General features: G+C 32.7%; 7 protein-coding genes and 1 long non-coding RNA gene across 9 annotated transcripts; 6 read left to right on the forward strand and 2 right to left on the reverse strand.

Moving 5' to 3' along the window:
• Nucleotides 1–27,697: 27,697 nt before the first annotated feature.
• Nucleotides 27,698–28,294, forward strand: LOC140442403 (zinc finger BED domain-containing protein 5-like). The gene has a single exon (XM_072533477.1). It carries the CDS (start codon nt 27,698–27,700, stop codon nt 28,292–28,294), a length of 597 nt encoding a protein of 198 aa, XP_072389578.1.
• A 9,741-nt stretch (nt 28,295–38,035) lies between these two features.
• LOC140442404 (uncharacterized) lies at nt 38,036–38,347 on the forward strand. The gene has a single exon (XM_072533478.1). The coding sequence runs from the start codon at nt 38,036–38,038 to the stop codon at nt 38,345–38,347; it is 312 nt and encodes a 103-aa protein (XP_072389579.1).
• A 9,467-nt stretch (nt 38,348–47,814) lies between these two features.
• DAT (Sodium-dependent dopamine transporter) lies at nt 47,815–145,356 on the reverse strand. Its single transcript, XM_072532462.1, has 11 exons — nt 145,230–145,356; nt 121,456–121,698; nt 98,562–98,696; nt 92,487–92,641; nt 82,951–83,057; nt 80,815–81,088; nt 79,807–79,910; nt 75,604–75,841; nt 75,097–75,325; nt 60,914–61,182; nt 47,815–49,452 (listed from the first exon to the last, which is right to left on the reverse strand). Exons 2-11 carry the CDS (start codon nt 121,634–121,636, stop codon nt 49,318–49,320), a joined length of 1,827 nt encoding a protein of 608 aa, XP_072388563.1. The 5' UTR covers nt 121,637–121,698; nt 145,230–145,356; the 3' UTR covers nt 47,815–49,317.
• Nucleotides 145,357–160,514: 15,158 nt separating this feature from the next.
• LOC140441622 (small integral membrane protein 14) lies at nt 160,515–173,703 on the forward strand. Its single transcript, XM_072532463.1, has 5 exons — nt 160,515–160,679; nt 160,737–160,840; nt 160,897–160,945; nt 168,805–168,941; nt 172,159–173,703. Exons 2-5 carry the CDS (start codon nt 160,757–160,759, stop codon nt 172,195–172,197), a joined length of 309 nt encoding a protein of 102 aa, XP_072388564.1. The 5' UTR covers nt 160,515–160,679; nt 160,737–160,756; the 3' UTR covers nt 172,198–173,703.
• A 4,989-nt stretch (nt 173,704–178,692) lies between these two features.
• LOC140440733 (uncharacterized) lies at nt 178,693–180,832 on the forward strand. Its single transcript, XR_011950917.1, has 3 exons — nt 178,693–178,885; nt 178,946–179,129; nt 179,476–180,832. It is a non-coding gene; the product is annotated as an uncharacterized lncRNA (long non-coding RNA).
• Nucleotides 180,833–193,717: 12,885 nt separating this feature from the next.
• On the reverse strand, nt 193,718–208,770 carry PpD3 (protein phosphatase D3). Its single transcript, XM_072532464.1, has 9 exons — nt 208,544–208,770; nt 207,699–207,940; nt 203,100–203,247; nt 202,660–202,781; nt 202,165–202,435; nt 201,864–202,006; nt 196,053–196,360; nt 195,879–195,960; nt 193,718–194,682 (listed from the first exon to the last, which is right to left on the reverse strand). The coding sequence occupies exons 1-9, from the start codon at nt 208,635–208,637 to the stop codon at nt 194,623–194,625; spliced, it is 1,470 nt and encodes a 489-aa protein (XP_072388565.1). The 5' UTR covers nt 208,638–208,770; the 3' UTR covers nt 193,718–194,622.
• A 683-nt stretch (nt 208,771–209,453) lies between these two features.
• On the forward strand, nt 209,454–214,115 carry tzn (hydroxyacylglutathione hydrolase tenzing norgay). 2 transcript variants are annotated; one of them, XM_072532465.1, is made up of 6 exons: nt 209,454–209,756; nt 210,203–210,318; nt 210,550–210,671; nt 210,765–210,988; nt 212,061–212,293; nt 213,890–214,115. In XM_072532465.1, exons 1-6 carry the CDS (start codon nt 209,687–209,689, stop codon nt 214,034–214,036), a joined length of 912 nt encoding a protein of 303 aa, XP_072388566.1. In that variant the 5' UTR covers nt 209,454–209,686; the 3' UTR covers nt 214,037–214,115. The 2 variants fall into 2 exon arrangements, with proteins under 2 accessions (XP_072388566.1, XP_072388567.1); XM_072532466.1 differs by having other exon boundaries at nt 209,456–209,629.
• Nucleotides 214,116–218,372: 4,257 nt separating this feature from the next.
• On the forward strand, nt 218,373–226,507 carry LOC140441628 (uncharacterized). The gene is made up of 3 exons (XM_072532477.1): nt 218,373–218,530; nt 223,703–223,882; nt 223,966–226,507. Exons 1-3 carry the CDS (start codon nt 218,443–218,445, stop codon nt 226,449–226,451), a joined length of 2,754 nt encoding a protein of 917 aa, XP_072388578.1. The 5' UTR covers nt 218,373–218,442; the 3' UTR covers nt 226,452–226,507.
• Nucleotides 226,508–245,408: the final 18,901 nt, after the last annotated feature.

Below are 245,408 nucleotides of genomic sequence, written 5' to 3' on the forward strand. Positions count from 1 at the left end.
AAAGGAAGCCTCTACTAAAGGTAGCAAGCGCATACCGGACTACTTCTACGATTGCTCTACAGGTCATAACAGGTACGCTCCCCATTCACCTCCTAGCTAAAGAAAGAGACACTTTATATAACAGAGAAAACGGTCATTTACCGGAAATAAAATCCGAAGTAAGATCACATATGCTCCAAATATGGCAAAATGAATGGGAGGTACAAACGAAAAAGGCACAATGGACCAAAATGTTAATCCCTGATGTGATAACTTGGTCTAAATGTAGGTTCAGAAGGTTAAATTATTTTTTTACACAATTTCTCACCGGCCATGGCTCCTTTAGGTCGTACACGTATAGAATAAAGAAGACAACAAATGATTTGTGCATAGATTGTGGTGTCATAGACGACGCAGAACACTGCATTTTTGCTTGCACTACCTTACAAAGAGAACGGAATAATCTAATATCAAGGCTAGGAGCGATAACGCCCAACAATCTGATACAGAAAGCGACGCAAAACAAAGAATCCTACGATGTTACTGTCGACATAATTACGCAAATTATAAAGAAAAAGGAGACGCTAGAAAGAGCGAGACAGGAACAGGGTGGTTGAGGTAACAAATTGCATAATACGCTGTCATGAGTTCTTTACAGCTCGGCTGCACGACGGAATAGACGGCACCTTTACAACCAGATCTGTAATTATATTATGTACGTAGTTTTCATGACCTCATGCCTCTTTTAATTCACATTCCTTCCTTGTCAGGCTGAACACACCTGCACTTTTATGAACCCATATTTTGTTTCCCCACAATACCGTCTCTGCATATCATTTTAAGTGGTTCTTATCGTTTTTAGGTAAGAACCCTTTTACAATTTTCTCCCAAATTTTCAGACTGCACAAGGCATCTCAATGTTTCGTTCACCGATTGAACTCGTCTGGGGGTGCCTTGTCCGAAGAATGGGTGGTTTTTAGTTGGTAGGCGACTGGTCAGGGGTGCATGTGGCGCATATAATCCATACTTTGGATGCTATGTCCTAGCATGTGCTCCTTTCCGGATCGAATCCAACAGTACTAGGGACATCTTCCCTAGTCGGTTTAGAACCTTTCAACCTCAGTCAAAAAAAAAGAGACCCACAGAACAGACACCTATGAAACCAATAGTCAAAGAGTAACCCCTGGTGTTTTTACGCTCAAAAAACTTCAGGAAATAGTCAAGCGGATGAAATCACAAATCAACAAACTAATGTCGGCTCAAACCATTCAACGAAAATTGCCAACCTTGAAAACCTGATGACAAAACTAGTAGAGAGAATGGACACTATGCTTAATCTTCTTATGACTATGATTTCCAAAATGCACTAATGCAACACAGACTTAAAATAGCCGTCTGGAACTTAAAGTGGCCTAACGAACCACATCCCAGAAATAAAAATTTTCCTCGACGAGAAGAAAATTGATGTTATGCTTGTATCAGAAGCTCATCTAACAGACAAAAACTATATCAAAATTTCAAAATACATTGTCAACTACACAAAACATCCAAATGACAAGGCACACGGTGGCTCAGCTATCATTATCAAATCTAATATAAAACACCATGAGTTAAATAAGTTCAGTGAAAAGTACCTGCAATCAACTAGCATTGTCATCGAAGACTGGCTAGACAACCTTACCTAATCTGCGGTCTACTGTCCTTCTGGTCAACCAATCAACGAAAACAACTTTAGCACCTATTTCAGTTCTCTTGGACACAAATTCATAGCAGAAGGAGACTTTAACTGTAAACATCATCACTGGGGCTCTAGGGTAATTACAACAAGGGGTAGACAACTGCTGAAGTCAACAACAGGAAACAACCTACAATACATATCTATAGGAGAACCAACTTATTGGCCTACAGATCCAAATAAAACACCAGATCTCTTAGACTTCTGTGTGATTAAAGGTATCTCTCTTAACTATTTAGCAATAGAATCATGCTGGGACCTCTCTTCAGATCATTCTCCCATTCTAATTGACCTAGACTCCAAAATCATACTCAGAAATAAGCCTCCAGTCCTAACCAATAATCAAACAAATTGGAAAATATTCCGAAGCGCACTAGCAGAACAAATACCAACGAACTTGCCACTTAAAACAGAATTACAAATTGAAAATGCGGTACAACAACTTACTACCTCCATACAAAAGGCAGGTTGGATTTCTACTCCTGAACAAACAACATGGAAGGAAAGCATAAACTGTTCGCAAAGTGCAAAAAACCTGATCGATGAGAAAAGAAAACTTAGGAAAAAGTGGCAAAACACACACGCTCCTATTGACAAACAAAATTTAAACAGAATTACCAGAAGACTTAAAAATCTATTAAAAGAAAAGAAAAACAGTGGGATCCAAACTTACTTAGAAAATTTGACTCCGTCCAAAGACACCAATTATTCTCTATGGAAGGCGACGAGAAAGGTAAAAGGTCCACAAGACGCCATACCTCCTCTAAAAAATGTCAAAGGTAAATGGGCAAGAACAGACACAGAAAAATCTGAGACATTCGCTGAACATCTTTCTACAGTATTTAGTCCATTTAACAGAGTAATTCCATTAGAACAAGAAGAAGCATTTAATTTTTTTCTTGAGGCTCCATATCAAATGGAACTACCAATCACCAAGTTTAATATTAAAGAAGTAAAATTTATAATAAAGAATGAGATACAACCCAATAAGGCTCCGGGATTCGACCTCATAACGGGTAAGATCCTCCAGGAACTAACCAATGACTGTTACAGAATAATCACTATGATCTTCAATGCTATGCTTAGTCTGCATTACTTCCCTCTGCAATGGAAAGTGGCACAGATTATACTCATTCAAAAACCTGGTAAAGATCCAAAAGATGTCAACTCATACCGACCGATTAGTCTACTCCCAGTCATCTCTAAGGTCTTCGAAAAACTTCTGCTACGAAAAATCAAACCAATATTGGACGAAAAGTGTCTCATACCTGACCATCAATTCGGTTTTCGTAACCAACATGGTACAATCGAACAAGTTCACAGACTATACACAACAATAAGAAGTAGTCTCGAGAACAAGCAATACTGTACTGCAGCCTTTTTAGACGCCTCTCAAGCTTTTGACAAGGTGTGGCATACAGGACTTCTGTACAAATTAAAGAAAAATTTACCTTACCCTTACTTTAAACTGCTCCAATCATACCTTACAGAAAGGAGATATCTGGTAAAATATAGTGAAGCCTATACAAAACTCTACCCCATCCTATCTGGTGTACCTCAGGGTAGTGTGCTCGGACCGATTCTGTACCTGATATATACGGCTGACTTGCCAATAAGCAATAACCTAACGCTTGCAACATTCGCAGATGATACTGCTTTCTTGGCCTCTCATAGCAACCCAATAATAGCATCAGAGAGACTGCAACTACATCTGAACAAAACAAATGAACGGCTTAAACTCTGGAGAATTAGAGTAAACCCCTCAAAATCCACACAAATTACATTCACTCTAAAAGAAGAGGTCCACAAGTTAACCTCAACGGACATCCTTTGCCTCAAAAGCATGACGTAAAATACTTAGGTATTCACCTTGACAAACGTCTAACTTGGACCAAACATATATGGACGAAAAGGCTCCAATTGGGAATTTTATACAGAAAACTTTACTGGATGTTGGGAAAAAACTCTCACCTATCGACTGACAACAAGCTGCTGATATACAATACAATAATAAAACCCATTTGGACATATGGCTAAACAGCTCTGGGGTTCAGCTAGCAAATCTAATATTATGATAATACAAAGATTCCAATCCAAAACTCTGAGAACAATCGCTAATGCACCTTGGTATATCCAGAATGATGCAATACATAGAGATCTTCAGGTACTAACAGTCTCTGAAGAGTGCAAAAAATCTTCTGAACAATATCAAAACAGGTTGCGGGTGCATCCTAATACCCTGGCACACAATCTTCTCAACAACCAACAAGCGAAGAGATTGAAGCGACATGACCCCTTGGACCTACCTCACCGATCCTGACAGAGCCTACAGCAGTGGGAGTTACGTCTTCAACAGCACCCAGCCATTGTGATCAGTGCCGCTTTTAGTGCTCGCGTATCAGTGTATGTGCGCATCCTACCGGTAAACAAGCCAATTTGTGTCGTGATGATTTGGTCACTAGACCTTACATCTCTCTGTCATGTAAAGACAAAAAATTTTACTTATTGTTTTCACTGCAAAACAGATTGTAAAAATCTTAAATGTTAATAAAAAAAAAATTGCTTGTTATTCTGTCAACAAATTCTATATATATATATATATATATATATATATATATATATATATATATATATATATATATATATATATATATATATATATAAATTATTTTGTTTCTACCTCATTTTTTATGTATTTGTTTAAAAAAAATTATACTTATATTTATTTTGAATTAATAATTAATAAAACAAAAATTTTTGGGCTAGCTCAAATTGGTAAATAATCTCAGGGTTTTACGCCATTCAATCACAGAAATGCAAAACCAATGCTCAGAGTAAGCTCATAGATAAATAAAATTCAAAAATAAAATATAACCGTATATTAAAAAAAAAAAAATGTTTCTACCAAAGAAATAAACACAAATTTTAATGACAGCATAAATTGCAAAAAACAAACAATCTATGAAAAGAGTAAGTAATTAAATATAAACAGGCATATAAAAAAATACCGCAAGTTATTTTAAAATAGAAAATATAGATACAATAATGAATTATCGTTGCAAGAAATAATTTAAAAATATACGAAATTGTTTAGGTATGTAAAAGTTCCTGTCAAAATACACTGGAGTCTTTATGCGTAGATGAAACAGAGGTCCTCGCAATGGGGAATATTGTTAGAAAGAAATATAGAGGCATATCTGAATACCTTGGAACAATTTTTATTTACGATGTCGGATACTATTTGTGAGTACTTACAACTGCTATCACTTATTACTGAATTTAATTTTAACTTTTCAAAAAATATTACTTTGTACTTGTTACTTTTACGGATGCCTACAAGGCTTATGGTTAACGAAGACCGACACTTTTTTACTTTTTTTTCTTAAACACAAACTGCTCCTTTCAGCTATTGGGAATCAACTCTCCACACTGGCTCTACACTCACTGTCGTTTTATTTCATTCCAAAACTCTCTTGTTCCAAAACCCTTCCATCAATAACTTTCCTTTCTTTTCATTGGTAAAAACAAATATGCCTCTTTCTTCATTTCAACGTTTTCAAATTTCCCAGTCGTAAGTACTTTCGACTTCTTTTAAACAACCTTTTTCGTTAATCTTACCTTCAAACACTTACCTTAAATGCACTTCAAAACCAATAAACAATTCCATGAATATTATCGATTAGATTACAAATATGGTAAAAAAGACAACTTTATACTGGGTAAAACCATAACCTATGTTAACAATAGACAGACAAATAGGTATTTTACATTTTAAATGAAAGAAACAAATATTTTTTAAAAAATTACTTTAACGTATTACAAAATAACAAATTTTATGCCTCTTTCTTTACTTATGTACAATAATATATATATACATATATATATATATATATATATATATATATATATATATATATATATATATATATATATATATATATATTGTTATGTTTCTTCTTTCCCAAACAAAGAAAAATAAATAAAATATCCATCGGAATAAAATTTTAAGAAATCATTATAAACAAAAATGTATATATTAATTTAAGATAAGATTTAGAGTAGATAAGAATAGAAATTTGTTTGGCAAACGACCTGTTTCCGTTGCAAACAAAATTATCAAAAAACCTTTGTTTAGAATTAGAAGACATTTTACCTGCAAGTTAATAATCTTTTCATTGTTTGTATAGTCGAATATTAAATGACCATATTTTAATCTTTTGAAATATGTATAAATGATGTATTGAAAAAAACCAATTTTAAAGTAAGCTATTTAGTTTTCTCTGAAACCGAAATTAGGCTTTTCCAAAATCATGATAAACACAATTTAAGCTTTTTGATTGGACGGTCGTTTTTAAAATGGGAATTTGGTGAGTCGATCATAAGAGAGGAGAAGTCAGTCATATTTTGGTCATCGAAAGGAAACAGTCGTTTTTCTCAAGATAGGGTGTGGTTCGTGAGTTTGGATACCGGCGTAACGAAAAGAAGTGAATAGTTTGAAGAAGGAGATAACAAGTAGATTAAAAGAGGTCCTTGTATCTACCGTGGGCATTTTATAAAGTATATGTGAAAGTATTCTTACGGCATCAAGTTGACAAAAGGAGGTCCTGGTGTCATAAATAAGTAGCGGAGTTTGGAGAAGTGAATCAGGTGTTTTTTGTGTAGTCTGCAGGAGGTTTGCAGACACGTTCAGAAGGAGCCGAGGTGCCAAAGAGGGGAGATCACATCTTTGAGGAGACTGGACTTTTCTGGGTATGTTCCAACATACAACTCAAAAAGAAAATAAACTGTAAGTGTTTGTACAATTGAATTTTATATCTGTGAAGGATCGTTTCGACATCATGGTCATTAGCATTCAAATTTAAGAACTGAGGTTTTGTTAGGCTAATCAAAAGTTTAAAGTTTTGTGGTTTTTTTTTAAGTAAAGAAAATTTTAAGTAAAATTGGTTTTTCACGTAATATAAATGTATGTAGCTTTATAATCTTATTATCATAATAATTTGATTTATTTTCTTGTATGCTGATTGATAAGATAACGACAAAATTTAATAATTGTTTTATTCGTTCATATAAAATAAAGAAACGTAAATCTTTGTAATATAATATATTTGTATTATTATCCTTTCTTCTCTACCCCGATAAAAGACAACTAGAAAATCTTTTGAATCCATCGAACACAGGTAATATAAGAATTATTTTACTTTTGATAACAGATAAGCTATAATTTTTTTATTGGCTCAATAAACTAAGTTTGAACTCAAAATAAACAATCATAACAATATATATATATATATATATATATATATATATATATATATATATATATATATATATACAGTGTAGGTAAAACTTTATGGTCGGTATGGCAAAATTTAACAGGATATCTAACACAGATATAAAATCATATTTTCAGTGAATAGACACAGATAACAATTATATTTCCCCTTGGTCTCCCCTCCCTATTTCTCATTGACACCCATTGCCCATTAGTGAGACGATTAGTTCCGATCAGAGATATTTTACATTTCTGGTTCCGATCCTAATATAGCTAGGAAACTAGAGGTGGGTCGTTGACATTTTTATCGGAACCGTTTTTCGTAAACTGTAACTAGTTGATTGTTTACCAGTAGTTTCAAATAAGCCAGTACACAAACATATTGGCTATTATCGTTTATGTGTATAAGTATTGAAGTGAAAGAAACTAACGAAGGATATATTTATTATAACTTGAAAAATAAATTAAACAATACAAATAGTACTTACATTTACATTACATATTATTACACTTTTCTTATTAACCGTGTTCTTCTTTTATTTAAAAATTAAACCAGATTTTAATCATGTGTTCACAAGGAACAGATTTTGTTACAATACTACAATATTTTATGAATATAGTGGTTAAGTTAGGATATACCTGGCGATGGTTTTTCCACCACGGTAATGGACAGTTCCAATCTCCGTTCGAAATTTTTTGTGGGTAATATATCATCAGACAAATACATGTCGACTTCTTTTATATCTCTCGATACAGGTGTATGTTTAGATGAGTCATGTCCAATTAATTCATCAAAATACACCATGGACTTAAGTCATCTTTATCATTTTCTTTTTCTTGTACTGGTTGATTTTCAATAGTACAATCTTCTTTTTCTTTTTTTATAGAAGTAACCAGCTTCTTAACTCTTTCTTTTGTTTTTTATAACTAGATATTCTGATTAATGAATGAGTTTTGATTTACGATTGATCTGCATTTTCGATTTCAAATCTTTATTGATAGTTTGTCAAAGGATTTACCTATTTATTGTAAATATTCAATTAAGAATTTTTTTTCTTAGTCAAAATTATTGACTTAGTATAAGAATAATAATTTTATTTTCAAAACATGCACATTTGTAGAAGATGCAGCTTTTATGGTCCACTTTCTGAATATTGCAATGATTGAAACTTCTCCTGGCGCATTTCTGTCCGTTTCGACTACTTCTACTACAAGTACTGACGTACTGCCACCGAAACCCAAGCGTCAAAAGGTGATGGATACTTCCATTAATAAAAATATTAGTTTAGAACAAAAGAAACAAATAGATATGGATTTACTAAACCTATGCAAAGACTCGTTTCATCCGTTTTCCATTGTTGAAGAACGAGCTTTTAAAAAGTTTGCAGGGTGGATTCCTGGATGTAAACCACCAACAAGAAAAACTTGTTCATTACGTCAGGTTCATTACTTCAGGAATGTTATATCAAAACTAAGCAAATTATTAGATCACAAGTTGTTAAAGAAGTAGAAAATATCTGTATTACTACTGTCCTCTGGGCATATGGAGCAACTGAGAGTTACATCGCATTAACAGGACAATATTTAACCGAAAATTTAGAATTTAAAACGGTTTTATTAGGCTGCTGCCATTTTTCTGGAAACCATAATTCAGAAAAGATCGCTTTTGAAATTAGTGAAATTATTTCACTAATTTCAAATTTCAGTTTCTAAAAAAACACATTTCAAAAAAAGTACCTTATCTTTAGAAAGGCTTTTAAAGTATCAATTACAACATAACAAAGTTCCCAAACGGCCAATCCAAGACGTGGAAACTAGGTAGAACTTCACCTATTACATGTTAAAAAGAATGACCGAGTTAGAAGAGACAATCCGTTCCACATTTGTATTAGTTAATACAGACTTAAACTTGGACCAAATTTAAATAATGAAGACTGGATTATTTGTTCTTAACTTTCCCAAATTTTACGACCTTTTAAAGAAATATCAAGTACAATGAGTGGCCAAAAATACTTAAAGTGTAGTTCAATGATTGTTATGTCAAACATTGTTCAAAAAATGCTAAAAAGACAACAGGTCAAATAAAACCAATAAGTTTGGCAACGTTGAATTTCCCCTTTTTTTATTATTTCTACTCATGCAAGTTCGACGATTTAAAGGGCGGACCTAATATACCTCTCTTTTTAAACAGGTGTTTCTCACTCCATCTCACGTAAGCTCCATACCGACCATAAACTTTTACCTATACTGTATATATATATATATATATATATATATATATATATATATATATATATATTTATATATATATATATATATATATATATATATATATATAAGAATATTTCTTAGTATAAGTATTTAGCATAGTTTTATTCATTAGTTACGCCACTGCAAGATACCACTTAAACAATATGCTTAAGTCGCTATAAAAGAGACGCGATTCAGGGGCGAAGAGGACAGCAGATAATGTAGACCAGATCACACATTCCTCCTGAGCTAAACGGGATTTCGATATTTATCACTTCAAGTGAATAGACGTAAATTATCGTACACGCCGAAAAAGACGAAAACAATTAACGACGGGTGTGTTTAATATTTTAATTCGCAGACAATTATCCGTAATTTTGTGTACATGTAAATAACATCATTACAGTTTATTTTATGTAATAAAGACTTCTCGCATAGATCGCGGACTTTTACTCTAACGTTAGTTCCTCTTCAAATAATAAAAGAACTAATAAGACGACCTACGTATATATATATATATATATATATATATATATATATATATATATATATGTGCTTTGTCGAATACAAACTGAGCCTCGCGGTGCGATAGGTAGGCGGTACCTGTAGAGAATAGTGCAGTGTCGTCAGCATATAGGAGGATGGACTCGGATCTGTTGTTGTGTAGGCTGTAGGGGAAGGTAGCTGTTGTCTTTTTGTTTGAGTCCGCGTTGGAAATTTTGATTTTTAGGAAAATCATTGTCTAGATTAGATTTTCTCAGCTTATTATGTTGGGTCTTGTTATATATGACTTTTTAAGGGCCTTTGTAAGGGAATTTTCGGTTTTGAATTAAATAAAAAAGCAGTAAAACAAAAAACAATCATATCAATTGATTACAACACACGTCTAATAAATATCTATGCATCTCGGCTAACATGTGTCGTTAGGGTTACATATAATGGCAATTACGTAATATTAACAAGCTATTTTAAATTAAATAAATAACTATGAAAAATCCAATGCTTATTATTGTCATTACTTCAATATAATATAAATACACTCGACAAAAATTATTTTGTTTGGTTATTTGTAATAACTCAAGTGCATCTGTTGAAGGTCTAAAAAACTGATTTTCGGCGTTCACTTTTGGTAATTATAAGTATATAGTGTTTTTTCAATAAATTATAGATACGTATTTTAGGACAAATTGAATTGAATAACCACTATCGTATACGTCATCATAATAGATATAAACGTTAACAAAATACTTCTATTGATGTCAACGAATCCAAGTAAGGAAAACCTGGGTTGAAAGTGTTCTCCTTGTTCTGCAATATCCAACAATTCCAATCGTATATCAGACGCCAGGCCAAATTGTTCTTCCATGTCGTATGCTGATTTGATCAAATCTTTCCCTTCTTCAGCGGTAAAGTCGCAGGACATTATCATGCAGATTGCAAAAAACTATAAAAAATAAATAATTGTTGTAATTGTAAGAAATGTAGAAAATAGACAAGAGAAAAGTGAGTTTCGGTTAAACTGAAGAAGAATAGGAATAGAAAGAGCTTATACGAGATAGATTATTGATAGAGTATTGATAACAGCACACAAAAACATAATTGGGAGCAAAATTATTTTAAAAGATTTTTTAAAATATAAAAAAGTGTATCATTTTCTTGTAATCATGCAAAAAAAGATAATGGTATATTGTTATCGAAAAGTCTACTTTAAAATAAAAATTATAAAAAATATTGTTAGGCCAAGCCCTTGCTATTCCCCTGATCGAAAATACTACGCGACGATTCGATATACAGCTGTTCTAACGTCTCCGAGAAAATTATACTATAATATAAATTTGTATGTTTAAATAAATAAATGTTATACAGTAATTGTGTTTTAGCGTTAGTGTTAGACGAAACTAAATAAAATTTGTAACGAGATGACTTCTCTGGAAAGCACAGTTTCTGCTAACATCGCTTTGAATATCTCTTAAGTCACTTCTGAGATTTACGATTTATGACGATTAAATATCTTCGTTGGAAAACAAAGTTGCTGTCAATATTTCGTTTTTTGAAGAAAAGATAAAAGAGATTGAAATCATTTCCTCTTTTGAACAGAAACTGAAAGACATTCAAACGAAGATGGAGGAAGCAGACGACGACACGAAATGTAAATTGGAGCCATAGCCAACATTTGAAGGAAGTGGAGGTTCTGTTTGTGTTAAAGTCCCAACTTTCGACGAAAAATAGTCATAAAATACATACATAACATAGTTCCAATCAGCTGCAGCTGATGGTCCGAAAAAGAAAAGGTGAGCATTGTTCTTCGAGATCTCTTAGATGTGCTTCAGACCATAGTCTAGAGGAGACAGTGATTTCGAACAAATTAAAAAAAAACATGCGATTTAGTCACGAACACTTGGAGTATGTCTACAAGTCACAGTTCAAAAACCGAAAACAAAAGCGAGATGAGGCTCTTCAAGAATATGAGATAAATATTTCCAGGTTAGTGCAATACGCTCATCCAACAGCTCCTGAAGACGTGGAGGAAAAGTTGGCTATTTAAACATTTATTAATTATAGATAACACCGAGATTAGCTAATCACAAGACGCTGGTTTATGTTTTGTCCGCTGCCCTCGAATATTAATTAGCTGCGCAGGCCTCTGGCGGGTATAGTAAAGTTAGGACTGTAAAAGGGGAAGAAGATGAAGATAAATTTGACCACCCTGTTAATTTGATGAAAAGCACTATATAAAATAAGATTTAAACCATAAAGAGCTGGAGTTGTGGTAATATGGGACACGTACAAAGTTCATGTAAGCATCCTAAGTACAAAATAAATCAAGAAACACACCAGCAAGAATCTGGAGGATCAGATAGCCAGGTGGATTAAAGGACTCCAAGAATGAGAACCCCTTCCTTCTTGAGAACTTCCCACTGCAATAAAACAGAATTCAAGGGAGCTGCAGTTCTAAGAACAACGGTGGTCAACGAGGAATATTAAGGCCTACTAAAATTAGGGAAGAAGAAAAGAAAGATCCAGTTTTACAGAAACTTCGAAAATGGAAAGACGAAAACCGCCGACTGTCTTTGCAAGAAATGTCAAACTACTCAGTAGTTAAAATGTCTTGTGCCCAGTGGACTCCTATCGTGGAAGACGACTTGCTTAAATGAGTACTGGAAAATGATGAAGGTTCCGAGAAGAGAACACATTGGTGATTAATGATGAAATACTTCGTCAGTTACATGACAGTCCATCAGGAGGGCATGTTGGTGTAAAGAATCCCTTCAGAGAATTCGGGAACGGTTTTATTGGATGAGTGGTTCCGTTTCAAAGGAAAGATTCCTATGTGACAATACAATGTTGGAATTCTGTTTGAAAGAATATATTTGAACATATGCCGGGCTATTTCCAGAAAGTGAAAATGGTTGCAGGTACATGGGGGTACCCACAAAGGAAGATATTGTGTTACAACTGAGGAAAAGCAAGATCTACTCGCAGTCCCAGATTACTACTCACTGGGCCATACCATTCCACTTTAAGTGACTTCAAAGCCAACTTCCAGATCCCGTAAAAGCTCTGAAACTCCAACATGTATCACGTTACCTTTTCTATCTGATAACAAAAGACACTGCCGATGAACAACCCACCTACCAAGATATTTAGGAAACGTTATTTCAATTGAAGGAGTACTTGCTGGAGCTTAAAGTTCAAAAATTAGCCGTGCCAAAGCTAGAATAGCGACAATTGGATTTGAGGGTGTCGAAAATATGCAGGAGGAAATCTGTAAAGACACCGAAGTCCAGGTACTAGTCTATTGTACTCCGCAAGGGTAGTGGTATGGAGCGAAAACCGTCCCTTGCCACTTTTATACAAGTAGGAGTTGTAAAAGTGGGTCCAGTTGCCGATACCAGCATTCAGTTCCGATCCCGGCAAGGTTCTAGAAGGCACCATCTCTTTAGGAGAGGGCAATGTTACACGAATCCCCATGCTAAGCCCCTGATCGAGCATTTCGGTGTTCGACCGAGATATGCCACTTTATAGAGAATTAAACTAGGTTTTGGAAGCGGTTTGAAAAATGAGATGACTATGTATATGTATGTGGAAAATTAGAATTTGAATAAATTAGTCTAAAATATAAATTTGTGCGGTTAAATAAATAAATATTATGAATTAATCGTGTTTTAATGTTAGTGCTAGAAGACTTTAAATAAATTAAAGCAAACATTACAATATTATCGAAAAGTCTGCTTTAAAATGAAAATTATACAAAATACTTACAAATAGACCGCAAAGTTCAATAAAATCAGGTCCGAAAGTATTATCGCCATTAATATACCAATTCAATATATCTATACTGGTAATTAGTGTGTAAGTCAAAATTGCGAGTATGGTCCATCCGAAGAGATTACTAACTTCACGAACCAGTCGTGATAACTGGACATATAACTGTAAAAGATCGTTTAGCATAACGACGGTAGCATTGTCGTAATGTTTGCTTATAAATTTCGTTTCGGTTGCGTTTTTAGTTAATTTTAATAAGGAGTATTCCAAATCCGAATAGGAGAACCTGAGAATGCGATTAATAAACAGAAACAGCAAAAGGTTGTACAGTAGAACGAATTCCCAGATGTAGGTATAAGCAGTTAGCCAAGTCGGAGCATCAGGGTTGATCAGCAAATGAGATAGAGTATTTCCTATTGTATAAAAATGTAAAATTATTGATAACAGCATAAATCTCAGATATTTACGTTGACGAGCTAATCTAATTCGGCTTCGAGTTACTTCTAAAGACTTCATGAAGGAAAGCCACTGTTTTGTTCTGAAAATAGAGTTGGTAGTTGTAGTAAACGGTATTAAAAAGTATGTGAAGAAGCTTAGAATTTCGGTAGCGCACAGCGATGGTTTCTCGTAGGTGATTTCAACCAGTGAATATTTGTACACCATAATAAAAGCTGAGACTGAGTAAATCACTACAACAATTGTTTTAACGTAGTTCCATTTTTGAAGAATTAAAGCTTTCGATTTAAAACTATAAAATGGTACGGTTCCAAATAATGATGATAAGTGATATGCGATACGAATGTACCTCATTTCAATATCTTCCTGACTATTTCTGGCACTTATTTTTATTTTATCATTATTGATATTTTCTATTTTCATTGTGTCTAAAACCTGGAATCCTGGAGCTTCTATTTGCTTGTGTCTAAAAAAAATTAATATTTGTTTTAAGGAATATCATATAAATATAACACAATGTATAAGGTGTCCCAAAATTCACGAAAGATTTGAATTTGCCGCCATTTTAACAACAATAAAAGTTGCTGACAGTTAAATTTTTAGAGTTAGTAAAAAATGGAGCGTTACACGAGAGATCAACGAGTTTTCATTGTTGAACATTATTTTAAAAATAATGAAAGTTTGGCGGTCACAGTTCAAAAATTTCGTACAAAATATGCTAGTAATATTGATTTAACTTCGGCAACTGTGAAGAAAGTAATTGAAAAATTTAAGTAGATTGGATTAATTTGAGAATTGAGAATTTAAGATTAATTTGAAAGGTGTCCGAGCTACTTGATGAATTTGGTCTCCGACTGTTTGTCAGAGAGGAAACTTGTGGTAGAAAAAGGAGTAGTGGTTGACGTGACGGCTGGAGTGCCGCAAGGGTCGGTCCTAGGATCCACGCTGTGGAACTTGGCATATGACGGGGTTGTGAGCCAACAATACGGAGAGGGTGTAACCCCTTTCGCATTTGCGGACGACCTCGTTATGCTCGTCGTGGCGCGGGACAGGGAGGACCTTATCTTTGGTGCACAGAGTACATGCAACCAAGTCGAGGAATGGATGAAAATGCATGAGCGAGAACTGGCTGCGGGTAAGACCGAGGCTATAATTCTCAAAGGACCAAGGAAAAGAGACGGGATAACATTTGAATGTGCAGGAAAGAGATTGGTTCCAAAGAAATGCGTAAGATATTTGGGGGTGACTCTGAGTCAAAATGGAAAGTGGGGGAAGCACGTAAAAGCGGTGACTCAAAGAGCTGCAGTGAGATCCGCCGCATTGGGAGGGATCATGCCCAACATCGGAGGGCCCAAAACTGAGAGGAGGAGGGCCCTTCATTCTGTTGTGCAATCGATCCTCCTCTACGTTGCGCCTGTCTGGAATTCTGCAGTTTTAACAAAGGCGTACAGAAAGCAGCTCACCCGAGCAGATAGGAAGAGTCTATTGAGGGTGGCGTGTGCATACAGAACAGTTTCTGCCGAGGCGTTAGGGGTTATCACCGGGTGTATTCCGATGCACGTGCTAGTGAAGGAAAGAGGAAGAATATACGAGAGAAGAAATGAAGACATAGCAACAGAACGTTTAAAAAAAGAAGAAAGGGAAAGGCCCATAATAGTGTGGCAAGAGGAATGGGATGAGATGAGAAGGGTGGCACAGTAGAAGAAGTCGATGATTCTTAATCTGAGAAGATGGATGGATTGCGGGCACCGGCGTTTGGATTATTTTCTGACGCAGATGCTCACAGGACATGGTTGCTTTAGGGCATACCTTTACAGATTTGGAAAGGCAGAAAATGACAAATGCCTGTATTGTGAAATATCGGACACTGTCTCACACACTCTATTGGTATGCGATAGATGGATAGGTGAAAGGAGTCTGCTTGAGAGGGAGCTAGGAAGTAGGGTGCAATAAGTCACGGAACTGGTGGAGGAGATGCTTAGGTCGTCAGATCGGTGGAGAGCAGTTCCGAGATATATGAGGAGAACATTGGAAAGAAAGGAACAAGAAGAAAGGCGATCCGACGGTAGGCAGGATGCCAGCAGGACCAAGCAAGAAGATAAGGCAGATAAGGCAGAATGAGAAGGGATGATATTGAACATGAACGGGGATAGAAGAAATAGAGGGAGAGAAGAATTCCGTCGTAGTGGGAAAGTGCTAGAATGCGTGAGAATTGAATGAAAGATCGGGTGACTGCCGTGCCGATGTTGCGTCCCAATCAGGGCGATCCGTTAATTCACCGCTGAGGAGGGTGTTTTTTTGGCAGGTAGGTCTCTGGCATTGACGGCGATGATGTCCGAATAACCCTAGCGCGCGGCCTCGGATATCATTGTGACCACGCTGGAGGAATCCTGCATAACCGAGGCTGGAAGGCGGTTCTCCCACCTTCTAGGACCGAGGTATGTTTCGAACATTTGGACCACCCCCCTTCATAAAAGAAGAAAAAAAGATTGGATTAATTGGTGACGCTAAATACACTGGTCCTACGTATAAGGCACTCAAATGCCAATCTAGAAGCAGTGCGTGAAATTGTTGGTGGTGAAACAGTGGTGAAAGTCTAGGAACATCAATTTGGCGTCGTGAACAAGAATTACAAATTTCCAGGAGCTCTTTACAGAGTATATTCACCGAATATCTGCATCTCCATGCTTACAAAGTTCAACTAATGCAAGAACTGAAGCCTAATGACCATCCGAAGCGAAGAGTGTTCGTTGAATGAATTATTAAACATCAAGTGGATACTGATTTTTCATAAGCGATAAAGTACATTTTCACCTTAATAGTTTTGTTAATCGTCAAAATTGCTGCATTTGTGACTGTCGAAAAAAAATGTATCCACAACTTCTCACTGTTTTTTGCGGATTTTGGGCTGGAGGCATCATTAGATCATACTTCTTTGAAAATGAGGCCGGTCAAGCACTGACTGTTACTGGTACTCGATATCGCAATATGACAAGAGAGTTCTTGCTGCCTAAATTGAATGATATTAATGTGGTCGACATGTGATTTGAACAAGAGCGTGACGTGTGTTCTCCCGTTTCGGTGATCAGAATTGGGGTAGATCCCCGCGAGGAAATGTATGCAGATTAGTGTTGCCCAAAATCGGTCTTGGTCTTGCAGTCTTGGTCTTGTTCTTGCGTTTTTGCAAGACCAAGACCAAGATCAAGACCGCCTAATTTTAGCAAGACCAAGACCAAGACTGACCGTACAAGATTTAAGCAAGAACAAGACTAATCCTGCGAGACTCTTGCGTCTTGCAGTTAGGACTGACAGTTACAGTTTTAGCGGGTATAGTAGTTCGGGTATATGCGTAAAGACTCTATGAGACGCAAAAAATATGTAATAAGAATTGGAAAAACTGGACTTTGCGCATTAAAAACAATACCATAAACGTACATACCGAATCAAAATATTCATTAAAAAAACACATTTGCACGTGCTCATAATTACAATGTAAAAATAAAATATTTTGTACATTTTTTTCCAGCTGACGACTTCTTCGATCTGAAATTAATTGTCCATATTTTGAGAATAGCCGCCCTCTAATTATAAAAATAATCTTCTTTCATTGCGACGCCGATAGTAATATCGTATCGATATTTTTTAAAATATGTCACCCTAGCTAATAAAAAATATAATTGTTACGGACACCCACTTAATAATTCAATTTTTTCCCATTATAATTTAGTTAGGAGGAATCTAAATAAATAAATCTTATCGACCTAAGACTATAAATTGTTTCTGCTGAGTGTGCGATGAGATCATTCGGTTAAACAAAATTTGCTCAATGAGCGCGGCTAATATTTAAAAGTCTACCGTGTAAACAAAAGTATTCTATTTAGAATAACGAAGTAACGATATATAATTCTCGGTTTGTTATTAGATACTTAGGGTATTGGATAGTAACGAACATAAAGTAACTAGTTGTATAGTAGTTACTTTTTCGTTCCCAATTAAGCTTTCCTTTGAGTCTAATGTAATAATTGTTTTTCATCTAATTCTTGTTGTTCCCGGAGTGACAAGTTTACAATTTGACATGAAGGACAAAGATTAAAATAGTTGTAGTCGAAGTAGTGAGCGTTGGAGTTATAGATCTAAAAGACCTAAAAGCAAATTTGATGAGTTTTTTGAAATAATTCATGCATCCCAAATTGCTTTGTGTAAATTGTGCCTACATAGAAAGGTTGAAATGAAAATGATCAACAGAAACACTTCAGAGTAGGATTTCCTTAATTTAAAATAACTTCTTTTGATTACCATTGCTTTTTTTAACTATTCTTTATTTTTTTAAGTTTATTTTTTTATATAAAAGTAGAGATAAGATTGGTAAAAACATTTATTTTGCTTTAATAAGTGGATTTTAGTTTGTTATCTTATCACCTAAACAATTTGTGCCCTTGATACATGTATGTGGATTTTTTGCCCATCATGTCCATCAATCCCTTTCTAGGCAGATGCTCTTTAAAATACAGGCATGCTTATGTCATTAATTTGTTTTTTTTTTGTTTTAACCATGTTTTAGCACATGTAAGCTTAGTAAATGCAAACATTTATTAAGAAACAGATTGACTTCCGTGGGGCCTGGTAGAAAGCTGAGTTAGTTAGAGCATAGGCACGGATCGCTTAGATCGTGGCTTCAAACCCCACCCGGTGTCAGTTGTTTAGACATTTATTAATTTGGTTAGTCTTTATTATGGCTATGTTAATTCAAGATTAAAATGTACTTACTCTGTTACGTTGTTCTAAGATCTAAAGTAACGTTTAATAAATAGCAATAGGCCAATGGGTAACTGCAAGACTCTTGCTGCAAGACCAAGACCAAGACCGGGAGTGCAATACCAAGACCAGGTGTATTGGCGCAAGACCAAGACTGCCTAAGTCTCGTCTTGTTCTTGCATTTGGGCAACACTAATGCAGATCATTCGTCACTCCCAGTGACGGATGATAGGAGTGACGTTGCGGGACCGAATAAGAAACGAAGATCTGCGAAGAAGGACGAGTATTGCTGATGTTGTGGAATGCATAGCGGAACTTAAATGGAATTGGGCAGGCCATGTAGCGAGAATGCATGACTCACGATGGACGAGTAAAGTTACACAGGTAGTAGAGGAAGACCACCTACACGTTGGGCTGACGACATCAGGCGTATCACGAAACGGGACGTGATAAAAAGCAATAATTAATTAATTAAGTAATCATCATATTCACATCTTGGTAGATTTCCAGTAAGCATATGATTCAATTAAAACAATCAGTGCTGGAAATGTGAATACCAAGAAAATTATTGGTGCTAACATAAATGTGCGGGACAAACTGATATGCACAGATATAGATAAAAAAGAAAACATAAACTCCATTTAGTATAGTATGAGGACTCAGACAAGAAGCCTCTTGTCACCGTTGCTTTTTAGTGTTGAGTTAGAACATGCAATAAGTAGAATATCGTCGGTGTGGATCGTTTTGTCAATCAAGGTTCAAATCTGGCCTTAACCTTGCTGATGACATATATACAGTGGCTCATTCTGCAAGAGACGCGCGAGAAGAGGAAGCAGGTCATCTAGGTCTCCGAATGAACAAAGAAAATGCGGGATATATGGTAGTTATCGAAAATCGAAGACCTACGAAGGCCTAGAATTAGACAGAACTTAACTCTTAATGATCACAACTTTGAAGTAGTAAAGGAGTTTTCATATCTGGGGCGGTAATTAAAGATGCTAAATAAGTAGAAAAAGATATCTCAGCAAGAATACTTACTAAGAATAGAGCAATATACTTTATTTTAACATTATTGAGATCTACGCTGTTAAAGACAATCTAAACTAACAGTGTACAAGTTAATTTTTCGCCAGATTGTTACTTATAGCAGTAACTGGATCCTCAATCTACGTGAAATAAATAAGCCGCTGGTAATTAAAAGAAACGTTCTTAGAATAATTTAAAGTATTTTTGGGACCAGATTGTAGAAGATCGCTAGGCCGTCCCAGGAAAAGATGGAAGGATGATGTCGAAGCAGATTTGTCTAAGATTGGGGTACAACGATGAGAAATAGACGTGCAAGATCGTAGAATATGGGAAACCAAAGTTTTGAGACCAGACAAGAAGAAGACTATATTACAACTAGACTCTCAGTAAAAGATTATGCTAAAGATGTTCAAGAGATTATGCCATCGTATAGGAGAGTCATCACAATACCCAAAAAAAATTTCAACAAATAATTCTCCTAGAATAGGTATGGCAGACAAGACGTTCTCACGAACTAGTTTTGTTTGATATGATTGAAAATCCTTCTCTGGGCGATGTAATGTAGACCAAATCTACACAGCCTTACCTTGAAGAGGCATAGAATATCTGATTGTTGTAACTACTATGAACTCATATTAGCTATCGATTGGAAAATTATTGTACAAAAAAGTTTTAATTTCCTTTGTAAAATTATAAATGAACCTTTTTTTAAGTAAAAGTACAATAAACATTTCTATACACAATCTTAATACAGCATAGTTAACTAAATATGATCTAAATATTTTATCATGGACAGAAAGATTGAAAAAAATCTTACTTGCACTGAAAAATAAATTGTGAAACAATTTTCTTCATATATTAACTTTGAATCGTGAAAAATGGTTTAAATGATTTGTAAATGTATTTCACAACAGGGGAAAATATTGAATATGTGGAATTTAATAAAAATAAAATTCATTTAGGTGTTCTTTAATACATTCCTAATTGAAAATCAATGGGAAAATTATCGTACATACTTATTTTAAAAGAAAACTTTTGTCTGCACCTAATATAAGTTTAATCGTTGTTTTATCTATACAATAATTGCTTCATTAAACATTAAGATATGTCGAGTGAGCTTTTATGATACATAGAAATAATCACAAAAAAGTTTAATATCTATAGATGTCTACAGGCTTGCCCCAAAGCAAAAAAACTAAATAAAATATGTTAGAAATAGATTTATTCACAAAAAAGTAGGGTTGAAACAGAAACAAAAACTGTCTTTTCTTGTAAGTATAAGTATAGTCTTTGATTTTTTTATACATGTTAAAGCTATCGTGTCTTTGTTACAGCTCTTCTATCTTTTGACATCTTTCTTGTAACCATTTTTCTTTAGCCTCTTTTATCTTTCTGCTGACAGTTCTATCTAGTTCTTTTATCGTACAGAGTTATTCTTATTTTGCTTCCTTCTGTCCATAAGGTGTAATATTTCATTTTTGTGATCCACTCGTCTTTTTTCTTTTATTCGGAATAACTATTCACTTCTTTCGCATCATTGCATATTCTATTATTGCAATTCTATTGCATGTCTCTTACGATAGTCAGTTCTATCCATTGCCAACTGTTGCCAGTTTGCTGCACCTATTTGTCTACCATCCTCATCTACACCATCCCTCCATCTGAGTTTTGGCCTACCCCCACTTCTATTCCCACAGGTTGTGACATAAGGATTCTTTTAGGAGGGTTGTTCTGCTGTGATTTTGCTAGATGTCCTGCCCATACTAGTCTTCCTATTTTATAAGGGATACTACGTTTTTACCACCAAATATATGTTTATATCTGTGATATATCTCGTAATTGTACCTCCTTCTCCAAACACCATTTTCACGGATGCCATCGAATATTCTTCTCGGTCCTTCATTCAAATATAAGCAGGAGGTTTTCATCTGCCTTGGAAATAGTCCATTTCTCCGACCCATATGTCAACACTGGTTGTATAAGGGTTTTGTATATGGTTATTTTTGTTTTTTGGCTTAATTTTCTGCTTCTCATATGTCTACTCAGTCCAAAATAGCATTTGTTTGATAGGATTATTCTTCGCTTGATTACTTCCGCCATGACGTTCTCCTTGGTGATCAGGGAGCCTAAGTGTGTGAATTTGTCTACCACTTCGAAGGTAGAGTTATCAACCGTGAATTGGTGGCCGATGTTCCTGGCTCTATTGTTGGGTGTTGATGCCATTATCTTAGTTTTCTCCTCAGTTACTTACAGGCCCATATTTTTTTGACGCGTTTGACAAGGTGGTATAAATTTCTTCTAGCTTGCGTGTTGTGCGGGCAACTAGGTCAACGTCATCTGCATATGCCAAAATTTGGGATGATTTATTAAAAATGTTTCCTCCGTTGTCTATTTGGGCATCCCTGACTGCCTTTTCCAGAGCTATGTTGAAAAGGAGACACACCAGCGTATCTCCCTGTCGCAGCCCAACATGCGTTTCAAATGCCTGTGATTGTTCGCCCTGTATTTCGACTTTGCAAACAACATTACGCATTGTAGCCTTAACCAATCTTATTAATTTATCGGGGATGTGGAATTCATCCATGGATTTATACAATTTATTTCTTAGGACACTATCATAGGCCTATTTAAAATCTACGAAAAGATGGTATGTGTCGATATTGAATGCATCATTGCATATAGCGACCTTTAAGTTGATCCAGTTTCTTTCGATATCATTGGTACTGGCGATTAGGGCAACATTATTATTTCTTTTTGTAAGTTTGGCTTTTATCTTGGGATTTCTAAGTTGATCCATATTTAATCTTTTGTTATTCTAAATGAATTAAAAGAACAGTGTGTACGAACAGAGTGTCTATGAACATAAAAGTGTGTAAAATATCTACTTCCTAGCTGATAATTTATAAGCCGTCTTCAGAGCTATCGTCAAAATTTAAAAAACACACATTCACATTCTAAAAAACACACTCGGGTCGTGTAACTGGCTCGTCTGGCTCCGAAACATTGAATTTTTCGTATCGATACATCGTCCGTAAGTTAACCGCGCGTAACCTTTTCCTATGTGTTTGAAGTTAAATCTTGAGCCATATTGAAATGAACTCGGGTAGTCAACTCAATTGAATTATTTGTTTTTTCGTATAGATTAAATTACCTAATGATAAATTAAATATATAGATAATGCATTGATATCAAGCATAGTAAAAACAAAAGTATTTTAGTGATTAATATATTTTCCGATCAATATATTTTTCAGAGCCTGTGCCATGGCCACGTGGCCCTTTAGGGCTAGATGCCATTGATAATAACAGGAAAAATATTACAATTATTATCTAGAAATATCATAGTAAAACTGCAAAAACTGCTTTTATTGTTTCTGGTTGTGTCTGTTATTTCACGACTTTTGTGTTGTTTTTAAAATTCCTTATTATACTTTTTACTTTCTTTTTGTTGATATTTGATGTGTGATACTGATTTTTTGTATTTTTTATTTTTAGTTTTTATTCTGAATTTTTTCAATTTTTTTCAGTTAGTTTTTTGATATTCTCTTTTTATTTTTGTACTTGATTTCTTATGACTAAACAAAAAATAAAACGCCAATCAGTAACAAAAATAAATATATTACAAAACGTTCAAAAGCTGTTCGCAATGGCTGTTGCCAACAACTTTTTAAAATAATAAATATACATCATTTTAAAATATATCAGTTAACATTTACAAAATAAAGATTAAAATTTAAAATTGCCTAATATTCCACTTATGTAAGTAGTTCTAAAAATATCATACATTTAGAAATTATTTATTATTTGTATAATAGTTTTATACATATTTAATTTAACAATTATCCACTCTTTAAAAGACATTTTAAAATATACCCCCAAAGAAAACAGGTTAAAAATTATTTAGAGGATAAAGGTGGACGTAGGAGGTAAAAATTTATGCACTTAAAATAGTTAATTCATAAGCACTTGGATAGTAATTGAAGATTTTTACAATAGACACAATAAAAATGGAATTATAAAATTATGTGAAATCTGAGAAAATAATTTTGAAAAAGATTAGTGTTACACGAACGAGAGTATTTCCATATAATATATCACATTACCCAATCAGTCTTAGCTTTGACATACAGATAGCGCCACCGATAACAAAGTCCATTATGATTAAGGAAGTACTAATCTTGATACGTCATCGGGCAAAATTGTAGAGTTCACGTTTACGTATTCTTCTTCTTCCTCTCTATAAGCAATTCTGATTAATACTTCTATTAAAAGTTGTTACTACAATTTTTGCGCGGTTGGTAGATAATTATTTTTCATTCTTATTCCATTCTTTTTTCGGTTACCCATAACCTTTGTGTTGTGACTGTATTGGGTCTTGTTTTTAATTCATACGTCATTGTTAATCTTTATCTTACACTGGCTTGTTTCGACATACAGTATTATTAAGGCAACCTGCCAATTTATTTTATTTTGTAAGAAAGTAGGATAAGGGTCGACGATGAAGGGAGAAATGGTCCTTCGAAAAGGATATTCATAAGTGAAGCCAGCAACCTACCTGAGGTACAAGCAACAAAGATGCTCAAAGAAGTCGTAAAATGATCAAGAGTCAGAAAAAGAGCATGGAGAGATCACGTTGATAAAATGGGTTGTAAAAGTCTTACAAAAATTGTAAATGAAAGCAAATACTCTACGCCAACACTGCACTGATCCAGTCTGGAAAACAAGATCCTGCGGAGGAGGAAAATCACAAGATTGCAAGGCCTTTCCGGTCGTCAACATGCGAAAACCTTGTAAAGTAGCGATTTGGAATGTTAGAAATCTACATCAAACTGGAAAAGTGGATAATGCAGTTAAAAAAATGGAAAGACTGAAAATAGGGTTACTCGTATTAGGAATCAGCTACGTCAAGTGGCCCCATTCAGGAAAGTTGACAATTATTAATATAAAATATATTATTCAGGAAGACAAGACAGTTCACATTGATAAAACGAAGAACAACAGATACACACATCGATATTAGTTAATTAAGGAACCAACTCATAAGACAACGTCTGATAGATGAAATCAATAATCGATTAATGTTAAGAAAAGAATTATCCAAAAAAATGAAACAGATACAAAATGGTTATTACTAAAGACAGAAATAGATAAAAGTCAAAAAAATTCTAATACCACCCAGATACAAAAAAAAACAATGATGATGAAAAAAATTTTACAAATTGTAATAGATATCGACCCAGTTCAGAAATTAAAATCGGGAGAGGAGTTAGGCAGGGATGTATTATATGTCTCCATTACTATTAAATGCATATTAGTGATTCCGTTGTTGAAGAAGCATTACTATCTGAACAACAACATAAGATACGCAGATGACACCGTAATTACGGCAAGCTCTGCTGAACAACTCCAACTACTACTAAACAAGACTACCAGTTACTGTGAAAAATACGGACTAAAACTAAATATAAAAAGACTAAAAAATACATGATAATAACAAAGAAAACCAATATACAAACAAACATACATTTGGGTGATGTATCAATAGAAAGGGTTGAAAAATACAAATAGCTGGGAACCTGGGTTTTAGAAAATATTGATCAAACAACAGTAATAATGGCAGGATAGAAATAGCAAAAATGAGTTTGTAAAAATGAAAACAACTCTCTGCAATAAAGGCCTTAGATTAGAACTGATAGTAAGAACTCAGAGGTTTTATGTGCTTTCGGTACTACAATATGAACTTGAAAGCTGGACGCTGAAGCAAGAACACATAAATAAGCTACAGTCATTTAAAATGTGGTGTTACAGAAGGATACTTAAGATAGAAGACACAGAAGAAATCGAACGAAGGAAGTTACAATATATGCGACACATAATGAGAGTACAACGATATAAAAAGTTAATATTGATAATACAGGAGGTAGAGTGTTAGAACAAAAGTAAAAATGCTGTCGAAGAGGCAGCTAAACTGAAATGGAAATGGGCTGGATATAACGAACGTCTTAAGGATGGCCGATGAAATAAAGAAATCGGGAATTGGCGGCCATATGAAGCCAAAAGACCACGAGGAAGACCGCAAATGCGCTGGAGCGACGATATTAAAAGAACTGCAGGGCCAATGTGGAAACATCTTACAAACAACAGAGATGAATGACGAGAATTAGGAGAGGCCTATATTCGGCGATCCGAATAGAGAGAAGGGCTTAAAAAAAGAGTCATAACTCTTCAGAGCAGCGGTAGTTAGAGTAAAGATAGTGATGATGATATCCAACCTCCAATTGGGAAACGACACCTAAAGAAAAAGTAAGATTCCAAGGAAAGAGAAACCGAACACCAGCAGACCACGCGAGAGACCCCTCAAAACCTGGTAGGAAAGTTGAACAACGGAATCCAAACATAGGCTATAACTTTGAAAAAACAATACTGTTTTAAAATAAGAAAAAGAATCTCCTTAAATACAATCTTCTTGCTTAACACAACTCTTAACAAATGTTAACAACTATGTAGAATATATAAAAATAAGCGTAATATATAAAAATTCAGTTCCTGTTTTAAATACAAGAACTATTCAAAATAAGGGTATAATTACTTACACGTAAGTGTATCATAATTTATACTAATTTTTTGTATCAAATACGTATAAAACTATTTCGTACATCGTTACTAATACTTATTTATAGGACTATTTTACTTTTTTTCGAAAACAGTCAAATGGCTGTTTGACAGTTTTCTTTTGATGCCATTACTATATTTTTAAAGCCAGAGTCATGCCCACATTGAGTACAAAATTTTACAAAATAAATAAAAAGATAGGATCTTTTAATGCTAAAATAGTACTGTACATATTTATCTTAGTCTAAATTGTTTTCTGAGTACCTAATATTGCTAACTAATACATTTTTCTAACATGTATCTACATTTCGCTGCTTTCTTCGATTTCAGTATGGTTAGATGAACCAAATGAGGTATTTGGTTAATAAAAAAATTGTTTGAGATAGAAGTGAGTTCAATATTACTAAATTTTTGTTAAAGTCACACAATTTTGTACAACAAAAAATGCTTAATGTGAAAGAAAATAAAAATAAAATTTAATTTAGAGGAACCTAACCAACGGAAAATATAGGTAGATAAAAGAATAGTCTAAAAAACACACTAAAAGCAAAATTTGAAACATCAACATGATTGATATCTTGAAAGTTCTTAGTAATCATGTATTCTTTCTCGTTCAATACGAATATGTAAAAGACTTACGACAGAGTTAACCTCAAGATGATGGCCGTGGTATCATCAGAATGAAAGCTCACGTAACCTTGTTTTTCAAGATCGCGGCTACCATGAGCGACCGCCATCATCTGGACACGGGCATGTAAGCATGACTACGTGGTGTACAAGCTAAATGGCAATCAGGTAAAGAGTGTACTACAGGCTCAGAAATAGATGTACCAGAAACATAAATATGAAGGTAGAGATAATCAAGAAAAGAATGAGTCTTCAAAAAATATATGCTGAGGTTTTCATTGCCATCTTAAAGAAAAATGAATAGATAACGAACAAAAACAAAACAACAGGAGCCTTGAAAGATGCTCTAAAACTAAAATGACGGTGAATTACATATAAAAAAATATTAGAAAATAAAAATGGAAGACAGAAGACATGGTTGCATGCTAGAGACTATATACAGCAAAAACTCTGGAGTTTACAAAACTTCAATAATTTTACCGCTTAGACAATTGGAGATAGCAGCGTTTGAGTAGCAAGTGGAAAAACATTACGATACAAAACTAGAAAATCGAGAAAAAGAATAGACTTCAGTACAGTAAGTTTTTCATGGGATTTTGAATAATCCAAATATCTAGCTTAGCAGTTTTTTAGTTTATATTCTACAAGTGTTAATTGAATTTTATTTTAAATATTTTCTTAAATGTATTAAATTTAAGTTTTCAAGGGAAAAATGTAGACATGTTCAAAGTTAAAGATAAAATCAGTGCGATGGTAAAAAACTGTCAGCTTTGGGCGGCAAGGATTGAAAACGAGTCGTTCACCAACTTTCCTAATTTGAAACAGTTCTTGGAGTCTGTAGAGCAGAGTTTACCTGACCCGATAAATATCAACGCAGCCGAGAACCTACGCAGCCTAGCCACGACTTTTAGGATATACTTCCCTGAACCTGACCCTGATGATGGTTGGATTCAAAATCCTTTTAGTTGTCAAGCAATTGAACAAATCCAAGGCCTCACAAAAGAAGAACAAGATAAGCTTGTGGATTTGTCGAGTTGTGGTACGATGAAGGAGATTTTTAATGGCGAGAAAATAGCAGACTTCTGGGCAACAGCACGCAAATATTACAAAGAACTTGGAGACAAGGCCATGAAAAAAATCCTTCCGTTTGCAACAACTTATCGGTGTGAGCAAGCATTTTTTTCCATGTGCTTCATGAAAAACAAATATAGGAATCGGCTTGATATGCGGTCGGATTTCAGAGTGAAAGTTTCAAGTTTGAAACCTAACATTACAGAAATAATGGATTCTAAGGTTAAATTCAACGTATCTCAATAATTGAGAAGTGAAAATTAAAACTAATAATGTACTTGTGTAGGTACTCTGTATTTTCACAAATAAATCCTAAATAGCATTAGTTTGATTTATGTTTTTACATATTTTGGCTCTTTTCGGGTAACTTTAGTTTTGTTTAGGTCTTTGGGAAATAGTGGGGGTCCTCGTCATTGTAGTACCTTGATGAAGGGGTCCTTGGAAAAATTAAGTTGGGAACCCCTTATATAGAGGAATGTGGTATACATTTGCTCGTTTTATGAGTATTTTCATACTTAGTAAATGGTCACTTGTGCTGAATCCCTTTCTAAAACCAGCTTGTTCTTTCGACTGGTATCCGTCAAATTTTGTCGTCAATCTGTTGGTTAAAATTTTTGTTAGGAGTTTATACGTTATATTGAGGATTCCTTTTCTTGTGTAGGATAATGGATACGGATTCCTTCCAGTTGTTTGAGATTTTTTTTTCTTTTAATATCTTGTTAAAAGGGGAATGTAGAGTATTAATTACCACTTTTCCACCATATTTTAGCATCTCTGCAGTTATTCCATCTTTTTCAGGCGATTTGTTGTTTTTCATTTCTTTCAATGCCTTCTTTATTTCTGATTTGCTTATTTCTGGCTGTAGCTCTGAGTGGACATTTTTTATTTTAGCCTTAAGTTGATTTTTAATTTCTTCTGGTGGTTCCTTTTTTGTTTTATATAATTCTAAGTAGAAATGGTGGATTATATTTATGATGTCATCTTTAATGTTTGTTTCTACTCATTTTACATCTTTTATTTTGTTTATGCCAAACTTACCTAATTTCGGTCTTAAGCATTTCATATTTTTGTTGTTCTGTATTGCTTCTTCTATTTTTATTTCCTCTTCTTTTCTCTTATTTTCTTTTATCATTCTGCTTATTGTTTTATTGATTTCTACATATTCTATAGATTTCCTTTTGCCTTCTTCGTTCAGCTTCGTCCTTTTATTCATAAGCTTCTTTATTTCTGTTGATATATAGTTGTTCTTTTTTAGATCCTTTTTTGCTATTTCTTTTCCTGATGTAATCATCGTTTCTGTAAGTATGTTATCTATTTCGTCTATATCCTTATCATCACTGTCTAATTTTTGGGTAAGTTGTTCTTTTAATAGGTCTTTGTATCTCTTTATATTGCCCTAGTTTGTTTCTATCTATTATTAAATCATTATGTGTAATTTGTATTTCAAATGTAATTTTTTAACTTTTTTTCCCATAAGTTATTAATATACGTCTTAAAAAAGAAAATAAGCCCCGGAATATTGAGATCCATTCAGTCAAATTATCTGGATCAACCTTCAAAATTATCTCATTTTTCAAAAAATCTTATAAACAAATTAAATTTTTCAAAAACTATTTAACCGATCTGGCTCATCTTTTGTACACAAGTTCTTCACACAAGACCTTCAAGTTCTGGTACATTTAAACAAATTTTAATAAATAATCAAAAAGTTATTAACAATATTTAAAAGCACCGATTTTGTTGTTCATTTTGTTTTTCATCCATTGTTAAATATCTCTAAATAGAAAAGACTTTAAGAGGAAAATAATAAGTTTGACGGTTCGATTGTTTATTTAAAATATTTCCAATAAAAAATTGATGAATCCCTAGATAAGAGTCTTTTTTATGATCTCATACTTCACATTTCAACTTTCAAAAACAACATCGAATCCTCCTCCCCATTCCTATTCCTCCGCGGGAAATATGTTTATTTTCTATTAATATATACAGGGTGGTCCTTAAGTAATTGTACAAACGAAAACCGTAAACTCTACATTTTAAAATATTACGATTTAAGCCAACTTGCTTTAATAAAATGTTGATATTAAGAAAGATACAGGGTGTTAAAGTGGAAATTTAAAATTCTATTTTTCGCTATAACTTTAACGTTTGTACATATTTTTGGACAAAAATTTATAATTGGATGCTTTAAAACAGGAAAAATTATAATTTTATACAAACTTTACTGTAACTGATAGAGGGCGCCACATATGCCACATGTGTGGCATAGATTTGCGCTTAACTTTTTTGCTCTTAAAGTTAGCTCTAATTGTGTTAAAAAATATTAAAGATACATTGTTTTTACAAGGAAAAGGTATACTTGTTGATAACCTCAAAATTTAACCGTTTTCGAGATATTCGCATTTTATAAGTCAGCTGCATAATAATTCTTAGTTGTAATATTTGTGCGGTGAAGCACTGAATACCTGTAGATAAGCATAATTCACAGTTTATTCTTATTACAACAACTCAAAGATGATAATGTTACATTACAAAATTTTTGTTATGGCTGCTAAATGTCTTATGAAAATATTCTTCATCTTCTTCTTTAGGTGCCGTGTCCGTATTCAGACGTTGGCCGTCATCATGTTTACAGTTTCCCTTTTAAATCGCTTCTTAAGTTTCTATACCTACTGGAGTTGTATTACTTTTTCCCCATTGTAAAATGCTGAAAACCCAAAATATGTGGTTTATGTAAGACGGTACACCACCACATTCTAGAGAGAAGGCAGTGAGAACATACTTAAATATAACTGTTCTGAACGTTGGATTTATCGTGGCAGTCAAATTCTTTGCAATGTGGTGAGATATTGATACAATTATTTATAATTATATTATATAATTATTTAATTTATAAAAAATCCCAAAAGAATAATTATCATTCATTACGTAAATTATTTAACCATTTTTATTAGGACAATTAGAAACTAAAGAAACTAAGTAATTGTACAAACGAAAACCGTAAACTCTACATTTTAAAATATTACGATTTAAGCCAACTTGCTTTAATAAAATGTTGATATTAAGAAAGATACAGGGTGTTAAAGTGGAAATTTAAAATTCTATTTTTCGCTATAACTTTAACGTTTGTACATATTTTTGGACAAAAATTTATAATTGGATGCTTTAAAACAGGAAAAATTATAATTTTATACAAACTTTACTGTAACTGATAGAGGGCGCCACATATGCCACATGTGTGGCATAGATTTGCGCTTAACTTTTTTGCTCTTAAAGTTAGCTCTAATTGTGTTAAAAAATATTAAAGATACATTGTTTTTACAAGGAAAAGGTATACTTGTTGATAACCTCAAAATTTAACCGTTTTCGAGATATTCGCATTTTATAAGTCAGCTGCATAATAATTCTTAGTTGTAATATTTGTGCGGTGAAGCACTGAATACCTGTAGATAAGCATAATTCACAGTTTATTCTTATTACAACAACTCAAAGATGATAATGTTACATTACAAAATTTTTGTTATGGCTGCTAAATGTCTTATGAAAATATTCTTCATCTTCTTCTTTAGGTGCCGTGTCCGTATTCAGACGTTGGCCGTCATCATGTTTACAGTTTCCCTTTTAAATCGCTTCTTAAGTTTCTATACCTACTGGAGTTGTATTACTTTTTCCCCATTGTAAAATGCTGAAAACCCAAAATATGTGGTTTATGTAAGACGGTACACCACCACATTCTAGAGAGAAGGCAGTGAGAACATACTTAAATATAACTGTTCTGAACGTTGGATTTATCGTGGCAGTCAAATTCTTTGCAATGTGGTGAGATATTGATACAATTATTTATAATTATATTATATAATTATTTAATTTATAAAAAATCCCAAAAGAATAATTATCATTCATTACGTAAATTATTTAACCATTTTTATTAGGACAATTAGAAACTAAAGCCCAGGTATTGAATAACACATATGTGTCTTGTTTCATAATACTTTTGCTACCAATCTAACCTTAAAGACTCAGCATTTTTACGAAAACATCATCGTTGGCCTAATAACCGATATTGTTATAAATATAATAAACACACAGGTAATTTAGTTTAGCATAATATTAGTTAGTTAGTTAATCATAATAGATCATTTGTTCGAGATGTAATTATAGTTACTCGTAATCTGTAACGTAATCATATAAATAAGTAATGACATCTATAGGTTATTCCGTGTTTATATAAGTAACCAATGAATCAAATACATCACAGTTTAACCTCTGAAACAAATAAGATGTAGTTCCCTAATATACCATAAGGTTTGGATATGTATCCAAAAGAATATATTCATCCATTATACATTATAGCCACCACGTAGCCCAGAATTTAATCCGCTTGATTTTGGTGTATGGGGCGTATTAAAACAACGTGTCTATAAGAATCCCATAAACATTCGCAACCAACTATGAGAAGAAATAAATACTGCAGCAGTTTCTTTAGAACCAATGATTCTATTTAACATGAGACGATCTTTTATGTAATATATTGACAAATGTTTTAAAGAAAATGATGGACATATCGAACATTTACGTTGACAAAAAGTTATGTTATTTAGTTTAACTATTTCTTAATTTGGTTTGTAAACAAAATGTTTTGATTATGACTTTAATTTAACATAAAACGTAAAATGTTTGATGTAAAATCCCTATTATTCTGTTTTTGTCAAATCCTATTATTAATTATCCTGCTTATATATTTATTTTAGTTAATATTTCGTTAACTATTGACTTAAGTTAAAATTATTTGAAACCAAAATTTAGATTTATTAATGTTTTTGTCTATTTTTCCTTCGTTGCTTGGAGTAATTGCCTTAAATCAGAATTATGCAGCTGATTTGTAAAATGCGATTATCACGAAAACTGTTAAGTTTTGAAGTTATTAAGAAGTATACCTTTTTTTGTTAAAATAATGTATCTTTTATATTTTTTATCAAAAATAAAGGTTACTCAAACAGCAAAAAAGTTAAGTGCAAATTTATGCCACATATGTAGCATATGTGGCGCCCTCTATTAGCTACATCAAAGTATGCATCAAATTATAATTTCTCATATTCAAAAGTACCCAGTTGTAAATTTTTATGCATAAATCTTTACAAACATGAAAGTTATAGAGAAAAATAGAATTTTAAATTTGCACTTTAACACCCTGTATCTTTCTTAATATCAACATTTTATTAAAGCAATTTGGCTTAAATCGTAATATTTTAAAGTGTAGAATTTACGGTTTTCGTTTGTACAATTACTTAAGGACCACCCTGTATATTAACTAAAAAATTCATCTGCTACTTGAATTATTGAAAATCATATAGTGTTTTTTTACTTTTTCCTAGATCTACTATACTAATTCACGAATACAAAGACTTATAGAGTAAAATATATGATAATAATAATATTTTTAATCATTTGATTTTATTTTAATTTAGTACAAAATTGTGGACCTATGAAGAATATTTAAATACACTTCCTTTTAACTTTATTATAAAACGTAATCCACCAGAAAAACTACTTGGCCCTACCAATAGTTTCACCTTGGGAAGCTAAATAAATAATTTGATCAATAACAAAATGGCAATCAATAAATAGTTTCATTGGAAAGTAGCAGTTCCATAGTTAAAAACATATCGGCTATCATCTAATATTTTTTTTTAATATCAGACGTTGGCTGTATAGCTTTTATGTTTTTTTTTTAATATTTGGAGAAGTATAAAAATTAATTTTGAAATCAGTTAATTTAATCATACTTTGATAGTGTTAATGTTTTTCTAAAACTAATTTCTTACTATGGTATATTTGTGTTTTATTCGTAATAGTTACTAGCGGACCAACTCGACATCGAGTTTTGATGTAAGTTTTGCTGATATTTAAGAGGGGCGGAGTCTAACGATCCATCGTTTCCGTCGCCTGGTGTAAATGATAGCCCTTTTATTGTGCGCAATACTCCTCCTAAACGGTGATAGATAGGAGAATAATTTTTTCGAATAATTAAACAGAATATTGAGTAGATTCCCCCTAAGGTTTAAAATTAAAAAAATTCGAACCGGTTTAAAAATGGCGGCCATAAAATGAATTTTTCCTATAGTAAAGTATAGGAATTTTACAGGTTTCATTCTTCAAAATTTAAAGTCCTAATTTTCAATGTATTTTTAAAATATGCCCGCGTCTACTTTTTTCTTATACTTACTGATTGAATTCAGAATTATGAAACCGGAAGTATTTACTTCCGGTAAGATATCCCAGCCTAACCTAACCTAACCGAACCTAAACTAAACTAACCAAATTGCAAACAAAAAAACCAACTTCGAATTTCAAGTACAAAATATTTATTAATTCATTTAGCTAGTAGAAACCTGTAAAATTCCTATACTTTACTATAGGAAAAATTCATTTTATGGCCGCAATTTTTAAACCAGTTTGAATTTTTTAAATTTTAAACCTTAGGAGGAATCTACTCAACAATCTGTTTAATTATTCGAAAAAATTATTCTCCTATCTATCACCGTTTAGGAGGAGTATTGCGCACAAGAAGGGCTTAGCCTTTTAGTATACATACAGATTGAACGAATTTAAAACGGAACATACAATTTAATATATGTCTGTTTAAACTGCATTTGAAATAGTGGACCAATATAAAACTTGGACAAAAATAAATCCATACTCAGTGATAGACATTGTATAAAATATCGTTCAACTATCTGTCTCCTTTAAAGGAAAGAGGAGCTTGCCTAATAGTCGGAGAGATAGAGCCGAAATTTTGGAATGATCAGTAATATGACATTTCTATATTGGAATATATTCATTGTAACTGGGTTGAGACTTTGCCTTACAGGCGGACGACCCTCGTGGTACAGGGGGTGGCTATACAGGGATGAAGTTGTAATTTTTTTCGGAAAAATTAACGATCGATAATATGGCTGAAAATTTGCCCAGAGTAAGATCTTGGTATAACTAGACGAAATCTCAAAGGGCGGACGCGAGAGTGGATACATAAGGGGGGGCGGACAGGGGTGAAATTGCAATTTTTTGGGGAAAAATTAACGATAAGTAATATGTCCGCCATTTTCATGGCTCATTATTTAGCCCCTAAAAACTCTAAATCCAAAATAGCGGACAGCTGGGTTGGTACAGAGAGCCATAAAACGGGGTCAAATGTACCACTTGCCTGCGCATTTTAGGTCTCGGTAACAATTTTCAAACTGATTTTATTATGATATTTTTATACCGATTGATTTGAAAATTTGTATGCTCACTTCTGTTACTATTCCGAAAAGCGTCAAGTAGAGTTTTCCTCAAAATTTTCCAAATAAATTTCCGTAAATGAAAATTTTCGTAATTTTCTGTCAGTTATACCATAATTTTTTTCCAAAAATTTTCAAACGATTTTTCCGATAAGAAAAAAAAATTTAGAAAAACTTTAAAAATTTCGTCATTTTTCTCACTCTCATTGATGTCATCACTTTCATCATCTTCGTCACTTTCACTTTCAATAATATCACATTCATTATCTGCTTCATTTTCAATCACTACTTCTCGAACTGATTCTGGCATCTGAGGTCAACTAAACCATTTGAATTTATATGTTTCATCTTAAAACTCCCAACCATGTTCTTCAACAATCAATTCTGTTGGTACTTTTTTATGAGCATTTGTCCAAATATTTGAAATCTAATGGGCTCGCAGTAGATGTTGGTGTAATTCAGCTTGACATGGTGGTAAGCTTGAAGCATCGAAATTTTTTAGTTCTTTTTTTAAAAAGGCTCGTTTCCATCATGCCACTTATACTGCCGGTTAAATAGTGAAAATCTGACATCGTTTACTTTTCTTTTTGGAATTGTTTTCGTCAGTCCTGTTCCATGTAAGGGACATATGAAAGTTTCTAAGGTTTCAAAAACTTCATTACAATCGAAGTCAGTTTCACCAAGTTGGATAAAAGCATCTTGATACTTATTACATTTAGCGCATGCGCCTAGAATTACTGGTCTAAATGGAACGCGCATCATTATTATTTTAATATTTTTAAATAATAATGATGCAAAATTAATGTCCAAACAGAATTTGTAAAATTATAAGTAACTAATGAAAAAAAAAATTCAATCAATTTAAAAGTTAAAAAAAAATATTTAATTAAAGAAAATATCTACAAAGTAAATTTCAAAACTTAAAAAATTGATAATTCCACTATTAAATTGATTTTTATTAATAATTATTTGTAAAATGTTAAAGGAATTCTACAAATTGAATTTTACCTATTGATAAATAGAAATAATATATTTTGTATTTGATTATTAATGTAATAATAAATCAAATTTTTCTTATATCTGAACAACCATTATTTATGCAATATAAATTTAAAAACCTTTTTATTGTAATAAAAAATAAGTAAAATTACTATTTGTTATACAAAAAATATTTAATAGTTAACATTATAAAATTACTTTAATTTAATAAAATATCAAATATCAAACATTTATTCAATTAAAAATTAATTCGTAAAATATTTATATTTAAGAAAAAAATGTGATTTCTAAAGTAAATATGACTTTAGTTTGAAAAAAAAACATTATCATAATATCATTTTAAAACTACAAAATATTCTATAAAAGATTCAGACGATGACGTAGAGTTTTGTCAAATGTTTTAGAAAAGTTTTTCTAAACTTTTTTTCTTATCGGAAAAATCGTTTGAAAATTTTTGGAAAAAAATCATGGTATAGCTTACAGAAAATCGAAAGGATTCTACAAATTAGATTTTACTTTTAAAAATTACGAAAATTTTCATTTACGGAAATTTTTTTGGAAAATTTTGAGGAAAACTCTACTTGACGCTTCTCAGAATAGTAACAGAAGTGAGCATACAAATTTTCAAATCAATCGGTATAAAAATATCATAATAAAATCAGTTTGAAAATTGTTACCGAGACCTAAAATGCGCAGGCAAGTGGTACATTTGACCCCGTTTTATGGCTCTCTGTACCAACCCAGCTGTCCGCTCTTTTGGATTTAGAGTTTTTAGGGGCTAAATAATGAGCCATGAAAATGGCGGACATATTACTTATCGTTAATTTTTCCCCAAAAAATTGCAATTTCACCCCTGTCCGCCCCCCCTTATGTATCCACTCTCGCGTCCGCCCTTTGAGATTTCGTCTAGTTATACCAAGATCTTACTCTGGGCAAATTTTCAGCCATATTATCGATCGTTAATTTTTCCGAAAAAAATTACAACTTCATCCCTGTATAGCCACCCCCTGTACCACGAGGGTCGTCCGCCTGTAAGGCAAAGTCTCAACCCAGTTACAATGAATATATTCCAATATAGAAATGTCATATTACTGATCAGTTCAAAATTTCGGCTCTATCTCTTGGACTATAAGGAAGCGATAAGTGGTTTGACAGCATAATAACTGCTTGTGTAGTCTAGTTTTTTCAGTGATTCTAGGCAACCTATTTGGGTGGAGTTTTGACTTGTTCTTGAATGAATTCAGAATCCAGCAGCCCGCTGAAGTATTGGATTTTTATAATATAATTATTTGACAACCTTTTGTTGGCCAACCACCTAGAGCGGAGTTGAGCCGAAATACATTGATTTCGTATGTTCCGTTTTAAATTCGTTCAATCTGTATAAGATTGTATATGGAGTATACCAAAATACTTTATTTAACTTTTTGGACTTCCAAATTGGAAAAAGCTTCCGTACTAAAAACTAAATTGTAAAATAACCAAAATAAAAATAATGAGTGGGACCAGACAAATATAATAATACAAAACCATACCATAGAAAATATTAAACATTATGTATACTTGGGACATGTCATCAAATTGGGAAAACCAAATCAGAATGATAAAATTAAAAGAAGAACGCAACTGGTACGGGCATCCGTCGATAAACTAGCATATTTATATCTTGGAAAATCATACTTATAATTTAAAAAAGAAAGATTTATAACATATGCATATTACCAGTTTGTATCTACGAGTTAAGATCGTAGCCCTTAGCAGAAAATCTGCTAAAAAAATAGAAACAACGCAAAAGACAATGGAACGAAATAAGCTTGGAATATCACTAACAGACATTCGATACACCGAGATAAGGCTTAGAACGAAGATCAGGGATATCCTAGAATGGAGATCAACGGGAACGAAAAGAAGCATAAGGAAACCTCAAAAGAGATTAGTAGTAGTGACAGGCAAGCAGTGGATTAGATTTGCGCAAGATAAAGAAAGATGGAAGCAATTAGGAGAGACTTACATTCAGGAGTAGATGGAAAATGATTCAAATCATTTTAGTCAGTCAGAGACTACTGTTTTTAAGTCCACCGTAAGATATACGCAACCCCTGTGTGTATCCAGACTGCACGGTCTTGTGCAGTAAGGACCAAATTTTTCGTTATCTTTCGCATATCATATTGTCAAGTAGATGGTTTTCCTCTGTTTCATTTATCTGTCCTTGGTCTCCAGTTAATTAGTCCACCTTCCATCCTTCATCTTTGCGACTTGGCCCCATTTCAATCTACAAGCTTTCTCCATAGTATCTGTAACTCTGGTTGTTTTTCGTAGGTCTTCACTTGCGATCTTGTCTTTTATTGTTACTCCTATCATTGAACGCTTCATCTTTCTTTATGCTACTCTTAATTTTAAAGCATTGTTTTTTGTCAGGGACAGTGTTTCCACACCGTAGGTCATTACTGGCAGAACACACTGATCGAAGACTTTCCGCTTCAGATTAATCGGTATGTTGCCGACTTTAAATACGACCTCCATATGCTGCCTATCCATGTGCTATTTTTCCAGCTTAATAGAAATCTTGTACAACTTTTAACAACTCAGTCCTATTGGTTATTATTTCACCCTGTTTGTTTTTTAATTTGATTATTTGACTCTTCAGTTTTTAATTTCTTTTAAAGTACATTCAAGCTTTTATTTGCCTGTATCGTTTGTTGGATTTTTTCGTTATTATATTTTCTCAAATCTTTTCTGATTGCTTTAAGTACTTCTTGATTTTTCTTCCTTATTTCTTCTTTACTTGTGTTTATATTCTCTTTAATATCTTTTCTTTGTTTTATTAGGATTTTGGTTTCACTGCTGAGTTTCTCTTGATTCTTTATTTTTGGACAATGTTTCTTTTGGCTTTCTTGGATAGCTTGTATAATGCAATAATTGGGAACATTTATGTCTTCAGTAGGAGGTGTCCTTGTACTTGTTTTTCATTTGGTCTCGATATCTTGTTGGTGTATTTTAACTTACTGGATTGTGTCCATGTATGTATTTAATTTTTTCTCAATAGTCCATGCCTTTCCTTGTCTAGATATATTTTAACTTTAGCGCGTACCATTCGATGATCACTACCTGTATAAAATTTGTTTAGGTCAGTCACATCTTAGACGATTTCTCTTTTGTTGCCAATTATATAGTATATTTTGTTTTTGGTTTTGCTATCCGGGCTTTGCTAATTCTACCTTCTTTTGTTTTTTTTTTGTGGAAGAAACTGTTCATTTGGAATAAGTTATTCTGAAGAAGAAAACCAACAAGGGTTTCCCCTCTTTCGTTACGTTGGTCTAACCGGAATTTTTCTATAGATGTCTCTTCAACACATGTTCTGCTGTCAATTTTAGCAATAAAATCACCACATATTACAACATATTGTATAGGTGTTTCGTTTAGCACTATTGATATTTCGTCGTAAAACTCCTCAAATTCCTCTTCTGAATGAGATGAGGTTGTGACGCAAATCTGAATAATGTTTATACTATAACTTTTGTTGAGTTTTAAGATTAAATAAGCAACTCTACTTAAAATTTCTTTGACGGATGTTATGTTGTACTTTATGTATTTTGTGGATAAAGAATCCAATACCGCTCACGGAGGTATCTTCGTTTCCAATGTGGTAAAAAAGGTGACCTGACTTAGAGATGTTAAAAAGTTCCCCTCTTTTTCTAACTTTAAAGTTAGTTCTCCCCACTTTCTATTTCTATTTCTATTTCTATTTCTATAAATCTTTCTTCTGATAAGATGCTTCTGGCGTTATATGCTGCTCTTTGCAAAGATATAGCCTTTTTGATTCTTCTGATGATAATGAAACAACTTGAATGGTTTGGATATATCGTAGAAATAAGTAAAGAAGGTGATAGGAGATAAAATAAAAGACAGAAGAAGCAAATATAGATCAAGACAAACTGAAGAAATAGAATAGAAGAACCAGGGGCAAAAATAAGAAATGGAACAATTGACAAAGGATTGTGAAGCATGAACAAATCGGATTAGAAAGTAAACTATTTAAATTTAACAACTGCAATTAATACAAAGATATACGAATAAGAATCAGTTTCTATAAGAGGTACTTATCATAAATCCGTATCTCCAATATGTTCTCTACAAATTTACAAATTTACAAAATATTGTACCATTTCTCTCTTACCGTGGTTCTTCGTTATATTTTGTACAAAATTCTAATTGAATTAACGGATTACTGTTACTGAAGAATTATTTCATTACACAGTTTTTTGTTATATGTAATAATTTTCTGTGATTGTTTTGGATAATAATTTGTTTTCGATAAGTTTGATGATTTGGTACAGCCTTCTGTAAAATTTCTTCGTTATATTTTGTAGTTATGGCACATATTTTGTACCAAAATATATTATTGCTATGATTATCTCTTATACTGGGTAGTTTCTTACTAGATTTTAAATAGCTTTTGGAATTTAAGGCATGTAAAGCTTGAGGCACTACTATAAATAAAATGATAACTATATATGGTGAAATGATTGTGAAAAGTAATAGTTTTAAGTACCTAGGATCGGTATTACAGATAACAAAGAAACAAGATCGAGAAAAAGAAAATAATTCAAAAAAATCAACTGACTTGTTTTCATTGCTTCCAGAATATTGTTGTATTTATACTTCTCCACTCAAGGCTACTCAACAATCGTTTAAAAATAATCTGTTTGAAATATACCTGAAGGTCATTTATTTCAGTTTATTATAGATGATTTCTTCAGGTATATTAACAGAGAGCCTAAATCAATGAGTCCACTAATTTAGACAGCTCAAATTTCTTAATTTTTACAAATTTTTACTATAAATAGTACAAACAATTCATGTTATTGGTTATTGCCCGATGATAATATTTTTATTTGTAACTTCGTTATTATTTATATTTTTATTCCACGAAATAACTAGAGTCAACTAAAAATATCCAAATAATGTTCATATAAATATTATTAGAGGTCTTTTGTCAAAAATAAGTAATATGGCTACTTTGTGGTGCCATAGTCGATGTAGAGTAAGAGTGTCTTAGACTAATTTTCTCCAAGCTGATCAATCGTCAACCACTCACTAGCTCATTCCTTAAACTCTCCTAAGATCTGCTTCAATACTGTCGATCAAAGCAAAGTCATGAGCTTCTTCAATTTCCTCGTTAACATTATCTTTATGTGAAATAAGAATCTGGAATCAATTTGGAGTACCTGTATAATTCTTTGCTAAAATATATAGGTACTTTACAATTTTCTAACGTTCTGTTTGCTTCATAACTAGCAACTTCAGTCTGTTGTTTATTTTCCTTTTCTTTTAATTTATTAATATTTTACGTCTCTATATTTCTGTTGTCTTTACATTTCTTTTGTCTTTTCGCTAACCTTTCTCTTTTGTTCTTAGTTTCCTTTCCATTCGGTCCTATTATTTCATCTTTTGGTGTTTTATATGCGTACTATTATTTGTCACAACGCAACTTATTTCGTATTCTGTATATTCTGTATATTTTCTCTTTATATTTAAAGCATACAACATATGCATTATAAAACATCCCAACACTGCCAAACGGATTTTTTTTCCATGGTTGACATGTGCGGCTGTATTCAGCTTGAACTTTCGTTAAAGTTTTCCGTTTGACGTTTTGATTTTTATTTAAAAATATTTCCACTAAAAAATTAATGAATCCCTAGATGAAAGTCTTTTGTAATATCTCATACTACACATAGATTTGTTCTCTGAATATCCCCCCTCATAATTTTAACATTTTTGAACATTTTTTAATTGAATATTGCACAAAATACTATACAAAGAAATAAAAATATTAATATGGAAGAAACGAATAACCTTCTAATCATCAGACTATACCAAATATATAGATCACTGTTGGTTGCATGTACGGGGGCTTTTGTCAAATATATTTTTATCCTTAACAGATTTATATATAATTACAAACATCTACATATACTGGCTAAACTCTAACCTATATTCTCAGTTACAAAATTTACTAAAATCTAATCCTAAACTGGAATGCGATAGTACCACATTCAATATATTATTATATTTACTTAACGTAAAAGACATTACTTACCCTAAGTAGAAGCTTATAAGAACGTACCTGGACTTTATTCAAATAAAATAATTTATAAAGAATTATCTAAATTAAAAATAAATAAAATAAAACAAAAACCCTTACATTCATTCGAACTTCATAATTTAATCTGTTTATAAAGTTATATCCAAAACAATGGCTTAAAGAAAAATGCGATGCCATTAATTTTAATTTCTTGTCTGTAGAATTCAAAAATTTTGTTGTACAATAAGTATGCTCGTTAAATTAACATCATATTGGTGAGCTCCAATCTCTAATGCTTCTAATGTAACTAATCAAAGTTGTTGTCTACAAAACATTCTCGTTAGCTGTAAGCCGATCAGAATTGTAAGATTTTCATTGTTTATCGTCACGCTGGTATAAAAGTCAAAAGTTTTTCTAACGTATTCAGCCCTTCAAACCGTTCCAGCGACATTTTTCTATAAAATCACACAGTTTACCATGATTATCATATAATTTAACTCTGTTATTCTCTCTTCGTCAATGTTTTATCATCTATTTACTTACATGGGTTTACACAGCATATTCTGTTTTTCTTCTTTCTTCTTTCAGTACCCTGTCCGATTATCGAACGTTGGCGATCATATTGGTAATAATACCTCTGTTTATGGCGGCTCTAAATAAATTAGTAGTGGTCTGTTGATACCATTCTCAGAGATTTCGGAGCCAGGATGTCCTTCTTCGGCCTGGGCCTCTCCTTCCGGCGATCTTATCCTGTAGTATGACGTGTAGAAGGTTATACCTCTCTGGATGTCTCATAACATGACCGAAATATTGTAACTTTCGAATTTTTATCGTTTTTGTTATTTCTGTGCTCTTTTTCATTCGATGTAAAACTATTTCATTTCTTATTCGATCAACCCAACTTATCCGCAATACTAGTCGATAAATCCACATGTCAAAGGCCTCTAATTTTTTCATTAATATCTCTGTAAGGGTCCAGCTCTCCATACCATACAGCAATGTGGAGAATATGTAGCAGCGTATTAATCTGATTTTAAGGTTTAACGTAATATCTCTATTAATTAGAATTTTCTTTAATTTATAGAAGGCGGCTCTGGTTTTTTCAATGCGTATTCCTATTTCTTTATTTATATCCCAGTTATTGTTAACGTTTGCACCCAAGTAGGTAATATTGTGGACTCTTTCTAACTCTATTCCATATGCTCTGATGTTCGTTAAGTTTTGTGTTAGAAGTATTAAGTTTTAGCCCATATTCATCACATGCTTCGGTTACCCTGTTTATAAGTCGTTGCAGGTCTTCTTCATTGGAGGCAATAAGTACAGTGTTCTCTACATATCTGAGATTGTTCCGTTGATTTTAATGCCTGTATATTCAACTAAGGCTTCTTTGAAAATAAATTTGGAGTAGATATTAAAAAGTAGAGGCGATAGAATCCATCCTTGCCTCACTCCACGTCGTATTTCCACTGCTTCCTTCGTGTTGTGTCCAGCTCGTATGTTTGCACATTGATGCCAATACAAATTTTTGATAATACGGAGTTCTCGGTCATTAATTCCCACCTGTTGCAAGACACCTATAAGTTTGTCATGGTTTACTCGGTCAAAGGCCTTTTCGAAGTCGATAAAACACATATATACTGATTGTTCTATATCCCTACATCTTTGAACCATGACCTACAAACTGAAGAGTGCTTCTCTGAAACCAAATTGTGTTTCACTTTTTTGTTCTTCTATTTTGTTGTAAATTCTCGAGTGCAGTATTCTTAGGAAAATTTTCAGTACATGACTCATCAGACTGATAGTGCGATGATGGCCACACTGTTTGGCATTTATTTTTTTTTTGTATCATTACAAATGTTGACAGTAGCCGGTCTGTTGGTATATGTCCTGTTTCGTATATTTTATTAAAGAGGCTTAAAAAAGAATGTTTGCCCTTATCGTCGAGCAGTTTGATTATTTCGCTTGGAATTTCATCTGGACCGGTTGCTTTCCTATTCTTTGATAGCTTTATAGCTCTTTCCAGTTCATCTAGTGTTATGTTTGGACCAGTCGATCGTCCTCAAACAGCTCCTTAATATATTCTTTCCACCTCTCTAATCTGTCTTGTTCATTGACTATAATATTTTCTTGTTTATCAAGTATACTACTTGCAGTTGATCTATATGTTCCAGTTATTTCTTTCACCTTTTTGTACATATTAAACGTGCCATTCTTTTTCTGCAGTTCTTCTATTTCAAGACATTTCTTTATGAATTTTATTGTATTCTTCAGTGTTTTTATTTTTCTGTTTTCGCCTGCTTTCCATTAGTCCCAATATTTCATCAGTCATCCATTGTTGTTTGCGATTATTAATAGTTTTATACTGTTTAGTTGCTTCTTGCATAATGCTTTTGACATGATTCCAGTGGTCTTCGACGTTATGTGTTTCTTTCGATTTTTCGAACTTCTTTTTTATCTCTTGTGTAATTTCAAGACTATTAGTTTGAATACAGTCAGTGTTTATTCGGTTAGTCGGTTGTTGGCGTTTTACTATTTTAATATTGTTCTAAAGCTATTTTCTTGTGGCATTTTAAATTAATTACTATTTAAATGGGAATAAACCACAATTAAAGATTAAAATACGTTTATTGACGTTTCAATTTACACTTCGGAAATCTTCTCCGATTTCCGAAGTGGAAATTGAAACGTCAATAAACGTATTTTAACCTTTAATTGTGGCTTATTTCCATTTAAATAGTAATTAATTTACTATTTTAAGTTTAAGATATTCTATTTGCTGTTTTTCAATTGCCATTTTTTTTGTCATTTATTTTTTCTGCAGTAAGGTCTCTTTTTTTTTGCTGTTTTTGTTTGTCCGTTCCTCTTTTCATCCTTCTGTTTGGTTTAAATTTTCCAGTTCTTAGCGGTATTCTTGTCTCGACCATCCTTCGCGTATGTTCACATCAGCGTAATTTTGTTGTTCTATTTTATTTAGTGTCTCCTTCTTTTATTTTTCACCCACGTCTCTGACATATAAAGTGTAACGCAGCTTTTCACCATTGTTTTGAGAATTTGGTGTTTAGTTTTTTCTTGCAATATCGTCGCTCCATAGAATCGAGTGTAATTGTCGTGTTATCATTTTTACTTTATTTATTTTATTCATTATATCCGTTTCATCTTATCTTGTATTTATTTAAATTACCCCCAAGTATCTATATTCATTAATTTGTTTTATTGAGTTGTTTATCTGCAGGAGTTATGCGGTGTTTCCAATGACCATGTTTTGCATTTTATCATAATTAATTTTCAGACCCCAGCTTACAAATTCTTTTTCCAGATTTTTATCATATAAACGATGCCGTCTTTGCCTTCTGCTAAAATTATTTCATCATCTGCAAACAAACGACTAGGGATATAGTTGTCGTCAATTTTTACTATAATCTGTCTACATTTCTTGTTGCAATTTTTTGGTGTTTCATATATACAAAGTTCAAATAAGGTTCGTGATAGGCAGCAACTTTGTCGAAGCCCTTTACCGACTTTAAACGGTTCTGAGTAGTTTTATCCGACTTTCATTCTACATTCACTGTCTTCGTAAAATGTTTTTACGGCATTTGAGTAGATGTTATCTACTCCGCGATTTTTCATTGCTTTCTACAGGTTGTTGACTGGGGCACTATTACAGGCCTTTTGGAGGTCCAGGAATACAATGTGCAACTCAGCTTTGAATGCTATTGGGTTTTCTTTGACCTGCTTTGTAGAAAATATATTATCAGTACATGAGCATCCGGGACGAAAACACTCTGTTCTTCTGAAATCCTCAGCTATTCCTCCATCCTTGTTTTAATGATTTTACTATACAACCTAACCATAGAAGGTGCAACGCTTTTTGTTCTTCACGTGCCATATCAGAATTATCCGACGTTGGCGATCACCATTGCGAAGGCTTCTCGATCTTCTGCAATATGGAATAATTGTTTTGCATTTGATATCTGAGTCCATTCAGGAATGTTTTTTAACCAAGTAACCTGTTTTCTTCCTACGCCTTTACGGCCTTCTATTTTGCGATGCATATTTCCCTATAATTCTTCTTCTTATTACGCCGTCTCCTTTCAAAGACCCTATCCAAATCGCAATTGTAGCCTTGGAAATTGCTGCACGAAAGATTTCTGTAGATGAGCGGTCAAATCATCTCGTTAGGTCTTTCAGTCACGAGTTCCGGTGTCTTCCAACTGATCTTTTGCCCCGTACTTTACCTTACAATATGATTTAGGGTAATTCCCCTGTAATTATTGGGGCCTTTTTGCTTCCCTTTTTATGTAGTGAGCTTAAGTAGCTCGTTTTCATTCCTTCGATATTTTTCCATGAAATAAGCATGTGTTAAATGTATGGTTTAATTTTTTATTCAGGCAAAAAGGGCGTGTTTTAGCAGTTCTGCAGGTATTTCTTCAGATTTTTTATCCTTCTATGCGCATTTCTTATTTTTTTCAGATCTCTTCGATTGCCAGAATATGCAATCGATTGAAAAGTGGTAGGATAGTTTTTTGTCCTGGGGTTGAGAAATCGGCCCCAAATGCGGATGGATAGTCAACGGACCATAAAAAACCAATCTATTAAATATTGCCACAATTTTACATGAAAATAATCATAATATCAACACGTCAACTACAAACTCTTTCTAATTATAGAAACATATTACCAAGAGTCCTCTCAGACCCTAAACATGTGAAAACGTTTAGGGTTAACTTTTTGATTTTTTTATGTAAAATCTTATAACATCGACCTACAATCATTATATCATTACTAATAATCATAATTGTGATGTAATTCAAAGGTTTTTACACCTATTTACGTAGCTAGTTTCAACTACTTTTAAATGTTCACTGATGATGGTCTGACTTTACCGAAAATGTATTGAAATATTGTAATCCTATTATTACTTTTAATAAAATCTATCATTATACACCAGAAGTCTTTACTTCTCTGTAAGTTTTTTTACTAATGTAAGTTACTAATTTAAACTTTACTATTTTTCACTTACGTTAAGTTATCAAAGCACCATTACTTAAGAAAGATTTTTCCACCAAATGGGATCTCATCAAAGTAAAGTTTGTAGGATGGCTCTGAGGATGGCTTTGTAAACTGAAAGAAATCAGCTAGGAAATAAATTTTTCGCATTTCAAAAATACTTTTCTTTTCCATTCTGTGATTTACAAATATAAATGAAAATAATAAAAATGTATCGCCTAGAAATCAGTAAAGTGAGACGACGAGAGTCAGGAATTTGTGAAAAAACCGATAATGACATTATTACATTATTGCTCTAATAATGAAGTAGACAGAACAAGAATATAAATTGTTGGAATAGTGTGAAGTGAAAAGTTCAAAACAAATACCTGGTAAATAATATATACCTGGTAAAACCTGCCCAATCCACCTTGATACAAACTGCCCTATATACTTGCAAAGCCCTATTTAATGTTGGCAATAATCCCCTTGCCAATAATATTTTAATGAATGAAACAGATTACATACTTTTAAAGAAACGTTTCTAAAGACATGAGACATATGGGAATACGTGCTTGGTGGAGGAAGGCGATGGATAGGGACGACTGGAGAGAAATCTTTGAGGAAGCTCTCAAGGATTTGAATGCTAGTCTAGAATGCTGTCAAAAGAGTTGTGACATTTTCAGGAGCTGATACTAGATTGGATTGACCGTTGAAGTTAAAGGATGAAGAAGAATTACTAGTGATAAAATAAAAGGGAGAATGTTTCAATTAAGTATTTGGCTTATAAAGGGCTTTAATGGCAATGATGATGATATTGGATTAATTGGATTATTAATCTCTTATCTTGTTTTTTAAGTTCCATCTTCTATCAAAGGTTGGAAATCATCATTGCTATGCTGACTCTGTTAACTGCCGCTCTAAATAATTCCGCACTATTGAATTCAAACCATTCCCTTAAGTTCTTAAGCCATGATATTCTTCGTCTTCTCACATTTCGCTTTCCTCTAATTTCGCCTTGCATAATAAGCTGCAATAATGAGTATCTTTGCCCTCTAATAACATGGCTTAAGTACTCAAGTTTTCTTCTTTTTATAGTCAATATTATTTCAGCTTCATTCCCTATTCTTCTAGTAACTTTTGCGTTTGTCATTGTTTAAGTCCATGGGACTCTTGTGGCAGATATTAAATGACAAAAACGAAAAACCATGAAACTTAACTTGGATAATATAGAAATAAAAAATAAAATTAAACAGGAATTTGTTAATGTTATGCCATGCTAAGTTGTTATAAATATAATAAAATTTTATTATACTGTTTAACACTGAATAAAATGACACTGAGACATGAGATCCTACCTCCCATCATATCCATTGGTCTATTCGATTCGCAAACGATTTACAACTTACAGTTACAGATCCAGTCTACACTGCTACGTTTGAAAAACATCATGCTGTACTGTGACTAGGTCCAAGTAGGTACCTATTATTCCACTCACAATAAAACGAACGTAATAAGCTCATTAAGCTTTGAACCGACAAGTTTTTGCTTATGACAGAGTGATCTATGTGTTTATGATTCTTGTAATACTATGACACTGATATATTGATTAAGACAAAGCATAACACACTAGAATAATAAAACATGGTGTTAAGCGCTAAATCAATTGTTAATAATAATCGTTCCTAGTGCTACTAGCTTAAGTAAGTGCAGACCTTTACGGTAAATGTCACTATTTAGTACTAAAATATGTTGTTTTATATTTGATTTCTATCTTAAGTTATAAATTCTATCTAAAACTAGAAACTAAACCCATACCAGACTTCGTTCAAACTAATTGTACACCCAAGCCTATTATGATGTCCAAAGAAAAAATAACTCTAAACGTAATATTCCTTAAATTTAGTAATTCTTTTATCTCACACCTCGACCGGCGCCTGGTTGGGAACTTCAGGCGTCGACAAACGAACCTGCTGACTCTCTGATTGTACCACTCCGTTGACTTGGGCGCCCCTTTGCGTATCACGCCATGGTGTTGTTAGTATTTTCAGCCTCTGTAAAAAATGTTTTGTAGTTAGAACATCTAATTTGTGATTTATTAATCTAATGATGTATGGTAATTTGAAGTTAGTGACTCCATATAAACAAGTATTGCTGATTAGCACGACCCTGCAAATAATAAAACATACTCGATATTGCCTAATACTTTGGTTGTTGATTTTTGCTCTTTTACAGCAATAGAGTGACTGGCTAGTGTGTTAAATATAAAGTAATATACATACAGACATTAGTTACATAAAACGCCTATAGAGTAGGAGACTAGTACACAATGACAACATTTTTTGGGAAATATACGTTTAGAGTTCTGTTATCTGTGTATATCTGTGTATAAAATTTGATAGATATTAACCTAACCTAACCTATATATGTAAATTAAAAATAGTAACTTGGAAATTTTCAAAAATATGCAATACTGAATTTGTTTCAATTGTACCACCGATGGTACAGTTTGAAACATAGGGTAGTACACAATGAAACGTGTTAAAATCAATGATTAAATACAAAAAATATTTATTATTTCTTCAAGTTACCGTACAATAAAATTGTTAAACTCCAAAGCAAATCCATAATAGCTGGTGAAATTACATTCCACTCGATAAAGATATTTAACGATACTTCTTAAGGTCAGCGCCCGCCGCTACCTGCCTATATAATTTGGATATTATCAGAACCAGTTGAGAAAAAGCCATCACAGAAGTCGGTCGCAAAATCTCGTAAGCTGAAATCGCTAGCTCGCAAAATACTCGCTTCGTTTATTAATGTATTATATTTGCAACAAAGTAGTTCGCATCGCATTATTCTTCATAAATATTATTAAGCCAATCATTCATAGTAACCAGTGTTTCCTAAAATCGCAGTTAATATTTTCATGTAAACACTTCATGTATTCAAACCAGCAGTGTTGCCAGTAGTTCGCTTTGAACATAGAAACGACATTCCGCTAAGCAATTCTACTTGTAATTATATATAATAGTGAAAATAGCCTCAGTTAAAAGTGAAGTGAAATATCCCATATCACAGTGTTTTCGGACAGCTACCAGAAATTGCTATTTAATCTTAATATTAAATATAAGTTAGTGTTTAATCTTTATTAAGATACAGCCTTGGGACAAATCAGTTTTTTTCCTGCAAAAACAATTACAATTGAGTACTATATACTGAATACAAGTACGATTGATTCATGGCTTCATAACCACCCTGGCGTTTTTATGACACTGTACCAAATAGCAGTTTTTCATTCCAGTCCTTGGCTGGTGGTCCTTCGTCCTTCCATTTTTTAAATGAGTTAATGTTTAACCAATAGCAAGACAGTCGCTTGTTTTCTGTATATATAGGTGCTCACAATAACATAACAAAATCAGATTTCAAACCCATATGTATATCAGGAACATCTGTAAAGTAAAATGAATTAAAAGTTTCGTACTTCTTCCCAAATATAACAATTTAAATTCATGAGAGCTCACAATTTCCAAAATTTTGACTACATAATGGATGTTCTTCTCAAATTTCAGTAAGACAAAAGAGTCTTTTAAAATTTCAGTATTTTCAGCAATTGCGTAGGATTCTAAGTCATCCTTTTGTTCCCGCTTCATCATCATCATCACACAGCCTTTTGCATCCAAAGTTGGATATATGCCTCCCCTAATTTCTGCCAGTTCTGTCGGTCTTGAGATTCTTGCAGCCAGTCTCAGCAATTCTTTTGATGTCGTCTGTCTATCGTGTAGGTGGTCTACTTCTGCTTTTTCTGTCAGCTCATAGTCGCTAAATCGTAATTTTTTGGGTCCACCACCCGTTATTTATTCTGGCCACATGGCCCGCCCAGTTCCACCTTAGCCATGCTATACGCTTTATGACATCTGTGACGTCTAACCTCCTGCATCATAGGAGAACTCAATTCATCATCTGAAGAGTTTACCAACTCTAAACTTCCGGAATCCGTTTTTGAATCACTTTCATCTGGCTTGGTCTTTTTCTGGGAGGGTCCTTTTTACAGTCTTTTGTGCTTAAGGCTTTCAAATATTTCGTTTTACTTTCTTGACTGCTACTGTTGTGGGGATTTTCTTACCTTCCTTTTTATAAGAAAGGTCTTTCATTTCTGGTGTACTAGTTTAAATGACACTATCCTTAATTTCTGTCTTTTTCTGGGTGCGGCCTTAGGACCCCTTATGCCGAATGGGGTAATACAAGGACTTTTTGATGTCGAAGGCATTTTAAGAGTTGAGTTCGGTGCAGATTCTTGGGTTGTATTAGATGAAGTATTTGCTATATTAATTGAAGATAAATATACAGATGAATTTTCTTCGTGATTGATAGAATCAATTAGTACAACCATAGCTTTTTATCCGTCATAGTTTTCAAAATCATCAATCTGTCTGTCAGTAACCGACGATAATAGAAAATCAGTTTCACTAAAAATATGTTTATTAAAAGGGTAGATACCCGTAAATTTGAAGCCGTTCGTAATATTTTCAGGTGTCATTGATTTGGAGGGTACAATATAAGCACATTCTGCTGTTTGGTACAGTGTCATAGGAACGCCGAAGCGGTTAAGAAGCAATGAATTAATCGCACTATTGTAATAGTTTTAAAGTTTTTAAATAGTTTGTGAAGGAAAAAAAACTGATTTGTTCAAATTGTGTATCGTATTGCTTGTATGTGGGGGCAAGGTTAAATTATTATGCCATTAGCTTTGGCTTTTTCTGCTATTTTCAGAGACATATGGGATTCTTGATTGTCATATATTAATAAACACGGGTTTTCTTTTCTAGCACCAAAATGCTTAATAAAATGATGTAATACTTGCATGAATAGATCAGCGGTCATCCATCCACTTGGATTAGTTAGTACTGATGTTTCTGGTCGAGTACCATTTAGCATAATCATATTAAATTTTTCACGAGGAAAAACAATGACCGGAGGTAGAAATGTTCCATTTGCTCGAATTATTGCACAAGTAGAAGCGAGTAATCCTCTTTAGGTACTTGTGAACTGGTTCAGCTGTTTAACACATTTTTGTGCCACAACGTTATGTGGTCGTTTGACAGTCGTAGTAGCAGTTTCGTCTAAATTGTAGATGCCAAATTTAAGCAAAATTGGTCAACATTTGGTTTCGTAAATGAAGTAGGCCTTGACAGTGAACATCCTTCTGACCTTCTGAGGCTTAATGATGAATTCCTTTTTATAAATTCCCTTAACCAATCTTTGCTTGCACATTTGTTGATCTTCCAAGATTCTGGAATAGTGATATTGTTTTTAGCAGTCATTTTATATGCCAATTTTCTGACTTTTAGAGTATTCAACCCAAAAGCCATTTTGCTACAGTTCTTGATATAATCACATGCCCCGTGTTTAATACTAATCTAACAACATTATTTTTTCTCTATTTTTACATTTGGATTATTTTTTATTTTAGAACATATTGCCTTAAACGGCTAAAATTTGTGCCAAACATATCTGCCGCAACGCGAATTACAGTTCCATTTTTTTAAACCTCTGTTACTGCTGTGGCCATTTGTTCACTTGTAAATTTGACTCTTGATCTTTTTTTCTTTCTCCTTACCATGGTACACCTGCAATAGAATGTCATTGGTATAGAATGATTCAGTATGGTACACAATGAAACATGTGTCATTGTGTACCACTACTATATACTACTTAAAGTTTCAGTTGGATGTAAACGTAAAACCTGGCAATTATTGGCAACGATATTTATAGGTTAAAAGTCATTCATCACAAGTATTATAACGACATATTATATACGAAAACTTAAACTGTTTATCTATAGGCAATATACCTTTTTATAAACGCTCCAGTTTTTAAATCCCAGGCACAAAGGACAATAAAACACTTCGTATAATGTCTACTACTTCGTATATCAAAACAAACTACTATCGGCGGACGCAATGGATTATGGAGAATCCGTTGCAGCGCTAGTGGCAATGTGGCGGCAATTTTAATTTAGTTAACAGTGTTTTATTGTGTACTATGTGTCAATGTGTACCACTCTCCCCTACAGGCGTTGATATTTGGAAATAAGTTAGACAGTAGAATTTGTCACATTGCAACACTTTTTTTTGCTATAAGAAGTTGTCCGAATACTCTTCGGACAAATTTTTATAGCAAAATACGCATCTGCAACGATTCTTGATTTCTAGTTCTTTTAAAACATACTTTTCCTCAAAAGGTGGTCTTTCATTTGAGTTTATTTGCAGTACATATTTTGTTATTTCTTCTCTGAACTATTTTAAGCTAATGTTAGAGCCCGTTACTTTTATATAATGTTAATATGTTTACCAATTCTTAAACCCCAGAAGAATTTCAATGGCTTTTTACCGATACCACTTTATGGATCTTCTAAAATAGGAGCATAAGCCTTAATTGGTTGGATAAATCTATGAAACTTTTATTTTAATAGTAGTCGATAACAACTTCTGGCTTTTCTTTTACAGTTCCATTTCTTGATGTTATTGGTAGTATTCTTTTCGTATGTTTTGTTGACATCATCAAAACCTTAGGTTTATCACTTTACTTCTACAACTACTGAGTACCTTTCTCGTCAACTACCTACCACTTTCTAGGATTTTTTCAATAATATTTTTAGGATTTTACTTTCGATTTCTTCATAAAGAACCAACAAGGTGTGCTTCTATTTCTAATAATTTATGCACTAGTTAAATACTAGTGTAATAGTTGTCTACAAATACAATACGACAGCAGTCAAGAAGCTTGTCACATAGTACTAAAACAAACGAAGTTGGAACACTAACTGCATTTTTAGTTTTCTCGGTCCCACAACAGATTTTAAAGATATAAGTGAGTAATCTTCTATAAACAATTTAAAGAATTTTACTCTAAAATTATGCTGTGTATTCTTAATCAATTGTAGGAACGATAGCCGACCACGAAAGAGGAGTAACGTTTCGTCTATACAAATTTAAAAAAAATCTATTGACTTTTTCTCTCCCATATTTTCCTTAATATCAGAGTTTATTTCTAAATTATTGGCAAGAAGCGGGGATGTTTGTTGGTATTTATATATATATATATATATATATATATATATATATATATATATATATATATATATATATATATATATATATATATATATATATATATATATATATATGTTTGTTTATATATATGTTTGTTGGTATTTTATATATTCTTTCTATATTTAAATGACAGGTAAATACAGTAAATAAAATATTATATAGAAAACTAACCTGAGACTACTGCACTGATTTATTTCTATTAAATAAAATTCACTTTAAACAAATTGTTGTACCGAATTACTGCCATAAAATCATTAATGAAAATTCAGTTGTTTCTAGTTCAAGATAAAAAAAAACTATTTAGAACACTACTTTAATCGAAACATCCTATCTTTTACCCTGTAAGTCTCCACTAGAAATCACTATCCTTATTATCAAAAGCCGACCTTGCTGCCCAATTCCTAATCCCCACGAACGATTACCTATATTACTGCTCCGGATCTTTGTTTATTTCCATATCAAAGGAAACTAAACTGACTACCCTCTCAGGATTATTCAGGATAATATTACGGAAAATACGTATAAAATGTGGAGGTTTGATTGAAAACAAAAAGTGGTAATTCTGGTTGGGTCGCCGTAAGTGATTGGTTTTGGGAGTTTTTCTGCCTATTTTAAAACCAAAGTTACATAAATAATAGAAATGTTGGTACCAAGTTGCATTTCTCATGTGTACCTAATAAGGTTTATACTACGCATAGAAACTTAAATTATTTATATGTTGCGGGTAAATCGCAAAGCCGGGTAAAACTAGATTTACCCGGATTCTTTACGTTTTGTCCAAATTGGCTGGATAAAAGGCAAAGAAGATTGATAACTTCCTGATTTATCCGGGTCATTCTAGATATATCCAAAGTCAAATGGATAAAGCAGTACATTTTAAACTTTGGTATAAATAACACTGCTTCCGTTTAAATTTTATTTACCTTCTTTTCTTTATTAAGAATCTACTGGAAAATTATTGTCCAAAAGATATAATTAAGCATTGAGAACTTGATATAAGTAACAGCGATAAAAATCATATTAATTTTTACTCCAAATTGGAAATGGTTATTTATTCGAATAGGATAATATGTTATTAACCGTATACATTCAGAATAACTCGAAATATTCACAAATGTGTACCTTTATCGACTATGCGTAGTATGCCTAGTATTATACTCCAGTCGTCAGAGACGAAAATGCCACTGAACCTCTAAAAATCATACGAACAGGCTGAATTTTGTCAAGCATTTTAATTTTGGGACCTCAAAAAAGATGCAAACAAGTTTACCACTTTTACCTCCGGGCTTCCCTCTAAAACACCTCGCAGCAGGGTAAAAACACAAGAAAAATCGATTTACCAAGAATCTGTAAGCCATAGAAAAAAATGTTTCAAGTAAAAAATGTAGCTGAGATAATTTTAAAGAAATATGTTTATAAACATTTTTTTGTGTAGAATGAACCGTTCTCTTAGGAAGAACGCTTGAAGCGACCGTCGATTTTGCATGTTCAATAAAATTTGTATCAGATAGACGGTTAAAATTCGATATCTTTTGATACAAGTGACCTATCGATAAAAATTAAGATGCGTTTTTAAGGTAAAGAGTTTACCTTTCGTATGCAGCTTTTGTATTTTGCCGCAAATAAACTCAGATTTTATACAGATGTTAAATAAATAAATGTGGCTCGGTTTTTGTCATTTTTTATGATTCTCACGAGATCAATACAATATATCCCTTTTATTGACTAGTCACTATGAAGTTTCAATTACTAGAGCCAAACCTTTAAAACTGATAGCATGAAATTTTGGTTTTAATTTTTGGCAACAAATGTGAGGCATTTGAAGTATGCTTAAAAAACGCTGGATTTAAACTTTCACATAGCAAACGATCTAAAATAAATAAAATTTTTTTTTCAATTAAACTAGTACGTTTTTTCAAAGAACCAAACTTTTGCTATAAACTACACCCAAAACCGTCTTCTTGTAGGCGTTTCCTGTGAAACTTTAAAATGCCTCATATTTGTTACTTGCTTATAAACATTTTTGTTTAAAATCACCTTACCTACATTTTTTACTCAAAAACTATTTTTCTACAATGTACAGATTCTTGGTAAATCGATTTTTTTTGTATTTTTAACCCCTCGCGAGGGGGGTTTTAGGGGGAAATCCGGGGGAAACTTTTTTGCATCTTTTTTGGGGTCCCAAAATTAATATTCTCTGCAACATTCAGACCCATAACCGATATTTGCGTTTTAACCGTAACATATATAAATAAATAAATATCAATCAATCAATCAATATTCTTTATTTCATCTGACTTTTACAAGTATTGAAATGCGTCAAATACAATCTATGCTCAGTAAAAACTATAAGTACATAAATACAGTTAACCTAAAAACATAAAATATACACAAAAACATACAATTGTTAAAAAGATGCCTGCAAGTATTCTCTATCGAATAGAAAGTGTTTACCAGAAGTAAATCCTTAACTGTTCTCTTAAATAGATAAATATTTGACTCTTTAACATAATTAGGTAATTTATTATATAAACGAATGCATGTTGGGTAAGGACCCTTGCCTACAACGGTCAAGTGACGAACAGGGGTCACCAAATCATTTCTGTAACGAAAATTGTAACCACTCATTAAGAAAACATCATTTCTGCAAATAAAATTGCATCTATGTGACTTTACATAAACAACAAACAACACAACTAAAAATATACAGCGAAATTACAGTTAAAATATTTAATTGTTTAAAAACTGGTCTACAGGAATCTAAGCGCCTTCTAAACGTCATGGTACGAATATTTTTTTTTGTCTGAGTAACTGTAATAAATTGTGCGTCTAAATCGAATAAACATGATAAAAAAACAACTTAAACTTGAAAAAATGATGAACGAAATTTTGTTAGATGAAGAAACATTCGGATATTCATCAAAAAGTCATGTAAATATTGATAGTGGTACCTCTTCTTATGATTATTGCTCGCCTGTAAGGAAGAAGAAAAAAGTGCGTCGTTCAAAGACATTAGTTTGACCTCGAAAGTAGCTGACCAACAGCGGTTCGTAACTGAAAGAAGCAAGCGAGCTAACGAGTTAGGTCCAAGTACAAGTCATTTCCTTCACATTGATGCAACCCGTGAGGACGTTATAAAGAACTTGCAATGGAGGAGCGATTCTTCTCGAACGAGATACCTGGAGCATCGAGTTCAAGCAATTTATTTTATTTTATTTTATTATATATATATATATATATATATATATATATATATATATATATATGTATATTTATATATACTGGGTAGACAATCTATACTCGGGTATACTATACCTGTCGGTTTCTGTACGGAAAACGACTTAATATTCAAAGTTTTTTTCTTTTTTCTTCATTTGAATATACAGGGCTGTTAATACTACAATTTAAATAATGTGAATTATACAGAGTGCTTTAAAAAAGTTTGTTATATTAAAGTTGTCATTTTTCTTATTGTAACGATGGGAATTCCATCGTCCAGCCATCGCACGAGAGATTCGAGTTCTGCCAGAGAGTTGATCTGAGAACATATTTTTATTTAAATTAAATCTGAGTTTTACTGAGTTTGTTGTCTAAAAAAGTTACCCTTCACAAATTCGCATAGAGCAAAAATAGAAATGGCAATACCAGACACCGACTCAGTAACGGGTGCCACGACAGGTAGTAGATATACCGCTTACCTAAAGAGGAATTACAGAACGAGGCCGAAAAAGTCGGTTAGATTCCAAAGCCTTCGAAAGAATCTTAACCCATCGTACTAACCCAAGAAATGTCAATTATCAGAAGGCAATTATAGCAGTGACTGCTATATGACCTGTCAGTAAAACGAATAACACACTGGAGAAATAAGGAGTCGTCCCATTCTGTGGAGCAACACTCGACTCCATTCGTTCTCGGCGTTATACAACCATCGAAGAACGACTTTCATTTTTTTGCATCACTAAAAATCAGGCATAAAACTTACAAAGCGCTAATTGATACAGGAACTATTAAAAATTATGCTGAAGACAAAATTGCACAGACGTACAATTACTCTCTAGAAAGCAAAGGGTTCATCGATGGAAGAAAATAAGAAATTAGCTATCGACTGCGAGATCGATAATTCATAGACCCAAGAAACATTCATAATACTGTTCGGATTAACAGAAGACGCTATACTCGGAGTAGAATTTCTTAGCAAAAATTCTATCGAATTTAAGTTCGATCGAGATATAATAATAATATTAATAATAATATGAGTTTATTAGAACTTATTTTCAGGTACAGGCTGAGACATCTACTTTACATCGAGCAATTTGCGAAGTAGATGATACGACGCCGCTTAAACTGAGGGAACAAGAAATGCGCATAAACCACCTGACTCAGCAAGAAAAAATGCGCACCTGGATGAGTAAACCTCTGAATGGGCGACATATCAATGAGATCAGCCAAGAATATGTCGACATTACAGCGTCGAACTATTGGTTGACATCAGGAAAGACTGAGGGTTTCCTACTTCCCATTTAGGATCAGGTTATTCCAACTAAAAATTACCTGAAATATATTGTTAAAGATCCTCAAGTCCAAAATGAAAAAATGCCGATATGGATGCCAAGCCCAAGAAACCATCCAACATCTTACCGGTGGCTGCCAGGCATTTGTCGGTACTGATTATAAAGAACGCCATGACTCAGTAGGAAAGATTATCCACCAAGAACTAGCTGACAAACTGGGACTTCTCCAAACCGACCATCTTCTTTATTATCAATACGTCCCTGATAGAATGCTTGAAAATGACAACTACAAGCTATACTGGGACCGCACTGTGCTTACAGACCAACCAGTGGCCCATTATAGACCCGATCTCATACTAGTTAATAAAATTACTAGGCAAACAACACTTATTGATGTGGCGATACCCAACACCAATAATTTACATGTTAAATACAACGAAAAAATCGCCAAGTACAGAGATCTAGAAATACAAATCAGGAGACAATGGAGAATGGAAAGTATCCAGACAGTACCTATTATTCTATCTACTACTGGTGTTATTCCCAAAAACCTCCTAGAGAACATGAAACAGCTGGGTCTAAATGAACATCTCTATAAGGCCATACAGAAAGCTGTACTCCTCGCGACGTCCAGATGTGTACGAAAATTTTTGGGGGATACTCCAACATACCAAGTCACCTAGGGCTCGATAACATGGAAAGAGTTCCACCAGAGCTCAATCCTTTTGATAACGTAGGTATCTGGGATGAGTGAATTTTCTCCTTAGAGGGAGTGTGAGCCGTATGGCTAAATCTGGGAAATGACTTTATTTAAAAGAATAAGTTTATAATTAATTACATAAAAATATGACTACACAACATGCGCAGTTTCGAGAAGAAACCTGTAAAATTTTAAAGGGCACTACCCAAAGTACGGATTTAAAAAGATCCTAAGAAAAGAACAAAAAAAATTCGAGAGTCGCAGGACCCACCAACTAAACACGAAGTAAGTTGAAGAAAAGATGTGACTTAATCAAGCAGCCGTGTAGACGGCACAACATCGCATGTTACAAATCATCAACCAAGAAGTGGACAAGATGTTACAAGAACAAACTATCGAACCCTCCAAAAGTGGTTGGGGTTCATCTGTTGTACTAGTTAGAAAAAAAGACAACCTGTATAGCTTTTGTATCGACTTTTTACAATGCAACGATCTATCAGGTAGGGAAGCTTTCCGTTAACCAGAATCGGAAATTCTGACATAAAACAAGGTTATTTGCAAATAGCTATGGAAGAGACAAGCCGCGATAGAGAGTTCGCATTCCCCTACTTATATGATATCGTGGTAATATTGAAGATTCTCCAAGTAAAGAGTCCGAAATATCCGAAGAAAACCAGTGCTATAACCGAACTTGCGATACTGAAAAATATGCGTCAGCTCTGCTGTTTTCTAGGAATAACTTCATAGTTCCGCCGATTCATAGAAAACTATTTTACAATAGCAGGACTACTAAACAGGCTCCTGAAAAGAGAGTAAAATGGAAATGGACCAATAACAGGAACACGTGTTCAAAAGCTTACATCAAAACTCACATCAGCTCCAGTGTTAGCATGCCCAGATTTTTCAAAAACATTTTACCTGCAAACAGATGTGTCAAACTGTGGACTTGGTTTTGCGTTAACGGAGAAATGGGACGTTCAAGATAAAGTGATAGAACACCCTATATTTATTGACTTTTTTGAATTGTCCTTAAAATATATGTGCCACTTTTATAAGAGTTCTCTATACCTAAACACAGAGTGTTTTGATTTATTTCGTTTTTCCATTCTTTATTTTTTGTTGTTAGTGACGTATATACGGTTAACAATTGCAAAAATGATACTGTTAGAGTGCTAATATAGCTAGTTACCTTTAAACAAGATCCTGGCGTAACAATAAACTTGTACAGTCCAATCGCAGGAATCATGATGACTGAAGATCCAGCAATTACCCAACCCAGGACGTTGGCCCAACCAGGATAGACGTAGTTCTCGTAGGAGAGAGGTTCATATCCCAGCAACCCGTAAACAATAATAAACAACAGAAATACCGGCGCTGCAAATTTCCAGCAGAATCTCCAATAATATCCGGGAGCAAATCCGATCATGTCTTGGATATCATCACAGAATCGTTGAGTTCCTGCAAAAAAAGAATAAAAGACGTAGCTACAGTGAAAATCGCACTGAGAGTGTGGTTCGGTTAAAGGCTCCCCCAAACCAACGCGAATTATTCGCAGCGGATTCGTGACGGAAAGTTCGCAGTCGAATTCCTGACGGAATTCGTAAAGAACTTCATATTGAAGCGAATATATTCGCGTCATACTCGTATGTGTCTAGTATTGAGAAGAGTTGGTGACAACGAAAAACAAAGAATACTACTCAGTGATCTCAATTCTTCACAAAAATGTATACATCATCAGATGAAGAAGAAGCTCTTGTAATGTTAGCAATGGAGGACGACAATTCAAGGTAAAATTATTATCTATAGTTATCCTAAAACAACAAGGTGGACTATATTATGAATTTAATCTTAGGAAAAGAAGAAAATGGGTTCATGATATCAATCTAGAAAGACTGAAATGTGGGGAATATCACACGCTGATGCCTCAATTACGAAAAGACGATAAAAGATGCTACATTTATTTTAGAATGACAATAGATTGTTTCGATGAACTGTTGCACCTTGTAGAAAATGATATTAGAAAATCAGACACGAATTACCGAGAAGCTATTTCTCCCGAAGAACGGTTGGCCATAACATTAAGGTAAGAAAATGAAAAAAAAACTGCAGGCATTATTTATATCATTAATTTACTACAGTAAAAGAGAATAAGGATCAAAATAACTCTAAAATATACTTTATGTATTGTAAGGGTCAAAGGAATTGACATAGTTGGAAACTGATGGATTATGAGAAGCTGCTTGGTTGCAACTCTGCGCCAAGTTGTGTAGTGTAACATAATTATTTTCACAATTCACTTCATAGAACCCAAAAGTATTCGATTGTTTAGGTAATGCAGTGTCATTTGGTGAAGGTAGGGATACAACCGAAATACTTCCGACGGAAGAGGGGTTTTGATAGGTGTCTGTACTTTCAGCTCTAGATTGATGGCTATTCAAAGAACTTATCTCCAATTGAAGCAACTCCTGCTCCATGATAACTTGCGCAATCTTCATTTTTGTTTCAATTTGCCTTCTAGGAGAGAAAGATTTTACCGTAGAAGCATGAGCCAAAAACAGTTGATCGGTAGCATCATGCACTACTCTCTTTTTGCTCTCAAAATAACTGATCATATCTTTCACAGATGTGGATGGCTCAGAATTGCGTTTTCTGTTTGTTCTGCCTGTAGAAGGAGTTTCATTTGAAAGAGTAACCCTAGGAGCTTCATTTCGAGTAGGTTTCGATGAGGAGGGTTGAATCTTATTCTGGGAATCATCTGTCTGAGTTGTTAGTAGATTTTTACTACACGTTGGTTTCTGTACTGCGGAATTTTCATCCGTTAATATATTTTCGGGTGATTCTATATTTGGGAATGCTTCAGATTCTTGTGTATCAACATCTGTGACATTGGATGCAGTCTTAGCAAAATTTAGGAACGGTTTGAACGATTCCATATGATCTGCCCATATTCATTTTTTTTATCGCTTGCCGCTTGTCCAGTTCTAGTTTTATTAGTTCTTATGTACTTAGCGTACGTATCGCGCAGATTCCTCCATTTTTTTTTAATCTCATCCCCTGAAACAAAATACTCTTTTTTAGGTATCTGGCTACCGGAGATACATTTTATACAATAGGCCATAGTTTTAGAGTCGGGTTTTCGACTGTAAGTGCCATAGTTGTAGAAGTTTGTGAAGCTTTATGTAGAAATTTGCAACTTATTTACTTGCCCGAACCAACTCCAGAAATATGGAAAAAATCTGAAGAAGGTTTTAGAAATACCTGGCGATTCCCAAATTGTATTGGTAGCATCGATGGCAAGCATGTTACTATCAAGTGTCCAGACAAAACAGGATCTAATTATTGGTGTTATTTGAATAAGTTTTCTACAGTATTAATGGCTATTGTTGGCCCAGATTATAGATTCATTTCAGTTGATATTGGCGGTTTTGGTAAAAACAGCGACGGTGGAATATTCGAAGCTTCCAACATGGGAAGAAGATTTGAAACAAATCAGATGGGTGTACCTGAGCCGAAAAATCTCCCAGGCCAGAATGAACTTTCCCCCCATGTCTTAATTGGAGACGAAGCCTTTGCACTAAAACCATACTTGTTGAGGCCCTTTCCATACAGTCAAAGCAGAACAGATATTTTCAAGGAAAATTATAATGTGAGGCTCTGTAAAGCGAGAAGAGTAGTAAAAAACGCTTTCGGAATATTGGCACAAAAATGGCGTATATTCTACAGACCAATGGAAACAAAAATTGATCCTAGTATTCTCATTGTGAAAACTGCATGTATTTTGCATAATTTTCTAAGGACAAAAAGATGTGATGATAGATTCATAGAACTTTTAGATCCACCAGAGCCTGAACTTGGAGCATTTCAAAATTTGGACAATGACCCAAGGAGAGCTGCAAGACTGGCATTTTCTGTTCGAGAAAAATTTGCCACGTATTTTAATTCAGGACTATGAATAGATTGTTCACGATGAAAATAATGGACTCTTCTTGCAGTAAATATAGTATTGTTTAGGCCTTTGCTTTTCTTTAGTCTTAGATGTAGAAAAATAAACCAATACAAATCGTAAAACTATTCACCATTTTCGCCTATTTCTTCTCCTATTCTAGTCCAAATCTTGTCCTTTTTCCTTACATTTTTATAATCTTCATGAGAAAGGTCATAGAGAATAGGATACTTTCGAACCAACTCAATAATTCTCTCCATTTTCAATTTTTTCACATGCGAAACCACTGCGAAACTGATAAAAACGCTGTCGAGTGCGAACTAAGATTCCGGACGAATAAATACGCAGACAAAACGCATACCCGAACGACGAAAATCGTACTTGTCTGAACTTGTATACTTACCACAGTGGAAACAATTCAATGCGAATCGTATGCGGTACGGAATTCCGCAGGTAATGCGAATTTTCCGCGTTGGTTTGGGGGAGCCTTAATATAGGAACGCACATTTACCGGATCTGCACGGGGACATACCACGTTATGTGCGGAGCAGTACAAAGGTACAAGTAGCGGTCACGTACAGAACCGTACAAAGATCTTTACGGCGGGGCTCTATTACGAGTAAAACTACCCTTTTTGATTTTAATTTATAACGCAAATTAGAATAAAACAGGAAGACATTAGATATTTATTATAAAATACATATATTTACAAACAATTGTCTTCAAATAGTCAAATAAGAGGTATGAATTTGAATAGCGAGAATTTTATTTTAAAAATTTTAAAATTGTAAACTTTATTAAACTAAAAATATATTTTAAATTACATTTTCTGATAGCTATACAGGGTGGGACCTTCGGGAACTGCATCGATCGATTATGGAAAAACTATGGTTAGTAAAATTTCGATAGGTAATAGATTTAGTGTATATATAAGTTAAAATGCTTTTTAGTTATTGACGTTAGAAAATTAGCAATTTTCACATTTTGGACAGTTGTGACATCCAAACAGTTTGACTTAGAGCAAAACCGTTTATACATTCCTATTCCAACTTTTCGTAAGCTGTCGAAGAGATTTCTTAAGGGAAAATGCTCAAAAATAGTCAATTCCTGTACACCCAGCCTAATACCCGAAAAGCTCGTACGCTAATTGGATTGATAAATACACTTCATTGGTTATAGAACAATCGGGGTTACTCACAGATATTTAATTATATTAATGTCGTCTCGACATCCATGATGTTGGATTCTCTTTACTGTCTTCGCGTGTATAATCAATTGGTTTACTTCATATCGCAGGTTATCCGTGGTCCACATCTTAGTTTACGATTTCTCGACGGCATGAGTGATATAATTACTAATAATAGAAGACCAATACCCGACATACGAAGAAGTAATACAGGTAATTAAAAAACTTAAAAATAATAAGACACCAGGTAGCGATGGTATACCCGCTGAGTGCTTAAAACATGGACGAGAAGCGTTGTACAGTTCTATATACAAGCTAATTCAAGACATTTGGCGAGAAGAAACAATGCCAGATGAATGGAAAGAGGGGGTTATTGTACCAATACACAAAAAAGGAAACAAAAAGCAATGTACTAACTACCGGGGAATAACACTCCTAAACACCACCTACAAAATCCTTGCAAACATCTTGCTAGAAATAACCAAAACATACACAGAAGGAATCGTTGGATATTATCAATGCGGATTTAGACCAGGCCGCTCTACCATTGACCAGATATTCACAATAAAACAGATAATGGAAAAATGCTGGGAGTTTGATCGTGAGCTTCATCAGATGTTCATAGATTTTAAATAAGCATTTGATAGAATATGCAGGGCCAGACAGTGGACAGCGATGCAGGAACTTGGCTTTCCAAAAAAACTAGTCAGGTTGATACGGATCTCTATGGAACGGTTACGATGTAAGGTGAGAGTTGGACAACAATACTGGGAGACATTTGAAATAAACAATGGACTAAAACAGGGAGATGCACTTTCACAACAACTCTTCAACTTAGCTCTGGAACACATAATCAGAAATGAAAGAATCGAAAAACCGAATACAGTATTTCATCGAGAAGGACCAAACTTACTACTGGCATTTGCAGACGATATCGATCTAATAGGAAACACACGATTAAGGATGAAGGAGTCTTTCGTGAGGTTCGAGAAGGAAGCAGAGAAGATGGGGCTCCAAATCAACAAAAACAAGAAGAAATATATGTATATGAGCCGCAATAACCAAAGCAGAAACAGAATCGGTCAGAACATTACCATCGATGACTTTAACTTTGAGCGCGTTAGAGAATTCAAGTATCTTGGAAAAACGATAACTGAAAACAATAACGGATCACAAGAAATAAACAACAGGATCCAGGCCGGCAACAGATGTCTTTTTGCCCTCCAAAACTTTATAAAATCGAAACAACTAACAAGACGTACAAAGATAGAGGTCTATAAAACAATCATACGACCCGTTGTGATGTATGGAAGCGAAACGTGGACGATAACAAAGGCAAACGAAGAGAGTCTATGTGTTTGGGAAAGAAAAATCCTAAGGAAGATCTTTGGCTCTATGCTGGATGAAGCATCAGGACAATATAGGATAAGAACTAACAAAGAGCTCGAAAAACTTTACCCAGACGCCAACATCATAAAAGAAATAAAGTCCAGAAGACTCCAATAGGCAGGACACCTCAGAAGACATTCTGACGAACGAACAGTAAGACTGGTGTGGGAGGAAGTCCCAACTGGAAGGAGACTACGCGGACGCCCTCGTCTCCGGTGGCGAGATAATATAGCAGGAGACCTAAGCACTATGGGCGGAGAATTGGATGGAGGTTGCTCAAGATAGAAAACAGTGGAGGCATATTGTCGAGTCGGCTAAAACCCACGAAGGGTTGTAACGCCACGGAGTAAGTAAGTAAGTATGAGTGATATAATTGCACCAGTTTTGCTTTGTTACGTGTTCTTCTTTTTAAAAGTGGTATAACTCCTCGAAGAAAAAATGTCTCTTTTCACTAGCCATTCCAGGTATTGTTAGGGAATCTCTTTTTACGGAAGTGATACGATGCATTGTCGACGCAGAACCATTATTCGGTAAATTTGGTAATAACGTCTCTTTAAACCACGACTGCGGCATTCTTTTTATATAAAAGAATCGCTATTTTAAGTACAAATATTCGAAAAAAAAGATTACTTATTAAATTTAAACATTTATTAAAAACAAAAAGAAATTTAAAAGGAAAAGAAAAATTTATACATTCAGAGTTAACAGAAAATGAAAGCATGATTCAAAAGGCAAGAGTCGTTGAGAAAAGCAAAAAAGCAAAATACTGTATCAGAAACTGTAAATTAATAGTATAACAATAAAGTGGGATAAAAAATAACAGAAACTCATAGAGAAAATAGCGAACGCAGCAAATAAAATATCTAGCCACATCAAACAACGATAAAGGAATTAAACTAGAACAATGACCAAGAATAAATGGCACGTAGAGAAAATCATGAAATGAAAAACTAAAAAACACGCTCGATAAGAAAAATAGACAATTTATGGGATACAGTGAATGCTAAAGCTAATTGTTTGATTCTTGTGTTTGTATTTGCAACTGGTATTTGGATAATATCTGCCATCGTGGAAAATAAAAGTGTAGATTCGTGATATCAGGACAAAGTCGTGAAATAATATTTAACGTATTTAAATATATGGATAAAACAAAAAAGAAGGTGTTACTTTAAAGGATATCAAACGGCAAACTTCACAAGCAACAGGTAAAAATATTATGTAGTTTATTTATATTGAAACCTAGCTTTCAATATTGTTATGTATTGAATATCTTTACATTAAGTTTTATTAAATTTTTCTGTGAATATAAACCAGCTTACTAAAAAATGTACAAAAAGATAACAATTTTGTGAATTTTTTTTTGCTTAGACTTATCGTCATACAGCCAGACACAAAAGGACTAAGACAGTCATCATTATAATTATTTACCTAAATGCCCTATCAAAATAAAAGATTATTACATCGATATTAGGAGAACAGGGACACACTCTTCTCGCCTAGGGACCTATCAAGGCATTTATTTATATAAGACACAACAACACTAGGTCGCGGAGAGGAGGCAGTTATACAAATGGTTTAAGACAAAGGTAACAAGATTAACTAAATAATTTTTAGAGAATTATAATGATAATTTGCTGTCTTTTAAAAATTTAATTAAGGAGTTGTAAATATCTACAGAGCCAAGTGATAATAAATATAGTATATTCTAAGGAGCTGCTATTTTATATTTTAATAAATCATTTATAAGTTTGGACGAGTAGACTCTGTTTTTAGAACAACCAAAAAATATATGATCTAAATCACTTTCCTTTCCATAATGCTCACATTTGTCATCATCCAAAACCTTTATTTTAAATAAGTGCTTTGGATAACATGCGTGTCCGAAATGTATTCTAATAATGGAGGTTATGTGCCTCCTGGAAGCTCTAAAAGACTTGTACCAAGGAAATTTGGGAATATCTGGCTGAATTATCGAGTATCTATTTTGGTTCACAAAAGAGTATTCCTTGCACTGGTAGCTCCACTCTCGAAGTAATGTTCCGACAAAATTAGAATATGGGCAAACTCAACTTCAGCTACATATAATAAAGCTTCATATATTGCAATAGCCTCTGCTGTATAAATCTAAGTTTCCGGGTTCAGTTTGAATTTCTTTTCTATATGTTCCAATGGTATAAAAAAAGCGTATCCGGTTCCATCTGGAGATTTAGACGCATCTGTATATAGAGCTATTGCCTCTTTGTATTTGCTTGTTATAGATAGAACAATATTTTTATTTAAATATATATTTTCACTATAATTTGGTACAATAATATCTGTATGTAAAAAGAAAGAAGAGTAATTTGATGAATGAAGTGGTTTTGTATTTTTTATAGGTATTTATTATACTACCGTTAAAAAAAATTTCAAGGAGAGAAGAGTCAATGGAAACAACTGGAAAAGTTACATTTTCCAGTCCAAGAAAAAACTTTGTTAAGAAATCAACAATTAGGAATCTGCATCAATATCAAATTAGGGATATTGGCCGAATAATATATCACCAAAACAGACAAGTGTCGTGTTACTGTTAAACGGTTAAATATTAAAATTATGGAAGAGTTAGATATCCATATATCAGAAACTTCATTAAGAAGAGTCCTTAAAAAAATGCAATTTAGATGGAGAAAAACACAAAATAATCGTAAAATTTTGGTGAAAAAAAATGGAAATAAGAATTTTAAGAGTAAAATATTTGAGACAGATAAAATAATTCAGAAGGCAAAATAGACCAATCGTTTATTTAGATGAAGTATATATACACAGTGGATATACTTCCTCGAAAAATTGGACAGACGATTCCACAAAAGGTTTATGTTCTGTTATTTCTATAGGCCAAAGGCTTATAATCGTTCGCGCTAGAGGAGAAATGGGTTTTATTAAAAATAGTTTGTTGATATTTAAATCAGGGACCACATCTGGAGATGATTATTCTGAAATTAATTTTAGACTGAGAAATGGCTAAAAGAGAAGTTAATACCCAACATACCACCTAATTTAGCAATAGTTTGTGATAATGCTAGTTACCACAATGTACAGAAAAATCAAGCACCCAATTTCAATTGTTTAAAGAATGAAATGACAAGGATGCTGTATATCCCCAACATTATTCAAAATATACCTCGAAGCCGCACTCAACAAATGGAAGAAAAAATGTACGAATATGGGCATACCACTAATAGACTTAACTTTGTACACTCTGTGCTTTGCGGATGACCAGGTCATCATCGCACAGGACTCTGAAGACCTTAGTTACATGATGCGAAAACTATTAGAAGAGTTTACAGAGTGGGGTTTGGAAGTGAATATGGAAAAAACTGAGTACATGAGTATCGGAGGAGATCAACATAACCTTCTCGTAGAGGAAAATCAAGAGATCAAACTATGTGATAACTACAAATACCTAGGAGTAAAGATCACTCAAGACGGAAAATTAGATGCAGCCATTAAGGAACGAAATACACAGGGAAGGAAAGGCATAGCCTTACTAAACAGCGTACTGTGGGATAAAAACATCTCTAAAGACAATAAAAGAAGAATATACAACACCATAATAAAAAGTATCACAACATATGAATGCGAAGTGTGGCCCCTAAAAGACAGATCAGAGAAAATGCTTAGAGCAACAGAAATGGACTTCTGGCGCCGCTCGGCGGGAATCTCCAGACGCGACAGAATAACAAACGAGAGAGTCCGAGAAATCATGGGGGTTACACATAATATTGTTGATGACATCAAAACGACACAACTCAGATGGTACGGACACGTAAGGAGAATGCCGGAGAATAGAATACCAAGACAAATTCTTGAATGGCAACCAAGAGGTAGGTGAAGACCAGGAAGGCCTAGAAGAAGTTGGAGAGAAGGAGTTGATAAAGAAATCAGAGAAAGAAAACTGGAGGACGATCTATGGAACGATAGAATGAGATGGAGATTGGAAAATAAGCTTTAAGAAGTGGTACTTGTAATTTTGAAATATATGACCCAGATAAGCAGTTTTTCTTCTTTTTATTATTGGCAGCAATTCTCGTTCTCTGCTCATTCAATTTAATACTTCGACATTTGTTATGTGATCTGTCCAGGGAATTTTAAGTAGTCTTCTAAATACCCACATTTCAAAGGCCTCCAATCGGTTCATCACATTGGCCTTTATGGTCCAGGTTTCTACACCATATAGCAGGATGGAGTAGATGTAACATTTTACATAGCGATATCGAAGCGTTAAGTTAAGGCTGCTGTCGCTTAGCAAGGTTCTCATATTAGTAAATGCTATTCTGGCTTGCTCAATCCTGCTACGTATCTCTATGTCTGGAACTAGATCTTCAGTTATCCAACTACCGAGATATCTGAACTTGGGGACCTTTTGGATGTTCTTATTGTTTACTCTTATATTTAATTGCATATTTCGTGTTCTGCTAACCACCATTACCTTCGTTTTGTCTATATTAATCTTCAAATCCAGTCGTTCTCCTTCAGTGTTTATGCTATCTATTAGTCGTTGTAGCGCTTCTTGGCTATCAGCTATTATGACTGTATCATCAGCATGGCGAAGATTACTAATAGTCTGTCCGTTGATGTTGATTCCATCTTCAGTGTCACTTAAGGCTGCATCGAAAATCGTTTCAGAGTAAAGATAAAAAAGGAGGGGTGACAGAACACAACCCTGTCGTACACCTTTTTCGATTGAGAAATATAATGTAGATTCCAGTCCTATTCTCACAGACGCCACTTGATTCATATAAAGGTTCATTATGATTTTAAGGTCATTCTCATCTATCTAACGTTCCTGGAGCAATCTTACTAATTCTGAATGATTAACACAATCAAACGCTTTCTGGTATTCTATAAAGCATAGGAAGACATCTTTTTGCTGATCTCTGCATTTCTGAAGTAGGACAGTTAAGCTATAAAGTGCTTCTCTTGTGTCAAATCCTTGTCTGAAACCGAACTGTGTGGGGCTAATGCCTCTTTCACATCTGTTTTTTATTCTTGTGTAAATTATCTTTAAGAAGAGTTTTAGGACCTGGCTCAATAAGCTGACCATTCGGAATTGGTCGCAACTATTAGCGTTTGGCTTTTTTGGGATTGGTATAAAGGTTGATTGAAGCAAATCCTGTGGTATTTGACTGGACAAATAAATGTCATTAAAAATAAATGTCATTAAAATCTGGGCCTGGTGCTTTTCCCCATTTGCTCTGTTTGATTGCCCTTACAACTTCTGACTTCAATATTTTGGGGGAGGGTTCACTTTTATATTCACTTTCAGAGATTCTTCTAGTGTTGTCTGAGTATAGTTGCTGTGTGTAGTTTCTCCAATGTTGAAGTAGATCCTTGGGATCAGTAATTAATTTATTGTCCTTTACAATACTGTTAAAACTGCAAGGTTTTGTATGACCTGTCACTTCTATAGCGAGTTTATGTATGTTAAAGTGGTCATGTTTTTCTTCCAATTCCTCTATTTCTGCACACCTGTCTAGCAGCCACTGTTCTTTGGCTTTGGGACACTCTTTTCGTATTTGTCGGTTAATCTGCTGCTGTTTGGTTCGGTCTTTGTTTTTAAATGATCTGCGGTCGTCCATCATTAATAATATTTCGTCAGTCATCCAATTCTTCTTTTTGTACTTTTGGGAAGCGATCAGAGACTTAGTGGTGGTTACGATAGCTTTTTTAATACAATTCCATTTGTCTTCTATATTGGCCGGTTGTTTAGATCTTTTGAATCTCTTTTTTTTGAAAAATTTTTGATCTCTTGAAAAATTTTTGAATTTTTGATCTCTTTAGAACTGCTTTGTGATTCTCGAATAAAACTCGAAATTCGACTACGTTTATCAAAATGCTACGTCTGGTCGACTCTTCTATATGCATTTGAAACGTGGACCCTAAAAACATCAACCGTAAATAAATTGGAGGCCTTTGAAATGTGGATCTACCGGAGAATGCTCAAAATTTCATGGACATCGCATACCTCAAACGAAGAAGTGCTGCATAGAATAGGCAAGGAAAAAGAACTTTTTAACACAGTAAAAGTTAGAAAAACATCATACCTAGGCCACATACTGAGAAATAATAAGTACCAATATGCCCAACTTGTAGTGAAAGGAAAAATCGAGGGAAAGAAAGGCCTAGGAAGGAAAAGACTATCGTGGCTCAGAAACATCCGACAATGGACAGGGCTAAATTTTGAACAGCTAATAAGAACAGCTGAAGATAGAGAAGATTTTAAAATTGTAGTAGCCAACCTCCATTGAGGAGAGGGCACTTTAAGAAGAAGTTTAGATCTTGCCTTGATATCCTCTATTGCCTTATTTAATTTTTCTGTGACTTTTAGTTTAACGTTAGGTTGTTTTAAGCTGTTTATATCAGTTTTCTTTATGGATTTCTTTTAATTTTCTTAAGCTTAATTTTCAACTTTCCTACTACGGGATTGTGATCAGATCCGATATCTGTTCCAGGGTACGTTTTTACTCCTTGCAATATATTTCTGTATCTCCAATTAATCAATAAAAAATCAATTTGATTTCTTACAATGTTGTCATGCGTATGTTATGGAGACTGCCAGGTGTAGAGTCTCCGAGGTGACAGTTTGTACCAGGTATTCGCAATGACTAATTTTTCTTCTTGACAGAACTAGATTAGCATATTACCTCTCTAGTTTCGATCTCCGCAGCCAAAGTCACCCACGATATCTTTAACACGTCCTCGCCCTACCTTCGCATTGAAATCTCCCATGATTTTAAGTGTCTGGTTCTTCTTGATCAGTTTCATTAACTCCTTAATCCCTCTGTACAATTATCTTACTTAATTTTCAGGCTTGTCCAAGGTTGGTGCATAGATTTGTATAATGTTAAGGTCAACAGGATCGACTTGGACTTGTAGTAGTGCTTTAATTAGTAATTAAAGGCACATTATTCCAGCGCAAAAATAAAAAACAACGTAGAAAGCATCTGGAACTGGATGGTTGTTAGAGCGATGAGGGGAGGTGATATAAGCTCGGATTATAACACCACACTAAAGATTACCTTGATATTAACTTACACGGGCAATAGAAGAAAAAGGGCAAAGTTTGATACAGCAAGGGAAAGCAGGAAAAATATAGAAGTGCCTTGAAAAATAAAATACGCAATCTTCTCGAAGTAAAACAACATAGCATATAAGCAATGCACAATACATTTAAAAAGTATTTACAAAACAGCTGAGAATCTAATTGAAGACCAAAAAAAGACCATTGTTTATCTGGAAAAAAAGTGACAAATTATGATGACGAAGCGAAACCAGGAAAATTTTAGATTGCAAGAAGATAAAATTAAAATTAATAGTAAGATCAACCAGTAAGAAAAGAACAGTCTGAAAAATACAGCGTTAGAGATAAAGCAAAAAAGTGCCGTAAATGATAAACGACTCTATATAGAATACTTTGCAGATAGACCTTAGATGCAACAAAAAGAAACAATATGACCAAACCAAAGTTATACCAAATTACAAGCCTCCTAAGAGGGAGAGGTTTGACACAAACAGTGCGAATAATAGTACAGTAAAATATTTCGAGTTAATAGGTAAAACAATGTCGATAATTTGGTTGGAAGAAGAGTCTAGACAAGCTAAACAAATAAAATTGTTGGAATCAACGAAAAAATAATTGAAAACCAGGAAAGAAACAAACAATTATCATGCAAAAAATTTGAAGGCATCCTTAATCGAAAAAATTCTAATAGAAATAGCAAAACTACATCTTAAGCTGTTAAAGATGGTGCTGTACATACATAATATGGAATGATGAATAGCTACAAGAAATCACAATAAAACCATACTTACAAAAAAAAAGAAAATGTGTAAAAATGGATCTGGAGACCTATAACACTATTATGCAAAGCGAGAAAGGTCGTAATCAGAATAATAGTTGAGTAAATAGAAACTCTAATAGACAAATCACTAATGTAAAATGAGACAGTATAAAGGCATATATACAAGGCATTTGATTTAGTAGAAAGGGACAATATCTTAAATATTCTGGTTTTTCTGGATTTTCTTTTTCTTTGCTCAAAGCAGTTCTTTGCTGATTATTAAACATTTGTAGTTATTATTTTTTCTACTTCTTCGTCACGTTGTTCATTGGTTCTGATTGGTTCATTTAGATTAATCGTACCACTTATTTTCCGTTTAAAACTACAGTAAAACCTCTGTTAATAAAAATAATTGGGGGGCGAGGCCGTTTCGGATAACAAGAATTTCGGTTAAAAATAACATTGTGTTTTACAGTATTCTTGGTCAAAGTATTGGTATTAAAAAATACTATAATGTCTCTTGAATGTCTTTATTACTCCCTGGTCTAACGGCTGAATTAAGCTCGTGACATTCGGTGGCAAAAATCTGACAACTGTCACTATTTTGTATATTTTGGGGGTGAGTTGGCGCATTGTCAACAAGCAACAATTCGTTGAAGGGAAGGTTTTTTGATTTAAAAAAGGATTTTACACTTGGGACGAATTCATTTTCGAACCATTCTGAAAATAAAGTGGTCGACATCCATGAGCTTTTTTGGCTTCTATAAAAAACTGGAAATGCTTTTTCGGAAATATCTTTCAGAGCTCTTGGTTTTTTTGATTTCCCAACACACATAGGCAGCAATCGGTGAGGGAAATTAATAGAATTGTTACGTTTTGCGATAAAAATTTACTTATTATTGACGAAATTATTGAAAATGTCAGCCGTTTCGGTTAAACGATGTTTCGGTTAAAAAGGTTTCGGTTAAGGGAGGTTTTACTGTATTATTACTTAGCATTTTAGAAAAATATTAAACATTGTTTATAATCTTACTTACCATATATCCATGAAACTGCTATAGCTTCAAAAAATACGGCAAACAACATAGAATAGCCGGCGGCGTACCTGTCCAGTAGAAGAAAAAAATAGAATCCTCCTTGCGAGCACGATGCTAAGCCCACTAGGAAGTAAAGGGTGAATAAACACGCTACAAAAATTTCCCTGTTTCGTCCAATTTTCGGGAACTCGTCACTGAGGGCCGTTATTATGGCTTCTGAACCACCAAACTGTAATGCAGATAGATCACGTTAAAAAAATATTAACTAATAAAATGGTACATAAAAGTCATCTAAAATATCTTTGAAATTCGGCATTTTTAAATACAGGTATTATTTTTTTATACATGCTTAGAAATAATCTGATTTTCTTTCCAAAATCACAATGTTTTGTATTTTAAGAATGATTTCCGAAGTGGAAATCGAAACGCCAAAATAAACTTATTTTAAATTAAAATTGTGGCTTATTAACAATAAAAATAGTAAAAAGTATGTTCAAAAATACTCACCGAACTATCTAAACCTAGTGTGAGCAACATCATAAAAAATATCAATGCCCAAAATATACTGCCAGGCATCGTAGCTATTGCTGCTGGATACACAATAAAAACTAAACCCGGGCCTTCTGTGGCTACTTCTTGAATTGGTCTACCAGCAGCGTGAGCCATGTAGCCCAGCACAGAGAATATAACAAAGCCAGCGATGAAGCTAGTGGCTGAGTTTATTACACTCGTTAATATTGCGTCTCTGAAATAAGAAAATAATTATTAACTTATATGCAGTATCCGCAAAATATAAGAAAACATCATTCCATAGAAAATCTTGTAGACGTTAAATCGAAATATTCTTTGTTATAAATAAAACATATGATAAAATTTGAAATGTCATTAAAACAACTGATGGGTCAAAAAGAGGAAACGTACTGAAATATATCTTAAATTTGCTGAAAAACAGAAAATTCAAACTTACGAGTTAACGGGATATATATGCGCAAATAAACACCTAAGAAAATGGTATACCACAAGGATTAAACCTTAGCTTAACTCTGTAAAGTTATTTATATTTGAAATGACAAAAAAAAGATTGACAATTGATACTAAAATGTGAAAGCATAGGTTAAGATGGTTGTTATTTTCAACGTCGAGGTACTAATCATACAATACGAAGAATTGCAATTTCTTGAAAGAAGTAGGAGAGAAAGACCAAAGACGACCTGGTAGCAGACACTTAAGGTCGTGGCATATTATTATGCACGTTGCGTTTCCAGCACGTAGCGTTTAGTTTCCGAAAAACATAATTTAAATGGTTTTAAATATGAACAACTCACACTGTCCGGAACGTATCGTATCAGACACCTAACGTTTCCGTTCAGTATATTCGAAAACAATATTTTACTGATGCCGACGGCTACGCAACGAGTCGTAACCGGTTGGTACGGATAATGTGAATTAGATGTCCGTCGTTTTCCCCTCGTTGTTTATTTAGGTATTTGTTTGATTTTGATAGATAGTATTTAAAAAAATAATTTTCGAGGCTATTTTGTCATATATGCATGTGTTTTTATTGTTTTGTGACAATTAATCACGGAAGTGATAAACAATTTGGATTTTAGTACGAAAGTGATACCTCTTCTTTTTAAAAATACTTTTTGGTTTGATATGTATGGCTTCGTTAAATGTAGTATTTTGTTTTTTATCTGAAAGTGTAATTAAATTTAAAACATATTCAAACTGAATCCTATTCATTCTAAAATATCCATAATATTTTTCATCGTCATCAATTAATTCTTTGTATAAAGTCTTCACCTTTCTTCTTCCTTTCTCTTAGCATTGGATGTACTTCAAACTTTCTTTTTACTACAGTTTTTCTTTCTTCATCGTTAAGTAGAAGAGTAATTGCACATAATTTTTGCCGAGAAAAGCGAGATCATATCTTCACCGAACCAAACTGAAACGTTCTATCTATGAAAATGTGAACGCGCAGTCCGATTGCTGGACTGGAAACGCTACGTACCGGAAACTATACGTGCACGATAATATGCCGAGACCTTTAGGCAAGACATGTCGGTTAACAGGATCCATATTGCTATGATCCAGGACAGAAGCTTCTAGAGAAATGCAATTAGAGACGGACTCCGGCAAAGATAATAAACAATTTATCTTCGCACCTCCGCCAAACTTTAGAAAATTCTAGTAACCGTGAATTACCTATAACGGAAAAATTAGGACCTAATATCAGCAGTATTGTTAATGATCTTTCAACATCATCATTATATTACGAGAATCAAATATTCTTCCAAATATTCAGAATTTAAATGAAGTTTGTTGTTTGAAAGGAAGATTCCGATGAAACCAAAAGGAAAATTATATAAAAATGCCACAACACTTACTACACCAGGATGATGGGCAGTTAAAAAGAAAGAGGAAGGACGACTGCAAATGACGATAATTAGAATGCTTAAATGGATGACTGAAATGACAAACAAAAAGATAAAATTAAGAACGGTTATATTACGGGAAATTGATGCCAAAATGAGAGAACATAGTTTTAATTTCTAGTTTATTAATTTCACAATATAAAGGTTTAATTCAAATACATATTAATAAACCAAGAGCCGTAGCTATAATAGTTTTATGAGTACTACATTAATAATGGTTTTATAAAGCTTAACCATCCGGATTTTACCTAAGTTTACCGGCTAACCATAAGCTTTTTTTTAATAATTTTAAGATTCCGTAAAGTATTACTAGTCATACTAGTTACATCTGCTTGTCCGTCACGATTTTCTCAAATGACTATATTTTGTATGGTAAGAAAAAATTGTAGGTATAAAAATTCTTAAAAATATTTGGCAGCTACAGAGTTATAAGAGTTGGCTGATAATTTGTCAGATGCCGAGGATATATTGAGTTTGATTTTATTTAATCTACATTGCCGAAGATGACGAAAATATATGTAAACATTTTGTATGCAAGGGGACAACATTAAGACTACCACCTGCCAAAATTGTATACTTACTCAAGTGGAAGATAAGGAATATTAGCAAAAAATATTTTGTTTTAGGAATACGATTTGTTACTTTATTATGCTGCAACGTAATATTTTATTTTTGTACTTTTTTGAAATAAATGATTTGGTTTAACTATCACACGTTTATAGTTATTTAGAACTTTATATTAAGGATACATTTGCATCTTTTGAATTTACTCTATCCTTTTTCTGCTTGCGACATAAAATGCTGCCGCGCGCCCACTCTTGTGATTTTTAAAAGCGCGCCCGCCCGAGTGTTAAATAATATATTTATAGTTACAAAATTTAATCAAATAATCTATGTTAGTACAATGGTTTTTTCCATTAATTAAGAATATACAATAAGAAATTTAAATGATTCAAATAAGATTGGTCTTAAAGTAGTTATCAAAAAGTAATTGTTTCAGTTCAAATTTAAATTTTCCTAGTTGACTTTCCTCCATATTACTGGGCAGCTTTTTATACGCTTATATGCATCTTTGTGCATCAAAATTCCGCATACTTCCTGTACGAAAAATATCCCTTTGCCTAGTATGATAGTCATCTGCTTCTTTACGTGCCATCTCCGGTTGGCAATCATCATGGCTATTCTGATCTTAGATGCTGCCGCTCTGAATAGTTCGATTGATGTGCATCCGTATCATTCCCTCAAGTTACGCAACCATGAGATCCTTCTCCTTTCTACACTTCTCTTGCCCTGGGTTTTCCCTTGTATAATTAATTGAAGTATGTTAAGTATCTATGCTTCTATTCCGTAAAGCAGAGTCGAGAAAATATAACACCTTGCCAGCCTAACTCTCAAGTCTAATTTTAGCTCTCTTGCAAAAATTACCTTCCTCATTTTTTTTAAGTTTGTTCGTACTTTCTCTATTTGAACTTTGATTTCTTTGAAGTAATCGTTTGAGTGATTAATTATTGTGCCAAGATAATTGTAGTTTTCAACTTCTTTCTAAAGTTTTACCGTTAATTGTCAGGCTTTTATCATTATTTTGGGAATGAATGAAATTGGGAAAACAAATAAAGAAAAAAAAACTTTTTAAGTAATTGCTCGAAGTGGTTGAAAATCACAAAACCCTTTGTTCCTTAATTCCGTAAATGGTAAAAAATATCAGTTATTATCAAAAACTACGATGCAAGGGTGATATGTGGACAGTCGATTTAAAAAGAGTTCTTTGCACATAATTAACGAAAACGGCAAAGTTGCTCAAAGTGCTATGGTCATTATATTTTTGGATCTATCCATAAGTCTTTGGTTTATTAGAATACAATACAATTTATACAATATTTCAAAAACTGATAAATTAACCTAAAAGCATCATTAGCTACGAATATTGTAGGCGTAATTGAATTTAAGCTATGGCACAATATTTATAAATTTGGAATTTAACAATTGCTTAATGACATAAGAATGCAACGGATAGGTAATATAACACTTTCATATCGAATTACTACACTAATTAAGAATAAATGTCCAAATTTTGCAAAAATACAAAAACTGAAAATTCACTAATCGTTTTTATTTTAGTAAACTTAATAAAATATGCTTTGTATATTATGACCTAACCTAACCTAACCTTTAAATAAATTAAGGCCTATAGGTATAAATATAAAGGGTGCAATTACCTCAAGGCAACAAAACCGCAGAAAATATAGGGAATTGATAAACAATAATGTTTACTTACTTGTATACATTGTTGTGGTATTTATTATAAGAAGCGTACGCTAGCAGAACTCCAAAACCAGGACCCAACGAAAAAAATACTTGAGTGGCTGCGTCCACCCATACCTGAAAAGGAACAATATATTATACCAACACAATATTTATATATTCTTGCATCATGTTATTCCAGCCACTATTGAGTATAATAAAATATTATTGCTAGTGATTGACTATACATATTCTAATAGCACAAAAACTGATCTACAATATTGATAGATAAGACTGATCCTCAATGGTAACGATGTTTGAATCGATCCCTAAGTCTTTTTAAACAAACTTTTGCACTTTGTTACGTTCATTTATAGACTTGCCTTGATTTTATACATTTTTAAATGACAATTTAGTTTAAGCAATAATAATTTTGAACAAAATTTGGTAGATTATTTTGTTGATTTTCTTCATATTCTCCATCTTCGATTGCTGTTACTGTTTTGTTTATAATTTTTAGTGTAACAGATATAATACAATAAGTCCAAATGTTCCTCTTCCAGTTTCATTATACCTTGCTTGTTTGTTAATAGAGTTTCATCGGTGTCTTTCTGTCTTTACACTGAGTGTTTCGGGTTAATGTTTTAATCCTGTAAAATTTAAGTTTCTATAAAATCTCTACATCATTTATCTATTTAGGTCTTCAATATTTTGAGAAGTCTATCGACTCTTTTTTTTGACCTGTACATTCCGCATTCTTCCTTCCGTTTTACTCGATATTTTGCCATCAATGTGTTTGTTCTTCTGTATATCCTATTTTTGGATTAAAGTTTCAAATTTATTTTCAACTTATTCATTAGTTTAAACACTCATTTTCGTCCATAGCATTCTGTGTTGTTTCTACCAAAAAATGTTCTAAGATATTACTGTGTTTTTTAAAGTATTTATCATGTCTTGAACTTGTCAGTCTATCTTGTTTATGTATAAAATCTTTATACTTCTGAAATATTTTACACTTTTATATAGGTTTAAAAATACTTACTTCTGCAGATCCAATGGCACTAAAATTCGGATTCAAATAGTACTGAATCCCTTCCGCAGACCCAGGCAGAGTGATCCCTCTAACTAAAAGTATTAACAGAACGGCATAAGGAAATAAAGCTGTGAACCATACCACTTTTCCCGAAGTGGAAATACCTTTCCACAGAGAAAAGTAACAAATAACATATACAGCTAAAAGGCACAGCGCAATGTCCCATTTGATGGCACCCAAATCGTGGAGTCCTTCGCTTTGGTGAAGCTCCAGTATAGCTCGACTAAAATTAAAAAAGATTTACTATATACATATATATATATATATATATATATATATATATATATATATATATATATATACATATATATATATATATATATATACATATATATATACATATATATATACATATATATATATATATATATATATATATATATTTATATATATATATATATATATATATATATATATATATATATATATATATATAGTAGCATGTTGAAATTACTTAAAATATCGATATGCAAGTATAAAAATTTTCTAAGACGTCCCTGGGCTAAGTATTAAATATTCCTGTTAACATTGTGAGGTAAAAGAAGAAAAATTCCAAAATATGATTTTATCGATTTGTACATGTTATTTCTACAATTTGAAAAGTAGTTTGAGTCAAGGTCGTTTTATTATAGGTTTAACGAGAAATTTGGGTTGTTCCGGTTGCGAGAACAGGTTAGATTTGAAAGGGGAGAGAAACTGGCCCCGGCAGATATTGAGGTCGAGGGGAACGCAAGTCAGCTTTGAAAGATGGCCCATTGAAGACAGACGTCGTTATGTAGTTTTGCAGAGACCGGCAAAATTTGATAAAAATAGTGGACTAGACTCTATGTAATATGTCAATTTAGAAAAGAGTCACCACTATTTTTATTTTTTTAAGTATGTACCCAAGAAATTAGTGTCATTTAAAACAAATTTGAAATATGCCCACATTGTTCCAGTCTTTTAAGAGGCAGATTTTTAAGTTTTGTGTTCAACCTCGAGCTTCAACCTCAAATGGTCAGTTCTTTCATAGTATGGAGATGAAGTTTTTTGTTCGAATAGTACGAATTTTATTAGAACCAGTTTCCGACCCCAGACGTTATGCAGAGTGAAATTCAAGGAAGGAAGAACCTTTCTTTCCTCCAGCGGGAAGTTTTCTCGAAGCGGCGTCCATTTTAAATGGCTAGAGGTCTTTCTTGTTGTTTCTATTTGCCCTTTTGTCCAGGAGATTTATGTAAGTATCAATTTGTTTCATTTTTTGTAGTTGCCCCACGTTGCGATTACTTATCCACGACCGCAGCTCTCCAAACAAACCCTGAGTGCAGTTCGCACAAGTATCGATTATTTTGCTAGCCCTATCTCCGCCCCAATAATTTCTATCCCCAATTCTCAACCACCATAGTAATACCCCATGTGGTGGCAAAATATTTTGTTACAACATATGTATATATATATATATATATATATATATATATATATATATATATATATATATACACTAAAATAAAGCTGAATATTTTTAAAATTAATGGGAAATTTATTTTACGAATGGCCCTCGTAAATGTATAACACTGTTGTCGTTTTCCAGGTTTTACTCTGCGTTGGATCCTTTTGTATTTAAAAGAAATCATTTGTTTGACATTTTATTAAGATTTCCTCTACTATTCTCAATAGAGACTTGATCGAAGTTATTAGTAGTTTCTCCGATAACACTAAAATGCCGACATGTAGACTTTTTGAATATGGAATCGTGATAAATTGAAATTCCCCATCTTCAAATTTATCTTTAAGCAGTATTTTCAATATCTTTAAGTCCACGTTAATATAAAATTTTTGTTTTAACACTTCTCTCTCTTTTTTCTTTTCAGCAATAAACATAGATTTTAGGCAATAAAATCGATGTTTACTGCTATTACATTAATAGATCTTCCAATGATCCTCTTAATTTAAAATAATTTGACTAACTTAAAAGAAAATGGTCTGAATATTGACCGGAACGTTCTTTTAGAACTATTCGTGAAATTGAACGTTTAATGTTGTATAGAATCGACCTTTTTCCTCCGTTTTATGTTAACAAAAACCTAAGTGGTAGTTTAATGCTCTTACTTGAAATATTCCGAAGCAGCTGATGCAAAGCGGGAGTCCGATGGACCTGATATTTCTGCAAGCTCGGACCGATTGAAGTCGGAATAGTTTCTAGTTGGAAATTCAAACTGAAAAAAAAAATATATACATCTTTTACGAGGTTAGTATACGACATAATGGAAATAAATAAACATGTTTTTTATAAGTAAAAAGATGTATATTATGATCGTTGATTAAACTGTACTAAAAAAGTTAACAGAAAATTTTTATTTATTAAAAAAGTATAATTTTTACAAAGTAGAGATAAATTTATTATTTTATATGTCCGCATTTGGCTGCTAAAAGAGCTTAAACACGTCGACGCATGGTCTCGATAAAGGCTTGAATAGTTTCCTGGAGGTAAGTATTATGATTCCACTTATATATGAGCGTTTCAAGTCATATCAGGCGAGTTGCCTGGTCAGTCAAGACCTTTAATTTTTTTTGTTTTAAATAAGTTGAAATACTATTAGCCTTGTGGCAAGGAGCACCATAGTGCATACATATGGGTTCCTCTTCTCCAGGAAACCATTTCTGTAACTGCGGCAAAAGTCTCGTCTCGAGTACTTTCCGGTACTGGTCTTGTCTCATCGTGTTTCCACGACGTAGAGACAGCCACAGACCAGACCATGAGTGACGGTGGGTGTTTGATGGTAGGCACAATGCAGTCGGGCTTGTATTTCTCGTTGGGACATCTCCGAACAAACTTCGTTTTTTTGTCAAATCTTGAAAAACGGATTCCTCCGAGTAGCAGACATGAAATCAACAAAATTTTTAGAAATGCTCATGTTTTTTGTTTTTAATATTGATATTCAAGCAAAACAACACAAATTTTCCAGTCTTCCACTGTCCAGTTTCTGTATTTTTGTGGCCATTCGAAAAGTTTCTTTAACATAGCCAGAGTAAGCCTTGGCTTTCGAGCTGGTGTCCTAGCTACCAGTTTGTTTTCGACCAGTCTCCTACGAACTGTTCTTTCCGAAACACAAATTCCTTCATCTCATATCTCCTGGGTAAGCATTCGGAGTGGTTTCTTTCTGTTTAATAGGCAAATATCTTTTATTTTGCAATCAGTCCTAGGAGACTCGATGTCTTCCGCTGTAACCCTTACGCTTTGGATCCAAACTGACTCCAGATGCAATTTTCTGTTTTATATACCTTACAGAACTTCTTGATACTTCTACTATTGCTGCTATTTCATTTTTAGACATTTGTCCAGCTTTTAGGAGTCCAAATACCTGGCCTACTCGTTTTGATGACAGATCAGCGTTTTTCCCATCTAAAAATGTATAAGATCCTTAATTGTACCAATAAATTTATTGCATATGTTTATAATCTAAAAAATTATAGAAAAAAGGATAAAATAACTCACCTCTGCAATAAAATTTCAGGTTAAAACCGTTTAGAATTCAAATGTTCACAGACAGTATTTGAGGTTATAAAATGCACACTAGTTGACAGGTCGCAATGCTGTCTAGAAATGACGGATAGGGCAGTGTTGCCAACGTTAAAATAGTACAATAATGTTATCATACTATATTAAATGTCTATGCGAAAAAATAATAACAGTAAAAAAATGCAAATTTTTAATGCTTGGCCTAATAATTCGACCAGATACTGTATATAGGGGCACTTTATTTCAACAAGTTTAAAATTAATTTAAGAAATAAAATGCAAAGGTAAGGTTTTGATACCTGTACACTATATGGCTGAATGCATACTTTTTTTAAATAAGTAAATGTAAAATAATAATAATATTATTAATATAAAATAACATGAGGTAGTTTTTTATCAGTTCTCATATCAGGCGCGGCCCCTGCGATTGGGGATGCTTTCTGGGTATTTTTAGCCCTTACCCAGGAATTCCCAGGTGTTCCACGGCGTTTTGTTTCGTGCCGTCTCTCACCTAAGGGATTCGTAAAATGGCGTTCCAAACAACTTTAAAAGATACTCACATGGTTCCAATGCACTTGAGTTTTTAAAAAGCCAAGTTTCGAAGATTGATCAAGATAATCTAGTGCCTAGCTTCCACCCTCATTTTGTTTGTCCCAGGTTATTCCACATTATTTTCGCAGTGTGAGATGCATTTTTTTGTGTTGCAGTAAATTTTGAGTCTATTTCCAATGCCAGAACTTTTAAAGGAAAAAAATAACATTTAGTGAAATTCAGAAAAGAACAGCCTTTATTTCATCAAGCAGAAAGATTTTTGTAAGTGGCGTCCATTTTTTAAATAGCTTAAGAACCTTCTTGTGTTATGTTTGTCCAGGAGATCAATGTAAGTACCCCTTTTGATTTATTTTTTTGGTTACAATAGGTGTAACTACAAAAAGTAGTTTTGTTGTTATTGTCATATTGTATTTCTTGGCTGTGGTATTGAAGATGTGTGTTAATCTTTGGAGCTAGTCTTTTGTCTCGGTGATTAATGCGGCGGCGTTATCTGCATAATATAATACTTAGATTTCTTTGTTCCCCATTCTGTAACCATGATCTTTACGTACTGCTTGTATTATCTCGTCCATTATTATATTAAAGCGCTTAACAAGTCGCCTTGCCTGACTCCGCTTTGTACTGGTATACAATAAAGTAGATGTTTTTGATCGTTTGTATAATATTGATTGGTATGTTTCTTTTATGCAGTAGGTATAAGATGTCTTCGACTTGGATGCGATCGAAAGCCTTTGTCAGGTCTATAAAACATAGATATACTGATTTATTCTATATGAAAATGATATGCATAAATATCTTGCAGTAAAGCACGAGCGTAAAATGGACCTTAAACAAATGAAAACCGGACCAACTTCTAAGTTTGAGCGAAGAGTAAAACAACTAAATCGATCATATCTTAATAATAAAATCTGTTTAAGGCAATAAATACGTACTCATTTGGTATTATAAAGTGGTCAAAAAGTAATATAGAAAGTCTTCAGCGGGAATTAAGAACACTTCTCACAAAGGCGCAAAAACACCAACCAAGTGCAGTAGAGAGAACCACATTACCGTGGTATAAAGGGGGAACAGGACTTATGGATATTGGTGAGCAAGTGGATAAACAGTTTGCTAATTTAAGAACCTATTTTCAGGTGTAGGCTAAGACATCTATTGTATATAGAGTAATTTGTACATCAGATAACACAACGCCGCTTAAACTGAGTTTAGAAACGATAAGTATGGTTTTCTATGGTTCATCGTTAAAGGAAAGATCGAAGGAAGACGAGGCATCGGACGAAACAAGTTATTTTGGCTGCAAAACTTACACAAATTGCTCGACATCAGGGACGCCAGCACAATTATACGATAAGCATAATGAGGTGAGGGTACATAAAGAAAAAGAAAAAAAAAGGCTCCACGAAACTTTTCTTTGATTTGATTTGAATTCCTGTAATTGACTGTATACAATGCATTACAAAAAATTTTTAATTAAAAAATTTCCTTTATAAAAGGTTTAATAATATACTTTTCAGAAACGAAATTTTTTAAATAAAAATTTTTTGTTTACTTTTTTCTTTTCTCCTTTACAGATAACGCCATTGCGCTGAGAATTTTATCTCACTTTTATTCTATAGTGTTTTATCGTATATTTCTTCAAACTACATTTTTCCTAATAATTTAATTTTACCTTTGCAGCGAAGTCATGTATAATAAAAAATTTGCCATATTTCATATTGTTGATGTTGTTTCGCAAAAATATTATGTTACCCAAAACATCCATTATTAGGAAGCATATTGTAGTTTTTGTATTTCATTTTACATCGGGTAAATACGCTGAATATTTTTTTGTATTCCTATAACTTTTTGAAGCGTTAAATTAAGCAATATGTTGTCAAGACAGAACAAGCAAAACAAGAAATTGAATATTGTTCTGAAGCTATTTTCTTGTGGCATGTTAAAGTAATTACTATTTAAATGGGAATAAGCCACAATTAAAGATTAAAGTATGTTTATTGACGTTTCAATTTCCACTTCGGAAATTGTTCTCAAAATAATGTTTATATTTTATTGGATTGGATCCAATAGATCCAATCCAGGTCCAATATCAAGTGAATTGTTAAAACTGGTCAATGAAAAAACATCGATCTTTTAGTCCAACTACTAAACAAAATCTATTCCACAGAAATCATTCCACGTGAAATGCTGACATCAGCATTACCATGTCTACCAAAGAAAGTAAATGCCAAAACATGTAGTGATTATCGAACGATCAGTCCAATGTTGCATACCTTAAAAACCCTTCTAAAAATCACCCATAATAGAATACACGCTAAGCTGGAGATGGATATAAGTGATTTCCAGTTTGGATTTCGGAATGGAGTGGGCACAAGAGAGGCACTTTTTTCTTTTAACGTGCTGACCCAAAGATGTTTGGATGTTAATCAAGATTTTTATGTATGCTTTATATACTACAACAAGACATTCGATAAAGTTCAACATGATCGACTTACTTGGATAGAAGTACTCAAAAACAAGAATCTGAATGTGATGGATGTAACATTCATATCAAATTTATACTACAGCCAACGATCAAATGTGAAAATTGGAAGAGAAGTGTCAGAAGAAGTGGAGATAAGGAGAGGAATCAGGCAAGGTTGCATACTGTCGCCGTTATTGTTTAGTGCTTATTCTGAAGAAATCATACAAGAAGCTTTGATAAAAGAGAGAGTCGGCATAAAAGTGAACGGAAGTTTAATTAACAACATTGGGTATGCCGACGATACAGTCATAATAGCCGACAACTTGGAAGACTTAGAACGAATAATGAACAAAATATTAAGATATAGTGGAGAATACGGACTCTCTCTTAACATCAAAAAAACCAAATTCATGAAAATTAGCAAGAACAACAATACAAACGAAATATTAACGGTAGGCGGCCAGCAGATTAAGAGGGTAAAAAGATATATATATACATATATATATATATATATATATATATATATATATATATATATATATATATACATATACTTACTTGGGAACGATAATCACAGAAAATAACGATTATACTGCAGTAATAAGAGTCAGAATTGAAAAAGCACGTGCCAACTTCGTGAAAATGAAAAAGTTTTTATGCAGCAAAGATCTGACATTGGCCCTCAGAATAAGGCTAATTAAATGCTATATACACAGTTCACTCTACTATGGAGCTGAATCATGGACATTAAACTAGAATACAATAAATCGACTTAACGCGCTTGTTCTCGCAAATCAGAAGTTGTATCAATTAATGAATTATACCGATAGCACTTTGCACAAGCATTAGAAGGAGGGTAAAATGACACGTTAAATTTTTCGGCGAATATTTTTCTATAAAATGACTTTAGTTCAGGTGTTACATTGTGGGAACTATAATGATCTTTGTATAGCCATAGCCGATAAATACATTTTCAAAACATTTAAATCTTGAGACAAATTTTTTTTCAGTATGTTATCTTGAATAATGGCTTACATACGAAGGAAAACTTTTAATATGGTCTTCTATTATCGTAAATGCTTCGTCAGTGACTTTCTGTTGGTGTCCATGCCTTCCTCTTTGGTCTTCAGGGCAGATACCATCTGTACAGTCTCTTTTCTTCTTAGCTAATACTTTTATTTTTCCTGGTTTTATATCAAGAGCATTTAAAAAGATAGTACAGCAAATTTTAAGTTTTTGTCCCTCATCATTTAGGAAACAAAAAATTGTAAACTGCCTTTTGCTTGGCTGTCAATTGTGTCTAGTCTTTCAACTTTTTTGTCAACTTCATTAAAATTCTGAGCAATAAACTGATTTTGAGAATTTACGTCTAGTGCATAAAATTGTTGAAAAATTCTTAGTCTAATACTTTCTGAAAGTATCTCGACATATTTCCGTTTACATGAGCAATCAGGTTATAAAAATTTTTCAGAACAAACTTATTTGACGTTGAAAAATAAGGGTTTCCCTTGTTTCTTACATCCCGACGTTTATTACTCTGCCAACCACTTGGATTTCTTTTTCTCTTCTTTTGTCAATGCATTTCTTCCTTTGCCTTCTTTTGTGCGAGTATTGAAAGGATTCTCAACTAACTTATCACCAGATGACGACTCATGGGATGGTTCGTAATCAATGGCAAAAATTAATATCACATCCAGCACTTTATCTTTAAATTTGACATAGAGACTACACAAATCTCAAATATACAATAACCCTTAAGCAAACGTTGTGGTGTTGCCGGTGCAAAAACCATACATTTAAACAAGAAATGACTGTTGCGACATAAGCAGTTCTGACATTAAAAATTTAAATCTCAATAATGCCTAAGTCGACTTATGCATTTCTTGTACAAACTTTCAGTTTAACCAGAAAACCTATATCTACAAAGGTATTTCTAGTACTAATTTTAAACGAGGCTTTGAGAAATAGATATTTCTTGATTTTATAAAAATGTGATTTTTAAGGTTAGATAGACTTAGGCATTTCTTAGGCACTGAAACCGTTGTGGTTTTTTAAGACACTTAGAACAAAAATGTCAAAGGTGCAAAAAAGTGACTTAGGCACTTCTTGTACCAAGCCACAGATGTATCAGCTAATTGTCATATTTTAGTTTTTTTTTAAATAAAATTAACCTTTGATTATTAATTAATAATTCAGAAAAGTTTAGAAGTTCATTTCGACATTTAGTGTATTACATCTTTCTGTCATTTGGTACATAACCATATTTTTAAAGTTTCTTTTCTTAGAAAGTTCAATGTACCATTTGTTAATAAACATAGTTTTAATTCTGTTTTGTTAGAAGATTAAAATTAATGTAAGGTTTGTTGATAAATTTGCATATTTTTATTTGTAATAACTATTTATTTAAATAAATAAATATGTAATGTTTCTCTTTAAACCTAGTTTCTAACCTAACTAAAATTCTAAAAGGAATTTTTTTAAACGGTGACCTATTCTAAATAGTTTAGGAATCTTCTTGTTTAGTGTTGCCCAGGACATCTCTGTAAGTATTTTATTGATTTCTTTTTTCTAGTTAGGCGTCCCAGTCCTCCCAAGGAATCCTTAATATTGTTCTGAAGCTATTTTCTTACGACATTTTAAAGTAATTACTATTTTAATCGGAATAAGCTACAATTGAAGTTAAAATAAGCTTATTGACGTTTCAATCTCCACTTCCGAAATCGTTCTCAAAAAACAAATATTTATAGATTAAAGGAATCCTTATCCACGAATCAACTCCTCAACCAAACCATGGTATCCCTAAGCCCAGTAATTGTTCGGTGTCCCCTTTCAACCCCAATAAGCAAATTATAAATTTTTACAACGCTTCTGTTGTGTTGCTAATGTTCTTTTTTAGCGTATATGACTCCATTTTGTACAATAACACCAAAAACACATAATACTTCGGTATTCGTAATTTGAGTTGTAGGCTTAGATTATTACTGCAAAGTACTTTTATCATATTATTAAATGTTGATGGGGCTTTTACTATTCTTGATTTAATTTCTTGTCTGTTGCACTGTTTTTACTTTTAATTTTAACCCTCTACGATTGAATTTCTCCTATTTATTTTGTCCCGTTGGCTCACAGATTTCGTTGGAAATTTCTCGATACTACTTCGAGGCGCAATTAAATTCTCTAGACTAAACTAGAGCGTCGTAGGTCATTGGCTGCCCACTGATATTCGATAGACCAAGGGCCGGCGAGATTAAATCCCAACGTCTAAGATGGGCTGGCCATGTCCATAGACTCCCTAATAACCGCCTTGCCAAGCTAATATGGGAGGAAGCCCCCACAGGAAGAAGTCCCTTAGGACGTCCACGAATGTGATGGAGAGACAATATATGGTCAGATCTAAGAACAATGGGTCTACCCACTGACCCAACTATTATGGACGACCGTTCAAGATGAAAGCAAGTTGTGCAGTCAGCCAAAACCCACCCCGGGTTGTAGTGCTACGAGAAGAAGAAGAAAAAGAAGGTCCGGCGTAATACGTATATATGTCTGTCCACCTTTTGACGAGTTAGCCGTTAATCCCTAACGCCTTTTGTTGTTGTGCCATTTCAATGTTCATGAATTGTCTTTGTGATATTTATAGTCCTTCCTTCCTCTTATTCACAGTCTTATCTATCAAAACCTATAATTCTTCAACCTACTCTGTTAGTATTACCGTATCATCTGTGTATCTGATATTATTGATAGGGGGCAGAGATAGGTACTCACAATCCAAATTGTATTTTTATATAAATTTGTGAAATTAAAAATTGTTTTGTCCGACAAAAAATAAAAACAAAATTAACAACAAAAAACAGAGTTTCCACGTATACAGCACATTTAAAAATTTTCATAATGATTTGGACGTGTTTAATTTTAGATTTTGTAACTTGTATTTTATTTTATGTCCCCTGATTTGACTTGTCTTTCATCATTTGAATTTTTTTGTTTGAGTTCAGAGTTTTTCACACAATCACAACTTTCTTTTCAACAATCATCAATATTATTTTGTATTTCGATAAAATGTATATTTTACTCAGTTATAAATAAAAATCCAACTCCTGACACAGAAAAAAGCCCAATTTTAGCTTAAGGCTATGCTAGAGGATGCTAATCGTTTGACCTACATATGCACATGTCATGTAATTGCTTTTAATTTAAAATTAATTAAAACTTAATAACATAAAAAATATTTTTTTTTGTATTTTAACACGACATTAGTCATAGGTGTCCTAATGTTTATGTTGCTCTGAATCATAATTAGAGCAATAAAATAATAAACGAGTAAAAGACAATAAAAAAGAAAAATACAATTAATAACTTTTTTGTTGACAAAATCCACAAGAAAAATAATTCCTGTAGCTGGCTGTATACCACGTATAACAAAAGAGGTTAGTCTTTGTATGTGGGTATATTTTATTTTATAAAAACCCTTAAAAGGGCAACATTAAAAGCACGAACGTTTTCGGAACAACTGTTCCATCATCAGGTTAAAATACAGGTTACCATGCCTGAGCCACCAAAATATTTGGGTAAAAACCCTTTAAAATGAAATGTGTTACCAAAGATTGTACATGATGTTGATAATATTATATAATGTTTAATATTTATTTTAATTAGATTTTACTTCAGGTAACATACACCCATGCTTAAGTGAGTTCCAGTGTCCGGAGAGTAAACCTCTTCAAACGGACTTGTTGCCAGCTGAAGTCCGTTTGAAGAGGTTTACTCTCCGGACACTGGAACTCACTTAAGCATGGGTGTATGTTACCTGAAGTAAAATCTAATTAAAATATTAAACATCATATAATATTATCAACATCATGTACAATCTTTGGTAACACATTTCATTTTAAAGGGTTTTTACCCAAATATTTTGGTGGCTCAGGCATGGTAACCTGTATTTTAACCTGATGATGGAACAGTTGTTCCGAAAACGTTCGTGCTTTTAATGTTGCCCTTTTAAGGGTTTTTATAAAATAAAATATACCCACATACAAAAACTAACCTCCTTTTTTTGTTGAGGTTTGCAATTATTAGCGTAATATAAAAAATAAATAAAATAACAAAATGTACTTACTGGTCTGCAGTTCGGGGTGTTCCAAGAATTGTCACACGTTGTCCATGGTAAAAGATTTGTGAATGAGGCGAAGAAGAATCGCAAAGCCCACGCTATTATAACATTGTAGTAAAAATCAACGTAAAATGCTATCAAGACGACAGCATAACCTATACCTGAAATGGAAAAATAAACGTTGATATGAAATATTTCAAATCCACACACATTAGTATACAATTTGTTAGACGCTGCGCTGCTTAAAAAAATTAGGTTGTACATATTTTAATGACAAAATCAGCTGTTGCTGGTATCTCTTATAACGAGTCACGCATTATCCTTAAATAAATGCTCCAATTTATAGCGATCTGTCTGCAAAAATCTCCGTTAATCTCCCGCCGAGTTCTTAGTCAATTATCCACTTTTGCTAATCTGCGGAAACGGAGGACGGATACAGCTGGTAAAATGCATTGTGAGTGCTCTTTACACCACAAAAGACACTTCTGCCACAATTCCACCGTCGCTGTCGCGCTAAAACTTCGGGATTTGGGATTTTCGACATCATTAACGCAGTGGAGATGACGAGCAATCGCTTGCGAGCGAAAACACGACGAGATAGGTGTATCAAGTTTTGGACATTTTTTGAAAATGTCTTTCTCTTTGAAAAATAATTAACAATTCAATTAGAAATAGTATATTTATCTAGATCGCAAATAGTTTTTAAAAATCAAATATTTTTTGTTGTTAGTTATAGAAGCTTATGAAATTGTATTCATAGTAAACGCTATTGTATATTTATGCTTTTGCTTTTGCTGTTATGAAACTCTGGTCTTCTTATTGTCCTTTCTCTATAAGTTCTGCAAACCTTTCGCTCTAGGAACTGAATAAAAGATCTTTTGGCCGATGAACGCAAAATATACTCTACTTTTCTCTTCTTTTATTTTCTCTATAAAGTAATACTAAATCTTAAGAAAAGAGATATTGTCCTTTTTACCAGGAAAAGAAGAATCACGGGCTTAATACCCTCAAGGATTCTAAACTACAGTCTAAATTTTTCTGACGATGTGAAGTACCTTGGTATTACCCTTGACAGGAAGTTAACATGGAACTCACACTTAGATGGTCAAACTGTGGAAGTGGTCTTCAAACAAGAATGAACTGATTTACCTATGGACTGATGTAGTAGGCTGTATTAATACTCTAAAGCCAGTTTCTAAAAGAGGAACTTTTACGATTCCTGAATTAACTTCACGTTATAATTAACATTTACTATTGTTTATTATTTTCAAATAAATAAGGTTGCCTTCTTTTTTAGTTTTTTTTGCACAAATAATATCTTTGGAGCAATGTTAATATAAGCAACCCATTAACTTTGCTCCAACTATATGTTATTATACAAAATTTCATGCTTTTAAGAGGTGGAGCAAAGTTACCCCACCCTATAGGTAACCTTGCCCTCCATTTTTATAAAAAAAAATATGTAATTAATTATTTTAATAATAAAAAATACCATACAGTAATTACATTATATCGTAGGTATACTGCAAAAACCAGGTAAATGTCGGAATACCGAAATCGAGAAAAAACATTTTTAAAGTTTAGTTTCATATTGTGAATTAAGCAGTCTGCTTGTTTTTGATATTAGGTATTCTAGTGAAAGATGCATATATCTGAAATGATATTCTATCATTAGTTTGAAAAAGTTGAGACACCTATCTGACTAATCCTAAATTTAAGTTGGAAATGCTATCACTTAACTGGTTTTACCTGTAAATCTAGATAAATCAATTACTCTTCAAATAACATATTTAACACAAATATAATAAACCAAGTATAATATTGTCCAGTTTTGTGATCGAGATATGAGGCTTTTACTAGGTAATAGCAATGTTTTAAGGTATTAGTCGATATTTATGACATTTAACTGGTTTTCCCTGAAAATTTTATTAACAGCTGTGTGTAGTTATAGTTATTGTTTATATGAATGACAGGCAGTTTTATAGAAAAAATCAAATTTATTTCGAATATAATAATAACAATATTATTATTATGAGGCTTCCTCGTTCGATTCGTCACTGAAAGCAGGCTCTGGCAAGATGTTTGTTACATCATTTCCCGTTTTCAAATTACGATACCACCCGTGGTATTCCTCCGGTATCACTCCCTTACTAGCTTATAGCTGTACCAAATCTCTCTTTTTTGCTATGCTAATTTTCAAATGTGCATCATATAGTGCTTAAGTTCTTCAAGATTGCTTGAATTAGCTGATAACTTGGCGTGCTTTTTCCTTGTTGACTGCCGTGCAGTATCAGTAAGGAAATAATTGAAGCTTGTTGACATGTCACAATTAAAATAATTCTGTTTGTCTCTCCTTTCACGAATCTCATTCTTTTTATCTTCAACCACATTATTTTTTCGCCGTTTTGGTCTTTTGTCCGGTTTTTAATTAAAGTGTGTGACACATTTTTTAAATCATAAAAGTCCTAGTATTTAAATTCTTTACATTTGTATGGTTCTATACATACTTTTTTATCATCAACCTTGATATTTCTATTTCCTCTTGCATTTTGAAAAACAGACAAGTAATCTGGCATCCCATAGATAGATCTGTGTTTTTTAGCGGTTTCGTTACTACTCTGCATAGAGTCAACTTCATTATAGGAATGTCCAGAATCTAAAAATTTGTGTTCAATAATATTTAAACGGATTCTGTCCTCTGTAGGTATCAGAAAATAAACTTATTTCACTTACATATTCTGGAACACATTTTGATAAGTAGTGGAGTATAATGCTTTCTATTTCAGAACTTCCTTGTCTACCGTTAATTTCTGACCAGTCAAAACAGTAAGCTGCATTTGGTAATGCGGCTTCATATACACACAAATTGTAGACACATAATTTTCGAGAATAATATAGTTTTCCAGTCAATCCACTTGGAATCTGTAGTACGGCCTGTAGATCGAAAGTAACTGAAACAAAATCCCTTTGTTCATTAGATCTTTTCTTATCATTTTGTTTTTTAAGATTACATACTTCTTTTCTTTTCTAATGTTCTCTGTAACTGTCTTCTAAATCCGATTTGTCAGTTGGATTAGCCCTATCATATTTATTACAAACTAAACATTGATCTTTTTTAGCAACAAAAAGCTTAAATTATAGTCGTTAGAAAATATTCTTCGATATGTAATTTCGCTAACACCTTCCAGTTTCTTCTGCACATAGTCATTTATAAAAAGTTGGTACATTTTTCTTATACTTAAATTTTTGTCCAAATATCTACGCTTTGAACTTTGACGAATATAATGTGGGCCCATGGTTGGAAAAGACTCAATATGAGCCGTCACGATTTTTCGGGTTTTACTGCTTGTTTTATTTGGCGGTGTATGCTTGCCTCTTTTATCCGTATCCGTAACAGCCTAGAATATCAGTTTTTCTTACAACATCTTGTATTAACGACTCCGATATACAAAGTGTCTTACAAAGAAATTTCTCACATACCTGTATGTCTTGACCATTCAAAGAAAAGTAACACTTTTTGGAAAATGCACGTGGTTTTTTAAACTTCAACGGACTGCAACGACTCTCTTTGGTGGCTCCGTTTTAATACGTGCAATAAGAAAATGTTTCAGGCCTACATATTCTTACTTTCAATAATCACGACATAGTCTTTGTTTGTAATCTTCGCTGAAATAACTGGCACATTTGTAAAAGCACTCTGAACAATTAACTGGTTTTGGCATTGCTGGTCTATGGTCTTTTTTTTATCTTATAAGGCAAACCCTCAGCACGCCTCCTTTTTGCGACATTTATTACCCAATCTTTGGGGTTAGCTTTTCTCCAACGTTTTAGTGGACGTACGTCTTTCCATACTTTGTCAAGAAGTAGATTTAATATCCAACTAGCTATTTCAGTTGACACTAAATTGTTCGTGGATGCACCTATTTCAGTATCTTTTTTCTCATTATTTAGGCTATCAAAGTGTGTAAATCATATAGACTTCCAAGAGAGATCTCTTCACTTGGCTGATATGTGGGATCTACATCTGAAAAGTCAATATCAAAAATGGATTCCATCATTGAGACTATATTGTTCTCAGAATCATCAAGAATTGAACTGTTCTCTTCAGTTATTCTATCTGTGTATGTGTTATAAAGATCATTTATGGGTTTAGCTTAGTAACCATTTCTAAATTTTAACTCAACCCGTTTTCAAGTAGAATGAAGTAAGTGTACTTAAAGGTTTTTACTAGTCGATATGAAAGAGAAATTTTAATAAATCATACACGTAAAATGTATTAAAGACACTTATCACCTTTTTACTGAATATGGTTTGCAGTAGTAGAAATATATTGTTGTCTGACATAATAATATATGTGGGCTTACTTTGTTTTACATGCAACAGAACTTTAATTTTATGGAAGTAAGTAGCGATATATTGTTTTATTTGAAAACGAAAAGTTGATTAGGTGTAACTTATTTGTTTATTACACAAATTATCTGCTGAATGGTAAGTCGTATCATTTATTTGGTTTTACCTGTATGTAGAGCGGAAAAAGTTGAGAATTTTGGTATACTTAACTCAATATTTTAAAATTTGTCATTTACCTGGTTTTCGCAGTATACCGACGATATACTTTCTTCATCACTTAAAAAAAAACATAAGACTAGTAGCAATTTTATACACTTTTCCTCGCAATTCCTTTAATAACTCCTAAAAGTGGAGCAAAGTTACCCCAGTTTACGGTACCCTAATTTTCCTGTACCTATATGTTAAAGCTGGCATGTTGTTTTTCTGCACAGTTCCGTACCCGGTCTTGGAGTATTGATCTGAGATATACCTATTCTCTTCTATGTCCAAGTACTGATTGGGCACCATCCGTTCCTCGCCGGGTGGAGTGTTGATTGGCCCGTTCCATCTATATTTCTTTGACTCTTTTCCTTTGTGTGTGTTTTAACGCACCATAATTGCAGTTTGGATTTTATGTTAATAACTGGATTTTATTTTTCGCAGATATTAAACAGTGGGTCATATCGCCGTCGATGTCATCATCGCCAGGATTGATGTTTGAATTTTTATTGTATATATTACCTAGGATCTAATGTTATTTTGGTATTTATTTATTTCTAATATATTTTTATTTAATTTAAACCTGTGTTTTACTGAGTCTGCTGTCTAAAAGAGCTAAATGTCAAACGCTATTTGACTTTGTTGAACGTCTTGCGATAATCTATTATAAAGTATATATACAACGTAATATTACATTAAATAGAAATAAATCTCGATCATTTGTTCCATATACAAAAGATGTTCTCATGTACTTATACCGTTGGAAAATCTGGCCTGCTATTCTTGTATATATGGCATGCTCTGATATTACAGACGTAACTACAAATTTTTAACACTCTGTATAATATTGTCCAAGAAATACACTTACTAGCTTTTAGTACAGTATTATTTATTACCAGTTCAATACCCATATATAACATCACCTTCCGTCGTAAAGTATTCAAAAACATTTTTACAGCTTCGTGCGCCGATGCTAAGTGCTCCACGGAATGGTCATTCGAGTGTGTCAGATTATATGACTTCCATTTTTATAATAATTCTCGAGCCTCGCCGGTCGACAAAAGTTTAAGAGTTCTTGAATTGCTTTCCGCACTTTTCTCATTTTCTCCCCATGAAATTTGCAAATACGACCACTTTATTTAGCCGTAACTCATAGATTTTTGACGCTGAGCCGAAAAGTGTTTCTCTCTAAAGACTGAAGCTTCTTAAAATGTATTCGAATTTAATGATATTAAACTCTGTCAATGTATAAAAGTTAAAGGAATGTGTATTATTAAATCCTCAACATTATAGTTGAATCAATAAAAGATTCATTTCTTTTTGCCATAGGAATTTACTTTAATATCCTTCAAGACACGTCTTCTATCGTTCTTTTTACTCTTCGAATTTTATATAGCGCTGTCGAAAAAAAAAACATAATTTTGGAAAGCCATGATATAACTTATTTATAGAACTTGCCTAGTAACTAGGAAAATCAAATGAATCTGTAAACAATTTAACTGGTTTAATGTTAAAAAATAACTTCTCTCTTACCTTTAAATAACGGACATAACCTTCCCCAACAAGTAATAGCTCCTTTTCGATTAAATTGTCCTAAAGCTAATTCCATATAAAATAACGGTATTCCTCCAACCACCAACATAATACAGTAAGGAACCAGGAATGCCCCTGAAAAAAAATAAGTATTTAGGTATTTTGTCGACATCGTAACTACAAAACTATACAAGAACGTGTTAAATAAAATGTTTATGTTTGAGTTAAGTTTCATACCAAAACATTGAAAATTTGTTTCCTAATTTTACGAAAAATTGTTTTATTAAAATCCAATTCGTCCAATTCAGTTCTTTTGTGTATCTCTCTTATTATTACTAATATCTTATTACTATCTCTTATTACTAAGGTAGGCTTCTAGATAATTGAACTTCATTAACCATTTCAAACTTCTCTAAGGCTCCGGTTGTTTTTTGCAGTGAGTTTGAATAATCGATTGTTACAATTTTTGTGTTTTGTTAATTGATCTTAAGATTACATCTATTGCTTTCGGTTTCCACCAGATGTAGCAGACTTGGCATTTCTTCTTCGCCTTATGGCTTGACGAACCTGGTGATGGTAGGATATTTGTACAAAGCCATTAATTCGTTGTTGGTTCTTCTCTCCCACTCGTCTTCTGTCTGTCTTCCTTCCTCCGAAAACACATCTCAATATTTTTATTTCATATCTTTCCAGAGTATTCTCTTTTTCTTCTTATTTAATAGTAATTAAGAAAATTGCGTCTCAGATTTTGACACCACTTGCTCACATTATAAATGCTTCCTTCAATACTGGTGTGTTTCCCAGTATGCTAAAAACTTCTATTTCACCGGACTTAAAACAAGATTATCCTGAATTAATGTCAAATTTTCGACCATTGTCTGTTCCATCTGTGGTATCTAAGATTATTGAATATGCCATGCTAAAACAACTTTTACCATTTTTAGATATCAACCAAATTATCACATAGCATCAACATGTATTTCGAAATCAATTTTCTACTTCCACAGCCATTAACAGTTTCTATGAGGAAGTTTTTTTTTTGTTTTTTATTTAGCTTTACGTGTCTCGACAGCATAGGTCACTGACACAGGTACAATTTTATTACGTTACATTATAGGAATATACAGTAACATTACATCAATAAAGAAATACATTAAATACATTAAATATTGGTACAATTATTAATTATCAAATTCTAAACTACGTTTCTTCTTCTAGATCTCCTGGTAAAGCTTGGTTTCATTGACGAAATTAGTAAGGTTTTGGAATTAATCTGGCGAACTGAGAATATTTTGTAGGTTTCGACTCAAAAGATTATTTTTTCTTTCGTTGTTAACGTGGGGACGACAGTCTACGAGAATATGTTTAACAGATAGAATATTACCACAGTGTATGCATGTAGGTGGATCTTGGGAAGTCATTAAATGTTTATGAGTTAGTCTTGTATGGCCGATTCTAAGTCGGCGAATTAAGATTTTGTTTTTTCGTATCATGGAAGGAAACTCAAGCTTTTTAAGGCTAGGATGGATGTCACGAAGCTTGGAAGGTATTTTATTCCAGTGATCTTGCCAAGACATTTGGATGATATTTTTAAAATGCGACTGTAAATCTGTATGAAGTTGTATGTTTTCCATATTAGAAGACGAGACTTGTTTTGCAAAGAGGTCGGCTAGTTCGTTACCTGGCATTCCTACATGAGAAGGAATCCAGATCATGGTTATGGATACTCCCATTGAGATTAAACTATCAAAAGAGTTTTGAATAGCTTGAATCAAAGGATGTACCGTGTACATACTTTTGAGAGAATAGATAGACGCTAAAGAGTCTGTACATATTGCTACTTTTTTAGATTTTGGGGATAGTAAGTTTGTAGCTTGGAGAATAGAGAATAATTCAGCAGTATGTATGCAGCAGAAGAGCGGAAGATTACAAGATTTGATTAAATCTGTGTTTGAAGTTAGAGCATATCCAACAGCTATAGGACTCTTAGAAGCATCTGTGTATAAAATTTGGTCAAATCTGTTGTTAGCGATTAATTCTTTAAAGGTTTACCTTAGAAATTGTGGATTTGTCTGATGCTCATCATAATTAGTTAACGAGAGATTAAAATCTGCTATCAATTTATTCCAGGGAGGTTTAGGTGATATTAATATTGGAGTTCTGACTGAAAGATCGATATTATTCAGATGTGGTGAGAGATACTGTGGCATAGACTGAAGTTTAATAGGAGAAGGAGAGTTTAAAAGTTTATTATTTAATAATTTATAAGCTAGGTTTTCGGTATTAGCTGAGATTCGAAACGAATATTTTAAAAGGAGCTGCCGGCGACGTAGCCAGAGGGGAAGTTCATTAGCTTCTCTGTATAAACTCTGCGGGGCTCGACCTGAAGGCTCTAAGGCATATTCGAAGTGCAGTGTTGTGTACAGAATTAAGAAGTTTTAAATCTGATGGGCTACCAAGCATATAAATGAAACTGCAGTAGTTTATTTTATAACGAATAAGACATCTATAAATCTGAAGCAAGGAGTCTTCGTCTGCACCCCAATGATGATTAGACAGAGTTTTTAATAAGTTAGGATTTGTCTGAGGAAGTTTTACTCTCAATTGAAAAGAGTGAAAATCCACTGCCATTTTTTTTAACCTCAGTCGTGCGTTTGATTGTGTGCAACACGATGTACCTACTCGTCAATAGATTGTACCGATATGGTGTTGGGATAGGGGATGATCTATCTATCTCCAACTGATCCTGAATTTTTTCATTAATTCAAATATTTAATATTTATTTCATTTTATATAGAAAAGGTCGTGTTCCACATATTTTGTATTCCACAATGGTATTTTTATTTCTAAAAATAATACTTAGCCGCCACAGTTGAATCGGAGGGCACGTAAAACCATCGGTCCCCCTGGGATAGTGAGCATCGACACTAGTTGTCTGAAACAGGGTTACATATGTTATTGACGACGGAACAATCCGAAAGGATCTCCCTGGCAAAAATGTCATACGATAATAATATTATTATTAGTAGGTTCATCTCAAACTTTATTTCTAAACGTTTTTGCAACCTTTCATATGCTGGTCCTCTATGTGTAGTTGTTCAGCTAATTTATGTCGTTTTTTCATCGTTAGTGGTATTTTTAATGGAAATTTATACCATACTAGTTTGTTATTCCACGCTATATTATAGTCAAGAATTGTTTTTGGTATTATTTTTTAGTATACCAAAATTGACAGTATTGACAATATTATTTATTTTAAAGTCATCTGTAAAATGTATAATATGTATACGTCCAAATTGTCAATATAAATGAGGCAGAAGAAATTAAATTATTAAAAGAATTTTTTGTATTACTAATTAATCGAAACACACCGAAGTCAAAATCGTCGTTAATTCGCATTAAACGTAGTAAATAACATAAAAATTTCGCAAGAACAATCTTCAGAACCATGTTGAAAACAGATAGTATCCTAAAATATCATTAAAATGTACGAGACAGCAACAAAAAGCAAATGCCAGATGAAACATTTTTTCCTAAAACTTTATCGAATACTCAGTAATGACAGTTAAAAGGGTAAAACGAACGCCCTTTTAAAAACCAAAATCAGGTTACTTAATTAACGTCAATTTTTTTACTTATTATAGCGGAAAAAGATATAACTTAAAGCTCTAAATTTGAAAGTTCATTTGAACTTTTTTATAAAGTAATTAAAAACTCATATACATAGTGGATTCTTTAATGAATAATGCTCAAACAGAAAATTGTTATTAAATTCTTTTGACGAAGAGCCTAGTTAAAATTTTTATTATTTCCATAAGAATTAAAGAAAAGGCGGTAATAAATTTTAAATGGATATTATGTTTTACACTATTATAAGTAGTTTTTTTATTAGATTTTACACACATTGTTTATATTAAGTTCCTCCAAGTATAAGTTTAGGAAACTACAGAAGATTTCTGACTCACAAGATTGGTAAAATGCCTTCTCTAGAATTGGCTCATCTACGTAACACTCCACTCCAGAATTAGTCGATGGAGGGACCAAAAAATGGTCTCTTACAGGGAACTGACGACCAAATCATAAATGAACAAACAAAACAATCTATTAACGCTGATTACCTTAGCCGACATGGAGAGAGCTAACCAAACTAAGACTGGAAGACTGTAAGACTGGCGTCTAACTTTGTAATCTTAACCTAAGAATGGAGATACTAGGAGGTCGATACGGCCGAGAAGGAAAGTAAGTACTAGAGTTTCACTGGTTCATCAAATTCGAGAATGATGAAAATTTTTTTGCGAATCAATCGACACTGTGTCATCGTAACTTTTCCTAGATTTCACTAGTTTCTGTGGAGTTAGGGTTTTGTAAAGGGCCTTAGGGCAACGCACCAACGGAAGAAGCAAATGAAGACGACAAGGAGTAATTTTATGAAATTTTAGAACACCAGTACACTCAAACTAGGTAAAGGAGACCATCTTAGAGCTGTGATCGGCACATATAGCTTACATGATAACACTAATGATAACGGATCAAGACTGGCAGAATTCGCTGTAGCCAACAATATGGTAGTAAAAACTAAACAATTCCAAAGAAAAGATATACATAAACTAAACTGGGTGTCAAATGACAGAATCACACAAACCAGATAGATCATGTGCTTATCGATGGAAGACATTCTAGCAATATCATCAGCGCACACAGTCTGAGGGGAGCAGAAAGTGACTCTGACCACTTCCTGGTCAGAACAAAAATGAGAACAAGGCTAAAGACGAGACAGCCAAAGCAACGCCAACAAGGAAAAAGATGAGATATTTCAAGGCTCGATTTACCTGATAATGAACGCTAATATCGGGCACTGATCCAAAACAAATTGCAGACACTAAAAGAAGAAGAAACATCAACGCCAGAATTGACCATAGACCTGAAACGGCAAAATATAACGAACGCCACAGAAAGTGCCGCAGCGGAAACTATAGGAATAACAAGAAGAAAAACCAGTGGTTTGACCAGGAGTGCGAACAAAGCTTGCTTTAGAAAGCAATCAAGAGGCTAGGGTAACTAACACGCCCTACAGATAAGAACAGGTAAGACTTCAACAGAGTAAGGACTCAAACGAGAAAACTTTTGAGAAGAAAAAAGAAACAGTACCTAGAAGCGCAAATACAGCAACTGGAGGAGGAACATAGAACCTTTCAGTCTAGATAGTTTTATAACTACCTAAAAACAATGAACACGATCAACAGCCCAAGATTTATAAAATAAGATTGCAGGACAATTGCTCACAGACGACGAGGAGAAAAAGCGACAATGGAGACAGTATTTTGAGCAACTTTTGAATATAGAAAAACCCACAACGACAGGGCAACAAAGACAGTACCAGTTAGCCGAACCTGAAATACCAGGGCTCACACTAGCTAAAGTAAAGTCTGCAATTTCGTCCCTAAAAAACCATAAAGCCCCAGGCCCAGATGGCATTCAGGCGGAACTTCTAAAAAAAGGGGGAGAAAAGCTGCACCTTGAGATATATCATCTTATACGAGAAGTCTGGGAAACAGAAGAAATACCGAAACACTGGCATGAAAGCCATATAGTACCTATCCACAAGAAGGGAGAAAAACAAATATGTCGGAACTATAGAGAAATACAACAACGTACAAAATTATATCCATAATACTATCTAGAAGGCTAACTTTATACGCAAAGGAAATAATAGGCGACTACGAAAGCGGATTCAGACCGGGAAGGTCGACCATAGACAAGATATTCGTCCTACGCCAGGTGTTGGAAAAAAGCTGGGAATTCAACAGCGTTGTATATCAAATCTTCGTGGACTTTAAACAAGCTTACGATTCTGTTAGCAGAGAAGCATTGTGGGACACGATGGTAGAAATGGGAGTACCTGGAAAGCTGGTGCGATTAGCACAGGTGAGCACAGAGAACGCTTCCGCACGGATCGGAATTGGCAGTACCACGTCGGAGAAATTCCTCATTGATACCAGGCTTAGACAAGGAGATCTTCTCTCAGCCTGCTATTTAATTTTGCACTAGAACATGCGGTAAGGAAAGCTCAACTACAACTGACAAACGGATTTGTCGCCCATGGATCAAAAATACTATTGACGTTTGCGGATGATGTGAACACAATTGCACAAACCACCAGAGATGCAAAAGAAGTTTTCACCCTATTCAAAAACGGAGTCAAGGAAGTTGGTCTGAAAGTTAACGAGGACAAGACCAAGTACATGGTGGTTACGAAGAACCCAAGACCAAGGGTTAGACAAAACGTAACAATCAATGAATACAACTTTGAAGTCGTCAAAGAATTCAAGTACCTGGGAGCGATCATAACATCTTAAAATAAATATGAAAAGGACGTGGCAGCCAGGATCATTGCAGAAAACAATGCATATTACTCATTAATGACCGTACTTAAATCAAAAATACTCTCAATACCAGCAAAAATAAGAGTGTATAAGACAATAATTCGTCCCATAATAACGTATGGAAGCGAGACATGGACTCTGAACCAGCAGAAAACGACAAAATTACTGGTACTGGAAAGAAAGATACTGCGGACTATCTATGGGCCTTGCAGAGAGGAGACAACAAAAGAATGGAGAAGAAGACACAATGATGAACTCCAGACAGTATATGGAGATGAAAACATAGTTTACATTGAAGCAAACCGAATAAGATGGGCGACCACGTACTAAGATCGAGTGACGAAAGACTCCCGAACGCTACATTCTGGGAAAGGCCTGATGGCAGAAGGTCAGTTGATCGCTCAAGAAAGAGATGGGAGGACGCAGTAGCCAATGATCTACGCAAAATGGGACTACAGCAATGGGAAGTAGCTGCTCAGGACCGACAACAATGGAGGAAAATAGTAAACACTGCCAAGACTCACATAGAGTTGTAGAACCAAATGATGATGATGAAAGGGCCTTATGCTCCTCTGCAATTTGTTTAATTTACTCTATGGGTTACCTTTATTAGATTTCAGTAATTTCTGGCATAAACTTATCTCTCATATTAATGATAAACTGTTTGCACCTATGAGCCCATCAACATATAAATATATAAAAGAAAGGAGCAATACCAGCTGTAATAATAAACAACAACATACGCAAATATATTAAGAACAACAAGAGCCAAGAAAAAAAGCACTTACATAGTGGTGTGTACAAAAATACTTTCGGTGATTGTCCATACATTGGTCAAACTGGTAGAACTTTTAACAAACGTATAGAAGAACACAACAGAGCTTTCAGTAATAGAAAACAGATTATATGTACGCACTTCACTTTTTAGATTATAATTATTTTGTTAATGACCAATTTCAAATTCTCCATATTCAAAATAAAAGTCTTCAGTTATCTTTATTAGAATTTATGGAAATTAATAAATACAGATATAATTCTGAATGACCAACTCTTTTATTGCTTGGCCAATCATGAGTTAAAAAGAATCGAATAACTTATTTTCCCTAATAATTGCATTGGTTTTGTACCTAACCTCTTAAAATATGTATGATGCAAAATACAATTAATGTTTGGTATATTAACTTTAGAATTACGTGCGTGTACCTATGCATATAGATTCGTAGGTCAATAAACCTCACATACATGGAATTTCTCTAATATCAAGCATTTCAAATCTACAGATATGTACACTATATATGCCATATATTGGTAATTATTACTGAAAAGTTTCGGTGTAGGCTAATATACCTACTAGATGGTAGAGAAGGATGATGGATGATAATAATATAACATAAAATAAAATAACATAATATCACTTAAGAAATTCACCGTGGTTCGGTGTATAACAATAACAAGGATAAAAAGTTCTTTTTTCCAGTATTATATAATAGGGAACATCTTGATCCTTACTCGAAAATGGTTACACTAAATGTGTTAATGTGTGTCAAAATTGGGAACTTCTTCGAATTACATGAGGTGTAATATTATAATCTTAATCTTACGAAGAGATATCATTTGAATTCACCTAAAACGAGTTTATTCTCATAATAAAAAATTAAATAACATAAATATAAAGCCTACCTAAAACGAGAATCAGGAACAATGCTACGTCTGGCACAAGATTATTTGTTTGCAAATTGTGTCATATAATTTCAAAATGACAATTGTAATTAACTTTAATAAATCATACAACCTAGAACTATTAATTATGTGAAAGGTACATCACACTCTGTTTTTTATTAAAATAAACATAGGTTTATTTTTACATCCCCCTAATAAAGAGGTATGATAAACCATTCAACCGAGAATCAACCACGCATTTACACATATATCATTTGTTCGCCTTGCATTTGAATATGCCCTAGGTGTTAATTATTCTGTGCATATTAAAATTGCTGTTGGTGCAACAAAAAACAACAGGTATGATATTGCCACTGTCAGCAGATCCCATACTCTTGACGTCACAATGAGAGTGGCCATCATTGTAATATATCTGTTTATAATGGGCATTTCTTGGCTTCTTTAGTAAGCTTGTTGTAGATTTTATGGTGTTTTCTGAGATTTAAGTTGATTTGTAGGCTTTTTAGTGTGAAAAAATTATTATTAGGAATATTTTGAACTCTTTATGCGATTTTATAAGTGATAGTGGCTTTGTAGGTATACCTACTTTATATGGACAATATTTTGGTGTTTAAGAAGTTATAAATAAGGTATGTTTAATTATTAAGAAAAATGGTAAAGCGAAACAAAGCTTACTTTTTACTCGTCCATGTATTCCATTCTAAAAACACACACTTTAGATCAAAAATCAGGGTCTACAAGACTATTATCAGACCAATACTATGTTATGGATGCGAGACATGGTTAATGACAGAAGACACAAAACGAAAGATGGAAGTCTTCGAACGAAAAGTCCTAAGTAAGATATTTGGACCTATTACCGAAAACGGAATATGGAGATCCAAGTACAACCATGAACTCTACAAACTGTTCAAAAAGGCACCGATCTCAGAATTCCTTAACCTTAGAGACTTCGATGGGCTGGTCATGTAGTGTGAATGGTGACCAAAAGATTATCAAAAAAGCCCTAAATAGTAAAATGCAGGGCGCAAGATCAAAAGGAAGGCCACGGAAAAGGTGGGAGGATGAAATGGCATTGGAGAGAGACAGAGAGATGTTTAATTATTATTGAGTCAGTACACTCAACCATACTCATATTCCTCCTGTATTATTTAGGGACTTTCGGTTGGAATAATTTATAAGATGAACATAAAATGCGTTGTGCAGTAGCTAGTTGTTTGAGTGATAATCAGACAAGAGATGTTGATAAATCTGGTAAGTTTTATGATTTTCTCAAGGACTCGGTAGTGGAAAAACTGTGGGTTATTGTTTGTTGCCATAAAGACAAATTTAATACTAAAACCTCAAGGATTTGCTCCAAACGTTTTAAGCCGGAAGACTCTAAACGGGATTTGCAGCTTGAATCGCTGCAATATCAATCAAAGAAAGGACCTGAGCTGATGCTGTTCCTTTTCTTCATCTGCTACAATTAAAAGTTTATTCATAAATCAATTTAGAAGGCAGGAAAAGCTTTCCAAAATAGTCGAAGAGGATTGTGGAACAGATGATTACACAATATCTTGCGATCTCGAATGTATTTTAGATTTAAGAAATTAAACCTAACCCCTTGTGTTTTATTTGTTTTGTTTTTGTCGATTTTATTACAGATAATTGCTGATCACTTATTTTCATCTGTTTACGTGCAACTAGACGAGGGCTCGATCCCCTCCTTGAGATCAAATAAGACAAGAAAATAAAAAGAGAGCTCGTAAAATTTACGAAGGTTACCTTCCTAGGATTAAAAAGCGAAGGATACAATTTTTTGTTCACTGTATTGTTTATTAATTTCTTCAATCAAAATAATAAAACACCTATATTTCAATAAATCCAAAATAGTTCCATAGAGATTCTATTAATCTATAAAATGACTTTTTATTGCCAATTGAATATTAATTGTGTTCTGAGCGCTGATGTTCTTACGGGGAATATTTAAAATCACTCTCATTGTGACTTCATGCGCGAACTCGTCCCAATTTTGCACTCAGGAGTATCATACCTGTTATTCTTTGTAGAGGTAATGGATTTTGACAAGAGCTATGACCTTGTAAATAATAGGTAAACTTGTGTACTGCATCGGCATGATTCATAGCTCCTGTCAAAATCCATTACCTCTACCATGGCAATGCACACAGTATGCCCGTATGGTCAAACATTGAAGTTTACTAATAAAGCACTTGGCAACTGTTGCGCATCAGTAAAAATTGTGTTACCACCTCTTATAACTCTGCTCGATTCTTTAAAAAATACTTATTACTGGTGATTTAGAAATTTGTTAGATGGTGGGCGAATAGAACATTCACTACTCAAGTTGGAATTAGACGTTCATAGCAAATCAAATACAATATGTAACATTAAAAAAGAAGTGGACTGGTTGCAGTGATGAATGAAATTCAGTTATTGTCTAGAATAAACGAACTATGGTTCACGAACATTCACTCAAAGCATTATTACATATAAGTATGCAAGATTTAAATGGCAACGACAAACTATTCAGTGGTACTGTCTTACTACTGTCTGGTGACTTCCGATAGATATAACTGGCTATTCCTCTCTTTACATATGCGGATGAGAATAATATATATTATATATATATATATATATATAGTAAACTCTTAAATATATATATATATATATATATATATACAGTAATTTAGGCGTCACGCCCTTCCGGTAGGGATCTATGGAGGAGTATCACCGAGCCGCAAGCCCTTATCTCTTGCCGTACTGCTCCACCATGGATGAGATTAATGCATGTTTAAAACAATCGTTTTTATTGCGAAATGCCGAAACCATTAACCAATAACATAAGAGTATAAGTGCAAAATGATCTATCGGCGCAAATATTTTACTGCATCCAAATACACAATGCATGAAACTTCCAGATAATTTCTGCACTTTTCTTGACACCAAAGATGAATTAATTGTAAGTGTCTGCCCGGCTGTACTGAATAATTACTTAAATCATAAGCTCAGTGAGTGCACAATTTTGGCGGTGAAAAATGTTGACGTTGATAAAATTAACTTCCAGACTCCACAGTTGTTACCAGGTGATCTGATATGGTTTAAATCAATCGACAGTATTGTTAATAAAGACGAAGCTGTAAATTAACTAACAGAATTTTTAAATTCTCTGGATATACCAGGAGTGCCACCACAAAATCTTCAGTTGAAAGTTGGTTCACCAATTATTCTGCTACGCAATTTGAACCTACCCAGAATATGTAACGGTACACGGTCAATTATACGTTGTATGCTCACGTGTTGGTAAACCATCAAATTTATTTAAATTTGCGAAATTAACGGAAAGTATTGTGCACTAATTAGCGGTTAATTGAATGTTAATTAATAGGTATAATTTAGAATAATATAATTATTTGGAGTACAACTCAAATTTTTCATACCTTCCTTATGAAACTTAATTTATATAAATATTAAATAATTTTATATATAAACTTAAAAATAAATTTTTTTTTGTGGATTATGTTTAATTGCTAGTATTATAAATTTTATTTTTTGACGCTAACCTCTGACAGCTCTTAGGTATGGATTTCATGATATTTACTTAACTAACATATATATATATATATATATATATATATATATATATATATATATATATATATAGGTATATATATATATATATATATATATATATATATATTATATATATATATATATATATATATATATATATATATATATATATATACATATATGTATATATGCGATATGCGATGCAATACTCAGTAAGTTTGTCTTTTGTGGAAATATTTAACTTGACTAATTTTAATGGTAATGTCTTAATGTGGAGCATATATGTGCACCCGCTTGTGATGTGTGATTCGGAAGTGAGTGGTCGAGTGGCCATCAGGACGAAGAGGAAAGGGGACGAAAGTGGTAAGAGGCTATTCGCCGACTCCCCCAACAGTAAAATATGCTGCCTCTCTGTTTGTAATTAGCATGGAACGTGCAAGCTCTCTCTGCCGCCGTGATCTTGTAATGAAGGAGTAAGTGCCAATCGCGGGCGGCTTCTTTCTATCTCAATGATCGTATGTAATTCAATTTTCGAAGCTATTAAGTCAGAGCTCCACGGTAGTTGTCGCTGCCGTATTTATGTTGCTTCTACTGCCTCTTATATTAATACATATGATATTATTTTAGAGATGGACAAATATGCACCGAAAAAGGCAAAAATATGCAAAGACCTTTATGTGCAACTTAAAGCTATGTATATACATATACATATATATATATATATATATATATATATATATATATATATATATATATATATATACATATATATATATATATACATACATATATACATACATATATATTACATATATACATATATGTTATATTAGCTTATATCCACACAGAAAATTGCAAAAACTAACTTAGAAAGATATGCAGCTCTAAAAAGATAGAAGTGAAGCATAAGTTTAACTCATAAACCATTGATCCAACTAAGGATTGTTGGGAAGACGAAATGGGATAGATTAAGCAATGATAATATTAAGAGAATGGACAACCAAGAACAATAATAAACAAAATAGCAAAGAGGCCAATGAACAGGTATGGGCATCTGATGAGGATGCAACCCGACAGAATTACAAGAAAAATCCATTAAGCAAAGAAAAAAGTAAAAAGAAAAAAAACAGACAAAAAAAAATAAATAGAGCAGGTAGTAGAGGAGGTAAAAGTTAAACAAAAATCACTCGACGAATTGAAAATAATGGCGAGAAATAGAAAAGAATGGAAGAGATGGGTAAATGAAAAATAAAATAGCTAGCCCAAATCCGACACCCTGATAGGGTAAAGAGAAGGGAGGAAAGAAAGACTATTTGCTCGTCATCAGTACAGTTATGATGTACCGCTTAACGTGGACTAAGTGTAATGTAATGTGTAGTTCTTCACATGGGCGAAAAGAGTTCGTTTTTCCACAATATGATGTCTTTTGGTCGCTCCAGACACACGAATTCAGATAGACTAAGTATTACTTATCTGCCATTATTTATCATTTATCAACGTAAAGATGTAAATGTTACGACCCGAATATTAAAATATTAAAAAATATAAAAAGTATGTTCATACTGAACAGTGACAATTGTCTTTGTGCACGTAAATTAAATTTTTAAAAGCAACATGTTTGGTAAAAACCAGACAATATCTTCTTCCAACCGTATTTATCAATGTTTCATCTATCAAGATGTTCAAGAATACCACTTGTTCGATAACTCAACATTTAATTGAACATTAATTTATTTAAAAATGTGATTTTGTTATGTTTTGTTAACTTAATATTGCATAATAATGAGTATATAGGTTTTGTGGCCATGCTCAAGTTTATCATATAATATTTTTTGGTCCGATTCTGATATTAATAATATTTAGTTAATGCTTTTGAACAATTCAGCTTTATTAATAGAAAAAACATTAGGACATATATCGTATTCCATAACGATTCCAGCTGGTAAATCTTACCTAAAGCCAAAGAAGTAAAACCCTTGAAAAATATGACCACTCTTCCGTAACTCGAAAAAATGACTTGAACGGGGCATAATTCACGAGATTGAATTAATGGAAAGCCGGGAAAGCTTTGAGAAAAGCACAAGAGATTCCACAATGTCCGGTTGTCATCTGCCTTGAAAGCATACGCTGCCCTCCAGCTCATTTTCTAATTTCCTTGTGCACATCGGACCACTAATACTCGATATTATTATTAAACAGAACAGTTTTAATATAAATATATTAAAATGAACACACAAAAATACCTAAGTTCTGGCTTTTTCGAATGCAGTATATTTTTAGTTCAGAAAAACAAGAGATTTTTAAAACAAATTCCTAAGATTTAAATTGCTCTATGATTTTTATGTACATAAGTTGTAAGTGGTGTACGAGTACATAATTACTTTGCTGATTTCCCTAGGTTATTATAAATTTTGACAAATAAATGGTACTGTAACTAATACTGTCTGGGCTGCTGCGACTTTCAGACCATAAATAGCTATGTTTTTAAAGCGAAATTTCCATACTGGCATTGTATTAGGTACTTTTTCCTCTATAATAAAATTCTAAGACGAGCGTCACGGAACTGCGCCACGAGGAGAAGGCGTCACGGTTAGCGTCACAAAATAGCGGTTCTTCACATCGATTAATTACTCTCGATCAATTCGTTTCTAGTCATCCTATAAGTAGGTTTAAATTAAAAACTGCATAAAAAATAAATAACAAAATACAGACATTACATCAGAACTAAAAAATTAAATTTCATTTAAATACAATTATTATTTTTAAAAATCTTATTTAGTTTACATGATAACCAAATTTACTATCAAATGATATTTATTTATTATTAATTTAATACCTCGTCTGAATTTGACAGGTCTATCAGAAGTAAACAATATATGCTTTGTTAATACGTTAGCAGGTGGCGTTAGGAGCCAACATAATAATTTATTGAATTATTTTATTCAGATATAATTTGTTTAAAATATAAATAATAAAAGGAATAATAAAGTTGCTGTATTTGATTTTAAAAATATTATTTAAATTTTAAATATACAGAAAACATAGCATTGTAACGAACATGCATTCGACATAGTCCATATAAGTTCTCGAAGATTCCGGATGTATCGACCGGGTGAAAGATCGAACAGTCAAACAAGTGAAATAGAGGTGGACTATTCCAGATTATTCTAGTACATAATAACTTGTATATAAGAAAAAAATATGTAAAAATATGTTGGTTTATGTAATGCCCCTGCAACATTTGAAAGATTAATGAAGGCAGTTTTAAGATGTCTAACATGGAAAACATGCCTGGTTTATTTGGATGATGTAATTGTGGTAGGAAGACCCTTTGATGAGGATGCCAATAATCTGACAGAAGTCTTTCAACGGTTGCGAGCAGCGAATTTAAAGTTAAGTCCGAAAAAATAACACATGTTTTGACGAGAAGTAAAGTACTTGGAACATATTGTAGCGAGTAATGGTGTAACAGCTGATCCTGAAAAACTGGCAGCGATTAAGGATTGGCCAGTAGCGAGAGATAAACACAAAATTAGAAGTTTCCTTGGTCTATGTACATATTACCGAAGTTTTGTCAAAGGATTTGCCAACATCTTCAAGCCATTAATAAAGTTGACAGAAGAAGACAAGGAATATACTTGGAATGAAGAGTGGTAAAAAGCTTTCGAACAACTACAAATGTCTCTAATCGGTGCACCGATTTTAAGCTACCCTAGACAGGCAGAAAAATTTGTGTTGGACACCGATGCCAGCAACAGTGCATAGGAGCCGTTCTTTCCCAAAATCCAAGACGGGCAGGAGAAAGTCGTCGCTTACTTCAGCAAAATCTTGTCAAAATCAGAAAGAAAGTATTGCGTTACCAGAAGAGAATTATTAGGCGTAGTGAAGTTAGCGTAGAAAATTTCTTCTTCGTATGGATCACGCCGTTCTAAAATGGCTCCTAGAATTCCATAATCCAGACGGCCACATGGCAAGATGGTTAGAACGATGACAAGAATGTGATTACGAGATCGAACATAGGGCTGGAAGAGTTCACTTAAATGCTGATGCTCTTTCTATCGGCCGTGCAGTGCAAATTGTAATCACTATCTTAAATTAGAAGAACGACTTTGCCCCGTGAGACGAACCACTGTCATTAATAATCAATAGCAGCTTCAACAGCTACAAGACGCCCAAGCAGATGATCCATGTATATAAAGAGTATTGGATTGGATGCATCGAAGTGAGAGACCTACTTGACGGCAAGATATTAGTACATGTAGTCCAGAAGTCATGTCTTACTGGAGCCAATGGAATTTCCTAGTGCTAAAAGATGATCTTCTTTATAGAACCTTTGAGAACGATGATGGTACAGAATCTAAGCTTCAGTTGATTGTACCTAAAAGTAAAGTGTCAAAGTATTGCGTCGGTTACATGATGGTGCAGCAGGTGGATACTTTGGTATTACGAACACTCTGCAAAAGGTTCGAGAATGGTCTAATGGTCTATTCGATGTATCGAATAATAAGCTAAATAGATGTGGACTATTCCAGATTATTTTAGTATATAATAACTTGTATATATAAGCAGCGCTGTTATGAGTTAAAGTTTAGTTGATAAGATATTATCGTGCTGTAAACTTATAAATAAATATATGTATATAAATTAGAACCGCTCGTTTTATTGAAACATGTTACAGTATAAAACTTTGTGCTAGTCTATTGTACCGATCACTGTATCACCTTTTTTTCCAATAACTGCTATCCATATGCTTATCTAGAAACCTAAGACTGAAAAACCTAAGAGAGTGGTATAGTTGCAGCTCAGTAGATCTTTTTAGAGCAGCCGACAATAAGGTACGGATAGCTGTGATGATAGCCAACCTCCGATAGGAGAAGGAAATACAAGAAGAAGAATATGCTTATCTATGTATCTATCATCTATCTATAGAATAGTATCTATTCATATGCTGAATATAGGCTTCTTCCATCTCCATTTGTCTCTATCCTATGTTTGCCTCTTATATCATCGTCCCACTTTGTCGTCGACCTTTTGACCTCCAACGGCCAATTTCTTTATTCCGTCTTTCATGCTGATATCGTTCATTATATCCAGCTCATTTTTATTTTAATTTTAAAAGTTGTTTTGGTTTTGTCACTTATCCACTAGTTTTTTATCTCTTAATGATATTCCTAACATGGCTCTCTTAGTTTTTTTTTATTCTATTTAAGTTATTCTTCGTCCATGTCCACTTCTAGACCTCATATGTCAAAACAGGTAAGACATATATGTTGAGTACCTACATTCTTAATTTTAAAGGTGTTTTTGATTTTTGATAGTATATTAAAGTCTTCCAAAGGTTTAGCTCTACTATCTAAGTGTGAGTTCATTTTTTTAAATAAAATAAAGGAAAACTATGTCACTTCACTACCTTATTATATTTTTGTTTTTCGATTTCCTTTACTTTTATACTCTTGGAATCTTTTATACATTTATAATATGGAGATAACCCTATCGATAAATAAATTAATTAAAATGTTTATTATAAAAATATATTCTATTTTCTTTAATGTAAAAAACCTTCTTAATTTAATTGAGTATCTTTTTCAATTAAAAAGTATATTTCGCACAAAAAACAAAGCGAAGTTTGTTTTTCAAGGCATTTGCTCGTTCTAATCTCTAAAGTAACTTCCTTTCAATTGTACTTAAAACAACGATTAGGATTTTCTTGGATAAATCGCTAAAGCTTTAGAAAAGTGGCTGGTTCAGTAAAAATAACAAAGTTTTTCGTCCCCGTCCTCTGAATAAGATTTTTCTTTTGATATATTTTTTTAACAATTAAAAGTAAGTTTAAAAAATGACGAATAATTTAAATATAGCTGCAAAAACACATAATTATGACATAAATCGAATTCAGTAAAAAAAATAAAACTTCAATATTATTTTATCTTTTACATCTCTGTCATTTTAGTCAAATCTCTCAAGTATACAATTTTAAAAATCCCACTAACCTCCCCCACGTTCCTTAAAGTTCTACGAACACCTACATACAGTGACATTTATCAAAGCTCAATATAACTCGACTAATATCGTCAAAGCTTAACTAATTTCCTGGATAAAATAATTAGGAACAAGAAAATAAGTCTCCTAGTCTATAATAATTCCGTCGTTGGAGCATAATTCGATTACGGGGATAAAGTGATTCCGAGGGGATTGAAATGTAATGTCCCGATATCGGAAAATGTATTCAATTTTCATATTTCTTTTGCCTTTTGTCTAAGAGGATAATACTAAGAACAAGACCGAACGGTAAGTAAAAAATGGATGAAGTTTTAGAGTTTTAACTTAAGTTACTGGAAGTGGCGTTTTTAGATTTTATTTGATGATTTAGGTTTAAAGACGGAACGTTCACATTTAACTCTCTTATGCGTAGGTAGTGTAGCATAAAATTTGATGATTTAATTTTAAAATGTGTAGGAATTTATATTTTAATGCTATTTAGGAATATTTACTCTCACTTGTCATAGATCACAGCATCTAACAGAAAAATAATGAAATATTAATATCAAGCGAGGTGTGAGACAGGGCGGCACTCTCTCACCTAAATTATTTATAACGGTCCTCGAATACGCCTTTAAAATGCTAAAGTGGGAAAATAGAGGAATAAAAATAGATGGAGAAATGCTCAATCATCTACGTTTTACCGACGACATAGTACTTATTACCGAAGATCTGGCTGAAGCACACCAAATGGTATAAGAATTAGAAAACGTATCTTCAACAATAGGTCTAAAAATGAACATTGAGACCAAATTTATAACAAATTTAGTTCCCAGCGAACACCTAATCATCCAAAATCAAATGGCAGAATTGACAGAAAAGTACATATATCTTGGTCATGAAATCAGAATAGGCAAGGACAACCAGACCTGCGAATTTCAACGACGAATAACACTTGCTTGGGCGGCGTATGGTTCACTAAGAGACATCTTTAAGAGCAACATCCCGATAGCTATGAAACGGAAAACATTTGATCAATGCGTTCTTCTTATTATATGATATACGGAGCAGAAACTCTCACGCTCACAAAAACAACAGCACTAAAAATGCGAGTGGCACAAAGGAACATGGAAAGATCAATTCTCGGAGTGACAAAAAAAACCAAAATAAGGAATCAAGACTTAAGGAAAAGAACAGGTATCAGTGATGTCTTCGAACGTATAGCCAAGCTGAAAAGGGATTGGGTAGGTCACATAGCGAGACTGAAAGACACAATATATAATGGATGGATAAATACAGTATGTCACAAACTGTTTTAATAAATGGTTGAACGAAAAAAAAACATTTAGCGACCTGTCGTGTTATTTTTGGATGAACGAATTTTGTCGTGAAAATGAAATTGTTTTGGTAGCCCTGGTTCCAAATTCCAAACATATCATGCAGCCGCTTGATGATTCTATATTCCGATCTGTCAAAGCTACATGCTGCAAAATAGTTCATAATTTCTGAAAATATTTTGAAAATCAAGCTCCCATAATTTGTGCTGAATCCTATTTTGTCACTCCTCCAAAATTTCTAATGCTATTTAAGCTAAAAAAAATGAAAAGGAACCAAGGAAAAAACAAAAGTTTGAAGAAACAGAAAAAAAGCACCTAACATCACGAAGAAAAATGCAGAATCTGATATCAAGAGAACAAAAAAAAATTAAAATGTCCAAAAGCTATGAAATTAAACCTAAACATTGAGAATTAAGAAAAACAAAGAGGGGAGATAGATGGAGCAAATAAAAAAGAAAATGAAATAAAAAAATGTTAATTTTGGGAGGAAAACAGGTGAAAGAACTAGAAAGCTGAATAGCAAAGCGCTTACAATTCTATAGATATAAAGGTGGGCGACTACGAAATAGGTGACTATGTAATTGTAGTTTACGAGGAGAAAATTTTCCAGGAGTAGTAGAAAAAATAACAGAAGATAAACTCAAAATTAAAGCTATGGAAAAAATAGTTATCATTATCAAAAAATTGTTTGTTTAATTGCACCGCCTCAGTACCTACATTAAGAAAAAGAGTCTTTTTTCTGTACCTGAGATAAATAATTTGTAGATCTTTCATAGCTCTTTGATCTTATGCAATAAATGAAAAAAAAAGACTGTTGCTAAGTAACTTATGAAAGTATTTTTTGTTCTTTTTTTATGTTCAAATTGTTTTATTTTATTTAGTTTTTCTATGTATTTTTTATATAAAAAAATATATTTTTATGTTTCTGTATTTTTTATACCTGAACACATACCGTGAAAACATTAAAATACATATTTAGAAAAAATTGCGTGTACAGTTAAAAAAAAAAAGATAATTCGTTTAATATACAGGCCAGAATTAAATCACCTTCTTCTTCTTCTTGTGCTACTCTTATCGGAGATTTTAAATCATCAAGGCTATCCTGACCTTGTTTACAGCTGACCTAAAGAGTTCATTAGTGGTACAGACAAACTACTCTCTCAAATTAAATCACCATTAGGCCGGAATTGTCACTAATATTTCCACATAGGCCGGAATTAAAGTTTTTTGCATTTTAGTGAAAACAATTTTTTTTTTTTGGCGAATAAAAACACATTTTTCATTTTTTTATTAATTATTTTGATAAAGAAAACATCAAGCTATCAAATATACTTTAAATCCGTATTCTCATTATTTCGTTTCCTTAGGATTTACGTCTAAAGTCAAATATTCCTGAACTGGGCCGTTATTAGGTCGGTGTACCTTATGTCCGTTGATCACTGCGCGAATCCAATCTTTACTCACACGGTCAGTTGATCGATTCGTTCGATCAGTTGGCTGTCTTATGTAGTTTTTGATTTACGGTAGATAAAAAAGCTCTAAAATTAGTATTACTCTAATGAATATGAATACTAATTTCATGGCTTTTTTTATGTAGTTTTTGAATTAAAATAGATAAGAAAGCCCTGAAATTAGTATTTTTACCACCAGGGAAAAAACCCAGTACCTTCTGCTCAATTACATATACAGGAAAAATATTAACAAAAATAACCAAACACGAAAAAGAAAGGAATAACACCAGCTTTTAGAACAAACAAGAACTTAGACAAATATAATAAAAACAACAAGAGCCAAAAAAAAAGCACTTATAGCATTTTTCATATAAAAATGCTTGCACGTCATTCAAGATTTACGACGCCAGAACCCCACAGCGTTGCCAAAACATCAAAATAATTAATAAGTGAGGAATTTTTAAAATGTCAGCTATTTGTCAAACTATTATATTAACAGTAAATACACTTAGTTTTAAGACTCCTGCAACACACTAAAATACGTAAGAAAACATTTTAATAAAAAACTATATATTCTAAATTTTAAACTTACCTCTTTTAGGGCTTTAATAGTAAAAACGTCCCGCCATTATTTCTTGTTCAAAATAATTTATCTTATATGAAAGCTTACCAGCTTTCTACAGACTATTTATTTGTTTTGGCACAACACAATCACAATACACAACAATAATTAGTTTTTAACGCTGTTAATCTAAATTTAATATGTATTTATAAATACAATTTATTAATATATATTATATTATGATCAAATTGTGTAAGAAATCAAAACATAAACAAAATTCTTACTTTAAAAAAGCGGCATAAATCTATAAAAAGATTAGAAATAAAAGCGAGAAAGAAAGGGATGTACATAAATGAAGAAAAGACCAAATATATGGAATGGACAGAAAGAGATTACCTACAAGAGCAATACCTGACAGTAATTACAGATGAAAAAACATATAAATTTGAAGAAGTAGAAATATTCCAGTATTTAGGAGCGACATTCACGAGAAGACCAAATATGAAGGAAGAAATCCAAGCGAGAATTATGGCCGGTAACCGTTGTATTTTTGCACTAAACAATTTATTAAGAAGCAAAAACATATCTAGAAGGGCTAAGATAAGAATATATAAGACAGTAATAAGACCTATTGTATTATATGCCAGTGAAACATGGACAATGAACAAATCCGAGCAAGTCTTGTTGCAAGTCTGGGAAAGAAAAGTGCTCAGGAAAATATTTGGAGGTAAATTATGGAATGGTATATGGATAAAAAGACCAAATATGGAATAAGAGGAGATGTATGGAGAACCGAATATCGTAAAGGATGGAAAACACGAGACTGCCAAAAAGAATGCTAATGGGAGGAATAGGAGGGAAAAGGAAGAAAGGCAGACCGAAAACCAGGTGGAAGAAGGATGTTGAAAAGACATAGAAAAACTTAAAATACCAAACTGGAAACATAAAGCAACAAACAGAAAAGAATGGAAAAGAATAGTAACCCAAGCCATGGGCCTTCTAGGCCTGGAGAGCTAAATTATATATATATATATATATATATATATATATATATATATATATATATATATATATATATATATATATATATATATAAAAAGCGGCAACACTTTATACACTTTTACCACACGCTGAACTGTCAATACAATTTGAAGTATTCCTGTATCAGTTGCGTACAATTGTCTAATCTATTTAATTAAAATTTTTATTTTGTGGAATATTAGACTTACAGAGTTATTTCATAAAATTTATATTATTAATAATAACAAATGTTTTTGGTTATTTAATCAATATAATTCTAAAATTTCCAATATAATGATGATTAAAATTTTCTGATTATTACACCATGTTGACGCCTATGAAAGATCGAGCAGCTCCGTATGGGTTTCGTATTATTAGTTGTGTTAGGAAAATTTGAACTCTAAAGTTGACGTTTTGGAAATTTTAAATATAAGTGACATCACTTTATATAAATTGTGACGTGCAAGCATTTTTATATGAAAAATGCTATACACAGTGGTGTATACAAACTTAAATGTGGCGACTGCCCAAAAACTTACATCGGTCAAACTGGTAGAACTTTTAACAAACGTATAGCAGAACAAAAAAGGGTTTTAAATAATAGAAAAACAGATTCTGCATACGCACTTCACCTTCTAGACCATGATCACTCTTTTAATAATGAATTTTAAACTATTAAAACATCTGTTGTGATAAGATATTACAATAAATTTTGTGGAAGTTTTGGAATCAAAGTTTTCAGTGTTTTATTAGTATATAAAATGAATTTCCATCAAGTAACGGTCGAATAAATTACATATTAACTTATATTTTTCAACAGCAGGTTGTAAATTTGCAAATAAATAGGTATAAAAAAATCTATCATAAGTCTTTTTATTATAACATTAAGAAAATATTATTCCAACTCACCTCCTCCATTTTTGTAACACAAATATGGAAACCTCCACACATTTGCTAGATCTACAGCGAATCCAATGACAGAGAGCAAAAAGTCGACTTTTTTGCTCCATGTCTCCCTGCCATCGGTTGTCGTCAAAGGGATGTCCGGAGTGCCCCGAGGAGAACTTCTGAGGGTCTGCTTACACGACATGCTCTATTTCTGTTAGCGGCGAGCGGTATTGCAGCAGATGACGACAAAGTGTGCTGTCAACACTGGAACAAAAAATAAAAAATAAATGAATTGTACATGTTGTTAAACAACAATGCCTTTATTTCCAATAATCGTAAACATAATCAGAAAAAATATAGAAATAACTTTAAATAATAACGGAACATAGATATTTGTATGATAGTATATAATAGTGGGTATTATATACTCAATAACCAGATAAGTAACCTTACTGATCATGGGCCGCGGAAACCAAGATCCGGCAGGGGAAGTAAATCACAAGTTAGCCACAGGGCTTCCCAGGTCGTAAGCCAGCGAAATCGCTGTGATGTAAATAATGGAACACTTTTAAAAGATATCACAAGAGGAAATATGAGAATTGCAACATGGAACGTACAAAGCTTACTACAATCAGGTAAATTAGATAATACTGCGATAGAAATGGAAAGATTAAATATCGAAATTCTGGGAATAAGCGATGTACAATGGCCAGGGTCTGGAAAATGACGGACTAGAAACGGAGCTATATATTATAGTGAATATTCTGATAGAACAAACCGATATGGTGTGGCCATAATGGTAAGCAAGGAATTAGATAAATCCGTACTTGGTTTGACCCCGCCTTCGAATCGCATTATAATGCTTCAAATTAACACCAATATGGGGAAAATGAATGTTATTCAAGTATATGCACCAACAGCTGACAAGGAGGAACAAGAAATAGCCTGAGCAATAAAATTGTCTCCCTCACTTGTGAAAGGCAATCAGCCGAAACAGCCGTAGTGATAAGAGTTTATAATAAATTTTGTGGAAGTTTTTGAAAATAAAGTTTTCAGTGTTTTATTGTTACATACTATAATATTTATTCTAACCTCTAAATTGACATTTAGCTTGTGATATGAAATATTTTTTAAGGGTTTCTATTTTTAGAGTATGCCTAGTAAACCATACAATTCTCAAGCACAACAAGTTGTGTAAAATGTGTTGGAATATTTTGAATTAGAAAAACTGAACAAAGGTCTTATGGAGCTATTTTCATTTATTTAACAGGTAGCACATTGAAATGTATGTTCGTTTATCAAAATACACATTATTGAATAATCCTTTATTTCAGAGAGTAGCTGCAGCATTAAAAATATCACGACAAAAAGTATATCCAATTATAAAAAGGAAAGAAAATAATCATATTCTTTCAAATCCAGGCAAAAGTAGACCTCGTCCGAAAAACAAGACAGCGGATCGACCTGGGAGATCCAAAATGACAATGGGAAATACAATATACTACATGTACCAACAAAGTAAGTACCAATTTCTTTTATCTTAATTTGATAATAAACCAGAGGGTAGTTTTTAATTAATTTTTTATATAAATGTGTGTTGTAAAAAAGGTTGATGAAAGTAGTTTAAGGGAATTTGTGCTGAATGTATTGATTGATAATAAATCAATTATCTTGTTTTTTAATTTAAAATAATTTTATAAAAGAAAATTTGAAATATAATTTAAAGTTTTATAAAAACGAAGCATTTACTAAATTAGTAAATTAAAATTTACTCCAGTTTATAGCAGGCAAGTTTACTCCACTAAATTATGAAATTTTGACACTATTGACAGTTAAAATTCATAGGTAAATAAAGTTATATCGGTGATTTTTTGTGTTTTTCGCATTATTAATTTAATTATTAGCTTTTTAGTCTGCATTTATAGAAAAAACAGTTCTTTTTATAACTTTTTCGCAACAAAAGATTGGTAGACACTGACAAAAAACCGTAGACAGGGATTAATTGAGGGTTTGCTACTAGTTTAAAAAAAATCCAAGAGGAAAAGGAAAACGCCTTATAATTTTACATATTGGATCAGAGTTCGGTTTTGTTATTGAAGGAGTTTTACTTTTTGAGGGAAGAAAGACAGAAGATTACCTACCATGAAGAAATGAATGCATGTTTTTGTAAATTGGTTTAGTAATATCTTGGAAAATTAAAAAAAAGTCCGACAACAGCATCAAAAAAGAAAGATATGCAAGAATGGTTACAAAAAAATATTCCTTTTGATTTCAGATGGTTAGGTCAGAACTTTTCCATCTCATACGTTTAAATAAAGATACGTAAAGGTGAAGATACTGTTCTCAAGCTATTTTCTTATGGAATCTTAATGCAATTACTATCTTTGTTGAGAATAAGCCACAATATACATTTATATTTAGTTTATTTGTGATGTTTCGATTTCCATTTCTAAAATCGTTCTAAAAGTACAAACATTATTAAATTAAATTTGAAATCTCGAAAGTAGAAATCTGAAGATTTCTATCGACGAAACGAAAGTTCAGATTTTTTGCTTTAATCTGTGCCTTCTATAAATTTGCTAGCAAAACAGACAATACTAAAGATGTAAGAAAGATATGGAGGATCTAAAAGTTACATCCCACAACATATCTCCTCATCTAAGCAAAAATATTTGGCGAATTGGTTTCTTGTACTCTTAAAGAGTATACCGAAATAAAAGAAAGGATAGTTAAGATTTGATTTAACGTACAGTGCCTCTCTATATTCGTTTATACGTACAAGCCAATATAGCCCAGAAGAATATATATATATATATATATATATATATATATATATATATATATATATATATATATATATATATATATATATATATATATATATAGTATATATAAGAGTTTATATCTTCTTTCTCTTCTTAGCCTTCTGTCGTCCATGTTTGGACATAGGCCTCTCCCAACTCCTTCCATCGGTCTCTATCATGAGCAACATACTTCCAATTTGTTCCGGCTATTCTTTTAATGTCATCAACCCATCTGATCTGTGGTCATCCTCTTGGTCGTTTACTTTCGTAGAAGAAGAAATGTCAACCAATTAAACTAATAAACAAATTTTTATTTAACAACCCCAATAATATAAATATTGACCTAAATCAAACAACAGACCCAAATCACCAAATTATGCAAGCACATATTACCTTTACTACCTAATATACTATTATTAACGCCTAAACTAACTTAAGTCTTTGCTAACTATCCTCAAATTAAAATTACAACCAAAAATATAAAAACACTCACATCATTATATACAAAAACTAAAAAATCTGTTATTATGGAAAGCTGAAATATAGTTTATAAAATACCATGCAAAAAGTGTACTAAGTCATACATCGGACACACAACCAGAAATCTAATGGACAGACTAATATCACATAAAAGTGACATAAGAAATAATAAAAATACGTGTGCATTAATAGTTCATTCAATTAATAAAAACGGTTTATTTAATTTTAATAAAACCAAGATACTAAGACATAACAACAAATTAAACAACAGACAATTTTTAGAAATGGTATATAAAAATAAATATCGATGTTTCTTTAAAGAAACTGACATTCATAAACTAAGTAATATCTATAATTACATTCTATCTTTGGCGCCACTGTATTTTATTACAATTTACAAATGAAATATTTCATAGTATTCTATAATTTAAAGTGCTTAGGCATTAAACAATTGAAAACTAGTTGCAGTACTAATTGCTGATAACGGAGATAACCTACAAAGGCAGCTACACACCTTCAATATAACAGCAAACAAACTTAATATGAGAATATCAATAGAAAAAACTAAATGTATAGTGATCAGTAAAGAGCCGCGTAGATGCAAACTAGAGATAGACGGCAAAATTGTAGAACAAGTAATGAAATTCATTTACCTAGGAGTAGAGATCACTAGTGACAGGGATATAAGAACAGAGACCACAAGGCAAGCATCAAAAGCGACAAGAGTAAGTCGTTGCCTCCGAGAAACCATATGGAGAAACAAATATCTGACCATGGAAAGCAAAATGAAAGTATACAAGACAACAGTAAGACCAATTCTAACATATGCAGCGGAGACAAGGACCGATACAAGAAAGACGAAACAACAAATCAACAATATCGAAATGAAAGTATTAAGATCAATAGCGGGCATATCATTAAGAGACAGACAAACCAACAGAAGTATACGCGAACAATGCAAAATTAAAGATATTAACAGGTGGATAAAAACAAGAAAAACGTCGAGTAATAAATTCTGAACGCGTTTCTTCCCGAGAACTAAGTAATTTTCATATATATGTATATATATATATATAATGTCATATTTTTCAAACAATTTTATGCTTATATTTAACACTGAACCACACTCTGACGCAATATTCGGCGTTTCACAGAGGAATGGATATTTTCAAGAGGTCTCAAACGAACAAAAGCATGTCCGGATGGTGTGGACACGTGTCATCCAACTCTAGGACTACGATTATTGAAATCCTGAATATGAATTGACGATGAGAGATGATTTATATTTCTCGATTAAGTACTCTTTGAAATGGTGTCGGCATCATTCACCTATAAATATCACAATCAAATTTGTCCGAAGCATACTTTTTATTTCAACTTGGCTGATTGGAAATTTAAGGTTATTGTATTGCCAGCAGCGTCATTGGTTTTTTAGAATGTTAGAAATTAAAATAATTATTATTTTATCTACCATTAGAATGTAGATTTTTATTATCCATAAATAAATGTTCAATTAAACAAACAAATATGTATTATTTTATGTATTTATTTATTGCAATTTATCATCAAATCGAAAACTCAAGTGCTAGGAATTTTAATATTTAAATTAAATTATATTATAAGGATAATAATAATCATTAAAAAGTAATAACAAAAGGAAATATCAAGTCAGTGGGTGAAGTTGTGTAGTTTGAAGAGAAAATTCCGTCGATATGATTAAATGCTACTATTGTTATATTCGTAGTGTACAAAAGAGGAGACATTAGCGAGCTCGCATACTATAGATGCATTCCTAAGCTTTCTTTGGTGTAAAAGAGCAGACAGGTTTCAGATCAAGATAAGGAGCGAATGATTATCTTCTAGTAAAAAAAGTTCTGATCGAAAAATGTATTAAATATAACAAAACTCTTATCTTACATATCCTTGTAGACTTCGAAAAGCGAGGACTTCAGTAAATCAACAAAAACTCTTAGATTCTTAGAATCTTACTTAGAAGTAAGTATACTTAGAGGAGTTCGACAAGGGTGCATACTTTCACCACTCCTATTCAACGTCTACAGTGAAGTGATATTTCAAGAAGCTTTATTGGATATTGTGGAAGGTATTTTGGTCAACGGAAATAGCATTAATAGTATTAGATATGCGGACGATACGGTCATATTTGCAATTGACATATAAGATCTACATTACATAATAAAACATGTATACAATTCATGTGAAAGGTACGGACTGCAAAGGAATCTCAAGAAAACGAAATCAATGATATTCTTAAAAAAACCACAAAATGTAGATAACCTGATCATCAATAATACAACGATCGAAAGAGAAACAATATATAAATATTTAGGAACGTGGCTGAAGAAGATGGAGATCAAACAAAAGAAATCAGAACTAGAATAGAAATGGCAAGAAACACGTTCATAAAATTGAAGAACTTACTTAGCAACCGTAACCTTAATCTAGAGATCCGCACAAGAATACTACGTTGTTACGTTTTTTCTACTTAACTATACGGCATGGAAGCGTGGACAATAAAACAGTCTGAAATCAAAAAATTAAACTCCTTTGAGATGTGGTGCTACAGGAAAATCCACAGAATATCGTCGACTGAAAAAGTAACTAATATAGAGGTGTTACGAAGAATGAAGAAAGAATGTGAAGTCATAAAAACTGTTAAAATAAGAAAGATTTAATATCTGGGTCATATAATGAGGGGCGAGAAGTACGTATTACTTAGATTAATTATGCAAGGGAAGATACAAGGGAAGAGAAATCAAGGACGACGCAAAATATCCTGGCTAAGAAGTTTGAGAGAGTGGTTCGGTTGCAGCTCATTAGAATTATTCAGAAGCGCGGAAAATAAAATTAAAATAGCGATGATGATTTCCAACCTCCGATAGGAGAAGAAACCTGAAGAAGAAGAGTCGACTATAATTACTTAGTAACAATCAAATATATTTTTAATACCGCAACATAAAATGTTAAACAGTCAAACAAACAAATTCAACCTAGACTAAGAGAGGGTGATACAATCTCCCCAAAAATATTTGTGATCTTTCTGCAAGATATGCTTTATAACATAGAAAAGAGTTCAACTGGGATCAAAATTGATGGAGAAATGTTCAATAAATGAGGTCAATAGATTACCTACAGTTGGTATAATATAAATCTCGATGCATGTCATCCGTGTCAAAGTGAAATCACATGTTACTAACACAAAATATTAAAGTCGTAAGTCTGTTCCTTCTTAGAATCTTAGAATCTGGAATTACAGACACTGGACATCTTTTATTAAATACGCGTAGAAATAATATTTGAATATTTCTATTAATATAAACTTTAGGAAATACACCATAACTTGCTTAGACAAGAAGGGAGAGGGAACGCGTAATCGTATGGAATTGATTGAAGCCTAAATTGGCACCAACCAGCACCAGAAAAGTTGCCATGTCATACTTTATTTCTTCAGTAGATTGAGAATAATGGATATATATCAATAAATAGTTTTTGTTTTAATTTATAATTGAACACTGACATAATGATTACTTTTTGAACATGATTTTATCATTACATATATCATTTAGCAGATCGATATAGTGTTTCACTAAATCAGTAAATTGAAGTTGAAATCAGTAGATCTACTGAAAAATCGGTAGACCTGATAACCCTGCGAAAGGTAGTAATGGGCAATGTACAGTCACGAAACATGGCGGTCACATCGAAACTGGCTTCATTTTTTAAAAGTTTATTAAATGAACGTTACCTGTCCTCTCTCTTTCCTTGTCTAAGATAACTTGTTTTATTTAAAATTTTAACTTTTAAATTGATAACCCATACTTGACAGTTGTAGTGTTGACACTTTGACACTTCAGATGTGTTCAGATGTGAGTCTCTAAGAAATGTATTTCTCACAACTGACCACAGAAAAGAAAAATATACTCTGGAATCAGAAGTTGCTTATTTCAAGAAGCAACTAGCGATTATTAAAAATTAAATAGAAACTTTAAAAGAACAGGTGTCAATTTTGCAAGAGCAGTAGGTATAAAGTAACTCGAAATATTGCAAAAACTACATAGTCTGATTTGGAATACAAAGGCGAAAATTGGTGAAGAAGACGAATGAACAATTATAAGAATTCCAAGATGCTCTGAATGAATTATACGTTGAAGAAAAAGAGAATATAATCGAAGAAGTAAGTTTCAATATAACCACAGCTACTAAACAGGAAGAAGATAATGATCAGACTCCCCTGAAAAGTCTTAAAAAGTGTCAAAAGAAAGTTAATACCTTAAAGGTCACATATGAATTTCTTAAAAATAAAATACGACTTATTTGGCAGGATATATCCAAATATAATGGAACTATAAAGACGTAATGGGAATGTCTGTATCTTTCCAATGGTCTATTATATCGGAAATGGAAAAGTCACAATGGAGTAAGTACAGTTCAATAATTGGAACTGCCAAAATCACACACTAAAAGTGTGTTGCAAGAACTAGTAACGTTTCAGGAGGCCATTTTGGAGTCAAAAGCACACTTGCCAAAATTCGAGACAGATTTTAACGGATCAATTGTCGCCGAGATGTAGAAGATTGGTGAAATGTGATTTATGTGAAAGTAGAAAAGGTCCTAGAATAAAAAGTTATGGTAAAATGGTACAATATCTTTCCGGAGAGCCTTTTGGACGACTTCTAGTGGATATTCTTGATCCACTACCGATGGCATAGAGAGGAAACAAGTACTTAATGGTCGGAATGGATTATTTTTCTTTATGGGATAAATCTTACAGAACTGTCGTAACAATAAGTTGAAAAAAAAAGAAAAAAAATCGGTCGGTTTGAAAATAAATATTTCAAAAGCCGAGTTCGTGGCATATCTAGTAACTAAAGCTCCTCTACAAATAAATGACATTAACATCACTCAAGTAACTAGGTATAAGTAGTTGGGGCATGATATAGGAGTGGAAAGGAATAATCAAACACATGGGATTCCAAGAATAGGCCTTATCTGGACAGCATTTGGAAAATAATAATACATATGAAAGTCTGATAATTCCATATGTCTGAAAAGGAAAGCTTTTAATCAATGTGTACTTTCCATCGTGATCTAACTTGCTGAAACACTTGTTGGTATTTCAATTCTATATTGTATATTTTTATGTGTTAACCCACCACATCTCAGTGACATTAGTGTCAACTTCAACAAGTAGAACCTAGAGAGATTGTAATCAGGAATTTTTTTTAAAATAAAAACGTTTATTTTGTCAACGTATCGTTTAGTATTCCATCTATAAGCTGAGTTTTTCTACCACGCATCCCTGAAGGTTATAGTCCCAAACTTGTGGAAATTTAAGAAGCTTACATAGTCGTAATCAAAAAACAAAAGTGATTACGGAAAACGTTATACGAAACTCAACGACAATAATGGTGAAAACAAATGTTGTAAACATCGTACCCTTTGATGGAAATAATTTCTCCAACTGGTTATTCAAAGTAAAATTGTTACTGTAACAGACTGGTGCCTTAGATGTACTATCCAAAGATGAACCTGCAGGTGATGTCGCTCGAGAAGTATATAAAAAAACCATGTGAAAACCCGAAATCTAATTGTGCAATGTTTGCATGACAATGTACTGGCAATGATTAAATTAAATACCTCAGCAAAGGAGATTATAGGTGCATTGGAAAATACTTACTAAAAAAGAGAATTTCGACACAGGTTCAATTGCAGCAAAAACAGTCATTGAAATACACAACAGCTGAAACTGTGAAGCTGTGAGAGCAGCATACTTAAGTAATAGAACTGAAACTCGAACTTTGCCTGATAACAAAACAGCTGCTGAAATTTGTTATGGTAAAAAGTCAAACATGGAAAAGATTATTACAAATAAATTATTTAGTTGAAATACTTAATTTAATTCCTAAAGAAAATGGAAGATCTAAGCTTGATCTAAGTAGTAAAAATCATGGTTATGGTGGGTTATTCAGATAATGACTACGGACTATGGAATAAAGAAGAAAGAAAGCTAGTTCATGAACGAAATATACTTTTTGATGAAAATTTAATTGAAAATGATAAAATTATACTTTCTGAGAAAGAACAAATTGCTCAAATTAGAACTGAAAATAGAGTGGAAAACATTCCTAAAAGAATCACTGAACAACGAAACATATACGAAGAGAAAAAAGAAGTGGTTGAGAGAATTAATGAAACTAGAAGAAATACACGAAATAAAAAGAGACCAACATATCTTGAAGACTATGATTGTGAGTATAATACACAGATAAATCTACCAGCAGCTTTATCAGTAGAACAATTTCTTGGTGATGTTCCCGAAAACTTCTCTGAAGCAGTTAAGGACGTTGAATGGAGACAGGTAATCAGCTATGAACTTCAGTCTTTTGAAGAAAACAATACGTGGACTTTAGTAAAACAACCAATCAGAAAATGTGAGTGTAATGGACTTAAAGTAGGTTTTTCGTGAAAAAGAAGTGAACCGAAAGGTAGTTAAGAGAGCTAGTTTGATAGCTCGAGGCTTCCAACAGAGTAGTATTGGTGAAAATGTGTATGCACCAGTGGTAAGAATGGCTACAATTAGAGTATTACTGTCATTTTATCTAGAAGATAATCTTTTTGTAAAACAGCTAGATATTAAGTCCGCTTTCCTTTATGGAACGTTGAAAGAATCAGTATATATGTATTGAACCAGTATATATCCACAACTGCTTAAAGAATATGTGAAAAATTTAATATGTATGTTAAACAAATCATCGTATGGTAAAGAAGCTCCTAAATGTTGGAATACACGTTTTTATGAAAGTGTAATTTATCTTGGTTATCAACAATCTAGGAAGGATCCTTGTTTTATTTTAAGGATTTTACATTTTTACTTGTGTATGTTGATGATTTGATAATATTTGTAAAAGTTGAAGTCAATATTATTTTTATAAAAGCGGAGATAAAAAAAAATTAATTTAAAGAGTTTGATGATGAAAAATTAGTATTTTTAGGTTTACGACATATAAGTAAAATTGGAAGTGAAGTTTATATTTCACAAAAGGAATTAATTAAGAAAATTTTGCACATATTTAATATAAATGATTGTAAAATGTCAGATATTCCAATGTAACCTAAACTTAAACTATCAATTGGTAAAGGTAACAATTTGGTAGGAAATCTTAAGTTACCTTATAGAGAATTGATTGGTTGTCTGATGTATGTGATGTTAGGCTCTAGGCCAGATTTAAGTTTTTGTATGTCATGTTTTAGTCAATTTTAAAATAATTATACTGAAGAACATTGGAAAATTTGAAAAATGTTTTGAGATACTTAAAATCTACAGAAAATTATGTCCTAAGATATATTAAAGGTGAAAACAATGAAATAGAGATAGTTTCCTATGTTGATGCAGATTTTGCAAACCATTAAATCGAAAGAAAAGATATGCACTAGATAGTGTCACTATCTAGTGCAGAAGCCGAATAAGTATATGGCACTATCTTTGTATGTCACAGATTTTATTTAGCGTATGGCTACATCACAGGTTCATATATATACATATATATAAATAATATAAATTACAAACAACAGAAAAAATACAAAAATATTATTCTACAAACAAACATCTAGATTATAAATATATTCGATTGACTCTTTTGTAGCAGCCAGGAAATCCGAAGGGTTGCCGTTATAGGATCTAATCGGGCATTCCTCTACCATGTGTTTTACTGTTTGCCTTTCGGCGCCGCAGTCGCAATTTGGTGATGTATTTTTCCCCATCTAAAAAGTGAGTCGGAACATCTGCCACAGTTCGTCCTTATTCTATTGAGTGTGGTCCAAATTCGTCTCGGTTGGTTGAAGCCCTCAGGTTTGCTTGTAATACATGGCATGTTCCAGTTAACTGGTGCAGCGTTATTCTCCCATTGTTCTCTCCACATGGGAGCGGAGCTCAGGATCAGTATTGATTTTTGTAAATTCTCTGACAAGGGCATGTTCCCGGCGGATGGGTGGTGGAGCTATATGACTCAAAGCTGGTAACCAGTAAGTGGGAGTGGCCTTGATTGTGCCCGATATAGTTAGCATGGCTTGGTTGAGTTGAACATCAACACGGTGAGTATGTGGACTGTTTATCCATACTGGTGCACAGTATTCCGCTACGGGGTATACCAGTCCTAATGCTGTCGATCTAAGTGTGGGTGCTGAGTAGCCCCATGTAGTGCCGCAGAGCTTTTGCAGGATGTTGTTACGAGTTCGGAGTTTTGCAGCAGTCTTAGTAAGATGCTCTTTAAAGTTTAGCGTTCTGTCAAGTGTAACACCTAAGTATTTTGGGTGTTTATTATAGTTAAGGAGTCTATCCTCAAAATGGATTTGAGGTTGATAGTTGGCCATCTTGTTGTTCAAATGGAAGCAGGACACTTCTGTCTTAATTGGATTGGGTTGCAATTTCCATTTGCGGAAATAATTCCCTAGGTCATTTAAATCGTTTGTTAGAATGCGTTCAGTGACCTCGAATTCTTTATGACTTGCGGCAAGCGTCCAGTCGTCTGCGTATCCAAACTTTTTTGATGTGCTTTCTGGCATGTCTGCTATGTAGAGGCTGAAAAGCATGGGAGCCAGCATGGATCCTTGTGGAAGTCCATTATTCAGTTTCTTTGGGTACTAGTCTTGTCTCCCAATATAACTTTAAAACATCTGTTGGATAGCATGGCGTTAATAACCTCAGTGGTCTTTCTGCATGGGATTATTCGCATTAATTTATTCATTTCCCCTTGTCGCCAAACAGTGTCCTAAGCAGCAGATAGATCGATGAAGGCAGCGGTTGTTTTTAATTGCTTTTGAAAGTTTGATTCCACATAATTGGTCAGGGCGAGTACCTGGTCTGTGCAGCTGCGGTTTGGCCGAAATCCTGCCTGTTTCACTGGTAAGTGTTGGAATATGGTTTTGCTGATTCTATTATACAACAGTCTTTCGAACAATTTGTACACCATACTTAAGAGTGCGATGGGGCGGTAGTTTTTCGGTGAATTATTACTTTTCCCTGGTTTTAAAATGGCGACGATTTTTGCATTTTTGAGTTGGTGGAGGACGTTTCCCGTTTGAAGGATATCAGAAAAGAATTCTGCGAGCCATTGCCTAGTGAATCTGCCGCTATGTTTGAGGAACTCAGCGTGAATGGCGTCGAAACCCGGCGCTTCTCCTGTTTTCATTTCATTTAGGGCTTGCTATATTTCTTCATGCGTAAATGGGTTGGAATATTCTGTTGAGTGTGCAAGACTAGATTTTATGGTTTTAAGGTCTTTTTTAACTTTAATTGTATGTAAACGATTTTGAGGTGCCCTAGAGGTTGACACTATGTGCGTAGCTATTTGGTCTGGAGTTACTAGGTTGATTTGGCGAACGTTGGTTATGTCACAGAAAGTTTGTTCTTTAATCAGATGTTGAAAGAGATTTTTAAAAATATATATAAAGTACATGTGTATGAAGATAACCAATCATGTATTAAGATGGTTTCTACATTGGAATCAAAAAGAACCAAACATTGATGTTAGACATCATTTCATTAGAGATTGTTTGAAAAAGGAATTTATTGCTTTAGACTTTAGAGTATGTACAGTCTGATCAGCAACAAGCCGACATTTTTTACAAAGTCATTGTCAAAAACTAAATTCACCCATTTTAGGTAACTTTTAAATGTTGTTGAGTTGTAGAATGGTTTTTTAGTTAGTTACAGAGTTCTAATAGTTTTGTAGTTAAGCTAATACATAATTGCAGAAGGATATTAGTATTATAATTCTATATTGTATATTTTTACGTGTTAAGTGTTGGCACCACCTGTCAGTGACACTAGTATCAATGTCAATAAGTAGAAGCTAAAGAAATTGAAATTAGGAATTTGTGTTAAAATGAAAACTTGTTTTTGTCAACGTATCGTTTAGTATTCCATCTATAAGCAGACTTTTTTATCACGCATCCCTAAAACACTCACCATGATGAAAACGAGTATAAAAAAATAAATATAATGCAAAGAAAGATGGAAAGATCGCTGCTGGGAAAAAGTCGAAAGTACCTAGTTCCAAATCAAATGATCAGGAACAAGGTGAGGGTTTGAGACTCTGTTGAGGCTCTTTTGTCAAGCTGTTTGGCTGTCTAAAGTATATAGATGTAGATGCAAGTCACTCAGCAGATGGACCGACGATATGGAGAATTTCTAGAGACTGGGTAAAACGGACACAGGATAGAGACGAGTGCAGAAAAACTTTGGGAGGCCTACGTTCAGCAAAGGACATTTAGTATTTTTATATAGATAGATATTATAGGTATTTAGAACCTTCTCGTTAGTAAAATTTGTACTGTAATTATTGTCCTATCAAGCACATTATAATAAAAAAAATTAAAGATCAGTAAATACATTTTGTAATGTCAACTTTTAAGTAAAACACTTTTATTAATGCTACACATGTTTATTATAATATCAGATACGCAGATTTGTTTAAACTTACCTTAATACAAAAAATAATAATATAAAATATGAGCTTCGTTTCAACTGATCTCAGAGATTGAAAGTGCTTTTATATGCTCAACATTTGATCTGATGTCAGAGGAATTGGGAAACTTGAATTAGGTGGAGTGTTGTAGACATATGAGTGTTGAGTGATCCAATAAACATTGGATAAAAATGTAGATATGATATATAGAGTGGTAGAAAAGTAAAATACTTACTAGGTGCACTATACTTCTTTATTTTATCATTATAGTTATTGATAGCTTTCGTTGTTGGGCTCTTTAGGTTATAATACAATACATTACATTATTAATAGTATTCATGCAATATTTATTTAATTTTAACTCATATTTATGTGCTTAAAATGGGAAAGTTTCCAGTCGTTGGCTCTCATAGTAGTTAAAAAATATTTCATTAATATAAGACATTCTATGTAATGTAATTAGTACAATTTGTTTAATACAAAATTTAAAAAACCAAAGTTAAATTGTTCAAAATGTTTTCAGTCCTATCAGCCCATCATCGTCATCATTATTCTGGCTTTACAACTCTGCATGGGTCCTATTCTCCTCAAGAATTTCTCTCCGGTCATCCCTATACATCGCCTTTCTCCGCTAAGCACGTATTCCCATATTTGTCATGTCTTCATTGATGTTATCAATTAACCTTGTTCTGGGTCTTCCTCTTCTTCTCTGATCAATGGGTCTATCAAGGAGCGTTTTTCTAGCTGGGTAATTTTGTTCCATCCGCATTACATGTCCTATCCACCTCAGACGTCCTATCTTAATATGTTTTACGATATCAGGTTCCTGGTATATTCTATAAAGTTCAAAGGTGTATCGTCTTCTCCACACTCCATTGTCATTCACTGCTCCATAGAGTCGCCTTAGTACTTTCCTTTCGAAAAATCCTAACATGTTTTCATTATTTTTTGTTAGAGCCCAAGTCTCTGGGCCATATGTTAGAACTGGGCGTAATATTGTTTTGTAGAGTTTTATTTTTGTATTTCTCGATACAATTGTGGATGTAAGGAGCCCAAAATAGCATCTGTTGGACGCACAAATTCTGCGGTTTATCTCTGCAGTTGTATTACTTTCAGTGTTAAGGAGCGTTCTCAGGTATACAAATTCACCGCTTCGATGACGTCGTTTTCTATAACTAGTGGTCGTAGGATTTGTGGTTGCGTGCTTATTTTCATATACTTCGTTTTGTTGGTGTTTATTATTAAACCCATTTTTGTAGCTGATTCTTTTAATGCTATGCCTCTTGTAGAGCGTTTTTCATTCTCCTAACAATATTGTTATCATCAGCATAGGCCAGGATTTGCACTGATTTATTATATATTGAACCTGTGATTATGATATGTGACATACGTATTACTTTTTCCAGAGCCCGATTGAACAGTATACAGGAGAGAGGGTCTCCCTGGCCCAACTTTTTATTTGTTTTAAAAGGTTCAGACAGTTCCCCCTGAATTCGTACTCTACATTCAACTTTTTCAAGAGTTAGTTTTGTTAAATTTACCAACTGATTTGGTATTCCTAGCTCTTTCATTGTTTTGAACATTTCTCTTCTATTCACAGAGTCGTAGGCTGCTTTGTAGTCTATAAATATGGGATGAGTATTAATGCCATATTCTAGTGTTTTTTCCAAAATTTGTTTCAGGGTTGCAATCTGATGAATTGTAGATTTACCACCTCTGAAACCAGCCTGGTATTTTCCTACTATCCGTTCTGCATATGGTGCCATACGGTGACATAGTACTCTGGAAAATATTTTATACGCTGCGTTTAGAAGCGTAATTCCTCTGTGGTTAGAGCATTCAAAGATATCTCGTTTTTTGTGTATGGTGCAAAGTATTCCAATATTTCAATCATTGGGGAGGGATTTCGATGTCCATACTTCTTTTATAAGCTGCTGTAATACCATAATGATATCATGGCCACCTTCTTTATATAGTTCAGCTGGGAGATTATTATGGGTACCAGAGAGGCTTTATTCTCCTTCAACGTGCTGACGCAGAGATATTTGGATGTTAACCGTCCTCTTTACGTCTCTTTTATAGATTACAATAAAGCGTTTGATAAAGTAAAACATGATCGACTCATGGAAATTCTAAAAAATAAAAACCTAGATGAAAGAGATTTCAGGCTAATAACAAACCTTTGACATCTGAAGAAATGGAAATAAAGAGAGGAGTCAGACAAGGCTGCATACTATCACCTCTATTATTTAACGCTTATTCTGAAGAGGTAATTCGAGAAACTCTGGAAGATGTAACAGTCGGCATAAGAGTAAATGGAGTCTTAGTTAACAACATCAGATATGCAGATGATACAGTAATAATAGCCGATAGTGTACAAGACCTGGAAAGACTCATAAGTAAAATAGTAATGTGTAGTAGGGAGTACGGACTCTCGCTCAATATCAAAAAAACGAAGTTTATGAAAATTTGTAAAAACAACCATAATACTAACGAAATCTTGATAGTAGAGGGCCAGCAGATCGAAAGAGTAAAAAAGTACACTTACCTAGGAACACTTATAACAGAAAATAATGACTACACTGCAGAAATAAAAGTCAGAATCGAAAAGGCACGTTCTAATTTTATGAAAATGAAAAAGGTCCTATGTGGCAAAGATTTAACATAATTACTATATAAATGGGAATAAGCCACAATTAAAGGTTAAAGTACGTTAATTGACGTTTCAATTTCCACTTCGGAAATCGTTCTCCGATTTCCGAAGTGGAAATCTCTTAGAGCTACCGCCTCAAAAATTAAAATGACTATCATGATTGCCAACCTCCGTAGCGGAGATGGCACCTGAAGAAGAAGAAGGTAATTTGTTTCTGGCTAGTTTTTTAACTGCATCTTTAACTTCAAGAATCGTTGGTGGTTCTTCTTCCCTCTCGTCTGCTCCCCTTACCTCAGCCCATCATCATGATCCTGAAAAGTAGGTATTTCATAAATTATTTATTACGGTGCTTCTCCAATACTTCTTCCACATAATTATCTATTTTGAGCCAATTGTCTTATCTCGTTCCATCATAGTCCTCTCTTCTTTGCTTCTTGTTTGACTTAATCATCAGTCATCCCATCTGATTTTTGCAGCAGTTCTCAATTTAATAAGATTCTACTTTTCTTCAAATATATTCATATACCTTTCAATTTAATTCTATCAATAGCTTTTTTCAAATTAATAAAGCATGTATGGATCTCCTTTTCCTTCCTCAATATCTTTTCTTCTACTTGTCTCAATATAAAAATCAGATATAGTGATCCTTCCTTTTCCAAACTTATGTAAAGATTCTTCTAGTTTTATTTTCAGTTTTTTCCTCAGTCTTTTTTTAATTATCCTATTAAATACTTTTACATCTCTCTTCTTAAACAATGGTTCTAATAACTCTGTTATCCGATAAAATGGTACTTCTTTTACTGTAATCATTTCATTTAGTAGTTCTCGAAACTTTTCTTTTGCCTTTACACTGATACGTTTTTACATTTTCGCTGTGATTTCGTCATGGCGATTTTCCTAATTTTAATTTATCAACGGTTTATGTAATTTAGTCTATTATATTTTGAGTGTATATGTTTGAATTTTTATTAAAATCGTTATTATGCTAGTTTAATTTTTTCTGTCTTACTCCTAATAATAATTCAGATATGTTCATTTTAGACACGAATTCAGACATATCAATTTTCACTTACTTAATTGTCGTGAAAACCATCTATAAATATCAAGAAAAGTAAGGCAACTAGGTTGAAGCCTTCATATAATTGAATACCCTATAAGAACCAAAAATATAGGATGGATGAATTATATGGAAGAGCTCTTCGATGACGAAAAAGGAAATCTACAAGACATATTTTTCGAGGACAGAGAAACAAGTATAGAAATTACAAAGGAAGAAATATTGTATGCACTAAAGAACACCAGAATCGGAAAAAGCCCGGGTCCAGATCAACTGCCTATTGATATCCTTAAAATAATAGAAAATGAGTACATGGATATACTCTTAAAGCTCTTTAATGAAATTTATCAGTCGGGTGGCATACCCAATAATTGGTTGACCTCAACATTTATTTGTCTCCCAAAAAAGAAAAATGCTAGAGAATGCACCAACCACCGCACCATAAGCCTGATGTCTCACACACTTAAAATGTTTTTAAATATCATGCATAAACGCATTTACCAAATACTTGATATGGATATTGAAGAAACCCAATTTGTATCCCGTAGAGGCGTAGGTAGCCGGGAAGCTCTCTTTACATTCAACGTACTAATCCAGAGATGCTTGGAGGTGGACCAAGACATGTACGTCGTTTCATAGATAACAACAAGGCTTTCGATAAAGTCCGCCACAAAGAGCTAATGGATATCCTCAAATAAAAACAATTACAATACAATGACCTTCGAATTATAACAAATCTATATTATAAACAGCAGGCACACATGCGCATTAATGAACACACGCCAGAAGAGTTCGAAATTAGAAAAGGAGTACGACAGGGGTGTGTATTGTCACCACTACTATTCAATGCATATTCTGAAGAAATTGTGAAAAGAGCTCATGACGGAGAAACACCAGGAATAAAGGTCAATGGAACGGCAATTAACAACATTAGATACGCGGACGATACTATCATAATAGCAGACAACCTCTAAGACCTCCAAAACCTAATGAACAAGATAGTTGAGTATGGAAAAGAATATGAGTTACCAATAAACATCAAGAAAACTAAATTTATGAGAATATTAAAAACCCAAAATAAAGATAAAAGCCTGACAATTAACGGTAAATATTTAGAACAAGTTGAAAACTACAATTATCTTGGCACAATAATTAATCACACACACGATTACTCCAAAGAAATCAAAGTTCGAACAGAGAAAGCACAAACAAACTTCAATAAAATGAGAAAGGTACTTTGTGCAAGAGAACAGAAACTTAAGAGTAGGCTGGCAAGGTGTTATATTTTCTCGACTCTGCTTTACGCGATAGAAGCGTGGACACTTAACGAATCGACTACTAAAAGGTTGGAAGCATTTAAACTGTGGGTGTATAGAAGAATTCTGAAGATATCATGCACCGAGCATGTAACAAACAACGAAGTCATGAGAAGAGTCAACAAAAGAGTGGAAATATTGGAAACCATCAAGACACGAAAGCTGCAATACCTAGGGCATGTTTTGCGTAACGAAAGATACAGCATACTCCTATTAATTATACAAGGGAAAATCCAGGGCAAGAGAATTGTAGGAAGGAGAAGAATCTCATGGTTGCATAACTTGAGGGAATGGTACAGATGCACATGAATCGAACTATTCAGAGCGGCAGCATCTAAGATCAGAATAGCCATGATAATTGCCAACCTCCGTCGCGGCAATGGCACGTAAAGAAGAAGATGGATGGATTAAACACAGAGATATAACAAAATTGGCAGGTTTCAATGAACATGGTGAACAATTCACAGAACAAGACAACAAATAATAAAACTTTATAAGACAATGACCACACATACTTTGTTATATGAATGTGAAAGTATTTTTGCTGTTCCGTATGGATTTTGTTGTACGGTTTTTACTGTCTTTTTGTTCTTGGGTTCTCAATTTATTTGATACTATTCTATGCTACAAGAAATAAAGGACAAATTTAAAATATCTTACTTATTTGTCAAGAAACTAAATCTCACTGAAAATACACCAAGTAACCGGCGTTATTATAAGGCTAAACACAGAGACTAATTTTGTCAGACAACAAAGATAATCCGATTATTCTTTTTAGAAATGTACCGGATGATAGTGGGCGCAAACTAGGTAAATTAATCCAAGTCGGTGATTAAAATTTACCAGTTACAATTCCAAAAGTTCTTTAGAATAGTGTGTTTATTACGTAGTTGGTTTCTGGGTAAATCGACGAACAGATTTAAACGATTTTGTTTGTAAAATATAATACAGAAGTGACGATAAGAATAATTTAAATGTACAATAATAAACTTAATTGTCTTTCTTTCTCATCTTGTAAAACTGTGATGTTTGAACTGAATATTCGGCATTAAAAAAAAGAGGAACGACGAATACCTGTGCCCAAATAAGAATGGATAAGTGCAGTAATACAAAAGGATAAAATTAACAATGAATCCTAAAAAGAGTAAACGACATGTTCATAAATAGGATTGATGTTGGTATAACACAAGACAGAAACAGAAAAATGTAATATGTAAATCCGACCTTGCACAGGGGTTAGAACAAAGAGATTGACAATCATACATCTAACGGGTGAGAGTGATGACGTAGGTGATGCATATCTGCTAACAGGAATGTCCTAAGAGGAATGAGAAAATAAAATAGAAAATATAAAGAAGAAATAATAGAATTAAAACAGTCAGAGCTGAAAATAAAATAGGAGTTAGAAAAAACAGAGCAACGTCTAAATGAGGTGGAAAATAGATTAGAAAGGCTCGAGAAGAAATCGAAAAGAAACAATGCAGTATAAATTTGTTCAAAAATATAAAATCAGTCAAAAATTTGTCATTGCTGTGAAAAGTTTAAAGTGAGCGGATTAGTTTTAGCAACGATACAAGAGCAGGTGCATCAAAAACATTAGTCAATCAGGAGAACGTCGATGCTGTGTGCAAACTTATCCACTAAGGTCGACATGTGACGTACCAGAAAATAGAGACGATTGACGATTTCAAAATCCGAAGTTAAAAAAATTTTATACTCAGATACTCTATCTGTTGGCCGAAGAACAGAAAACAACTATAATTGGTATCGAAAAATCATATACAGCTTCAATGCAGAAAAATTTATAAAAACAGTATGCGTGATGATGAATCGTAGATTTATTTTTACTATACGAATCTTTGAAAACCTATATCGTTGCTCAATCAAGTATACAAACTGTTTATGACAATTATTAACAATCGGTTGACTTACAAAATGGATAATTACCAACCGGTTGAACAGGTTGGCTTTTGTAAAAGATATAATACATCAGACCATCTGCTGCCAATGAGAACACTGATAGAAAAGGCAAATGAGTACCAACTACCCGTATTTCTTGCTTTCATACACTTTGAAAAGGCATTTGATAGTATCGAAATGTGGGCTATAGAACAAGCTATTAATAATTGTAGAATAGATGCAAAATATAGGCAACTAATACATAATATATATGAAAACGCAACTACGATAGTACAACTGGACGACAAATCCCTTGCCCATTAAGAGAGAAGTGAGACAAGGCGATGTAATATTTCTAAAGCTTTTTAATCTAGCTCTAAAAGACGTCTTCAAACTGAAAGTTTGTCAATATATGGCATCAACGTTAATGGCAACAAATAAAACCACCTCAGATTCACTGAATACATCGTGATTATAGTGAGCACATTCGAGAAATTACAAATTATGATGAAGGAACTCGCAGACAGCTACTAATATATCAGCGTTCAAATAAATATGACAAAAACAAAAACAATGACCAGAACAGGCGATCCCAGACATATAACTTCAAATGTCAGTGAGATAGAACAAGTCTAGGAATATGTCTATCTAGGCCAAATTTTGAAACTTGACAAAGGAAACCAAAGTGTGAAAATCACTAGAAGAGCAATGGGCATGGGCAGGATTTGAAAAACTCAGTTGGATACTGAAGAATCGCAAAATACCTCAACACTTGAGGAGCAAAGTGTTCAAAGACTTTCAGAAAAAAAGTGAGTACTGGGTAAGATCAAAAACAAAAGTTATGGATATCACAACAAAAATTGCAGAACTCAAATGGAGCTTCGCAGGTCACACTGCTAGACAAAAAGACCAACGTTGGAACGTCACAATACAACATTGGAGTCCTTTGATATTGGTGGACGACATCAAAAGAATAGCCGAATCAAATTGGAAGTATGTTGTTTAGGATAGAGTTCGATGGAAGGAGTTGGAAGAGACCTTTGTCCAAAAAAGGACAAGAGAAGGCTAAGAAGAAGAAGAGATACAAATCTTCAAAATATAAATCTTTTTCAAATAGAAATTTGTGAATTTGTGGTTTGTTCCAAGTACTTTTTGTTATTTTTCTGAGTAATCGAGACTGATACGAAGCGTTGTCCATGACAAATTACGCTATTTTTAGACAAGCTTGGGAGAATAGTGTTTTCCAAACATGACTTAAAAATTGTACTTTTCATATTATCATGGTAGTCTAAAAAGGCATATTTAACTTTTATTGACGTGTATAAATAACGCACTGTTTCATCCATTTTCCCTATCAAAATGTTTTTAATAATCCTCTGTTCTTTATTGGAAGGTACTGCATTTGAATACTTATATTATTATTTCTCCTTCTTTTTTAAACTATTTTTCAATTTTGCTTATTGATTGGCGAATTGATACCGATTGGATTGATTTATTTTGTTATTGTGACTACACGGGTCTTAAGCACACTGCTATTAAGGCATCTTGCAAGTCTATTTGCTTTTTCTACTTGATCTCTCACTTCTTTGTCCAGGTTTCCATAGCTGGACAGTATAATTCCAAGGTATTGTATTTCCATTACTTGTTTAATACTGATGCCATCGATTTCTATTTTATATCTGATTCTCATTATTTTTCATCTCTAATAAACGAGACCCCAAATGACCAATATATAATCATAATGGGTGATATTAACGTCCGTATCGTCAATATTATAGTTTCAGGAATAAAACAGAGATATAATGAAAATATCAGAAAAGAAAACGGAGAACTTCTGATGGACCTCTGCAGCATAAAGCAAATTCGTATTAATAATACAGTTGTCCCTCACAAATACAATACAAATACACTTTTAAAAACAGTAGAGGACAAAGATCTATGATAGACTATATTAGATTGAATAGAGTTACATCCCTCTCAAATCTTGGATACCTATTCCAACAAAGAATAAGATATATATCGCAGAAAGTAATGTAGTAGAAGAAAGCTGGGCAAACATTGAGTCTAATCTCTTGTCTTCAGCTAAGGAAGTTCTTGGTGAAAGAAATATAAATAAAAATAAATCGTTCTCCAGGCGAAGAACTCCATAACTTTGTACAGAAGTAAAGGAAACATATAAAGAAAAGAAAAAAGCTTACCTGAAATACATCAACTAAGACACAAGAGGCTTACTATAATTACAAGGCAATAAGAAACGAAAGACATGCACTTTTAAGATCAATAAAAAATTATCATTGGGACCGTTTTTCGAAAAAATGGAACATTATTTTTATGGTCTGCAGAAGAAAATATGGCGCTTTCTAAGAGGTCAAAGAACGGAGGTTAAGAAACTAATAGAACCAAGACACATAGAAAAGGATACAAGTATTAACTAAATAAAAAAAAAGCTATATATAGAGGAAGAACAAATAAATAACGCTAGAACCGGAAAATGTCACCAGAAATTGCCACAAATGAATATGAAGGAGTTAATATAAATACACAGGAAGTTCGAAAAATACTTAAAAAGCTGAAGAGCAGAAGAGTTGTAGGTAAAAACGGAATACCAAACGAATTTCTGAAATAGTGTGGAGCAGCAATGACAGAACAATTAACAACATTGGAAGAATGGAGAACTAGCGAACTAATTCTACTATTCAAAAAAGTATATATTAAACAGCCAGAAAAATACAGATTTATATACTTGTTAAATACTACCCTAATTTTACATTATTATCTATTTCTAAATGTATAAAACATATATTAAATTTAATAGCATTTTTATTATTAAAATTGTGTATTTTATTTAACGATTTATTAAAAATTTCCCAAACAAATTTAAAGTTGTCAAAATCAATTCTGATAAAAGTGTTCACGCAGTAATTCTAAATAAATAAAAAAGAACTTTTGAAGAAAAATATTATAAATTTGGTGTACTATTCAATCAAAGTCAACATAATGTAAACAGATAAAATGTAACAACATTTAGCACAAATTAAAAACTAGATTTAAATATTTTGCAACTTATTCTATACATTATTCTAAAATAAAATTTACTCTTACCATTTCATCCAAAGTATTTCTCGCATCTCTTGCTAACGCCACAAAGTGATGATGAGAGAAAAGCTGGAATCAATCTGACCCATTCAGGAGTATTTCTTCGCTTCTTATACTGTTTAACACTGCCCCGTGTGAAATGAAACTGGCGCTCTTAGCAATTGCCAAACAAATGTTATCAACGGTAGTCGCAAGAGACGAAGAAGTTTCCACGCGGCATGCGTGCTGTGCCTCCTCCTGATGGTCGAGGACCATCCTCTTGCATCCACCTCTCCACGTTAGGATTCGTGGAAACAAGAGCTTCCCGCCTCGGATATACAGAGTGTCTTAATCTACGTAAACTAGATATATCATCTATATATTGTAAGTAAAATAATTCGTACTCTGTCAACCAAACGATTGGTCATTACTTGTTTTTGTTTAATATATAAAACACGCTTTGATGGAGATTTGCCGATAAGTAGTTATTGTATACATTTGTACATAAAAGCTGTCGTAGTTCTTGCATTTGTGAAATTAAAATACCTACGAATATATATGTGACTAAATTGAATACGTCTTTTTTTATACTTCATTTTTTTTCTTCTTCTGCTTCTTTATGAAAACCATTTTGCTTGTTCATTGGCGGGTTGTTGCAGCTATGGAAGATTGTCGCTCCTTTTCTTGGGCAATTGGCCTATACTTCTATCACATTGTGATTATTGCCATGAATAATAAGATTAGTCGCTTGTCCTCCATTATTGTTGTCAGTTAATTTGTCATCGTCGATCCATCATATTTCAACAATTTATTTGGTATCCCACCTTTACCTGCAGCTTTTGTGTTCGGTTTTTTAAGAGTTTTTTGTACTTCATGCTTGCTTATGCGAACTTCTTCGTTTATGGTAATTTCTGATGTTTGTGGTTCTAACGTTATTTGTTGTTCCTCTGAATATAACTTCTTTAAATAGCCAATCCTTTGCCTTTCTTTCCCAAGTTGGGATGAAGGAAGAGGGAGTTTTCAGCACGGTTAGCACCCTAATGATGGACTATAAATATTTTCCTCATAGAGACAGGGTTATGCCTCGGAACAGGTCGGATTCAACGATGACGATTAATGCAACAAAAATATTCTTAGAATTAGTTCGTAAAATCACAAACCACAAGAGAACAAGTAATAGCCAAAGAACTTAAAGAGTTCTACTTTAAGAGTTAACTTTATAAATTTGTATGTGCCATTTATTATTCTAAGTGCTTATTTTCTTCACTGCATTATGGAGGTGTCTATTTGTTTTTTCAAATGTTTCACCGACTGTTAGTACACCGTGGGAGTGTTCTGCCACAGGGTGAAGCATGTTTAAATTTCTTTAAAATATTCCCCTTAGGAAATTAGTTTCACGCCGCCTATGTCTATATATTTTGTTAAAAGCCTTAAAAATAACCCAAAAGCAATGAGCGATTTGTCACGCTTTTTTTTAACAATGAAATATTTCGTCAAATGTTCTCTGCTATTTTTATCTATCATTTGCTAAATAGAAACCTTTCCTAGTAACAAAGAAATCAGCTTCTATTGTCAAATACCCTGCCTACCTTCTAAGAAAAACGGACATGTTGGTTTTCGGTGAAATTATAATTCCTGTCAAGACAAAGTGGTTAGGTTACAAAAACGACCAAACTAGCCTTTCCATTTAAGTATCATTTTTGCGTGGCACTCTTCGACCAACACACCCACTCTTTTTTTATCCTTAGCTTGTCTAAGATCAGAATTCAAATTCATTTTCGAGTTGGTTCCTGTGGCAAGCGGTTTGTCTCCATTAAACGGCGGTAAGTGTATTTTCAATTCACCCTTATCTATATATCTTCACACAGTGCTTCCTATATTAACTATTTTCTCTTTTGTCAAACAGACGTCTTCCAATTCGAAGAAACGAAGTCACTTCTGTTTGCTGTTCATTCGTCTCTACCGTTCTTCTCTACGTTTCGTCTCTACTATTTACTACTACCTGTACTGCTACCTGTATTACCTGCTGCTTCTCTTTTTTCCTTTTCGTCTGCCTAAATCAAATTTGAGAGATTGCGGATTGAAGATCGTAATTCCTTACTGTACCTGAATTATCCACGCCTCTTGAGAAGTCCCTAATGTATCTGTTGCAAGGATAACACGTCAAGTGCCTTTATTATTGAGACCGTTTTATGAAAGACGTCATTACCTGTGCCTACTGACTGCCGGCTAAGTACAATGCAGATTATCCAATTGTGAGTACCCTATATATATATTTCTCTTCTCTTATCTTTTAACATGTCTTATCTTTATCTTCTAACTTCTCTTCTCTTTATCTTCTAACTTCTCGTCCCTGTATCTTCAGTACTTATCTAACTGATTCTTTATATTTGAGCTGTAATAAGAGCCCCGACCAAGATACCTCTATCAGACTGAAGCCCGAGCCTAGTACCGTTCTTTGTGTAACCTCTAATCTGTCATTAAAGAGGGTACAAGTGCAGAACACTGCCCTGTGGTATTGCTGCTTTGATTGGTCGTAGTTCTAAATATTCGCCTTAACCTGTTTAACTCTAAAAGTTTGATCTTACAAAAATGACTGTATTAGCTGGACATAGTGGATGAAAAGATTTAGTTTGAGATTTAATAGCAAGCCTTTGTGCCACATTTTATCGAATACTTTTGCTATGTCTAGGAAAATAGCTGAGCATATTTTATTCTCTTCTAGAGATCTCTCTATAATATTTATTATTCGATGTATTTGGTCCATTGTTGAGTGTTAATTACGAAATCCAAATTGATGAGAAGGCATAATTTCTTTGTGCTCGAGTGTAGGTTGTATTCTTATTAGCAATATCTTCTCAACAAATTTGGAGATAATTTGTAGCAACGATACTGATCTGTACGATGCTACATTCTTATTTATTAGTTTCCCTGATTTGGAAATCATGATTAATTCCTCTTCTGCTTTTTTTTCTTCTTTTTATATAGACATGACTCTGTCTGTTTTTCAATGTGCCTCCAGTAAGCTGTCGTTCCATCGTTTTCGTGGTCTTCCTACTGATCGTCTTCCTATTGGGGAACCATCTCTTGCCGTCTTTACTATTCTATTTGTTGTCATTCGGCTTATATGATCGTTCCATTCTACTCTTCTATTTTTTACCCAGTTCTTGATATTCTCCACCTTGCATCTACGTCGTATATCTGTACTTTTAACTCTGTCCCATAGTGTCTTACCATCAATTTTTCTAAGTATTTTCATCTCTGCTGTTTTTAACATCCTTTTTGTCCTCCCTGTGTCAGATCTTGTTTCTATGTATGTCATTGTGTCTGATGGCTGTTTTGTAAATTCTGCCTTTCGTTTCTTTCCCGATATTTTTATTTCTCCATATTGTTTCATTTAGGTAACCTATGACTCTGTTTGCTCTATTCACTTGATCTTCCACTTCAGTTTTGAGCTTTCCGTAGCTAGATAATGTGATACCTAGATATTTAAACTCCATCACTTTTTTTATTATCTGACCTTCCAGCTCCAAGTTACATCTTAGTAAATTTGCTGTTGTAACCATGCATTTTGTCTTTTTTGGAGAAATTAACATGTTAAATTTTCTGGCGGTTATATTAAATTGGTACAACATACGTTGTAAATCATCTTCACTTTGAGAGAGTAGTATTGCGTCGTCTGCATAGCAGATTATGTTAAGTTGTTTTTCTCCTATTTGGTATCCCTTTTTAGTTTTTACTTTTTTTATTATTTCATCAATAGGGTCGGTTTGGTCTTCTTCTACTTTTACTTTTATTGTGTTGTTTTGATAGATATTTTCGATCGATGATTAGTTTAGTCTGGGAATCATGATGCCTTCCTAGGTAATTATTGTAGTATTCTCTTGTTATTAAATCAAACCTTGGAGCTTTTTTGGGATTGATATTGTTTATAATTACTTTGACTACTTTTTTAGGGCTTTATTATTCCCTGATCAGAATTGTTCACATCGTGGTCAGTACTCTCATAATGATCGATTTCGGCCTGATTATTATTTTCCATTTCGTTTGGAATACATTTTCTAAGTAGGAAGCAACAGATTTGCTTTTTATTCTCCGTCATCTGCCCATGTTCCATCTTCTTTTCTAATTAGCATAATCTGTTGCGTTAGGCTATTTATTTTTTTTTTGTGCGATTAGTCAGTGGTTTGGTCATCTGTCAGATATTTTAGGTATTGGTTTATTGATTCATTTTTTATTATATATGTTTCTCTTTTTAACTATTCGGTGAGGTTGTTTAATACATTTTTATTTTCTGTAGTTTTGCCATGTTTTGTGGCTTTTCTTTTTCTTTGCAAATGTTCTCGAATTTCTTTAGGATATTTTTGACCTTTGGTGTTTCTTGTAATTTGTTTGGTATCGTTATATATTGCTTGTTGTATATTTATAGTTAGTTTCTCTTCTTCCTCATTAAGTTTGATTGGTACATTTAGGTCAATTTTGTCACTTTTTCCTATCTAAAGCTAACTCAGTCCGTTCTATTATGGGTTAAGATAGGGTTATTCTCTCTTAGCATAATATGTTTGCTGATTATTAGCAGTATTAAGGAGTGATCGAAACTGAGATCATCAGCTTCTTCTATTTTCATAAAATTTGTTGCAACTTTTTTTGGAATTACAAAGATAATTAATTCGGTTGTTTTATTTTTATTAGCAGGCCCATATATGGTTTTTCTAGTTGAGTGCCATTTACTATTTATGTTTTCAATTGCTGAATGTATTTCTCTATCCCTTATATTGGTTAACCTTGGTTAACGGTGTTTTAAGCATTAAAGTCTACACCAAGATAATATTTTGGTCGAAAATATGCAGCTGTTATTGTTACGTCATTTTTTTATTACGTCACAAGTGTCATTTTGACACTTATACTAGCTAGCTGGATGGCTTTAGTTACTAAATTTTTTCTTTCGAATAAATTAGATGTTTTTACGGTTACAGCTGCAGATTCTCCACTAGCTGTGATACTACGGCGAAGAGCTTGATATATTTGATATCCTCTCAGTTTGATGTATGTTTGTTTTGTGAAGTATGTCTCTGATATTAAATATACATCGATTTTTTGTTGTTAAAGGTAAACAACATCTCTGCTCATGTTACAGAGGCCATTTACGTTCCAATATTCATCCACTCTTTTATTAGTTTCTATGCTATTTAGTATTTGTAGCTAAAGGCAAACAACATCTCTGCTCATGTTACAGATTCCATTTGCGTTCCAATATTCATCCACTCTTTTATTAGTTTCTATGCTATTTAGTATTTCTAGCATTTTTTAATTTAATACATCTTGCTTACTCATGTGTTCTATTATTATGTGTAGCATGCTTCTACTTATTTTGGTTCGTTTGAAGCTGTTAGGTACATGTTTGGATTTTGTTAACCTCTCTTGGTTGGTTTTGTATAGGAATCTCCATGTCTGCTGCCTTGTTTTGTGGTGTGGTTGTGGGTTTCTGTTTGTTTCATAACTTTTTAAGAGCTGTAGTAGCGGTGCAATCTCTATAATTAGCTGGGTGGGCACCACCAAAGTGTACACATATAGGTTCTTTATTTTTTACGAATCGAGCCGAGAAGAAGATTCACTGGAGGGATCTGTGTTGCAAGTTGGACGAGCGGGGCTAGGCATGGTGGACGGAGGGAAGTGGAACTTTTGTCGGCAGTAGAGTCCCTTAAGTTGCGCAAGGTTCCCGGTATAGACATAATACCGCCAGAGGCGGTTAAATGTCTGGAACGACTGGAACCTGTGTGGCTTTCCGGTCACATGAACGCTCCGCTTGAGGCGCAGGTGTTTCCGGAGTCTTGGAAAATCTCGAGGCTCGTACTCCTACCTAAAGGGGCTGGAAAGAAATTTCGAGCATAAGCAAGCTGTATGAGAGGATGTTGCGTGAAAGAATCGATGGGGTAATAGAGAGGTCTGGGAGATTATCCCCAAGGCAGTATGGATTTTTCAAGGATAAGAGTATGGTAGATACGGTCTTGGGTATTTTACGGGTGGGGAGGGGAGGGGTACGGCAAAAAGTGGTGGTTCTACTCCTCTTTTCGAAACGCTTTTAATACTTTACAGTGGACCTCTATGCTGGACATATCGTCTCGGATTATCTATTATATGTTTGAGAGAGGCGTGGTTGTAGGCGTTACGGCTGAAGTATCCCAGAGGTCTGTCCTTGGCCCGGTACTGTGGAGCCTAGCATACGACGGGAGCATGGATTGCGAATTTGAAGAGGGGCTTACCACCTTCACATTCGCGAATGATCTCGCAATGCTAGTAGCAGCGTAGGACAGAGAAGAACTCTTGTTCCGGGTATGGTATTCAAGTATCCCTATCCAGAACTGGATGAATGACCATGGTTTGAATCTCGCGGCGGAGAAGTCAGAGGCGGTAGTCTTTAAAGGCCCGAGAAAGAGAGATATAATTGTATTTAATTGTGCGGGAGAGTCGACCAGTTCTGAAAAGTACGTTAAGTACCTGGGCGTGGTCTTACATATGAATGCGGGTTGGAGGGAGCACGTCCGGGATTTGGCCCGTAAGGCGGCGAAAAGAGCGGCTGCTGTGGAGAGGGTTATGCCCAATATTGGGTAAGTTAAATCCGAAAGGAGGAGATTTTTACACGTAATTGTGCAGTCTATCATTCTCTACGCACCAGTATGGAGTGCGACTGTGGAAACACAGGCGTACAAGAGGCTCTTGGTACGTGCGGGCAGAACTAGTCTACTGCGCATAGCATGTGCTTACAGGACTGTGTCTGCTGCTGCCCTTTGAGTAATCATCGGCTGTGTCCCCTTACATGTGTTGGTGAGAGAGAGAGAGAGAAAGAGGATATTTTAACGAAGAAATAGGGAGGTACAAGGGGAAAACGTCAGAAGTGATGAGAGGGCTACATCCATTGAGATGTGGTAGGATGAGTGGAATACAACGGGAGATGAGGCACATTGGACGAAGTCACTGATACCGAATCTGTGGAGCTGGCTGGACTGCGAGCACAGGCGGTAGACTACTCACAGGACATGGGAGCTTTCGTAGCCACTTGCACAGGTTAAAAAGGCTGAATCGGACAATTGTCTATAATGTGTGGCTTCGGACACTGTGTCACATACTCTTTTAGACTGTGTCAGATGGGTAAGAGAAAGAAATGAGCAAGAGAAAGTGTTTGAGTCGGTGCGAGAGATGGTAAAGAAGATGATGATGGATGAGCGCTGGTAGAACAAAGTCCACAACTATGTAAGAAAGGTGCTGCCGCTAAAAAATAAGGAAGAGCAGGAGTTGGATGCAGTTCTAGCAGCTATCGAGGAAACAGAACTGGGCCCACAGAGGTAGGAAGAAGGAGAGGTCGACAACACAGGGGTAAAGGCAAGAATGAATAAGAGAGTAAGAGAGACATAAATGGGTAGTAGTAGTAAACGAGTAGGTGACAGTTCAAGTGGAATGAGGTGAGTGTTGACTAAGGTGCAGACGGACGGCGACAAATAGACAAATAGTAGCAAAGAAAGTGAAGGAAAAACCTGGTTAGGCAGAGGCGGATGTGATGGTTGCATGAGTGCGAGAGATAAAGGCTGATATGTGATGACAAGAGACTGAGACTGGTTCAAAAGAACGACATGAGTAAGAAGTTATGTTCTAACGGACAATCCAAACCTGATGCTCTAGTATGAAAGAGGTGGAGTTAGCTGATCCTGGCCACATCGGAGTTACGGAGGGCAGGTAGGTTCGACCCAGGACAAGCTGGTCGACGTGGTTCTAAAGGGGTTTTTAGTTTTAGGAACCCAGCGCCGTAGGAAATGTTTACCTCCGGCGTCTGTTTGCAGATTCCCCACCTAGTGCCAAAAAAAGGTCTTTATTTTCTGACATCTAGCAAGCTTTCGTACATAATTACTTAAGCATTTTATGCATCTCAAATCTCTTCTACAATAATTGTGTGTTTGTCCATAATCTTGACATCGTGTGCATTGTGAAATCAATTTCGGTCTTCTGAAATATTCTATGGTCCCAATCCCATATAAATATCCTATTTAACTTAAACTATTCATATTTAATCAAATTTATTAACTAACTTGGGATCGTAACGATTCTCTTTAACAAATTTGCCAAATCTGACTGATTATAGTTTTTAGCAATCAAATTAGTTTTGGGGAAAAACTGTACCACTTTTATATGACAAAGAGTGTAAAAAAGTTTCGTAATATACCCAATAAAATTAAACTAATAACCTATCTTAAATATTTAAATAAATTCCTGTAGTATTGTAAGTAATTAATTTTGTTTAAAATCAACATAATCATGAATTGATTTGAATGAAAATTACATCATGAAAGCTTTGACATTCGAAAACACAATTCGAAAAAATCTAATATGCAAGTTAATCTCTATTCAGACAACGTCGTGAATTTCTCGGCCAACTTGTCCGTAATTTTGGAAAAAATGAAAGAAATTAGGTTTTACCTATTAATGGACTAAAAAAGGTTTGGTAGTAGGCAGCGACAAATATATTTATTTAGAGAGATTTCGGGAAAAGCGTGGGACGTTTATTCACTTATATTTTGGTTTTTTACTTTTTCTCTTTGTGTATGTTGAGTGCTTTATACAGTGGATTTCAAAATAAGTAATGCAATTGGAAGAGGTAAATTGATTCATAAATGAACAAAATTATAAAATCCACAAAGAAACTAAGTTCCTGTAGCTGGCTGTATACCATGTATCACAAAAAAAATTTTAAAATCCTTTATAAAAGGTATATAATTAAAAATCAATCAGTTGCTATCATCAAGTCCTCGTAGACACTTTGTCTCAGGACCAGCAACTTCATGTAGAGTCGTGCGTTGCCATGTTTTCAAATCCACTGGTAACTTTAACATCTTAATATATAAGATCGAATAATGTAAACTTAATTTTAACCTATAACTTTTAACGGGTTTTTACCCAGATATTTAGTGGCTCAAAACATGTACACCTAGACACTGATGTCTAGGTGTACATGTCTTTATGATATAGCCCGATTGGGTTTTCTTAATTATATACCGTTTATAAAGGATTTTAATAATTTTTTTTTAATTATAAAAATTTGTCATTCGTAAAGAAAATTATTTATATCAGCTCTTTAAAGTTATATAAATATTTATAGAAAGAGTTTTATTATATCTCAACCTTTACAGAGAAAAACAGGATATACAGAACAATGTTCATAATTATTCTTGTCCATATGTACAGCTCCGGCCATTGAATAGTTTACATCCTTACATAAATATCTAGTAGCCGATTTTTTAAATTTTTACCTCATTTAAATGCACATTTTACGCCAAAGTGACGTTAATTACCAGTGGCAACCCAAAATATGTAGATTGATTAAAATTAAAAAATCAAAATAAAATTAATTTATTTTACAAAATATAACATAATGGAAACTATAGAAAGAAGTTTTTTTTATATACAATGGATTATGCTCTTAATAACGAAAATAAAGAAGTGTGGGTTAAAAATATGCATTTTATTTTATATCTGTTTTATATTAAATAATGATAAACAGTTACACAATTAATATTTGGTGGAATCCCGATTAATGTCAATACAACTTGGCAATCTTCTGTTCATAGAGAGCACCAATCTAATGCCTACTCACTTGCTTCCCATAGTTCAATTCTATTCCGTGGCCTAAGGATTTTTTCATTTAATTTCTTTTTCAACATTTACACTCGCGATCATAAAATCCGGGGCACCTTGAAAATTTCAAGTTTCTGGAATATTTTTGCCTCTGGTGCAGTAATAACCATTTTTTTAGGCTAACGTATTTTTTATTTGTCATCAATGTTTGTTTTGAAAGAAAAAAAAAACGGTTTTTTATTGTTTTTATTGAAAAAGAAGAAAACAAACCAAATTATTGATAAAACAGGCATACAAAAAAAATGGAAAATACAGAACGTGGTAAAATGACAGTGAAATTTCAATGACTAATATCGTGTATTGCCTCCACTTGCTCTAATGACCTCTTGCAGACGACGGAGCATACACTCAATTTTTCTCCGGATTACATGTTGTGGTATGTTATTCCACTCTCTCACTAACAGGTCCTTGAGCTCCTGTCCGTTGTTAGGAGCAGATGTTAAGGGTTGAATACGTTTTTTCAAATCGTCCCAGATATGTTCGATGGGATTCAGGTCCCGAGACCTAGCTGGCCAGGTAACCTCTAAATTCCAACCTCGTCCAAGTATTGCTTACTGATCGTAGCAACGTGCGTTCGCGCGTTGTTCTGCATAAAAACGACGTTTTCTCCAAGCCTTGTCATGGTATGCATAACATGTTCTTCCAGAATCTCCGTAATGTCCCTTCGTGCAGTTAAGGACCCATTTTCGATGAAGGGTAATTCTGTGCGGAAGTCGGAAGATACACCTCCCCAAGCCATGACCGAGCCTCCACCAAATGGCATTTTTGGAGCAATGCAAGCTTGTGAAAATCATTCACCGGTTCTCCTCCAAACTCTTACACGTCCATCGAATCTAGTTAGGCAGAAACGGGATTCATCTGAGAATAACCCTTTGCTCCAATCGTTAATTCCCCAATGCGCGTATTGTCGAGCAAAAGCTAGTCGTGCAACTCGATGCGCCAGGCGAAGTGGCGGTCTTGTAGCCATTACCCGAGAAGATAGTCCAAAAGAACGAAATCTTCTCCTGACCGTTGCAACGCTAACATTGCGATTTCGTACTTCCTGTACGAAATGCGATGCATAATCGCGGTTGAGGTCCGGTTTCGTAAAGCCTGAAACACAAGAAAACGGTCATCTCGTACCGTGGTCATTCTTCTTCGTCCAGAGCCAGGTCGTCTGGATAGCAAACCCTTCTTCTGAAAGTGTTGAAGCACTCGTTGAACCGTAGAAAGGCTTACGCCAACAGTTCTTGCGACTTGCCGTTGACTGTGACCGTCTTTCACAAGCGCAACAATTTGTGCCGTTTTAACAACAGTCAAGGGTATTTTTGGCAAAAAATAAACAATAATAAACACTAATAATGGCACTAATAAACACTAATGATGGCAATAATAAACGTTTATTCGTTGCGTTTGAATAGAAAGTCGAAGCACAAATAAGACATTTAAAACAAGCTGCAGTTACAGGTACCGTTTATTTTGGGAAGTGTGCGCTTTTCCGCGAAATCGGCACTATTAAAATTATTTGTTGCAAAGGAAACCGCTAAGACTACAACAATTCCCAGAAACATGCATTAGTTCGTATTTGTGTTATTATTATTTACGATAAAGTGTGCGCTTTTCCGCGAAATCGGCACTATTAAAATTATTTGTTGCAAAGGAAACCGCTAAGACTACAACAATTCCCAGAAACATGCATTAGTTCGTATTTGTGTTATTATTATTTACGATAAAGCTCGTTAAAAATGAAATATCGGTGATTTTCAAGGTGACCCGGATTTTATGATCGCGAGTGTATAAATATGTTATTTATAACAACAATATATAAATTTTATTGAACATTGATTTCGCGCAAGTAACTGACATGCAAAATCGACAGTCGCTTCAAGCGTTCTTTTTAAGAAAACTGTTCATTCTACACAAAAAATGTTTATAAACATTTTTGTTCAAAATTATCTCAGCTACATTTTTTACCTGAAACATTTTTTCTACGGTATACAGATTCTTGGTAAATCGATTTTTTTGTGTTTTTACTCTGTATTTTTTATCCTGTAATTAATATTTTTGTTTAAAATTATCTCAGCTACATTTTTTATTTGAAACATTTTTTTGTACAGTGTACAGATTTGTGGTAAATCGATTTTTTTTTGTGTTTTTACCCCCCTGCGCAATGGGTTTTAGGGAGAAGCCCGAGGATAAAAGTGGTAAACTTTTTTGCATCTTTTTTAAGGTCCCAAAATTAATATTCTTTGCAAAATTCCGCTTGTTCGTATGATTTATAAGGGTCAACTCTACGACGACTATTTGCCAAAACAAATTTTGTATGCTTCCCTGCTCGCTGTACACATCGTATCTAGTCACTTAGTGTTTCCTTCTTTGGTCCCCTGAAAAGATTTTATAACCGGGAACGTGCACTGTGCGCTGTGGTTAAAAAACCATCCAGGACGGGTAATCACACAGAATCAAATCGGCGAACTTTTTAATTCTGCTTAGAGAAAAGTAGCAACAATAAAAAATGCTACAAGCGGCTTTTTGAAAACCTGCATTTACCCACTCAACCCAAGGCCACAAATTGAATATTAGAAACAAGCAGTACAGAAGAAAATACGTCTAATCTACCAGAAAAGTCGATCAGAAAAGAAATGGAAGAAAGTAGTGTTATGGAAAAAACGGTGCAACAAGAGCAAGATAATACTCAAAATAAAGAAAATGAGACCAGAGGTGATCAGAAAGATAACAATGCGAAAGAAAATATACCTTAAACAGAAAAGAATTACACTGCACAAAATTTCTCCAGTGCCTGTAGCAAGTGAAACTAGAAAAAGGAAGTCTAGATAATTTCCGGAGTTTTAACAACTAGGTACTTTTAATTTGGAAGAAATCAAGCAGAAGGAAGAAAAGAAAAGACACAAGAATGGTTCATCGATTTAAAAGGAAGATTTTAAGTAATTCAAGTTCCATTGCACAAACAAAAAGTGAAGAAGATCTGTTTGCAGCCGAAGATGATGTGGATGATGTGGCTTGTCTTTATTGCAATGATTTATTTAGAAATTCTCGGTACAGGGAGTGTTGGATCAGTTGCATAAAATAATTGGGCACATTGTGAATGTGCCGGGGTGTCTGCAAAAGTAAAAAAGTTTATTTGTGAGTTTTAAAAACACTGATTTCTTGTTTTGTTAATTTACCTAACTATATTTTTATGTTTTTATGCTGTTGCCATTTTACCCACATCATTTTACACCCTCATGACTGTGTCGTTTTACATTATAGATGTTTGTAAAATGACATAGGGTAAGGTCTTTTAAAAAAATACTTTTTCACGTACTATACAAGTACCTATATGAATAAAATATAGTTAAAGGAATGTGTTACATTTTTTTCAGTTCAATATTTCGAATAGTGTCTGCAAAAAAATGTCTCAAATAAAAAGTATGTCATTTTAGAACACCTTCCCCTATAAAAATTGTTCATATTGTATCTCCGGTTCGCTCATACATTTCTGGGATGCATTTCCCGCACAATATCCAGTAAACCTGTAAAAGTCGTTACGTATATGTAAAGTCATCGGAGCGAAGATTACAGTGTTTGCCACTTCTCTTTGCTATTAATCAAAAAACCACATGACCCAAATATTTTTCTCTGACTCGGACGTTTTCAACGTGTTGCGCCCGCATGTACTGCACGCCCCGTGTTGTAGATCAAAACTTCCCAAATTACCAAAGTTAAAAGGCTTTGAAAAAATTTTTAACTACTCTATTTTGGTTTTTCGACGATCGCATCGAGAGCGAAACGCCTATCCTGTGTTTTATTCTTAAAACTGCGTTTAAAAAAATTAAAATGTCACAGAAATGGTTTTAAATCAACTGCTTTAACTTGTTTGTTGTTTGGGATGATGTTTAAGACAAAAATTTTATGATTTCATATTTGAAATAAGTTATAGCCTTAAAGCTTCCACTAGAGTTTTGTAGGAAACATAAATTACATGCAAACTTCCATCTCGAGAAACAGGAATAAACTTTTAAACAGTTGAAAGAGCGTTGATTTTTAACTTGGATATTCTTTTATATAAAAAATAAACCGCGGTTGACTGTAATGAGAATTATATTGAACATTTGCTTTGAACAAGGGGTTTGGCAAGGTTATTGTCCATCGCGCATCGCCAACTCTTTTTAACTATAACTAATATATCAATAACTTAATCAGAAAATGGTAAAACCACTATCCAGGTGACATTAACTTAGGGCATAATAAAACCTCAAACACAATCCTCTATGTCGATAACTAAATATTCAATATAGACAACCTGCAAAATGGTCCTATATAAAGTAAACATAGTAGGTACCTGAACAAACAATATAGGTAATTGTGAAATATATAAACATAAACCTAAGGACTCCAGAAACTCTAACATGAAGGATGATAATTATGATGATGCATGTACAATATTCCTCAGTCTATAATGATATTTTTATGAAAGTATCTACATAATAATGTTTAGATATCGAAATCTAGGTACTAGGTATTACTACTATAGGATTAAGTGGTTGATCCTCTTGTTGATCCTGAGGTTGTAGTTGTTTTTCTTTAAAGAAGTATTTGCGCAACGCAAATATTTTGACCGAAATAATGAAAGCAATAAAAATAAAAAACATTTGCAATGAAATCAAAATAATTACAAATTTCCCGATGATTATCAGGTAATTAAAAACCGACCAATCATATCATTCCAAGTAACATAATTTATTCCACAACCTACAGAAGTCAATACATCACTCCCCTCTACAATTTTTTTCCGCCCTGTTGCCACTGATATGAGAATTTTAATTAAACTCCTTAAAATATCTAATATTCCATCAGCAATATTATTTTTGTTGATATTAGATATTATATATATATATATATATATATATATATATATATATATATATATATATAACGTATATTACTGTTGTACATCTGTTGATCTATTATACTATCTGCCAAGATCATTAATAGGTATAGGTAATAAGACCTCTAACACATTAGATTTCCCTGTTTTAAATATACTTATATACATAGACACATATACGTAGACGTACCTATCTTTTATTCTAAAGTATAATTTAAAGTGTAATATCACAAAAGCTGTGGTAATTATGCGTTAGGCTCTCACAGCCATCGTCTAACTTGTTAAACTGTTTGTTTGGGCTGTTAGGCCGTTGTCTTTTGAGATTAGTTCTCGACGTTTCGCCAACACTGACTTTCAGGTCAGTTTCAGCTTACAAGCGAAGCAGTAACATCTCCAGAACATGCCAACCCCTAGTGTTGGCGAAACGTCGAGAACTAATCTCAGAAGACAAGTGCCTAACAGCCCGAACAAATAGTTTAACAAACTGTGGTAATTACTTAAAGTCTGCTTTAAATTCATGGTGTTTTCTTGATTTGGTCTTGCCTCAAGAAAACATTTACCGTTGTTTTTGTTTTATTCTACCTTTGTATGCCATAATTGTACAGTATGTACTCTTTTTTTTCCTTCCTAATGCTTTACAACCTCATTAGAGTCAGTAGTGACAGTAGTACCGCTAAGTATGCTATTGAAAATGTGGAAGACACCTTCAATATATTTTACGAGGTTGAATGCCGGCAACGCAGCTAGACGTCACTGTCGTGTGTCAAAGCAATATGTTTGACAGTTTTGCCTACGCAAATAAATAAACAAGGAAATAAAATATTTATGGATTTACTTTAGTCGAATTTAGGTACTGTCGACATTACTCAATCATTTATTTTAAAACAGCAGATATTTCAACTTAAATTACAAGCCGTCATCAAAAGGTAAAGCGCTGACATTGCACCAATATGGAACTATTTTAAAATATGGTAAACTTTTAGGTACCCAAGAACACAGGAAAATGAGTAATGAAGGATTTGACCCTTGCCAGATAGTTCGAGGATTATGGGAACATGAAATGTCTATGAGAAGGCTCCTGGATGTGGTATGTGTTTTCAAATAGTTGAAACAAGAATAATGTTTTAATCACAAATATTTTAGTTGAGGAACTCCCAGTCCTACTGTACTGATAATGAATGTCTAGATAATGGTAAGTGCCTAGTAAGTTATTGTCATTAAACATTTTTAAAAAACTTTTCCAGACTTTGAATAACATTATTGAATTAAATGTAAAGTTTATTTTTAATCAGAAACAATTTGATGACTATTAAAATATTTTAAAGCTTAGTGTTTATGTGATTGAATCATAATTACTTCCTGATATTTTCTTATCTTGAATACATTTGCTAAATAAAGATAAACTTGTATGTAGGACATTTGGTGTCCACACATCATAATATAGCAATTAAAAATCTTCACAAGGTTAACAAATAAAAAAAATTAGTGTAAAGGTTACTAAAATTGTAGGATATAATTAAAACCTGATTAAATTTACTTTTTATTGGTATTTATTACAAAATGTGTCAATAATATTGTAATATATTGCAAGTTTTACATAGTTTTGAATATGCTTCAGTTAAATTTATGTACCTATGTCTTGTATTTACACTCTGGTTATGCCATGTCGTTATTTGGCTTTAAATTATATTTTGGGATTATCTTTTGACAATGTACCCAGTTAAAACATGAACAAGGAAAACATAATCAATTATCAATAGAGAAGTGTAGAAAATATATTTTTGCATGTATTTCATTTTAATTGTGCCTTTTACTGTACTTTTGAACAATGCATACTAAAACATAGATAAGACTCTATCAGTAGATAAATTTTCCATTTAATTTTCATACTAATGACGTTTTATGACCCGTGAATTTAAATACTATTATTATTTAGTAAAACAATGTTTCAAACGTGTTCAAAACCGACTGGAACCATATAATACGTATATACATACTGAAAATTACTGTTTCCTAACTTGGTAGAACACTTATTGCTTATTGAATTATTCAAAAGATTTACTTTTGAAGAAAGTATCCTTACGTAAATCTTTACTGAAATATGTTTCCATGGTATCATTTGCAAAAAAAGACCATATATATTGTTATAATTGACTAAATCAGTGTAGTTATAAAACATGCATAAAAGCTTAAAATATCTTAGAATTGTATGCTATAAATGCTGTCAACACTATTACTTCTTCCATAATTATTGAGCTTTTTAGTTAATTAATTTACTTAATTTTCTAAAAATTTATGATAGTTTATTGGTTGGTTATAATTAGTTACTGAAGGGAATTTTCAAGTTCTGGTTTGTTTCTTTAGTTTATTGTTTTTGTATAATTAAAGCTCTGTGTTGAATTAATTAGTTTTTTAGGGTAATTTCCAAGTTTTCAGCTATTTATGTTTTTTTAGTTTCTTCTGTAATAATTGTTTAGTTTTTTAGTTAATTTACTCATTTTTCTAGCTAATTTCTAAAATGTGTGAAATCTTTAAATAGTTTGGAAAAGAGTTTCTAAATTTAAGTTAATTATTCAATGTTTTCTTAGGTTCTTCCACGATTAAGTATTTTGCTTTTTAGCTCTCTAGTTTTTTAGTTTCTTGGACATTTAATTAGTTTTTTTAAGTTAAATTCCAAATCTCTGGTTAATTCTTGTTTTTTCTTGGTTTGTTCAGTACTTTTTTAGGTTTTTAATAAGAATATGTCCTGAATTTGATTTCCGATTTATATTCCTGTTAGTATATACAGTCAGAACCATTTGAAACAACCCAAGGAGTTAGACAAAAGAAAGAAAGAATGTAAGAAAACATTCAAGAAATACTGCATCGGTTGGAACAGAATGCAAATGATAAATGCTGAGATGTGTATATTTGCAGACGACATAGTATTAATTGCGGAAACTGCAGAAAAACTGAAATACAACTTAGAGAAATGGAACCTAGAAGCAAGCAAATACAACTTAAACGTAAACAAAGAGAAGACTCAAATAATGAAAATATCAAGGAAACAAGGGACGGAAGATCAAATAGAAGTAATGATAGACCAACAAAAAATAATACAGACAAATTCATACAAATACTTAGGAACAGTAATCAACAACAAAGGAGACATCGAGGATGATCTTAACAACAGAATGGAAAACACAGGAAAACTATTCCAAGCACTAAATAGAGGATTCCTTAATAACAAAGAAATATCAACAAAGACCAAGATGACAATATACAAAACAATATATAGACCTACAGTGACATATGGAGCAGAAAATTGGATATTAAACAAAAGACATCAGAGCAGAATTCAGGCAGCAGAGATGAAATACCTCAGAAGAACGATAGGAGTAAAAAGAACTGATAGAATCAGAAATGAAGAAATAAGAGAAAGACTCAAAATCAAACCGATACTCGAGTCAATCAAAGAGAAAAAATTGGCATGGTTCGGACATCTAACCCGGATGGACAATAATAGACAAGTTAAAAGAGTGTGGGACGCCAAACCAATAGGGAAGAACAGAAGAGGAAGACCCATTAAAGAATGGAACAGTGACATCTCGCAGATACTACAGAGTAAGGGTAAGACTTGGCAGGAAGCAACACAGATGGCATCCAATAGGAAGGAATGGAGAAAGTTCGTTAAGAGCTAGGACACCTCAGAAGACCGTCAAATAGTATAATGTAATGAATTGTATTTTAAACGGCCCAACACCGAAAGGTACAAATGGGTCTACTGATTAAGTAAAGTAAAGTATTCCTGTTAGTTGTTTTAGTTAATTTATTCACTTTTCCAGCTAATTTTTAAAATATGTGGTGATTTATTGAATATTTAAATAGTTTTTGAAGGGAATTTCGTAAATTTTGACTTAATTCTTCATTTTTTTTTATTTTCTGTTCTAAAAATTAATTTTTGTTAATTTCTTAAGTTTTTTAGTTGATTTCTAAAATGTATGGACGTTTCTTGTTCATTTAATTAGTTTCTTCATTTTTTTTTAGTTTTTCCGTAATTTTTTTTTTTTAATCATTCCTAGATAGTTTTAGTTGATTTCTAAACTTTGTAGTAATTTCTTGAACACTCAATTCATTTTTTAAGATAATTTCCAGGTTTTAAGATAATTCTTGTTTTTTCTTAGTTTCTTCCATGGTTATTTAATTTTTTAGTTTATTTATTCACATTTCTAGTTAGTTTCTAAAATTTGTGTTAGTTTCTTGAATATTTAAATAGCAAGGAAAAGCATTTCTAAATGTTAAGTTAATTCGTCAATTTTTTCTTAGATTCTTCCGTGGATATTTAGCTTTTTAGTTAATTAGTAGGTAGTTTATTAAATTCTTAGTTTTTCAAGGAAATCGTTCTAAATTTTTTCGTAGTTTCCATCAGTGAATATTAAATGTTTAAGTTAAATTATTTGACATGTCATTATTATTATTTTTTTTTTTTAGTTAATTTACAAGTTTTGTGTTAATTCATTGATTTACATTAGTTTTTTACGGCAAATACTTTGTTGCTTAATTAATTTCTTTAGTTTGTCAGTAGTTTCTTCCATAATTGGTTAAATTTTTAGTAAATTTTTTTAGTTTTTAGGTGATTTCTAAAATTGGTGTTATTTTTTGGATATTTGATAATAATTTCTAGTACATTTCTTAAATTTGTGGTGTTTTCTTAGTTACATAGTAAGTTTTTGAAGGGAATTTCCAAGTTTATAGTAAATTCTTGTTTTTTATTTTATATTGATTTAGTTTTTTAGTTAATATATTTACTTTTCTAGTTAATATGTAAAGCTGTTGGTAGTTTCTTAAACATTTAAATGGTTTCTGAAAGAAATTGCTGAATGTTGAGTTAATTCTTGAATTTTTCCTAGTCTTCACCGTAAATATTAAATGTTTAAATTAACTAAAACATTTAATATTTATTAAATGTTTTAGTTAATTTCTTTGGTTTTGTAGTTGATTTCTAAAATTTGCGCTAGTTTCTTGATAATTTTCAGTTTTCAATTCAGAATTTACAATTCAACCTCAGTTTTTTCTGTAAATACTGAGTTTTTTAATTAAATTCTTTAGTTTTTCATTAGTTTCTTCTGTTTCATTTTTTAAATTTTTTGTCAATTTCCGTCATTTATTAGATAATTTCTAAAATTTTTGATACTTTCTTGGATTCCTAAATAGTTTGTTAAGGGAATTTTTAAGTTTTTAGTTATTTTTATTTGTTTTATCGTAGTTTCTTCGGTAATTATTTATTCTTTTATTTTATGTCTTCAGTTATCTAGTTAATTTCTAAAATTCGTAGTATTTTGTCGAATCCTTATAGTGTTCTAGTTGATTTAATTAATCCTTAATTTTTTTTAGTTTCTTTCGTCACTATTATGTTTTTTGGTTAAGTTTTAGTCTTTAGTTGATTTCTAAAATGTATTAGTTTCTTCGATATCTTATGTTTTCTACTTAATTTATAAAATTTGTGCTTGTTTCTTGGTTGCAAAATTAATTTTTTTAATTAAGTTTTTACTTAATTCTTTACTAGTGAATTACTAATAGCTTTTTTTTATCTTTTTCCTTAGTTATCCGGATATTTTAAATACCTTTCGTAATTTTGTAAATAATTAATTTTTTGTTCAACCCTTTTTCTCTTTATTCATCCTTCAAATAGATTTTTAGGTCTAGAAAAAAGTTTCCTCTTTATAGGTAGGTAATTATACTAAATTCATTTAACAGAAAAGTAGCCGTCAACAAATGCATATACAGAACACGCGAAACCTGATATTTATATAATTGTACAGGGTTGTATTAAGATTCTAGCAGTCTATAACATCTAAATTTGAAATGAATTAATTTATAATTTTTAGGATTACTGTTAAAATAATAGTAATCAATGATTAATCTTCCAAAGAAGTATACTTTAATATTAGTTTTTGTAAACTGTCATTCACACATCATTAGATAATTGTGGTATTAATCAAAAGGCAAAAAATAGAAAGTTGTTTTTATACATTTTACGCTTTAAGACCAATATTTGAAAATAAGTAATAATATTATCATTAATGATATAAAAAAGAGACCTCTTCTTGTGTAAAAGTTAGGGAAAATACTTATACATATATTATTGGGTAGATAGACTTATACATTACATTAACAATAAAAAATAAAATTTATTAAGTCGACGTTTCGATTTCGATTTAACATTTATTTGTGTCAGCAGAAACGAATGAATATTTAGATGAATTGTGACGTCACTATTTTTGACTTTGATGCCGGTTATGTCGAAGATGGTTCGACATACCAAAATGCCGTTTTCAGATTTTGATTCAGGAGACAAAACTATATATGAATCCATTGATAGATCGTCCCCAATATTGCATAGGCGACAACGCACAAAGGAACATACTTTGCGGATATAAAACGAAAGGTTTTCTTTGAAAATGATGAAAAAAACTTTTTACTATTACATATAAGTAATATCCAATTACGAAAAATAAGTACTGGAAAACTACATAGGTACAATGAGTAAAATGGGTTACAGTTTTTCATTTTTAAAATATTCCATTTTGTTTATGTAATTTCGAATAATTTCGTATCTTTTATTTATCATTGCTACTCATTTCCACATCAAAAGCTAGATCCATCTCCAACCGGATGGGGGCCTTCTTCAAGAGCCACAACCTCTCTCTTGCTATAAAATTAAGAATGCTGCGATGCTACGTCTAATCTGTTCGTTTTTATGGCGTTGAATCGTGGACCTTGAACGAAGATATGTGCAGAAAATTGGAACCATTTGAGATGTGGCTGTATCGGAGAATACTTAAAATCCCGTGGACTGACCGAGTCACCAATGAGGAGGTCCTCAGAAGAATGAAGAAGAACCGAGAGGTACTGACCACCATAAAATCTCGAAAGTTACAGTACTTTGGACACATTATGCGAAATGAATCCAGATATGCCCTTCTATAAGCCATCCTGCTAGGAAAAATATTTGGACAACGGGGTCCAGGAATTACATGATCGATTTTTCAGACCTGTCGAGAGTCCATCCAAAAATGCTTGTCTTGATGAGGTGACTGACTTATCAATCCATGTTTTTCATTTAGTATGACCGGCGTTAATCCAAGTCTCATCTAAATAATATATTTTACGATTGACATTCCTATAATCTTTTATCTGCCTTAAAAATTCTCTTCTCCAGATTACAAGGTCATCTCTGTCTGTAAGCATACTGTTCCTGCCACGTTTTTTAAATTTGAATTGAAGTTTTTTCAAAAGCTTGTAAAAAGTAGTACGTTTGAAATCAGGTAGATTGGGTCATCGTTGACCTGTTATAAAACTCTATCTATCGTGGGAATTTCATTTCTAAAAAAGAATTGATGCACTATTCTTCTTATCGCTCTAATAACTTTAAACACAGAACTATCCGATACTCCAACTTTATCGGCTACTCTTTTCTCAACAGCGGACAATATTAACGCCAGATTTTCTTATAACTCGTGTTTATACACGTTTACAATTATTTCTTTAACGTTTACGATTAAATGGCCTTTTTTCAATCTCTTTTTGGGGGGAGTTAAAGGTATGTTTACGAGTTCATTGGCAGAATCCGTGTCCGACATATTAATTTGTTTTAGTGACTGTGTATACAAACCTGCAAAATATTATTTACAGGCTAATATTCTAATAAAATAATAGATAATAGATAATTGAACAGATATATTAAAAAGGTCAATACTCAAAATATTTATTTTCAAGGTGTTACAGAAGCGACCAATTTCGAGGCTTACAATATTTGCCTCATCCTCAGGCAAAGCAAAAAGTTTGTTTTGTTAAAAAACAATAATATAGATATCGGCAATAAGAAGTTTTCCGCTTACATCCAGGGTACTGTCTGTCTTCATCTTTTCCTTTATGACTCTATCTATTGTAGTGAGCTGATATGTTGATCATTATATATGTTGTTGTTGTCAAAGTTTTTTTATTATTAAAAAGGTAGGATTATCTTCTGGTTTGTAATAAAATTAAAAGTAGGTAAAGACAAATACACATACAGTATAAGCTGCCACATCCGGACTTTATATAGTTTAAAAACTTATGGAAGATAGAAAATCACATATTATGCAGTATGATGTCCTTTTTTTGTTGTTTTTGTCACAGGTTCTTACAAGGTAAAGACCTAAAGCTCTTTACTTAGTAAGACCTTTTATTTACATACGTATATAATGATCAACATATCACCTCACAATGATAGTGTCATAAGGAAAAGATGAAGACAGACAGTACCCTAGATGTAAGCGGAAAACTTCTTATTGGCGATATCTATATTATTGGTTTTTAACAAAACAATCTCTTTGCTGGGCCTGAGGATGAGGCAAATATTGAAAGTCTCGAAACCGATCGCTTCTGTAAAACTTTGAAAGTAAATATTAGATTGTGAGTATTGACCTTTTTAATATATCTTTTCAATTATGGACTGACACTTGCAACCCTTTTATCATCATAACAATTATTATAATAGAGTCAAAATAATTTACTTACTTCAGTTGAGAGAAAACAGCAAACACCTTAAAAATGTTCACAGTTCTAAGTTTATTTAAATAACACTATAATTATAAACCGACACTATTATACAAACACACACACATATATAAGTAAAAATTATATTTATATACCTAATTAAATTCAACAGACATAAATGTGATTCGTAAGGATTACTGAATCCATATCTGTTAAAACTGCAAATTATGCGTCTTTGTTTAGAGGTGTAGATTGTCGTTACTTGTGAGTTTCTACTTGTTACTTTTGATACGCTTTTGTATATAATCAGTTACAGTATAAGTGATTTTGTAACAAGGAGATACCTCTTCAGCATCTCTAGATTTTGGGAATGAATATATCACGCGTCCGTAGTGTTGATATTCTACTTTTCTGTTAGGCGAATATAATATAGTTACATTTATCGCCAATATAGGTTAGTTCCGAAAGTTTTAATACATTTTTGGAGAAATTATTTTTTATATTGGTCACAACATAATCTGTTACTTTCAGGAACTAATTCTTCGGTCGCCAACCCAGATTACATGTTGCTTGTAGTACTTGCTATGTTCACTGCAGTATTTTTGTACTATTTTCGTCCAGGTGCCCAAACTGTCCACGGAGACTCCAAACCACGCAACAACGGCAATGTAAGTTACTAAATAAATTTTATAATATATACAATTTTATAATTATATATATATATATATATATATATATATATATATATATATATATATATATATATATATATATATATATACATATACTTAGAAAAGGTTTATGCGAGTGAATAATAAAAGTACAATGTAATGGCATGTCTCGCAAAACAAGAAATCAAAAAACAAGATAGGTATATCGGTGGAAGGCAACCGTATATACGTATTTCTGCAGTAATTTTTAAATATTTTAATTTTTTATTAATGTTTCCGACTTATTTGACAGGGAGGATAAGTCAATTATGATTACTTAAGTTATTACCTAACTACAGTTCGTCAAAGTTAGCTCTGTCTTTCAGTTTAAACTCTAGCAATGCGAAAAATAAACAGAGAACGCATTCGGAGTAAAGAAGATAGCAAATGCGTTCGGATTTTAAAATTATTTTATTATGGAACTACGACTGGGGGAGGGTCAATTGAACTCAATAGGTATTGAAATTTAAATAATTAGGAGTAATTATTCCACGTAATATTATGTGATGAAAATTATCGATTTTTATTGTTTTTAAAGATGAAATATATTGTAAAAAATTAATATTTAGATATCAAATTATTAATAAAATCATTTCAACATAATTTAACATGTTTGAAAACTAAAAGCAATAAAAAAGTTTACATACAGATATTGCACAAAATTGCAAAGAAATACATAGCTAAGTAATTCTAGGTATGTCCTTAACAAAACAAGAGAAAGTAAACTGACTGTTAGAAAATTTATAATATATAAATGGTCATTTAATTTTATAATTAAGTTAATCTTCCAAAACCAGAATTTTATTAATAACATAACTAGTTCATTTTTAAATTAAAAAACCATCTCCGTCGACCATCATCTTTTTTTATATGATCATTTTAGCATTGTATACATCATATTGAAATATAAAAATAAAATAAATTGTTTAATCGTTCTTTTTTTCCTCTAAAACGTCCGTATTCTAAAACTATACTTACAAAATAACATTACAATAGTTCAATGCCTTAAATATCTGGATCGGAACTCGAATCTGTATCTTCTAGATCATCTATTACTATCAGCGTCATCGTTGTCATCATCATCATCATCATCCAAGTTAATTATCACTTTCTCCGTAACTAAGTCCACTGCCGGTGCGCTTTTCATAAAAAACTGTTCTGCCTGTTTGGCATTTTCACACTGTGATTTCCATTCATCCTCTGAAAATGTCTCAAAAAATTGATTACATAAAACCTCCACATCTTTAAAGTTAAAACTTACATTCCGTTGTGCAACATAGTTTTTCATGGATGCCCAAACTAACTCAATGGGGTTTAACTCGGGATGGTAAGGTGGTAGTCTTAATACCGAATGTCCATTTTCCTCTAGAAGTTTATCTATTTCATATGATTTATGATGACGTTGATAACATTTTGCTAAAGTGTATAGCTCGGCTCTTAACATATCATCTGTAAATGGTATATTTCTCTTTCTTAGCCACTCTTTTATTTCATCTTTTTTTGATGCAGTCATTATATTTTTTTCACTTTGAACATTGTGGTATGGGGCATTATCAATCACTAATACACTTTGTGCTGATAAGTTCGGTATCAACATTACCACTAGTTACTTTTTATTATGTTGAAAGTTCATCTGACTATGGTAATCACCAGTTTTTAAATTTGATTTAAATTTTAAGTAGGAATTTTTTATGAACCCCATTTCTCCCCCTGCATGAACTATTATTAACCTCTGTCCCTTAGAGATAGGCTTACGCAAATCATCGTGAGAATCATCATTCCAACTTTTATTGAATGTGTGATAAGAGTGGATGTATGTTTCGTCCATGTATACTATAGGACGATTTTCGTTTCTGTAACTCTTAATACTTCGCAAAAAAGCTATCCTTTTTTATTGGATGTCAGGTTTTTCCATAAGCAATTTTTTCTTTGTCTGAGTTTTTCGCCAACAGAAACCAATTTTATGTAATACTTTTCGTAAACTTCCATACGATCCTGTGTAATTAATTTTATTGACAAATTTCCTGTGACTGCCTCTCACGTAGGAACTTTTTTTTCGTGGACGTGAAAATTTATTACAAATCTCCGAAGAATTTCCTTACCCATATTATTCAACTTAGTTTTGGTCGCACTTTTTTGTCTTTTAATATTAGGTGTATGGAACGAATCACTTTCACCATCTTCAACTGATCTCATTTCATTTAAAATTTGCTTTACAGAACCAACACTAACACCAGTTGCGCGCGAAACACGTTCTTGAATTTTCGTTAGTTCTATTATCTGATGTTTAGCCTCCGCTTCCCGTCTCATAAAATATATCACATTTGCTATAATTTCACGAGATTGACCACTCAAAACTTTACGATAAACTTTTGATTTAAATTCCATTGTAACGGAACCGGATTAATAAGTCCTACACCAGTGTAATTGATATGCGTCTGATCTGTTTGCTTCTGCTAACAAAATTGAACTGAGTATATTCGGGCTACTGACGGATCCTCCCCTCCAAATTTATATTCTTATCAAAACTCAGAGACATTGCAATTCTTGACGAGCTGTACTTCTACAAAAATCCGAATGCCACCTATCACATCCAAATTTAGTGGTTTTTTCACAGATCCGCCCTGGTCTATGACGATCTGACCAAATTCGTAGCATTACTCTGATCAGTAGCGTTCCTTAGAAATTTATTTAAGGGTCCCCCGTCCACTATTTTTAATTTCTAATTTATGGTTTTATTTGGTATATAAAAGTATGTTTTTTAATGTTTTATATTATGTGTTTTATGCGAAAACTTGTGGTGTTCCTTGATTATTTTATTATATTTTGTACTGATTCTTTTCTTAGGATATCTATTAGTTCTCAGTTCGCATATAGAAAGTTAAAAAGTCGTTCAAATAATGCATTGCTCGACCATTTTAACTTTTGAAATTTTTGTTTCCCAGTTTTAGACTTTGTTTTGCCATTTTCTCATAGTTGCTGTGTTCTATAATTATCAAACATTTATGTTTTCGTTTCTTGTAGATTTTTGTATAGAAACTTACCTCTCAAAAACAAAAATCGATATCTTTTATACGCACGTATTTAATTATTTTACAGTTCTAATATCGAGTGATATATTTCGGATGTGTAGTATACTGTATAAAGTACTAAATACATTTTTTGTGTGTTTTAGAATTCCGATGGTGCACCACCAGGTTCCACCTCCAACTAAACTTCTTAGAAGGTAAATTAATTAGGCAAAAAACTATCCTTATCTTTCGGGTACGGTATTTTGGTTTAAATATACACATAAAAAATATTCTTTTGCTTTGTTTTCTTTATATAATTGTAGTAGATCTGAATTTATTGGTCGGGAGATTGTTTTAGTATTACTGTTTAGTTGATAATCGCAATTACCCGTGCACTGATTGCATAAGCTGGGTCTTTCAGTATAAAATTAATTCATATTTCACAGTATTAAGCACAAGCTGATTTTAAAATTATATTTTTGTTGAAAAATAAAGCGATTTTTAACACGGCGACCGGTAAAATTGAGTTTTTTTGTTTAGAAATGCTTTGGAGCTAAACTACAAAAAGGGTTGACCATTCGCGCACACTGTTTTCCTAAAAATTGTATTAGGTGATGGAATTTTTTTTCTTTCCTTAGTAATAAAGCGCTTATGTCAATCCATAACTTCTGTACGCATATAGAGCTTTCAGAATAAACACGCAAATACAACGTGAATCTTAAATTACTCATGACAATACCGACACTAGTGTGAAATATGGGTTAATGTTACATCAACAGTGTTGCCATTCTCTGTATTGCTCTTTCGAAAAGTGTGACAACCCACTAGAACAAAAATATATTTTGTAGCTCAATTATAAGGCATTTTTAATCAATAAAGTCAATTTTACCACGTGTTTGTATGAATTTAATAACGTAGTTAGTTAAGAAGGGCGATCAAAAATTTCCGGGACTAATTATTTAAAAAATTCATCTAAACATTAAATAAACATTATTTAATTGATTAATTTACAAAATTATCCCCTTTAAAAGAGTCCCCTTTTAATGAACATACTTTCCTGATGTCGCGGTCTTTTCCACAGTTGGAAGGACCCTGACATAGATTCTTGTGGAATCCAGTGATTTTTTTCCTATCGAGTTAAACCTCTGCTCTTGCAATAAGTATGGAGGCTGGGTTATGGGAGTAAGGTAACGACTCTACTTCGTGGAAAGAAAAATCTGTGATTTGTCATTGGATTTCACCTGCCGTGAATTTTTGTATGTATGTTCTTGACTTTCATTGAAACGATTGGTTCTTTGTTTCGTTCCCATTGATGATTGGTTTGAAAAAGTTCTCGCTACCATTTGAAACTTCAAGAAGCTCCTAAAAAAGTGAATTCTCCGGTATTTTTATACTTTAATTTAACAAAAGCTTCGCACAAACAACTTTGAAAATATCGAAAGATCGCCTAAAACTCGTTCGCTGAAAACGAAAGCAATTCAGCAACAAAAAAAAAGTCCTAGAACTTCGTGATCAGCCCTCGTATATTAACACCTAAGTTTTTATCCTATGTGCATTTTCTGAAGTTGTTATTCGACATTCCTATCTTCTAGTTACCAATTTTTGTACAGAATCTGATTCGAACCAATTGTAAATATCTTGTACAATTTCCAAAAAGATTTTATGTATAAATAAATTTTTAAAATTATACAATAAATACCTTAGCATTGTATTGTTTGTTTTATTGTTTATTAAGTCATTGTCCTACTTTGACGGAAATACGGACTTGGAAAGCAGAAGTACTGTGAAGACGTTATCAAAGATCTGCAGAAAATCCAGATTTCTTAACTAATATTCTTTTTGAAACTGATTTCTGGATTGGAAATATCGAAATATCAAAATGTCAAATGTAATTTTTATTACAACAAATTATGGTTTCCAGACTGGGTTTTCTTTATTTTACGGGAAAAAATAATAAAAAAATTCTGAACACTTATTTTTTTTTATTTTGAAGAGATAAGATAAAATATTAGGTGTTGTTTATGAACAACATTATGCAAATAAGGATATACTTAAAACAATATTTAGGAAAAATGAAAATTTAACAGTTCTTCGTTTTAGTGAAGCAAAGTGCTACACCACACTTTTCGCACAATACATTTGTATAGCCATTTGCACTATGGAAATTTGCACCTTATTTTTTTTGGACTATACAGGCCAATGGTGAACTCCATCCATTCGAACATCCTTTACTGGCATAACATGTGCTGGGCCTTTCCTCTTCTTTATTAGAACTTACTTCTTTTGTTCTCTTTTCTTTCTTGTCATATCTCTTGGCGGTAGTTTTAGGAACTTCGCCAGCGAAAGTCGATGGAAACGTGACTAATTTGTTATTTTTTCACCCTAAGCTACTTATCTCCACACCATCGCAAGTACCAACAAACTCTACACTAGTTCCTATTTCTTCATTTTTCATAGCCTTTTCATCCGGAAGCTTACAATTTGGAATCCTATTCCTTGTTACGGTTTCTAAACTGTGAATACCTTGTTTGGAAAGACATACAAGGAGAGGCATAGAAGAGTAATAATTGTCAAAATAAAGCCTGTGACTCATATTCCTAGGAATAAGTCTAGCCAATCTCACCACAACGTTTGCAGTTGCTTCGGAGGTCAGGTTCAGAAGCAGGTCTCGTTTTTTGATCATTCTCTTGTCCTTTATATATAATTCTATACGATACACATATCCAGAGCTATTGCATAAAACAAAAAATTTAAAACCCCATTTATGCGACTTATCTGGTAGGTACTGCTTCATGTAGTGCCTAGCTTTGGTAGAACAAATTTGCTCATCGACGGACAGATATTGTTCCAATTCCGTTTGAAAATGCTTTATTGAGGTGGTCAATTATTGATCTAATTTTATAAACTCTATCGTAGTTTGGATTGTCACGGGATAAGGCATTCTCGTTATTATTGAAATGTATAAGTTGTCTGAATTTTTCGTACCTGTTGACTGAAATAGCACTTTTTATTTTCTCAAAGCCAATTTCTTCTGACCAATATTCCCTTGTATTGGGCAAATAAACAAGAAACATATATATTGTAATTCCAATAAACTGCTTTCTGTCACTTCGTGTAATATTCAGTGGTTTGTTTCGATTCTGCTGTATGGCATATACATTTGAATCCTCCACAATTTTGTCCAAAAGGCTATCTGTGAAGAACAAATTACATCATTCATAGGGACTTTCTAGTTGTAGAATATGATTTGGAAGACTCTAATATCCTCTAAATTCCAGTTGCTGTTCGGATAAATTCAAATATTTTTTTCTCTCCAAACAATGTCTAAAAATAAAAACGCATCTAGTATTTTTGATCACAAATTGATTGCAAAGTATACTTTTGCCCTTGGAATAAACCAGAGTTTCTGGAGGCTCCTTCTCTACAATGCTATTAACTATATTAGTGTCTACAGCATTCTCATCCATTTCGTTCACTGGTTCAGAATTATCATTATCAGACTCATCATATGTACCAACTTGTTAGTCAGATAAAAAATCTGGATCGACAATATTATCATAATCAAACCCATCTTCGCTGTCCCAAAGCCTATCTATTATATCGGCAAGTTCCTTGTCTGTCAGCGGCCTTTTATCTTTCCTACTCATGATGTTTTATCTAAAAGATAAAATTTACTAGATATGCATGATGTAGTTTATAAACAACAACAACAAAAAACATAATTATAAGAAAAATATGCGCAGTACTGTATTACGCAAGAAATCATGCATTTTACTTACCTTATTAATAACACGTAAAATATATTTACTCAAATTACTTTGGTAAAACTAACAAAAACATTCTGAAGCACGTACCAGTGTCTAATCGTGTATACTACCTAACTAAGAAGATACAATACTGGTAACCAACACCATCTATGATTGTTTAGTCTACTTACGCTGATTAATAGTGAACAACGTCATGCACAAACTAATTCATCTTTATCTGCTATTAAAATAAATGTTTATTTTTAGTATGTTGTTTTTAAACAACATGATGCAGTGAAGGGTTAAATTAAAAATGCCATGAGAAAACGGTTTCAAAACCTCTTCAATGTAAGATAAATCTTCGAATAATCAAAAACTGAAATTATGTAAAATGCCAAAAATAAAAAACAGAAATGAATTAAGTACAAAATACACCCTTCCAAATGAATTTACAGGCTAGAGATGCAAATGTTGTTAAATTGAATAACAGAAAATTTTTAAACATCCTAAGGTCAGTTCAATAATTGTAATTTCACATTAACTAAATTAAACCAACTAGAATAAATTACTTTATTTTCCCCAATAGGTAAAACGCCGATTTAAACAAATAATAATTGTCTTCAGATAACTAATACTCTCTAATAATAAATATAAAATGTTTAACAATGAAAAGAAAACTGATTGATTAGAAGCATATATGCGAAATGCTACACATACGAAACCTGCTTATAAAAGTTCCGGAACTAACCTTTAGGTGGCGCCACTAACAATGCCCATTTTAGAAAATTCAATAATTTGATCTATAGGCACACAATAAATAACAATCAGAATTCCCACTTTCAGATTCCGCCTTCGAAGTGTGTTAGCACGCGATCGCCATATTTTAAACGGAAAACACAGGCTCGGATTGAAAAATTTGTGACAAGCTACGACAGAACCGTAATTTAAATTTTAAGAGATTATTAATTTAGTAAATTTGAAATAATTTAATCTATTCTTTAACTAAAAGTACGACATAAAATATTGCATATTATGCAATATAAAATATACTTGGAATGTACTGAATTAAAATATAGGATAGAAAAAAAAAAACATTTTCTGTAAGTTATATCACACAATAAATAACAATCAGAATGTCCACTCTCAGATGCCGCCTTTTAATGGTGTCAGCACGCTATCACCATATTTAAAACGGAAAACACAGGAGCGTATTGAGAAATTTGTGCTACGACAGACCGTAATTTAAATTTTAAGAGGTTAATAATTTAGTAAATTTAAAATAATTTAATCTATTCTTCAACTGAAAGTACGACATGAAATATTGCATATTATGTCCATGGTTTTAAAATTAAAACTTTAGCAATTTAATATATTAAAAATAAAGATTTCATTAAAAAAAAGACAGTTTGCAAATCAATGGCGCCGAAATTTGATTAAGCGTGGATGCATAAGTTAAATAAATAGCTCCGTTCGTACTCCTTTCCCACAACTATATCTTTCATGATGGTTTTAAGCCGACGGCCATGGTTTGAGTTTATGCAGTCGCCCTCTTAAGGATTGTTTTGAAGTATAATAACCGTCATCAAATCGCCCATTTGAACTGTCCTTCTATATTCTTTCATTTAACATTCATGAAACTAAAAAAACTTGTAATAATTAATTGAAATGAGATTCTCACAAGAAACCTGCTTTGTATGAAATAAGTCTAGGAACTAACGTACAGATGGCGTCACGATAAAATATCATTTATTATAATTTCAGTTGATTTGAGCCTAATCGAACCAAATTTATTCAAGACATTCTTTTACTATTTGTAATTTCTCATTTATGGTTTAATTTTCATTACAGATTTTGGATTATTTAATGTTTTATGTGTTCTATGTTCTTCCAAAAGTTTGTTGTTATTTATTTTATTTAAATAAAATAAAGTGAGTCAGATATCATAGAAAATTTTTTATTTCTTTGAAAGATCTCTGGGTGCTATTATGTTTGTAATAAATGGCCCCACGATGCCATTAGGTACGGAGTATAACATCGTTCAAATGTCCACGGCGGCTTCGCTGGGTTGCGTGCATCTGAAATGTCCAATTTTCCATGTCCTTACTGCATTAAATCAGGCTAACTTTGTTAGAAATTTAGACTGATTGTTGTTTTTGTCAAAAAGTCTTTCAAATAAGTCATCACTCGACTATCCCATTCAAGAAGAATGTCCTGAACCAATAAAATGACCTTTGCTAAACAACATTACCATGTTACCTAGATAAAGAGTCCATAATCTCGGTCAGCTTCTCCTGACCAAACTAGCCTTCAACATTGCTCTGTGGAGATCTTTATCACTGTATGGCTAGAGAAGCTTATCACTTTATGGAGAAGTTGTCAAAATATAAAGGCCGTTTACTACCATTTTCCTTGAATATTTGTCGTTGAGAAAGCTATTTTGTCAGGGTGCCACATCTGATAAAAAACAGCGATTGAATCATTATTTTCAATAGTTTTAGTTCAATAAACAACAGTTTTTGCTTCAATATGTGAAAATGTATAAAACATGGATCCACCAGTTCACTTCGAAGTGAAATCAACAGGCTGAGTGGAGAGCTGCAACCGAAAGCCGTTCAAAGATACTTTTTTATTTTAGTTTATTGAATATATAGTTCTTCTCAGAGCCTTCTTTCAGTGCGTCACAGTTTCTCGATTTCTTTCTAGCGCATTAAGTTGTATGTGATGAAAAAAGCGGCAGTTCCGTGATTAAAACACGAAAATATTACAGCGTTGCATTAATAACCGGTCTATTCCTAACCTACGTTTGATTCGTTGATATTTAAAATGCACGCTTTCTCTAGCCAATCAGTTACGCGAATCACGAACATTTGACGTAAAACTTCACTCATATTGGTCATCCTTTCGAAGTGTCAAAGAGTGAAGTTATTCTTGTCGGTTCAGGTCAGTATCTAACATTATTTCACAGCGTTGTTGTACATTATTTGTGTTTATATTTTTATTTTGTTTTTGTGTTTTCATTAAAATATTTTTAAAATGCCAAGATTTACGGAAAAGGAACAAGTACTGATACTTAAATTGTTTAAATATTTTGAATTAGAAAAAAAAGGCTGGACAAACTTTATTACCAATTTTTGCTGTTCGTGAAGTAAGTTTAAAATTACATCGAAAATAAAATTGTTTTATTTTTACCTACTGTTTATTTCAGCGTGTTGCTGAGGCGTTAGGAATTTCTTTGTCAACAATAAGAAGATTGGCAAATGAAGGTGTCCAAAAATATTCTGATTATTCAATCACAATGATTCAATCAGTAGGCACGAGTTTTAAAAAATTAATAATAGATAAATACGAACATGCCATCAGGATGTATGTATACAGAATGTTTAGTAAAGGTAAGAGCATTACAACAGTTTAGTTAAAATATTTAACCATAGTTCTGATAGAAAGGCAGAAGTTACTAATTTCCATAGACATTTCTTTTAAGAAATTGTTACTGGCAACTAGTTACATATATATATATAAAAAATACATAGAAATGAAAAGTGATTATATACATATACTTTTATAACTCTTATACTTTGGGTTATTCAAATATGGTTACGATTTATAAAAGGAGTACTGTTGCATATAGCATTTAAATAGACAAATTCCTAATATCAAAACTAATATGTTACTTTACATTCTTAACATTTTTCCTAGAAGAAACACTATAGTGTCTTAACACTTTGATCGTTTTAGGTGAGCATGTGACTCTTCATACCCTAAAGCAAAAACTAGAGTAAGTGGATGAGATTCATATTTCTATTGCTGCACTTCACAGAGCTTTAGAAGAATTAAAATTCAGATGGGTAAATTGTAGTATTGCTATAGAGCGTTCCACGTTAAGAAAATAACATTGCGGAGATAGGGCCATCTATTTCTTATGGACGATAGAAGCGCAGCGATGCCACGATGAACACAAGCACGATTCAGGGTTGTATTATTTGTATTTTCGTTTCCACATGAATTAAAATTAATGTTTTTAACGTAATTGACCAAAAATGCCCATTCGAAACAAGAGATGAAAAGTAGGGAAAATGATTTTAATTAAATAAATAGTATTTACAAAAGATAATTTTATTTTATATTATTTTAATTATAGTAACGACAGTTTATTTATTTTTCCGTGAGAATACCGTATGCCATGAATCATGGAAATCAGTAAAAAATATTTCTTAGCTAAATCATGCTATTAAAGATAAGCAATTAAACGGACCGCTTTGCATATATCTAATTACTAATTGCAACTTAAAATAATACGCTGTGCGTATGTCAGCTATTTTATGTCGTTCTCTGACTACATAATGCAGTCACACTATTATCCTAATACGCTGATCAGCTTAAGTCACTAACTTCCTAATGTCCTAATCAGCTTAAGATGGAATACTGGTAGTTCTGTTATGACATTGTGAAGTCACACTCAACTTCTAATACGGTGATTGGCTTGGGTCACTAATTACCTTATATGGTCACGAGTAGTTCGGTGATGACACAAAAACACAGCGGAACGAGAGATAATAATTTGGTGTGATTTAATTATGACCATTGTGAACGAGTTTGATTTAATTTAATAAAATAGCTATATTTACGTAAATACGTGTTTTAACTATTTTAATAGACGATACTATTTTAATAGACGATATCAGAAGTGTGTTAAAGAACCTACGGTAGAATTTAGTGAACTGTTTTTAATGATAAGTGATTTTTAATGTTAAGTGTCCAAAATGCCGAAAAGGAAAAAGTCCAAGCGAAATAGTAGTTCCAGTAGTGAAACCACAACTATTTCGTCCACCGATTCTTCGCCGAGAAGGGAGTCAAGGTATACGAAAACGAAAAGAACCAGTAAGTCAAAAAAAAGATCTAAACATTCAAAAATAAATAGAACCTATACGTCTTCGCCTTTGCCTCAAATTAAAGAAAATGCCACATAAATAAATTCACCATCTGCATCTTATAATTGTACGAATAGAAACATTGAATCCGTCAGTTTTATTCCTGAATTTGATCCACTAATTGGAGAAATAGATCGATGGATTGAAATAATAGAGCACAATGCTAAGACGTATAGTTGGTCTGATAACTACATTATATTTCAAGCGATTTCTAAGCTTAGAGGTACCGCTAAAACATTGTACGCTAGTTTTATTGAAAATGAAGTTGCATGGTCTCAATTTTCTTGGGCAGAATGGAGATCAGTGTTAGAAAATACTTTTCAAAGTACACGAAATACTTATGATCTTTTTATGGACGTAGCCCATCATAAACCAACAGAGGGTTCTTCATTATATGAATTTTATTTTGAACATTTAACAAAAATTAATAAACTTAAAGTAAATTTTTCCGAGTCAGATAAGATTTCTTTAATAATTGGTGCTATTGGAGACGAACATATTAAATCTGCTATTGAAGTTGCTCAAATCAAAGATTTCAATTTATTGGCAGTTTATTTAAGAAATAAGCTTTATCACAAAAGTCCAGAAAAATTGCCTGATTTAACAAATCCAATTGTTTTTCCAAATCAAAATTTGTACATAATAACAAATTTGTTAATAACAAATTTAACAAGAATAAACCTTGTATGTGCTGTGGAATTCAGGGTCATTTAAAAAAAGATTGTCACCACAGAAATCAAATATGCAGGTTTTGTAAAAATTAAAGGTCATATTGAACAATACTGTTTTAAAAAAGAACAAAGAATGTCAAGAGACAAAAGTAAATAAAACGAACAAAAATTTAGAAAAAAATAAAACTGTTAAACAAATACAGTTTGATTCTTCCGAAAATAAATTTAATAAAATTATTTTCTTAAATGAGCACAGCCATACTGCATTCATTGATTTTGGCAGCGATTGTTCGCTAATTTCAAAAGAATTGGCAGATAAGTTTAAATTAGAAATAAAATCATTAACTAAAGATGTAAAACTTTCTGGATTTTTGGGAAATTCTTTATCAGTTGAATATTATGTATTTGCTAAAATAAAAATCGATTTTGTAGAATTAAATATTATGTTGTATGTCATGGATAAAGATTGGGTTAATGACCTTCTAATAGGAAGAAATTTTACAGAAGATGTAAATATTATGTATTATATGATAGATAATAGTTTAACATTTAAATATAAGAAAGACTTAGAGAAAGAAATAAGTACAGGAAATATATCTAAACACGAGAAAATGATGTTGGAAAATATTTTGCTAAATCACGAGGACTGTTTTTATACAAATTTGAAAGCTCTAAAAAAATCGCATTCTGTTGTTATGAGAATCGATATTACAAGTTCAGATGTAGTTAAGTTTCGTCCCTACAGAACACCTGCAGCTGACAAAGAAATTTTACAAAAAACAATACAAGAATTATTGGATGCAAATATTATTCGAAAGAGTAATTCATCGTTCGCAAGCCCTTCTTTTCTTATTGATAAAAAAAAGATGTAAATTGGACATGGACATAAGAAGAAACAAAAATTGTTAAAGAAATAAAGAAAGTTATAGTCTCAGAACCAATTTTAACAATATTTAATCCGAAACATGACATAATAGTTTACACGGATGCAAGTAGAGAAGGATTTGGAGGCATAATAACTCAAATTGTTGATGGTCGTGAAAAGTCAATTGCCTGTTTTAGCAAGCAAACCACAAAAGAAGAAAAGAAATATCATTCTTTTGAACTAAAGCTTTTGGCTATTGTCAAAACCTTAGAAAGGTATAGATATTATTTAGCAGGAAGATCTTTTACTGTAATAACAGGCTGCAATTCCGTTAAAAATGCATTAGTAAAACAAACAATAATCCCAAGAATAGCAAAATGGGTTTTGTGTTTACAAGATTTTTGCTTCGAAATAAAACATAAATCAGGAGTACAACTACAACATGTAGATGCCTTAAGTAGGAACTTTAAAAGAACTGAAGCAGAGGAAAATCTTGAAATTAAAGTGATGCTCATCAAAGAAGACGACTATCTAAGAGAAGCACAGGATACAGATACGGAAATAAAAAAAATTAAAGATATTATTTTGTCAGGAGATCAGGTAAATCATAAGGATACTTTCAAGAAATATGATTTAAGAGGAAACAAAGTTTATAAAATAACGGAATATGGTAGAAGATGGTATGTGCCTAAAAATTGGCAAATTGTCAAAATGAATCATGACGATATTGGACATTTTGCGTTGGATAAAACAATTGAAAGAATAAAAGAACGGTATTGGTTTCCGCGAATGCGAAGATTTATTAAGAAATACATTTCGGCTTGTCTTGCCTATTTATACCATAAACAACCGGGAGAAAAAAAGCCTGGCTATCTACATTCCATTCCAAAATATGCTAGACCGTTTCATACACTCCATGCCGATCATTTAGGGCCATTTGTGTTAACGAAATCACAAAATAAATACGTCTTGGTTTTGATTGATGCCTTTTCTAAATTTGTGTTTGTTGAAGCTGTCCCAGATACATCAAGTAAACATGTTATTCGTGCTTTAGAAGAAATTTTTAAAATATTTGGTAACACCAAACGAATGATATCAGATGCAGGATCAGCTTTTGTTTCAAAAGAATTTTTGAATTATATGGCAGAGAGAGGAATTAGAGTGTTTACAACTGCAGTAGGAATGGCAAGAGGCAACGGCCAAGTAGAAAGGGCAAATAAAACATTACTGGATACCATGGCCACAATGGGTGCAAAATTTGAGTCCGATATGTGGGATAAAAATTTAAAAAACATTCAACAAGGAATAAACGAGACAAAACACCGAATAACTAAATCTTCTCCCAGTGAAGTGTTTTTCGGGTACAAATTAAGAGTTGATGGAGACAAATACATAGATGATAATGATATGGACATTATTGATGTAACGTTATTGAGAAAGGATGTAGCTAAACGATTAGAAGAAAACAGAATCAAACAGAATAACGAATTTAATAAAAAAAGATGCTTTCCAGTGAAATATGCTGTTGGTGACCTGGTATTGACAAAAGTTACAAGTTTTCCAGCAAACAATGAAAGTAAGAAGCTTTTAGAAAAGTATAGAGGGCCATTCAGGATTGTTGAGGTTCTACCAAATGATAGATATCGTGTAACAGAAGATGTACATTCATCAAGAATAAGGCGTCCTTATGAAGGAGTTGTTGGTGGAGAAAACATCAAGAGATTTAAGATTCAAAGATCTTAAAATTATTCAGGTTAGTTACATGATAGTGTAGTCATTTTGTAGAATGACATAAAGATATTCTATTGTTTAAAAGGAATTTGTTTGAATAGCTGGAACTAAAAAAAAAATATATTTTAATTGTCATTCTGAAAAATGACAACAAAGTGTTTCAATGATCTGAATGGGTTTATTTGAGTAGTTCTGACTATTTGAAGCAAATTTATTTTATTCGTCATTCTGAAAAATGACAAATAAATGTTCTAATGTTCTGAATGGATTTTCAGTTCGTCATTCTGCAAAATGACAAATAAATGTTCTAATGTTCTGAATGGATTTTCAGTTCGTCATTCTGAAAAATGACAAATAAATGTTTTAATGTTCTGAATGGATTTTCAGTTCGTCATTCTGCAAAATGACAAATAAATGTTTTAATGTTCTGAATGGATTTTCAGTTAGTCATTCTGCAGAATGACAAATAAATGTTCTAATGTTCTGAATGGATTTTCAGTTCGTCATTCTGAAAAATGACAAATAAATGTTATAGTGTTCTGAATGGATTTTCAGTTCGTCATTCTGAAAAATGACAAATAAATGTTCTAATGTTCTGAATGGATTTTCAGTTCGTCATTCTGCAAAATGACAAATAAATGTTTTAATGTTTTAATGTTCTGAATGGATGTTCAGTTCGTCATTCTGAAAAATGACAAATAAATGTTCTAATGTTCTGAATGGATTTTCAGTTCGTCATTCTGAAAAATGACAAATAAATGTTCTAATGTTCTGAATGGATTTTCAGTTCGTCATTCTAAAAAATGACAAATAAATGTTATAGTGTTCTGAATGGATTTTCAGTTCGTCATTCTGAAAAATGACAAATAAATGTTTTAATGTTCTGAATGGATATTCAGTTCACCATTCTGCAAAATGACACCCAAATATTTTAATGTCTTGAATGAGTTTGTTTGAATAGCCGTAGCTATTCGAAACAAATTTATTCACATTGTCATTCTGAAAAATGACAGCCATATGTTTTAATGTTTAAGAATGAGCTTGTATGGATAGTTGTAGCTATCTGAAACGAATTTATTTAGACTATGTCATTCTGCAGAATGATGGAGCCTTTCTATAAATTGGCATTCTTAATAATAAAGAACATATTATTTTTTTTAATAGGTGTTGTACGATCGAGGACGATCGTGACGTCAGGATGGTCGAATGCAGTCACACTATTATCCTAATACGCTGATCAGCTTAAGTCACTAACTTCCTAATGTCCTAATCAGCTTAAGATGGAATACTGGTAGTTCTGTTATGACATTGTGAAGTCACACTCAACTTCTAATACGGTGATTGGCTTGGGTCACTAATTACCTTATATGGTCACGAGTAGTTCGGTGATGACACAAAAACACAGCGGAACGAGAGATAATAATTTGGTGTGATTTAATTATGACCATTGTGAACGAGTTTGATTTAATTTAATAAAATAGCTATATTTACGTAAATACGTGTTTTAACTATTTTAATAGACGATACTATTTTAATAGACGATAATAATGATAATAAGGCTTTGCGGTTCTTTAGTAGTTATTCTGATTTTGCAGTTAAATGTTAATTGAAAATGGAAATTCAAAAATTAAGCCAAGGGAATATCTTGGACATCCGTGCAAAACAAATTGTTTTAAATGTATTTAATTATCATCTAAATTTAAGAAGTGGTGAAAGAAGTTTAACCGATAAAGTAAGTGCTATGACGGGAGTAAGTTTTAGTACTATTTCTAAAATACGCAAAGAAGCTGCGGAAGGAGGACTAAGGCCCATAGAAAACGTACCAAAAGTAGAGTGAACAGCAGAAAGTTCACTTACGATGCAGTAGTTCGTACGCAGCTACGTGCCATCGTGCATCGTTTTTGACGTGACAACGTCTTAAATTAGGTTGTGGCTCGGAGTCACTCATGAAAAAGTGTAACGCCCGCTCACGTCTGTTACGATGAGTCACCGAACGAGAGAGAGGCCCGCCGGACCGGCGAATGCCTTGCGTCTCTCTCCCACTCAAACATGATCGGTCCGCTGCGCGCGCAGCACTAGAGAATTAGGCGCGTTGAATCGGTGCGTGCTTGTGTCTCTGTCTTTCTCGAGCGTTCTTGGCGTTGGAAAACCGAGAAAGCGTCATAATACAAGTTCACACGTGTGGTTAAAGTATCGTCAGCTGTGTCTGTAGTGAAAATGTGGAGTGCTTAGATTCGTCATTTACAACAACTACAACAATAAAGGTAAATAATTGTACACTAATATTTCATTATCGTAAACTATGATTGATTGATTAATTGTTAGATTGACACAAAAGTTGAGAAACAGAGTTTATAGGTTATGTCATACTATTGACAAATGTTGATAGTGTTAAGTAAATTATTAATGTCATTCAATTCCTTGTTCCTATTGTGCAATTTAATAATATTCATATCAATAAATATTCTACCGAGAAAAAGACGTTGTCACGTAAAATCTTCGCCCGTAAAACCGACTTTACAGGCAACCGATTTTTCTTCTTTTTCTTTAAAAATTTACCGCTGAGATTGAACAAAGTTTTTGCACTGGTTTAAAAAGACATAAGATTTAGCAAACATGTCACGCACAACAATGTGGAGAATACTCCATGAAATGAACTTGGTTTTTTTCAAACGAGGAGTAAAGTCAAGCATGAATGAACGGCCCGATATTCTAAAATGGAGACATCAGTATTTGCGTGAGATAAAAAAATTTCGTTCTCACGGATACACCGTCATTTATTTGGACGAAACTTGAATGAATGTTGGACATAGTGTTTCCAAAGAATGGAAGGACCTCTCAGTGACTTCAACCAGGGATGCGTTTGTTAAGGGGCTGTCAACAGGCCTAAAATAGCCGACACAACGAGGCCCCCGATTTGTTATAGTGCATGCGGGTAGCGAATTGGGCTTTGTAGAAGGTGCTGCTTTTTGGTTTTTAGCTAAAAATACTCAGCGCGCTATCATGATGAGATGGATGGTCCTATATTTGAACAATGGTTTAAGGAAAAGCTGCTTCCTAATCTTCCAGAGAAAACTGTTGTGGTGATGGACAACGCTTCGTACCATTCGAGAAGTGATTCCTACACAAGCCTTCAATAAAGATCAAATTAAGACATGGTTGCTAGAGAAAGCCATAAAGACATAAAATCAGAGCTCATGGAAGTTGTAAACACATACAAAGAAAGATTGATGTAAACACATACATAAAAAGACATATTGCCTCAGACAACACAGAGTTTAAGACCGCCGCTATAAAACAATTAATAAGAAATGCATTTGGTATAGTAACAGTGGAAAACTGGAAAAACTATTGTAAACTTTCGATGAAGGAGGAGCAAAAATTTTGGGTTATTGACGGGTTGATGGACGATATTGATCCTGTGGTAATAAATGTGACGGATGACAGTGACAGTAATGAAAGTGATAGCGATGACAGAGAAGATGAGGATGACGTTAATATGCAGTGAGTCAATTATGTGATAGTGTGCAAATCGGACACAAAGTGCCAAATCCGAAAAGTCTGTAAATATTCTTCTTCTTCTTATGGTGCCCTATCCAATTAGTGGATGTTGGCGACAATTCTGGCATACTCCTCTCAGTCTTGTGTGGCTCTAAAGAGTGCATGGACATCGAGGTTTGTCCAATCCCTGATGTTTTTAAGCCATGAGTATTTCTTTCTTCCGATGCTCCGATATATATATATATATATATATATATATATATATATATATATATATATATATATATATATATATATATATATATACTCCCGATCATACAATCCGGGTCACCTTGAAAATTTTAAGTTTCTTGGATATTTTTGCACCTCGTGCAGTAATAACCTATTTTTTAAGCTAATGTATTTTTTATTTGTCATCAATGTTTGTTTTGAAAGTAAAAAAAACGGTTTTTTTATTGTTTTTATTGAAAAGGCAGAAAACAAACCAAATTGTTGAAACAGACATATACGAAAGAAAAAATGAAAAATACAGAACATGGTAAAACATCAGTGGAATTTCAATGACTAATATCGTGTATTGCCTCCCCTTGCTCTAATAACCTCTTGCAGACGACGGGACATATTCTCAATTTTTCTCCGGATTACATGTTGTGGTCTGTTACTCCACTCTCTCACTAACAGATCCTTAAGCTCCTGTGCGTTGTTAGGAGGAAGTGTATGGGTTTGAATACGTTTTTTTAAATCGTCCCAGAGTTTGATGGGATTCAGGTCCGGAGACCTAGCTGGCCAGGGTAACCTCGTAATTCTAACCTCGTCCAAGTATTGCATACTGATCCTCGCAACGTGCGGTCGCGCATTTCCTGCCTAAAAACGGCATCTTCTCCAAACATGGTGGGCATAACATGTTCTTCCAGAATCTCCGTAATGTACCTTCATGCAGTTAAGGACCCATTTTCGATGAAGGGTAATTCTGTGCGGAAGTCAGAAGATACACCTCCCCAAGCCATGACCGAGCCTCCACCAAATGGCATTCTTGGAGCAATGCCAGCTTGTGAAAATCGTTCACCAGTTCTCCTCCAAACTCTTACACGTCCATTGGATCCAGTTAGGCAGAAACGGGATTCATCAACACTTTGCTCCAATCATTAATTCCCCAATGCGCGTATTGTCGAGCAAAAGCTAGTCGTGCAACTCGATGCGCCCGGCCAAGTGGCGGTCCTGTAGCCATTACCCGAGAAGATAGTCCAGAATAACGAAGTCTTCTCCTGACTGGTCCGGTTTCGTAAAGCCTGAAACACAAGGAAACGGTCATCTCGTGCCGTGGTGGTTCTTCTTCGTCCAGAGCCAGGTCGTCCGGTTAGCAAACTCGTGTTCTGAACGCGTTGAAGCACTCGTTGAACCGTAGAAAGGCTTACGCCAACAGTTCTTGCGACTTGCCGTTGAGTGTGACCGCCTTCCACAAACGCAACAATGAGTGCTGTTTCAACAATAGTCAAGGTATTTTTGGCATGAAATAAACAATAATAAACACTAATAATGGCCCTAATAAACGTGTGTTTCCTGCGTTTGAACAGAAAGTCGAAGCACAAATGAGACATTTAAAACAAGCGACAGTTACAGGTACCGTTCATTTGGGGAAGTGTATAGTTTTCTGCGAAATCGGCATTATTGGAATTCTTTGTTACAAAGGAAACTGCTAAGCCGACAACAATTCTCAGAAACATGCATTAGTTTGTATTTGTGTTATTATTATTTACGATAAAGCTCGTTAAAAATGAAATAACGGCGATTTTCAAGGTGACCCGGATTTTATGATCGCGAGTGTATGTATATATATATATATATATATATATATATATATATATATGGAACGCATAGTGTATAAATGAATGGACACTAAATAGAAAAAAGAATGAAATAACCACATAAGCAGAATGGGGGAGACACGTGTGGTCAAAATAGCAAGAAATAAATCATTAATCGGTAGAAGAAGTATCGGCCGACCGCGCAAAAAGATGGAGTGACAACCTTCAATAGAGGTATCAATCCGCCAATGAACAAGCATGAATGCTTATAAAGGGGAAGAAGAACAAGAAGATAAAATATAACTTTGATACGCCGAAATTTATTGGACACCCTGTATATTTCAAAAATACTTTTAAAATGTAGCTTTTATCAACTTACAAAAATTTTTTACTCTTTCGCTGTAATCTTCCGTTCCGTTAGTGGTGATTCACCTTGTATACAAGGAAAAATTTTTATGTATGTAATTGTTGTTATTAATTATATGAAAATAAAATTAAAGCTGCACTTGTTTTTTTTAGTTAAATCTTATCTAAAGCGTTTATAAATATGTAATGTTAAACAATAGTAAAATTCAACTATTTTTATTAGTCCTATAATAATTACATATATATATATATATATATATATATATATATATATATATATATATATATATATATATATATTGAAATGATATTGTTTAAAAAATTAATTTGTAAGTTATATACTAGATAATTTTAGATATAACAAGTATTTGGTTATTTTAAGAAGTTAAATACTAGAGAATTTAATAAAAATATATTTATGTGAGGGCATTTTTAATAAATTAGCATATAATAATTGTAAAAAGTTGTATTTTAATGTTGTAAATATATTTAAGTGAGCCATGTGCATAGGCAACCAACTATACAGTGAGTGATAGACAGATATACTTACTCTCCAAGTGACATTTTAGGAAATAATTGGGAATATAAAGTGGGGTTATAATAATATATTGTTTGAAATGTGTATTTTATTAAATTAGAGTGTTAGTTACTAATTTGAATGTTTATTCTGATCTGAAAAGCCTAAATGTCAACAAAATTATCAATGGAACATTAACGAATTCTCCAGAGTGCAGAGTGTGACCATTGTTTACGGTCGAACATTCTGGAATAATGATTATGTCGGTGGATGGAACAGATATTTTTTTCGAGAACATCCATATCGAAGAAATAGAACGAAATGGAACATGATCTCTTACCAGATGATTCTAGAATATCCAAAAAGATATAAATACCCGTGATTTGGATTCAAGATGGCAGTTTTTAGTCAGAAGTCAGGCCAGTTTATTATGAAAGTTAGTAGACACATTTAGTTAGTGAAGTAAATTGTTCAGAATTTTCAAGAAGTCAGTCAGAAAAGTTTAGTAAGAAATATGAAAGTTAGTTGGAGTCAGTGAATCAGTTACAAATAGTCAAATTGTTTAATATAGTGAGTTAAATGAAGATTAAAAATTATGCCTATATTTAATGCACATTTATAATTATACACAAATAATTATTGAAGATTATAAAAGTATATTAGAAGAATATTGGATGGACATTGGAAGAAATTAAAATTATATTATGATTGGAGATTAGTATAAATCAACTTATAATAATTGGATATTGGTATATTGAAAAGAAGAATAAATATAAATGGTGTTTGCTGGTTTGCTTGGTGGTGTATAAATGCTGGTGAAGAAAACTATATCTTAAATTGGTAGAAGCTGATAATTGGAAAAAGTAATTTCACAAAAACAAGGATAACCGAAGTACAAAGACATTCAGTGATGATTAGAATCTATATAGTGGAAAACAGTTCATTTAGGCATTCAGTGAAAGAAAGGTACAAAATTTTGTTAATATAATTTAGTTAGTGTCATAACAATTTCAATTTTGAAGATAGTTTGTTTAAATTTTACATTGTCTATAGAATTTAATTAGTTTTATAAGAATATCAATTTAAAGATAGTTTATTTTAAATTTACATTGGCTAGGTTAGATATATATGTGTGTTTCATAATAGTTATAATAAAGATAATTTAAAAAAGTACTTACAAGCTAATTCTTTGAGAACCGCGATAAAAACCCTATATATTATATTATTAAAAATACTCATTGCTCATCATTCAAACAAAACAACACATCATAACAATATATATATATATATATATATATATATATATATATATATATATATATATATGTATGTATATATATATATATATATATATACATACATATATATATATACATATATATATATATATATATATATATATATATATATATATATATATATATATATATATATATATATATATATATATATATATATATATATATATATATATATATATATATATATATATATATATCTGTCAGTTATAGAAACAAGCATTTATAATGCATTATTTTGTATTCAACTATACATAAATATCCTTTTAATAGTGAAATTAATTAACTATAACTACACAGTGCTGAATACGGCTCTGATTAGAATGAATCATATCGACAATCTAATAGTAACACTTGCCTGAGAGCTTTGGCAACACTGATCTCCATAAGCACAATGTAATTTTCTTAACTTGAAACGAAGTATAACAGAAAGTATTTAATGGGACAACTACATGTGACTTTAAAAAGACTTCAGTTATTAAAAGCGTTTAAGGACAATGAAAGCAATTTATGCCCCTTAAAACCAGTTTTCTTGGATGAAACCTGGATATTCAGTAAAGAGGGATTCCGCAAGAGCTGGCAAGATGGCAGTAATGCAGACAGAAAGAAGAACGGAGAAGTTCAGGATACATTATTCTTAATGCAGGTTTAAATATTTCATTGATACATATTCAAATTCTACTTATGTCTTCAATAAAGTATTCAGGCATCAGTGAATAAAATTGTTTTATGATTAGAATTATATTCTATTTATATAATTAATTTATACGTTACCTAATGAACATCTTTGAAAACAATATTTGTTTTTTTTTTCCAAAATTGCGGCAAATATTTTATTATATAACTAGAAAACGAACTAACTATGCTTGTATTATATACTATTCTAAAATAAACAATAAATAGATCGTTATGTTGTCGTTTCTAAAAGTTTCCATATTTATAAATTTAATAAACAATATTGTTTACTACGTTTAAACCACCTTGCAATAAAAGTAAGTACGGTCCTGGCATCTGTCAGATTCCTCAATAATTACATGAAATAATTCTCGACACATCCAATACATTATATGACATCACAATTAATTAAGACGCACTGAAAGAAGGGTTTGAGAAAGACTTTATATATTTTTTTATTAAATACTATATTAAAATTTCAAAATACCTCAAAAACATTTTCTAACCAAAAAGTGTATTTTAAAAAAAAGGGTTCACAAAGCGTCAACAGTCTTCAGCTAGGTCTATGATTTACTGTTTAAATATCTACATATAGGCTCTCGGACTATAACCTGGGGTAGAGATAAATTTGATATTTTGCAGCATTATGTTGTATTCTTTGTATATTTCTTGAGTTCCAACATTTTACCGTTTAATATTTTGGAGAATGTTTCCTTTGATGGTAATGAACAATATTTCCCAATTTTTGATAAAATACAAATCTTGCTTCTATATTTTCAGAAGTTTAAGTGAAAAAATTATATACACACTATTTCTATTTTAATATTTATTAAAATATACACTATAAAATGGAACATTATTCAAAAACATAAACAATATTTAAAAATAGAAGTAATCCATAATCAAAACCTACCAAAATATCCACAATATTTCCACAAAGTCTTCACGTTCGTTTTAGTAACTATTTTTTTATATAAATGCCAACGCCTTCTGCGTGGGGTTAGTACAATAGACGCCAGATTTAAAAATATTTGGTCAATGTAAAAAAAACTCCTTGAAATAAAGCTAGAGAACAAAAAACTAATTCCTCGCTAAGTTCTCGTACTTCCAAAAGATGGCTCTGCTTCAAACGAAATTAATATTTTATTTGAACAACATAGTCTTTAAAAACATTTTATTTTTAAGGCAAATTTGACATGGATGGATCAAAATAAAGTAATAATATTGAATTCTATTAATTGTAACTAGTGATTATAAGAAAAAGTAAAAAAAAATTCCCTATTAACGCTCTAGTAGTCTAGTAGATACCATTAAAGCTGTGACTGAATTTTTTAACCTAAAATATTATTTAATTGACGCAGTGAATAGGATTACAAAATAACATTTCCAACCATTATATTTCACAATTAAACCTGTTCTTTGGAAAAAATTGGAAAATTCTTCTTTCCAATTTTTTACAAACCTTTATAAATTTATTATTCTTCTGACAAATTGGCGTTTATTATACGAAAAGCTGAAAAATTTTAAAAGATAAAAAGGTTTTGTCAATGGATCACTTTTCATGATGAATGGAGAGAAGGCAGTCGGTAGGTCTCTACAGGACAATTTTGTACAACTACTAAAAAAAATAAATACTTTATTGAACTGGTACTACATTTCAAACGTGTGTACAATAAAAACAAAACAAAAATAACAATAATCGCAGAGTGTCCCAACATTGATATGAATATTTTGGAGGTAGGAGATCCAAAATATTACACAAATAGATACACAATCTTTATTGTACGTTGAATCTAATACTAGATCAACTAGAAGATTATGTATACAGTAGATTAATGGGAAATTGACCAGAATAAAAAAAAATTATTAAAAATCCTTGGTCATACTTTGTGATGCAATGACAATAGATGCAATCGTGCTAAAAACAGAAAGCATAACACAAAACGTCATAGAAATGGTAAATTTACAAGATTTTTGAACCATTCTAATCGATTTAGTTAAAGACAGTTTCAAAAATATAATTATTTGATTCAATCTGGCTACACTGTAAGGCATAGTATAGAAAAAATCCATATATGCGTTTCATGTGAATTTAAGTTCGTTGACGTACCAAACAATATTCTTTATAGCTAGAATATTTTATACAATCTAATATCTTAGATGCAATCAGAAATCATGAAATTACAAATCAGGAAAGAAAAACGTCCAAACAATTTATTTAAATATAAATTTCCAGAATAATGTTTTAATTAGGTTCGGCAACTCTGTACAGTATACATAGTAGAAAATATCCGTATATGCGTTTATCAGCAAATACGTTTAATACACTTTTCTACCCCTCCAAAACTCTATACCCTTATTCGGGACTCTCCGTTCAGTAGGTACAATTCTATTCGTCGAATCTCATGTTCGTAAGTTATGAAAAGCGAATCCTTAACTAACAAAATGTCTATTTTTTTCTTTAACTTATCGAGGAATTACTAAAATGAAATGTGAACTACAAAATTTACTACAAAAGGCAGGTACTAGCACATCAGACTCAGTAGAGAGTTCGCGTACGCCATTGGTTTTACGTTAGGGTGGGGCTGCAACAAAAAAGTTATTAGTTTCTTACATTTGTTCGATAAAAGTATAAATAAGTTGTCAGAGTGGTTTTCTATGCCACTCTTATTCACTTTTAAGCAACAATTTATGCGTGATGACATTCTTAAGTAAAAAATTTGTCTCTCACGACATTCTTAAACAAAAATTTGTGCGTGACTACTTTCTAAAGTAAAAATTTGTCTCACTGGACCTTATTAATTAAGAATTTGTGCGTGACGGTATTCTTAAGTAAAAAAAAATTGTAACAGTCTTAGATAAAACTTAGTTCATCACGGCATTGTTAAGTAAAAAATTTGTCCGCAACGACATACTTAAGTAAAAATTTGTCCGTCACGAGTCACATTCTTAAGAAAAACTTTGTGCGTGAGGGCATTCTTAAATAAAAAATTGTAACTCACAACATTCTTAAATAAAAATTTGTCTGTCGCAACATTCTTAGGTAAAAAGTGAATCGCGCCATTTTTAAATAAAAATTTGTACGTGACTACATTCTAAAGTAAAAATTTGTCCCCTGGACATTACTATAACAATATTCTTAAATAAAAATTAGACTGTCACGATATTCTTAAATAAAAAAAAAATGTAACTCACAACATTCTTAAATTAAAATTCGTCCGTCGCGAGATTGTTAAGTAAAAAATTTATCCGCTACGACATTCTTAAGTAACATTTTGTGACAACATTCTCAAGCAAAAATCTGTGCGACACGATATTTTTAAGTCAAAAAATTGTCCCTCTTCACATTCTTGAATAAAACTTGCCCATCAGGACATTCGTAAGTGAAAATTTGTACGTCACGACCTTCTTAAGTTTTTATTTGTCCATAACTATATTCCTCAGTAAAAATATGTTCCACAGGACACGCCTAAGTATTTTATCAACAGTAAACTTGTGTTTCTGAAATAATCGTAAGTTTTTCTCCATAAATTGTATAGTTTTAACAAATTCTCCTCTCTATTGGTTACAATACTTTACTTCTTTCACTGCATTATAACTCACAGGCTGCGCAGAGAATCTAGCCATGAAACGGCAGAGATTTGTCTAGTTGTGAGACTGGTACATACGTACTGGATTCCTTTACGGTGTGTTATGTGCTCAGCGCGGCATCAAAGCCGAAAATTTTTGAAAATTATGCGTTTTATTATTAAAATCTAATAGAATAAAAGAAGATACTTACCACAGCTCCATACGTTGTATATTTCGGCATCATCTCTTTTCCTTTCAGCGTAATAAATGCGCCATTATTACCCATAGTATCACTAAAAGAAAATACGACATAATTAAGCGACTATTTTATAATCGCTAAGAGATTGTTTATTTTAATAGCGTTGAGACTTATAAAATAACTTACCAATAGTTAGGAGCAGAGAAGACAGTAATACATAGTCCGTTATGAGCGACTTCATACCCGTCGTTCTTCACTTCGTGGCTCCTAATGATATAATCCAATTTGTTTAACTCTAAAAACTTCTGAGTAACGTCGGGTCCGAACTGACAACCCACTCCTCGTTTGCTCGCGGCTCGACCGGGTTGTGGTTGTGGATCTGACCATAACAGCTCGCACATCGGACCGTCTTCGGGCGGTTGTCGGTTTCTGTCGATTTTTCTTATTTCATCTAGAGTTACGTCGTCTCTCGTGAATAGACCGCCGTGCATTACCTATAAATTAAGGAGTTATCAGGTGCGAAGCTAGAAATTCCCGAATATTCTAAAAATCTTCCTTAAATTCCTTGACATTTGTGACATCTCTACTAATTAGTTATGGTTCAAAATTGGTATAAACACAAATGAAGGTGATAATAATAATACTATATGGCGAAACAGATACATTAACACTGAGATGAAGTCAAGAATTTATAAAGCCAGTGTAAGACCAATAATGACATGCCTCAGAAACAAGACCCGACACAGCCACAACGCAAAGGCTACTGGAAACGGCAGAGATGAGAGTCCTGAGAAGAATTAGAGAAAATACGCTGAGAGATCGAAAGAGAAGTGAAGACATTAGAAGAAAATGTAACGTACAGTGTATAAATGAATGGACATAAAATAGAAAAAAAAAAAAAGAATGGAATTACCACATAAGAAGAATGGAGGAGTCCTGCGTCGTAAAAATAGCAAGAGATAAGTCGCCAATCGGCAGAAGAAGTATCGGACGATCGCGCAAAAGATGGAGTGACAACCTTCCATACAGGTATTGTAACATTTTTTTTATAATTAAAATATTAAATAATTTTTAATCCCTTTACCGCTGTTGCTGAGACGCCAATGGCCGTAATTGCAAATATATGCGCGGAGAGTCGTGTTTACCATTGGGAAATTTTATTGCAACTACCAACTTCTCAGATTACGGAAGATTCTACTTATCAAAAGAAGCCGGGTTTGGTTAATCCTCGAATAGTCCTTTCCGGTCAGAGGCGGACTCTTTCTGTTTAAAATTTGATAAACATCGTCGAAAGCACGTTGTAGTATTTTTCTGAGAGAACCTAATCCAGAAGGATTTATCTTTCATCACGTCCTAACTAGAAATATCCCGATATTTTCGATATCGTTGGAACCTTTTACCTTCCTAGAAATACATACAGGCTGGCCTGCCTGTCATTTTTAAGTGGGGGTTATCTCACCTTTTTTTTGGGAAAGCTTGTGAAATTTTTAGAGGAAGGACTTCACTTCTGACAGGGCGATCTTTGAGTAAAGTCGCTTGCCTAAATTACCGTCTCTGTGAATTTTTTCTTTAAGTGTGTATACACTTAAATGTTTCAGTTTCTTAATCTAATACCATATTAGATTAAATATTGGTATAAACTACCTTTAATTTAATTAACTTCAGTGCTTAATACAAGTAAAGTATTTAGCTTCAGTGAAGAGTGCACCAGTCATCAAGGTTTATCGTAAGTTGTCTTAATCATATTATCTTCAACTATCTTGGCGAATCTCCGTCGACTATCTTGGCGAATCTCCGTCGACTATTTCTTCTCCTGTAGTTAAGGTTAACTACTGAGTTAACATTCAGTCAAGAAACATTTAATATTTTCATACGAACTTTCAATCAGCTATTAAGAACTTCTAAATTACGAACATTTAATTCTCAGTTAATCATTAAACAACAGTGCGATACAGATAATTAACTTACAGCCAAGTGCGGGTTGGCTTAATTTTTATAATACAGAAGTCTTGAAACCTTTTTGTATTCTTTGGAATTTAAATTTAATCATTTTGTTATTTGCTATAATTGTTATACATTTTTAACCCGTTATCTCAAGATAAGAGGAATAAAAATTGATGGAGAAATGTTCAATCATCTGCGTTTTGCCGACGACATAGTACTTATTACCGAAGATCTGGGTGAAGCACAACAAATGGTACAAGAATTAGAAAACGTATCTTCAACAATAGTCTAAAAATGAATATCAGTAACACCAAATTTATGATAAATTTAGTTCCCAGCGAACACCTAATCATTCAAAACCAAGTGGTAGAATTGACAGAAAAGTACATATATCTTGGTCATGAAATGGCAAAGACAACCAGACCTGCGAATTTCAACGACGAATAACACTTGCTTGGGCGGCGTATGGTTCACTAAGAGACATCTTTAAGAGCAACATTCCGATAGCTATGAAACGGAAGACATTTGACCAATGCGTTCTTCCTATTATGACATACCGAGCAGAAACTCTCACGCTCACAAAAACAACAGCACTAAAAATACGAGTGACACAAAGGCGCGTGGAAACATCAATTCTCGGCGTGACAAAAAAAGACAAAATAAGGAATCAAGACTTAAGGAAAAGAACAGGTATCAGTGATGTCGTCGAACGTATAGCCAAGCTGAAATGGAATTGGGCAGGTCACATAGCGAGACTGAAAGACACAAGATGGACCAGAAAACTAATTGACTGGCGCTCACGAGAAGACAAACGCAGCAGACGACCACCAACACCCTGGATGGACGACATTAGACGAATATCCAAGAAATGGCAACAAAAAGCACAGAACCGTGAAGAGTGGCGAAAAATGGGAGATACCTATGTCCAGCAGTGGACAGAAGAGGTTGCATGATGATCTTGAGATAAGCCCATAAACAGCAAAGAGACATTTATATCAGCTTTAACTGAAAACTATTAAATACTATCAAGCTCTCTTCGCTGATAATTTAAACTGTGCATGATTTTACTATATTATTGTATTTGTAAAGGTATTTCCTAATTATAATACTCTTTATTGTTATATGTATACCACCATTTAATAATTGATGGTGCATTTTTTTACATGTGTGTACAATTCAGCTGCCTATATCATAGTAGTGTTGAATATATTGTTTTGTTTTATCAATGAATTTTATTTCTCGACTCCGAATAAGTTTCCTCTGCAGCAGGGACATTTCAATTTCTTTAAAGATAAGACTTCTGAGATGCTACGTGTTCTCCGTATTATTTTATGGGTTGGAGGCTTGGACTTTAAAGAAAGATGTTTCGGACAGATTGGAAGCCTTCGAGTTATGAGCCTACAGAAGGATATTAAGAATAAGTTGGGTGGATAGAGTCACGAATGTCGAGGTGTTGAGAAGAATGGGAAAAGATAAAGAGGTTTTAAATACAATTAAAGTCAGAAAACTGCAATATCTGGGACATGTCATGAGGGGCGAGCGTTATAACTTGTTGCAATTAATAATGCAAGGAAGAATACAGGGTAGGAGTCGCGGAAGAAGACGCATCTCCTGGTTGAATAATTTGAGAGCTTGGTTTAACTGCACTTCTGCTGACCTCTTTAAAGCAGCGGCGTCGAAAGTGCGAATTGCCATGATGGTTGCCATCCTTCTTAGAGGAGATGGCACGTGAAGAAGAAGAATAAGTTTCCTGATATAACAATACCTCTTAATGTTTGTTTATTATATTAAATAATTATTATACCTTCGACCAGAAGAAAGATCAGGCTGATTAAGTTTCGTAGGTAAGTAGGTGGACGCAGTCCACCTAATGTACTTATTTGTTTATTTAGTGTGTTGACCAAATTTATTTAATAATTAACTGTTAATATCTTTCCTTGGATTTGGTCTCAGAACCTAAATATGTTTCCTTACCTCTTTTCTGTTCTAAGGTTTCTTAATTTTCTCCTTGAACCCAAAAAGTTAAGTGGCGCCCTGTTTCTATCTTATCTTATTTTTGGTAAATTTACCCGTCTATTTTTTTGTTTATTTCCATATCTTTTCTAATATCTGTTCTACCTTTACTTATTTCGTTCATTGGACCCACTCCTGGTTATAAAAGCTAGTTTCGAACCCACGACTCGCTCTCCACCAACCATCTGGCTGCCTTCCGCAGTGTCTCCATTGGTGACCTTTCTAGCATCATCCAAAAAAAGGTTTCCGAGGTTACAGTATTAATCCGCCAATGAACAAGCAGAATTGCTTATAAAGATGAAGAAGAAGAAGACAAATAAAGGTTAAGCCTTTATGGAATGAAAAAGTGAAAGGTTCCGAAAATAGGGTTTTTTCAACGTTAAGTAGCCAAGGGAGAATAACGATACATCTTTACTTTACCGAGACTTACTTTATTCTACTTTGTTAATCGATGTAAATTGGATTATTTAAATAACCCTATAGCTTACTCAGTAGAACATGTCTTGCCTTTAAATAATCATAACCCTTTTTATCTTCACTGAGTTAAGTATTTAATACCATTTTTTTATTATTTATTACTAATTAATCTTTTTAATACATAAAAATCATAATTATTCTCGTCACTGAAGGAAAGATTTCTTTGCATTTACATTGTTTCTGCCTTAGATCACTTAGTTATTGATCAAACTTTGTAGGTACAAAAATAGCATGTTTTCTGGTTAATAAATACATAATATGTGCTTTGACAACAGGAAATTGTAATCCGCTATCAATATGGAGATGATCTGTGCAAAAATGCCCTTAATATTCTACAGAATAAAAATATTCCTTTAAATTTACTCTGTATTGTAGATTACGTAGTTATAGATCAAACCTCATAGACACAAAAATGACATGTTTTTGGGAACACCAAAAAATACAGAATGTGTGTTTGCACAACAGAAAATATTCATCCAAAGCCAATATGAAGATGGTCTGAGCAGAAATGGTCCATAAATTCTACAGAATAAAAATATTCCATCGAATTTAATCTCTATATGTTCTAGACCAAGTAGTTATCGAACAAACCATGTAAACTCAAAAATAATAATACGATCGAACACTAAATACGCATCAGACGTAAAAATATAATTATGTTCATACTATTTATGATTATTGCCAAATTGACGCCTTTCACAGCGTCTTAAAGGAAACTTACTCAGTTTCAGATTTTTCTACCAATAAAAATTTGTCCATCACGACATTTTAAGTAAAAAATTTGTCCGTCGCGACATTCTTAATTAAAAATTTGGCCGTCACGACATTCTTAAATAAAAATTTGTTAGTGACATTTTTAGGTAAAAATTTGTCCGTAACGACATTCTTTAGAAAAATTTGTCTCTTACGCCATTCTGAAGTAAACATTGCAAAAAATTGTCTGTGGCAAGTAAAAAAATATTCCTGAGGACATTCTTAAGTGAAAAATTTATCGCTCACGACATTTTTAAATACAAATTTGTCCTCCTCGGTATTCATAAGTAAACGTTTGAGCATAACTGCATTCTTAAGTAAAAAATTTGTCCGTCACGATATTATTAATTAAAAAATATGTCCCTCGCGACATTCTGAAGTAAAAAAAATATACGTCACAAGATTCTTAAGTAAAAATTTTGTCCCTCAGGGCATTCATAAGTAAAATTTGTGCGTCATCACTTTTTTAGGTAAAAAATTTGTCTTTTCTCTTTTATTTTGATTTGACGTGTAATTACTAAAAAATGACAAGACAGTGAAAAATTGTGTCAGTCGATTTCTATGGACATAAATGTATTTAAACGACCATGGTCTTATTAAAAGCAAAATATTTTGTTGTTTTTTTTTACTTGCGAATACGAAACTGTCGTGAAAATACCTAAAAAAAGAATCGTGTCAACTTGAAAAAACAGTCATTTCATCTCTAGCACGGCGATTTAAGTTAGAAAAAGAATTTTTCACTTTTGACACTCTTTTTTTATTATTCATTATTTATTCGTAAATATTTTTATTTAACTTGAAATAACTTACCAGCACTCTTTTATTAAGACAGTGAGCTAATGGAAGCCAATTATATACTTCTGTAAACAGGTCAGCCATTTGAGCGGTGTATTTCGATTTGACTTCCCCATCGAAACCGTACATTTGATTCATTGTAGCGCTTTCGTGATTCCCTAGAAATGAAAATAATTGTTCTAACGTGCTGGATTGCATTATTCGGCATTATCGTACTATAAAACACAATACTTTGGACCCGGTCGTGAAGATGGCTCCACAAACAAAGTCGAAAGCTCGCAGTGACGAAATTTACATAAAATTAAGTGTATCTTACCTCGAGACATAAAGAAATGATTAGGATACAAAAGTTTAAAACCGAATAGAGTAAAAATACATTCTACAGAGAACGACCCTCGATCGACGAAGTCTCCATTGAACAGGTAGGGATTCGTTTCCGAAGGGAGGCCGTTCAGTTCAAATATATTCATTAGATCATAAAACTGCCCGTGAATGTCTCCGCATACTGTAAATTTGTCTTCGTCGCCGATTGGTACATCTACTAACGTGGGTTGTTTTGTAAAATATGATCTTATATCTAATAATATCTAAAATAAATTAATACGAATCAAATATGGTGGAATTTAATTTACAAATGATCAATAGCAAACTTAAATAATGTCTTGTCATAGTCAAGGTATCACCTAGTTTATAAGAAAGTAATACCAAAAGCTTTTTTGAAGTATACTTGACATTTTCGAAATAATATTTCGTATTTTAACATTGCTATATGAAAGATCTTAGTAGTAGTATCTTAGGTAGATAAACTTACCGTATAGGCATATTTTCTATGAAGTTTTCCTTGGTTTTTATACAATTCCATTAGTTCTTTCATAAATTTAAGTGTCACTTTACCATCCTCTAATTCAGGCCCTGTATATTCATTTTCTATCGCTGTAACGAAAAATACTAATTTGGAAACTATGTACAGAGTGTCTTAGAGTAGATTTTAGTTTTTACATCAATAATACTAGGTTTCAGAACCTGTTAAAAACACGTATTACTCAAATAGACACAGAGAACATGCGGATTTTTTCTTAAATCACTTTTTCAATAAGACCACTTTTTCTCATAATTAACACATTTTTTCCACACATACTTAAAGAAATTAAACTTTTCTTTATCAAACTGCAACCAGAAGGGCATCTATATATAATTATTTAAAACTAAAATATTGTTATTTAATATAGTATGTTGTTAGGAAAAACTTACTCATTGCATCAATATTAATACTGTCCGCTATATTTTTCTTATTGTCTTCCACCGATATGGCTTTTTCAAATGCCAATTTTTTGACTACTTTGTTGCATTCCATATACTTCATTTTAGCGTCTTTATCATTTGGTCTCACTTTAGTCACCTTCAAAAGTAACATAAATGAAATAATGTTATCACAAAAAAATATACAAGCAAAATTTAAAAAAATCAATAAATGCATGATTTATAAAGGACATCGTATTGTGGACCAGAAGTTTTCTTGACAATTTTGTTCTTTTTTAATACTATGACATAGTTTGGTTATATCTGGTTTTCACCAGGCAGTGGCAAATCAAAGACAAACTTGGAGAGAAAAAGGCAGGTTTCAGCAGTTTCTCAATGTTCACTCAGGTGCAAAAAATTCAATCCATGACATATTTCCAATTTATTGGGAGTTTCAGAATTTGGAACATATTATTTATTTATTTTGTATGGCATTTATTATATTACAATTACAACAGGAATTTATCTTCTTGCCAAAAATTTAATAAGCAGCAAGAAATAAATTTTTTATCAAACTTATTTTAACAGCCAGACGAATTAGGTATTAAAAAGTTTTGAGTTCAGAATTTTTAATTGTAATAAAATGACATTACCAAAGGATGCTGCAAGAGCTGTGGCATTGGCTGTAAGATGGTCATAGCCAATATTATGCTTCCCAGGTGCTAAGTGTAAGTCATTCTGCTGTTTAACGAGACATTCAGCAGTTAAATCAAAACAGGAATACACTAGAAAGTCAGGATCAGGCTGTAGGAGAGCATCCACATGTGATGATTGATTTTTATTTATTTATTTATTTCAACAGTAGAAACATTTACAATAAAATATAAAAAATAGTAAAAAGTAAAGATCATGTACAATAAACATCAAAACAACAACAAAGAAATAATTAAACAATAAAAATTTGTACATTGATACAGTATATCAAATAACAGAAGGTAAAAAATATCACATATTTAGATTAGACTCTTAAGTGTCTTTTTGAAAATATTAATGTTTGGACAGAAAGGATCCAGTAGCAGGTCATTGCAAAAGTTGAGCATTCTCGACAAGGGAAAATGACAAGCATAATCAGTTTTATGAAAAGGAATATAAAAGAGTGCAATTCAATTCAATTCGATTAATTCAATCCTCATACATCTGATCATACTGCTCAAAAGGTAAAATTTGAATTAAATGAATTTGAGTCAAATATAATAAAAAAAAACGAATATTTAGCAAGGAGAATAAACATTTTTTTAAATTCATGTTAGGTAATGTAGACTGGGTATCTGTTTTTGAGACATTAGATGTAGATAATCAGTGGGATGCTTTTATGAGTATAGTTCAGAAAATTTTTATACAATGTTTTCCACTCAAAGAGAAAAATACAGCAAATTAAAAAAAATCACAAAAGTACTTTAAAGATTTACAATGATGATATAAAACATTGTAAATCTAGGCTTGATGTTTTGTTTACACTGTCTACCAATAATGTTGATTATAAAGATATTTACAGGACAGAAAAACGCAAATACAATTGTTTACTCACTCAATCTCGAAAAAATTGTTATAAAGAACGAATTGAAAATAGCGAAAATAAAACTAAAATGGCTTGGCAATTGGTAAAAGAGATTAAGGGTAATTCCAAAAATCAAGGTAATTTCTGTTTAGAGGGTGACCCTCGGGTGCTTTCTAAAATAAATCAATTTATGGCAAATGCAGCACCAGAAGCTGTAAAGATAAAAAAAAAGCATGTAAAAATTTTTCTAATTATTATCGAACAAACTAATCATTGCATGTTTTTAAGTCCCGTTTCAGAGAAAGAAATAAGTCACATAATAAATAACTTAAAAAACAAGCATAGCTCTGGTTATGATGAAATATCAACCAACTTAATTAAATATGTTTCATCAGAGATTTCTCTTCCTCTTTCTTTTATAATTAATGCTTCTTTTAGGCAAGGTAAATTTCCTCAAAGTTTAAAACTGGCAATTGTGAAGCCACTACATAAAAAAGGTGATGTTACTAAGATGGAGAACTGTAGACCAATAAGCCTTCTTCCATCATTCTCAAAAATATTCGAAAAAGCAATATATTTCAGACTACAAAACTTTTTCACTACAAACAACTTATTTAGTAGTTCACAACATGGTTTTCTCGCAGGGAGATCTATTGAGACAGCTACCTATGATTTTATATCAACAATTTTAGAAAAACTGGAGGCAAAGATGAAAACACTAGGGGCTTTTTTGGACCTATCTAAGGCTTTCGATAGCCTAGATCATGTTCTTTTATTACAAACATTACATCTTTATGGAATACAGGGACCGGCATTAAAATGGATAAAATCATTTCACAGATAGGCCGCAAAAGGTATGCCTGGAGAAAAGGGGATGTAAGGTTTACTCTGATCCTATCAATTTAAAATTAGGCATACCACAAGGGAGTGTCCTGGGACCTTTTCTCTTTTTGGTCTACATAAACGACCTTCCAAATGCAGTGGTTAGTAGTTCCTCAAACCTTGTAAATTTCGCTGATGACTCAAATGTGCTTTTCTGAGAAAAAACTTTAGAAACACTCTTCACAGTGGCAGAGCAAATTCTAAGCAAGGCTGAACAGTGGTTCAAGACAGTTTTTGTCTACTTTAGAACCAGTCAGTCACGAGAGCAGTTTCCAAATACAATTAATTTTCTATCACAAAACACGGAACCTGCTAGATCAGTTAAATTTCTTGGTATTCATATTGACCAGAATCTGAATTGGGGGGAACAAATACAAAATACGACAAGAAAACTGAATAGAGCCTGCTACTCATTAAGAGTGTTAAAGAGCTATCTAGACCAGGGGATTTTACTATCAGTATATTATGCAAACTTTTATTCTATTATGCGATATGAGGTAATCTTCTGGGGTGCTGCAGTAGATAGCTCAACTGTCTTTATAGTCCAAAAATGGCAGTCCGTGTGATCTTAGGATTGAAGGCGGGAGAATCCTGTAGAGGCCGATTCAAATCACTCAATATACTCACTTTCTTAGCCATCTATATATTTGAATGTATTATGTTCCTTTTTAAAAAATTTTCTTTGTTTTGTCACCTGCTTCCCAATCATGAATATAATACAAGAAGCCTTAATTTGAATTTGCCACTTCACAGATTGTCTATAACAGAGAGAAGTCCTTTGTATGCCTGTGTTAAATTTTATAATAGTCTACCATCTGACATTCAACAGGAAACACACTATAGAGCTTTTAAAAGAAAGGTTTTTCAACACCTAGTTGACATTGAGCCCTACACTGTACATATATATATTTTAATCTGTAATGAATAATGTGACGTTATTTGCTCAATTATGTTTAAAAATTTATGCAAATAAAAATTTACTCTACTCTTCTGTGTGTCGAGTTCTATGTATTATGTTCAAGAACACATTGGCTAATAACTGGGGACAATCAACAACGAATTTTAAACAAAAATAACATATCAGCTCTCAACCTGCGGTTCTTCAGTGAAGTAATGTTAAATTGAAACATTATTACAGAATAATCTATGAAGTAATTTTCAGTATTTCTTATATTAATATGTGCTTTAAAAGCTAAAGATTTTAGAAACTTCTGCTGAACACTCTCCAATCCATCAATGTAAACTTGATGAAAGGGAACCACCAACAGAGCAGTATTCAAGACCTGAGCATACCAGACAGTAGTACAATAATTTGAATACAATAGGTGAGAGATCATGACTTACGATAAATAAAACCAAGATTACGAAATCTTGTTTCCTTTAATTTTAAGAAAATGGCTTTTAAATGTCAGTGAAGAATCCAATAATACACCCAAATCTCTTATCTCAGTAACTGAATCCAAGAGTACATCATTAAGAACATATCTATTAGATATTAGATTATTTATATGACCAAACGAAATACAAGAACATTTAGTTGGATTTAAGCTTAAACCATTTTGTTTCGCCTATAAAAATATATTATTTACATCATCTTGCAAGAGATCTTTATCCAATTTATCATATATACACCGAAATATCTTAAGATCATCAGCAAATAAAGTGTGAGTTTTTGACAGCATTAATGAACAAGTTAGAAAATTATTTGTAATTTCAATTCAACTGACGAATCACCTGAAGGAAATATGAAAAATGTGAATGTAAGTAGGTGATAAATAAACACTGTATGCTTCGTTAATATGTTAAAAGGTGGCATTAGGTGCAAACACAATAATTTATTAAATTTTATAAATACAGAAAACATAGTACGAAGCTCCACACTAGTCTACAGTACCGCCTACTGTTCCACTTCTTTTTACTTAGGCTTTATTTTTATAAAATCATACTCATACACATGGTAAAAATTAAGTAAAGAAATGGAACCATACAAGGAACTGACAAAAAGAAATACAGGAGATAGAAATAAAAGATAATGGAAAATAATGGACAAGCACTTTACCTAAGCAGTTAAATAATATTAAAAAATAAGAAAACCTGCTCCTACTAATTTGTATTATAATAAACTTATCAAAGTTAACAATAAATATATAACACATATATTAAAAACTTACATATTCATAATCCTTTAGGGCTTCCTTAAATTTTCCTAACGACATGTGAGCAGCAGCTCGTCGATAATAACCTTTCAAATAAGTTTTATCTAATTCTACTGATTTCGAGGCATCTGTTAAAGCATAGCCAAAACATTCAGTTTTTAGATATGCAAAGCTGCGGTTTGCATAATAAATAGCTATAGTGGGATTCTTTTCAATTGCTTTGGTATAAAGTTCTATTGCATTATCGAAATCTTGTTCTGAAAAGAATTAAGTAAACTATATAAATACTCAATAAATATTAATGCATATGTCATATTGTATCTACAAAATAATAATTGTTTGGCTTTATTATACTGCTGTGGCTTGATAGAAGATATTTTATTTATTTTACCTTGCATATTATTAAAATGTGTATGGTTGTTTCAACTTCAAGAATTAAACTAGGACTTTATCTTTAAGGCAAACATATTAAACCACTATTAAAAGTAAATCAAACAGAATAGTATAGATCAAAGGTAGAACCATGCAACATGCAAACCTGGAGCTGAAGTCCATTGTGTAGCACCTATTTAAGAAACTAAAAGAACATAAAATGTCCTGTAATGAATAACACATCTATTGAAATTAAAATCCAATAAACAACAGCTTATTAACAGTGAAAGGAAGCATAATACATGCCTTCCACATTCATAGCAATTATTAGAGAAAGAGCATGTTAAACACCTGAAGATATTTTGATTCTAGCATAATCTAGAGCCAATGTTTCTTTGTTCGATAGATTACAAAGAGTAATTACATCAGTATTAAAAGTACAAATTTATGTCATGCGGTTAATTATTTCTTAGAGGTTAATTACTTACTTTTAAAGTATTCATTAGCATCGGACTTATATTTTTCGGCTATTTTCGCGTCCTCCGCTGTAACAGATTGTTGAGTTTGTTCTTCGGTGGTCATTTTTAATTATTTCGTACTAATTACAATTAATTATATCCTTTTTGGGATTTGTTTAACCATTACACTAGTAAAAAAATAGAAAACTGGGGAAATTTTGGAATACACGGTTTCCTATAAATTTAGTTTTGAAATTTTTGACGTTTGACAGGCACGTTGCAGAAGGCTGTCATGAGTAATAATTTTACTAACAGGGAGTCACGATTTCCACAGTAGCGTAACTAAAACAATTATTAAATTGGTACCTGGTTCTGAAAATGTTTTCTTGTGGCTTGTGACATATCAAGTTAAATATTATGTTTATATAGGATTAAGTTGAAATTTGTTTGGTTTGGTCCCGGACATCGTTTTCAAAAAATTTTGAAAGAATTAAAAAATAAGGTTATATAATATATTCTGTGATTATATTATATTTTCTACGCCTATTTGTTGTGTCACCCAACAATTTGAGGGATCTGAAAATACATGTTTCTGGTATTTACAGAGGGAACACACAATTACACTGCCATCTAAGGAAATAAATTTAGCCATATGCCATATCCTAACAGGAATCAATGCAAACAGGAATGCCAAACAAGGAATCATAACAAATCTCATATGATAAAATCATGTAGTGTAAAGTCTATTTAAGAAATGACAATAAATAAAAATATTCATAAAGAAAATAATTCTTTGAAGAAATCAAAACTTATCCTTGTTACGACACTGTACAAGATAGTTTTGTTATTTATTCTGACACTCACCTACAATTATCAGGTGTTTGTTATTACAATACAAATAATTTACAGTACACCAGTTAAGTTCTCAATACAAGTACAATGGTAATATGTGAAGAATGCAACTGGTAGATTATTTTTTATAATTCAAAAGGGAAAAAAATTCATAAGACAAGTTTTAACACAAATTATATTTATACTTTTTATATAGATAAGTTGTAAGTTGCTCAAAGAATAAGAAAAGCAAAGATCAAAGATCATCGGGGCATTATAATTAAGGTTAGCTAATCCAATTAAAATAAAACTCAAATGATTTAACATTTTTGATTATTTATAATGCTGAGTTTTTTAAATTTACACATTCCAAACTGTGTTATTCAAGGGGCAACCGCAGCATTTTTTAAAGGTAAATAATTCAAGGTAAAATTATAAAGGGAAATTTACTCGACATGCCGACAATGAAAGTTCATATCAGAAATATAAAGGAAAATTTACACAAATATAAAGATTTTAGAAACCTAGCATTGATAATGAAGTGTCCCAATAATATACTTAAATATTAAGCAAACCCTTGCTAATTGGTATTGTGTTATATGAGTGAACTGTCATTATTATTATACATACTAAATACAGCAGATACATTAATAGTTTGTTAATTTATTGTGCAAACCAAATAGGAAAATTTGCAAAGTTATGTTGGGATATGTAAGAAAAGAATAGTTCCCAGAAACATTATATATATATTTGGTCCCATTTCTTAATTTCATACACACTCTATGTATATGATACAAATAATTGTTAAGTATTCTAGAAGTATTAAGAAATAATACCTACATGATTTTTGTTTATTAGCACAAGCACATTGGAAAAACGGTTTTAAGGGATATCACAGTAATCAACTTACAATAACATTAGAGAAAATGAAGATAAAAATCCTTCCAGCCCTTTCAGATAACTATATGTATTTGGTAAGTGATTTTTAGCACTTTCTATAATTTTCTGTCTGCTTTTTACAACTTTTCTGTCAATACTTTAGTCTTTACAACTATATCTTAGTCCGTGGAATGTCTTTTCCTTATACAATTTCCCATATATGTAGTATCATATCTCAGAGTCAAACTACTTGTACAATAAAAATAGAATATTGAAATAATATTGTGTAATGTGTATAATTGATTAGATTCAATGTTTTTGTTTAGATTTCATGTGAAAATACAAAAGAAGCTGCAATAGTAGATCCAGTGGAACCTGATACTGTCTTGGAGGCAGTTAAAGCAGAAGGAGTCAATCTTACAAAGATATTGACTACCCATCATCATTGGTAGGTATATCAGCTACTAGTAGAATCAGATGTATGTTCTTTCTGTTTCACTTTTATATAAGCTATTTTATTTGTCAATCTTAAATTTTTTAGGGACCATGCTGGTGGTAATGAACAACTTGTTAGTAAGGTTTCAGGAAAATTACAGGTTTTTGGTGGAGATAAAAGAATTGGTGGTTTGACTGAAGAAGTAAAGCAAGGAGACAAGTTTCAAATAGGAGATATCACAGTGGAATGTTTATTTACACCATGCCATACCAGTGGACACATCTGTTATTATTTGACTGCACCTGGACAAGATCCTGCAGTTTTTACAGGTACTTGTTATGTTTAATATAACTTTTCGTGAAATCTATTTACTTATGTATGTTAGTAGATTAGTAAACATTTACTAGATCTTTTCACAATTCAAACAGCCACCACAGCCAACTTAAGAATCACTGATAAAGCTTTTTAAGAGCATCGTAAAAGTGTTAAACACTTAAGAAAAAATTTAAATGATCTAAAAGGCATCACTAAATGCTTTATAATGCTTTTTTAATCTGTTAACTGTTTTAAAAGGGTTTATAAAACTTTTTTCAAATTTTTAACGGTTTTTAAGATCCTTTTGAGTCTGACCTTTAACATGTTTCTGACTGATATATTCATGTTTTTAGTACTTATTAGTGATTTTACAACATTCTTTAAATATTTTATGATGGTTTTAAAGTTTACCAACAAATGTCTAACACTTTTGTCACATATTCAACCAATTTAGTTGCTTTTTCTATTATAAATGCTTTTGTGATGTTATTTGATGCATTTAATGCTTATTAACTTGTTTATGAGATTTAAAAAGAGATTTTAGAGCTTTTTGTTGTTTTAAAAACAAATTATAAAAGCTTTTATTCATATTACAACTTGTTTTAGATACTTATTTGAGACTTTGACAGCTGTTTAATGTTTTGATAAGACTTTACAACAGCTTTTTTGAAGCGTATAATTCATACTAAAGGATTTAAGAACTTTAAATGCATTTTAACTCTTCTTTGTTTTTTTTTTATTACAAACGCTTTTCAACATTTTTTCAATGAGGTTAACCTTTTTCATTAATCCTTATTAACCCTTTTAGATAATTTAAAATGTTTTTACTCTTTTGTCTTGGGTTTTCAGCGGTTGTACATTGTTTAAATACTGCTTAACGAATTTTCTACGATTTTGTGATGGTTACCTTTTTAATGCTTTAATGCAGCTGTTTTTTAAAACCCTTTTTAACGCTTTTTCTGTTTCTTTGTGTTGTGTTGATTTCTGAATATTTTTTTGATGCTTAGAATGCAGATTAATGCCTTTACAATGCATTTCCCATGCTTTCAATGCTTCTTAAGGTTTGTAATTTTTATTATTTTTTAGGAGATACCTTATTCATAGCTGGTTGTGGTAGATTTTTTGAAGGAACAGCTGAACAGATGTATTCTGCCCTAGTTGAAAAATTAGGAAATTTACCGGAGAACACACGGGTCTTCTGCGGTCATGAATACACATTACAAAATCTAAAATTTGCCAAATTTGTTGACAAAAATAACCAAGAGGTACTCAAGAAGATAGAATGGGCTGAAGGGCAGAGAAAAAAAGGGCTACCAACTGTAAGTAAATATTAAAACATTAAGTTTTATATGTAAATGAATTAGGAATTGACAAAAATTATTATTATTTATTTATATACGGCATCCATTTACTTACAATTTTTACAAAGTTACATCTTACAATCAATAAATTATTAAAATAACAATCACAAGTTTTACAAAGTTACACCTTAACAACAATAAATTATTAAAATAACAAACACCTCAGAATAATACAAACATATAAGAATAATATAGATGTACAACAAACTTATTGTAAGATACTTTTTAGTTGTTTTTTAAACAAACTAATTTTGGAGTCAAAAATATCCATTTGTCTTGGTAGGCTATTAGCACTCCGGACCAATCATGTAGTTGGTTCATTGATACCATAATTAGTGTGGTGAAATGGCACTGAAAAGATTTCTGATTGTCTGTTGCTTCTACTAGGAACTTTAAGACTAACAAGCGATAAGAGTTGAGGACAATCTATAAAAGCATTGATAACTTTGTGTAAGAAACATAAATCTAACAATGTCCTCCTTGACTCAAGTGTTGGTAAGTTAAGACTATCTCTTACCCACTGATAGTTGTATTCCTCTCTCCTGTATCCACTCTTATAGGCTGCTACCCTCAGAAATTTATTCTGGACTCTTTCAATCTGTTGAATGTAACAGTGGTATGATGGGGACCATACAACTGATCCAAACTCCAGAATGGGTCTAACGAGACCACAATAAAGTTTTCTAAATGTAAACAAAGACAGGTCCACTGATGTGCGTTGGATAAATCCCAGCACTTTCATCGCTCTATTTGTTACTTGGTTGATGTGGCTTGAGAATGACAGTTTGGTGTCTAACCAGATTCCCAAATCTAATACTTCATTTTTCGAGGCTAATGGCAAGTTATTTATGTAGTAAACAAATTCAATTGGATTTCTTTGCCTTGAGAATGTCATTTTATGACATTTGTTTATATTGAGTGACATTTTGTTTAAAGTGCACCAATCATAAAATGATTTAAGATCTTCCTGTAATATAGCAGCATCATTCCAGGATTGAATTTTTCTAAACAGTTTTACATCGTCAGCAAACATAAGAACATTACAATTTTTGATTTGTTGTACTAAATCAACCAGAAACAAACAAAACAAAACAGGGCCACAATGGGAGCCTTGTGGCACGCCCGATGGAACTGTTATTTCAATTGAAGTGTCACTTCCCAAGTTAACTGCCTGCGTACTGCCACTAACAAATTCTGTAATCCACTGAAGAAGGGGATCCAAAATACCCAAAGCTCTTAGTTTTTGTAAGAGAACCCCATGGTTTACCCGATCAAATGCTTTGGAAAAGTCAGTATAGATTGAGTCAACCTGGACTCCCTCTTCAAAGCTGTTGTATATATGATTCACATACAAAACTAGGTTGGCATCTGTTGACCTCCCTCTCATAAAGCCAAATTGTTCAGGATTAAAAATGCTCTATTATCTTATATTATATATAATTATCTCTATAGTTAAAATAATTGTGAATGTGTCATTTAGGTTTTGACAGTTGACAGTGACACATACTCATTTTTTATTTGTCTTTAGTTTTGATTGAAATTAATATTTTGTAGGTGCCATCTACAATTGGTGAAGAAAAGCTGTACAACCCATTCATGAGGGTGACTACAAGCGTGATTCAAAACCATGCGGAGTGTTCTTCGCCAATTGAAGCTATGAAAAGCATTAGAAAAGAAAAAGATAATTTTGTTCCTTCGTAAATATTGATGTGTTTCTCAACGTGATATTTTTTTATCGTTTTTAATTTGCTGCAAATATACTGTTAGTTACGTCATATAATGTGTTTTATTTAAACCAAAAACCGAGAAGTATGTCAAGAATTTTTTTGAAGGATTTTAAACTGACAGAAGAAGGATTTACAACAAGCATGTTCAAGATCTCACACTGTCAATGCGTTAAATGCGAAGAGCATCTAATACGACAAAACATGTGGCAAAGACGACGAATACGGGTTGAAAATGCAATAGAAAGTTTTTAAAGAGACGAGAAAGTAACTAGTGTGACGAAGAAGCGTTGAAAAAGTGATGGATATGATTGAAAAGCTACAAAAAAGAATCTAAAGCAACAAAATAACATTTAAACTGATAGAAAAGCATCTAAAAGGAAAACTAAGAGTTAAACTCGGTAAATTGCTTTGAAAAAGCAACGGAAAATCATCTAAAAATAAGACTAGTGTTAAAACTCACATGAAAATATCTAGAGCGACGAATAAGCATTGGAAGGCCATCAAAAAACCTCAAAGGATAGAAAACTGCCAAAATTGATAGGTAAGAGTCGAAAACTCAATTCAAAGAGATGATGAAATATGAATAAACATTGAAAAAGAAAAGAAAAACAATCTAAACGACAAAACGGTCACATAAGCTACCAATAAAAGCTGAGAAAACAGCCAAAAAAGAAAAAAGTCAAAAAACGTTAATTGTGGCAAAAAGCATCTAAATCAACGAAAAACCATCTATAAACGTGAACAGTGACAAAACCGTTGAAAAAGTAACGAATGAAAGTCTAAGGTGACGAAAAATCGTCTATAATGACAACAAAATTCAAGAGCGATGAATAAACCTTAAAAGAAGAGCTAAAAAACTTAAAAAAGATTACAAAATAATGTGAATTATGACGAATAAACACTTAAAGAACAAAGGAAACGCATCTCTATAGTGATGAAGAAGCGTCTAAAACTTAATTAAGGCCAACAGTGACGAAAAAGTATCAAATAAGAGTTTAAAGCAATAATAAAATGTCAAGTGAGTACGTTGAAAAAGTAACAAAATAGAATCTATAATGACCAGAAAATTAAAGAGCGACGAGTTGAAAAAACAACTGAAAAGCGTGGAAAGATACGAGAAAATGTGATTTGTGACTAATCAGCATTCAAAGAACAAATAAAAAGCATTTACAGCGACGAAAAAGCGCCTAAAATGCAGAAAAATGTCAACATTGACGAAGTGTCGACAGCATTGAATAAAAGTTTAAAATTGACAATAAAATGTCAACGACCTTAGCGACAAAGAAGTGTCTAAATCAACGAAAGAGGTTCTAAAATGAAAAAAAAGTTCCAAGAGCAAGGAATTGGCGTTGAAATAACAAGTAAAAAGTCTTAAAAGGTACGAAATAATCTCAATTTTGACAAACAAGCAGGTAAACAACAAAGAAACATCGTCTGAATGTAAATAAATGTCAACAGTGACAAACAAGTGTCAACAGCACTGAATAAAAGTTAAAAGTGAAAATAAAATTTCAACGACGTTGAAAAAGTAATATATTTTAATAGAATTATCATATGGCAACGAAATAGTGTTTTAAATCAGAAAAAAGTTCAAGAGAGAATAGGTGTTTAGAGAACAACTAAAAAGCTTGAAAATATGCGAAAAAATGTCAGATGTGACGAATAAGCAATTAAAGAACAAAAAATAAATCTACAGTTAACAAAAAGAGTCTAAAACTTTAGTACCTAAACGTCAACAGTGACAAAAAAGTGTCAACAGCATTGAATAAAAGTTTAAAGTGACAACAAAATGTCAAATGTGTTGAAAAAGTAACACAGAAGTCTGTAAAGCGACGAAGAAGGTTCTAAAATGAAAAAAATTACAATAGCAACGAATAAGCGTTGAAAGAACAAGTACAAGGCATGGAAAGATACGAAACAATCATAATTTTAAGAAATAAATGTTAATAGTGACGAAAAAGTGTCAAAAACATTGAATAAGAATTTAAAGTGACAATAAAATGCCAATGGCGTTTAAAAATAACAAAGAAGCTACTAAGGCAACGAAATAGCGTGTAAAATGATAAAACAGCTTAAAAGTGAGTAGGCGTTCAGAGAATAACTAAAAAGCTTGGAAATATGCAAAGAAATGTCAATTGTGGCGAATAAGCAATTAAAGAACAAAGAAAAAGCATCTACAGCGACGAAAAAGTGTCTAAAATCCAAATAAATGTCAACAGTGACGAAAAACGGTCAACAACATTGAATAAGAGTTTAAAGTGACAACAAAATGTCAACGACGTTGAAAAAAAGTAACAAAGAAGTATCTAAAGCGACGAAAGAGGTTCTAAAATGAAAAAAAAAAGTTTCAAGAGCAGTAAATAAGCATTAAAAGAACAAGTAAAAGGCTTGAAATGGTAGGAAAAAATCTCAATTTTGACAAATAAGCAGTTAAACAACAAAGAAATATCTATTCTAACAATGATCCTCTGACAAGTAGTGACAACTGACAACGAGTCTCCATATTGTGCCTAGAGCCACAGTTTAACCACTTTTTTTTTATACTATGCTAGAGCCCCGTGACCGTAATCATAACCTACTGATATGACAGTCTGAACCAGAGATATTGTGACGAATCAGCAATTAAAGAACAAAGAAAAGACATCTACAGCGACGAAAAAGCGCCTAAAACGCCAATAAATATCAATAGTGACGAAGAAGTATCAATAGCAATGTGTAAGGGCACAGAATAATAAACAATCAGAATGCCCACTCTGCTTGAAAAAATAAGTAGGCGCATCTCGTTCGCGCAGACGGAATCAGTCATGTTTTAAACGGAACCAGTGCTGTTCAGTGACATTTTATCTGGTGTGCATAGAAAAATGAACCCGGTTTAATTTATTTACGGCAACTATATGTAGACATAATATATGCACTATTTTATTCGTACTTTTAGTTGAAGAATAGATTAAATTATTTGAAATGTACTAAATTATTAATCTATAAAAATTTAAATCACAGTTCTGTCGTAGCTTGTCACAAATTTCTCAATCCGAGTCTATGTTTCCGTTTAAAATATTACGATTGCCTGCTGACACACTTCAAAGACGGCATCTGAGAGTGGGCATTCTGATTGTTATTTATTCTATGGTAAGGGTTTTAATGGCAATAAAATGTCAAGGACGTTAAAAAAGTGATGAAGAAAGACCTAATGCAACGAAAGAGCTTTTTAAGCGAAAAAAAGTTTCAATAGGAACGAATAAGCGTTGAAAGAACAACTAAAAAAATTTTAATGTTACCAAAACTCTCAATTTTGACGAATAAGCAGTTAAACAACAAAGAGAAATTTTCTGAACAAAAATAAATGTCAAATGTCGAAAATGTTTCAAGCGCATTCAATGAGAGTTTAATGTGGCAATAAAATTTCTACAGCGTTGAAAAAATACCAAAGAAGTGTCAAAGACAACGAAAGAAAAATCATCTTCAGCGGAGAAAAAAAGTCTAAAATGCAAATAAATGTCAACAGTGACAAAAAATTGTCATGTCAAAAAACTTTCGAAGAAAGGTATGCGGCATCGAGTTAGAATCTAACTCGATGGTATGCTGCGATGAAGATTTCTGAAATAAAAAAGCATCTAATCTAAACTGTAAATGACTGTCAAAAGTCACGAAGAAGTGTTAACAACATTAAAAAAAAATTGTTAGAAACAAAATGTCAAAAGAGTTAAATAATTCACAAAGAAGAAAAAAAGTCCGAGGGAACGAAAAAGCGTCAAAAACGACTAAAAGCTCAGCATTTATGAAAGTTTGTATGATTTCATTGATTATTAAAAAAGTTATTAATTATAGAAGAAACCCATTTTTTCATTAAATTTTGAAATATTTTTTATAGAGAAATCAAATTCACATTATCTTGTTCTCGAAAAGTGACGATTTTTTCCACCTAATTTAAAATAAAACAATGACGCACCTAATTTTTTATGACTCATGAGATACGACACCTTTCGCGTTAACTTTCTCAAGTTCAATACCCAAATCATACTCAGTAATTTTCAAAACTTTTAAATGATTTATACCTTTCTTGCTTGATCTATCCCTTGATTTATATAATTTACTTACATCCTTCAAATATTTCTATTGTATTTACAGTACACCATATAGATCTTTGTCAAATTATTACCAAATAAAATATTAAAATGCTCATAATTTCACAAATAGGGACACAAAATGGGAGCCCCGATAGTTGGTAGTCTTAAAGATTATAGAGAACAATTATCTGATATACGTCATCACACAGACAATAGACATTTCGATTTAAAAGCTATAACATGTATCATAAATCATTTTTGTATTAACAAAAATATCGTCTCATTCTCTACATATTTTTCGAGTGATAAAAAAATGCGCACGTTTGTATTGAAATTTGAAAAAAGTTGGTTATACATCGTTCTATATTATTATTTTGGATGTTTATTTGTGAAAACTGAACGTAAGTTACATTTTCAAACATTATTAAGGGGACTATCACTTTCTAAATTGGAAATAAGTCAATTTATAAATATTAAAAAAACTATTATACTCATGGTTATAATTTTTTTATATAGTGTCAAGAAGGTTTTGAGATCCACAACAAAATTTTTTTGTTATTTTTAGTTGTTTTTCACCACTACAGAGGGCGTTTCAAAAAGACGCCTGTTTTCATGGTAAAATTACTCCTGTTCTAAAAAGGTGGGGTAGTGTTTTTCTTACCTTTTTAAAAGTTTATTTAGTAGTCATATCATCATCATAAGTGGCTCGACAATCCGTTGTGGATCTTGCTCACAAAGAAGTCACCACTCCTGACCCTTAGAATCTGTAGGTCTTCTTCCACATCATCAATCCATCTCCTTCGTGGTCGTGCTCTACTTCTTGTACCCTCTGATTTTGAAAATGTTAATCTCTTTGTGTAATTCGTGATCTGATATCCTAGCAATGTGTTAAGCCCATCTAAGTCTCTGCACTTTAACGAATTTTACAATATCTGGATCGGTGTATAGCTGATATAGTTCAAAGTTGTATCTTCGACGCCATAGCCCATTTTCTTTTACGGCCCCAAAACTCTTTCTAAGAACTTTTCTCTTAAAAATATCAAGAAATGTTTCATCATTTTGAGATAATGTCCACGTTTAAGCCCATATATCAAAACCGGTCTTATTAAAGTCTTGTATATATTGAGCTTTACTGCACGTTTTATATTTTTATTCTTTAAATGTTTCTGGAGACTGTGAACAGTTCTGCTTGCTATTGCTATGCGTCTTTTTATTTCGTCGCTTGTCGTGTTTGTTGCGTTTCCTAGCGATCCAAGACATGGACAAGACAAGAAACCAACATATATATTTTTTCCTCGTTTACCACAAATCATAATTTACTTGCCGCATCCGCAAGCCTTGTAAAACACTACACCATGTCTCTCATACTTCTGCCCACTATAACTAAATCATTTATCGTAATAGTTTCATTTATTCTAATATTTACACGCCAGCGCGTCTCCCTGGGTTAGACCATTATTAATGTCAAAAAACGTAGAGTTTTCTCCTTCAACTCGCATGAGCTCACGTTTTGCATTGTTAGTTGGGTCACAAATTTTTAATCGTGGTTTAAATTCTCGACGGCTATTATTTAAGGATTTGTAGTATTTCCTCGTTTTATTTTTATCAAATAACCTTTGTATCTCATTGAGAGTGTTCTGTTCGTATATCCTCTTGTTTTAGTAGTCATATATAAAAACTATAAAAAAATTGATTTAATGAGATTGATTTAGTAGAGTTTGAGAAAAACGTCTCCCAGGGGTGAAAAATGTGACTGCAAGAAAAGACCCTTTAAAGTACTTTACTGTAATATTATTAAACAAAATGGTAATATCTATTTTTTTACCTTTAATCAGCTATTTCTGGTGCATATTGGGTGCACTCATTGTACAGTAACAGCTGTAAATGGTCGGTCAAAGCTTTTTTTAATTCTGTTCTTTTTGATATCTCGCTGCTCCTTATATTGCCTTGAGCAATACGAACTTCGTCGATATTTTCCGACCAATTCGTTGCTATTATTTCTCCAATTTTTATTTCTATTACTATGAGGTTGATTTTAGCTCCTTCATTAAAGACACATGCTATTATCCAGGCGTTTACGTCTACCACATTTTTGGCACTCAATTTATTTTTGGAGCAATTTGCTAAATTAATTGTAACTTTCAGGTTACAGTGGCGAACAAGAATGTTTTTTATTGGGTCTTACTACAGGAATGTGATACCAACTGGCTTTAGGTTTGATACATATATATATATATATATATATATATATATATATATATATATATATATATATATATATATATATATATATATATATATATAGTTTAAAATATAAATAATAAATAAATAGTAAAATTACTAGTATTAATAAATTTTAAACACATTATTTAAATTTTAAAAATACAAAAAACATTTTTTCCTTCCCCATTTTATAAATAAAACTATCACGAAATAAAATAGAACAAACTGTATTTTATTATCTTTTTCGTTTCCATTTGTAATTTTTTACCGGATGTAACATTATTGTCTTATACTTTTTTAATCTAAAATGACATATCGTAACATCTTGTAAGAATACTTATTTCATCGAGCAGACTTTGACAATGTTAAGGTGCACATACATTTTTACAATTAAATTTTAGACTTATAAACAATTTAAATATTTTCATTAATTGTTGATCGATTTAATTTTAGAACAGATATTAAAAGTGTGTCGAAAGACGCTTCAAAAAAAAAAAATAATAAAATGAGATGATAGGTTTATTAGCTCCAAAGTTATGATCGGTCACAATTGACTGCGATTTACAATAAGAGTATAAGGTTCTAAAATTTTTTTTGTCAATAAAAACCTTTATTTTACAAAGCACTAATTGGGTACATTAGCTACACAAAACTACTAGTTGGTTAAAATGTCAATTAAAAGTAGTCCGTCCATCAAAAAATTGACGGGAGAGCCGCCGTCGGGACTGAATCGTAACTGAAATCGCGTCGCGCTTAAAAATTTCATATATCCCCACTTCTATTCAAATAATTTTGATGTTTTTTTTTAATAAAAAATCAAATATTACATTTGCAAATACGTTCTAATAAAATTTATAGGTCCTTTATTAATTAACCAAAAATTATACACTGTATATATATATATATATATATATATATATATATATATATATATATATATATATGTATATATATAATGAACCAGCAGTATTTGCTGACAACGTAAGGAAGTAAACGTTAAATATTGGGTTTGCAGCAATAAAAAATGAAACGTGTACTCTTTTAAATCTTTATTCCAAGCTTTCGGACATTGGATATGTCCTTCATCAGGGAGCTACAAATATGATGAATAAATTGTTGGAGTTGGTATAATTAATTAAAAAATTCACTACTTACAAACTTAATGAGGTTGTATCAACGAAGATGTATTATAATGTTGATACAATTTATCACAGTCTCTCATCTTTTTTTATTATACAAAACCTATTTTTGTTTAAAAATTTAAAAAATTACTGTACATCCAAAAACACTTAATTGTTCTAAATACATAAATGACATTATTCTGACAAAATTCTTTTAAATGTCAATTGATAAATTATTATTGTTTGTGTTATTATTGCATTTATCTAGTAGTAACAAATAGGAGAACATTTCATTTAGATGACCAATATCCGTTCTATGATTCATTGCATTATTATTTTGGCAAATGTAGGCCATTTCAAGAAAAAGTCTTTTGGTGATGTTACTTTCCTGTTCTACTACTTTGATGTTATTATAATCTATTTGATGCCCATTTTTAAATGCATGTTCACCCAATGCACTTTTTTCAGGATGCAGTCTATTATCTGACTTGTGGGATGTAATGCGGTCTTTAAGGCATCTTGATGTTTGACCATAGTATACTTGTTCACATGATCCGCACTGTATACAGTAAACAACATCCGTTAAAGACAAGAGTGCGGATTGGTCTTTAAGTTTAGAAAAAACTTTGTTAACGGCTAGTACCGTTTTATGTGCAAGTTTGATATTATTAATTGATGAAAAAATTCGACTTAGTTTCGGTCCAATGTCCTTAATGTATGGAAGAGATACATATCTAATTGTAGTTTGTTTTGGTAAAGGATCTACAGGTCCAATTCTATCTTGTGATACAGATAGATTTTCTTCGTTTCTTAAATGACTAGTTAAATTTTGTGGAGTGTTAAACAAAATTTTCTTTAGTAGTATACTTGGGTATAAGTTTTCAATGAATAGGTTATAAAGGATTTTTAGATTTTTTAGAATAAAGATTTAAAAGAGTACACGTTTCATTTTTTATTGCTGCAAACCCAATATTTAACGTTCACTATGTATATTGAATATTTTGAATATTTGAATATTGATTTTATTTATTTAATTATTTATTAACTTGTTTTATTACGTTGGGACAAATAAGTGCAACAGGGCTAACAAATATAGAAATGACTGGTCCTGATGAAGTAACTGGTGATATTTTCACAGCAGTGATAAGTCAACAAAAGCGAATTAAAAATTTGGCAAGGGATTAAAATATTTAGATTCCTTGAGAAATCTTAATCCATCTGAAATATTTAGTTCGTGAGGTCACTCTCATAAGGAAAGATTAATTATTTTTAATACGATTAACGTCTACGAAGAATTGATAATGTTATCAAAAATATTTACAATAAGAGTATAATTTGTGTAGTTTTATGAAAATTGAGAATAGCATTAAACAATTTTTATCCTCCTCGATTAATTTGTTTGACTAAATGATTTATTATATTATTTATAAAAAAATTCTGGTAAATAAAACAATATGTTCAAATTTAAGCTAAAAATTCGAGAGGAATTGTTTATTTATTTAGCTGAAAAAGCCTTGAAGGCCTATGCTTAAAAATTATAATCTTAAATAACACAATGGAAAATTAAAATCTTAAAAACAAAATATATCTTTTAAATAAAAAAAAAACAAATAATTGTATTCTCCGCAAGGAAATTGAATTATATGTAGTCGGCTGTATATTATAAATCACTTACAAAAATCCTTTACAAAGGGTATAATATATATATATATATATATATATATATATATATATATATATATATATATATATATATATATATATATATATATATTTAAAAAAGACCCTGTCGGGCTACATCGCAGAAGGTTTTCAGGCTAACAAGTCCATCATCAAAATGAATGAAGTCACTAAATATGTGGTTAAAAACCCTTTAAATTTATTATTTATTACACTGGTGCTGATAATTTTATATGATGTTATAATTTTAAACAAACTTACTTCATGGCAACGCAAGACACCTAATTAGGGTTGCTGGCCCTGAGCCGTAGTCTCTATATGAACCCTAGGTAGCAACTCTAGAGTTGTTGTTAAGATTGTTGCTATAGCGAATTATTAAAAAATCAAAAGGAAATGTTTCTTACAATTTTTTCAAAGTTACTTATGTAATAAGAATACAATTAACAGCATTTTAATTTTACTTTTAATCTTGTCATATGTATTAGGGATATTACTGTCATAAACGTTACTTAGAATATCTTATAACATACTATGTTTCGTATGTTTCAGCTGTGTGTCCGCCACGAGATGGTCAGGTATCAGTCTATCATCCTCATGAAGATTGTACAAAATTTTGGCAGTGTTCAAATGGGATCCCTTATTTATTCAACTGTCCACCAAACCTTTATTTTAATACAAAATTAAATGTTTGCGACTGGCCTTATAATGTTCAATGCCCCTTACCTACAAGTAAGACTAATTTAAAATATATACAAGATTTATAGTTCATAAAGCTATATTAAAAAAATCTGTATTATACTATTTATTTTTAGCTCAACCAACAACAACTTCAACCAACAAACCTCCAATAGTGACCACAAAACAACCCCCACCTGTTACAACAACCACTCAAAAAACCCCACAGAATTCTGAAAGTACCGCAACAACAGCTAAATCTGAAGCAACTTCCATCTTAACAAGTTCACAATTTACTACTATAAAAACGTCTTCAATCGGAACAATATCTGTTAATACAGAAGTACCTACTAGTACCTCAAAAGTTACTACTGCTAAAGTTACTAGTACATCAACAACTGCATCTAACACTGACGAAACTATGGATAAATCTACCGTTATAAGTTCAGAACCTACTATAAGTACCAGCTCAAAGCATAGCACTTTTCCAACCCATGTTACTACTACCTCAAATATTTCTACAATGTCCTCTATTAAAACCAGCACTTCACAAAGTACTTCAGAGCCTACAACCTTCCAGACTGTACTAACTTCAGATGGCAGTAGTTCATCCTCAGAACTACCAACTACGGTTGAAACATCCACGGTCACAATCCCAATAGTCTCATCAGAACAAACTCCTAAATCTTCGCCACATACTTCTGAATATTCAACACTGCATTCTACACAAAGCAGTAAGACCGATACCACTTGGATAAGTACCAAATCTACAACTTGCACTTCTTCAGAAACTACTACTATTTCTGAGTCGGATTCATCAGTTACTACATCACAAGCTACTGATGAAGTTGATATTACAGATACAACAGAAGATAAGTCGAGTTCAGAAACCTCAGAAATTACTACAACCACTGAACTTGTTATATCAAGTAGAATACCTCAAAGTACTAGTACTATAACGACAATTCTAGAAGATGGTACTACTACAGAGATTATTTCAGAAACTACTGGCCTCATAAATGATACAAGTCATACAACAGACAATGAGAATATACCAAATTCCAGAAAAACAACTATACCGGAAAAATTTACAGAAGAAACAACTATTACAGAAGCTACTTACAGTACTAGTAATGAAGACAATACCATAGATGAAACAACTACTACAGAAGCTACTTATAATACTAGTAATGAAGCCAATACTACAGAAATAAAAGAAGATGCAAGTATGACTTCGACATCAACAACACACAATGATAATATACCAACTTCTGGTCAAACAACTATAACAGAAAGATTTACAGAAGAAACAACTTCGACAGAAGCTACTTACAGTACTAGTAATAAAGGTAGTACTACAGAAACAAATCAAGATACAAGCATGTCTTCTACATCAACAACAGACAACAATAATATACCAAATTCTGGTAACACAACTATAACAGAAGAATTTACAGAAAAAACAACTACTACAGAAGCTGCATACAGTACTAGTAATGAAGGCAGTACTACAGAAACAAAACAAGATGCAAGTAGAACTTCTACATCAACAACAGACAATGATAATATACCAAATTCTAGTAAAACAACTATAACAGAAGAATTTACAACTAGAAAAGCTACTGACAGTACTAATAATGAAGACAATATTACAGAAACAAAAGAAGATGAAAGTATGACTTCGACATCAACAGCAGGTGGTCCAAGAAGTACCAGTACAACATATGTAACCAGTATTAGTACAGAAACAGAAGAAATTGTAACAGATAATAGTAGTACTATTGATACAAGTGAAACAGACAGCACTTTAATAACTACGGAATTTATACCCAGCAAAGAAATAACAACGCAAAGTGACAATACTAATAGTGCTTCTAGCATAATTGTTGATGATACAACTTTTGAGACAACAACAAAAAAATCAATCGATGTGATTACAGGTAGCACCACGGATAGTATTGCCAGTACTACAGAATTTTACACAACAGATCAATCTGTAGAATATGATTCAGATAGTACTGTAATTACAGATGAAACCAGTTCTACTAGTAGTACTATCGTAAGTAGTACTTCTACTACTATTAGTAGTACTATACCTAGTAGTACTATCGCAACTAGTACACCTACTAGTAGTAGTACGGCTATATCTAGTAGTACCATTAGAACTACAAGAGCAAATGAAAACCTCGATTATATTTGTCAAAATAATCCTGGTCAATATTTTCTTACAGCTCATCCTAACAATTGTGCCGCATATATAGCTTGTGCGTTTGGAAAGGCAATCACTTACCGCTGTAATAACGGACTCTGGTTTAGCAGCGCAAACTTGCGATGCGTGGAGCCGCATTTATCGGACTGTAAACTAATGGACACGACCTCGATTAGAAGTGGTGCACCTTTTATCACGACTACTACAGAAAATAATGAAAAGGCTCAAACAATATGCTCCGATTTTAATAAAATATCTTTTAATTGTCACCCTGAAGATTGTACCAAGTTTATTGTTTGTGCTTACGGTCTAGAGTATGTTATGGATTGTCCATCGGGACTATGGTTTGATCAAAATCTGAAAGAATGTGTTTATCCACAAGATACTAAATGTTTGATTGTTAAAAATAGATAACGTTAAAGAAATATGTCGGCTTTACTAATATTTACAGATTAAATGATTGTATGGTTTACTATGTTTTATTTAAATAAAATTTCTGTCCCTTATCCCTCGAACTTTATCCTTTCACACTTTCTAGTTGAGTTTTAGTAAATAGATAAGGTAGGTAAGTACACTTTTCAAGATGGTGACCGTAACATCATCAGAATGCCAGCTCACATATCATCCTCACGATGCAAGTCCAAAATCTTTATGAAAGATAAGGACTCGTATCAAAAGTTTTATCAAAAACTAATCACAAAGATTGGGTACAGGGTACAGCATAGTAACATTTGAAGAGCACCATACCAAGGAAAATAAATACGAAAAAGAATACCGAATTACGCTTAGCATGCCAGAATTAAATTAAATTATATTAAATCGTGAGAAAGAAAGGAAACCGTGAAAAACTTTCAGAAATTAGGAACAAAAGAAAAGGAAGTCAGAGAGTTGACCCCTAAAAATCATACGAACAAGTTGAATTTTGCAGAGAATAATAATTTTGGGACCCTAAAAAAGATGAAAAAAAGTTTATCACTTTTACCTCTGAGCTTCCTCCCAAAACCCCGTCAAAGTGAGGTTAAAAACAAAAAAATCTATTTATTATTTTTGTGTAGAATGAACCGTTCTCTCAGAAACAACGCTTGAAGCGACCGTCGATTTGAATGTCAGTTACGTGCGCGAAATCAATGTTCAATAAGATTTGTAACGACTATAGTAAACATAAAAATACCAAGATTTGCTACTGATTTACAGAGCCAAGTCAAAGCAGATCGGCTAGAACAACTGTAGAGAATTAACAGACAAAGAGAAGTGAAGAAGTGAAGTGAAGGCTACACAACAAAAAGAAACGAAACCACTTAAATAAGGAACAAAAATATATAGAAAACTTTAACAGAGACAAAGAATTCAGAGTATTCTATAAGACAGTTAACATTAACAGAAAAGAATTCAAGGTAACCCCAAACCAACGCAGAAGTCTGTACGGTGAACTATTATCAACAAGGAAAATTGTATTAATCGATGGGTGGAATACTTTAATTAGGTACTTATATAGAGAAACATATAGAGGAAAAATACGAACAAAACCTGAAAGACGAAAGAGATGAGGTAAACGGAACAGACGAGAGGTAAGAGAAACCACCAACGATGCTTGGAGTTAAAGACGCAGTTAAAAAACTAGCCAGAAAGAAATCACCCGGAATAGATAATCTTCCAGCTGAACTATATAAAGAAGTTTCCTGGCCATATTAGAGTTTTTGAGTGATATAAATGTTTAAGAGCGAGTGCTCCGGGCTAGGCTGCCTGTGGCTCCAAAATTGACTTAAACGTTCTAAATGTGACCAAAATTGTTCGAAAAGACCGTTACCTAATTCAATATTAGGGCTATTGCTGATCATGTGGATATTAATGAAGAATCTATGAAACTAATTTTACATAAATAACTAAATACAAAAAAGTGTGTGCTAAGCTTGTATCCAGACCTTTAATGGCATCATAAAGACATTTATTCTGACACCTTGGAATATATCGAAAAGGTGTCATGCTCCATTGATTATTTAAAACTCAAAAATTGAGCACACTGTAAAATTGAAATTTTGGCGAATTCACAAGAGAATTTGACAGTTTAATTTTTGGTGAATGAATATATCAATATTACACGCAGTTGGTATGGTTTTCAAAATCCGAGAAATCAAATGAATATTTTTTTGGAGAATGGAGAATTAACACGTTCAAGATGGATCGTCATGTTAAAAGTTTTTGAATTATTTGATTTTGAATTTAAATTCTTTGTGTCAATAGTAATATCAGAAAAAAATTCGTTAGTGAAATACAATATCGTAAACCATAAAAAATACAGCGACCCACCGGTGTACCGCGCCGCCCTGGTGTAATAAGCTTGCCATCCACCTGTGGATAGCTTGGGCGTGGGACGGGTGGGTAGCTGGAAGATTTCTGAGAAGGGTACAAATCGGCGAGATACCCGTGTCTCGCTGGCATTTTACAAGTTTAGTCATTTCTATTTCTATCGTGATAGAGTAGTATTGATTTTATTATCATACAAGTAAGTGTTTTTAAAACACTGTTTATGTTTGGTAAAATGGTTTGGCTGTTAAAACAGCCAAACCATTTTACACCCTCAGATGTTAATTTAGAAGAGCCCTATAGTATATATAAATTGTTTTTGATGGATGAAGTAATTCAACTCATGGTAGATGAAACAAATCGTTACGCTGAATAATGTACTGTACAAAGAACGGGAAGGCAAAAAAAATACAAGTAAATAGCCACTGATTTTGTTGAAATAACAAAGTTTCTTGCTGTATTAATTCTTATGGGTATAATTAATTGTCCTGATATCAAATTATTTTGGTCTAAGCAAGATAAATACGGAAACAAATTTATAAAACATCTATTTTCAAGAGATCGATTTTTACAGTTGCTAAAATTCTGGCATTTTGAGGATAATCAAAAAGATGACGGAGATCGTCTTTACAAAGTTCGTCGCTTATTGAATATGTTAAACCAAAAGTGTGCGGAGTTGGTAAGACCAGACTTAGTTATAGATAAAATCATGGTGCTGTGGAGGGGTCGCCTCTCGTTTCATCAGTATATTCCTCTAAAGGCACACAAATATGGGGATAAACTTTATAAACTTTGTTTACCTAATGGATACACACGTAACACCAAGGTTTATGCAGGAAAACAAACAGTAACAAACAAATAATGAAATTGGCCATGCTCATCAAATTACTATCGATCTACTTGACGGACTTCTAGACCAAGGACGTGTTCTCTATGCAGATAATTTTTATAGTAGTTTACCTTTAGTAGATAATCTTTTGGAACTTAAGACATTTTTTCGTGGTACGCTTCGATCAAACAGAAAGAAATTGTCCAAAGATTTTTTGAACCAGAAACAAAAACGCGCCGAAGTTTCGGGCGTCAATAATAGATCTGGAGCAAATATTATAAAATAGACCGATAAAATACAAGTTTTGATGATGACAACTGTAAAGGACCATAAAGGTAAAATGATTGAAACAGGCAAAAATACTCGTGCTGGAGATCCAATAAAAAAACCAGATTGCATAATATATTGCTGCCAAAAAGGGTGTAGACATGTCAGACCAGTTTTTATTAATGTGAACAATTTTTTGTGGTTGAATTAAAAATAAAAGCGCGTTTCTTTAAAACGATAAAACAAAAAATATGGTGATACAATGGGACCACTCTGTTGAGATAAAACAAAGAATTGAAAAAGCCAGGTTAGCATTTGTCAGAATGAGCAAGATATTTAAGAGCCACGACCTACCCTTAAAAACGAAAATCCGTTTATTGAGATGCTATGTGTTTACAGTCCTGCTCTATGGGGTTGAATCATGGATACTAACCAAGGCATCCATGGAAAAACTCGAGGCGTTTGAGATGTGGTATTATAGACGGATACTGAGGATCTCCTGGGTGGACCGAATAACAAACATTGAGATTCTACGTCGGATGGATAAAACATGTGAAATTATATAAACAGTGAAACAGCGTAAGCTAGAATATCTTGGACATATAATACGAAACGATCAAGATATAACCTGCTGCAACTTATATTACAGGGAAAAGTCTACGGAAAGAGGGGACTAGGAAGAAGAAGAATATCTTGGCTCCAGAACTTACGAAAATGGTTTTCCTTGACCACTTCGAGCTGCGGTCAATGAAGTTAGAATTGCCATTCTAGTAGCCAACATCCGTAACGGATAGGCACCACAAGAAGAGAAGATATCTAATTTAAATCTTAACGTACTGTATATCGTAACAAATTATTATCTATTAAAATTATTTTAGAAAATCAACCCACACCAAGAGATTTATACTTTATCACTCAAATCACAATATAAATATCAAAATGGGAATCATTAAATCACTACATGTTAGAGCCCACAACACCTGCTCTAACGAACATGCATTTCAGGCATAAAAAAGCTAAAAAATATTTTAACAAAAATGATTATCGATTGTCGTTTTTATAAACAAAGAATTCCGTAAAATTGTAGAAAGGAATCAGCATATCACCATATACAATCGAGAAATGCTCACAAGAACGGATTTAAACGTAACAAGAATATTTAACTTAAACATGCCACATGAAAACCGTTTTAGAACCTTTTCTTGTATTATTTTTCTCAAATGTCACCCGTATTTTATGTTACTAATGGAATGAACTTTATCACCTCTTTCACTTTCACTGTCTTAAAACTATTTCGTGGCACAATAAAAATATGAAAAAAAGTTATTAATAAAGGGGTTATTAAAGAGAAACAAGTTTTGAATGTGACAGAAATGAGAATGCTTAGATGAAAGTGACAAGGAAGGATAAAAGTAAGAATGGGTATATTAGGGGGAGTCTTGGAGTGACACCAAAATTGATGTCAAAATAAGTGACATTAGGGCATATTTTATTTCGACATATTAATCGCCCAATACGAAAAATTGCCAAGTTGTAAGTTTCTGGAAGGAATAGGAGAAAAAAACCTGTTGGAAGATGATCATGCAGGACATTATTCATAAATAAAAAACATTTTACAGATCGTCAATATAACTTTAACCTCTACTGTATAAAAAATGTATAGTCGATATATTATACTTTGTTATATAGATATTAAAGATTATAATATCTTATTAAAAAAATCTACTACAGGTCATAAATAATGTTCGATATTTAAACCATTTAATCTTTTTGACAGTCGAAAATAAGCAGCAAAAATTTCCGGATTGAAGCGATTATTTCAAGCTTAAGGTCGTCCTTTAAAGTTAAAGTAGAATCAACCAAAGGAAATAAGTCATATTACTATTTATCTTATCTATTACTATGCTATATTGGAATTAAAGTTCACTACAGCGTTTAATTCATTTATATTTAATTACTATTTAAATGGGAATAAGCCACAATTTCCATATTTTCGAAGTGGAAATTGAAACGTCAATAAACATACTTTAACCTTTAATTGTCCTTTAATTGTGGCTTATTCCCATTTAAATAGTAATTACTTTAAAATTCTACAAGAAAATATCTTCAAAACAACATTTACATTTAATTCTACTTGATTACCGATTTGATAAAAACAGTACTTGGTATTTAAGTTCCAATGACCACCATTATTAATACCTGCGCATGTTCTTCTTTTCTTCTTCTTTTTGTATAGACATGACTTTCTCTGTTTTTTAATGTGCCTCCAGTAAATTGTCATTCCATCGTTTTCGTGGTCTTTCCACTGATCGTTTTCCTATTTGGGAACCGTGTCTCGCCGTCTTTACTACCCTATTTGTTGTCATTTGTCTGTATTTTTCTTTCCAGTATAACTTGAAGTAATTCGTATCTTTCGCCTCTCAATACATGACCCAAGTATTGCATTTTCCCCTCTTTGATTATTCTTAGTAATTCTTTTTGTTTACACATGCGACGAAGTACCTCAACATTAGTAACTCTTTGTACCTATGGAATTCTCATCATTCGTCTGTATATATACATCTGGCTTGTATAATTTGGCTTGTATAAACACATTTAGCTTGTATAATCGCTCCATTCTACGCTTTTCTTTATTACCAAGTCGTTGGTGTTCTTTACTTTGCATTTTGGTCGTATATCTGTACTTCAAGCTCTGTTCCATGGTGTCTTACCATCGATGTTTCTAAAAGTGTTTTCATCTCTACTATTTCTAACCTCTTTTTTGTTCTATCTGTGTCAGGTCGTGTTTCCGCCGCGTATGTCATTATTGGTCTGCGACTCTGTTTGCCCTATTCACTTGATCATCAACTTCTATATTAAACATTTCGTAGCTAGAGAGTGTGATGCCTAGATATTTAAACTTCATCACGTGTTCTATTATATGGTCCTTCAGCTCCAATTTATACCTTGTATGTGTTTTATCTCGCCAGGTATTAATGACGCACGGGTAAAGAACCATGAACTAAACTGTACCTCATTATGAATATAGCGTCGGTGCATGATCTTCCCGACCTAAAACCTTGACGTTTTTCTACGAGTGTTATAATTGCATTCAGTTTTAGTTTGCCTAACTTTGGTTGTTAATTTTAGTGTTGTATATCTCCATGTTAAAGATACCATTAAGTAAACTTAAATTACTTCAATGCTAAGGTTAAAAACCTTTGTAAGTCGAACCTGGTAAGTCGAAAACCTCCAAAACTCTAAAAAATGTTTTGTGCCCTTCCCTTAAATCCCCAAAACCTCCATTACTTGAAATCTCAACCCCTTTATTAGTCGAAATAATCAGTGAGTCCCTGCAAGCCATTTTGATACATATTTTCGCTCTATAACTCAAAAAAGTAAATTAGACCTCTGTATCTCAAAGATAGCAACGTTTTATTTTACAACTCGATTATTTGAAAATTATTACATACCTCTATAGTTTAAAGAAAAATAAGTTAATGAATTTAAGAACTTGCCGATAATGTAAGGATACCATTGTACAACCTTTTATTAGGTATTTATTATTTCTGTAGCTCGAAAAAATTAAGTTACCGACTCTGAAGGAATTACTAAGAATTTGCTGACAATATAAATACACCATTGTCCCTTAGAAAACAATTTGGGAATATACCTACCATCTAAAAAATTTATGACTCACATTAATACGTGCTTGCTTGCTTGGTGTCAGGTATTTAATTTTATTATTTTTGATTTAATTTGAACTTAAAGCAAGTTATTTGCTGTCGATTGAAAAATTGTCATAAGTAGTTTGATTCTACCACAATATAAGGTAGGTGCGCTAAATATTGCCACTGTTCCTAATACTGTCACCCTCTGTATCACAGATAGTACGGACACTGCAAGTAAATTGGCAACAGTGGCAAGTATCTTTGTCTATCAGTAACGTGTTTTCTATTCGGCGTTTTTAGTCTATGGTATCCATCAGAACTGGGGGAGCTCGCTATTTGTTTTTCGTGTTCTCGTTATAAATAAACCTGTTTTTCCCATTGACCCTATGCAAAATATATTAAAACTTTTTGGATTTTTGTAAGTATTTTGTTTAGGTAAGTATACTCCAGTATTTTATAAATTGCATGAATTATTTCAAATGCAATTTTAAGTTACGGTTTTTTTTCTGTACGTCATTTGTTCCTAATATTGCCATCGCTAATAATTCCCAATATTGCCAGTGGCAATATTAGGGACTAAATATTAAACTCTTTATCAGAATGCCAAGAAAACAAGCTGAGTGGTCAGAAGAAGATCTACGCTCAGCGCTGCAAGCCACAGCGAACGGAATGTCTATCAAAGGTGCTGCCAAGCATTATAACATTCCCAGCTCAACGCTAGGTCTTCATCACAGAACACAAAATCCCGTAAGAAAACTTGGAAGATCACCGGTGTTATATGCAGCACAAGAAAATGATCTTCTCGAAAGAATTCACAGAGTAGCTGGGATAGGGCTGCCTATTACAAGCAAGATTCTAATGAAAAGTGTGTTTTCTTACGCTACAACAAATCATATACCAAATCCGTTTTCTAAAGAGTCAAATAAAGCTGATAGAAAATGGTTTGCTTAGAAAATGGAAAAAATTAAGGTATTCTTGTGCAGGCATCCAGACGTAGCTAGGCGAAAAGCTCAACACATGAATATGGCTCAAGTCCAAAAATGAATAAAACAATCGTCGATGACTTCTTTAATAAGTTGAGAGATACCATAAAAAAAACTAAACCTTTTTGATAAACCTGGTAGCATATATAATATGGACGAAAAAAGGATACATATTGACAATCCATAAGCAACAAATTGTATTTGCTAAAAGGGGAGCAAAATAGGAACATTTAACCCCAGCCGAGTATGGAGAAAAGGTTTAAACCTGAATGGTCTGATCACTTGCCCCCTGGCTCAAAAGCTATTGTCACAAATAAAGGTACTATGACATACGAAGCATTTGTTTTTTGGCTTGGCCATTTCTCTTCATTCAGAAACCCTGGTCCTGGATATGATCCTAATAATATTTAATGGAGATATTTCCATAGTTGAGGCAGCTCACCTTATGAACATATCTTTATTTTGTCTTCCTAGCAACACGTCACACGAGTTGCAACATATAAACAAATCCGTGTTTAAAAGCTTTGAGACATTTTGAAACCAAGAAGTACCACAGTTTTTAACAACAAACCCTGGCAAGGCGATTACCAAAATGAGGTTTGGAGAAATTTTTACTCCAGTTTGGCTAAAAGCAATGTCACCATCAAACATTATCTCCGGTTTTGCAGCCACCGGTATTTATTCCTTTAGACCAGACGCTATACCTGAAGCTGCCTTTGCACCAAGTTTAATTACTCACAGAGAAGAAGACGGAGTAAACCACAGTAGTTCCCAAGATTAATCAGATGTCGTTAAAAGTTCTAGCAAGTCGATTGAACCCGCATATAAAAATGAGGCAGGTACAAGTGGATATCAAGTGCCAGAGAAAACTAATAAAAAAAAGAAGCGTTTAATTACTGTTTTAAGTAGCGAATCATTATCAGATTTTAGTCTTCACGATGACTCTCTTGACGATGTCTCTTGTGAAGATGAACCTATGAAAAGATCTAAGAGGAGCAGCAGCTCTGAAGATGACAGTCGACTAACTCCTGAATCCAAATGCTTAAACAGTTCTTTTAAAGATACAGGACTGCTGATTACACCGGAAATTAAATTACCCACCGTGAAGAGAAAGCCAGCTTTAAACAATAAAGCCCAGCAAGTTACCAAAGATTTGTTCGCACCAATATCAAAATTAAATAAACCAACCAAAGTTGTCAAAAAAGCAACGAGCAGTACGACAAAGAAATCAAGTTATGAAAAATCATGGTTATGTTTTCTTTGTAACATCTGCAGTAAAGAAGATATGCGCTTGTGCATAGTATGCCATCGTTATTTTCAGGAGTCCTGTGTAGGACTGACTAAAGATGATAAAGAAAAGTTTACTTGCCCTCAATGTTCTTTGGATATATTTTTCAGAAATGTTTGTTACGTTTATACTACTTAATTACCTTTATTTTTTCAGAAAAATGTGTTACTTTTAACCGTAGTTCTGCAGTGCCTAATATTGACGTGGGTAGCAATAATAGGAGATCCTAATATTGCCATTCACAATATCAATAAAAAAGTATTCTATATTTAGTTTTTGTTTAGTTTTTTGATATAATTAAAATATATTGTAAAAGAAAATATATTTCTTTACTACTACATAAATTTGTTTTCATTTATTAATAAAAATGTAGGATTTATTTAGAACCAAACGTTAAGGTGGCAATATTTGGCTCACTTACCTTATATCAATTTGTACAACAGTTTACAAATAAAAATTGTTAAAACATGATGTGAAACGTAAACTAAAAAATTTAAGTCTCTTTAATTACTTAAATGGTTTAAGCAGTGTCAGAGCCAAAATATCAATGTTAGTGGACCACTGTTGCAAGAAAAAGTCAAAATATCCTCTAAATCAGTGGGAGTGACCAATTTCAGGGCCAGTAATGAAGAGAAGTGCAAAAGACATGAACTTGTTTAAAAAAAAATTGTGAGCAAAGTGCAAGTGTTAACATTGAAACCTATCATAAATGGAAAAGTAAATTGCTAAATTTATTACATAGTTAAGAACCTTATAAAATCTTCAATGCTGATGAAACGGGACTTTTTTTTAATTCTTCCTGATAAGACTCTAACTTGTAGAGCACAGAAAAAATTTCACCATTAGTGATCGGTACATCTAAAAAAACTTCCTTGTTTTTTAAGGTGTCCATCACTACCTTTGAAGTATTAACAGCAATTCTTAAAAACCGGCTCAAAAATATTGATAAGAAAATGGACAAAGAAAAATTATTATTCATTAATAATTGTACAGTCCATATTGATATTTCACAAATGACAGCAGTTAAAATCTAATATTTCCAATACCACAAAAAGATTACAGACTATGGACCTAGGTATCATAAAAAACTTCAAATCTTTATAACGAAAAGAAATTGTCAAGAACATGTTGGTTAATATGAAAAAAATTATACTATAGATGTATTGCAAGCCACAAAAACGGCTGTTAAGCTTTGAGAAATGTAACTACGACTACAATAACAAACTGTTTTGTATACTGTGGTTTTCCATCGTCGGTGTCCTCAATAGAAGAAACTGAAACCGCAGATATTTCTATTTCACCTCCTGCAGAATAGAATAAAGTAGTGTCTGAATCAAAAATATCCTTTGAGGACTTTGTTACGTGCGATGATGGAGTTCCAATGCTGGGACATAATCTGATAATGAAATGAATATAGTAGCTTATAAAACAAATACTAATGATTTAGGTGACATCATCATCATTCTGGCTTTACAACCCTGCGTGGGTCGTAGCCTCCTCAATCATCGTCTTCCTCTGCCAAGCACGTATTCCTATGTTTCTCATGTCTTCATCGATGTTATTAAGGAACTTTGTTCTGAGTCTTCCTCTTCTTCACTGACCAAAGAGTCTATCGAGGAGTGTTTTTTTAGCTTGGTCATTTTGTTCCATCCGCCTCAGACGTCCTATCTTAATATATTATTTATGATATCTAGTTCCTGGTATATTCTATAAAGTTCGAAGCTGTATCGTCTTCTCCACACTCCATTGTCATTCACTGCTCCATAGATTCGCCTTAGTACTTTTCTTTCGAAATATCCTAACATGTTTTCATTATTTTTTGTTAGAGTTCAGGTCTCTGAACCATATGTTAGGACTGGGTATATTATTGTTTTGTAGAGTTTTATTTTTGTATTTCTCGATATAATTGTGGATTTAAGGAGGAGATTGAGCCCAAAATAGCATCTGTTGGCCGTGCAAATTCTGCGGTTTATCTCTGCGGTAGTATTATTTTCAGTGTTAAGGAGTACTCCCAGGTATACAAATTCGATCACTGCTCTGATGACGTCGTTTTCTATAACAAAGTTGTCGTAGGATTTGTGGTTGCGTGTATATTTTTATATGCTTAATTTTGTTGGTGTTTGTTATTAAACCTATTTTTGTAGCTGATTTCTTTAATGCTACATATTATGCCTCTCATACAGCGTTTTCCGTTCTACTAACAATATTGATATCATCAGCATAGGCAAACATTTACACTGATTTATTATATATTGAACCAATGGTTGTAATTTGTTACAGACGTATTACTTTTTTCAGAGCCAGATTGAACAGTGTATAGGAGAGAGGATCTCAGAGAGTTTTAAAAGTTTCAGACAGTTCCCTCTGAAGTCGTACTCTACATTCAACCTTTTCAAGAGTTAGTTTTGTTACTTACAAACTGATTTGGTATTCCTAGCTCTTTCATTGCTTTGAAAATTTCTCTTCTATTCACAGAGTCGTAGCCTGCTTCGTAGTCTATAAATATGTGATGAGTATGAATGTCATATTCCAGTGTTTTTTCTAAAATTTGTTCAGGGTTGCAATCCGATGGATTGTCGATTTATTACCTCTGAAACCAGCCTGGTATGTTCCTACTAACCGTTCTGCGTATGGTGCCATACAGTGACATAGTACTGTAGAAAATATTTTATACGCTACATTTAGAAGCGTAATTCCTCTGTGGTTAGAGCATTCAAAGACATCTCCTTTTTTGTAAATGGTGAAAAGTATTCTAATATTCCAATCATTGGGAAGGGATTTCTGTGTCCATATTTCTTTTATAAGCTGCTGTAATTCCATTATGGTATCGTGTCCACCTTCTTTATATAGTTCAGCTGGGAGATTATCTATTCCGGATGATTTGTTTCGGGTTAGTTTTTTAACTGCATCTTTACCTTCAAGAATCGTTGGTGGTTACTCTTTCCTCTAGTCTGTTACCCTTACCTCATCTTTTTCGTCTTTCAGGCTTTTTTCTCCTTCCTCTATATTAACTGCCTGGTTAAAATATCCCACCCATCTATTCAATACTTCCTTTCCCTGTTGTTAATAGGTCGCCATTCTGACGTCTGCATTGTCTTGTAGTTGCCTTGAAATTCTTTTCTGCTGATGTTAACTTTCTTAAAGAATGCTCTGAATTCTTTCTCTCTGTTGAGGTTTTCTATATATTTAAGTTCCTTATTTAAGTGGTTTCGTATTTTTCTTTTGTGTATCCTCTTTTTTTCTCTTCTCTTTGCTTGGTAATTTTCTAAAGTTGTTTTAGTTCGTCGGGTAAGCATCTTTCTGTAGGCTTTCTGTATCGTCAAACTAATTATTTTTACGGGCATAAATTTCTGTTCCTATTTACTGCTGCTTCTATATTTTACTTTATTCTGGTCCAGTAGGAGTCTATATCTGTCCGGCCTTATTCATTTACATTATGCTTCCTTAGCCTGTTGGTGATATTTTCTGCCATCTCACCCAAGTTATTTACTTTGGCATCAGAAAATATCCTATAATATATATATATATATATATATATATATATATATATATATATATATATATATATATATATATATACAGTGTGTAAAAGCCAAATGGAATAAATTCATTATTTAGGTTACTGTACATATTTATAAAAAATCCCGAAACACGTCAAATTTAAATTATAACTTCACATTCTTTAACGTAAAAATGCAACCCCTACCTTCAACCCCCTTAGAATGACAGGTACAACCCCCAATTTTTAAAATAGGAAGTATAGGCTTGTTATATATTGTTTGCAAGGTCTTTTCATTCTCCATTCAAAAATGTTGTCGCTTTCAAGTTTATTAAGATTAATTAAGATAAAATAAATTAAAATCATGTGGTTACCGAAATTCGCTAAAATATACTCAAAACTTATTTCCCGTTTAGGTCTTGATAATGAGAAAGTGAACAAAAACCATAGCAATGTGGTTTTTAGATGGTAACCATTAAAAAACTTTAAAGAATTTCCGTGGCAACGTTATTTTAACACGCATTAGTAAATTGTTTTATTTAAGTTGTCAGTATTTTAATTTAAGTAAAAAGTTCGTTCAATTTAATTCTCAAAAATGGTTAGATTAACGAAAATGCATAAAATAACAGTTTTACAAATGATTGGTTACGGAGATAACACCCGAACACAACAGGAAGTAACTCGCCTCTTTCATGAGAAATTTCCTAATTTATCGCCTATATCCCAAGAAACAATAAGTAAAATAGAGATGCAGTTTCGCGAGTTTGGTCACGTAAGGCAGATAAAAAAAGCAGCTGCCAATGCACTGAGTGATGAACTCAAATTAGATGTGTTGCTTGAGTTTCAGGAAAATCCACATACATCGAGTAGACAGGCATCCACTACATTCAATGCTAGCCATACATCGATAGTAGACATATTAAAAGAAAATAAATTGCATCCCTATAAGATGATACCTACTCAGGAGCTCATGGAAGACGATTTTGATAGGAGAACTTTTTTTTGTGAGCAAATGATGGACATGTTGGATAACAATATTATCCAATTAGAAGACGTTATGTTTTCTGATGAGTGTACTTTTTCACTTAACGGTCATGCTAATCGGCAAAATTGCCGCTACTGGGCCACGGAAAATCCTCACTGGATGAGAGAAGAACACACTCAATACCCTCAAAAGGTTAATGTTTGGGCAAGGATTGTAGGAAACAATATCATTGGTCCCTTTTTCATTAAGGGCAACTTGAATGGCAACAATTATTTGGCACTACTTCAAAATGATGTCATTCCAACGTTGGCAAATTTATATCCTGATCCAGGAAACCCTCAAGTTCCAGCGAATACCACATGGTTTCAGCAGGATGGGGCACCACCACATTACCAACTTAATGTCCGGCAGTACCTCGATACAATATTTCCCAATCGGTGGATTGGGATCGGAGGCGAGGATCGATTGAATGGCCAGCGCGATCACCTGATCTTACATTATTAGATTTCTTTTTATGGGAATATGTGAAGAGCCATGTGTACAAAACTAAACCTTCTGATTTAAATGACTTAAAAGAACGAATAACGCTTGCGATTAGATCGATCACGGCTGATATGTTAAATAATGTTAGAAGACAGTTTTATTTGAGATTAGGATGTTGCCAAGACGTTCGCGGTGAACATTTTGAACATCTACTTCATTAATATTCATAGTTTTTTTTTCGTGTTCTACATTTTATTACGGTTTGCATTACATTTTAGTTTTTGATTGTATTGTAGCGAATTTCGGCAACCACATGATTTTAATTTATTTTATCTTAATTAATTTTAATAAACTTAAAAACGACAACATTTTTGAATGGAGAATGAAAAGACCTTTAAAACGATATATCACAAGCCTATAATTCCTATTTTAAAAATTGGGGGTTGTACCTGTCATTCTAAGGGGGTTGAAGGTAGGGGTTGCATTTTCACGTTAAAGAATGTCAAGTTATAATTTAAATTTGACGTGTTTCGGGATTTTTTATAAATATGTACAGTAACCTAAATAATGAATTTATTCCATTTGGCTTTTACACACACACATTTATATATATATATATATATATATATATATATATATATATATATATATATATATATATATATATATATATATATATATATATATATCTAGAACATGCGATTAAAAACAAAAAGGAAAATCAAATCCTAGAAATTAAAAGATGGTAAGATGAGCTTCATTTTAAAAGACAGAAAAATTCCAATACACTTAAAACGAAAAACCTATGACACTTATATACTACCAGTTGCAATTTATAGATTGGAAACTATGGCAATAACAAGAAAAATAGCAGAACAATTAAGAGTAACTCAACGGGCCATGGAGAGAGCCATGTTAAATATAAGCCTCAGAGACAAAATTCCTAACACCGAAATACGTCGAAGAACTAAAGTAACCGACATCATGGAAAAAATAGCGACATTGAGATGGCAATGGGTAGCACATGTAGCAAGACAAGACACCAACAGATGGTCTCATAAAGTGACATTCTGGAGACCTCGAGAAACAAAAAGAAGCGTGGGAAGATCCAAAAAGAGATGAATAGACGATATAACAGCTGTAGCTGGAAAGCAATGGATGAAAATTGCAAAAGATAGAAAAGCGTGAAAGCAATTGGAGGAGGCCTATGTCCAACAATGGATAAATGAAGGCTAAAGAAGAAGAAGAAGATATTTTTTGAGTACTGTTCTGGAATTGTCGCATCTTTCAGCTTTTGCACAATCCCTTTTTTTATCCATTTTATTTTATTGACTGCTGTTAAAAATTCTAGCCCTAATGTTAAGATCACTAGACAAAATGATCTGATTTTATGTTTGCGCATCTAAAAACTTCTGCAGTTTATTAGGTCTGTTGATTTAGATGACATAGAAGACATAAATAATACGACATGTGTTCCATGGGTTTCCATCAAAGAGGCAAGAACGAGAATTTGTTGCTCTTTATACCTTAAACAATGCTATAGATACGGAACACCGGAAATTCCCAATGCAAACAAAAACTGACTTTTTTAATGTCATATTTCAATATTTTAAAGATGTTTTAAAATAATGTTCGTTTATGTTAAATAAAAATGTTTGTTACCTCTATAACTTGAATTTTTATTTATTTTACCTCTTAATCTCAAAATTAGTAATAATGACCCTCAACCTCTGATGCCAAATCCAAATTCGCCTTAATCCGCCGTAAATCGAAATCTTCCTAAGACGAAAGTGTGTTCTGTATAATGTAGACAACCCAGCCAATTATTAAGTCTGTATGTAATGAAAAAAAGAACAAATAAACACAAAGTGAAAATCTTTAATAATGGCTTGGTTAAAACACTTATACAGTATTTAATAAAAAAGAAGGTATCTTGTTAGTTCCAGAAATCATTTTATTTTTCAATTTTTTGCTATCTAGAATTATTTTAGTTTTTTTTTTAACCTGATCAATTTAGATATACTGTGATAATTTAGACATTCTGTGTTTATTGCTAAGACAAAATTGTTAGGTCTTAGCTGCCTGATTAGATATGACAATATTGAGTAAATATATTTATCGCTAGTTGACCCGGCGAACTTTGTACTGCCTTAATAATTAAATAATGTATCAAAGTCCAATAACTAAATCACCAAAAAACTTACAATAAAATGAAAACGTCGGATGTATGATGGTATATATTTATTATACACATTTTAAAAATTATCCAAATGCATTAAAATTTTACTCAAAACGTATTCGGTCCTGTCAGATTATCATAAATATATATTATACAATCAAACATCAGAAGTTTTACTTTATTGTAAGTTTTTTTAAAAACCATGGTATACAGCAAACCACTGTGATTTTTCCTTTTAATGTTTAAAAATTAACAGACAACCAAAAAAGGTAGAGTAGTATCGGTGTGAAACTAAGGTGTATATTTTGGCTGAAACTTCTGTAGACTGGAACATACTTACTAAATAGAAGATAGGAATATTGTATAGGATATTGTATTATAGAAAGTGTTTATAACTTTATCAACTCGATTAAGGCCATCTAGAAAAAACCAAAATCCGTTTAATACAACTTACCGTAAATCACAAAAATTAACTTTTTGAAGTTGTAAGTTATTTAGTCAGAACCAAACCTAAAGCTAGACTCCTTCACAAACATATTCGTGACAATAACTATCGGAGTTGAGTGGTGGGGATCTGGGAAATATACCGTTTTTAAAAGAATCCTTAATTAGCGAGAACAGGACATCCAACACATTTTTTGGGAGATTTGAGAAAATTTTTATGGATAGTCCATCAGTACTACAGAAAGATTTGCTTTTGGTATTACTGATGATTTGGATTAGTTCAGATTTATCAACTGGTTTTATGAAAAATGAATTTGAGACCTTTCTGAATTGGAAATGAAATCTTGTTGTGGCAAAATAGTTGATGTTATATTTTTACTCACATTAACAAAGTATTTATTTAAATTTTCAGTGTTTGGAAGGGAAAATGTTTGAGCTGTGTTTGTTTTATTATGGACCTGGTTTATATGTCAAATAAACACCAGCTATTACAATTTTATAATATTTGATCGCATACTTTTTGTAATGGAAAAAATAAATGAATGACAAATAAATCAAAACAAAACATGAACTAAATACAAAAACTGATATAGTCTGCGCCAAAAATTTGTATAATTGTTGTTTTCACGCTACTCATTCCAGTTAATTCTTTGCCAAATTTAGTAACAAGTAAAGTTTATATTACAATTCAACCGTAATTAACCTCCCTAGCAATATAGAAATGAAAAAAAAAATGTATAAAACCATGAGTCATATGGTACTATCATACTTTTAATACCTACGAAAAAAAAACCTAAAGCCACTCTTTGAATTAAGATATTAATTGGTGTAGTATAAAAGTATATTATGTCGTAAAGTAATCTGGCAATAAATTAATGATAAAACTAAAGGTTGGGTTCAAAAAATCAGTAAGGTTATTTTAATACTATTCTAGAACGGGGAATAACAAAGCAAAAAGTAGGATTAAAAATGTTTTCCTGGAAGTTAGAGGCTAAGAGTATTTATTGATGGAGTAATTCCCCACTCATTTACTACAATTAACAATCGGAATTACATATGTTTCACTCTTTGAATTAAGATATTACTTGCTGTAGTATAAAAGTATATATTATGTCGTTAAGTAATCTGACAATAATAAAACTAAAGGTCAGGTTCAAAAAATCAGTATGGTTATGGTATTTTAATACTATTATAGAATGGGGAATAACAAACCAAAAGGTAGGATTAAAAATGTTTTCCTTTTTAAGTTGGAGGCTAACAGTATTTTATTGATTGAGTAATTCCCCACACATTTACTACAATTAACAATCGGAATTATGTCCATACATAAATCAAATATTCCATAAAAAAGCTGTAAGAGCCTCGATAAATAAAAGTTGTAAAATAAGAGCAGTAATCTTTTTATTCTAGAACAATTTTTGGGGCAAGTAGAGGAAAAAAATAAATGAATGTAACTTTTTCACTATTTACAAAAATTTTCCAATTATTCCGGTCTTTCTTAGTGAAGCTGTCTTATTTCTGTAAACTGTGTTATTGATTCAATGTTCATTTCTGTACTAGTGCACCTAGCTTTTATCGATTTGGTAAAGGCCTTCGACCGCATGCCGCATCACCTTATGTGGCATAACCCCAGATTACACCACGTTCCTGAAATCTACGTGTCCTGGGTGAAACTTCTTTACATCTACGTCACAAGCTCCACCGTATGCATATCAGGAATATTTCCGCTTATCCCTATTACTGTTCGTGTCTAGCGGTTTTATCCTCACCGATCTTTATCCTATGTAGTGATGGTGCTGGCGACGACGTCTTTCTTGCAAGCACCACCAAACACGAATTGCAGCAGCAAACTTAACAATGAAAGGCACTGCTTGACAGCTATGTATTTAGAACGTTGCTGCCAACATTCAAATCAATTGCAAAATCATTAGCAAAGGTGAGGAATTATAATCCCTGACACACGATCTAGCATTAACGCAACATGGCTAAACTGGTGCCAAGTGACTGGAGAATTGTGCGATTGTTGAATCCTCGATCAAGGTAAAAGTATACAAAACCTTTGTTCACCTAGTGACCCTATATAAAGCAGAATGTTGGGCAGCCATAGCAAAACAAAAACAGGCTATGCGTGTCATGGAAATGAGAATGCTGCGATCGATCATCTTGGACATATCCTCCTTGATCACTTTAAAAATGAAAATATCAGGAAAAGAATGGAGTTGCGCCAATTATGGACAAGATACGAGAAAATCGACTAAAGTAGTATGTACATTACACATGTAATGAAAGTGGCAGAAGTTGTATGACCTATGTATATTTCACCATCTTTCTTAATGATTATTTCAAAAATGTTGATATACTGGACTTATGGTGCTTTCAAACACAAACTGAATTGTTTTTCTGTATAGAAAAGAAACATTTAACACTTCTATTCTTTTATTTTATTAATAAATAAGAAAA

Source organism: Diabrotica undecimpunctata, chromosome 5 (assembly GCF_040954645.1).
Source record: "Diabrotica undecimpunctata isolate CICGRU chromosome 5, icDiaUnde3, whole genome shotgun sequence".
Classification (NCBI taxonomy): domain Eukaryota; kingdom Metazoa; phylum Arthropoda; class Insecta; order Coleoptera; family Chrysomelidae; genus Diabrotica; species Diabrotica undecimpunctata.

Coding starts and splice junctions, on each gene's coding strand:
- LOC140442403 (XM_072533477.1), top strand. CDS start 27,698: ATGTTCAAAGTTAAAGATAAAATCAGTGCGATGGTAAAAAACTGTCAG.
- LOC140442404 (XM_072533478.1), top strand. CDS start 38,036: ATGCATATTACCAGTTTGTATCTACGAGTTAAGATCGTAGCCCTTAGC.
- DAT (XM_072532462.1), bottom strand. CDS start 121,636: ATGTCGTGTAAGCAGACCCTCAGAAGTTCTCCTCGGGGCACTCCGGAC. Junction 92,642..98,561: donor GTTATGTCCGTTATTTAAAG/GTAAGAGAGAAG, acceptor TTTCCATTTCAG/GTATAGGTTATGCTGTCGTC. Junction 79,911..80,814: donor GTGCCATTGGATCTGCAGAA/GTAAGTATTTTT, acceptor GTTCCTTTTCAG/GTATGGGTGGACGCAGCCAC.
- LOC140441622 (XM_072532463.1), top strand. CDS start 160,757: ATGAGTAATGAAGGATTTGACCCTTGCCAGATAGTTCGAGGATTATGG. Junction 160,841..160,896: donor TGAGAAGGCTCCTGGATGTG/GTATGTGTTTTC, acceptor CAAATATTTTAG/TTGAGGAACTCCCAGTCCTA. Junction 168,942..172,158: donor AACCACGCAACAACGGCAAT/GTAAGTTACTAA, acceptor TGTGTGTTTTAG/AATTCCGATGGTGCACCACC.
- PpD3 (XM_072532464.1), bottom strand. CDS start 208,637: ATGACCACCGAAGAACAAACTCAACAATCTGTTACAGCGGAGGACGCG. Junction 203,248..207,698: donor CCCTAAAGGATTATGAATAT/GTAAGTTTTTAA, acceptor TTACTTTTGAAG/GTGACTAAAGTGAGACCAAA. Junction 194,683..195,878: donor ATACAACGTATGGAGCTGTG/GTAAGTATCTTC, acceptor TTTTTGTTGCAG/CCCCACCCTAACGTAAAACC.
- tzn (XM_072532465.1), top strand. CDS start 209,687: ATGCTGAGTTTTTTAAATTTACACATTCCAAACTGTGTTATTCAAGGG. Junction 210,672..210,764: donor TTGACTACCCATCATCATTG/GTAGGTATATCA, acceptor TAAATTTTTTAG/GGACCATGCTGGTGGTAATG. Junction 212,294..213,889: donor GAAAAAAAGGGCTACCAACT/GTAAGTAAATAT, acceptor AATATTTTGTAG/GTGCCATCTACAATTGGTGA.
- LOC140441628 (XM_072532477.1), top strand. CDS start 218,443: ATGCGCACGTTTGTATTGAAATTTGAAAAAAGTTGGTTATACATCGTT. Junction 218,531..223,702: donor TTTATTTGTGAAAACTGAAC/GTAAGTTACATT, acceptor CGTATGTTTCAG/CTGTGTGTCCGCCACGAGAT. Junction 223,883..223,965: donor TCAATGCCCCTTACCTACAA/GTAAGACTAATT, acceptor ATTTATTTTTAG/CTCAACCAACAACAACTTCA.